Source organism: Pavona decussata, unplaced genomic scaffold (genome assembly GCF_977016875.1).
Source record: "Pavona decussata unplaced genomic scaffold, jaPavDecu1.1 SCAFFOLD_602, whole genome shotgun sequence".
Taxonomy (NCBI): Eukaryota; Metazoa; Cnidaria; class Anthozoa; order Scleractinia; family Agariciidae; genus Pavona; species Pavona decussata.
In genome coordinates, this window is record NW_028145860.1 from 3,256,887 (window position 1) to 3,476,063 (window position 219,177).

General features: G+C 38.7%; 10 protein-coding genes, 2 long non-coding RNA genes and 1 pseudogene across 25 annotated transcripts; 5 read left to right on the plus strand and 8 right to left on the minus strand.

The window, feature by feature from the left end:
* Positions 1 to 776: 776 nt before the first annotated feature.
* On the minus strand, positions 777 to 47,522 carry LOC146449417 (protein Wnt-4-like). 8 transcript variants are annotated; one of them, XM_085101918.1, is made up of 8 exons: positions 41,867 to 42,098; positions 41,594 to 41,647; positions 34,848 to 35,000; positions 16,778 to 16,927; positions 16,390 to 16,619; positions 14,828 to 15,120; positions 2,308 to 3,023; positions 777 to 2,135 (listed from the first exon to the last, which is right to left on the minus strand). In XM_085101918.1, the coding sequence occupies exons 4-7, from the start codon at positions 16,855 to 16,857 to the stop codon at positions 2,559 to 2,561; spliced, it is 1,068 nt and encodes a 355-aa protein (XP_084958044.1). In that variant the 5' UTR covers positions 16,858 to 16,927; positions 34,848 to 35,000; positions 41,594 to 41,647; positions 41,867 to 42,098; the 3' UTR covers positions 777 to 2,135; positions 2,308 to 2,558. The 8 variants fall into 8 exon arrangements, with proteins under 8 accessions (XP_084958044.1, XP_084958047.1, XP_084958043.1 ...); XM_085101921.1 differs by lacking the exons at positions 34,848 to 35,000; positions 41,867 to 42,098 and adding an exon at positions 47,502 to 47,519; XM_085101917.1 differs by lacking the exon at positions 34,848 to 35,000.
* Positions 47,523 to 50,898: 3,376 nt separating this feature from the next.
* On the minus strand, positions 50,899 to 64,763 carry LOC146449418 (uncharacterized). 2 transcript variants are annotated; one of them, XM_085101596.1, is made up of 8 exons: positions 64,650 to 64,763; positions 64,401 to 64,511; positions 59,862 to 60,581; positions 58,874 to 59,032; positions 58,001 to 58,126; positions 57,134 to 57,242; positions 52,786 to 53,039; positions 50,899 to 52,247 (listed from the first exon to the last, which is right to left on the minus strand). In XM_085101596.1, exons 2-8 carry the CDS (start codon positions 64,471 to 64,473, stop codon positions 51,484 to 51,486), a joined length of 2,205 nt encoding a protein of 734 aa, XP_084957722.1. In that variant the 5' UTR covers positions 64,474 to 64,511; positions 64,650 to 64,763; the 3' UTR covers positions 50,899 to 51,483. The 2 variants fall into 2 exon arrangements, with proteins under 2 accessions (XP_084957722.1, XP_084957723.1); XM_085101597.1 differs by having other exon boundaries at positions 64,401 to 64,515; positions 64,654 to 64,755.
* Positions 64,764 to 66,520: 1,757 nt separating this feature from the next.
* Positions 66,521 to 76,880, minus strand: LOC146449419 (transmembrane protein 164-like). Its single transcript, XM_085101628.1, has 6 exons — positions 76,445 to 76,880; positions 75,357 to 75,406; positions 74,082 to 74,148; positions 72,975 to 73,056; positions 72,037 to 72,137; positions 66,521 to 69,466 (listed from the first exon to the last, which is right to left on the minus strand). The coding sequence occupies exons 1-6, from the start codon at positions 76,781 to 76,783 to the stop codon at positions 69,278 to 69,280; spliced, it is 828 nt and encodes a 275-aa protein (XP_084957754.1). The 5' UTR covers positions 76,784 to 76,880; the 3' UTR covers positions 66,521 to 69,277.
* A 946-nt stretch (positions 76,881 to 77,826) lies between these two features.
* Positions 77,827 to 88,327, minus strand: LOC146449420 (diphosphoinositol polyphosphate phosphohydrolase 1-like). 2 transcript variants are annotated; one of them, XM_085101589.1, is made up of 6 exons: positions 88,136 to 88,327; positions 87,938 to 88,048; positions 87,732 to 87,776; positions 87,548 to 87,620; positions 83,153 to 83,267; positions 77,827 to 81,206 (listed from the first exon to the last, which is right to left on the minus strand). In XM_085101589.1, the coding sequence occupies exons 1-6, from the start codon at positions 88,232 to 88,234 to the stop codon at positions 81,137 to 81,139; spliced, it is 513 nt and encodes a 170-aa protein (XP_084957715.1). In that variant the 5' UTR covers positions 88,235 to 88,327; the 3' UTR covers positions 77,827 to 81,136. The 2 variants fall into 2 exon arrangements, with proteins under 2 accessions (XP_084957715.1, XP_084957716.1); XM_085101590.1 differs by having other exon boundaries at positions 77,827 to 83,267.
* A 4,463-nt stretch (positions 88,328 to 92,790) lies between these two features.
* On the minus strand, positions 92,791 to 96,256 carry LOC146449421 (uncharacterized; annotated as a pseudogene).
* A 3,137-nt stretch (positions 96,257 to 99,393) lies between these two features.
* LOC146449422 (inositol hexakisphosphate kinase 1-like) lies at positions 99,394 to 109,578 on the plus strand. 3 transcript variants are annotated; one of them, XM_085101321.1, is made up of 8 exons: positions 99,413 to 99,482; positions 99,612 to 99,816; positions 101,762 to 101,984; positions 102,774 to 102,862; positions 103,221 to 103,292; positions 104,499 to 104,588; positions 106,086 to 106,261; positions 107,177 to 109,578. In XM_085101321.1, the coding sequence occupies exons 2-8, from the start codon at positions 99,624 to 99,626 to the stop codon at positions 107,762 to 107,764; spliced, it is 1,431 nt and encodes a 476-aa protein (XP_084957447.1). In that variant the 5' UTR covers positions 99,413 to 99,482; positions 99,612 to 99,623; the 3' UTR covers positions 107,765 to 109,578. The 3 variants fall into 3 exon arrangements, with proteins under 3 accessions (XP_084957449.1, XP_084957447.1, XP_084957448.1); XM_085101322.1 differs by having other exon boundaries at positions 99,431 to 99,447; XM_085101323.1 differs by lacking the exon at positions 103,221 to 103,292 and having other exon boundaries at positions 99,394 to 99,816.
* Positions 109,579 to 111,264: 1,686 nt separating this feature from the next.
* LOC146449423 (inositol hexakisphosphate kinase 1-like) lies at positions 111,265 to 120,326 on the plus strand. The gene is made up of 6 exons (XM_085101585.1): positions 111,265 to 111,814; positions 114,031 to 114,256; positions 114,830 to 114,918; positions 115,363 to 115,452; positions 116,589 to 116,764; positions 117,980 to 120,326. Exons 1-6 carry the CDS (start codon positions 111,622 to 111,624, stop codon positions 118,565 to 118,567), a joined length of 1,362 nt encoding a protein of 453 aa, XP_084957711.1. The 5' UTR covers positions 111,265 to 111,621; the 3' UTR covers positions 118,568 to 120,326.
* Positions 120,327 to 120,475: 149 nt separating this feature from the next.
* On the plus strand, positions 120,476 to 123,292 carry LOC146449424 (rhodopsin-like). The gene is made up of 2 exons (XM_085101587.1): positions 120,476 to 121,536; positions 122,001 to 123,292. The coding sequence occupies exons 1-2, from the start codon at positions 121,160 to 121,162 to the stop codon at positions 122,668 to 122,670; spliced, it is 1,047 nt and encodes a 348-aa protein (XP_084957713.1). The 5' UTR covers positions 120,476 to 121,159; the 3' UTR covers positions 122,671 to 123,292.
* A 147-nt stretch (positions 123,293 to 123,439) lies between these two features.
* Positions 123,440 to 135,037, minus strand: LOC146449425 (uncharacterized). The gene is made up of 2 exons (XM_085101581.1): positions 134,635 to 135,037; positions 123,440 to 134,041 (listed from the first exon to the last, which is right to left on the minus strand). Exons 1-2 carry the CDS (start codon positions 134,869 to 134,871, stop codon positions 124,712 to 124,714), a joined length of 9,567 nt encoding a protein of 3,188 aa, XP_084957707.1. The 5' UTR covers positions 134,872 to 135,037; the 3' UTR covers positions 123,440 to 124,711.
* Positions 135,038 to 140,034: 4,997 nt separating this feature from the next.
* On the plus strand, positions 140,035 to 149,793 carry LOC146449426 (uncharacterized). Of its 2 annotated transcripts, XM_085101632.1 has the most exons (3): positions 140,035 to 140,091; positions 143,521 to 143,553; positions 148,133 to 149,793. In XM_085101632.1, the coding sequence occupies exons 1-3, from the start codon at positions 140,074 to 140,076 to the stop codon at positions 149,405 to 149,407; spliced, it is 1,326 nt and encodes a 441-aa protein (XP_084957758.1). In that variant the 5' UTR covers positions 140,035 to 140,073; the 3' UTR covers positions 149,408 to 149,793. The 2 variants fall into 2 exon arrangements, with proteins under 2 accessions (XP_084957758.1, XP_084957757.1); XM_085101631.1 differs by lacking the exons at positions 140,035 to 140,091; positions 143,521 to 143,553 and adding an exon at positions 146,524 to 146,875.
* Positions 149,794 to 151,729: 1,936 nt separating this feature from the next.
* Positions 151,730 to 155,935, plus strand: LOC146449427 (uncharacterized). The gene is made up of 3 exons (XR_014860634.1): positions 151,730 to 151,760; positions 151,857 to 151,947; positions 153,210 to 155,935. It is a non-coding gene; the product is annotated as an uncharacterized LOC146449427 (long non-coding RNA).
* A 12,501-nt stretch (positions 155,936 to 168,436) lies between these two features.
* LOC146449428 (uncharacterized) lies at positions 168,437 to 181,372 on the minus strand. Of its 2 annotated transcripts, XR_014860585.1 has the most exons (5): positions 181,314 to 181,372; positions 181,063 to 181,209; positions 173,302 to 173,380; positions 172,543 to 172,621; positions 168,437 to 169,335 (listed from the first exon to the last, which is right to left on the minus strand). It is a non-coding gene; the product is annotated as an uncharacterized LOC146449428 (long non-coding RNA). The 2 variants fall into 2 exon arrangements; XR_014860586.1 differs by lacking the exons at positions 181,063 to 181,209; positions 181,314 to 181,372 and adding an exon at positions 179,203 to 179,271 and having other exon boundaries at positions 168,438 to 169,335.
* A 1,054-nt stretch (positions 181,373 to 182,426) lies between these two features.
* On the minus strand, positions 182,427 to 218,067 carry LOC146449429 (von Willebrand factor A domain-containing protein 8-like). Its single transcript, XM_085101246.1, has 39 exons — positions 217,749 to 218,067; positions 214,030 to 214,107; positions 212,380 to 212,435; positions 211,712 to 211,786; positions 210,429 to 210,643; positions 209,555 to 209,618; positions 209,084 to 209,248; positions 208,694 to 208,743; positions 206,963 to 207,071; positions 206,493 to 206,597; positions 204,889 to 205,080; positions 204,247 to 204,333; positions 204,028 to 204,105; positions 202,815 to 202,975; positions 202,192 to 202,305; positions 201,720 to 201,888; positions 201,328 to 201,405; positions 200,354 to 200,469; positions 199,794 to 199,906; positions 199,263 to 199,369; positions 198,988 to 199,059; positions 198,596 to 198,672; positions 198,033 to 198,108; positions 196,843 to 196,978; positions 196,324 to 196,443; positions 195,927 to 195,979; positions 195,060 to 195,212; positions 193,573 to 193,724; positions 191,948 to 192,059; positions 191,070 to 191,208; positions 189,658 to 190,464; positions 188,920 to 189,142; positions 188,034 to 188,256; positions 187,581 to 187,634; positions 186,717 to 186,928; positions 186,058 to 186,292; positions 185,009 to 185,167; positions 183,958 to 184,295; positions 182,427 to 183,477 (listed from the first exon to the last, which is right to left on the minus strand). The coding sequence occupies exons 1-39, from the start codon at positions 217,840 to 217,842 to the stop codon at positions 183,369 to 183,371; spliced, it is 5,676 nt and encodes a 1,891-aa protein (XP_084957372.1). The 5' UTR covers positions 217,843 to 218,067; the 3' UTR covers positions 182,427 to 183,368.
* Between the last annotated feature and the right edge of the window lie 1,110 nt (positions 218,068 to 219,177).

Here is a 219,177-nt window from a genome sequence, read left to right on the forward strand (position 1 = left end):
CTCAGTGATATTTATGCCTAGTCTCCTCTGCTGTAGTCTTGCTCGCAGCCGTTTTTAGTGTCGTCATGCAACGCTTCTGGGAGGAGTGTTGCGTGACGACACTTAAAACGGCTGCGAGGGAGACTAACCTCTGCTGGAAATTGAAAAAAGACGAAAATTGGGACTCTCCACCCCAGTGCTTCTCTTCTTCCTTATTCTATCTCCAGGCCCCTCCAAACCCCATCTTACCGAGAATTGCGTGCGAAAAGAGGCTAAGATTTTGCGTGTTTAAGGACGGTGCCTACTTTTGTTACTGCCCAAACGTTCTGTGCATTTCAATATACTCGGTTTCCTATGGGTGGTGCCTACTAATACAGCGATATTTGTGCACGGTTTAAAACTATGGGGAGAAAGCAGAACTTAGCAAGTGCTCTTGGTATCCAAAACGAAAATTGGGGGTAGCCATGCATTTTTCAGAGATTATAAAGCCTCAGTTTGAAAAAAAACAACAACAACAACAACGCTAGACATTCCTTTATATTCTTCAACTTTTTAGAATTATAATTGCTTAATAATCTCTGAAAAATGCTTGGTTACCCCCAATTTTCTTTTTGGATTCCAATAGCACTTGCTAAGATCTGCTTTTCCCGCATATATAGTCATAAACCGCGAAAAAATACTTCTGTATTAGTAGGCACCGTCCTTAAGCAAGGTTTTGCATTGTCTTGTAGCTCCAACCACTGTCTTGCCAACCAAAATCCCCAAGTAAGGCTAACAAGTAATGACTCCTCGTGCAATTGACAGTTCATCTTTATTTGCGACTGCAACCATGTATATCATACAAAAGTGTAAATAACTGTGTCTCAATAAATAAATATTTATAAAGTTTTAAGTGAGCTAAAACTCGTGGAACTCTATAATTACCTTTTCTCATGCTGAAACATTGAAATCGCGAAGATTCCGGTCTATATTTAGTAACACAAATAACATTTACCAAGAGCATTTACTCAGAGATTAAAACCGAATGTTTTCGAGGAGCGTCCGAAATAGTACGAACAAACCCGAGCAGTTCCGAAAACTGCCTCGTCAACATAGCGCCTTAAGTAGTAGTACTACATCATGAAGAAACGTAGTAAATTTTCAGTACAAGAAAAGAAAGGGGCCGAAACAATTTTATCCGTGAATGCTTCTTTCTGCCCCTGGCAATTGTACCAATCATTTAGCCTTAATAGTTATATAGCAGCTTAACAACTAAATTACACACCAAACCGCGTTCAACTTCGTTAACAAGACAGAATTTCATAAACATGATACACTAGGCTGTCAGAAGTGAGCCATTCACATAAAAACGTTAAAACGGGATAACGAAATTGAATTACATTAAACTAGATCACTGTGTGGTTATAACATGCAATCAATAACGGATTCCGCGCAGGCTTTCGTACATTTGTTGTACAGCCAATGGTGCCTCGCTCGCACGCGTTTTCCCGCGCTTGACGCCAGTTGCATGCATTTGCTTCGAGTTCTGATTGGTTCATTGTGTTGTTTACGTTTGTTTTGATTAGTTAAAGTGATTGCTTTGGTTTTGAATCTATGAACTCAGCTGAAACCCGGTGGATATTGCTGCTATGTAATAGAAATTGGAGTAACAAAGAAACGCAGAGCACTTTTGGTATAAACAGCAGCAATAAATCGATCAGCTAAAAAGACAAGAAAAATTACTTTATGACCAAATTGTATCACAGTAAGTAACTACAACTAATCTATGTTCAATGTATGTACAGTCCTCTGTACCGATGAATGTATCAGTATATATATCCCTTAAGCTTGGTGTACCTTTAAACACCTGAGAGACGTGACAATGTCCTTCTGGCAGGAACGACTCAAACTTGGTAAGCTGTTCTCTTTAACCAGATTGGTGTGCCTGTTGTCGTTTCAGAGTTCCTCTTCGTCGGTAATTTCTTTAGCGTGGAGAGTCTGTGCACATCTTAGTAGGGTAATTCTTTTTGTGACAATATCACTGAAGTTTGGTTTGTCTCATTGTGAGCTCTATTACATCTTTTCTCGGAAATGTGGTCATCGCCATTTTTTCGCAATGGAAAACGTTCTTCCTCGAAACAGTTTCTTAACGTGTACAATAGACCATTTCCGAGTTGCTGTGAACCTCATTATGAAAGCGAGGCTAAGTGCAAAACTTTTCATATGAAAATTAGTTTTGTTTGCATATGAATGAAAACTAATTTTCATAACAAAAACTTTGCACTTAGCCTCGCTTTCATAATGAGGTTCAAAGCAACTCGGAAATGGTCTATTAAGGAGACTACAAACTCTGTACAGAAGTAGTATTCAATTGTGAATAACAACTCCGAAAACATTTTAGTGAGTCCAAGAAATATGTTGCAGGTGAACTATTCTAATATTTTTACAACTGCCCCATCTGCGATCCTCTCAACACGTTCTAGTTGTTTCTGGATACTTTCAATCCAATTATGCCACCTTCTTCATATCCTTGAATTTCGTAAAGATTTTCATCTCTCAACGTTCCTCTCGCTGTGTGTCGCTCGTCTCTGTTCGTGGGTTTAATTACACCTGCTAACCGAAATTTTTCTCTTGCATTTCTTGCACTTCACATAACAGCACCAAACGTACTCACACTGACAACGTTCCTCAATTTCCTGCTCGACTGTATTATGTCCCCGACCGCAGCACATGTACCCACAGCTGCCCTTCCCTGTTGTAGCAGGATTGCACTCGCGTCCCGCGGTTCCCAACGTCCCGCGGGATACGCTTTTCCTGCAATAGTTCGGAGACGGGTCTAGGGCGATGAGATCCCGCGGAGTGTAACGTTTTCCTCGCCTAGGCCTCAGCATCTGCTTATTACCGTGCTTTACTTTGCTGACCACGTTGATGATATTGTCATACTTTTTCTTGAGGAGCACGGCCACGTCTTTGAATTCGCTTAAGCGTCGGAAACACGTTTTGGTTGAGCACGAACCGGAAACCCCGTGACATCTGCAAACAACCGCCATTTTATCTCGAACAGCCTGAAATCAAAGAGACAAGGGACGGTCAAGAAACAATAACTTAATACAATAAAGTACAGTTACAGTTTATTGGACAAGTAATGGACGTTGAGGGGCTACCCGTTGTAAGAAGCGAACTGCACTGTTTACAACGTCTTACATGTTTGATCGAGAGGACAAAAGAACGAACAACAGAACAATGTCCCCAGCTCTAAAAAACAATGCAGCTGCAGGTTATCAGGGTCCACTGAAAATAGAGCTTTTGAGAGGTGCAGGTTTACTGCTTTCTTATCCAGTGTCATTGCATTAGGCTCGTGGTGTAAATCGATAGATGGAATTCTGAACTAGGACTTTTCAACTGAAAATTTAGTTTTGACCACGATTTCAATGACAGCTGCCAGCACTAGACAGCTGTAGAGTAATAATTTCCCGTGTCCTACTCGGTTACTGTGTAACATGCTATACACGGTCGCTCTAAGTTTTGAGTTGGTAGATGAAATCGTCAGTGGTTGCCTTTTGAGACATATGAGATCAAGATGTTCATCTGGGGTTAGTTAATATAATAAAACTTTTAAACGTACAGAATGAAGTAAATGGGCCTGAACCCTTGTTCAGAAGTGTAGCTTCGAAATATTTTAAATGCTTTCGTGTAGCTATTGTTCCCGGGGGATAACTCCGAAAAAAATTGGGTAGGGGTGTGCGGCCCGCTTCCCAAAACCCTTACCCTATTTATGACCAAAATCTGCGATTTTCCCTACCCTATTTCTGACCTGAAGTAGCTTCTTCTAAAAAAAAATCGAACCCAGGACTAGAGTGCAAAAATCTATACCCTATTTATTACCAAAATGGCGGCAAAATGGCTAAAAGCGATACCCTATTTATGACCAAAACAGCCGAAAAACCATACCCTTTGGCGCCGCACATAGCTATATAGCCCATATAAGGGAGTGCCCCCCTCCCCCGGGCAATTGTTGTCGTGGAACAGACACTAAGAAGAATAAGTCAGACTTAAAGCCTCCATATTATCATTTCAAATCTTAAAATCTTCCGACAAAACGACGACATATAAATTGAATACGTGTTAATAAATCTGAGTGACGTGAGTATCTGTAGTGCACACTTTTCAACAGGAATTTCAAGGGCTTAACCTTCGTTCTGTCTTAAATTAAAGGATTATTCGAGACTCGTCATGGAATTTATGGTATCCTCAGCTGTGTGTTTCTTATTAACCTTTCACACTGAGCATGAAAAAGAAAGTCTCTGTGATTCAAGTCGGAATGGCCATATTTTGGATTTCATTTACAGGCTCTAACTTTAGAAACACTTTATACAGCAAAATAAACAACACCACAAGAGAGTACTGCTCAGTAGCTTTCATTTGAATGGTGACAAGTCAGGATTTCATCCACAGACTCAAAATTTAGAATCACCTTGTACAGCACAATAAACAGCACCACAGGAAAGTACTGCTCTGTGGCTTTCATTTGAATGGTCGCAATATAGAATTTTATCCACAGACTCAAAAGGGAGTTTTGCACAGTGTATGACCACGCGGGAAAAGCGGGTCTCAGCACGGGCTGAAAGAAATTTGGGGCGGGGGGGGGGGGGGGGGAGGGGTTACCACGCATTTTTCAGAGATAATTAAACAAAAATAATTCTAAACAACATACTAGTTATGCAATGCTTTCTCGTGGTATACCGTGAAATATCCCACGAGTGACTTGATATTTCACATGGAGGAACTATTAGAATGATCAGGATTTCACCAACAGAATTTAAATTTACCACCAATTTCTACAGAATGATAAAAGGACCACGGGAAAGTACTGTTCAATAGCTTTGGAATGATCATGTGCATGTAAGGATTTCATCCACAGACTCAAAGCCAGAATCACGGCATAGTAAACAGCACCACAGGAAAGTGCTGCTTAGTAACTTTCATTCGAATGGGCACACTTTCGGATTTCATCCACAGACTCAAAAGTCACAACCACCTTGTACAGCATAGTAAACAGCACCACAGGAAAGTGCTGCTCAGTAACTTTCATTTGAATGGGCACACTTCAGGATTTCATCCACAGACTCAAAAGTCACAACCACCTTGTACAGCATAATAATCAGCTCCACAGGAAAGTGCTGCTCAGTAGCTTTCATTTGAATGGGCACACTTTAGGATTTCATCCACAGACTCAAAAGTCACAACCACCTTGTACAGCATAATAAACAGTACCACAGGAAAGTACTGCTCAGTGGCTTTCATTTGAATGATCACAATATAGGATTTTATCCACAGAATCAAACATTAGAACCACCTTGTACATTATACTAAACAGCACCAAAGGAAAGTACCGCAGAAGACTTTTCATCTAAATGGCCACACCTTAGGATTTTATCCACAGTCTCATATAAAAAAGTAAGAGGGGTAAAAGGTGTTTTTTTTTTTAACCTAGACATATAACTTGAGTCCACAGTCATGTCCTAATGGGGAATCTTCAAACATGACGATTCATCTACCATTCTTGTAATCTAGCATCATGGAATTTTTACCTCGAAATTCCTATGAGATAAAGTTTTATTCTAAGCGTAGAATTTGACCTTGACTGAGCCATGGCCAGCTGAGTACAAAGTAAAACGGATTTCCTCTGCATTAAAAAGTAACTTATATTGATTGAATTTCTTGCAGCAGCTCAATTACCTGCTGCAGACATTTTCCACTGCTTTTAGTATAATCTCTAACAAGCCTCTTTAATGTGCGAAAACTCCACACGACCCTCTTATGACAGCTATAAGAAGCGTTAATCTGTAGATAATTGGTTTACTTTCTTTAATTTTGTTAATTAGAATTTCTTCTGATGAGTCGTTCGTTATCTCACGCTCATATTGGCTTCATTGCGTCGACGAAGGAGACACTTCGTAATCGAGTCGTCCCAACACTGTCCATCATGCCCAGCGCGCGTGTTCCTTGGCGCAAAAAAAACGAGAAAATATGTCGGTGCAAAATCGCACCGTAACAATAGCATAGTGAATATGACAGTCCATCATGCCCAGCGCGTTTCGTACCCAGTGCCTACCGCTGTAAATGTTCCTGAGCGCGAGTAATCGAGAAAAGAAGTTGTATATCGAATAGGATTGATATAAAAATAGATATAATATTGTTTTGAAAAAAAAACACACACACACACAAGCGCACGCGCGCGTTTCGGGTATATAACCCTTTCTCAGTGTGGAGAAAACCGCTTTTCGTACTTAGAACCTACCTCTGTGCACATGCATGTTATTAAGCGCGAGAAATCGAGAAAAGAGGTTGTGTATCGGATGTGATTGTTATAAAAATAACTATCAAAAGGTGTCAAAAATGGTTTTAAAAAACATAGACGTTTCTTCAATGTGGTCATGTCATTCATCTCCGAGGAACTTTTCTTTCACCGTTCATTATAAAACCGTCACAATAGCATCTTGACGTCCCGCGCGCGTTTCGTACGGTTCCTCGTGGTTTCGCTGCGAAAAGTACAAGACAAGGTAAGATCCTTTTCTTTCAGAAATATCCGCCGCATCCTTGGTAGGATGCCCTATAAACACCTGGGACTGGTAGCATAAAACGTTTCTAACGGCTGTTGACAATTGTTCCCAGACAATAACCTAATGTTTTGCAACTATACTTACAGGTTCCTGTAATCTTAACATGATTAATGCAACCCAGTAGGGTGCCTAAGGGCCTAAGTCAACGCACTATAATCTTCGATTACTACTAGTAATAATTCCTAATCCAAAAATCAGCTAGCACGATGATGGCGCCAATGCTGTACCCAGAAGAGAATCAAAAATTTCACTGAATTCTGATTTCTTTTTTCTTAAGCAATTTGCTGTTCAGAAGATACAAAGGATTCGATATAAAAAAAGAGAATCCGCGGCCAACAATGACATTTTAGTGTAACATTAATCAGTAGCATTTGGAATTGATTAACCTTTTGAGTCTCACGAACGCTGAATTTCAAAAAGGGGAAAAAATTCTGAAGACTTTTTTCTAAATATTAAAAAATGAATTGTACGATAGGGAAGTACAGCTAAATGTTTTGTTTTTTTTTTCATTTGAATAGCCACACTTAGGAATTTTATTCACAGAATCAGAAGTTAGAATTACAAGTTTGAGTTAGAGGGTTAAATAGCATATGATAAATACTTAAGAGGATCGAAATTTAAGTGTTGAAACATGAATGGGTAAATCAAAATCTTGAAACACTTGCCATTAACCTCTCCAGTTTAAGTGACTGTTCTTTTTGGTGCAGTGCCTTAATGTTTCCCTTTGTACTTTGTACAGTTCGGTTTATTTGAAATGACTCTACGTTGCTGGCGTTCGCTTTGTACTAGTAGTCGATCTTGATTCATTAGATAAACCAACAACGGAAAATACATACTGCTCGAAGAGCCAGTTTCAATTCAGATGCAGCTTACGGCAGGGATATTTTGCAGAATGCCGACCGCCGGCCTAACGTCGCATTTTACGCCTTCTACATCAGTATAGGGTTAAGCAACGAACGGTATTATTTAGGTCTAAGCACTTCTCTATACTATTTAGTATTTAGGGTTAAGCACTGGTTATGCAGACAGTTAGCTTTTAGTTGTTGGAATGGCAGACATTTGACATTATAGGACTTCTATGGCTTCAGCGTTCTGCAAAATACCCCTGCCGTACAGCTTACTAATCTGAACGACTCACATACAATATGTCTCTAACGTCTGAGAAGGATTGGATGCGTCCATGATTCAAATAGAAAGGCAACAACCAGACCTTTCTTATAGTGCTGTGGTTTTTTAAAGTATAAACCTAACATTCAAATGCGAATCGAGGTGATAAGGTATAAGTATAATGAAAGTATGATGCAGGAAATCAACGTTACTCGAGTAGGGATATTCATGCTTAATCCCGAGTTTGCTTGTGAACTAAACAGTAAACCATGTTTCATAAAGTTGAGCTCATGGGTTGTATAGCATGGAATTTTATACGATAAAATCAGGAAAATCATAAGAGGGGAGACAAGAGAGGAAGTGACAAAGTCTGAAAAATTGTTTCCTAGTAAACCGAAAAAGGTAATGCCTAGCAAAGATCTCTAGCGCGTTTAATAAATTTAAAGATAACGAATGACCACAGGAATTTAAGGTTATATGTTCAAATATCGGAGCAACGATACAAAAGGAAAAGGTAATCTGACAAAGAAGTCAAAACAATGTCTTGCAACTGGTTACTATCGCAAACATTGAGCTCAAACAAGCCCGTCACTCCTCCATTAGTCAATCTTCATCACAATCAAACCTGTTTATATAAGATGGTTTCCTTTTGGAGATAAGACGAACAATGAGGTGAACGGGTGGTATACTTTGTGGGAGACCAATTTGACAAGCTTTTTTTTCCATTCTTTTCAAAGACCAATGCAAAACGCACATCCTTCGCCGCTTTAAACCCCCCACCCTGTAGTTTTCTCAAACATCAACACGTGCTTTTGGTTATCTCTGTCTTCCAGATGACAAAGACATTTCTATTTTAGTCCCTCAATACATGTCTCAATCGACTCCCAATGATGGTCATTAAAGCACCTTTTGTCCGGCTGCGTGTTTATTTTATTAGTTTTAATTTGAATAGACTATTTATCAAATTGTGGTAAAACACGACCAGTTGTCGGACATTTTGATCCATTTACATCTCAGCGATGTACTACGTTGTGTATGCTATATTTATGAGTGTTTTACCCTAAGAATTATGGGTAAATATACCAGCCACCATCTTTTTCGGTACCGTGGATTGAGCGGCGGGTCACGTGAAACATTTTGGGAAACACCGGACACTTCTTGGAAAGGTATTAAACCCATCCAATTAATTCTGTTACAACAAAAGCCTGGAAACAAGGTCACACCTATGGCACTCACTTATTTACGAGACAAAACGTTTCGACTAGAAACTGGTACTGGAGGTAATATTACTTAACAAAGTCGACGTGATACTATTTATGTGTCTCTAATTATGTCCATTTCTACCGTGATGTAGAAATCGTTTGGTTAGGTTGTTTAGTTCTATTTTGACCGTACAACCAAAGGAAGGCGGTCGAATGGAAAATACATTCCTAGTAAAGTTGAACTGGCAGAAACGCTACGAAAACACAAGACGTTCCAAATTTTCACTTGGACAAAACTATTAAACGATGGAGAAAAAAAACGTTTTCCCAATAACATTTCACTACATGGATTTACACTTGAACATTCCATCCACCTACTGCGAAAAAGCTACAACCATCTCAGTCTACAACAGTAATACAATATGGCTGGCTCCGCGAGCGGGCAAGATGAGTCAAATCCTGCGCTGTGATTGGCTACCCGAGCGGGCAAGATGGAGCTATCTTGCCCGCTCGGGATTACCCGTTGCCCGTCCGCTTGGCATCGAAAGTTTAATCCCAACAACAATGCGGGTTTTCTTCGGTTTTTCTCGTTGTTTTGGGGGAAAACGCTCACTAAAAAGTTCGGTTAACTCTCAACATTTACGTAAAGGAAAGGAAAGAGAATGGAATCGTCCTGGTGCAGTGAAAACTTTGTTTCAGCCACAATGAATGTGAGTTGAATCGGTGAGTTGCTCTGCGTGTAGTATTTTAGATAGAATTGATTTTGAAAAACTTATTGTCTCAAGTCGAGTGCCGAATTGATAAGTTCTCTAGGTTTGCAATAACTGTATTTAAATCATAGCGTAGTGGAAGTTGCGGTTAGTATTTAGAGCAGTTCAGAAAAGTATTTTTTTTTAAGTTCGCCGAAGAAGCTCACGTTTTTAATTTAGGCGCGTCTTGCTGGTTGTAAACAACAAAATCTTGTCAAAGTTTCGCCCAGTTTTCTGATTTAACTGCTCTTTTTTTCGGCTTATGTTTGCATATAATCTCAAAATCTATTGTTTCATTCAAGAATTAATGATTGGAAGCCGAAAACTGTGTAAAAATTTTTATTATTTACGCTACCGCGCGATCGGCTGAAAATGGCGAATTTGCCGCATTCTATTCAAATCTTCCCGCTCTTGCGAAAATCTAAATTTTTTGTTCTCAATAATTGCATACTCCCTTAAAGCCATTATAAAGTTAGAGCCCTAAGATAATTTAGGATTCCTTGTTTTCCACGATTACATGCTAATCCAAAAATGCACTGAAAATAAATCTTGCACCGGCCGGCTATGAAGAATTTCTTTCCGAGTAGAGCAGTTTCATGTCGTGTTTTGTTTTGTTGTTCTAGTTTTAACTTGATGGTAAAGCCATATAATAAATCCTTTATTGGCCAAGCTTGTTCGGTCAAGATGGCTGGAAATTGGCCTCGTTCTCTTTTTGCGTTTTTGGACCTCGACTTCGTCTCGGTCCATAAAAACGCAAAAAAAGAACTTGGCCAATATCCAGCCATCTTGACCTCACGCTTGGTCAATAACGCATATTTAGAAAGTACTGCCCAGTAACTTTCCTTTGACTGGTCACACTTTAGGATTTCATTCCAGACTCATAAGTTGGAACCACTTTGTCATAGTAGGCAGCACCACTGGAAAGTGCTGCTTACCAGCTTTCATTTGACTATTCATACCTTGGGATTTCATGCACAGTTATAACAAAGTGAGAAACACAATGATTAAGGGCTGGACTCTACGAGAGACGTAACTTAGCTGCCACTTTTCCAGCCCACGCAAGCTCTGTAACGTTATTTTCCGTGAGAATTTTATCTTTATCTGAATGGCAAACTGCAATCATATAGAAGCCGACAAACCACTTGAAAGTTCAAAATTATCTCGGTCGGTGTGCGATTTCTTGAAGCACGTGGGTCGTGGGACGAGGGTCACTCCGCATTGACTAAGCCAAGTAAAGACGGCTGTGTTTTTGGAAGCTGGCTATTAGACAAAGTGTTTAATAAACGGTTGACCCTTCCAAACTAGAGCTCGGAGGTAAAGATCACTCAAATCAGTTTTAGAGGGATGACGTGTGGAGAAAATGCTGATCATCAGCACAGTGTGCAAACAAAACAAAAAAATTCTTACCAAACAATTTTTTTCTGCAACCAAAGTTCGTTTTCCAATTTTCACATTAAAAACATTTTACGAAGTTTTAATGAATGTGTACAAAACCACGCAAGTGTCACCTTAGGCGAACCACTCCTTTTTCGGCAATACTAGACTAAGTAAAAAAAAATAAACTTTACGAATGTAGGCCCCAAACATTCCTTTTCCATCTTGGTCTAACACAGAAGGTTCACCCATACAAAATACACCTATGTTGCCATAGCGATAATGTTTTGAATTTAAAGTGGTATTGCCAACGCGTTGATAACGGGCTAAACCTGTTAAGAGGCCCAAACAGCTTAGACCACCAAAGACAAAAGCGGATCGAGCAAATGCAATAACATGTACACTATTTCAGTGCTTCCTACCCGAGCAAAAATTCCTTCATGACTACGTTTGTGGCACGCAACCTTTGTGGTAAATCCGTAGGCAGCACTTGGCAAGGTTTCAAGAGCTAAAGGTAGAGAGATGTAAGGCAGACTTTTCATGATGGCTACATCCTTTGAACATCTCCCTAATCACTCTGATTAGCTCCTTTTTTTACGCAACTTTCAGTCTGTCCATCGTCGGATCTAATTCTGGAGAACTACACGCTGGCTTATCCTTTACAATCTCTTGTTACTGTGTCTACAGTGTTGTCGCAAACGCCGTAGGTAATTTTATCAAAGCGGATATTAAAATTTGCTGTGTTTTCATTGAGTTTGCGGGAGGTCAATAACTTTCAGTTTATTTACTCCGCGGTCAAAAGGTTTGCAAACAAGTAGCAATGTTTACCGCAAATAAACACCACGCTGGTTACTAAGATGCCTGAAAAAGTAAAGCCGACAAAAGTCCCCTGAGTAAAAGCAAAATATCCAATTAAAAGTTGATCCAAAACTGTGGGTTTTCTTGTTTTGAATCAGTTTGAAATATTTACTTTCAAGTCGGAGAATGCAAAAACTGCCAAAAGCTGATCAACTCGCATAATCTCATCTCATATACATAAAGCAAGTCCCCTTCAATATTTCATAACACGAGAATCGCAATTTTGCAGTTTGGGTTTAACCTTACTTTAGTCTGATGCTAAAAATCCAGCCCCTTCAGATCAATCAGAAAGAGCCGGTTGCAGCATTTTTGGTGAAGGGGTAGCATATCTTTCAACCAAAGTAAGAGAAGGCGTATAGTAAGTGCTCTTATCCGGTCTTAGTTTAAAAGGTTCGGCTCGGCTGTTCAAGATGATAACGAAATAGAGGGTTATAAAGGCATGCAATCGATGATATGATATTTTATTTTACTGCACAAAGGTCCGCTTGTTTTCACTAATCATAGCCAATAAATGGAGAATTTTTGTTTCCAAAGTAAACAACCCAAATGGTTTATTTTTATAATCTTCTGCGGGGTTAACGTCTAAATAGCATTCATTAAACTCACCACAACAATCATAAGAAAGTAGAATCCAGTCTGAAACTTATAATTCTTCAGATAATGTACACTGAATTGCATGATGTATGCCACTGAGACCCACTGTGCGAAAATAATCAGAACCACGATTTTCTCCGCGTATGTCAAGTTGAGGCATGCGGTGTGGCAGATTATGATATGGAATACTACAATAGGCGTTTTGCTTTCCTCGATAGCCTATCTAAGTTACGATCTCTGCTAGTCAGGGGCAGCCAAGCTCAGTGCAAGGCGTGTAACTTCTCGAAAACGAAGATACGTTTCTGGTTGAATGTGTTTTCCTCGTTGATTGTGTGAACCAATTCAACGGAGATTTGATCTCCTTTTCACCTAAAATAACATAGATAATTTTAAAATTGTTAAACCGCTATTCGTGGTAATGAGAGATACCTGTATATCCCCCTTCATTTCATAACACGATATGGTATGCGCACGTGATTGTCATGTCACGTTCATTTCAGATTTAAGTGCCTTTTGTAGATTGCAATAGCTGTCTGCTTCACCGAATAGCTAAGAATAGAGTCGATGGTAGCCATGTTCCTCGAAATTGTAACCATTTTAATTCCAAGGGGAGGCCAAAATTCACATTAAATTACATTATTTACATTTTGTACAATTCTCCTTGAAAACATTTGCACATTTTTTTGTTGGGATGATCCTGTCTTCCAATCAAATGACCTGCCTACTTAAATTTGTTACCAAAAAGTCAAGAGAAGATAAAAAGCTAATCACTACCGGAGCATTAAAGGGTTAAATATAGAAAAAGGTTGTGCATACTTTTGCGCTGGAAACACGTCCACTATGAAAAGAAAGAGGATTTGCTTCCAAATCGGAAGTGTCCTCTCGAGTCACAAAATGAGATTATCGAGCTAAATTATACTCCCAAAGAGATAATTTAACTTCTTTACAGCGAGGAATTATCACATACACAGGTTAAAACAGGGAAATATTAGCTCTTTCGCTGCTAAATTCGACTTGTGACTCAAGCAGTGCTATTGGAAGTTTTGAGTACTGTAAGGGTTATTCATTCATGTGATCGAGTCTAAGGGTCACCATTCAAATAGCCGCTTTTGAGCAATGCTTGCCTGGAACTTCATGTGGCGCTGTTTATTATGCTCAGCAAATTAAAATGTGATTATAAACTCACGAGAGCTATTACGTTACTTTCCTGTTTATGCTGTTTATCATGCCGTACAAGGAAGTTTTAACTTTAAGGTCTGTGGGTGAAATACTCAAGTGCGGCACAATCAAATGAAAGCAACCGAGCAGTACTTTTCTGTGGTTCTGTTTATTTTTCTGTGCAATGAAGTTTTAACTTTTGAGTCTGTGGATGAAATCCTAAAGTGTGACCATTCAAATGAAAGCTACTGCTCAGTACTTTCCTGTGGTGCTGTTTGTTATACTGTACAAGGTGGTTCTTATTTTTAAGTCTGTTGATGAACTCCTCAAGTGTGACCATTCAAATGAAAGCTACTGAGCAGTACTTTCCTGTGGTGCTGTTTATTATGCTGTACAAGGTGGTTCTAACTTTTGAGTCTGTGGATGAAATCCTAAGGTGGGACCATTCAAATGAAAGCTACTGAGCAGTACTTTCCTCTGGTGCTGTTTATTATGCTGTACGAGGTGGTTCTAACTTTTGAGTCTGTGGATGAAATCCTAAGGTGGGACCATTCAAATGAAAGCTACTGAGCAGTACTTTCCTGCGGTGCTGTTTATTATGCTGTACAAGGTGGTTCTAACTTTTGAGTCTGTGGATGAAATCCTCAAGTGTAACCATTCAAATGAAAGCTACTGCTCAGTACTTTCCTGTGGTGCTGTTTTTTATGCTGTACAAGGTGGTTCTAGCTTTTGAGTCTGTGGATGAAATCCTAAAGTGTAACCATTCAAATGAAAGCTACTGCTCAGTACTTTCCTGTGGTGCTGTTTTTTATGCTGTACGAGGTGGTTCTAACTTTTGAGGCTGTGGAAAAAATCTTTCAGTACTGTGATTATTCAAATGAAAGCCACTGAGCAGTACTTTCCTGTGGTTGTGTTTATCATGCTGTACAAGGTGGTTCTAACTTTTGAGTCTTTCAATGAAATCCTAAATTGTTCCCTATTCAAATGAAAGCCACTGAGCAGCACTTTCCTGTGGTGCTGTTTGTTAAGCTATGCAAGGTGGTTCTAATTATTGAGTTTTTAGATAAAACCCTTGGGATGTGACGATTCAAATGAAAGCTCTGGAGCACTACTTCTCAGTGTTACATCAGTTACTTCCGGTTGGGGATTTAGATGGCCGCTCGATCTTTAAGACTGAGTCCAGTACTGAATAAGACAGCCTTACCGTTCGTCCAGCTTCGTTATTATGCAGATTCATCAGCGCCCTGCTAGTTGCAGTTGGTTCTTGTCCTTTCATACGCTTTTTCTCAACAGCATCTGTAAATTTTTTGCTGAATCTAACGCCGTACGCGATGTTATCACTGCACCCACCCCACAGCCAATTCTTATTTTCCAGTTTCATCTTAGGTGTCCTGCCACAACCACAGACTTCCAGTCTACCAATACTGCAGGCTTGAGTCACGCTGTAGGCAACCGCAGCTGAAGCAAGCGAATACGCAAAGGCTGATTCCTTTGTTCCTGTGTAAACAAACAAAAGAGTTTGTGAATTAACATCACTTTAATTACTGATTATCTCGAGTGTCTGCATTCTATATTATTAGTTTGTTTACTTAGCAGTCATTTGCGCCTACCGCCGCAAAAACATTTGCTTTTCTGGAAAAAAATGTTTTAAGGGTGTAAGGCGATCTGTTCTAAAATAAGAAAAATAGTTTTTCAGATGGACAGAGAAAATTTCAAAACCTACGTGGAATTCGCCTGCCTCCGATCCACGGTGAAATTGAGGTGCATACCCCCGGAAACATCCTTTCTTTTATGTTATAGCTAACAATATACTTTCATAAGAATCAGTTCCAATTTAATTTCCTGTGTAAGCCCAAGGTCACCTTTCTAACCAAAGCTTTCCTAAACAATTTAAGGGCGCAAAATCAGGTCAAAACAAAACGTTTCGCATATGGACATATGCTCTTCCTGATATAGCCTCCCAGAAGCGAGCGACAAGGAAGGGTTTGAGTGCGGTTTTAGCGCCAAAATGTGAAAACAGAAGATTGGTCCCTAGAGCACGTATACGTCACGGCGATTAAGGGGATGAAATATTTTAGGACTGATTAGTCTGCGGAACGACAAGGTGGCTTGGGTAATTCAAAGCTCATAAATGCCCCACATGTTTCAAGTCAACCAGTGTTTTCTAGCGAACGCAAACTTTTTAACAGCAGCCTTAACAATTTTAAATTTTGAACTTAGGCATGATGTCGAATGGACTTATTCGTCTGGTTTTGGAAAAGAAATAATCATTTCAGAAAAATGTGACTTCCGACAGCAAGGTTAAACTTTCAAACAAAAGCCAAACAATTCTTGATGACCGCAACAAAAGATCTACAACTGACAATCGTCAATTAAACGAATCGTATAGTAGATTAAAAAAATATTTGCCGTGGAATATAAGTATCATTTCCTCTCGCTTACAGATCTCGATTCCTGTGTTTCGTTCTGTCGAAAGAGGAGTCAAATTTTTTCTGGGTTTGATTATTATTTTTTCATAACTTCGAAACCGAGATTATAGATAACGACAAGGTGGTAGGGATTCGGTTTCTCGCCCCCAGCGATTTCGAGTACAACAGCGTACAATTCAGAAACGATTTCAAATAATCATATGTCAGCTCGAAAGAGTATATTGACCCTCCGTATGGCCAATTTAGATAAATCATTCTCAAGAAATAAACTATAATTCGTGAAATATCATACAAGATTCAGCTAAAATAAGAAAAGAATATTTGAAAGATGTCTTACCTCTCTTTAGATCGTTGTAGAACGAGGGAGCTCTTGAGATGGTGGAGCAGTTCCAACGTCTGTTTTTGAGCTGTGACTGACACTCTGCTCTTGTCATTTCGACTGCTTCAGAGACATATTTCATAACAGAAAGACTTCGTCTACAAATTTTATATTGGTCACCAGAGAATCCATGAATTTTACTGCAATCGGTCCGATTCCAGTAGTTCTCTGAAGACATCTTGATAGCGCTGCGAGAGAAGAACAGTAAAAACACTTTTAATCAGAGGTACTCCACGTTGCTCGCATCAAAACAAGCAGATTTTTGCTATGTATCGCAGCTTAACAAATGAATACACAAAATCAAAAGGGTCATTAGACGCCCAAAAAAGCAATCCGCCATACTCACAGCCAGCGTATTCCCTGTATTCTCTGTACGATGAAGCAAAGAGTGAGCAAGATCGCGGTGGTGCGAAACAGAACTTGCATAGCGTCGTTGTTGACCGTCCGTTCGTGCAAATAGCAAACTGATTAATATAGGTTGAGATTACTTGTGGACCTGCCAAATAACAGAGCACAAGTATAAATAGGGTAAGCTAATTAATAACAGAGTCGACCTTTCCGTATCAAATGATAAAAAAAAATTTCCAGCTATGTCTACCCGACTTGGGTTACACTGTGTCGTGCAAATATATTTATGACCCATGCCAAGTGTCAAAAATGGCTGCTATAAAACACAAACGCGTTGTAGAAATCTACTGATATTAATCAAACGCAAATAGGCACACCTTGTAAACGAACAATTAGTCACGAATCACAACTGACCAGTGATGGCTCACTAGTCAGAGAGTTGCTTTTTATCGCGAAGTGCTGCTGTCGTCTGGTCGGACACGCCGCGCGTCAAACCCTTTATAGCTAAAGTTGTACGAGTAATTAATACGCTTTCAAGTTCCTCTCCGCCCCGCCCTACCGAGTGTAAGAAGGCTCCGGTTTTAAACTGCTTTCAACGGCCTTGCCTTTGGTTGTTATAGTTTCCGCTGGGGGGACGGTTAGGGGCAGCTGTTAATCCTTGAGAATCAGTGATGTGGCACGCACTTATATGCCACCTACACTGAAGAAACGGATTCACCCACCAGAACACGATCAGGAAAGAGACCTATCCGTCAAAACTACGCTTCTCGTCTTTTGCGGTTGTCTGAAAAATTACTATTTTAACATGAACGTGAAAACGCCTTTCCGTCCTTATACACCGGCTTTGTTCCAATCTGTGTGCACACCAAGACCGTGAAGCAGCGCGCGTTTTTGTTCAGTCTACTGTACCTATGCATGTATTGCCTTACAATCGTGACACTTTATTGTCAGCTAAAATGACGTTATTTTGTAATTCAACCATACTGCGCTGCGCTGGGATATAAATAATTTTTATTTCTCAAATGACACAAACACACTGTGAAACTCAATGTATAGAGAGGACGAGATTAAGAACAAACGGATTTTGTTTCTTGAGGCCAGCATGCATGACACGATGCGACTCATTGTCACCTTGTGCCATGAGGTGAGAGCAAATTGTTCGTGTGAGACTCAACGACTTTGAAGCACGGGTTTACTTACTTAAGAAGTTGTTAATTGGAAACAAATTAAACCACTCATCAGCTGTGAAACACTACTGTGCTGGTAATATAACCGCAAAACACACAAGCTGTGACCTACTGATTGAGCCATTTCTGTCGACAGAAGAAGATCTTAAAATAGCTTTAGTATAGTATGATCCAAGGGTGAACTGAAGACACAAACACACCGTGGGCAGTGTGGAGAGTTTTCAAGAAGTGGATAGTTGATAACAGATTGTTTCACAGAGACACCGCTCTGAAGTCCCGAGGTAATGGAACGATTCGTTGATGAAAGGAACAGAGATTATCCTTTCATTGTGGTGAAAACACTGCAAACACACGTCGTGTGGGGCAGTGTGGGAAGTTTACTCTTCAATCCTCAAAATCAAAAATGCGTCTGATTCTCTTCACTGTTCTTAATATATTTCTTTGGTTACTAGTTAGGGGAATTTGATTAAATTTGAAGACACTTTCATCTTAAGTGATCTTTTCCTTCCTTTTTTTTTCTCGTGAACTGTATGTTTCACCAAGTTTCGCCACAAAGTTTAACCAAATGTTGAAAGGAAAAAATAGACACCAGTCATTACTGGGATTCAAGGATGTTAAATGCGCCACTTGTGAGCGGTGTGTTACCACATCAAAGTTGTGTACATAACATACTGAGATTGTACTCAAGATCGCACAGTTTTCGGCCTTCCAGCTAAGCAAAGAGAGCTTAAAAGTCGGAAGTAGAAAACGGATTAATCGTCTAGGATTTCTACTTGAAAAAAAATCAAAAACTGAACCTAAGCACCACAGTGAAGTGTTGTTAGATAGCATTCAATGATCTCTTCTTTTAGCTCAAAGTGAAGAGAAGTCAGAGCTACTCATCCCGAAGTAAGGAAAAACTAATGCTAATAGTAGTGTCGTGTGGTTTTTGAGTACTTTTGTTAAAAATGGTGAAATAAGACCTTCCCTTAGCTACAAAATAATTCTAGAACAATGAGAGGAAAGAAATCAACTCGATTCGTGAAAGAAACAACTCTTGATCTGTTCTAGCGTATTTTGGAAACAAAAATGCGTGAACTTGAAAAACTTTAGCCCAGCATTTTTCAAGTTTCAATCCATTCCGACCTACTCTGTCTCTGGCCAGCGGCAGTAATCGACAGTTCTATTGCACTGGGGTGATAATTTATAGCAAAAATAGACAATTTTTTTTTCTTTTTGGTCTCTGTTGACAGACAAACATTTTTGGGTTTTGAAATGACATCAAATTTGCGTGACACTTTCCTTTAAAAGGCCAGTTTGCCGCAAAATTTAAAAAAACAAGCGGCTTCTCGTCTTAGTTTAGATGCGTCTAATTGAAAAGTAGTTAAGAGGAGGGATTTTATTTATGTAAAGCCTTACATCCTACTTTTGCAGATGTCACGACATTTATATGAAACCAGAAATAACATTCTTTGACTTGATTATCGAGTCAATGAGCGAATATTGTTGCTATTTGCTTGTTAACAATGTTTTGATTTGTTCTATTGGAGTATCTCGAATGACGTGATTGATCAGTTCTGAGCGAGTGCGGTGTTTAACTTGGCAATGTTTTCTTTCTCCAATCGTTCATTCTAATTTGCTTTCATTTGAAGTACACGTCTCAAGATAAACTTCCCTCTTGTGGTATTAGTACATTGCTAATCAGCACAGCCATCAAAAGATTTCCTATTAATCTGTGCTTAAAATAACCATGCTGTTTTTGAAAAACAATCCCGCCACTTTTTTGGCGCTCTTTATATACCTTGTTTTTGCTCCGTCTGCTAAAAATTGTGCTTCACTCCCTAAATATAACTTTTGGCACTGAGGTTAAAGTCATGCTGTTTGAGGACAGAAGGGATCAAAACTGAAATTGCAGAACAATGCAAAACAAACACGAGAAAACCTCAGAGCCGGATGTCATAAGGATTAGAACAGACTGTGAAAAGCATCAAGCTTGATATCTGCTCAGTGGTAAGACAGGCTGGATGGCGTTTAGATATTGCAATACACTACGGAGAACAAATCTTTGACTGTGACCATTCAAATTAAAGTGTTTGAGCCATATTGCTCCTTGTGAAGCCGTTCATAACATTTTTCTTAAGGTGGCTCCAAAAAATTTCACTCCGCTTAATACTGAATTTTTAACAGTACGCAATTGTCGTAGTTTAGATTATCATCCACGGACTTGAATGTTATGTACCATGAACTGCTATGCATAACCGGCTGATAATAACTGAACAGTTCTGCACAAAGCACTGCCTTGTACCTTTTACTTGACAAGTTTGAATTGGTTGCACTCTCAGGATTTCAATAGTCAGAAGGACGTTTCGCGGCCCACTAACTAAACAGCTTTAATTGTAGGATTTCAGCCACAGACTCAAAAGTTAGAGTGGGAAGCCTCGGAACGTTTCATTTGAAACAGCCATAGATTCAAAATAGCCACTTTCATTGTACGGCGTAATCAACAGCACAACAGACAGGCACTGTTGAGTGTTCAGCAGCTTTCTCGGCTTTTAAAAGCTTGCTCTTGAAGATTTCTCTCTGTTAGAGCCACCTTGCTCGGCAAAAGCAACAGTACAACAGGAAAATACAGCCTTAACTTTCACTTTTAAGAGCTTTTAACGATAACATACCAAGCCGGCTAAAAATAAAGGGACCTACCCTGTTGAAGATTGCAATCAATCGAAGTTAATTCAAGTCTACAAACCGATTTCAAGCCCCGATAACCAAGTGCGGAAGGTTTGAAGTTCCAAAGTATGGCTCCACTTGTCTATCAGCGTAAGCTGACTTCGGAATTTCTTCGGCACATTCCTAGCTTCCTGAAGAGATCACGCTTCCAAACTATTCTTGTTCAGTGTTTTCAAAGAAAGGAAGACTGAGTCACTATTTCGTTGGTTATGAGTTTGGATACACTGTCGTTAGAGTTAACAGCTACGGTAACAGGGAAACAAGAAAAGGAATTGCAAGAAAACTTAACCAAGTTGATAAGTAGCACGATATGAGCGAAATCTTGCGATTTCCAAAAACAACTGTGACAAGCAACTGGACCAGGAAATAATTCATTATGCCAATTCCGGTTAAACTCCGCTAGATAGGAATGTCTGAATGCAAACCTATTTACATACGTTATTTACACAGGATATGTTGAACGCAAACCTATCTACGTATGTTATTCATACGGGAAATATCTGACCGTAACCCTATTGGATCCCATTTGTCTCGACTCACATGGTCTTATATCATCTCGTACGTTACGCCGTTCGGCCAAGGGACATTAAAAAACCTACGACTTTTACAGGAGCTCTCAGTGCTGTGGTGTTGTCATTAGCTCGTAGTCCCAACATGTACGTGTCTGTTTCTGAGGCATCATTTAATATACATAACCTCAAGTTCCCTTCAGGATGCCTAAAGTTCATTCACGGTATCTTATTGTGTAAGTTACGCGGTCTCAACAAACCACTAGCCTCTTGACGAAGGCGACGAAGGCGGAATGTCTCTACTTGGAACATAATGATTTCATTTAGGTCATAATTTGGGACGTGCTTCCAGAAATAACGTTTACAATAATAGTCCTTTCACTGTTTATTTTTGGCGGCAATATTAAATATACAATTTCCTTTAAAAGTACATTACCTTGTGTTTTGTGGTCAATATATTGTTTTTGCCAAACCAAGCCCGATTACAAGTTCGAGCAAATAAACCCACACAATGTTAAGACGGAGTTCTTTTTTGGGATGTTTTTAGATAAGAATAATTCTCAAGAACGAGTTTCATTTGAATCAGTGGTCACACTTCAGGAAAGTACTGCTCAATAGCCGCTTTCATTTTAATGGTCACACTTTGGGATTTCTTCCACAAACAAAGTCAGAACCCCATTACATGACTCAAGATTTGAGAATGATCGGAAATTATCAATTCACACGCGATATAATAAAGCCTCTAAAATAATGAAGTAACCACGTGGAACCAGCCAGTTTAAAAAAGAATATTTTCAAGTAGATACATTGTCTGCAGAACGCTTTTACAAATTCAACGAGCCGCCATTTTACATATTCCTGAGCTTTTTGAGAAATTCTTCTATGTTTCTAGAGAACATATTTTTTAACTGTTACTAATGACAGACTATATACAGCTCCGTCACAACGTTAGCCTCGGCAAAAGGGGGCGTTTGGGCGAAACGCCCGCCTGGCGGCGATGAGTGGGCGGATTCTTCGAAACCAATACTTAATAATTTGGAAGCTCAATAATTTTTTTCTCAGTTTAAAATCTTTGGTTTAATCGACAAAGTTTTACTTAACACGACGAAATCGCACGTTTAAGTTCAGAACGACACCAGCCGAGAGACGCCTATTATAAGCTGACGGCTTTATGTGCTCCAACACCCGGCAAATGTAACGCATAATCTTTGTATTTTGCAGACATTTTTTTCTTTCAATCTCGCCATGTGTAATCAAAATTAAACCAGAGCCTGATGTAGCGATGTATCGTAACCAAGTTAGTGTCGGAATAGGCCAAATAACGTCACAATTAACTAACTTCAGTTAGAAATTATATATATAAAAAAGAATTTTTCCACAAAAAGAGAAGATTACCCTCATGGAATGTTATCGCGGGATGTTATGACCCTCGACGTTCATTTACATGGAAAACCCGGAAATTCCAGTCGGAAAATCAAATGGTACGCATCACTCCATTTAGAGTACTTCTGAAATTATGGGCTTCTGGTCAAAGTGATGCATTTTTATTACTCCTTTTGGGATTTACAGCTGATGTTCATACATTTTGCATGTTATCCATCTTCTGTTAAGACAAGTTAAATCATTTCGTATTTACGCCGAAAATTTCCATCCGGATGGTTTGCGTAAATGGTAAGCACCCCTTGTCTCCGCAATTACAGACAAACGACGTCAGTTGAACAATGTTTCACCTCCTCCGCTTACCGAAGGAAGGAAAACCCAGGCGACACGTGATATAATCCCAGTTTGCCCTACCACTCCCCTTAGTGCGTCATATGAAACCATCTTACAAAGGGAAATATTTTCATAACATTTCCAAGAATCTACCACTGAAAGGAAAAGCATTCTACCAGAAAAAAAAAAATACAATTATGTGGTTTGTATCTACCGTCGATGTAACCAATACGACATGGTTTGTTCAAACACTCCCCTGATGCATCACTTGTTCCCGTCTATAACGAGAGATATTTTGATAATATTCTAAAGTATATCATTAGAATACTGTAATTAAAAGCAGGAAAGAACATTCCACAAAAAAAAAAAAAAGAAAAGAAACGGACTGTTTGCTTTGTGGCCGCGCGATGATGTAGCGAATTTGACGTATTTTGTTCAAATACTCCCGTCCTGCATCACGTAAAACCCGTCTACGTTGTGAAATAATCTAATAGTGCTCTTAAAAACCTGAAAAGACAAACTACTGAAACATTCCGCAAATAAAGTAAAATAAAAACTGTAGTTTTTGTGACCGCCGGCGATGTAGCGAATTCGACACAGTTTGTTCAAGCACTCCCACACTGCATCACTTGGTACCCGTCTACAATGTCAAACAATTTCATAACATTCATTCAGACATCTACTAAAGGCTAACCACCAAGAAAAAAAGCAAACTGTATTTTTAGTAAACGCCGTGGAGGTAGCGAATTGGACATAATTTGTTTTACCACTCCCCTATTGAAGGCATCACGCGAGCCCGTCTACAGCGACGAATATTTTTATAATAATTACCAAGATTAGACTAACTACGGGAAGGAAAAACATTTTAAAAAATGCCAAAGGTATAGTCTGTAGACAGCGGAGACTCGGACATAGCGCATATCCGGATTACAGTATTATACGGTACGTATAGACACAGGCCCTTGATCCTTTTATGATCTCACTTGCGGAGAAATCGTCCAACAAGAGAACAAGCAAACATGGGAAGTGGTGGAAATACGCACGCCTTTTGACAAGGGCTTTTCTCTTGATTACCCAGTCTATCGTTCCTAACATTCCAGCAGTTGTGTATAATTATAATGAAAAAATAATTCTTCGACCTCCTCGAAGTTCATAACTAACAAGTCGAATCCTCTACACTGATAATCGGAAGTTTAAAGAATATCGTAACTGAAAAGTGATGAAAATAACAAGAAAAGCTGTTTTGTTTTTCAAAAACTGCCGCATTTCTTATTTATCACAATTTGTTTTATTCTTCGGCATTTTGAAGCAACTGTCAAAATCCGACTGTTCAGACAAAAAGAGCGATTTATCTTACATATGCTGTGCCTCCAAATTGATTACTTTAAAGCAAACAAACGAATTGATTAATTAAATAAAACGGGCTGTAACAAAAGTACATTTCGTTAGATCCAGACGAGTGGCAAAAGTGAAGTGAAACGTAACAAACAAAATCGTTCTCTTTAAACCGGTAAGCCATTTTGCTATATGGCGACGAGATTTTATCGCAGTGATTCGGAGCAACACGAATGTTTGATTCTCTCGGAACTCCACATAGATGTTTCTTTGTTTACAAGATCTTTCAAGGGCATATCTTTGTTTGTATCTGAGTTGGGCATGGAAATCATTGCACAGTCGAACCTACCTCTCTACAACGGCCACATTCTTTTGTCCCAGCGGACAGTCCATACATTAGCTCTTGTTTAAACCTCTCTACAACGGCAACGGCCACTAAAGTGCGTCCCCAACTGCCAAAATAACCTCTCAACAACGGTCAGTACAGTTTTTTTTTTTTTTAAAACCTTTTTTTCATAAACTGATGCAGTAATCGACATTTGTCTTCGGAACATTATGTTTCTGTATCCATTTTAATGATATACGTATTTTGATTGTGTTCCATTTATATGCTGGTGAGTAAGCATAAATTTTCTGCAATAACATAGCGAATGTTGCAAACCTTGCTCGTTCCGTCTTGTTAATATTTTGATTCAAAGCATTATTTACGTTTTATTGTGTACTTTATCTATATATATTATTTAAGATTGGATTACCATTATAGGCTACAGTAAGCATGAACTTGGCACAATAAACATGTTGTAGTTCCTGAAAAAAAGGTGTCATATTACACCCCTACCTCCCTATAACGGCCACCTCTCCGCAACGGCCACTTTCTTCTGTCCCCAAGGTGGCCGTTGTGAAGACTTCAGAAAGTTGTTCCTGCTTCTTATAAGGAAATATCTACTCGCATCATTCCCGCGAGTCTCGTATATATAAATTGTTCTTGGCCTAAGACAGGCACTCCTGTCTCAAGGATATGTCTCCGTTCGTCAGCTCGGCTTCACGTGGATCGTATTCCAGGCCTCATAGGCTGGGAAATTTTAATAACAAAAGTTGCGCTTACTTTGTCTGCTTTGCGGCGCTAGCCGGTGTTGCCTCAGTTCGATTTGTGCTGAATCAGCAGGAAGTCAATAAATACACGCAGCGGTTGACCGAAAACTTTTTTGTACTAAATCGCATTAGGAAGGGTAGAATCATCTCGGCGGGAATATACTGATCTCAGTTGACATGTATAGTGTTTTAAAATCACGTCTTCCGATCCAAACCACAAACTGAGTTATAATTTGACCAACGGCAAAAGCAAAGTTTAATTTAGCGAAAGTAGCGCTGGTGTAACGTTGACCTTGAAATCACTGCTAAAAGCCGAGAACCCGACTACAAAGGGAACTGAACAAAATTTAACGCGACTGTTGACGTTTTACGAAGGTTACAAAACAAACCGACTTCTTCAAGAATTAAAAACAACAGCTGGGCATGCTGGGAGAATTACGTCACTGCTTAGGTCTCAAAACTGAATACATTTTTTGGAAAGTTCTGCTAGGCTGAAGTATCGAAAACATTAGCAGAACCACAGGAAAGTACTTTTTGGTAGCTTTCATTCGAATAGCCACGCTGTAAAGATTTCATTCACAGAGTCGAACGCTAGAGCTGCCCTGTACAACATAACAAACAGAAGAACAAGAAAGTACAGACTGAGATGTTAGAAAACACATGATTAAAGGCTTGTCTCCGTGGGAGAGAAAGCGATAAGGAACCCTGCTACTTTTGACAGTTCTGTAGTCTAAGTGGAACCGAATTTCATAAAAATTTGCAGCCGACACAAACACTTACTTCACGCCGGTTGTATTTACTTTTTTTTCCTCAATGCGAGGCCAGTTGTTTCTAGTTATAGTTATAGTTGTTTCTAACGCTAAACTGAATAGTTCATTCATTGAGCAATTAATCATAACATAACCTCTTTACAAACACTTAAACGTGATGAAAAATTGGAATTTTTATTAAAACAGAGACCAAAAACCCGTTGGATCATAAAATGCCCAGTAAAAGCCGGACGTCATAGATTTGCAATGTTCCGTACACGTTTTCCTTGCCAGGAGAATCTCTGATCCGTGATAACTTGTGTACGTAAAACAGATCTTAAACGACCTGACTCGAATGACGCAAACAGGGCAGAAAATCACTCAATAGGATCCCCAGTGAAAAATATTCATACTGAGGTTTGTTAACCTGGAGATAAGCTCTCACAGACCGGGAATAGCTCGCTGTGACGCATAACCGCAAGTGCGCTTTCTCTGCATATGTTTTTGGCCCAGTTCCGCGGATTAAACAATCTAGACAGTTCTACGTCTGATATGTCTCATTTAGCATTTCCTCTCTTTAAACTTAGGCGGAAGACTTAGCAGTGTCTGAGGTGAAGAAAATACCACAAGCTACCGAAATCACCGGAACAGGCTGCAAGGTCTTATCAACTAATCCCGTCCCAGAGCTAGGCCTCGTTTTGTACTAACAATCGAGTCTGGTAATAAAACCTTGAAGAGTAAGCATTCATATGAGAGCTACTGAGTAGTACTTTCATTAAGCCCGATTACCAGCCGCTGTTCGGGAAGGAAAACCGAGCCCAAAGGAGCGGCGGAAATCTGTTGTTGTTCGTTCGACAGACTTTTTTCCTTTTTTATTTTGGCCACTTGTGCATGGATGAGCACGCCTGGTTAAATGTACTAACACCCGAGTCGTGTTGTTCGCGAAATAAATACAAGAAATATAAGCTTTATAGTTTCCTTGAGGCCTGCTCGCCACTGTTATCACCTTCTTTTCCTTTTCGATGCTTTCATAATTTGTTCCCTTTTTTTGGCCTTGTGTTTGTATCTGTAACTAACGTGCACGTCCAAGGCATGGCAAATATAACAAAAAACAAAAATAAATAACTTACTTTTAATCATTGAAATATCGAAATATCGTTAAATCAAAGTGAAAAAAAAAAATCACAAATTGTCGATTAATAATTTAGCCTTAAATTATCAGAGCTCTTTTCAGTGAGTTCAATGCGTATGAAGCCATTGAGTGTCTAGTCCAAAGAAATCATGAAACAGCCAAGTGGTTCATAGGTATACCGGCCGTCGAGCGCCTCTTTGAACTTGTTTGTAAAAGGCTGGACAGTGAACCCTGATCCCCGAACAATCGACCAGACTCCAAACTTCGAAACAACTTCAGTTCCTTCAGATTGTCATACATGACATACATTTCTTTGAGTCTCAGTGAGGCTAAGAATGTGATGGTACATTAAGACATGAGTCAAAACAAAGTAGTTTCTTACTGATCCACTAGCAGGACTGAGCATGTTCAATCTTCTTTACTTTGTTGCTCTAAAGCTTTCCTTCTTATCTTCCCCTCACGGTCAGTTTTGCAAAGATGAAACTAAACAGCACTCACTGGCTGGCGGCAATATTGATGTGGACTAAGGTCAGTTGACCTATCAATCTTTAAGCTGACACAACACTAGCTGTATCAGCCTAATAACTCAGTGTAGATGAACAAGATTGAGTAAAACCATTTGCAATGGCGGAAGCGAATTGCACATGAATGTAACTGAAATCCGACGATAAGCTGGACCTATACCAGGGGCACCCAACGACAATTTTCTCTCAGATCCTTTGAAACGTTATTTTAGGCGATCTGGAGTGGCTTTAAAGCTCTATAGGTTCATTTTAGGCAGCGCTATAATATTTTTATCTGTTCGCTCATTCTAGGGGAACTTGAGTCTTTTCGAAATTAGTAGGGCATTTTTGTCCATTTCCCGAAAACCTTGGGTCTTATTTCCTTTCCGAAAATCTTAGCTGACCTTTTTTCGGTACCCGAAACAACAGTTTGATCAATCCGAAAACAATAGGCCTTATATTTCCCATATCACAAAAGTTCGTGGTGAAAATTCCCTTTAGAAAATTATAGGGGATTAAGGGCCTTCCGAACAGATAATTTACCGAAACGATCCGTTGGGTGCCCCTGCTATACTCCTTGGCTTACTAGAACTGACTGTGCGTTGTTCAATCCCTGATAAGATTCTTCACAGGTTCCTATGGAATTTCGTAGTATCTTATAAATCCTATAGGAGTTTCATCAGGATTCAAGGAACCAAAATGACAATAGTCCACTGAGGATCCTTACAAGATTTTGTAGGATGCTGGTGAAAAGAAGCCGAAAAGTTTCTTTCCGTTCCTTGGTTATACCCGGGTAGAAGTGTATAACAGAAATCTTACAAGCTTCTTGGGGATCCTTTGCAGATCCTATACTGTGATCAGAATAGAAAGATCCTTCAAGATCTGTGCAAGATCTGTGCAAGAACCTGCACGAAGTTGGCAAGAACTCAGTTAAAGGATCCTTACGAGATTACGCAAGATCCTTGAAGATCTTTGAGAATTAGGAGTGAAAATCCTTGCGAATACCTCTCAAGATGTTTAAGATCCTTATCCAGATCTCCGAAGGTCCGTGGATCTTTTTAAAGATTTCCACCAGGATTAGCGGTTCCTTTGCATGAAGGAGTTTTTCTTTTATACGAAAAACAGCAATGTTTACCGCCTATCCATTTACCCCAAAAGAAAAGGCTTAGAGCTTGAGGACATGATTATAAACCGGCTAACTATCTCACAGATGGTTACCTTACACAATTTTTCGTGTTCTTTATAATTGTTTTATGCGAACACTAAAAGGGAATTTTCGTCCCTTTTCAATGCTTTCTTTTATGATTTGATTTAAACATGGATATCTGTCATGTAATCTTATCACGATATCTATAATTTACTAACAACAATTTGCCTGTGAGAAATGCTTGTTGTTGTAGAAGCTATTTGCTTAGCACAGTCTTTAATCGATTAACTCCGAGCGACGAACCGTGGTACATGTACTGGACAGACCATCCAAACGTTTAAGTCTGTGGATAATACATGTGGCCCTAACGTATGGCCATTGAAATGAAAGCTACTGGGGGAGCAATACTTTCCTGTGGTACTGTTTATTATGCTGTACAAGGTGGTTCTAACGTTTGAGTCTGTGGATGAAATCCTGTAGTGTGACCATTCAAATGAAAGCTTCTGTATAGTACTTCTCTGTGGTACTGTTTATTATGCTGCACAAGGTGGTTCTAACTTTAGATTCTGTGAACGAAATCCTCGAGTATGACCATTCAAATGAAAGCTACTGAGCAATACTTTCCTGTGACGCTATTTATTATGCTGCACAAGCGGCTAAAATTTTCGAGTCTGTGGATAAAACTATGACCATTTAAATGAAAGTTATTGAGCTGCAATTTCCATTCGGTGATGTTTCTTTCTCAAGCATTTGCAAAATGAAATTTAACGAGTTTTGGCCACTTACGAACTTAGACGCTTGTTGCATGTTAAGCCGTGACAATACTTTGCTGTTCAAAACTGAATGATGAAGCTGTTTCATCATCACAAGGGGACAGTAGATGACGGCTAAGTTTAAATTGCTGCTAAACTAAGAAATTTCATCGCTTTTTATCTACACTCTTAATCTATTTTCGAGCAAAGTATTTCCTAGGTAGTAAAGTAAGTAAGTTAATAACCGTAACCAAACTTGGCAACAGAAAAGATGGCCAGCTATGTAAAATAGGGGACCATTTACGTGAGTTTCAAAATACAGCGTTCGTCTGAAAACCGTTGTCTTGTTTTAACGGGAAACTAGCTTACGATAGAGGTCGCTCAGAGATTTAAACACTCAAAGTCTTATTACTCACTTTTCCACTTTGCAACCAGACTTGCTCGCGCCGTCTAGCACGCAGAGGTCACTCCAACAATATACTCGCTATTTCTTCTCTCTAATAATTATTACTTTGACAACCATGGCTAAATGTCCCGCGGTTCATCAATGGAAATCTTGCCTCTTGTCAGCGAGCTTTCTTTTGTTATTTAAAACACTAAGCGGTTTTTATGCACACCTTACTTTTCCCGCTGCGTTGCGTTGGCTTGGGACAGTGGACAAACAATGGCTAACTGTATTTTTCTTTCGATTCTGATATGGTTACCCGTTGAACAAATATGCGTTTCCCATAGGAAATTTTTAAATGAAACCCTTTGAGGTACTAAAAACATACGATTGTCTTGAGTTACTATAAAGATTAACCATAGTTATCCTTTACTTGAAAAACATCATGTGTTTCTATGTGCTCAACTGAGGTGTAGCGATATATAGAGAAATGACAATGGTGGGTGGAGCTGGCTTTTTAGGTCGTAATTTCCGCGTTTAAATTCCGCTTTTTTATTGAGTACAGTACCGCATGTTGCGTTTTCTCAGTGACTAAATTTGAAGTGTTGTAAACTTCTATCAAGTTTGTTACGAGTTTGCAAAATACCACAGTTGTTATAAACAATAACTTTGTTTGTGTATAATGCTAATTTGGCCGTTGTTTTGGGGTCTATTTCACCTGATGTGAAGCCACCTTATTTCTAAACTGCCGCTTTCAATGCACAAATTTCACTTTCAAATTGCACTGTTGCAGTTCAGCTGCGGCTTTTTTCGGTACGTCGGCTGCCATTTGTACAATTTCACAACAAAGATCTTAACGTCTCTCTCCCCCTCTGCTAATACGCACACCTTACTGTCATACAACCTGGTTTCAGCCTCAGAGCGAAAGCCTAAGATACGACCATGACTCAGATGAAATCTATTGCGTATTTTTCACTGCGATACTGTACTTTTTTTTTTTCGTCTTTTTACTATGATACTCCTTAGAGGGTGTGACCAGGTTGATGCAGATTTTATGCCTTACTTCTGTGAATCAAACGATTCTGGCTCTAAGTTTTGAGTTTATGGATAAAATCCTAAAGTGATATTCTAACAACAGTTATTCGGCAGTTCTTTAATTTACGATTGCTTTTTAATTGCTTGACATTATTTTCCACTCTTTGAGATTTGTTAGTCACCGTTTATGGGAGAATAAGGCATAATCTACTCAACACTCAATCATGTTGACAATGTCGGTATTGAAAGTGAAATGCCAACTGGGAGCTGGTCATTTTGTGAATTCGTAATATACCGACAGAGGCTCCCAGTTGGCTTGATAGCTCAGTTGGTAGAGCACTACACCAGTACCGCAGAGGTCATGGGTTTAAATCCCGTTCTAGGCCTGAATTTGTTCAGGCTTTCTTTTCGCTCATTCACTTACTCGATTTCGAATTAATATTCTTAAAGATGTCACAAGTACATATCAGTGCAAGGTCAACGTATTAGCAGTTAATTAGTTCGAATGAAAAGACTAATCACTTTGTCGCGAGTATTTGTGCAAGCATTAAAGCATATCACTGCAATTGGCTCGAGGTACTTTAATGAGACATAACAAGTGCATAATTAGCGTTTCTAAGGCTTGTTCCGTAATCGTTCTAAAGTCCTTGCCCCAGTTGTTCAAAGAGCGCATAATTTTATCCAGTGGGTAGGTCGCTATCCGGCAAATGAAATGTGTGCAAGATTTTCCCGATAGCCCCATAATTTGTTGATAGAGAAGTATATGTCAAATTTAGTATGGGATTGTGTGGAAAGCTTGCCAAAAGCGTTAGTTGGAGTACATGTGCTCCGCTGGATATCGACTTATCCATGATCCAGTGGATAAAGTTATCCACTCTTTAAACAACTGGGGCCTGGACGCTAGATAGGATGCCTTGTTGGTATGCAATGTAGTGTTTCGCCTAGTGATAACCTAAAACGTTGCTTCCAAACCAAGGCAGCCAATCAACAAACGCAAATAAAAATGAACCAATCAGAAAGCACAGAAATGCGTGCGACGGACAACAAGCGCGGGAAAACGCTCAGACGAGGCATGAAACCTAAATCAGTCTGAGAAGGAGCTAAGCCCACTCCTTTGTAGTAATACACATAAAGGTCATCGAAAGCTTAGTTGTACGATGTAACAATTTCAAAAGTACCGATGAGAAAATACAGCTTAGAAAGCGATTTATAACACCGGCTTTACCAAAACTCCTCAGAGTGGTCAACATCCAGTTTCTCCTTACAATGCTATTATGGAGTTAAGGGTGCGTTCGATTGACCCTATACCGGAATAGGGATACATACGATGGTTACGAGAAATCACTTTTAAGAGGTTTTTGGAGTTACTGGGACACAAAATGGCTGCCGGTTAAATTTTCGTGCATCAGCGAAAGTTTGCAGAAATGTCCTCCGAAATGTACTCGAAAGCAGAAATCTAATATCTATTCCACTTATTTTTATTCCGGATATACGGTCGAACGCGACCTAAGTAGATCAAACATAAGAATTTGCAAACATGTGCTACTCGACTACTTGTCTCTGAAGACGATTTCCACTCAACTATGTCTGGCCATCACGACTCATAGACTCCGGCAAGCCATTGACTATTTAAACCACAATCCAGTCCTAACCAGGACGATCACACTAAACAATTGAAACTACTGATTGCCTGGGTTCAAACCATTACTTAACAACAGTCTTGCTAAAGACAACTCTTACTTGGGCGATCACACAAGACAGACTACTGGCAGGATACTGATACTTCTCAGTTGATTCAAACGTTTTAAAATATAAAAGTCTTTATAAGGGCTACTCACAGCTGGACGATCGAATTGTACAAACACTGCATGACAATCCTGGGCTCATAAAAAAATTTCATTACTAATAAAAGTATTTCGATGTACCGTCGAAAAATGTCTGGAAAATCAAAAAAAGTCGTTTTGTTTTTGAAGATTTTAAGGATAACTTTCACCCAAACGATCGCATCAGACAGACCTCTAATACCCCTACACGCAAACTATTTCACCATTTAGTAAAACAACAGTCTTTTTATGGAAAACTCTCACCTGGAAGGTCGAAGTTGGCATTCTATGAGAGTAACGTGAATGTTCAGAATTAGTATTTCAACCTTTAAACCAAAGGTTTTAAAATACTAAAGATTTTCAACAACAGTTATCCTGACACTAACTTCACGCACGGTTTTCGATGGCGTCTTCCTGTTGAATGTTTTCCATTTCTCAAATACTATTCACGATTTTTCCGGTAAGAAAGTTCTAGACAAACCTGACAGAACAAAAGAGCTTATTACCTCCTTAGATAACCGTAAATTGAGGTTTTAAAAGACTATTACCAGCCTGTCAAAACCACGCGTTTAAACGCCAGTCAAATCTCCTAAAATTTACTCAATGCAAGCACTTATTTGGTCAAAAGTGAATACGTAAGTTTCGTTCCGTTATCAAAACTTGATGTAATTTTTCTTTGCATCAATTTCTCAGTTTTTAATGCAACACTGCGCCCGAAAGAAACAATTTAAAACACATCAATAATTCAATGCCAAGTTCAGTCAAGCACTTATTAAGTGAAAACAACCCTCCTTGCGATAAGCCCAGTAAGTTAAATACAACATCGATGCAATTGATACAATACCACCTTGAAGCAAAATTAAACTGCTTCTTATCGACCTGTTCCGCAACAGAATTGCAAATACTGAGATAGAAATAACTTGCCTGTTCCAAATTTGGCCTCACGTGAATAAAAGTGTTACATAACCTTGAATGGCTTATCATTAAATTAGTGTATCTCCCGGGACGGCTCCTTTTAGTAATCTAAAGAAGTTTTTCATAGCCTTAGGGCGCATTAAGACCAATCAACAGTGCATTTTCACCTTTTCATCAGAAAAGATCGGTTTTTAACAGTAATTCATGACATCCCAAGGATGACCCGAATGTAACAGTTACATAGTTCTTTTTTCTCATCTCGTATCAGGTTTCGCTGCTAAAATAACAAGAAAAAATTGCAGTTTCATTTCATGCATCTTGTACGTGTGGAACTGGAAAATTTATTCCGTGAGAAGATTAAATATTTCCCAAAATATGACAAAACAATAAAACAAACCGCATAGGTATAATGGCCATTTACAACTGTAGATAAAGCAAATAAACTGATATTAAAACGATGAAACCAAAAGCCTTCTAGCTAGGTACTGTAGCCAACCTAACTTGAAAAGTAAATAGGACTGAAGAGGGTACAAATCAATTGAACCTTGTCAGAGACAAAGAGCACCTTGTTTAACGCTCTTTTGTTTCTCTTCACCTACAAGTTGTTAACCGTATCGACTAATTATTTAATTTATTAAAGACACGAAATGTGGCCCCAAGCAGTGATTATAATTGTGATGGCATTCTTGGCTTTTTTACTCACTCACGCGCTTAAAATAGTTTCGACTATTTTCGTCTCTGCGGAATGTTCGCGGTTGGGTAAATTAACAAACAAAGAACTTTTAAACGATTCCATGCTAGCATCACAACCTTGGATAGAGTGCACAAAGGCTTGTCAAGAATGATATTTTTCAATTTGACGAATGATCTGTTTATGGTTGCATAACGGTCAAACATGTACAAAATCGACGACGTTTGTTAACCCCCCCCCCCCCCCCCCCCCAACATAGGTTCAATCTTGCAAATTTGGACAGACTCTCTCTCTCATTGTTCATCAATTGAACCTACAGTACAGTGTCTCCGTTATTGCAGTTAATAGATAATTTCAAATCAAATACCTCTACTCTGACTGCTGACTAAGTTACCTCTGTTTTCGTTTGACTGCGAAACTGAAGTATGTCAGTGGCCGACTTCCAAATGACTTCGATACTGTTCTGCTGTTGTAATAACCACAACTTGTAACCACTCGCCGTTCGCCTAAAGTTTTCAGCTCAGCTGCATGTAGATATTCTCTCCAGCTAACAGATACAAATACAATTGCTGTTTAGCTAAAACAAACAGTGTCCCTCGGTTGACGCAGTTTGAGAACTAGAGCGAACGCACCACGATTCTCGGGCCAAGTAAAGGCTCGAGCACTACAGAGCAAACGAAGCGTGTTAATAATAGGCTCGAATGAACAACTGTAGTCTTGTTTAATCGGATTTCTTTATAACAACTGACAAAAGCAGATTAGAGGGCAAACTAAACTAGCAAAGGGCGGCCGTAATACGCATGAGAAAGTCAGTTATCTTAATCTATGAAAGCAGTGTCAGTCATCGCTTTGTCGATAGGCCCGCTGTCTCTTTTGGGCTGGCAAGAGTTTCACTTCGAATGTATCTAAGAATTGCTACATTTGTCAGTCAAGAACTGTATCTTATATACTTAGTCTCGACAATTAACTGGCGATTACAAGTTTAATTTGGAATGGAGTTAGATGATGGAGCGACTTCCTGTAGTGGGACCTTTTCATTGGTCGAACACCTGCTTTAGAGGTAGCTCTCGCATCTTATGATAAACTGATACAATTCTCAACTTCGGATAAGCACTCTCTCTTACAAGAGAAACTAAGGCTGGTTCTTGGTTAAGTTACGTGTTTTACCAGTCAGGTGGAACTTCACTGAGTGGGTTCACTAACATTCCAAGAAGCCTGCAACCTTCCTCCACCTCTTATCATATCAGTTGCATGATCAATGCTTCCTAACAGTCTTACCCACGTGGCTAGCCGGAAATATACTCTTGTGGTTGCGGTCACTTAAAAGAGGAAACCAGTTCAAAGTACCGCGCTTATCAGCTTCTTCAGTGAAAAAAAAATTAAGCAGCAATAAAGCAGTCTTTAGGATGATTGATCTCCTGAGGGGGATTGGGTACTTAACATCAAAGAACAAATTCTCTTATCTTGTCCCCATACTTTTCTTATAAAAGTACTGAGGAGAAGTTATTAAAATATCAAGAAAATTCACCTTGGGTGATCATATCCTTAATTCTCATGACCTCAGGGGTTCAATAAGCATTGAAATTACAAGGAGAAATTTGACGCTGATCACTGTTAGGGTTTAAACGTTTTATACACCATATGGCCTATGAAAATGGATTGTGTATAAAGGATATTGCCGTTGTATCACAAATACAATTTAAGACAAAAGTGTGACCAATTCAGGCTTCCCTATAGGGCAACTAGCAACTGGCCGATCTTTTCACCGTTATCACGTCTGACTCTAAAGTTTTTCATTTGTATTTTCTAACATGGCAAGGGGTTTCAGTAGGTCTAGCATGATCAGTGAAAAAATACAAGGACTCATTAATTTCCAAGTCCTAGATTTCGTGCTCAATGCTCTTCCTTTGTTTACTTATGTTGCAGATATGTAGCTATTTAAAATAGTTTCCGGTATTTGAGATTATTAATCGTTGTAATCTCGTTTACAATTGAACTGGCTAAAAATTAGGATTACGTACTGTATTAATAGAGGTGAAATCAACTTCGAATTCAAGCAATCTAGATGCATCCACGATGTTTTATTGGTTTAAGTAGAGCGTGACCGCAAAACGGGAAAAGATGATGCGCTCTGTTGAACATTTTGTACAAACAATTTCCACGACTTTTCAAAAATTTCGAGCCATGCACAAAAGGAAAAAGCAATGGGGGTTTCTCAGAAACACAGAACAGAATGCTATTTATGTAATCAACACAGAGTTACTCCTTTGTGACGAGTACCACTCAATGTAGCTCTACTTGAATAGTCACACACTTTTGAATTGAATCCACAGACTGAAAATACAGGGTGTTTCAAAAGTTCGTGGACACTTTTTTTAATACAAATAAATGATAGTTTTACGAATCCGATATTAATGAAGCTTTTCCAGTTTTATGTACATTGCTTCCTTTGACCACTGTTAAAAAAATTAATATCCAGAGTGCCCCCCATTGTTCTGAATAACGTTTTTGAGCCGTTGCGGCATGGAACGAGCCAGCTCCCTTAGGCTTGCTAGCGGTATGTTTCGCCAGGCTTGCCGTAACCTTGATTTTAGTCCTCCCATCGTCTTAGGGATCGGATCTCTGTATGCAGCTTCGTCGATGATGCTCCATAGGTTTTCAATAGGGTTAAGGTCAGGTGAATTTGCTGGCCACTCATCTTTTTGGATAAAATTCGGGAGGTTTCTCTTGCACCACTGCTGTGTTGCTTTCGCCGTATGAGCTGGTGCGCCATCTTGAACGAAGGTCGCACTGCTATTGTTCGTGAAAAGCTTTCGTTTTACAGGCTCTTCTGTTGTAGATCTTCGGCTGAAAAGAGGCTTCACTTCTTTCTCAAGGATTTTTGTGATATAATACTCTGCCGTTACAGTTTGTCCTTGCGGGATGAAATGTAGGGAAGTGAGGCCGCGGCCTGTCATGCCACCCCAAACCATCCATTTGGCGCTTCCTTTAACTTGGTACGATGGCGGAACTTGACTCTCCTGTGAGCCCCATACTATATCGTTTTTAGGGTTCGGAAGATGAAAAAGGTATTTAGGGCACTCATCGCTAAAGAGAAAATTTTCCCATTCATCTGCTGTAAATTTACGATATTTACGAGCGAATACTAAGCGAGCTTTCCTCTGGTTGTTGCTCAGAAGTGGAAGCTTTTTTCGTCTCAAAGGTTTCCATCCTTTTCTTGACATATACCTCCACACTGTTGGTGCAGATCCAGGCAGACCTTTGTTCTTCAGTTGTTTGCTGATTTTTCTCGTAGAATTTCCTCGTTTATACTTTGCTTTTTCTATAACTTTCTTTGCGGTTCTGTTAAGGACTGATGGTCGACCACTTCTTGGCTTGTCGTAAAACTCTTGTGAACTTGACCACTTCGCTACCCAGCTCTTGCTTTTTTGCAGTATTTTAGCCGTTTCTCGAACAGATACTCCAGATGATCGTAGAATTGCTGCCTGTGCTCTTAAATACACTGCTTTTTTAGGGTTCATAATTAGAAATTTTATCAAGACGTTGAAAATCTACAGTATGTAGTTGCTACTGAAAACAGACAAAAATGGCGGGAAAGTTCAAAAACACACACGACACAGATTTGCACCTTTTGGCGGGAAAATATTTATTTCAACAAGGCTTTTATCTGACTCATACAAAAGTTCTGAAAATCGATAAACAATAAGATTTGTTAATATCTGCAAGAAAATAGAGAGAAATATAAGAAATCTGGATGAAGTATAGACTTTTTAAAATGTCCACGAACTTTTGAAACACCCTGTAGGCACTGTGTACGGTGGCTCAAGCCACCGTGTACTATTTGAATAGCTACACTCCAGAATTTCATACACAGACCGTCTAAAAAGTTAGAGACATGTCATTATAAACAGCACAACAGGAAGGTACAGCTCAGAATATTTCATTTGAATGGTGACAATTTAGGATTGCACCACAGACTAAACGTTAGAGCCACCTTGGAAGGCTTAATAAACAGCACCATAGGAAAGTACTGGTCAACAGTTTCCATTCGAATAGAAGCTCATTGCAATTTCATTAAGAGAATCAGAAGTTTGTTAGAGCTGCATTATTTGACTCGGCTTCCAAAATAAAAGGGGGGTTACAGAAAAGGGAAAACAGCTGTACCTCTTCTCCGATTGATTTTTTTTTACTGTGCGAGGCGTGAGCTTTGTCGTGCGCTGCTAAAAAATGACCAGCTAGGGGATATGGATAAGGCACAATTTCAGTTAGGATTCTGCAATAATCTCTACTAAAACTTTCCCTCTCATTTCAGTTCAGTTCAGTTTATTGTTTTGCCATAAATTGTACAAATGCAAAACTGAATTATTTATCACTCTGGGGCAGTTACGAAATAAGGAGGTTCTATCTCTGTACCGTCGTCAGGAGCATCTTGAGCAGAATTTACCTGTGGTTCTTTATGTTTATTATGCTGCGGTACAAGAGAGTTTTTACTATTCAGTTCTAAGGTGTGACCATTCAAAATAAATAGGAGCATGATACGGAATGCTACTAAACACGGTTTCCACGAGGTGTTGTTCTTTTCAAGTTTTATCGAAGAAAATCACTCTCGATAAACATAGGTTTATTTTGAAGCTCTTTAATACCCTAAGATCAGCCGAACATTGGTTCATGTAAACTGTTGAGTTTTGGAGAATGCATAGGAGGTGACCGGTCCAATGAAAGTCTCAGTCTGAACAGAATTTTCCCTCGATGTTGCTTAGTTGTTTGTCGATATTTTCCAATAGGAAATTTGAATTTTTCCAGTCTTGGAACTGGGCAGGCAATCTCAGGGATAGAATTAAGGGTATTTTGTACCAGTTTAAGCACAGTTTTGACTGATCAAAAACGTGAAAATCGATGTGGCACAGCACCTTTAAGAAGGGTTAAAAAACTTTCCTCCTCGCGGCTCCACTTTGTCTATGTTCCTGTCGTGATCAAAGCTCAGCACCGTAGCATAAACGTTATTTAACAGCAGGCTCGTGAGTCAGTGAGCACGTGCGTGGGAAGTAGGTCGATGGAACCAGCGGGGTGATCCGATTAAAATGCATGATTGAGGATTAAGGGGGGAGGGGTACTCTCTTCTGTAAGTTTAAACGTGCGTACAGTCTCGAAGAATGTGAATGTTCTTTAGCATTTTGGTCTAAAACAGCTACGGATTTGAACTGTTTTCGTCAACAATATATAGTGTATGTCTGGTCTGCTTTTGGTACAAAAGAAGGTTTTGTTTCTCACCATTTTGGTCTGAAGTAGACTGAAGAAGCGCATACATTTTGACTTTTTTGATATTAATGAGGAAAATATTTTGACCATTTTTCTTTAGAGAGGGTATGTTTTATCCGGTGATTTTAAACAAATGAAAGGTTTTCACAACCATCCTTCGAAACAAGGAATTTATTTTACTGGACCATTTTGGTCTGTGATAGGGAAAACCAGTAGCCGTTTCAACTGTGTTGACAGGGAATTCATCTTGAACATTGTAATCAGTAAAACTGAACGGGGTTTAGAATTTGATCATGTTTCTCTGAAATATAAAAGGGTGTGCTTTTTTCCTTGACTGAAATCGGGAGTAAAATAAAATAACGTTTTTTTTTTTCACTAAAGGTGAAATAGACTGCGCCCCCCCCCCCCCATCCCTAGGAAAGTAGTTTCCCTTCCCTTCCCCCCCGCCCCAGTCAGCGAGATGCATAGAAGACATAGAAGCACGTCTTCAAAAACAAATTTGTCATAGTGTGTAATTTCGACTCCGACTGCAGCACGACAATCAATATAGAAGAATATATCTTTACATCCAAGGACAGTTATATAGCCCTTTTCCACTGAGCCCCTCGTATCGTATTATCACTTTCCTTTTTGTGATTATCACGAGCTGTGGAAGTCAGCGAGCGTGTTTGGGCAAACATACAATTGTGATGCCCCGGAGTGGCGATTCAGGTTTCACTCCTCCTCGTTAGTTGCAAAAGAGAGAAAGCAGAATTTTAGGCGAAACCAGACGAAACCTGAGCTCACTGGTTTGGTCTTTTTCCCACGATGGGCTTAAATTCTTCATTGACAAAGTGTAAAATATCCTTAGCCCAGGTCTCCATATAGGTTCGAGTGTTTTCTGCCACTGCAAAATCTGGATTTTTTTTAATACAAGTGTAGCAGTAGTACCACAACATTTTGCGGCAAAACAAAATGGCCTCTATCTCTGCTAACACGGGTAGGGCGAACTTGCATGAAACCCACCCGAAGAGACAACTGGATATAATACATTCAAAATTCTTGATATTATGTAATTCTTATCGTGGAATTTTTTGAGAAGACAATGAAAAACTCAGTCCCAATTCGTATTTCCACCGCATCATCGCAACTATTAAATAGCATTGCACGGTTCGTGTAATAAAACGAATCTTGGTGGCCGATCAAATTAGCTCTTTTTATCCGATATCGATGGCGATCTAAGGATCAATGATTACCTTATTAAACTTTGCTGTATTTTGTAATACATACCTGTATACCTCTAGTTTGGGACCCAATGAAGCAACTGAGAAATCGTGAACAATCTACGTTTCTCTTGGAAGGAAGAATGAACCACTCATACACGCACAATAGCCAAGACTGAAATGATAGATCACGGAACGACTTTCGACTTTCGAGACAATACAGGACCACCAGAATGGCAAACCGTGAGTTCAAAAACCTTATTAAACACCATTGAAATCACCACTTGTCACCAATGATTTGTTTGATATTCTGCCGAGTGCACACAACCGTCAACGTTATAATAAACAGGGCTTAACATACAGCTAGATTCGAAATCCTAGCGGTCAAATCTTAGGCCATTTTTGCCAGAGTTTGATTTGTGCTTAGCAAGGCAACCATACTACAACAATGATCACTCTAGCATAATACTGTGTTGATTGAAACGGAAACATTCATTCAGAATATTCCAGTTTATCTCTTTTCCGGCAATGTAGTAATCACTCAATCTTCAAGTACAATACAGGTACAAGTATAAGATGTAAAGGAAAGATAACTAAAACCACAAAACGTTTCTGTGTCGATCAGCGATTCCTACCAGCAAATTTGTCTGAGACAATATGCGTTTATATTAGAGCTTACCTCTGTTGCTCTTCACTCCCCGTGCGTGAATGAAACCGTTTCCTCTGCCAGATCCTGTAAAATAAGCGGGGAATTCACTAGAGCTGTGGCCTTCGGTATCTCGCATTAGACATATAGCTACGCACTGCGAACTGAACAGCCTGTTGCGGGCGGGCATTTCCGTTCGCAGCGCGCTCTGATTTCGATGACTCTTCGACTTAGAGTAAACCACTTTGGAACAGAAATTAATTCGTTATGCAATTTTTAAACACTACTATAGAGCGTCTACAATACCTTTTTAGCCGCACTCGGATAGGTTGCTAGTAAGATCTTTTAGCTTAGAGAGCCTCGATTCTCCGCCCAAAGCTGTTAGAATCTAGTCTTGGACGGTGATGTCAGCGTTGGTTTCAAGCCTGCTGTGAGGAAGCTGTTGTGATTCCTGACAGTATGAACTGACTTTCAAATGAGCTGCGTTGCCTATTAAACACAGCAACACAATCAACACACCAGCAGGACGTCTGCAGAAAATGACAACAATGGAGACGAGGGGCCAAAAATCAAAATCTAACAGACAAAAAAAAAAAAAAAAAACACAGCAAACACGAAAGTGCTACCTTTTGAATGGTCGCATGTAAGGTTTTTATCTCACTAAATCACTTCAGCTTGAGGCCCGGTTTGTCAATGAGGGACTGAACTTTGTCCGGAGTCAGAGCAAACGATGAGAAGGGATTACAATTGATCAGTATTATCGTCATATAAGGGTTGAGTTTGTTGTTGGTTCTCGTTCTTGCTCCGAGAGGTTTTTCTCCGGGTACTCCGGTTTTTCCCCCGGCTCTCCTCAAAAACCAACACTTCTAAATTCCAATTCGATTTGGAAAGTGTCCCGAATTAGCGCTCCGCGCTTAAATGCATTGACACTAAAATAAAGTGATTTATTACTTTATTTTTTTATACCACCGCGATATTTCTCCTTTTGTTTAGAAATTAATTGCTATATTTAAAATTTTGTGAATTCCTGATTCCAGGTTGCGACTTAATGATTTAGGATGGCTGGTAAAAGATTTTTTAGCTGCGCGCGTCACATGCACAAAAGGTAAGAAATTTGAAATTAAGAATAACTTAATTTTTTTAAAGATCAACATTCACAGTTTTTGTAACAACCTTCTTGAGTACACGTAACTCTCAGGAGAACGAAAGAAACTTCGATGAAGCTGTGTTTCGTGAAACTGGGAACTATTTCACTTAAAATGTCACGACATTATTCCTTTTTTGACACAAAGAGGCCAAACTAGTGTTAATTAATCCGTTAAGACTAAATATTGATATTGTACTTCTTACTTAGACAAATAAACAATCACATATTGCGAATTGATCCAGGAGGTATATTTACATAATCGGAGCAATTGATGCAATTGGTCATTGCGCGGGTTTATCTCTTTTGTTATAAATTACGCATTTTGGCGCGCCACTAGATGTCAGTAATCTGCTAATGAACCAAACATATTTAGAATAATTGAGAAAGTTGTTGTTTCCGCTGTCGGTTTATCACAGGCTCAAAAACCAGCGTGAAACAGTATAACGATTCTTCGTAGACACCAGATGGGAAAAGATAATTACTCTATTTTAAAAGATTGAAAAACAGAGAACACGATATTACAGCTAACATCCAGGAAGCAGTTGGGAGGGTTTACAGTAAGCTGTAACAAGTTCATTAAAATTAACTTATCACAATCTATGGCCGTTTCCGCAAATGTCCGCAGTGTGGTCGAATCTCCGGCTTCACATTCCGGCCACAAAAAGATTTGATGAACACAGTATCAATTTAAGGCGGGGCTCTACCTGAATTTGAGTGAGATTTAAAGAGGTTTTAAGAATGGATAGAAGAAAGAAAATGATTTTTGGAACACTAACAGACAGTTGATACCCACGCAAGAGCACCCCGATTTCTAGTAGACTAACTTGGTGTCCGCCTATTAATTATTAACTACAAATTCTAATTATAAAACATCCTTAAATCTTCAACATTTCTTATTTCATTTAATTTTACCAATCCTTCAAGAAAAATTGTTTCCTTCCAAATATACCTAAAAATCACCCAAAAATTCATAAAACACCCCAAAACATTGATTTGTGTAATGAATGGAAGGTTTTTGTATTGCTTGAAATGCGAACAAGATATTTCCATTTGACCGACTTTAAGCGGCGTGAAAACGGCTTTCAGGTGAACCCCCACCTTAAGCTATTGTTTATTTTGGGGTCTTTGTTCTATATTCTACAACAATAAATGAAGCCACAAATGCCAACGGAAACGATATAATATCATGCGGTACTAGTGCCGCAAGCAACCAAATAAGTCGGACCAAAGCCAGGGGAAAAATCCAGAAAGAGAGGCCGAAGAAATTGTGGCGAGAAAATTCACGTTCGTGGAGATTTTGCTTTACAGCAATTCTGGGAGCATTTGTGACCAAAAGTTAAAGCTTAGGAAGACCAACTTTAAGAGGATTTTTTAAAATGATTGAGTGGATAATACCACTCGAAAGACGGTTAGAAAAACTTAAAAAAAAGAAAAAGAAAAGTTTAAAAAGGGGACCGCGGCTGCCTCGTCGCTTCCCCGTTTTCAGACCAAAATAGGTCCAAGATAACTCAGAAGCCATACCTCAGGAAAGGGCGGCAAGATCGATGTAGTTTAGTAAGGGAGTCAAGTACCCGGGTCAAGTACCAGCCGAGTCAGGCATCGGTTAAATGTAGATACTAGATACTAACGCGTTGTCTCGGTGACCAATCAAATGAAAGCTTATGAGCCAACACTGGTTTTGTGTGTAAGAACTTCTGTGCATAATCCTGTGGGTTTTAAAATTTTCACTTTTAATTCTAATAGTTCTTGGAAATGAAATACTGAACGCTTCGCTGGTTTTTTCAATGATCCTGAAAGTTGTTTAGTTGGAGCTTACCGGCAAACCTTCTCGCTTTTTCCTTTTTCAATTTCCTTTCAAAAATAGCTATGTCTGGGAGGCAACCGGGAGAACAATAAAATTAACGGAAAGATTAATAAGACCGCAAATTAACATGAGCTCATGTACCATTTGCCTCCCAAAAAGAGTCTGGAGTAAACCGGATACCACAACAATTTTTAGCATGTTTATACCTGTGATAGACACTGGCTTGATTTGAATTTTTCAGTGTTGAAGCGGAAGCATTGAACTACACACAAGAATGTATCAGGAATTTTCTTTTATCTCCCTGTTTCAAAGCAGGCACATAGCCTGGCGTAAGAATAGATTTGTCCGTCTCGAAGAGCTGATCCTAACAAGGCATCTTTTTCACCACTTATTCCATTTCCTGTACCATAAAAATTTGATCCCTAATCCCCAAAAGGTTACAGAGAGCCCGGAGGGGAGGGGGGAACTCTTCGGAAGTTTCACTTATGTCCAGAAATGCACCTAACCCTGAATTTGGGTACTTCATATAAAACAGGCCTTTTTGTCGTTTTCATATGACTTCATGTTTGACAGAATTATGTGTGGTTTAGTGAGAATTAAGGTTAGGGGACACCTTGTGATGTCCATCATGCAGTTCACGAATCTCATTAGCGTGCATTTTGTTGCTGTGTGCAGCTTAGTTCTCCAAACCCTAGCCCTATGTCAGACCAAAACATGTAATTTTCCGTCACCCTTTTTCAGACCAAGCCTTGAAAATTAATACCTATTTTCAGATCTAGTTTCTAGAATCCATACCCGTTTCCAGTGATTAAAATCTATGCCCTATTTCAGACCAAAACGGCTATAAAATAGGACCCTTTAGTACCGCACATACCTATATCCTATATAGCTTACACAACACATAGGGGAGTATCTCCTCGGGAGAGAAAGCTGGTCCTCATCCGAGAGAAACTGCACAGCCCTATCATTGATTCCTTGAGTCACCTGTTCTCTCATTCGTCCTCTACCTCCCTGATTCCTGATATAACGACCCGTGATGATCGATCCTTCCCCGGTTCTCTGATTCCACCTTCTGATGCCTGATCATCCCCCTCTTATCCCTTATCCCACTCCTCGATGTCTAATCCCACTTGTTCCCGTTGCTCTGATCCCAATCTAGCGTCCCTCGCACGCAATCTTTTCTCCACATGACACCACGAACCACTGTAATCTCTAAATCCTCCCCATTTGATTCCGGGTCCTACCCTCTGATTCCTGATTTATCATGAGCCTTATCATCATCTGCGAGGAGATATGCGGCAGGTGATTTTCGCGCGCGTGCGCGCGTGTGTTTTACTTGGCCTGGTTAGTCTACTATTCCTGATCTGAGAGAACTAAGATGCTATTTGTACTCTGTATTAAAGTAGTCTAGCATTTAGAACTGGATTTTACTTCTGCAGAAATCCGTCCAATAATTTTGGTCCAGCGGTGGAACTGAACAGTATTTTAAAAGCTGTACGTAATGTTGCACCATTTGAACGCAAATGAATGCCAATCTTCTCGCCATAGTCTGCAGTGTCCTAAGGACTCCGGGTTAGACATTGACTCAATGTAATTGCATGCCAGTTTCCAGACGGAATCACAAGTACTGCATTTTAATAAATTTGGCTTTGTAATCCTGTCCATATGGTTTATTCATGGATCAATGTTTATTAATAACCCATTCCATTAGAGCGGTTTTCAGTTGAGTGTCGAAAGTAATCCGTGTTTCCTTTCGTTTTACTTTACTGCGCTCTGCGATTAGTTAAAAAGAATTAACGCCACTTTCTCAAACAGTGAGAAACCGAAAACAAAACTAATCGGGACTTTCGTACACGCGTTTTCCCGCGCTTGGCACCGGTTACTTACATCAAGTTTGGCTCGAATTTGATTGGTTCATTGTGCTGTCTGTGTCTTTTGTGATCAGCCAGAGTAATTGCATACGTTTTGGTTGTCTTAAATAAGGTCAACATCAGTACAATTGATGTTAGCGGTATGGGTGAGTTATGGGAGCAAAGAGGGACGAACTTTAATCAAGAACACTGATCCGGAACTCCAGGGCTTATTTCAACTATCGTAGACCCGGCGTTTATTCGAGAAGGCGTTAAATCGGAATGCGTGTAAGTGGTAACAAGACTATGCTTGACTTTCGACCCGCTTGACGTTGCCGGTGCAAGGGCAGAACAATCACCAAACTTGAAATTGCGCCAAATTTGCTGCACTACTTGCCTCCTCGGCGCTCAAGCGGCATCGGTATGTTGAGAGATAAACGCACTGCTCTAAACCTCACGCGATTGAAAAATCATTCAACATTCAGTATATTCAATGATTCTTTTGTATCCACTTTTTCTCGCACTCAAAGAAACAGAAGAACGTCTAAGATAGGTCAGAAGGGGTGTGTAAAGTGTTTTGATCTTAAATCTTTCACTCAGGTATCAGGTAAAACACGTCCGTCTGCCCAGACTTTTTTTTTTCCCAAAATTAAAATTGAAAACACCCGTTTTGTCCTTTTTATAGTTCGTAAGAAACCCCTGCCACTGCATCATATAGGCATCACAAAGCGTCCTTGCCTATGAAATGTGTATGATGTAGCCCGGCAAACACGACAACTCCATTGTTTAAGCTAAACATTGTTGCTCGTGAGGCCAGTTACGTAAGTTTAAGCTAGACACGGTAAATCAGTGGAAGGGCGAACAAAACGACAACCGGATACGCTTAAACTGTTGACTCCTTTGTCTTAAGCAGAACTTTCTGAATATCCTTGTGGCAGCTGGAATTAATTCTATTTAATTTAAATTGTCTTCCTTACTTCTCTCCTGAATTTGTTCGTGAAAGGAAGGCAACCAAGGAATGCTGAAAAGACCGTTAGCTGCATAGTTCAGATATAAGAATGCGTCGCCTCAGCCGCAATTGAGCCTTTTCTAGCATTTATCAGTGCAGTAAAAAAGAGAAATGAGATTTTTCTGGCTTACCTCGAATACGGCTCTCGTACTTGCAAAGCTCACACAGGAAGAATGCGCATGAAAAATCAGTTCTTTGAAGTCACGTACCGGAGGAATCAAGCTCTTGACATTTAGGCGACAAAGAAAATCAGATACGTCGTGCGGTTTTCATAGGACTGCAGCAGTATTATAACAATTAAAATGAAAAGCCATTCAGTCTGGTATAGCCCGGGGAGGGGGGGGGGGGAGGGACTCAAGAGAGTTTTATACGGGTAGTCTCCGCCCCAAGGTCCAAACTCTTAACCTCTTGCAAGTTGACAGAAAAGGTAACTCTTTCATATACCTTTCATAGAAAGTTGTACCCGTTTCAGATACTTACCGTAGCCGTGAAAATGGATCTCTCTTTGGTTGATCTGTTCGAAATATTTTAGAGCTCTTTTCCATAGCTAAATCACATTTTTCCCTACTTCTTTCTATGCTTCAGCTCGTTTAATCCCCAGCCTTGTATATACCATTCAGTATATGCAGTACCCCTACCCCCCCCCCTCCCCTCTCGAGTACTAGCGCCACATGTAGATACGTGCTTTGATATGCCAGGTCCATGGGGGGGGGGGGGTACCCCTTGGAACGTTGGATGGGGTGTGTAGCCATCAGCTCCAAACGCAAACTCTGTTTCAGTTCTGCTCATATTATTTACACTCGAATGCAGATCTTACATTTTCCATCTTGCGGACAAAAACGACAAAAATATGTCCACTATTTAAAAACAGCAGTCAAGACTTTTGCAATTTGCAATAAGGCCATCAGTCAGCTAAGCGGAACTTCCTTTATAAGTCACAGAGCGGAGCCCTTCCCCCCTCCACCGAGGGGCAAGGTCACCATGCACTGGTGCCTCTTATCTATTCAAGTCACCAATAAATAAACTCCTTCTGTTAAAAAAAATATGTTAGGAGTAAGATATACGTCAAGTAGATTGATTTTTTTAGTTCAGAGACATATAAAAGACAGCCGGCGGCGATATTGCCCTGTTATATCGATGCTATAAGCTAAACAATCGTCATGGTTTTCGCGTTTTAGGACTTCATATTCTTAGATCTCAAACGCAACGTAAACGTCTTTTTAAATAGGTCAGTTATCAATTGTTATCGAATAAATAGGGTGTTTTCTAAGTAAATGGTCCCCCTTTTAATAGTTCTTGTATTGCCATAAATAATGCTACTTATCTCTATTGACAACTTGCGACTATTTTAAATCCCAATCGTGTTCAAGATGTTAACTAAACGGATACTTTAATTATGTTATTTAACTAAAGCATTTCGCCGCCTTATATAAAGAGATAAGTTTGTTCCTCAACTAATTTTAGCCAAATCTCAAGAGGCAGGGCGGGGCGAAAATGCTTCTTTACATTTTAGCAATCGGTACCTTTACGTTGGTTGAAAAATCTACTAGCCTTTATTTTTGAATGGCCACACTTTGCGATTTCATCCACAAATTCTAAAGTAAGAACCACCTGATACAACATAACAAGCGACACCACAGGAAAGCACACTTTAGGTTTGCATTCACACAATGAAACGTTTATAGAGCCACCTTTTGCGTCTCAAATTTGACTTTGCGGCTTAAAGGCTAATTTCTAATTTGACTGATAAAGTACACAGCTACTGGAAGAATGAACTAGAATATTACTTAAGTTAAATTAAGATCTTCGAAACAGGCTTAAATTTTTTATTAACGATTAATTATAGCTCGTCTCACTGTAATAACCACTCTAAAATAACTTGGTTCGGTGCACCGTTTTAGAGCCAGTGCTAATTGATATCTGCCTTACCTATGGATGTAAATTGTTGTGCTATAAAGCTTCAAGATTTCCGGAACTGATATAATACTCAATTGAGGTTTATCTAGAGGAGAGGGGAAGAGGGGCAATTCCATTCAGAATCTCCCACTTCCCATGGACTTGTGTGATACCAAGGAGGATGAAATACCTTCCGCTCAACAACTGTTCGAGTTGACTACCCTTGGGCAAAATGGTTTCCTTTCCGTATATTCTCCTCACAGTGTTTTTCGCCCACACACACAATCTTGTTTGCTCTGCACAAATATTGTGGCTGTGGCTTTAAGTATTCCCCCCCCCCCCCCCCCGCTCCACCTAACGGGATGTCATTAATCTGAAAGATAGATCATAAATAGCTGGAACCATGGCTAAGAAGGAAGGGCAAGAGGTTTGCCCTTTCGAATTCCTATATTCGCCTTGTGTGTTTGATAACATATTTTGTTATCACAGATCTGGGTGGGCGCCGTTACGCAACATAGTCATAGTTACGTAATAGGAGCCCATGACCCTGTTACGTAATTATTAACTGCTGGGAATAGATCATACGAACGAAGTGAGCGCAGACGTGAGTAGGTCTCATCTTTTGCGCCTACCTTCATCTCTCTCAGCGGGTTTCTTTAAAACCCTGTCACACTAAGCATTTTTTGTTGGAACGCGTCTCGCAATTTTGTTGTGACACAAGTTGCCCGAAGCGTTGCGTAGCCCAACGTGTCATGAAATGAAATTGTCTTGCAACCTTTGTGTTGCGGCAATCGTTGCGAGACTGAAGTAGAAGTCGGTTCTACTTCGTGCAACGGTGACTCGTACAAGAACGTTGCGAGAGAAGTTCATTTTACGGCCTTTTTCACTACGCAACGTTTCCTGCACCTGTGTTGCAACGGCGCAACGAAATTGCGAGACAAATTGGTCATTGCAACAACGCCTTTAGGCATCTTTGGAAGACAGAACCCAAAGACAAGTTTGTCTACCAAAGTTCATCAAATTTGCTGGAAAAGCAGCACCTACGTAAAAATCACTTTATTTAAGGACGGTGCCTACTATTGTTACTGCGCATACATTCTGTGCATCTCGAGATACTCGGGTTTCCTATGGGTGGTGCCTACTAATACAGGGATGTTTTTGCGCGGTTTAGAACTATGCGGAGAACGTGGAACTTAGCAAGTGCTCTTCGTATCCAAAAAGAAAATTGAGGGTAATCATGCGTTTTTCACAGATAATAAAGCTTCAATATGGAAGAAAAACGCCAAACATTGCTTTGTATTTTACTGCTTCTTGGATTATTATTGCTGAATTATCTCTGAAAAATGGGTGGTTACCCCCCAATTTTCTTTTTAGATTCCAACAGCCCTTGCTTAATGCTAAAATCTGCTTTTCCCACATAGTGATAAACCGCGCAAAAATACTTCTGTATTAGTAGGCACCGTCCTTAAGTGCCAATGTATTTAACGCAGAGCACTAACTGGGGACACAATCCAGATCGAATTGGATTCATCCCAACGCAATCACTACTGACTCTATAGTCAACTATGTGACTTGCGAACACCCTTCTCGCTCTGTTAAGAACTGCATATAATAACTTCTACCACAACAAAATTTCGTAATTGGTCGTACGTGTACTTTTATTCTAAACAAATCCACTTTACTATAAACATAACGATAAGCCATGTAGTTTTCTAACTTACAACACAATCTAAGCTTAGAAAACTCTGCAGTGGCAGAGCTAAAATAATCTGTAAGTTTACGCAAAAAATCGATTTATACACACAAGATTGCGTCACTGACACAAGTTATCTTTTTTATGGACAAAAAAAAAACAATCTTCGGTTGTACATTCTCCGGGTAGTCAAGGTGAATCGGTTTTCTTATTTTCAATCAGATTTTTTGCTTTTAGGACCATCGTTTCAACTATGTAATCTACAAAAAGTTAAAAGCAGGAATTCACACAACACTAGTTTACGTTACGTACGATCACAGAAGGCGTTAAAGAAATGTTATGCCCATTGAATGGTCACCTTCAGATAAAATCAAACTTAGTCAAGTGGAGACGACAATTTAACGCTTAAAATTACAGAAAACCTCAAAACAACTCAGATGAGCTGCACTGGCGCTCCTAAGGAGCAAAGAACATGATTTAATAGTTGAAAGAGTATTAAAAGGAAATCCGGGGCAGGCACGCAGTTAACTATCTTCTTCAGCCGTCATCTCCTGGTCTCCTTCAGTCGTCTGCACATATTCCACCTGTAGATTGACTTCCGGTTGTTTCACTTCCGGTACGTAGACCGCCATGAGCGCAGCCGCACCCTCGGCATCTTGGGATGTCACGCCTTCAAAGATTTCCTTCCCCGTGGATGAGTCTTCCTCCATGGCCTCTTGAGCTCCAGCTATCTGATGCTGACTAGCGGACACTAGTGCTTCCACTGCGGCTTGCAGTGCGGAGGCGTCGTGGGAGTGACCCGAAGCCGCAGCAGCATTCGCGAGACTGAGCTCTACTGTCGCCATCTCGACCTCGCCAGTAGCCTGTACCACCTCAGTCACCTGCTCCCCGCTATCCTGCCCTTCTCCTGCAATCAGAGAGCTAGCATCCACAGTGGATGTCTCTTCCACGGTCTCACCAGCAATACCAGCTTCCACAGTTTCCTCTGTTTCCATAGTGACACCGCTGGCTGCCGCGGACTCGGCTATGACGTCAACATTGACGTATCCATCCTCCTGCTCGCCAGTCTCGTCGGTCTGGCTGCCCTGGTCCACCCCGGTGTGTTTACGTTTGATGTGCTTAGTGAGTGACGACTTCTCTTTAAACTGTCTGTTGCACACGTCGCACTGATAAGGCTTCTCGTCGGTATGCGTCAGCTGGTGTCGTCGCAAGTTGTATGGGCTGGCAAACTCCTTGTTGCAGGTCTCACAGATATGCAGAGTCACTTCTTTGGCCTTCACTTTGGCTTCTGAAAAGCACAACACACAACAGCGCAAGTTAACAAGAGAAAACTACTCTTTTGCACAAACAACTACTCTATTACTCTTTTGCACTAAATCCATCCAAAAATTACATAATAGTAGCCATCCAAATCACTTTTTTTTATTATCCAATAGCAGAGGACACACCCACAGCTACAACCTTAGGACAGAGATGATCTGTAACACCAAAGCATGTAACAACAGGAATATGTTCCGCACAAAGAGTTCCGGTTCATTTATTACCTTTTATCAAGGCCACAGTGTGTAAATGTAGTTACTTCATATTGTAGTAGTGTATGTAATTATAGTATTATTATAGTAGTGTTAATTTTTTTAGCTTTTATTTTATCCCTGTAATTCAGTTTTTAACGACAATGGTGAATAATAAACGGTCATTATTATTTTAATTGATTAAAGCACTCAAGAGCTCAAACAGAAAAGTAAAAGGAAGGGAAAAGGAGGGGAAGTCATTTTTTACACAATAAAGAAAACTGTTCTCTTCGGAAATTCTCCGAAACTCCATACCTTTCTTCTCGCAGTTCAGCAAGTGTTTTCGCAAGTCTCCCTTGGTTGGGAAGGTCACATCACAGAAGCGACACTGAGCTATGGGCTTCTCCTTGTTCTTGTTGTCGCCACACACTTTACGGATATGCTTCTTGAGATGAGAAAGGCGTCCAAACAGGTTTCCGCACTCGTCACACTTGAACGGACGCAGGTGGTCGTGTTTGGTTCTGATGTGCATAGTGACTGTGGAGTCGTGACGGAACGCCATGCCACACCTGTACACAAAACAGTAGAACACTTGTTAGGGAAGTGGTCAAAACTACTATACTCGAACAGGACCCACCAAACCACAAAATAGATGGTGGTCTCTGCCTGCCTCCCTTCCTCAACCTCAAAAGATGGTGTCTTTATTGCATAGCCACTCCTCTATTCAGCAGGAAAAAATGAGAGTGAGATTCAAACCTCCCTTTTCTGGTTTTATCTAGCAATGCTAACTCCTGCTAGCTGAATATTTATGTGTCAACTCAAATTTTTAAGCCAATAAATTTTGTCGGTAGTGTTCTAGTGACAGGTGGTGTCTTTGATATCCTCCCTTCCCCAGACAAGGTGGGTCCTCTTCGAACAAACTTGTTATGACCAGTTCCCTTAGTGCCACTTGTGTCATGCAAAGAAGTTATAGGAAAAACATCGATCTTGTCAGCGTCAACCAGCTAAGAAATTCAAAGTTTATAAAACTTCAAAGTACTGCTCGATGACTTGTGTTTAAAAGAGAATACTTAAGAATTTCAACCAGACTCAAACGTTGCAGCTGCACAACCACCTTGTGTTGCGGCTTGTAATAAACAGCACCACAAGAAATTACTGCTCGGTAACGTTTCCTGAATTTTCATACCTGAGGACTTCATCCACAGACTCAAAAGTTGAACAGTATAATATACAGTGCCTCAGGGGGGAAGTACTGCTGAGTAGCGTTCAGCGTTCAGTGTTCTTTAGGGTTTCATCCAGACTTACAGGTTGGAACCACCTTGGTTAATGTATTAAACAGTAGTACAGGGAATACAATACGGAAGCTCGAAAATTGGAAGACCAAGGCGTCGATAGATTTGGACATGGGCTTAGGAAAACTTCCACACAGACGGTCTCAATTTTTTGATGCCACCAAGGATGCCACATGCTCTCGATACACCATCGATGTAGTGAGAGTGACAGGGTTAAGAGCCGTGACAGTGACACCATTACTAAGCCATCACGCCTAGTAAATTGAGCACTTAGTGAAAGTGCAGGTGTTTTTCTGTTCTCGTTCAAGGTCGACGGCAAGGTTCTATCGCAACCAAACACACATCCTGGTAATTTACGCCAGAAGTGCTTTTACACTTGAAGTATTATCCCAGAGTATCAAGACTGATGCTTGACAAACGTGCAGTGTTAATCCGTATCAGACTCCCGCGTCGTGCATTAAGAACCTTACTTCAAGGGCATGTCACATTAGCACTGGATTAGAAGATGTGGGAAATACAAGCGATGCAGCATGATATGTTCATGACCTTGGAGGGCATAAGTGGATTTCTGGCCTGGATTAGGAAATATTTCTCTTGAGAATTACAGATCACGAGGCGCTGAATCAACAACGATAAACGGATTTGTTTGAACTAAGACTAAAACCAAGTTATCTTAGGTATATGCTCGCCTCAATAATAGCAAGTCGAAGTGCATTCTGATTGACTAGTAAGACAGTGAGTGACTGCGTGCAAAGGAATCCAAAATCATCATAGTATAGATGGAAAAGATTAACCCCTTTCCTTCTTTGGCCAAACCTTGCCGAGTAATATGATGTGACACTAAAAGTTACACCAGCTCTTTATTATGCTACAAAATGTTTCTTTTAATTTCTTTCTGGTATTATGATATAGGTCTATTAACGATTTAACTAGCCAACCGCGAAAAGTATCCGCTACCTGCGCGCTAGTGTGTTATATCCTTTATTTCTCCAATAAAGTTTCTTTGCTGTTCGGTTGTTCTAACCTAGATTCTGCGGACGAAATCTAAAAATTCAAATGAACGCTATCTCTGTGATGCTAAATGTATTTGTTTTTCAATTGCCGTGATGTTTACTCTGCCCCTTAAAAAAGGAACGTGGTATGGATCTACGACACTGCATGATTACATGCTTGAAGCTGTTTCTTGTAGATTTACAAGCTAGATAATAAATGAATAGCTAATAGCGCATTACTAATTCAATTAAGCACCAGCTATCGCATTTACTTGTTACGCGGGATGCCCTGAGGGGGCATACCGTGTCTTAAAACGGGTCGATTTCTTTTTTTTTTTCTTCGTCGTATACACAAATCGGTACATTAATTTATTACGCGGGATGCCCTGAGGGGGCATACCGTGTCTTAAAACGGGTCGATTTCTTTTTTTTTTTCTTCGTCGTATACACAAATCGGTACATTAATTACGCGGGATGCCCTGAAGGGGCATACCGTGTCTTAAAACGGGTCGATTTCTTTTTTTTTTTCTTCGTCGTATACACAAATCGGTACATTAATTTATTCATTAAACTCTCCCCTCTCCTACTCGGGATGTATTGTTTTGATTGTCTTCAACAAAAGCAGGCCAATCAAAATCCATTCTTGTCGCTTATACTGCGAGGGAGGGGACCCACTCACCCCTACCTGTGTGACGTCAATGCATCATTTGATATATTTATTAAAGACGGATTAAGTCGCGCCATATTGTTTTAACATGTTCTGGACTCAAGTGTGCCGTTTTCAAAGGGAAATTTCACCATTTTGAAGCGGCAAATCGAAAGAATAACTTCTAAGAAGCACCCGACACGTAAAACGGTGGAAATTGGTGAGTTCTTAGTGAAGGAATCGTGCTTTGTTTGACAGTCGTAGACCACGACGCGAGACTGAAAAGAGGTCATTGAGAAGCTTACGTTATCGTAATGGAATTTGACAAATTTCCGCTGATAGTCTGAGTCGCGTAACACACGGAAAACAACGTAACGCGATCGTCGTGACTCAAACTATTCCATTAGCAAGGATAGTTTTATCAATCGGCGAAGCATACAGTTGGAATAAATGAATCAGCCCCAGCATCTCGCGTAATGCCAGTATAGCAGGCATCTTGTTTATTCATTAAACTCTCCCCTCTCCTACTCGGGATGTATTGTTTTGATTGTCTTCAACAAAAGCAGGCCAATCAAAATCCATTCTTGTCGCTTATATTGCGAGGGAGGGGACCCACTCACCCCTACCTGTGTGACGTCAATGCATCATTTGATATATTTATTAAAGACGGATTAAGTCGCGCCATATTGTTTTAACATGTTCTGGACTCAAGTGTGCCGTTTTCAAAGGGAAATTTCACCATTTTGAAGCGGCAAATCGAAAGAATAACTTCTAAGAAGCACCCGACACGTAAAACGGTGGAAATTGGTGAGTTCTTAGTGAAGGAATCGTGCTTTGTTTGACAGTCTTAGACCACGACGCGAGACTGAAAAGAGGTCATTGAGAAGCTTACGTTATCGTAATGGAATTTGACAAATTTCCGCTGATAGTCTGAGTCGCGTAACACACGGAAAACAACGTAACGCGATCGTCGTGACTCAAACTATTCCATTAGCAAGGATAGTTTTATCAATCGGCGAAGCATACAGTTGGAATAAATGAATCAGCCCCAGCATCTCGCGTAATGCCAGTATAGCAGGCATCTTGTTCATTAAACTCTCCCCTCTCCTACTCGGGATGTATTGTTTTGATTGTCTTCAACAAAAGCAGGCCAATCAAAATCCATTCTTGTCGCTTATATTGCGAGGGAGGGGACCCACTCACCCCTACCTGTGTGACGTCAATGCATCATTTGATATATTTATTAAAGACGGATTAAGTCGCGCCATATTGTTTTAACATGTTCTGGACTCAAGTGTGCCGTTTTCAAAGGGAAATTTCACCATTTTGAAGCCGTAAATCGAAAGAATAACTTCTAAGAAGCACCCGACACGTAAAACGGTGGAAATTGGTGAGTTCTTAGTGAAGGAATCGTGCTTTGTTTGACAGTCTTAGACCACGACGCGAGACTGAAAAGAGGTCATTGAGAAGCTTACGTTATCGTAATGGAATTCCACAAATTTCCGCTGGTAGTCTGAGTCGCGTAACACACGGAAAACAACGTAACGCGATCGTCGTGACTCAAACTATTCCATTAGCAAGGATAGTTTTATCAATCGGCGAAGCATACAGTTGGAATAAATGAATCAGCCCCAGCATCTCGCGTAATGCCAGTATAGCAGGCATCTTGTTAAAAACACATTTTCAATGTGACAAGCTTGCAATTGTTAATTAAATTAGCATGAAGACCACACCTGTTGCAGACGTACGGCTTCTCGCCAGAATGAATCCTCTGGTGCACATTCAACTGATGCAAACGGCGAAAAAATCGGCCACAGTCTTCACACTTGAACTTCTTTATGTCTATTAGAAATGGTAAACATCAAGTGAGTTTACTTTAGTTCTTGGCCTGTCCTTCTCCCTTCCTTGTCCCTCCTCTTCCCTGAGAGCTTGCTCGCAGGCTATTGTGCTCAAAGCTTGAACACCCTCAGGAGAAGAGGGTTAGTACTCTGGTGACACACCCTTGAGTAGGGTTTTAGAGCTGTTTGGTATGAAACATCTGAATCCTAGTCCTTTCAGAATATATATTAGGACATTTTGCCCAACAATTATTGGATGCTATTACTGGAATGATATTCCTATATCTATTCGTCAAAAACCAACGAAACAACTATTTAAACGAGCTCTCTTCCAGTATTATTTTGCTCAGTATTAATCACTGCCACACGACCTTGAAAAACTTTTACTATCTTTCTTCTCCTCTATTTATAATTAGTTTTCCTTTTTCTTTTCTTTCTTTTTTTCTATCTTAACAAATATTGTAACGTAATTTTAAAGGGCATACAATTAGCCAACTATATTATGCCCTTCTCCCCTCCTTTCTTACGCACTGCAACCTTTTGTACTATGATCATGTGGAGTAAATAAAAAAAAAACACAACTACAAAATACAAATTGGGTTTGTTTTCCCTACTAGTCTGAAACAGACCTGTGCCAAACTGGGCATGAAACAGTGTTTGTATGAGGAAAAATCAAATTACCCCCAATGCACTTAAAAAAATAACTTTACACTCGGCATTTACTCTATTTTCCAGTGATACTAATGTATGCTACATAATCACCTGTGTGAATCTGCAAGTGCTTCTTCAGATCTGATGGGTACTTGAAACTCTTGTTACACTGAGCACACACCCTGGGACCATCACTTAACTTTCTCTTGCCTGTTGGAGTCCTGGCAGTGATGGGCTCTGCAGAGAAACACATCAGTTACATTCTCATACATGTCGACTCTCCTGGGTTATCTGGTAGTCTCCTGGATACAGAACAAATCTCCTGATCTCCCTTATGGGTCATCAAATCTCCTGGCCCCAGTTGTTTAAAGGCGGGATAATTTTATCCACTGAATAGTTCGCTATCCAGCAGATAAAATGTGTGCAAGATTTTCCCGATAGTCCTATAATTTGCGAACAAAGTAGAAGCATATGTCAAATTTGAGAATGGGATTGTGTGGAAAACTTGCCAAAAGCATTGGTTGGAGTACAGTTGCACCGCTGGATAGTGAACTGTCCAGTGGATAAAGTTATCCACTATTTGAACAACTGAGGCCTGGATAAAAGCAACTTTGGATCTTTTCTCTAAAATCATCAAAAATTTCTGTTTTTTTTTAACTCATGTTATAATGCCTGGTGTATTTTCATGCATCTTTCACTCAAAATGTTAAAACACTTACCAAAACTATAGGAAACTGGTCAAATTTGCATGAAAGTGAGGGGGGGAATAAGTGGGTATGGGCCAAAGGTCTTTTTGGGGGGGAAGGAGGGGGTGGGGTGGGTTCATTAGGGCCATTTGGAGAGGGGGAGATAACTGGGTTGATGATGGAAGGACCTTGAGCAGGAAAGACAAATATTAAAACCTCTAATTTTATATATTCACATCATTTAGCACATCAAAATGATATACCATACTAATTTGTTAGGATGGATTGGATATCTTACTTTGTAAAGCAACAGCTGCTTCTTCTCCTTCATCCAATTCAGCTCCTGCAGTATCACCGATCGCTTGTGAAACAGTTTGGGCACCAGCTACCACAGCAACAGTATCTGCCCCAATATCAACAGTTGCTTCCACAGGCAAGTCTCCTCCGCCACTTGAACCTATAAGATATGAGTGGTTTGAAAATTTGGCAAGCCAACTACTTTAAAACACCACACTGGAGTAAAAATACTTTAAGGACAGTGCCTACTAATAAAGAAGTATTTTTGTGTGGTTCATGACTGTGCAGGGAAAGCAGATCTTAGCAAGGGCTATTGAAATCCAAATAGAAAATTGGGGGAAACCATGCACTTTTTAGAGATAATTAAGCAACAATTATTCTAAAAAACAGTAAAATACAAAGCAATGTATGGCATTTTTTTCCAAATTGAAGCTTTATTATCACTGAAAAATGAATGGTTACCCCCAATTTTCTTTTTGGATACCAAGAGCACTTGCTGAGTTCTGGTTTCTCCACATAATTTTAACCATGCAAAAAAATCCCTGTATTAGTAGGCACCACCCACAGGAAACCCGAGTGTCTCCAGATGTGCATCTAACGAATGTGCAGTAGGCACCATCCTTAAGTTACTCCACAACCATGGGCATGTACAGGACAGATGAAATAATCGTAAATTAAATCAATCCTAAATTATAATTTACATTATATTATTTGTTACGGAACTAACCAGTAACTGAAGGGTTTAGTAGAAGGATGGTATAATTGATTGCCATAGCAAAACAGGGCTGGAAAAGGTCTCACAAACTTGCACTTTTTTGTAAGGATTAACCTCAACCCAACAAATGACTAACATAAAAACAATTTCCATTACTATAACAACATAAATTTTTGGAAGTAAGCTGTTAATTGACTCTGTGTCGTGAATCTCCCAACAGTAATTATTAAATATCAAAAAGTAACATGTATGATAGGAATTATTCACAGCCCACCTTCAGCCTCAGCGCTAACATCTACTGTCACAGTCTCCTGGCCACTGCCTGGTGATCCATCGTCCACGGCGTGAAGACCTGCTGTCAATACTTGAAGGGTTTCCGCAGAAACGCTCACTGCACCACCTGGACCTACACCTGCAGCTGGCAGATTTGAAACTAGAACAGGTCGCACTATGGGCACTCCATTTTGATTTACAATCAGGAAAGACCCACTGCCCGAGTTGGGATCTGTGATTATAGCAGCTGGGACAGAGCCTGTGCCACTCTGCATCCCAGACACAACGTCTTGGAGAATTGATGCTAATGAGGCAGGGGGTTCACCACCTGAGGTGGTCACAGTATTGAGTAGCATGCTAGCTGCTTGGGTGGTGTGTGCAAACTGCTCGCTTGTTGTAGCAATGTATGCTGTTTGTTGCTGTTCCATCTCCTCAGAAGTGCCGTCCTGATGTTGCTCATCGCCTTGGCTGACTTGCACTGCATCTTGCCCCATTTCCATGGCAAGAAATATTGGCTGAAGATTGGCATATGTTCGCTCCTGCTCACTTGTTAACTGCACTGTGCCAGCCTCTGTTTCAGGAACACCTTCAGTGCTTGTTGCCTCGGCAGGTTTCTCAGCATTTGGACCTTCTTCACTGCTTTCAGTGTTGGCAGCTTCTCCTTCCTTCGCATCTTCATTTTCCTCGTTTTTGACAGGTGCTTCAACAGTTTCCCCTGAAACTAAAAGAAACCTTCTTTTCAATAAAGATTCTTATGGGAACCTTTCTAATTTTGCATGTGCAGATTTTACTCCAGTCTCACGTTTTGGGGTTTCACAAAGCATTTCTTTTAACATAAGTAGAGCTGTATAATCTAATCTTTTTTTTTTTTTTTTTTTTGCAGACATAGCTTATTTTTGGGGGAGTGGGGCTTTAAAAAGAATAGAATTGAAATTAAAAATTGGTTGCTTGACAACAAAAAGGGTTTCAAAATTTTTAAACACTAAGCCAATGGCCTAAATTATCTCGCCCCATCAACCCATGGACAAGTTTGTATGTGGGAGGGTTTATTTTTGGAGGGGCCAACATTTGGAATTTTAAGGTAATACTGACTCTATTCTCAGTCTTTTAGTGAGAACAGCATCTAAGCATAAAAATGTGCCATGCCTTGTTTTTTCTGGTCTAACAACTCAAAGAACTTTTGTCGCCTGTAGCATACCAAATCCAGTGGCCTTGCCATTGGCCATGTTTCAAAGTTCATGCCAATCAAGCCAGACCACCCCCCCCCCCCCCTCTAATGAATGTAATGTGGGCCAGTATTTTGTTTTCTATAATGATTTTATTCTTTGTTCCCAAAGTGCAATTACATATACCAGACTTTGCAACAACAACAAATTAAACTAACTATATATTAAACTGTACTTTGCAATGACAATTTGACTTGTCAAATGAAAACAATATTCACAACAAAACAGAAGAAAACACAAAAGTAATGCCTAGTCTATTTTCATTGATGAGTCAATGTCTGGCCTAATTTTTATCAAATATTATAAGTCACCTGGACAATTTTTACAAACTCATTTGACATACATGTACTCAAAATATTCAGCAAACTGATAGTTTGAATTGATAGCCAAAACAAAATAATGGAAATTAATGGAAGGAAAGATTTCAAGACAACTTGCAGCATGATATACTTTTATTTCCAATCTTGATGTGTGAAAATAACACTGATACTTTTTAGAATTCATTTGGGACCAAAAAACCTTCCAAAACAAAAAAGTATTTTGTGAACGAGGCATACAAATTTTGGTGGAACTACACAATATATAGTTGTTGCATGTCTTCATTGTAAAAGAACTGTTTGTGTTCTTCCTCTTAATTACTGGGTCAGCAGTCTTTTTTCCATGAAAATTATTCTCAAAATAAAATAAAAAAAATAAAAATAAAATTCTGCAACCTAATCTACCATAAATAATTAAAATTCTTTCCAATTTTTAACCTTTTATTCTAACAAAATAATAGAAAATACATTGCTATTCATGTCACCAATATCATTGCAGCTGTCATGAAACTGTGATCACTCACATGGCAATGGGGGAGAGCAATTGCAATTGTTAAATAATCTGTCTATTAAGTTAAAAATGCATTTCATAAGTATTCCTTGGTTGAAAGTAGCTGTGGTTTTCTTAATATTTTGCTTGTTACCTTTGATTGTATTCAAAGCTCAAGCTAATGTCAATATTACATGTTTTGAAAGAAGAGAAAATGAAAGCAAAATTTGTCACCAATTGTTCCTTCAAATAAATTACGCTCAAATTAGGCAAGAAAATCAATGACAATAAATTCCATTTTGTTCTGTGAACAAAGGACGTACTTGAAGTCAAAGATCGTGGTCTTATTCCAAGGAAGAAAAATTGTTGGTAGATGAAATTATTCTATCTCTCAGTGCTGGTTTTCAGTGCTGATCTTCATAGGAAATGATCAGAAAGCACAAAACAATTGACGAGTGAGCGAACCAGTTGAAGTGAAAGCTTCGCTTGCTCACTTGAATAGCTCAGCCTCTTGACCATCAAGAAAGGGAATGCCAGCAGTATTACAGCGATTTAACTGGAGTGGAAGTTAGGGGAAAAATGAGTTTAAAGAAAGCAAAAAATGAAAACTATGTACCCAGCAGCTTTCATCGCCCGGCCTGAGAATAATTTCTCACAGAAAAGTATGTTTAAACCTATATATAGAGACAGCTACCAAATAACCCTTAAAAAATTATTTAGAGGCTTGCCAAACAGCTCATACTTCTTCTCTCTCCACGATCTAATCACACAAGGGAATACAAAAAGGCTCTGAAGTGTAAGTGGCCAAAACCTGCAACTAATGCAGTCATGTTTATAGATCAATTTACACTGTCAAAATATGCTGTAGCAATACAATGATAGGGTTATAGCAAAAATTCTCCCTTGACAATGATAGTTAGCATTTTTGTGAGTCCTGGATTGCCTTTTGCTCTTTATATGAAACACGATAATGGGAGCTTTGCTTCTCTCACAAATATTTAGCCTTCTGTTGGTCCTCAGTTTTCAACTTTTTGGAAATGGTTGCTACCTACAAGATGTTGGAACTTAAAAGAAAGTTGGTTTGCATTCGTATATACAATTAGCCATGGCTTCACGAAAAGCTTCACACTGCTTTACCTTGTCTACATTGAGGTCACCGTACTGTTGTTATATATTTCCTGATCTTCGCTTTGAAATTGGTCAAACATCGAATTAGATTCTCCACCAATAAATCTTTACTCTTTGGCAGCGGCCATCTTCTTTCTTTAAAAACACAACCATTGCGCATGCCCAATTTCATTTTTAGCCCGGGATAAAAGATTCAATCACGATTACATGACTATTTTCAGCCTGTTTGACCAGGCTGAAATTTGCAGCCCAATTAGCTCAAACCAGGCTAGTAATATCTGAGATTCGGCCTGGGTTGAAACTTTCTTGACATAATTGCAACTTCGCTTTCAAGAGGATTTGTTCCCGAAGCCAGGCTGAAATCTCAGCCCCCTCCCAAAACTGGGCTGAAATATAACATGTAATAGGGCCATAATTTGAGCTAAAACATAATCATTGAACGAAATGCTGTATCTAGAACAATATCTGTTGTAACTATGCTTTTCTTTCTATGTTAATTTTACGTAAATAGTGTGAAATAAAATGAACCATGAACCATGAACCAATAATTATTTCATTTGCAAGTACTTCTAAACGATACAACAACAAGCAGTAAAGCTTTAAAGCTGAAATTTTAATCACAATCATAATTTTTATCAACTATAAAATAACTAATTATTGATAAGATTACTAAAATTAATATGCAAATTTTCGTAAAGAAAATGGCGCAAAACACTGTATTTTTTGCACATAATTGCGACCGAAGATTTTAAAAATACTTGGAAATACTTCCAAATTCAAACCCCACATGATAATGTATGGGTCGACGCTAACAAGAAATGTGTTTCTACCTAAGAACATGCCTCAACTAATATCTACAATGTGTAGAAATCAACATTCAATATGACGGCGTATTGAAAGAAGAAGCGATCGATCTTCGTGGACACCGTTCACAACGCAAATGGTTTTCGCAATGTCGGGAAGGGTAAGATGCTTTCCCAAAAAAACTCAAACACCGCAATGAACGCACAAGACCGCAATCAGTGACCATCAGTGGAGTAAGATTGAAAAAGATTGGGGAAGGATATTGTTAAAAGAAGTCTGGGGCGACCGCCATAACTTTTCAATCTTTTGAAGACCTGGGAAAGACTTGATTTCTAGAGGAAGGACTGGGTCCCGGGAAAACAACATAACTTTCCTTTACTTTGCAACAAGATTGTGTCGTGAAGTTTGCTAAACTTTGACGAGGGAAATATACTGTTCTTTGGGGCAACTTACGCGAATCGCGGTGACGAAGTGCTCGCTGTCTCGAAGATCGATCGAGGCAAGTGTTCGCTAACATGATCAATCCAATTTCGGTGACTTTTCGCTGTTTCTCCTCGTCTAATACATAAGCTTACCTTCTTTATTGACTATCGTCGACTCGGCAATAGCAGCAAAGGATGCCAGATCTCCTCCGTCTTCAAACGACATCTTGGAGAAATTTGCGAGAGATCGTCTCCAATACGCGACTACCTACAACGAAAGGGACGCCATCGCTAAATCAATCACAAACATCGCTTGTTGAATACGGAAGTCAATTGCAGCTGAAAATTTTGGGTTTTTAAAATTCGAATCGCGTATTTAATAACACGATGTCGTCTATATACTTGCCTGGGTACTTTGCGTCTAGGAAACGCCTCTTAATTCAGTTTATTTCTCAAACAACTGTCGTACCTCAATCGTGAACACGAGGCCCAACGAGGGAAGGCCCGCCATGTAAGTTAGTCACGTGATCTGATCACTGCGCAGTGATTGGTTGAAACCACTTTCCTTTCAAAGAAGGCACTTTCAATCCTCTTTCAATCTAAAAACGTAAGATTATTTATGTTCGATTAACCGAATATCGGTTAATTAACAAGAATTTTTTTATGGTGAAATGACAATGAGTTACTAATAATTTTGGTCCTGCTTTGTAGCAGCAGATCACAGGCCTATCATCCTTCCCAACCTGAACAAACCTCACAACACCCCCCAAAACAAAAAAACAAAAACAACTTTGTATAAGCAAACTCAAAAACAGTATCTTCCGTGTAAGCAAACATACCCTGAAATGGTATTTTTGTATCTCACAATGACAGAATTTGTTTCTGTGATCTGAATAAGAAAAAAATATATTTGTGTGTCAGCCAATCACAGAGCTCATTTTGGAGAGTTGCACACTGCCTCAACCTTGAGAGAAGTAAAGGTTTTGAAAAGTAGGGGCATTAAATCTTCCGGTACTTACGAAGAATCATCCTTATAATTTTCTAAACCAATATTTAGCTTCAAACAATAATTACAGCACTCATAAAATCCTGTCATAATTATGATAGTTCATCAAATATGGTCCCTGGAAGTTCACATATTAAGATTACCTTCAACAGTCTGAAACATTGTAGTGATCTAAATTGACATTCTCAACTCAGAGCCTTGTGACTTTACTGTACTCTCTTCATTCTCTGCAGAGGCTGATCATTCATAAAAAAAGAAGCAAAAAAGTAGGAAAATTATGGAGAAATTGTGGTGCTGGGGACAAGGGTAAGAGCAAGAAACCTTTCTTCTCCCATCTGATCATCCCCTGTGATCCTCATTATTTTACTCTCGCCAGTCTCTTGTTTGGCTCTGTTCAACCCCCATTCTCCTCCTTATTTGTCTCCACCCAAGCGCAAAAGAGGCCTCTGTGGAGGATAAAGCTTTACTCTGGGGGGAGGGGTAGTACTCCCCCATATGGGCTATACAGGGATCTGCTGCTGGATAGGGTATGGTTTTTGGCCCCTCTGCCCTGAACAGGGTATATAATTTCAAGCGAGTCTGTCCTGGACCCGTCCCAGACAGGGTATGGTTGCAAGACAGTCTGAAATGTCAGCCGTCTCCTCCCCCTAACCCGCAGGGGGCGCGGGAGAGACAGGGAGGAGACGGCTGACATTTCAGACTAGGTTGCAAGACTGTCGTTGAATATTTGGAAAATAATGAAATCAAAGACGTTCGTCTGTATTTATTTTAGTGAACAATGCTTCATGTCAAATAAGTTTCCACCTAAGGATTACCAAAGTCAGTGCAAAATTTTGGGATTTTTCGCCATCACTTCTAGGTAATGTATTTATTTTTCTCTTGTGATTGGTGTTCGCGTTTCAATACATGGAACATCATGTCCGGTAAGTGACAGTGGGCCTTTAAATTACTTGTGTAAAACAAGAGCTAGATGTTGTCCTTTGTCCTGAAGAGGGTCTTAAAATAGAGGACATTGTCCTACACATGGTAGGTATTTAAGGTTATTTACGTCCTAAACAGGGTCAGGGTTTCAAACCCTCAGAGGCATCCCTATACCCTATACCCAAACACAGGTCAAGTACCCCCCCCCCCCCCCCCGGCTTTACTGTACAAGAAATGCACAAAAGAATGTATGTTCTGAGGTGAAGAAAGAATAATCTTAATCAGACTCCCAAAAAATATCTTCTAGTTGCTTATATTATTTGAACACACAAAATACACAGCAAAATGTGGCAAATATTTCATTGTCAGTTTTATTGCAGATGCTTAAGCTCCTTTAGAACCTTCGTTAACTAAGCCTTAATTGATTTTTAATGCATATTAATACATTTGATTAATTACTGTTCAGTAATAAGTAAGAAATTTATTAAAGTAGTTGTTAGTTTCTGTGACTAATAAATAACAATATTACCAATTATTTCACTCAAATATCTGCTCAATATTCTTTTTACATGATTTCTGAACATTTTCAAGTGTTTATCTACTCTGATTGACAGAATAAAGCCTGTAATTTCTGTTCATTCTCAGTTACTCCTTAAGGTTAACATATACCCCTGAGGGGGGTGGGGGGGGAATACTCCCAAAAAAATTGGATAGAGGTGTGCGGCCGGCTTCCAAAAACCCTTACCCTATTTATGACCAAAATCTGCGATTTTCCGCACCCTATTTATGACCTGACCAAAAATTTGATACCCTATTTATGACCTGATAGTGTCTGGTCAACTTCAATTCAAAAACCCCTGGAACTCAGCATGTGACAAGCCGTTGCGAAACGCACACAGTTGCCGTAAACATCATGATGAAGAAGTAGCTTCTTCAAAACAACAACAACAACAAAAAGAAAACGAATTCAAAACTAGAGTGAAAAAATCGATACCCTATTTATTACCAAAATGGCGACAAAATGGCTAAAACCGATACCCTATTTATGACCAAGGTGGCTGAAAAACCATAACCTTTGGCGCCACACATACCTATATAGCCCATATAAGGGAGTATCCCCCCCCCCCCCCCGGCCATATATCTTTAGAGGTGTCTCATGTCCAAGCGATGTAGCGCATCCAGTTTAAACTGTAGATACCTGAACCCTATCTCAAATTAAAGCTTATAGAACTGGCTATCAAACTATACCAAGAAGTTTGAAATAAAATAAATTGTCAAATTTTTCACTACCTCTAAATGGGAGCGTCTGAATCACCTTTTGAAAGCTACAAGTCAAAGTGAATTTTGTTTTTCGCTAATTTAATTTGCTCCTCATCTGGACCCAAAGCACTAAAAAATTGTCTGTGTTTTACCAAATTCAATTGCAGTGAAAAGTTACAGAACATTTTCGAAATAGGATTTAAAAAAGTGTGGAGTGATTGTGCAAAAGACGCTCTCTGAGAAAAAAAAATTTCGAAAGAAAAAATTCACAGACACGTTTTTGTTGGTTATATGTTAAACTAGCTACTGTCCAAATTTGAAGGCAAATGAACAAATTCCCTTGGAGTTTTAGCTCTTTAAAGTGTCCCCTTCAAGTGAAAAAATTGATTCGAGAAAACAGCGCTAAAAATTTGACAATAATATTCATTTTATTTCAAAATTCTTGGTATAGTTTGATAGCCAGCTCTATAATAATAAGCTTTAATTTGATGTAAGGGTTTGGCTATCTACAGTTCACAGACACCTCTAAGGTAAACCGTAACCTTTAACCTTATATTTCCTAGAATTTGCTGGTTTTCTCACTACATTATTACATGAATTGCAGGTGCAGTTTATTCACAGCCCAAATCAATTGGACTGTATAAAGACTACCTTTTGTCATTTGCTTTATTTATGGTAAACGGGTGGAAATTATATGAAATTAACAACCCAGTTTTTTTTTTAAGTCATTGGAGGTTTCAAATATATAGTACTCACCAAGGCAGTAGTAAATTATAATATTATCATGTGCAGTATAACTGAACAGATAATATAACTTTTTTTAACAGGTGTTTCTCTGTGCCATATTTTTTTGTTTCCAACATGTGATTTTTAATGACTGCTAAGCATCAACTGGTAGGTCTTTAAGTTAGCAGTAATATGCCCTTGGATCTTAGTATATAATTAAGATCCCTTACTATTTAATAATAAACAATTTGATGGAAACCACTTTTGTTACTTAAGAGAAAACCCAGTAGTTTTAGACATGACTGTTATAAAACATAAAAAAATCTGTTAGAGAAAAAAATTGTTCCTTGATCCTGTCATATTATATCAAACAAAAAGGTTTCTTTTTCAGGATCGAAAATTTATGTTCAAGAACAAGCTTTCGATTCCCTCACAGAATCACCACTTGACAAAATTCCGTGATGGAATCGAAAGCTTGTGCTTGAACATAAATTTTCGATCCTGAAAACGAAACCTTTTTGTTTGAAATAAAAAAATCTGTTTCTCAGTGTGTAAGAAACCATTTCCATGCAGTCACTGGAAACATGTTTCAGTAAACTGAAATTTTAAACCTTGATATTTACTTGTACATTCCCCTCACTGTTTGCTGTTTATGATATGAAAAGGAGAAATTAGCTGGTCATCACTTAACTGATCAACAGCTTCCATAAATAAAAAAAATATATCGTCAGTGATGTTCTCGTAATAACTAAAATTTGTAGAAAATTATTAAATAAAATTAGCTTCACTGCAAAAACAAAAGAGTTGCTTTTTTCATTCAAATTAATAATATTGATCTTTTGTTGGGTTATGATGTAGGGAAACTCCAAAATTAATGTGACTATGGAATGTTCAGATGTAGCAAATATTGAAGCACGAAGCGCCACCAAAGAATTAAAATGATGATTTATGGATAATGGAATTTTCAGCTGTTTTATGATTTTGAAAGCACTTTATTTCCAGCTTTAGTTGAGAGTCCTGCAGATAACTTGTCACACCCGAAAAAAATATTTTATCAGGACAATATCCACTAAAATTATGTAAATAAATAAATTAAATTAAACAACAATCGCAAATATCACTCTTTTTTGTTTGGTTGTGGCCCATATAAAAGTTCAACAAACTTGTGCCCAACCACACAAAACACCTTTCCATATAAAAATATCATGGCTGGTTGATGACAGCAAGCTATTATTCGATAGTACGGACCACTGAATGGATCACTCACAGCTGGGCACACCATGTTGTTGAGATTTACATGAAGGATCTGTACAAGACAAAAAAGTCAAGAAACCAGTATTAAAAATTGTTTTGATTTCCTGTAACACTTGCAGGTAAAATAACATCTTTTTTCTCACACAATTGGCAATTTACTGTGTAGCATTTATAAATTTAAAAACTCATGTTTGCAATAATAGGGTGGGGGAAATGAGACAATAATAATATTGTTTCATTCCCTCATCCTATTCTTACAAAACAGTCCACTTACTTATTATTATTATTATTATTATTATTATTATTATTATTATTATTATTATTATTATTATTATTAATAAACAATAGCCTCCATTTGGGGCGAAAAGATGCTCAGATATTTGTCCGCTGACATTATCTGTTCCGAGAAGCGAACAGTTTTCCGAGAGCAAAGCTCGAGGAAAATTGTGAGCTTTGAGGAGCAGATAATGTCCAAGGAAAAATATCTGAGCATATTTTTAAAGTCAAATGGAGGCTATTGTGTTTATTTTCCTTCAAATATTTTTCGCAACATGCGAGAATTTCGCGGGAATCGGCAGGATCTGCCATTCTGTCATATGTCAATCACGTCAAAGTTTGTCAGTTGGCTTCCAAAACCTCCACGTCAGATTTCGCTTCAGGTCGAAAGCGTTTGTTTGGGCAAAAGGTAAAACATTTGAAAGGAAAGTAAACTTGTTTAATTCCATGAAAGACAAAAGCAAGATACAAGTGACGGATAAGGTTACAGGGAATCTAACTACCTCTTGAGAACAAGCTAAAGATCACTGAAAGCGAAAAACTGTAAAGTATCGCACTCCGTAAAAAGTGTAAACTGCCGTCAACGAAACAGCCGGCGCTTTGTCGTTCTCTTCCTTTATCTCGTGTTCAATTGGAGCAGCACTTTATATCGAAAATACTATTGTGGAATTTGTTAGCCGAAAACGACCTGTGAAGAAATCGAAGCTGAACCTACAGTCGAATACGACGCCACCGTCGTTTTTGCTGGATTCCATCAAAGTGCTTTAATCTTTGCTAACTTGACATTGAATGGAGCCAGCAACGAAGTCGTTCACAATCACTGAGGATTAAACCTTTTGCTCGAGAGTAGAAAAAGCTGCTTCTCTTCGTAGAGAATTTCGACATCTCGGGGAATCATGGCTGGTTTTTGTTTCGTGGACGAGATTTTATGTTCGTGACCGATCTCGACCAGGTGAGCATTGATAGCATCATTTACCGGCTTGAACTCTGTCAGCAATGGTACTGAAATTTATGTTTTCGTTATTTAAATCCGTTATATCCAGGCCAGCACGAATTGCTCTCGTTGAATTACAACTGTAATATTTGCCGTCGTGTGAGCGAGCTTCGAGCTTATTTATTAAACTCGTTTAATAGCTTGTTGATGGCTTTCTCATTTCGCTAGACTGGAAGAAAACCATAAATTCTCTTAAATGAGATGGGCTAAAACTTTTCGCCTTTCATATTTTTCAGTTTTACCACATTTTTAATTCAAGGACTGTTAAACAGAGTTCAAACCAAGAGAAAATGTCACATATACGAGCTTGCAAACAGCTTTTATACCATCAAAAACGTTTAGAGCGTATGTTGTTTTCTGGTACTGGCTTATCGACCAGCAGGTTTATCTCTTCTTCTGTCACAAAAGCAAACCGTTTCCCCATCTTGACATTAATTTTAATTGCAAACTTGACGCTCCTTGAAGTTTTTGAAATTGGGGAATATCACTTGGGGAATATCCTCGGATATTCCCCAGTTTTAGCTGGGGTATATTCGGTCACGTGAGGCGTTTAGACCAATCGCGCGCGAGCGAAAATATTTGATGGATTATAATTATTATTATTACTAGTAGTAGTACAGTAAGAAGCTTTGCCTACAATCATTGGTATGGCATTTTAAAAGCAGAATTTTCCTGGCACACTTAACATCATAGTCATGCTCTGCAGCTGGCCGAGGTGGCAAGTCAAACAGTTCACAAGAAGAAGCAACATATAGCACTTACAAAATGATTCCACAATATTCTAACAAAAAATGCGAAGTAAAATATTAAATAGACATGTAGTCTGCCATAATTAGACAAGCACGGGCTGCTGTCGGACAATTTTATATTAACCCTTGAATGCTGAATATTTTCAATTTGGTCACTATTAAAGATTTAAGGTGAACTTTTGATGGGTGTCAGAAAGGGCATGCATACTGCAAGATAGGATGAATGAATGGGAATTTCAGTGGAATCTACGAAGTGGCTCTTCTCTCCACTGTTTCCAAGTCAAATCGGAATTTGGAAATGCTGGCTTTTGTGGAGGGAGGAAAACCAGAGTACGTGGAGAAAAACCCTCGGAGCAGGGACGAGAACCAACCACAGACTCAACCCACATATGACGCTGAGACCGGGAATCAAACCCAACCACATTGGTGGGAGATGAGTGCTTTCACCACTCTGCCATCCCTGCTCCCCTGAACAAAGTAACAAAACACAGCACAGGAAAAATATTATTCTAAGGAATGCCACATTGCTTTTAAAGAGTTTGCGAGGCATATATACAGTCATTTGGCTCCTTTAGAGCATATGCCACCAATTGCATCACTTACCATGCCCAAAGGCTGAAGAAACAAAAGCATGTAGAATGAGAACAAGGTGAATGTCAAAATCCCCCAAGTGAAATCCCACACAGGCTCCAAAACAAATGGCCCTGCAAGAGACAAATAAGGTTCAGTTGAACAAGTTTTCTCATTTAAATAAAATTAATAGACATTTAAAAAAAAAAAAAATGAAAATGACAATGCTTTAGTTTCATCTATGAGCAATGCAAAGTAGTTACAGAAGATAATGAATCTATAGATGTAGCATTTTTCGCTATTTTTCATGTAGCTTATTGCTTACAAGGTATTTTGAGATAGGTCAGCCTCTACATTGTCGTGTTTTTCCTTAGACAAGAAACTTTGCTCCACATTGTTTCTTTCACCCAGGTGTATAAATGGGTACAGCGACGTAGTAGATACTGCTGGGGGGTAACACTTCAATGGACTAGCATCCCATCCAGATGGGGGGGGGGGGGAGGGAGGGGGTAGCAATACTTCTAGTTGTTTCATGCTACAGAAACCGGGTTAAGCTCCAGCTATATGTGCCGCTTAGGCTTGGCTCAGTCATGTAACCCCAGCAGAAATTCTGAGGGGTACCTCCACCCCCCTGAATATCACCCTCAGTGGTTTTCTTTTCTCTACGTAACCAGTCCCTCAGTTAACTGGTCTGCAAGGATCTAAAAATGTTGGCCTAATTTTTTTTTAAAACTGGCATCATGAGGCTGAAAATTGGCAAACTTTTTTGTTGCATATTAACAAGAAAACACCAATTTTAATTGCCTTGACATACATGTATAAGACTCACACTCTGATATTGTTGAATTGATAGATCAGAACAACAAATTATAGCATGTAAACTTACTTTAAGTGACAACCATTTGAATGTATTATATCAATTATCACCATAATCACAAGATAATTGATAATAATATAAACTAGTGACATACCTTGGCAGGAGACAAGAAAGAAAGGCACAACAATTAGTATAAGAAGATGCTGTAGCCAGTAGTTTACAACTTCAAATGGTAACTGAAACAAGTAGAAAAAATTTATGTTCAAAAAATTAATCTTTACTGTTTATACCTACATGAAATCGTATCATGTTACATGGTCTTCCTAGGAGTCATGTAAATTTAGCCTAAAATACGTTGAGTTACCTAAACACCTAACCTAAAGGGTAAATGCAATAAAACTTTTAAAGTTAATTTTACTGAGTAAAATTGTCGCAAAAATCTTTCCCATTGAATGAAATTTTAAAATGGTTTAAATTGGGCTGCTGCATAATCTCTAAGGAGATCCATAGAACAGATCCCCTAAAGTGTAGGCTCCCTTTTGCAGACTCAGTTCTTGCTCTGGGGATATAATGTTATTCAACAATACGTCTAATGTTTTGATCTATCTATTAAACACTTCATCACAGAAGCGCTTGAACCATCTCTTTATTATAATTAACAAGACTGGCAGCTGTTTACTATCTTTGCTTATTGTGGTGAATATCAGTTAGAGCTGATGTAATTAGCAAATCAACCAACGTTTCTGAGACAACACAACAGTTTGGGCAAAACAAGTTTATTGAACAGTGCAAAAACTGTTGAAGCAATGACTGGACAATAAACAGGAACAAAACTAAAACAAGGAAGACTAAAACTATGGACTTCAGATATACAGGAATCTTGAAGATATAAGGAAAGGGAGGGGTGGGTGAGAGCTTACGCCTTTTCTCCGGATCTTACGACAGATGAGTCACTGTATTCTAGACCACCCAGTCGAATATAGGAGACATTCATTTTCAACATCTCTATCACTTAAGTAAATTACCCATCATTAATCAATGATTTCTCACCCAAGACCACATGGTCGATTATAAGAGACAAAAGAGACATTTGATATCTCTATCACTAGTTAATTTCCCATCATTAATCAATGATTTCTCAACCAGCAATCTGGCAGCTGAAAATGTTGGTTACAGTGAAGAAGAACAATTAACAACTCAATCAGAGCTGACAACACAAACTTGTTTAAGATGTCCAAGTCAGACACTCTCTCAAACGTACCAATCTAGTGTTCACCACTGGAAACACTACCGCCTGCAGTGCACCAAACAGCAGATAATTGTGAATCCTGCAATGAGAAAAAACAAATTTATAGTAATTTACGATTGACATTTGACAGCTAACTGTATAGGCATGCCCAGACTCTTGAAAACCACTCCATACACCATCAATGTCATATTTAACCTTTTCACTACCAGGAGTGATCAATATGCAATTTCTCCTCGCATTATCCATACATTGTCAACCAGACAGGTGATGAGAATAAAGAAAATCATCAACTAGGTAACATGTATTGTTTGATATAACGTCAAATTCTCTGAACTAATTTTAAAAAGAGATGTATGGCAGTCAGTCAGGAGAATTAACATTCAGATCAGGGGAGTGAAAGGGTTAATAGAAAAACTCTACAGCGCAAGTTGTGACCAGGGATGAATTCCGCATTTTTCTTTTCTTTTTTCTTTTTGTAAGCTTCGCCATGCGAAAAAATATATAAATAAATACTAAAATAATTTAATATTAACATTGGTTGATAGTTAGCCAAGCATCAACCAAGTATCAGAAGATATATCAACTGAGGATCAATCATTTTTTACCAAATACTGACCAATTAAGTGTTGACCAATTGTCAACCAAGTGCTGTTCAATATATATTAACCAGTATATTGTTGGACTGTTAGTGGTTGATGTCATTGGTATATTGGTAAACTGTCAGTGGTATATAGAGGACAAGTGATAGCTTGTGACGATATATAGAATAATTAGACTGCAAAAGGACAGGGACTTATTTGTTTAAATCTTTGAAAATATTGAACAAACTTGTACGGATCGGATCTATTGTTGGCCATATAAAGGTATCTTTCTTGTTATCCAAGCGATCCCATGAAAATGTTGAAGACTAATTAGGCTGGTAAAACTGAAGGTAAAAAAGTTGTTACTTACACTAAGTACACATTAGTTGAATAATAGTAATATATTATTATTTGTCTACAGCAAATGGTGTGGCTTTTTCTAAAGTATCAGGGAGTTGTCATCAGCAAACAGTTGGTAACCATTCACTCTGACACTCATTCAACTTCCACCAAATTATTGATTGAACTACAACCAAGCCTTGTCCAAGTCTCATCTGAATGTTGAATGAGTAGTCACTGGTATATCAACCAATTCTATCGACCAAGTGTCCCTAGAGTACACATGCTTAGCCTGGTACCTGAAATCCCCATTTAATTAACATGAAACTAAAACTAAAAAAAATGCAAGAATATAACATTTTCTCACCTAAACACAAACAAAACATGTTTACTTGGTGGAACTGCCAATAAATATATCTGAAAGAAATTGAAATGGGTGACACAACTTACACTAAATTTTGATGGGTGCTACCCCTCCCTGGGGTAGGCATCCCAAATGGGGTCAAATACAGTAAAAAAAGGCTCACTTCCTCATAGGAAGATTAATATAGCGTAGTTAAGCCGCTGTTACACTGGGCAATTTTTCTTGCAACTTGTCTCGCAATCTCGTTGAGCCGATATGACACAAGTTGCACGGATCGTTGCGTAGTGTAACATACCCTGACATTAACGTGTCTTGCAACATTTTTGTCACAGTCACCGTTGCACGAAGTAGAACTAACTTCTACTTCTGGCAATGGTCAATTGGCAACAAAAAAATTACAAGATGTGTTCATTTTAGGTTATGTTACGCTAGACAATGATTGGTGCAACTTGTGTCGCAACAAAACTGCGAGACAAGTTGCAAGAAAATTGCTTAGTGTAACAATGCCTTTAGGATATTGCTTCATGCTACACAAAAATGACATAAAGCTTTAATTCATGTATATTTTAGTAACAAATTAAGAACCATGGGTGAGGGGGAAAATGACTTTAGTCCACGATTTCTTTTCTTTTCTTTTTTTTTTATCTAGTACTTGAGTAAAAGTGGCCGCATTTAGTCAAAGTTAATTCCCAAGCTTCCCCCTCTTCCCAAGTGCGCTATAAACACAGCTGTACGTAACCTAAGTAACAGGCTGTACTTGTTGTGTCTGATATCGCGCAAAACGTGACTGGTTCATTGTAATATCAACTGGTTCAGTCTATTTCTGTATTAAAGCCCACTTCATGAGTCACAAGATGGTATGTTTATTCATTTTGACCCTTTTGGCGTAACACAAATCGACTTTAAGCTGTCCTTTAAGCTGATTATCGAATGAATTAATTGAAAATGATTGTTTGTGATCGATCGCCCCTTCTATTAAGTTTTATTGTTTTGACCGCATGGGCAATTGGTCAAGTTTGTTGCCGAACGTTTACCAATATTATCTGATAGTGAGTGTACTAAACACATAATTACAAAGACAATCCGCCTACCTGCATAGCTGTTATTACGTGACAAGGATTGAGAAGAAATATCACTTGTTTGGTGGCGAACTTAAAACCAATTTCGATCCCAAAAACCAAGCAAAGCAGGACCAAAAGAAGTCTTTTTCCATTTCCAGTGCCTTCTGTATACGGCGGTAACTCCCTCGGTATAGAAACTTTACCTAACATCTTCCAGAAGACGAAAATGGTGAAAAGTTCGTAAACCACCGTTTCGACAATTCTTTGCTTTGGAGTCAGGTAATCGGCACATTCTCGCCCGCCATTACCCGGCAAAGCAAAGTCTACTCCTCCGTATAATACATCGATGATGCAGCTCACGTTCATCATGCGATAAAGCTTGATTAAGGCCAATGAGGAATATAAATTCGCCTGAAAACTATACCCTATGTATTATTTACTGAAAAAGAAAGACACCGGTCGCGAAAGACACATAGGTCACTTAGTAACCGAGCCTTGATAACATTGCGTGATGCCTAAAGCGGGTAGGGGGTGTGGTCGGGGGTTCTCTCTCACGCAAGAAAGGTGAATTACACTTTTTGAAAACGGGAGAATTTAGAGCTCTGGCCTAAAAAATTGTAAATGCGCTAAAAACATTTCTTGGGTACAAGTCTAGATGACCCGTCTCATCGCTTACTTTGTAGGCTGCATGCAAAGGGCGTTTTAATCGTCCTCAAAATGGATGTGAGCAGAAATGCCATTCCCTTTTCAAAACTGCGGTTTTTCCGGAAAAGGCTTGGGGTGAAAGGGTTAAATCCCTGCTGCAAGTAGGTTCTCCCTCTCCGATACAAACATTTCCAAGAGGTTTGGTCAAGAAAAGCCAACGTAGGAATCGTTTCCGTGTGACCACTTCCGGCGTGACACTTACTGTTTCTCCCAGAGATGGTCACGCAAGAACCTAATCACGCGGGCACGCGCGCGACAGAGCGTCGTTTTCACGTGCTTCCCTGATTGAGGATAGCTGTGTGCTCATTGTAAGGACGCTATAACCCAGCTTAAAAAGAGGCAAAATGGGCGAAAACTGTTCCCAGTTTTAATTTCCCCTTTCACTTATAAATTCATTTCAGTGTGCCTATTAATCATTTGTAGTGAAAGACGGGAGGTTTCCATTGATCCTCCAGGGGCCTCAGAGACAGCGAGAAAGTGGGCGAAAACTGGGAAAACAAAAGGGACTGGAATAAAGGTAGAAATTAAGGGTCACTTTGAAGGGAACAAAGAAAATACACAAAACACCCACCTTAAATTGCAACTCTAGCAACAGAACATAATGTCAGAAAGCAACGTGGGGAGGAGTGTGGGGAGTAGGGACATCAAGAGTCCTCACATCCGTGACCCACTATAAAAAGGGCAAATTGAACACAAGCACAATGCTAAACAGTTCACATAATTTATTAACTCTCTCAAGTTTGGTTGTATAATACATTTCACACATCACAAGACTGTAATATGTTACACCTAAAGGAGATCTTGTTTTACTAACGTAGAGCAGTTTTCAAACAAGTGTCGCAAAATATTTCTATGCTTGCTTTGGTTTAGCTCAACTATACTGCAAATCGGTTGAAAAAAATTGCACAACTTCCAGTTAAAAGAAAAAAAATTCAGTACCAATATTTCAGCATGTTTATATGCATCAACACTTGCATGTTCTAGAATAAAAATCTGATTGGATCACTGGGTTGTTTACAAATGTTCCCATTGGCCAGTTATTATAGTGCTTTTTGGTTTTGAGACTGAAAACTGCTCTATCTGCTCTCATTATTAGGGATATAGAATGGCAAATCCGAGACTTTGCAAGACTGCAAGTCCCTTGGTTTAACACCCGAGACCGAGACTTCAGTAATTCCATAACTTTCAAGCCCAGGTGTTTACTTAAAACAAAAATCAGTGGGTAGGACTGAGAGCTTTTAAGTGCTGGACAATTTTCAAGTCAATAGTACCAAAAAGAAGGCTGCCATTCTTTATACATGTTTTTGTTGTTCATGTCTACTAACAGAAATAGACTAGGACCTTTCTTTTCTTGCTCAACAATTTGAGAGACTTTGAGACTCAAATATTCAAAATTCAAGACCTCAAGATGGTCCAAATTCTATCGCGCATGAGTTTCTGAGACGCCAACTTTAAATTACGAGAATTTGAGACTTGGTTCATATTATTTGACACTCATTGTTTTCGATTGACCATTCTATACCCCTATTATTAAGAATCACCAGACAGTTCATTTATACTTGTGAGCAGGGATCTCAAAGAGAGATCTCCACTTGCAGGGCAGTATACTTGAATAAATTAAACTGGAGTAACAATTACTATTGAAAGAGATCGCTCTAAAGAACACTAATATTTCGTCTCTATGTAAATGCAGACAACTTTGTCTGTCTCTTTAGTGTCAACAGAGGTGCAGTGACTGCATCTCAGTATGATTCACAAACAAATTAAGTTTAAATATCAAGAAATATGTAGCATCAGTATGAAGAAATTGAAACACACTGCAGAGTCAATTCTCTGCTCCATCATTTGAGAAAATAAAGGAACTTGTTTGCTGTGATCTGAACTCGTGGCATATAAATTTTGAAATGCCCAGGGAAGGAGGGTTGCACTTCTCCATAGAATACACTGTGAAACTATGACAACTGTGAACACTAGAAATATTGAGAATGATGTGTTGTCCAGTAAGTGACACAGGCATACTTGGAAAAAAAATTGGAGTGCTCCTATCAGGAGTCGAACCTAAGACCTTCCGATTACTAGTTCGGATGCTCTACTACTTAGCCACAGGAGACTCATGGGGGCTAAGGCCATTAAAATAGGTTCATGGGACAAATATCCTGCATACCACTAGGATTGGAATGTCATGTGTGGCATATGCACAATGGAAGTTTACTGTGTTCAGGAGGAAAACCAATCTGATTTGAGATTAAAAAACTGTAAGCTGCAATGGTACTAATAATAAGTCTCATTTTTGTGGTTTGATTTTTCCTCTGATTGGTCACAGAGCAATAAACATTCCAGGAACAATTATTCTTAGTGTTTACAGTTTTCTTGGTTTGACAGTCAATAAGAATGTGGTGCACAAAAGGCGTGGTTATCAAGTAATAATAATTATTACTTGATAACCACGCTTAAGTAGTAATAATAGTAGTAAGTAGTAAGTAGTAATAATGAGTAATAAGTAATAATAATTATTACTTGATAAACACTGTCAAGGCAATTATTGCCTTGACAGTCACTGGGACCTTTTTTTGACCAAAATTATTTCGGTAAAAAAGGTAGAGAATTTTGGACAAGACAGAACATGCTTTAAGTTATTTTGGGAGGTAAGATCCAATTTAAATTGGTCTAAAATAAGATCAAAGTACCTAAAAATCCAAAATAGTAAACCCTCCGTAATATCATCAATGTATCATTAACATATCACTGGGCTAGGTAATTAACTTATTAAATATAATTTGAAGGGAATTTCACACGTACTTCATCAAAATGTTACCCTTGAGTAAATAAACTATTTGAATTAAGGAAGCAATTATTGCTAAGTATAAATACGGTTTTGGTACTTTCTACATCTTAGGGAAGTTTGATTGTCTTTGAAACCTGGTTTTGTCAAAGTGGGGTTTGTACTCTATTGCATGGAAATGTGTCTGAAGGAAATCTTCTGGAATAAATCACTGTAGAATAGAACAGAGCATTACCGTGATCACTGAAAAGCTATAAAAAACTACTTGTATTCCTGTGCAAATACACATGTACAGTGTAAAACCCTGAGCATTTTTAAGGGCCTAACATGTCAATTTTCCTATAAACATGTACTCATAAAATGACAGTAATTTGAAAACATTGATGATTAAGTCATTTGTCTATTTCTTTTTAGCAAATAATTTATTCCTCTTTTATTTTCTCTATAGTTATTTCAAAGTTAATTTAACAAAGGTGGTCGTTTTCATATTCGTAAGGTAATAGGGTGGAGCATTTAGACAAACAAAATAATGCCTGCATAAGGTTTAACTCTGTCCAAAGAGTGTGGTCATGAAATCAATGTGGTCATGTCAATGGAATGGCCATATGTATTCTAGCCAAGGCGAAATGGAAAATCTTGCCCCAGTTTTACAGACCATAGATTTTAATATTTCTGGAATAATAATGTAACAGTAATAAAATATTTCTCTTTAATGTCACCAACCTCTGGTCTAATAATTTTATTTACAAGACGTAATCAAAATATGATAGGTACCCAGAGATTCAGTGTAATAACATTAATTTCTGTCAAGACTGAAGGGCTGTTCATGGGATTAAAACCTGCAAAACGTTTAACATACTTACTTGTATGCATCAAGCAAAAAACAAAACAAAAAAAACCCACGTTGAGGAGTACCTTTTACACTCGTCAGTTTGGTAGTGACCTAACTTGATGAAAGACAAGTAGATTTCTGACACTTTCATTTTTGTTCATGGAGAAAGAATTTATTTTCTTAGTTTCCATGGAAGCATTTCCCCACAAATGTTTATCACACAGTGCTTTACCAACTTAATCACTGCAAAAACAAAAGGCATTGAACTGTTTTTCATTCTCACCTCCTAGCTAAACACAATTATACTTTAGTTTCCTGTTGAAGATTGATCTTGCTCTAATGTCCTGATGTTGCAAACAAAACTGGACATAAATAGATTCTTGTAATCCACCACTACTAGTATTCAAACTACATCAGGCAGACTTGCTAGAGATAATTCAGCATAACCCCTTTCACCACAATGCACTGGTTTTCTGTTGAAGCAAAACAGAGTCTAAAACACTATCCACCAGAAAACCAGTGACGTCAACCACATGTACACTACCCTAGACTCAATTTTTGAGGGCTCTTTGCCTTTCAACATTCTTTGAAGTCAAAATGCCTGCCAGTCTTAGGGAAAATGGAATGGTGAGGAAAGCTCACTGAATTATGGAAAAAAAAGTTGGAACCTTTTTTTTTCTGAACAACAACCAAACCAGAACTTAAAGGGCCCTAGTCAGCCACACCTTTGTTTTTGTTTATATGCGAGAGTTTGGCTATTATATTTAATTCGCAGCGTGTCGAAATGAACGAAATCACTGTGAAACTACTAAAGATAACGAAACATACTTTCAGGAACACAACTTACAGTAAAGGAATAAGATTTCGCTTCACCATGCAATATCAATAATTTCGATGGCATCGAAAATGGCGGAGGCTGACTAGGGTCCTTTAATCTTTCAGAGTGGATTTTGGCATGAATTCCAAGGTTTAGGAGGACTATCTTCACAATTCTGTGATTGAATTTTGGCATTGTCACAGCCGAAGTTTGACGCTGACTGGAGAAGACAACATATTTTAAACTATGTATTCCAATCACACCAGTGTTAATGTTAATAATATTAAATTGTTATCAATATTATTATTGTTATTGTTATTGTTATTGTTATTAATTACTATTATTGTAATAAAGATCTATCATTTCTATGTCCATCCTGGTTATATCTCAGTGGTGTAAACCGTACACCTGGGGAGGACAACCGGCATTATTATTATTATGAAATTGAAAGTAAGTGAAAATATCTCCAGTTGATCTCAATGATGTTGTTGTTATTATTATAATTAAATTAATTTTATTATTTTTTAACTATTCATGGCAATACAACTCATTTTCAATCCACACTTGCCCAGTATAATCTATAAAATTATCAAGGTCTTGGAATTTAGCTTCATGAATCAATCAAAAAATGAATCTCAGTTGAATAATGTTTTGCACATAACATACATGGAGTTTTTAGTCCGGTTAAGTTACCAAGATTTTTAGAAACAGGCCCCTGGGTCCTGGCAATATCCTAAGATACATCTATGGTGTCTTTGATATCAACACTGTCCCAGCTCTTTTTCAAACATAATAAATTATAGAAAAAAAAAATTACAATAACAAACAGATATATTACTTTCACATTAAGACCTATAAAGCCCCAAAATGATCCCTAAATTGGTCTTGAGATGATCCAGACCCTGAAATAATCCCCAGTTTTTTTCACGCTAACCTTGAACTGATCCTAAAGTAATTTAATTTTCACAATGGCATGGCATGGTTTGAACACAGCAGAATTTAGAAGCTGCTCTTAAAGATTGGTAGACACTTTGAACACTATTTTACAACTTCGTTACATTTAATTTAAGTTTTTTTTTCGGTACATTTTTTTATAAAATTAATCAGCCTTTAGTTTACAGCGGTCACAAACTCAGGGAACACACAACCCACACTTGCCTTAAAAGGAGGCAGATAAAGTTGATCAAAGATAAGACAGCATTTCAAGGCGACAGCCAACAAAGCCACAATAATTATTGACAAAATGTTCACAATATTATTGTTTATTTTTGGTCAATCCTCAAATCCTTGTCTAAACTCCATTCCAAAATTACTTGGAATCATTTTGGGGTTACTGTAAAAAAAATTGGGGATCATTTTGGGGTCTATTTGGGGATCAGTTCAGGGTCGGGATCACTTGGGGGAATGTTCATGTAAATATCTAACACACCTTACCACTAATTTCACAATAAAAGACAATAATATCCTTTTGTTTTTTCACTTAAGACAGCTAGAGAATATTGTTAAATAATATTATTTAAAACATGAAATAATAATACTGCAGACACTGCTAATTTGTACAAAGTTGGCCAAACCAGTCTGTGGTTGGACTCGTAGTGTCACCTGCTTCCCTGCCTTCCACTGCAGGCTTTAGCAAGATACTGCTGTTGATATGGCTTGGCTGATAACATGTCCCTTGCTTTGTCTACTGAAAACCAGGATCTTATGCGGCCCATGTCTGGAGGGGAAAAGAATGCATAAACAAGTTATCATTTAAGATTATCAGTAAACGTCAGAAGTCAGAGAATGTCCCTTATTCTCCTATAATTCTTGTTCTTTAGTCATGTTCTAAGGGTCTCTTCATATGAGCCTGGTCGACCAGGCTGGCTCAGTTTCTGAGATCACGCCTCGCCACTCTTTTCTTTACAAAAATTTTGATATGTTCATATGAGAAGGTAGGCTGGCCTGGTTACTGAGATCTCAATTTTTGTGACCGAGATCTCAGTAACCGAGCTGGAAATTTTTCCCATATGAACACTCCAGCCCCGATACCAGGACTGTCCGTGACGAAACATTTTCAACTGTGCATGGCTTGTAAGGTTGCTGACAAGTCGGAATACGGTTCCACAGTTATTTTGGGGGATTTTTGGACATTTTTCATCTCGGTATTAAACCAGGATTAAATTTCCCATATGAACAGAAGACAAAATTCGTCCCGCCTAACAGGCCAGCACGGTTAAGAGGCCCTAACTCTTTATAAGACATTTGTCTTCACTACAGTCGGCAGCTAACTTAACACAGTAACTAGTTGCTGGCGGCATATGGCACCCTTGGTGGTACAGTGAATACACTCCAAATGCAAGCAGTACCTTTTTTGAGGCTGCCTACCACAAAAGAGAAATTTAAAGAAATTACATGACAGTAAAATAAGGTTTATCAATTCATTCACATGCTATATTCCCTAAGCCATCAATTAACTTGATTTTTCAAAATTTCACTCCACGACATATACTATCATTTCTACTGAGCAGCAAGTTGGTTGACCTTTTCCTTGTAATTATGTAGGGCAAGTTTGATTGATAGTAGACCTTTGCCAAGTGAATTAAGAGTTGAAAGGCTGCATAGCAGCACAATCAATGGTAAACTGATTATTGCAATCAATCTAACAACACAGCCTCACTCGAAACACCAGAGTGCTTACCAAGGCAGACAGCTAAAGTGTTTTAATTGGTTTATAAAGGCAAATAAGATTTTTATTTCAAAACTTACTAAGTAAACCACCCACAAGGATTTTAATTAAAAGTACAGGTCTACACAAACACTGACTGATTAAATATTGTTCACTAGAGGATTTCAGTTTCAATTAAAAAACAGTATCACTATTTCAAGCCAACCCCCCAAAAAAGATTAAGCATCACAGTGCTATAGTTCCTGTTATCACTATCATGTCACATACAAAAGCCATCTATAGTACTGTATCTTTATCACATATCTGTATAGCTTTGATAGATTCCCACTGTTGTGGGTATATGGACATGAATTAACTGGTTTCACATTGTGTTTAAATATCAAAACACACAGATCATTGATGTATGCATAGCTAAGTTGAACCACAGCCAAATGTTTTGTTTATACAAGGCTCTTTTGCATCATATCTTAATACATTATTTTACACATATACACGAGTAACATTCATGTCCATTTGGCGATAAAAATTGGCAAATGTTGATCACATTTGGTTGCTTTACAATCCTTAGATATAGACCCAGATGCCTCTGTCAAAAATAAGGGCAGGAGTTGTCATCTGTCACAACTTTGTTTTCTAATAACCTTTTGTTGAACACTGCTTTTCTTAAAAATCCAAAGACAAGTTATGGCAAAGTTTGAATGGGTTTTTGGCAGGTTTTCAAGCCATGCAATTTTGCCAGAATTCTTCCTAGCTTAGGGTATTAGAGCTTCTGTGGAAACAAGGGAAAATATTGAGTGATGGACTAAACACAGTACTCAACATATAATAACCAGAATTAAAGTGCTACTGTGATAAAATTTTACCTTTCTTATTATCATCAGCATTTGAAAGTATAAGAGGAAAGTATTACCCATGCCAAATTTTGAGTTGTAATTCCAACGGAAAGCTCAATTACTTCAGGTGTTATTTCCACATTCGGTTTGCTGCCATTACTCAATTCAAAAATGTCTGCAAACCGCATGGAGAGTTGGGCCAAGTAGAATGTGACATTATCTTATCCCTTTACTTCACTAAGAATCATCCCCATTGTCTTCAAAACTACCACTCATGTTAGAACTGAAATCAGAGTCATGTTCGGTAGAAGGAGGGGAAGAACTAGTTGAGGATTTCAACTGCTTTTTCTCGCTCTTCGATGCTGCCAAGATGATGTCACAAGAGGGAAGCAACTGCACAAAATTTGTCAGCTCAAGTACCGGTAGTTGCTGTTTGAGTGATGGCAGATGCATTTTACATACTTTTGGACACCCTTTTTAGGGTATACTTTTGTCAGGCTGGTCTGAATTATATTTTTTCTTGCGGTTAAAGTCTAAATATTATATGAGAGCCCAAACAAATCTTGTTAAAAATTTTTCAATTTTCGTCACGGTAGCACTTTTTAAATGGACCTTTAAGTGACAGAAAAACATGATTAATAAATCTTAATTTATGCCAAAAGGTCTCCAAGGCAGAAAAAATCAGGACCCAGTTGTTTGAAAGCAGATTAACACCTATCCCCAATTAAAAGTTACCAAAGGCTTACATCTCACTTTAATTTAAAAGCTAACAGTAAAGAAATGTCCAAGTTAAAACTGAGGGACAAAAATATTTTGGCAGAACATACATATTCGTTAATAATTCAACTGGAATCAAAGGTCCCACTAGCCCAGGTTTTGAGGGTTCACCCCAGCACTCCATTTAACCAGAAAGAGCATTTTTGTCTGGACTTCAAAAAGAAAAAGAGAGGTTATTGAGAAACGCAAATTCTAATGTCCAACTCAATTTCTTTAAAATATCTCCCAATGCCGATAGCAAGTTCAATGAGTAGACTGTCAGTATTTGAAGAATTGTCGCTTTCTTGGCAAACGTAAATACATTGCCATTTTTAAAATACAAAATCCCCATGAAAAACAATGGCAGTAGGTTAACATTTTGAGTTTAGGAACAAATTTTCCTGTAAAAAGTGTGAAAATTGGAAACATTACTTCCAAAAATTATCAAACGCCTGGAAAACTCTAGAATTTTTGGGAAACAAAAGAAATTTGGTGCTACTCAATCTATCAGTACTAATGCTGTTCCGAAACAAACAAGTTGTCCCAAAAAAACATACATGTAAATTAATACATTTTTACAAATCTGAGTGAATTGCTGTCATGGTAATGATCTATCTGCCAACACTCACGGACAAAATAAATGACTTTGTGTCTATTTATAAGTAGAAATTGGACATCATTAGGATATGTAAATTATTATGAGAAGAAATAACATCAATCATAGACCTTTGTCTTAATCTATTTTCAGTCTTAACTTGACAAAATTGAATATTCAAATTCTTTTCAGAAAACTTGTCAGACATTGAGCAACTCATGCTTCAGCTAAAAGAACATGACAAACAACAAAATATTCAGTTGGAATGATGAAGAAATCTTCAGTTGATGCTTTTAGTGTTCTGAGATTTATTTTCCTGCAAACCGAGCAGATTGATGCTGTATAAATAATTAAAATTGATAACTGCACCTTGAATATGAAAAACGGCAACAACTGCTAGAGGTAGACTGTCACAAAGAAAAGCTTCAAAATTTCAGGACTGAATTATGAACATTTGTATTTGTGATTTCTCGATAGGATTTCTAACTTGACCATGAAAATTTTTTAATAAAAACACAAAACTGTCTTAATAAAGAGGTCTTCAACTTATTAATAATGTATAACAACTTCCTCAAGATCGTGCTCCAAAACACCTAGTAATTTCTTTGCAAGTCTCCATTCCATCAATGAAATGTTTACTTTGTGCAACGAATGAACGCAAGGGATTTTTTTTTCAACAAAAAATATTGATGACGGAAATAGTATAAATTGTAAACAGTTTTTTCACTGTAAAAGAAATGTCCAATTCGAGATCATAGGGGTCAACTTGTTCAGTTCTGTTTATGAAAACATTCAATGGAATTTATTATACTGCAAAACCCGCGTCCGCTGTTTTACGATAATCAGGGGTTTAGACTTTGAACTATGTCCTTCAACCATTTGTAAAGCTGACAGCAGCTACAAAGAAATGTAACACTTCGCAGATGGTTTCGATAGCAAGACTCAGTGAAGGTGGATAGTCCAGCACGTTTACAGCAGTTTATTCACTAGATAATTCCATTCACTTGTTTAGTAGAGGCAAGGACGCTTTAGAACAACTGCAATGTCACTGAAATGTACATAATATCTTGCAACGCAAGCTTCAAATAACGAGTCAATATATTTAATTCGTAAGCTTATTGTACGTTTAGTTAAAATGAACAAACCTTCTTGCCACGTTTCGAGTTCCTCTGTCACAATAAGGACATAAACACAGGTCCGAGTTTGATTAACATCATTCTAAAACAAGGTAAAATAAAATGAAAATCTTGCAATAGCGTCACGTACACTTGTATTCACAGTTCGCCAAAACATCTCATGACCAGGCCAAGAGAATAATAATATTCACACCTGAAATTCGCCTAGATAACGTCCAAGGTTGCCGCGAACGCCAGCCTAAGGATAAGAAGAAATAAAAGTAAATATAGTTAGGTTGCCAAACAAATGAAGGAAAGGACTACTTACTAATAAACTGCACGCAAATAAGATTCCTATTTGAATGTTTTTGTCACGAGGAACAAACTTAGTAAACACAAATTCGTCTGTCTGTCACTAACTTCTTCCACAACTTCGCGAACTGCTGCCTCCTTTGAGTCTTCACCAGGTTCGACTCCCCCAGAAGGTACAACCCACCGGCCAGGATGCCGACAGCTCGAAACTAGCAGTACCTACGACGAACAAACACAAGCTTATCAGTCGAACCGTCCGCCATTCGAAAACGTGTCGGCCATGTGCGAAAGAAAATGTGCCAAAACCTCTTTCTCCTGGTCTGTTTTGAAACAAATACAGCCCGCCCGTCTCGTGTACCCATCCTCATCTTTCGTTCTGACACTGTTTGAACGGTTCTTTATCATCCTCTTGGGTAAAAAATTATCGTAAAAGAGTACAAATCAACACGCACTCCACAGAAAACAACCTCGCTAGCCTGTCGCCATGACAAGACTGCTCGTAAATTCGTGGCTACGATTGGTTATGTTGAGTCAACACCAAGGGGTTGTGGGATATTCCCCAAGCTGAAGCTAAAAATAACCGCTTACAAGGTACACACATCTGTGACGTGAACCATAGAGAATTCCGGTTCAAACTACAATTTTTCATTAATTATGGAATATAAATAGGAATTACTGAAAAAAATTGCGCTTTATATTATTCTGTAGAACAGTTAGACATCCATACTTTCTTGGCAAAATAAGGCCAAAGTAATAAGGGCAACGGATGATTTTCTTGCAATTTGTAAGTTGGTCAACAAACAATCGCAATTTGCAACGCAACTCCGCGCATAACAAAATTTCATGTTGCAGAAAGTAGAACTCCTTTCTAACTTTTACAACATGAAAATTTGTTCGCATAGCAAACAATCGCTTTTTTAAAACACGTGAACAAATCGTGTGGCGTGATCGTTATGGACCACACCCCATCTTCGCCACGCGAGCAAATCGAGGACTGCCAGTGTGGCGTGATTTTTAGGGAATTCTGCACCACCCCTTCCCGGTGATGGTCATTTGTAAACCAAATTTAAAATGGTATAATCGAGTGACTTTGTTCTCAATGAAGAAATCTGCTTTTTGTCGCCCCTGAAGAAGGTTAGTATTGTCTAACCGAAATATTGGGCAATAAAATTATTTTAGCTGTCTGTCCGATCAGCCTTGCATTTAATTTTACGTTTTATTCAACATTGCTGATCCTGATCTACACAAAGATCCGGCTACACTTTGCTGCTGTTTGTACAAGTGGTCCCCTCACTATTCATGAGTTACCTAAATCAAAAACACGCGATCAAATCGTGACTGGAAAATGTGGCGTGATTATCTATTGTTAGCGAAATTTGCACCACCCCAGAGCTACATTTTAAAGCTGTTTGGACTGTTAGCAATAGCAATCCCCAAACAATCCCTCTCTTGGAAGTCGATAGAACGAGCTAAAGAAATGGAGAAGCAATAAAACTCCTGAGTTGATTGTACTCCATCGTTTGTTCACCTAGCCTCCCTCGCAGACGCTCTTTTGGCTCGTCACGCAATCTTTCCTCCCCTGCTTGCTCACCTTGCCCTGTGACTGTCAAGACAGGGTACTAAGAGTCTTGCAGCTATCTATATACTGACTGAATTTAGTACGTTTAGCAAGAAAACTGGTGTTTTTCAGAGACGAGTCCTAACACTCCATCAGTCCACCCTAATTGAGTAAATTCTTTATGAATTTTCCATAAACAGGTTGGCAGGGGTCCTTTTAATACGCGGAGTTTTGGAAAGACGATCGAGTGACTGATTTCACAGTTTTGTTAAAACTGACGGGAAGGATTTTAGGTGCAGGTATGGCTAAATCACTGAAGAGTATGGAACGCGAAAAACCTGCCACCGAAATCGAACATAATTACAATGACAAAGGATATTCCATCAGTAAATATTGGTCGTGTGCAGCAAATAATGATGTCTCGTCCAGACCCCGCTTGGCATATATGCTGAACGACCAGAGCTGTCACACCACGACCATATTGGCAAACGGTCACGCCTCTATGGCCTCAGTGCAGTCGTAACGTTCCCGAAAGTAAGTATGCTACAAAAAGCGATCCAGACAAAGTTCTAAATCTCAAGAGCCAAAAGGTTTGAGTAATACTTTCCATTGAAATTCTGTGCAATGTTCTGCCTGTAAGGTTTTAAATTTGGCATATTTAAGGTTACCCTGCGAGCAGGAGCCCATCGGCTCCTGCTGCGAGCAGAGGCCCTTCGATCTTCCTAGATAAGAAAAGATCGAAGGGCCTCTGCTCGCAGGGTAATTTAAGGTGGTCTTCCACTCAAAATTTGAATCATTCCCTGTTGGTTGGAGACAAATTCTTTTTGTATCAATGGTCAGATCATCCCTTGGTGATACCAGCGATTGTGATGACAACTTTGCTTGACATCGTGTTGCTATGGTAACCATGCTACGGACCTCCAACAGTGAACGGTGGTACTTGCCTCAGAAAGGATATCTCTAAAAGTATTGAACCTTTTTCACATGAATAGATTATTATTGGCAAGAGACTATGTTAATAAACCCTTGATCTTACACACCTAAGAGCTGCAATCCCCCCTGGGCGTAAATGTATTTCTCGATGTTACATTTTCAAGGGAACGTGTTTAATGTGCAGAATTGGATTAAAGGCTATGAATAGTACACAATACCCGTCGACAATTTGACAAGGACATGACAAGGGACATGAATGAAACGCTTCTTTCCCTACGATGTCTTGCAAGCCTAATATCAAAATGGCTGAAAAAGAGAGAAAAATACAGTCGACAGCGGTACCTCTGGACACTTTGACGGAGCGTTGTACCATGACGATGCACCACGAGATTTCGGCCCGCGGTTCGCTTATGCCTGCTGGAGATGGTCCTGCGATGCTATCCGATACCTTGCCGACTTTTCTCTCCCTCACTGTCGGGGACAAGTTGTCCCCGACAGTGAGGAGAGAAAAGTCGGCCCCTAGACCATATATGAGACAGATCCCTTTCGTTGACACCTGAGTTCCACCTTACTGACTTAAACTGAGATTCAGCCGAGTATATGCCAATGTAGTCAATTTGTCTTCCATGTGGTACGTTTTGAGGTTTGAGCATGCGCACGGGCTAAGACGATATAATGCCAGAAGGATGACTCGTGGTCAAACGACCTGTAGTCTTGGAGGTACCGCTAGTCTTTAACTCCTTTTACCTTATTTCATTCTGTTGACATTGTTAAGGGAAAAAGGTCGTCACTCGAAGAGCTCTGTGAAAGCCGACGCTATTTTTCTGTTTTTGGCTATTAAGTCAACACTTATTACAGTGTCATGTAATGAAAATGCGCCACGTTTGTTACTACAACAACTCAGATGCTACCTTTTGCCTCCTGTTGTCTGGTGACATCAATCCTAACTCTGAACTGGTTTCTGCTTCGACTGCTATTAGATCAATTGCCTCGTGATGAATACCAGAAGCTTAAAAAGTTATCACAAGCACAACAAACTGGCAATCGGTGTGTAACCTCCTTCGCCTCCAGGACCTTGTGTGCTTCGAAAACTCTGACGTTATATGCGTCAATGAAACATGGTTGAACCAAAAAATCAGCAACTCTGAAATAATGCATTCTGTTTTTACAATATTTAGGAGTGATTGGTCTGATCGAGGTGGTGGTGGAGTTCTTATGGCAATCAAAACAGCCTCCTTTAAAGCTGTCAAAGAATTTAAACCTGAAGTTGCAACAGCTTGAGATCATTTTTGCCGAAATTACTACGCTTACTGGCCAAATAATTTTATTCTGTTTTAGCTATGGGCCCCAGTGACCCAATGAAGATCCAAGTTGGATGGATAGTGTATTCGATATAATTTTCTGCATGAAGTTTGTGACCAATTCGACAATATGGTAATTTGCCAGACATCCTCTGGGAATTCATTGACAGCGCATCGGGTGTTAATGAACTAGCCTTTATGACTACCTCTTAACATGCACAAATCAATAAACTGAACCCCACTCGTGGCAACAACATACTTGACCTTGTAATCACGAGCGTTCTGAACCGTGTCAATGTAACCGTCATATTGCCTCCAAAAGATACGGGTTTTTTACAGACCATAGCGTCATTATTTTCCAATTTAACGCTTTTATAAAAGCCCCACCAAACACTCTGAGATTTGACTACGATTATGCAAAAGGCGACTTTGAGGGTCTCTGTACAGCTCTGTCAGCAATTAACCTCTCTTCGATCATAGCCAATGACGATATAAATACTGACTGACATCAATGGAAAGACACGTTTCTTGCAGCAGTCTCTGACTATATACAGACCAAGAGGCTTAAGAGGTGGAATCCCATACCTTGGATGTCTGGTACCATACTTAATTTGATCAAGAAAAAGGAATCTATAAGACAAAAGCTGAAACTATCTCCCTTGAGCCATCTAAGGGAGAAGTTTAAAAACTTGCGGAAAACAGTGAAGCGCATGCTGTGGAACAGCCGTGATGAGTTTTTCGGTTCCGTCGAGTCCGACCTCAGTACAAACCCAAAGCTTTTTTTGTCGATATTGAAGCTGTTCCAAATCGCATACAATTCCTGATCGAGTCTAGACGCCAATATTAGCCAGTGCATCCACTGACCCAGGTAATTGTACGCCGTCACATGATTTTCAGCTGAAAATCCTCGGGAAATAGCCAATCTGTTTAACTCCTACTTCGCATCAGTTTTCGCCCATGATACCCCCCCCCCCCCCCCCTTCATCGGGAAGCGGTGGTATCCAAAGTTTTGATAAAAAGTATTTAATACTTCAAAGATAGACTGTACGAGGTGGTAAGAGATTGTCAACATGGATTCATTAGAGGGAAATCATCCACCTCCAACCTTTTGGAAGATTTGGACCACGTGGGCTCCCTAGCCCTACTAGACGACGGAAAACTAAGGGTAAGGTAACTTTATTTAGACACGGTAAATCCTTCAGCAAATATGAGATATACATTCAGAGATAAAAGATAAAAGATAACCAAAATCATACCTAACTAAACTAACTAACCTAAACTACTGTTAACCATATACTAAAAGCTGCTTTACAAGGATGCCGTGTTAAAACTCATTCATAACTGTGGTGACGTAGATTAAATTTAAAATTATGTAAAGATGTTGCTGCACGAAGGTCACTAGATAGGCTGTTCCACAACCCGGCTCCCCTGTAAGAGAAACTCTTCTTTAAATAATTGGTGCGGGGCTGCGGAAGAGCCAATTTATTTTCAGTATTCCTTAATCGATATGATGTTACGTCGTTTCGAGAAACAAATCTAGAACTCAGATATTCAGGGGTCATTCCATGTAAAGATTTGTACATCATAATAGCAGCTGATTCAAATCTTTGGTATTTTAGTTTACGCCAACCCAGTGCCCGGAACAATTCATCGATGTTAGAGTCATAATTGGAACACATTAAAATAGGGGCTGCAAGATTTTGGAGCTTCTGAAGCTTTTCAGAGAGACCACTGCCACAGTTGCCCCAAACAACACTACAGTAATTAAAATGTGGTTGAACTAGGGCGTCATATACATTAATTAATATGTTAAAAGGTATAAGATGTCTTATTCGCTTAATTGCGCCCAAAGCAGAAGCAATCTTTTTACAAATGTTCTGTACATGACATTCCCAGTTCATGTTTTGGTCGATGTGCACACCAAGAGATTTCGTGGATGACACCTGCTCCATTGGATGGTCATTTATACTGAAAGAAGGAATTTCAGGAAATGTTGATAACTTCTGTCTCGACGCAACTAACATGAATTCAGTTTTTGTTAAATTCAAGGCCAGTTTATTTGCAGATAGCCATGTATACACCCTGTTTAAATCATAGTTCAGGCAGTCATCGATATGTTTTAAATCTGCGCTAGCGAAGGTGAGGCTGGTGTCATCTGCATACATTCTTGGTTGTGAAAAATACAGACAATTAGGCAGGTCATTAATATATAATAGGAAAAGTAAGGGTCCTAGAATTGTTCCTTGGGGGACACCACATTTAACTAATTTTGGAGTGGACATAAAGGAGTTCATTAGACAAGTTTGAGTGCGATTGCTTAAATATGACGTAAACCATTTGTGACAGAGACCGCGTATTCCATAGAATTGCAATTTTGTTAATAGAATATTGTTGTCGACGGTGTCGAAAGCCTTTTTTAAGTCTAGAAAAACAACGGCATTGACGAAACCGCGATCAATATTCATGGCCCAAGTATCCGTAGCTTCGAGTAACGCAGTAACCGTAGAGTGTAAAGAACGAAATCCGGATTGATACCGAGAAAGATTACAGTTTTCAGTAAGATAGTGGTATAACTGGTCATACACAACCCGTTCAAATATTTTAGCCACAACTGGGATTACTGATATTGGTCGATAGTTTGTGGGATCATTGCGTTTTCCAGAATTTTTATACAATGGGGTAACCCTAGTAGACTTCCACTCATCAGGAAAAATACCAGTTAACAGGGATTGGTTAAATATATAAGTGTGAGAATCTGGGCACTCCCTTAACAATTTAGCTGAAATATTATCCAGTTCTGTAGCCTTAGACTTACAAAGTTTTGAGAGCAGAGAAAAAATATGTGCCGATGATGTTTCCTCAAAGACGAACTCCTTGTCAGTTGCACAAATAAATTCTTCATAGGTGGTATCAACATTCTCAACATGTCGGCTAAGGTTAGGTCCAATTTCAGTAAAGAAAGTATTTAATAATTCAGCGTCGTCTGCTTGACTCTTCGATTTATGCCCTTGGTATTGTATTTCATTTATGACAGTTTTATTTGATTTGCGAGATGTCAATTCGTTGACCGTTTTCCAGGTTTTACGTTGATCTTTAAGGCAACTATTGAAGACAGTTTCATAGCAGGCCTTTTTAGCAGACTTGATTTCCCGATTTACTTGGTTTTTCGTTTTTCGAAACTGGTTCCACGTGGACGGATCTCTGGTTTTAATAGCTTTCCTCTTAAGCCGGTCTCTGAAGTTCATCCGCTTTTTCAGTACGGTAGTAATCCAAGGAGACTTATAGGGACGTGTGCGTTTAGTCTTCAATGGGGCATGTCTATCGCAAACACTTATAAATAGATCTTTCCATTTTTTCCACATATCATTGGGGTCGTAAAATTCCTTAATATCATCCCACGATTGTGTCAAAATGTCGTTTCGGAAATTAGTAGAGTTAAAGTGTTTAAATTGCCTATAATTAATTAAGTTAATTCCTTTTGAACAAACGGGAATTGAAATTTTACGGCATGCATAGACTAAGCTGTGATCGCCGTGAGTATCCCAACGTGAGACACCCCAGAACAGATAATATTGTCTTGATGACTAGTAAAATAAGATCAATTAAGGTGCTTGATGAAGGTGTGATTCGAGTGGGCTCATCAATTAATTGTTTCAAACCATACATTTCGGTAATGTTCAAGAGGGCCCTTGTGTGAATATTATCACTAGATAGTAAATTACAGTTCATGTCACCAATAAGATAACGTTCAACATGTTCAGAATCTAGTCTTCCTAACACAGTATCAAGATGCGGAAAAAGATCAGGAGAAGAGTTTGGCGGTCTGTACCACGAAGTGACCACAAAAGGTTTTGAGTTAGGCTTACGAATTTCTATGGATAAGATTTCCAGGAGGTGATCATCCAAATCCTCGCGGACAACGTAATTTATGTCCGAACGAATATAAAAGCAAACACCCCCACCAAATCTACCATTAACAGTCCTGTCACAACGGATCACGTCATAGCCCTCAACTTTTACTTCCTGGTCAGAGATACTACCGTCTAGTCTTGTCTCATTGATAGCCAGCAAATCAATACAATTATAATTTAAAAGAACCGGAAGTTCATCTAAATGTTTCAGTAGACTTATAATATTTAAGCTAGCCATTTTAAATCCGCGGCCCTTAGGAATTATAGAGTCTAGATTGCACCGGGAACTAGGTGGCGTTAAGAGAAAATCAGAAGTCGCCCCCACAGATGATGAATGAAGATTAAATCAATGGACGATATGATTAACTAAATTACTTGCTAAAATGGCGATGCCCTTCTTGTTGAGATGGAGCTTCTGATTGTTTACGCATGTTTCATCAATGTTTGGGTGTTTAATAAAACCCCATCCATTTTGGTTACAAAAGGATTTGATGACTTTGTTACAGTCGGTTACCTTTTTACCAAGACACTCCTCGTCATAGCGCCGTGTCAAAGCCGAGATGGTGACTTTAGTGGCTGGAGAGGAAGACGAAATTAGGTTTCCTAAGTCGACAATCTGTTCAGCAACAACACGTGACGAGTGATCCTTAAGGTCATTGGTACCAACATGGAGTACAATTTCGCTAGGTTTAAGTTGCAGGGAAGGCTGTAAATAATGCTTCATGTCACCAACTGTAGCAGCAAGGAAGCTTCGGACTGTCACACGTCACTTCGCTGCGCGGCTCAATAGGTCTCTTCGGAGACCTTTAATTATGGAATCGCCAACAATGAACAGGTGGATATGATCTATATGGCGGGCCATGGATATACCTAAGGCCTTCGATAAGGTAAACAACGGCTGCCTACTGCAAAAGTTTGCGGGAGTTCGGTTTTGGAGGCAGCCTCTTGCAGGGGTTTAGCTCTTACCTGATGGGTCGTTACCAACGTGTAGCAGTTCATGCTGGGTGAAACCTCTGATACTCTGATACTTAACCTGTCAGCTCCGGAATACCTCAGGGCTCCATTTTAGGCCTAATCTTATTTCTCAGCTATCAGTAAATAACTTGCCCGGTCCGGTCCTGACGAGCCATGTTGCCATGTTTGCCTATGACTCGTGTATAATAGCCTGAGTATCAGGCTTTTCGGGGCGGGGTGAGAGGGGGGGGGGGGGGGGGGGAAAGGAAGGGGAAAGCGTGTTCCTCGCTTAAACAATAAGCAGTATGGTTTATAAAATCACACCAACGGAGAGCAACTACATCTGTGGTTACTGGAAATAAATTCAAGGGTAACCAATAAGAATGGGGTAATGGTAAAGTGTTCTTCCTAACCTTAACCTATCAGAAAGTATTGGCCAAGGTTAATGGAGGGGCAGACCTGCCTACCAGGCTGCACAACTGTCAATTAATGTTATTTATATAAAACAGGAAAATCCCATCAAATAAGCTGACATTGAATTTGAATTACAGAAACACTGCCACGGTTATTGTCAGAAATTACGGGTCAATTAAAATAAAGTTGACAACACTACGAGTCAGATCGGCATCAATAAAACACACTTCTTATATTTTCTGTTTGCACGAAAGCAATTTCAGCATCCCCTTATCCATAACGTATTATGATCACTGGACGATCGCCGAGTACCGGGTCAAACCATTCGTAACTCATTTCAGCTCAGTTTATTGATTTGCCTCACATTATACACACACACACATACGATATTAACGAGGCAAGTTAGCCCCAGGAAGGCAATAAGGCTTATATAACGGACTACCTTGGATAATCAGTGTACTGTTAAAAATAACTTGATAAGTCTGTCATCGGCAGGATTATCTATCTTCATATATAAATATTTCTAATAAACGAAAAATAATAATTAGATTAGGATAAAAAAAGTGAATAGGAAAAAAATGAACACTCAAGCACACTAAAAGAAGTTAAATTTCTTCTTGCCCTGGGGTATAGATAGCCTCCCATGCAGACGTCCTTTAGGGGTTCGTCAAGCGTTTCCTCCCCCACGTAACCCAAGGACGCCTGCATGGGAGGCTAGTATTTGGCCGGCCCACAAAGTCGATTTTTGTGGCACCGGCTAGATTTATGACGACTCAATTAAGCGATTCGTGGGCCAAATCGAAAAGCGAGAAGAGATTAGGAACAAGTTGTCCGGTGTGTTTAATTAAATCTATTGTTTTTTCTTGTGCTTGAATCAAATATTTGTACAAGCTTACAAGGGAAAGCTCTTTAAAAATTACCTTGTGTAACACGGACAGGTACAGAGCTCAACAGGTCGTTTTTTGTTTGTGATCATCGAACAGGTTCCACTGAACTACTATAATATAAAACTTGGATTGGCCTGTCAAACAGAAGTGTTTTATTTACCTTGCATCCTCAGTTTACAAAGTCTCGGTAATATCAAGTACGAAGATCTTAAGGAAGCTTTTCTAAAGATCACCCGTAATTACTTACAACAGTAGTGGGCGTATACATGACATGGTTTATCTTGTAATATTTGTCCTCTTAACAGTGAGACACCAGATAAAATCTTGGGGAAGTCTGCTAGTCTGTTAAGGTGATTCCGCTGAAAAAGAAGGAGTATTTAAAATTGTCTAAGACTTGGTCCAATTCATGACTATGTTATGAGCATTACAAAAATGCAATAAAAAATGGGGGTCACCGTGCTCGTTTGTGTGCAACCTGGATGGCTATTATAGTAAATAGATGACCCACGACGTTTATATTAGGAACGCTAGTAATCAGAAAAGGGAACTATCATTTCTAGAAAAATTATTTTTTTGCATTAAGTTCAACAGAATTTACTTTAATCTTACACAACAAACTATTTTCATTGAACTGTAATTAAGATTATGAAAGAAATTAAAGATTTTGCTGCGTATGCACGTAAGCAGCACTACCTAAATACGTGCTTTTTAAAGCATTCAAACAAAAAAATCTCAAAGTAGAGTGTTAGACTTTTCTTTAAATCGCGATTTATTAAATTGATTCATTAAAAAGTGGGGATCACCGTGCTCGTTTAGAAAGAAAAGGACCATTTATGCTAAATGACGCGAAAAATTATGCGCAGCAAGGATGCGCAATGCAATTCAATGGAATCACCTTAATGCAACAGTTCGCCCCTATTTTACAAGTTGAAGCCGGAATTAGAAGAATCGCGAGTCGTGCAACTAACACGAAGTGGTGTTTTCGTTAGCATTGCCGTTGTGGCTGCTTAAAGTCCCCTCACCGTGATTGTTTCAAAGAATTAAAATGAAGATGAACTGAAGTGCGTATTCAAGTCTTGATGGGTCTAATTTTTACACTGCCTGTTTCTATTCAAGGGCTACATTAGGCAAATTCTGCCTTGAATCAAATGGGCAGCGTAAAAACTATTAGCAAACCATCATAAATTTATTTGAATCACTATTAAATTCAGTAAGTCTTGACCCCAGCTATACTGGGAAACTTGACATACTCCCCACCCTCCCTTCCGATCTTGCGTGCCAAGGTCACGTGCAACCACGCGCGTTGTACGCGCTCAACTGTGAAGCCCCGTAAAATAATTCTTGATAGGTCTTGATAGGTATTGACTATTTTAATTTGAATATACACAGCACATAGAACCATCGATATCAAAAGCCACTTGCAGCGTCTTAATGGAATCCTTAACGAGTAGAGCATTGGCTAAAATTGTAGAAATACCTAACAAGGAAACAAGCACGGAATCTAGTTTCTTGCGTGGAAGGCGTTAAAGAACGTGGAGGACTTTTTTTGCGACTAACCAATCAAATTAAAGTATTTGACTCACGTGATTACTTAGATGACGTCATGCTGGCAAAGGGAGGACTCGGCCGATAAGTGGAAAATTGTTACGACGATTTTCATGTTGGTATTGTTGTATGAAATCCCTTGACAACTAAGTAGGAAATTGTCGTCCTTTGCAATTCCTTTCATCTTTTAGTAAACCCTGAACGGTTTTTTAGTATTGATAAAGAAACATAGTGTTGTGTGAAGCAGTTTTGTACGTAATTTTGTCTTTGCTATTAAAGGGAGATTGTTTCATGGCGGTTATGCCGGGCCGAGTTACGAAACAAGATTTCGTCCCTTTAGAACCGTTTGTCCATCAAGTTGGCGGCCATTCTTCAATGATGAAATTTGATGATGTTTCTGTTTGCAAGCCTTTAAACCAAAGGGAACATCGTTTCTATGAAGAAGAGCCTTCAGAGATGCGACCGTTTACCCCGGAGTTCAGAGGTAAGCACACTTTTCTGACAATCCTGGCTTAGTTTAAGGCACTCCTTAAGCTTATATATTTCGTATGCAGTAAACTTGTAGATGCCTCAATTTCTGAGCACTGAACGCTTGTCCTTCATAGCTTCCTTTCGTGCACAGATGGTTTCTGATGCTTACTCGGTTGGAAAATTGTGTTAAATTTTGTTAGGTCTACGTACTTCAAACATTGGGAACCGTAAGCTGGCTTACGTTTCTTGTAAGATTTAAGACTTAAGCTTAAGCAAGTTATGTACTTGGCGTTGTAAGTGCGGCGATGTTTTCAAAGAGCACAAAATATACAAATTTTTATACTGTACATGCTAAGTCTTCTTCGCCGCTGGTGCTATCAAGACTGTTTTGCTGAAGGATATTTGGCTCGTTTGCATGTTGTTTTGATCTATATTATGTTATGTCATTCGGTGTTTCCGCCAAGATCGCATCCCCGTGGTGTGTTTGAACCTGGTCCAGTTACTTATTCGCTTTTGGATAAATATCATGTTTATCTGGGTTACTGAGCGAGGAATTCTTTGCCCAGCAATCGCCGTAAAGTAACTTGAAGTTGACAACGAACTTATTGCGACGATTCGCGTGTACGAGGGTCATTTTCATTCAACCGCGGACAGAGTGCATGGTTTGTTTGTCCACCCTTCACATTTTTCCATAGCTTTTTTTTTTACTGCTCATTCTTTCGATTTTGGATTGAGCTGAGTCTTGATTAACGAAAACTTACTTCTGTATATTTCAGAACTGAAGAAGAATTTTGATTATTAAAATAATTTATGCGGACTTGCAGCTGATGTTTTTCCGGTGATTCCCATTTTATTAAGCATCGTTGCTTCCCTTAGAAAAAGACGGCATTTTTCTTTATTAATAACAGGAAGCAAGGAGAGATTTGATGCTTTGTGGACCCATTTTTTTGCCATAATTTCTTGCTACAGATTTATTTTAAAAAATTATGTTCTGCCTTCTAGTGGTCAGAAGCATCATTTTTGTGGTCGGAGTGGATTGCATGGATTAAAAAATTTAAGACCTCTAAAAATTTAATGTGTGGTAATCTTTTGATTAAACTGGGCCCAAAGAAAGCAGATTCTTGTTCTAAATCGTCCAACGAAAACTCAGAACTATGCTTGCATGAAAGTTGAATTTGTTGTCAAATGCAAATGTATTGTTTTTCATTTGCAATATTGGTCATATGACTTGTCATTTATGCATGCCTCATGGGATTTTGTAACCCGAGTCACAATCTGGGGTATTGGAATCCAGTCATTCTTGTTTTATACCAGGACCAAAAAATTTAAGGTCTCGGACCATTCATATCAAGCCTGAAACTAAACCTCGATTGAACTCCAATTGTTACAGATGGACATTAAAAATCCCTTCTTTTGTGTGTCATACATATTTTTGGTTGCTTTATCAAGGTCTTGGTGACTGTGTCACATTTCTGGTCCTTGACCTTTGTCAGTAGAAAGTGGGATTGTGCATGCTATTACTTCATACACTGTATTTAGGTGAATTTATTTCCGTTTTTACACGAAAGGGAAAAATTATTGACAAACAAGGACATAAAATACAGAACAGAATATTCCCATTGCATTATATTTTTTATTTATTAAGTGGAGTAATTTCAATATTTTACTAAAACAGTTTTGTGTAAATATTTTTTCACTGAGAAAGGAAGAGCTCTATTTAGCCTCTTGGCTGAAGGTGCTGAGGTTGTTAACATAAGTTAACAGACCTAATCCTATATGGTTGGAAACAAAGTCCTTTCATAATTGGATCCCACCTATATACTCTGGGCTTCTGGCTTATTACGGGACCGAAACTCCATATGTACTGTCAGTAATACTTTTCTCTTTTTAACCTTGTTAAGCCTTCTGTTAATTTTACATCATTAACATATTTCTGTCTGTCAACTTTTTCCATGTAGGTGTGGTTTACGTGAGTTTTAAGGAGGATGAAGATGGCTACATTCATCTTACTGCTCATCCAGACAAGTTGGCCTTAGAATGTCAAAATAAAGAAGGTTCAGCTAAATATTGCACATCTAGTTCAGATAGCGACAGCAGTAGTACGGAGGAAGTTGGGGGCTCACCTCAGCGGAGGTCCCGACGCATCGGTAGAGTGGAAACAGTAGAGAAAGGACCACACAGGTATTGTTTTGCAAATTTTTTATGTGAGTTAATTTCTTTTTGTGTATATATAACTAATAATTAGTAGAGACTATCTATGATATATTGGGTGGTTTATTCACTGGCATTCTGTTTTAAGCTGTCCTCAAATTCATTAGATTGTCTCATGCAGTGTGATGTAATTTGGAATTTGATTTAACAGACGTTTTTTATGAATGGCAGCCGCTTACTAGCCTCTTTAGCATGTGCAAAATTCCATAGAATTTTTATGAAGAACAGAGATATTGTAAGGGAAGGCAAAGACAAGGAAAGTGGCATTGTGGTTTTAGATAAAACAGCATATGATACTTTAAAGTGAGGTTAGTAGGGGTAATTAACATATATGTGAAAGAATAATCAAAGGGCCTCCATTTGTAAACAAATCAAGGGCAGTTTTTTTTGTGGTCTATACCCTTATAGTCCATACAATGACGCCATAAAATGTTCAAAACTCAAGTTGAACAGCTCGTGGTTTCACTACCAAGTTTTGAACATTTTATGGGGTCATTTTATGGTCTGTAAGAGTATAGACCATAGAAAACTAACGTCAATTTGTATTTTTCAATAACTTGGAAAAATTACAAGCAAAATTGGCTTTATTTTCCATTGAGAAAGGGCATGCGTTACACTTGACGTGATTTTTATTGTCTGTACTCTTATAGACAATAGCTACTAGCCAATCAGTGGCAGGAATTTTGACAGTTATTGTAAGAAAATAGATGACACATTTAGTTTTTGTTAATGCTTGGATTATGTTTTTGTTTCTTTCAGGGTCCGGCTTCGCAGTGGAAAATTAGAATTAGTAAGCACTAGAATGGATGGTTTATTTGAGGCAGGAGATATGCCAGAACATTCAGCAGGTTTGTACAGGTCTTACTCTTCAACAGGGGCTTATTGTCTCCAAACAGACAGCAAATTGTGTACACCAAGGGATATACAAGAAAAGCTAAAAGTTTACTTTAGAATGTAGAGAAATTATGCTGCCAGAAAAGCTTAACACACCGTCATAATTTCAGAAGGATTTGTCCTGATGACTTTTTTTTCAAATTTCAAGTTTTTTATGCAAATCCCATGAGAATTTGCTGCCATCGCTATAACACTATATTGGAATCATATGATACATTTTTTTATTGTTGGGAAGAGACTTGGTTGAGACAAGGAAGCCATCGTGCAGGCCTTTTTGGTCTTTAGAACAAACCATATGTTTTACTTCTTTAGATAATGCCTCCCACGGGTGGCCTGACAATGGGAACTACACAAGCTCTAATGCCAGAAGGAACAACCCTAGTGGTATTACATTTTTGTGTGCTAACAAACTGCTGTGCATTGTAACTATGTCCATCTGTGTAGTGATTGAAAGGATGTTTAGATAAATCCCTCCAGGGCAAGCCTGCACTTTATATCAGTAGTTCAGTTCATTGCAAGTTGGATGCCACCCTTTAGCCCAATCAATACAGTATGTGTTGTCAGCCAGTGATCTTACTTCCTATTAGCTACAGTTCGTTACCAATATGTTTACTTGAAAAAGCTGCTCTTAAATACTGTCCCCCTATTATGCACTGCATCCCTCGGCAAGAATGTGGCACTTATTCAAAGCGCTTGAGCTCTAGAACTACGCCGACTTGAATATGGTCAAACAAAAGACATTATACTATTTATCGTAGTCCTTTGAATTTCTTCAAAACCATGCATACCATTTTCAAAGTGATTAGATTTCAAGATTTTGCAGCACCAACCCTTCAAAATGACTCATTCGATTTACAGACTGGCCGATCATTTCTGCCAAACAGAAAGCGCTATATGTGTTGCATCCATTTCTATTTTTGAAACCACTCGGCACTTGTTGGTGGACAGTAAGAGAGAGCTGTAGTAGTACGTTGTAAGTTGCTATTTCAATTAACGTTGTCAAAAAGCGTGTGTGACAACACTGTAGGGTGACATGAGTAAATTGTCAATAACTTTACCAAACTCATTAATGGCTCATCTCTACAGAAAATAAATCACAAGGGCAAATGTTAATGGTATTTTCTCCCATCCTATGGTACTGCCAACTGTAAAAATACAGCAAAATGACAAGATTTTTAGCTACCCATAAGAATAATAATATAATAATAATAATCGTTATTCAGTTGATAAAAAACATATCGAAAGTTACAAACATCAACAAACATTCTACCTTTCAGTCTTGTTGCGCAAGCTTGAGTCTTTAACCCTTTTAGCCCCAATATTAACGTGTATTTTCTAATCACCGTCCTCCATATATTTCTTATGCTACTATTTGGAAGATTTTGTCTAAAAAATTAAGGTATTTCATCTTTGGCGATTGTTTCCTTTATTCTCTTGACTTAAATGTTTAATCAAGCAGTGACATGTAAGGAGAAATCAGATCTTGGTCACCACTGGGGCTTAAAGGGTTAACATCCAGCAACGTTAGTTGAAGTAACTGCGTATATGCTCATAAATCCATGTATGTATTTTGTTGTTGTGACTATTTAGGGAGTGCAGTTGCAAATCCTTGGAGTTTACACTGTCATAAAGAGGAACTAAACAAAATGAGAGCACTGGGTTCATCTTCAAGAACACATAGTATCCTTCTACCACCTTTAATTTCCTGTATTATCATAGTTTACAGTAGATACTTGTGAACCTCTTTGAGGTTATCTTGGATAGCTCTGTCAGGGTTTGTTCTAGAAATTGGCTTCTGAGAGCCCAAGATATCTCAACTTCTTATACATTACATTAATTAATTTTTTACACCCGTTTTGAAATCACTGGTGATCCTTGCAATCTGATTGGCTCTTAAAAGTGCAATTTTCAAATTGTACTGTTTTTTGCTCTAAATCGCCTCCTTTTTTTAGCCCATCAAAATTGAAATGAAATAACAAAAATATAAGGTTAATATTGACAATAAAACTGTGTGATTTCAAACTAGGTGTAATAAAGTGGTAATTAAACTTCGTGTTGTGCAATTTTGGTCTGACATTATACTGTCTTGTGATTTCAAATCGAAACTCGTGCTGCGTGCTCGTCCGATTTTGAAATCACATGTATGATTTCAGACCAAATTGCACTCCACTCAGTTCAATTACTGTACCATTATTAACAAGATGCCCGGCTAATGGCATTAACACGGAATGCTTAATGTAGCCCCAATTATTCCCCATTGTATGTTTCGCAGATATTTAAAAACTATCCTCCCTTGGCAATTGAAATAATTGTCTGAATAGTTTTATTCAGATATATTGCGTGATACTTATCGTTGTGTAACTAGGAATCATACCAGAAATAACTCTGCAATAACGTTATGACCCCGCTAAACTGGTCTGGCCTCCTCTAGCTCTAATCCTTCGCGTTGATTATTCAATCTGTTTTTGAAAGCGGAATTTCTTCGCTGTAAACACTCTCTTTTCCCACCGTTTCAACTGTCGAGTACTACCTAGAAGTTATTATTTCGATTTACTGCTTGAAAAAGGTTTGTTTTCTCTCTGAAAACGGCAGATCGGAGTCTTAAATTCATACATGTGGCCGCCATTGAACAAAAAGAACCTTTCGAAATGATGACTTGCTTTGACTTCACACAGGTAGAGATAAGTGGGCCCCCTCCCTCGTGATATACGCACCGATAATGGATTTTGATTGGGCCGCTTTTGTTGAGGACAATCAGAACAAAAGATCCCTTCTGAGAGAGGGCAGAATTTAATGTAGGTTTAATGAATAAATCAAATGATGATTTGACGTCACACAGGAAGGGATGATTGGGTCCCCTCTCTCGTGATATGTGCCTAAATAATAGATTTTGATTGGGCCGCTTCTGTTAAAAACAATCAGAACAATACATCCCTACTAGGGGAGGACATGTTTTAATGCATAAATTAATTTGTCGATTTGTGACTACGACGAACAAAAAAAAGATACCCAACCGAAACCTAGACACAGCCTGCCCTGCAGGGCATTCCGTGTAATTAATTAATTAATTAATAACATTAATGTTCCGTGTAAGGAACGACTTTTAACCATAAATTGATGGAGCAAACTTTACTTACTGATGAAATTGCCTTGTCTGCAAGCCTTAACTTTGAGTAGAATTTATTGTTTTGGAGAATGTGGCATATAAATTTTCATCTCCTTGTATTCTGGACTTAAAAATGGGAACACGACATCATGGAGATGATGCAACTAGTGAAAAAAGGGACAGACAAATAGCTAAAGCAGAGAAAACTACTTCAAAGACTCTTGGAATCCGAGCATGTGGGATGCAGGTAAGGCAGCTTGCTATAACATTTGGAAAATCAACCCCAAAGTCTTCACTCATCACCACTTTGATACCCAAGTATCTTTGATTGAAGTACACTGAGGTCATGAAATTGCTACACCACTTTAGGAATTAAATTCATGCCATGGAAGTAAGATTAAGTATTTGGAATATCAAGGGCCTATTTCTTTACTGGGACACAGGCTGAGGGTAAATTTTAACCCTTAAACCCCTAACATCAAAGAACAAATTCTCGTATTTTTGCCCTATACTTTTCTTATAAAAGTACTGGGGCGAAATTGTTGTAATATCAAGAAAATTCACCTTGGGTGATCATATCCTTAATTTTCATGACCTCAGGGGTTGAATAAGCATTGATATTGCAAGGAGAAATTTGATGCTGATCACTGTTAGGGCTTAAAGGGTTTTAATATATGCTGCTCTTCTCCCCCCACCCCATATGACTTCACTACCTTACTTGCTGAAGTTTTATGCAAGTGTTGAGAGAAATTTCTGTTTGACTTTGATACATGATTTCTGTGTTTTTGTTATTATTTTTTTCATTCTGCACAAGGAAATAAGATAAAAAAAAGGCTTGTTTGTTTTCTCTGATATGGAAATAAAATCGTTCAATTCATCTAACAGTGTCCTGGAAACTGAATAACATCAAAGAAAATTTTTTATTCTGGAAAAGTTCTCAGGTGACAGATTGAAACAAAACAAAAGTGCATGTTTGTTTTTGTTTGCTAATCAAGACCAAATTTCTATTTTCCATTTTTTTTTCCTTTAGGGAGGGGTAGTGTGTTTGCGTATAATCATTTCAAAGGGGAAATGAAATTTCCCTGTTTTCCCCAAGTTTTATTCAGCACTCAGATTTATATATTACATTCTGAATGTAACAACAACAATGTTATCTTTGTAGGTTTATAAGCGCAGTTCAGGAAGGTTTATGTGTCGGAACAAATACTATGGTATGAAGTTATGTGAGAAAGGTTTTCGAGAAGAACTTGTTACTTTCCTTCACAATGGACATCAGTTTAGAACAGAGTTAATAGAACCATTTCTGTACAAGCTACGAAAGCTGTACAAAGTTATCGAGAAGCAAAATTCGTTCCGTTTCTACTCAAGCTCTTTGCTTCTCATGTACGAAGGAGATGTGGAAAAAGAGTGTGATGAGTTGTCCAGCAGCTCTGGTTCTTTTGAAAAGGACCAGGAGTCTTTGAAAAGAAAGGATGTGATCCGAAGTTTCAGCTCACCTTGCCTAAACAAAAGCGGCAATTTTGGCAACCATCGATCAGGCAAAGTGGATGTGCGAATGATTGATTTTGCGCACACAACATATGGTGGATTCTCAGGGGATCGCATGCGCACTGGTCCTGACACTGGCTATCTGTTTGGACTGAAGAACTTAATTAGAATTCTAGAAGAAATCCAAGACGAAAACCTGGAATCATCAGAAGCAATGACGCAAGAAACCATTTTAAAATCTGATAAAAGTCTCGAGAATTAATAATGGGTTTTTAGAGTTAAAGAGCTATATTGGTTATCGTGCAGTCCAAGGTTGAAGTATGTTAATTAGTTAAGGAATGCAATCCTTTTTGGTATGACCTTTCAATCTAATGATACTGTAACTTATTCTCCTGACTCACTAATTTTGAGAGAATTTAATTGTACATGAAGTCAATATTGCCTGCCTGTTTAGCTAACTAGACACTGCAAGCTTGGGAAAACAGGCAAGGCTGCAAGGCTGAGCTACTTTCAGTAACTAACTGTACACTGGAATACACTGTTGACACTGAGCCTGATTCAGGCCCCACTGATCAAGTAACTTTAATACCGGTAATAACCAAGTTGTACCCAATTCCTATGCTACTCAATGCTGACTCCCTAAACTTTGATAAGTCTGGCATTGGTTTACTGGCCTAGTGGAATGTTCCATGGGGTGTCGTCCCAACTTGTGTTTTTGATTACAGACACATCCAGTTGGAATTGGAGGGGGGTGGGGGATTAATGGAACCCACACCCTATTTTAGACTTAAGTGGTACAAAACTGTTGCCTTCAGCTTGTGGTACGTCTTTATTCCCTGTTTAGGGAAGTACTCCTTAGGAAATCTTTGGCAATGAGGGTAAAAACAAAAAATGGAAAAGTGAGTAAGAATTGTACCACTGTTGATCATTTAAAACTTCCTTTCATTTTGTGAGGTTTTAGATGGTGTTCAATTCCTCTTTTCCCATTATCTGCATGCCTAAATTTCTATAATTGCTTTTGAGAGAAATTAAATCTTTATCTACTAACTTTTTACTTAAACATTAAAACAGTGAATGGATGATACCCCTGCATGCAAGTCAGCCTGATTAATAATTTTATTGTAGTGCAATCGAAATACATTTATTTAAGTATTGCATTTGTCCTTACTGTAAAATGAGTTAAAATTTTGCTGAGAATTTGATTCCAGCTTCATTTTGGGGGTTTTAAATGGAAGTATATCGTATCACAGCACTGTTGAAATTATTTATCTCAGCTTAGCAACGGAAATTATCGAGACAGTGTCACTTCCCAGTAATTTAAATGAGTTAATATTTTAGACAAAATTTGCACATAATAATGCAAGTGACTTTATTGAAAAAAAATTCATCGGGTTAACATGGTGTTTCATCAAAAATGTAGTTAGTTTTTGATGGTGTAACTTTGAATTATGTCATCATAGGTGTCAAGATTATGTCGTCAAAGTTATGGTTTATGTCTTGAAAAAGTCAGTTATTTAAGCAAAAATTACATCATTTAGTTGACAATTTAGAGGGTGTTGAATTCTTTATTCCAGACACGCGAATATAACCTGGGCATAACAAAGTAATATGCTAATAGTAAGGAAAGTTCTAAATTTAATTTGCTTCCATTTCACCAGACTAATTTCACAGTATGTGTAAAAATATAACAGTTGTCACGATGGTGGTTAATGAAAACTAGTTCTGTGACCTTAGGCATTGGGTTTGTCGGGAATTAAATATTATTTAATAATGGGGGTAATTCATGTAAGCATCAAACCAAGGTCCAAAAATTGCGTCTTTATTTGCTGATAAAATTGCAATATCTTATTTACATATGGACGAACATTAATTTTGCTAATCATTATTTAACAAAAAAAACACATAATTGCTAAGTAAAATTCATTTGGTTGAAATTCCTGTACATATCATACACTTTGACTGTTTATTTCTGTACATATAAAGAGAACTATTTTAACATTTTTGCACTTGGTAAGAGAAAGAAGTGTATGTATGTATATTATAAACTCTTGAAAATTAAACAAGACTGTCATTAGACTTTCAGAGATTCCAGTTACATTGTTAACATAAAAGTCCCTACTGCACAATTTATCTTCCAAAGTCCCACATTGCACAGTCTAACATATGCTAAGAGGCACCTCTGTGTGCAGACTTGTCCTATTTGGACTCTCAGTCATGCTCCCAGCCGTGTATAAACTCTACTTTAATGCTTTCATAAGCAGACGCTTGGTTCCACACACACTACATTTTCACCCTCCCCCATAAACAGGCCTTCTACTTAGAAGGTACTTTTATTGTCACCCTAAGCGAGAGCATTTGAACGAGGTACAACTCGTTTACTGTATAGAGTAATTTTACTTCATCCATGAATGTAAAATAATGCGATTTTTAATGGCCCACTTTGAATAGGTGTGCCAGCCTGGGGGCAAGAGTGAACGCCCATTTAATTGAATGGGATATTTTTTAGGGGGTGTTTAGGCGTGCAGAATCGCATCTGCAAGGAAACTATATGAGTCAAATTTTGCAGTTTAATATCCCAAAGAAGCCTTTAATCTTAATGAGCAGTAATAAATCAGCAATTTTTTAAGTAAAAACTCGAGGGAAGAATTTCTCAACGATTAACATTATATCTTTGGTAGCTTCGCCACAAGAAAACGTTTCCCTTCAAGGCAAAGTTTGTGCAATTAGAGGGCGCGCCCTTGAGGTGTCCCCACAACTGATCCCGTAGTTGAATCCAAGAGTAGTTTCAACCCTGGTTGGCTCTCTTTTTCAAAGTGAGCTGTTGAGTGTCAAAGGAAATTTCGCATTTATGTTCGCTATGCTTTTGCAGGAGTACCTGATGGGGCCGCTCGAGTCGAAAAACCCGTTCTACAGGCTGGAATGGAAAAAAATATGACTTGCGACTTCATTTTTCACAACGCGAGATAATAGAAAGATTTACTTGCAGCCGAGATAGAAAAACGGGAGTAGTTCTCGTTGTTGTGTGCAAGCCTGCTAAAGATGCACGATTTTTTCGGGGGGCTGAATCGGGCGTGAAGCCATAAATTCAAATTTTCTAATTTTTAGAAAAACGCAAGAGCGTTGGACCTTTTAATCGTGATTTTTGAAAATAGTTCACCAAAGGGGTCATTTAGGTGAAATAAAATGAAATCTAAAATTTCCTTTCTGTCGTGAGATTTTTGATATTTACAGTCAGATTTTCATGAGCCAGAAATCCACCGGATTTCACTGAATATTTTAATTTTCCATCCTGATTTTTAAATGGGAAAACTATGAAGAAGCGCTGGCGTTACATTCCAACTATGCAAAGTTTGTTAACTTTGATGCTTCGCTGGCCTTCGCTTTGACATGTTTGACAACTTTCGTCTTGTTCAACCAATCAAATCATTCGAACCATCATAACAAGAATTGTGATTGGCTTATTTTAGCGTGCTTTATGAGAGTACACATGCACGCTCACGCCACTTTTGCTCGATTGGAAAACGAAGTTTGTTTGGAAAATGACTGAAATGAGGATGAATGCGTGGGGAAATAAAAGGATTCTTTATCATAACACAAATAAAGAAGCCTCGACTGTGCTCTGTTCTGTTGTGAAGTACTTAGGAATCGGCTAGATCACTCAAGAAGTAGGGAGAGAAACTCGACTACGTCTCGTGTTTCCCCTTACAGTTCTTTCTTGCTCTAGCCGCTTTCTGCGGGCTTTACAACAGAACAGAGCACAGTCGAGGCTTCTTTCTTTGTTAAATGAAGCACTTGGGAAGTTTGGAGAGCACTCAAGGAGCTAGAGTTACGCATTTTTCGACTCTTTCGTGCTCTCCAAACTTCCCGCGTGCTTCATATCTCGATGAACGCACGCGTCTGCTGACGCATGAACTAATATATTGTTAATTAGATAACTTGTTTCGACAGGTTACGACAATTTTATGTTGGTATTGTTGTATGAAGTCCCTTGACAATTAAGTAGGAAATTGTCATCCTTTGCAATTCCTTTCATCTTTTAGTAAACCCTGAACGGTTTTTTCGTGTTGATAAAGAAACATAGTGTTGTGTGAAGCAGTTTTGTACGTAAGTAATTTTGTCATGGCGGTTATGCCTGGCCGAGTTTCGAAACAAGATTTCGTCCCTTTAGAACCGTTTGTCCATCAAGTTGGCGGCCGATCTTCATTAATGAAATTTGATGATGCTTCTGTTTGCAAGCCTTTAAAGCAATGGGAACATCGCTTCTATGAAGAACAGCCTTCAGAAATGCGACCGTTTACCCCGGAGTTCAGAGGTAAGCAGAACTAATTTGTCTGACAACCTGGCTTACTAGTATTTTAGGGCATTCCTTAAGCATATGTATCTTGCATGCAATAAACTTGTAAATGCCTAAATTTCTGGACACGCTTGTCCTTCATCTAATAAGCTTTCTTTCGTGCACTGTTGGTTTTTTATGCTTACTTGGTTGGAAAATTGTGTTAAATTTTGTTAGGTCCACTTAAAGCTAACTAGCTAGCTAGCCAGCTTACGTTTCTTGCAAGATTTAATTTAAGACTTGGCTTAAGTTATTTACTTGGCATGGTTAGTGCGGCAATGGTTTCAAAGAGGAAAAATATACAAGTTTAATACTGTACATGCTAAGTCTGCTTCGCCGCGGGTGCTATCAAGACTGTTTTGCTGAAAGATATTTAGCTCGTTTGCATGTTGTTTTGATCTATAATATGTTTCCGCCGAGATCGCATCCCCATTGTGTGTTTGAACCTGGTCCAGTTACTTATTCGCTTTTGGATCAATTGCTTTTTCAGCAATCGTCGTAAAGTAACTTAAAGTTGACGACAAACTTATTGCGACGATTGCGTGTACGAGGGTCGTTTTCATTCAACCATGTCCACCCTTCACATTTTTTCCATAGCTTTTTTTTACAACTTATTCCTTCTATATTGGATTGAGTTGAGTGTTGATTAACGAAAACTTACTTCTGTATATTTCAGAATTGAAGAAGAATTTTGATTATTAAAATAATTTACGCGGTCTTGCAGCTGATGTTTTTCCGGTGATTCCCATTTCATTTAAGCATGGTTGCTGGCCTTAGCAAAAGACAGCGTTGCGTGACGAGCCTAAAAGAGACTACGCGCGCGCAATCTCGTTCCCCTTTTTTTGGAACGAGATTGACGCGCGGGCCGAGCCTCTTTATTTGGTTTGGTTATGACGTCACTTCCGTCCGTCCGATCGTTCGTGCGCACGCTTCTCTATGTAAGCCGATGTGAAATGAGACTGTCAAACCCTGTGCGGCAGCGCGGACTTTTTTTCGGCGGGAAGTGGGATGGCCATCTTCTTTCGGCCATCTTTTTTCGAGAATTTTGAAGAAAACTAATTGTTGTATTTGTTGAATATGTCGACAAACGACATATGCGAGCAAGCAGGCGACTAATAAGGAAATTTGAAACCCGAGAGCAACTGAGAGGGCGAACAAACAGAAGGAATGTCAGTTGAAAACGAACAGATGGTGAGTAAGCAACTCGCAAGTCGCTTTGAAATTAAATGCAATTTTGAAGGCAATTGTCGGTAATTTTCCATAAACATATTTTGAACTACACACAAATACTTAAATCGTTGCCGTACGACAAATATTCGTGAATAAATTAATTTTGAACATTCACAGATCTTAATTCACAGATGTATGAAATGTTTTGAACATTTTGTGTTGGACTTTACGTGTAATTCATTCGCAGCGCATATTTGTAAACACGCAGTAAACGGCCACAACCATGACTTGTCATTTATGCATGCCTCATTGGATTTTGTAACCCGAGTCGATCTGGGGTATTGGAATCCAGTCATTCTTGTTTTATACCAGAACCAAAACATTTAAGGTCTCAGACCATTCATATCAAGCCTGAAACTAAACCTGCAATAATATTGAAAATCATGCAATTTTAGGTTTTGATTGAGCTTGGATTGTTACTGGCAGACATAAAAATCCCTACTTTTCTGTGACATTTGGTTCCTTTATCAAGGTCTTGGTGACTGTATCACATTTCTTTTGTCAGTAAAAAGTGGGATTGTGTGCGCTATTAAGCTTACAGCTGTACTTCATTATATTTAGGTCAATTTATTCCCCTGTTTTTATAGGAAAGGGAAGAATTATTGGCAAACAAGAACATAAGATACAGAACAGAATACTCCCATTGCATTATATTTTTTATTAATTAAGTGGAATTCAACCTTTTTTTTTAAAACATTTTTGTGTAGATTTTTTTTAGTAATAAAGGAAGAGCTCTCTTCAGGCTCTTGGCTGAAGGTGCCCTGTCAGGTGATGAGGTTGCTAGCTTAAGTAAACAGACCTTGAATGATTGGATCCCGCCTATATACTCTGGGCTTCTGGCTTATTACATGACCTAATTTCCATATGTTAACTGTTAGTAATACTTTTCTCTTTTTAACTTTGCAAAGCCTACTGTTAATTTTACATCAATAGAATATTTCTGTCTGTCAACTTTATCCATGCAGGTGTGGTTTACGTGAGTTTTAAGGAGGATGAAGATGGCTACATTCATCTCACTGCTCATCCAGACAAGTTGGCCTTAGAATGTCAAAATAAAGATCAAGGTTCAGCTAAATATTGTACTTCTAGTTCAGATAGTGACAGCAGTAGTACGGAGGAAGTTGGGGGCTCACCTCAGCAGAGGTCCCAATGCATCGGTGGAGTGGAAACAGTAGAGAAAGGACCACACAGGTATTGTTTTGCAAACTTTTTCTTTTTGTGTATATATTTAACAAAGGCAGTTTTCTATGGTCTATACTCTTTCGTGCGGAGCAAGTTTTTCAAAGATTTTGCAAAACATGTTTGGAATACAAAGAATCGGTCAATACAAAATAGTATTCCTCATTCACTATCCAACCTGTAATTTTTTGGGGCCGTTGAATTCCCAGAAGTATTTGAAAATTATGCAGAAAGTCCATGGCCTGAATGATGATTTGAGATGTCCGCTATCTCGTCGCCTGGATAAAACCACAATTTGCCCTTGAAGCACAATTTCTTCGCATTTATTTCTCAGATTTCCGCTGTTGAAACTGTTGACAGAGTATTCCTTAGTAGTTTTTTCTTTGATTTACCGTTTCGAAAAGGTGACTGTTTTCCCTCAGAAAACTCAAAAAACCACGTTGAAGACAATGAGAACAATAGGGGACAAAAATTTCCTTCTAGGGGAGGCAGGAACCAAACGCAATTGTGCGCGAAATTGCGGTCAGTCTTGGCCAGCCTGTGATCAATGGGTTAATGCTTGGATTATGTTTTTGTGTCTTTCAGGGTCCGGCTTTGCAATGGAAAATTAGAATTAGTAAGCACTGGAGTGGATGGTTTATTTGAAGTAGGAGATATGCCAGAATATTCAGCAGGTTTGTATGGGTCTTACTCTTCAACAGGGTCTTATTGTTTTCAAACAGACAGCAAATTGTGTACACCAAGGGATATACAAGAAAAGCTAAAAGTTTACTTTAGAGTATGGAGAAATTAAGCTGCCAAAAAAGCTCTCATAAGTGCGAGGCTTTGACTCAATTATGTCATAATTTCAAAATAATGATCACCTTGTTGTACATGTAGGAAGGATTTCTCTTCATGACTTTTATTTCAACTTTCAAGCTTTTCGTCCAAATCCCATGAAAATTTGCTGCCATTGCTGTAACAATATATTGAAATCATTTGATACACTTTTTTTTAAATGTTGGGGAGAGACTTGGTTGAGACAAGGAATAGCCACCATGCAGGCCTTTTTGGTTTTCAGACAACGTTACTGAGATAGCTGCATCCATGTATGTATTTTTGTTGTTGTGACTATTTAGGGAGTGCAGTTGCAAACCCTTGGAGTTTACAATGTCATAAAGAAGCACTAAACAAAATGAAAGCAATGGGTTCATCTTCAAGAACACACAGTATCCTTTTGCCACCTTTAATTTCCTTTATTATCATAGTTTACAGTAGATACTTGTAAACCTCTTGGTTAGCTATGTCAGGGTTTGTTTTAGAAATTGGCTTCTGAGGGCCCAAGATATCTCAACTTCTTATACATAACATTGATTAATTAATTAAGGACGGTGCCTACTAACAAGGAAGCATTTTTGTGTGGTGTATGACTATGCGGGGAAAGCAGATCTTAGTAAGGGCTATTGAAATCCTAAAAGAAAATTGTTGGGGGCAACCACGTGCAATTATTATAAAACAACAATTATTATAAAAAACAGTAAAATACAAGGCAATGTATGGCGTTTTTTCCAATTTGAAGCTTTATTATCTCTGAAAAATGCATGGTTACCCCAAATTTTCTTTTCAGATACCAAGAGCACTTGCTAAGTTCTGATTTCTCTGCATTTTTTAGAGATAATGAGGCAACACTTATTATAGAAAACAGTAAATTTACAAGGCAATGTATGGCATTTTTTTTTCCAATGTGAAGCTTTATTATCTCTGAAAAATGCATGGCTACCTCAAATTTTCTTTTCAGATACCAAAAGCACTTGCTAAGTTCTGCTTTCTCCGCGTAGTTTTAAACCATGAAAAATATTCCTGTATTGTGCAGTTCCAGAAAATATCCATACTCCCCTCACAGAAGGTTTTTTGTTTTGCACTCCCTGTCCCCCCAGGAAATTCCAGTTTAGCTTCATACTTTGCTTCTAAAATTTTGACTTTTAAGACCCCCCTCCCCTTAGGAATTTCCAATGACCTTCCATGGGGTGGGTATCGATTTTTTTCTGGAACTGCACATTTAACTAGGCACCACCCATAGGAAACCCAAGTATCTCAAGATGTGCAGAATGTACGTGCAATAACAAAATAAGGTAGGCACCGTCCTTAATTAACGTTCGGTAGAAGAATAATATTAAAGTTCAAATGAGGCCTTAAGCTACTGTTCAAATATATCAAAATCCAAGCTTTCGCTGATCAATGGCATCATCAGGTCCCGTATAAAAAATGATTAATTAATGAATTAATTAATTAACCATAAATTGGTGGAGCAAAATTTACTTACTGATGAAATTGCCTTGTCTCTTTAAGCCTTAACTTTGAGTAGAATTTATTGTTTTGGAGAATGTGGCACATAAATTTTCATCTCCTTGTATTCTGGACTTAAAAATGGGAACACGACATCATGGAGATGATGCAACTAGTGAAAAAAGGGACAAACAAATAGCTAAAGTGGAGAAATCTACTTCAAAGACTCTTGGAATCCGAGCAAGTGGGATGCAGGTAGGACGGCTTGCTATAACATTTGGAAAATCAACCCCTCACTTTGATATATACACCCAAGTATCTCGGATTGAAGTACACTGAGGTCATGAAATTGCTACTCTACTTTAGGAATTAAATTCATGCCATGGAAGTAAGATTAAGGAATTTGGCATATCAAGGGTCAAAATGTATTTATATGTAAATTTTAACCCATTAACCCCTTGTAACATCAAAGAACAAATTCTCCTATTTTGTCCCCATACTTTTCTTATTAAAGTACCAGGGAGAAGTTATTATAATATCAAGAAAATTCACCTTGGGTGATCATATCCTTAATTCTCATGACCTCAGGGGTTGAATAAGCATTTATATTACAAGATGAAATTCGATGCTGATCACCGTTAGGGCTTAAAGGGTTTTAAAGGAAATCTTAGATAACAAAGACGGCAAGCTCAGGAATTTACTGCCCCCTCAAAATGCTAAGCATTATAATCTCAGAAAGGGATGCCAGTTCAATCCGGTTTTCAAGACAAACAGATTTCAAAATAGTTTTATTGTTTTTAAAGCACTTAAGGTTACATGATGTCAACTCTTTTATCATTTTTAAGATTAATGCCTTTTTAGTAACTTACTTAGTCATTATGTAGTAATCTTAGGTGTTTTTTACATTATTATTTTATATATATTTTTTAATCCTTTTACTGTAAATATAATGTAATTCAACCCTAATGGATTGCGAAGTTGTATCCAATAAACTATCTATCTATCTTAATATATGTTGCTCTTCTCCCCTCACTCCATATGACTTCATTGCCTTAATTATTTGCTGAAGTTTGACAGCGATTTCTGTTTGACATTGAAACTTGTTTTCTGTGTTTGTTAATTATTTGTTTCATTCTGCACAAGATAAAAAGATCTAATTTGGAAATAAAATTGTTCAATTCACCAAACAGTGTCGTGGAAACTGAATAACATCAAAGAAAATCTTTTATTTTGGTAAAGTTCTCAGGTGACAGATTGAAACGAAACAAAAGTGCATGTTTGTTTTAGTTTTCTAGATCAAATTGCTATTTTCCATTTTTTTTTCCCTAAAATAGGGAGGGGTAGTGTATTTGCCCACAATCATTTCAAAGGGAAAATTATGAAAATTGCTCTGTTTGCCCCAAGATTTCTTTGGCACTCAGATTTATATATTACATTCTGAATGTAACAACAACAATGTTATCTTTGTAGGTTTATAAGCGCAGTTCAGGAAGGTTTATGTGTCGGAACAAACACTATGGTTTGAAGTTATGCGAGAAAGGTTTCCGAGAAGAACTTGTTACTTTCCTTCACAATGGACAACAGTTTAGAACAGAGTTAATAGAACCATTTCTGTACAAGCTACGAAAGCTGTACAAAGTTATCGAGAAGCAAAATTCGTTCCGTTTCTACTCAAGCTCTTTGCTTCTCATGTACGAAGGAGATGTGGAAAAAGAGTGTGATGAGTTGTCCAGCAGCTCTGGTTCTTTTGACAAGGAGCAAGAGTCTTTGAAAAGAAAGGATGCGATCCGAAGTTTCAGCTCACCTTGCCTAAACAAAAGCGGCAATTTTGGCAACCATCGATCAGGCAAAGTGGATGTGCGAATGATTGATTTTGCGCACACAACATATGGTGGATTCTCAGGAGATCGCATGCGCACTGGTCCTGACACTGGCTATCTGTTTGGACTGAAGAACTTAATTAGGATTCTAGAAGAAATTCAAGACGAAAACAAGGAATCATCAGAAGCAATGACGCAAGAAAGCATTATAAAATCTGATAAAAATCGCGAGAATTGATAATGGTGTTTTAGAGTGTAGAGAGCTATGACTTGTCAATCTGAAGACACTGTTACTTATTCTCCTGACTCACTAATTTCAAGAAAAATTAGTTATACATCAAGTCAATATTGCCTGCCTGTTTAGCAAACTCATGAGACTCTGCAAGCTGGGAAAAACAGGCAAGACTGCTGAATTATAACACTTTGCAGTACGAGCTACTTTCAGTAACTAACTGTACACTGGAATTTACTGTCGACGCAGCCTAATTCAGGCCCCACTGATCAAGTAACTTTGATACCGGTAATAACCAAGTTGTATCGAAACGTTGTACGCGGAAAACAGGTTTTACTTGTCATTGATTACAAAAGTCTCTCAATGCGCTGTACCGAAAAACAAAGGTTCTTATCAGCTGTTTACAAACACGCCACAATGGTATGGTCTGAACAAGAAAGTTTCATCTGAAATTGCCAATGAAAATTTGGTTTTTTTTTTACTTGATTTGTACAGACTAGAACTAAGCGACGAAAACCCGAGTTTGTCTGCAAGTTGCACACGTCATTTTATGGACTCACAGCCGTGTGCATGTTGAGAAATGTACCATGATGACGCCAATAGGAATTAGATAGGGAAGCACGCGCACTATGTTATAATATTATATGGACAAGTTTCAAGTTCAAGTTTCAAGTTTATTAAAAGATTTAAACACATACAAAGAGAAGATAAGCACTGCTGTAATTGAGCAATAAGGAGTTTTATTAACTTGAAAGAAAGCAAACCAACAAATATTATTTTCGTCCCACGCCGGAAATGATTACCAACTAAAGTGACGGGGATGCTTGTCGGAAATTTTGAAACGAACCTCTTAAAGGTAAGAAAATCTCATGCTGCGGCGGCGGCCTAGCTTTCATTAGCGATAAAGACAACTGCTTTGACTGCCGCTTACTATTATGACAATTTCAACGAAGTTTAATACGTTTCCTGTCGCTTGTGAAGGTACCGGCATAACTCAACTGCGTAAGCAGATTATTCGAGTTTCTTCAACCAATTAGAGGGCTCCGTAAAGGCTCAATTCTGTCGATCAAACGCTATTTTCGTTCTTCAGAATCTTTACATCATTAGTAAGATAAAGTTGCGAAAATCAGATCCTGGTTGACATCATCGCCAGTCTTAATTGCGACAATTTACGGCTTAGAACTGACACCCACCAAGAACCCACTAACCGAGAAGAGACCCTTCATATAAAACTACTGAATAGTACTTTGCCATTGTTTATTGTTCTGTACAATGTGCATTACTTCCCTGTAGTACTGTTAATTATGCTGTACAAGGTGGTTCTACCTTTTTGAGTCTGTGGAATTGAACAATTCTTTTCTTGTGGTGCAATTTGTTTTTTCAATATTTGCCTTTTTTTCTCCAGTTTCAACTTGTCACTCTAGAGCGAAAGCCAAATTAAAACAGGAAAATGGATGTTAAGCTTTAGTGGGAGTGAAAAAGAGTTAAAACATTTGTTTTCATGGAACATCAAAGCCTAACGCCGAATTTTATATCCCTTGAATTATTACATTTCCCAAGTTGGCATCTTTGGTGTTCTTCAATTTGCTAAAAGATTAAGGGAAAGGAAACATTGACAATAATGAAACAAGGCGACTGTTTTGAAGAAAACCTTCATCAAACATGCATTATTTTATGCCTACAATTGACATATGTCCGTTCAAAACAATGTACATTTTTACACCACGTAAATGAATTCATGAAATAAAACTGTATTATCTCTTGACTTCCTGAAAAGTAATACTCTTTGGAACATGTCGACATGAAAGATACAATAGAACGTTTCAAATAAAATGCTTTAAAAATATACAGGGCAATTAACACCCAGAGAAAAGGCAATCAGAAACCATCTGCTAATTTGCTTAAGACTTTCAATTGTTCAAATACGATGTACTTGTGTCTCTTTTTAACTAATTTTGTTCAAAGACGCCGGCCTAAGATAGCTTCAGGAACGAATATCGATCAACAAATGCAAAATTTTAATGATAAGCAAGAACTATACCTGGTTTGTTGAAGTAACTTTCAAGTTTGAACGTTTTTCCGAAAAAGCCGGGGAGGCGGATAAAGAAGACAATTAACACTTCTTAAAGATTAGTTTATATAATGCGAGACATGTTTGCCTGTAAGGTTTCCGCCAGCGGAAAAAGGTAAATACCAAAAAAGAAGATAATAGGCCATGAAAATTCTAGCCAAGTCGAGATATTGCTGAAGTTGTAAACTAATCTAATCACGTCTCTTAATTTCTTTTCATGACCGGAGTTTAGCAAAGGTTGCATCCTGAAAAAAGGTCATTCATCAGTTTTATTTCAATATTGGTCCTGTATGTTTAATATTCGTTGAAAAAGGAAATTTTTGTTTTCGTTACTGTGATTTCATTTTAAAAATACTATTGCAAAACAGAGGTATATTTTCCGTTCACGTCGATCCTGGCAATCAGTTTTTGATTCATTTTTGTGATTTGGCACTGAATTCCTGCAAGTAATATCTTTCCTCTTTTTCTTTGCAGAAAACCTGCTGTAAACTGAATTACCTAGAAATTAACGCAAAACCAACAACACAATGGACCCTTTCCAGAAAAACGAAACTCCGCAGGCATGGAACAACACTTTCAGTTCAGATCCTAGCAGCATGACAACGGCTTTACAAGCTGCTTTGATCATATTCATAATGGTTATTGTGATTATAGGAAATGTCATTGTTCTATTGGTGGTCTATCGGCAACGGATCCGACCGACGCTGCGAGTCGCTAACATGTTCATTGGCAATCTTGCTCTGGTGGACCTAACTATTGGATTGTTTCTGTTTCCTTTTTCCGTGGTCAAGATATTATTACAACGATGGACATTCGGGGACGCTTTGTGTCAATTTAATGGTGCTATGAACGTGATAGCAGGAGCAGCTTCTATCCTAACCATGGCTGTTATTAGCATTGACAGGTAGGAATAGGGACCCATAGCACGGTATTCAATTGAGAGTCTCGAGTATCCCTCATCCCGAAACTAATCCGTCAAAACAGGTGAAGCAAACAAATCAGATCTCTAGGCAGAAACCGATTTTGACTTTCGCCAAATAACTGACTAGAATGAGCTGACTCGCAGTACACTCCTAAATGAGAGCTACAAGTAAATGCAGGTAACCCACACCAAGCGCGGGAAAACGCGTGCGACAAAAAAAAAAAGCCTGGCTTGGTGCACGGTCTTTTGCCTTTGCGGAAAACCAGATACGTTCATGAAACTATTAGTAATAATCATAATCATAATTGAAAAGGAATAATATAAAAATATTAGCAACTATTTCGTCGTCGTTTAATGGTTCTATCGAGAGAAGATTTAGCTTACATTAGTACCAAATACAATCTATTTTCGTCAAAGAAATGAGTTTTCCATTTCATCACTTTTAGGTATCGGGCAATAGTCTCGCCACCAGGTCGTAGGGTTAAGGCCAAACAGGCCTGGGTACTACTGACCTCATTATGGGCCGTGTCTATTATCATTGGTGTACTCCCAGTCCTGGGCTGGAACAAATATACTCGCTCCCCTCTGCACACCATGTGTAAGATGTCCTTCACAGAGGACCGAGGTTATATTCTCCTGGTTGCTGTCACGTGCTTCCTGATACCGTTGTCCGTGATGTTTTACTGCTATCTGCGAGTTTTTCTAAAGGTTCGTTTCCATAAGAAGCAGGTTCAGCAATGGAGCAACAGCCGGGAAGCGGAGAGAAATTTTCTACGCGAGACGAAGACAACGCGTGTTGTTTTCACGGTGCTCTTCGTATTTGTTGCGTGTTGGACGCCGTTTGTTATCGTCCATATCCTTCAGGCCTTTCCCTCGATCAGCATGTCACGCATTGTGTTTCATTGCGTTACGCTATTTGCTGGTTTGCATTCAGCCTGTAATCCGATCATCTACATTACGATGAACAAAACGTTTCGCAAAGAGTTTCTACAGATGTGTGTCACGTGCTGTGGACGTCATGACCGTGTTCAGCCATTTAATATGGAGTCAAGTTCAACGTTGCCACTTTACGAGGCGAAGCCACGCTGCAACACTTTGATCAAGGAAAAAACGTAACGGAACTGCGGCCCTGCACGATTCCACACGATTCCCTGGAAGAACAATTAACATAAAGCTGCAACAAGATGATGCTACGTGACATGACGTTTTAACTCCTTGTTCATGTAACATAAGGAAGAAGCGTAAAGCAACGCTGTCTAATATGTGGTCAGAACGTAACACCATGCTGTCACGCTATAATAATGAAGTGACGTGTAACGCAAGGATTAGCAGCCTCAGAATCCAGTGGTGGAAAGTAGGAAAACATTTATACATCATGAAATGGGGAGGGGGGAGGAGTCATTTCAAAGGTCTTCAGAGGGTTACTCAATCAATACTGATTTAGTAACGAGGACAAATTCCAGAAACATATTTTTGAAGTTGAATTCAGTGCACCTTCGAGGTCTTTAGTTGTTGATAGTGCTCGACATTTGCGAATTTGTAGTCTCTGTAAGTTTTCACGATTTAGCTACACCATTTCTCAAATCGTGGAAGCGTACTTGCATGTCTACAGGGCTATACGGGGAAATGTTAACCCTCATTCCCTAAAGTTTAATTTTGGGTTGTTGCAATTCAATGATGACAATATGATGACCAATCTCGCATCATAAAGGATGTCAAGATGAACCCTTAAAATGCATGGGATTAATTAATACTGGCTAATGAGCACCCACAGTATTTGTTACACTTTTCATGTAATAGTGACGAGGCAGAAAAAAAAAAGTAAGAAAACTGAAGAAAACATAAATTGTCCCACCCGTTAAATAATTCAATAGTCAAGAACAGATGTAATGAATCAACAAAGTTTAATTAAAACCTTAATACCTTACATCAGCAATATTAGCAGTTTAATAAAGAATGGAACGATTTGCACTAATTGTTAAAAATAGCTGTATTGCAAAAAATCATTGATCTTGTTTTCAATGCGACAACATTACAAAGCACAATTAAAATATTTTAAAAACTTGCCATTATGCTCGTACAACCACTGAAACGAAAGCTTGACTATAAATGATCTAACCACCAGTTGAAAATTGAAAAAATATATATTAAAGAAACATTGTGTACTCCTGCGAAAGAAAATCTAATTGGTTAATCCTTGTTAAAATGCGCTAAACATTTCATCTACTTTTCGTAAATATAAACAAATTAATCTGAACATTTTGCAAAGCCCATTTTTCTAAGCGCGTAGTTAAATGAAACAACTTTGTCTAATTCCTACTCTGCGTGTACAACACGAATTGCTTCTTATAATACAGTTTTAAATGCAACTGTTAGCCACAAAAAACACGCAAAAGTCGTAAGCAAATTCTGTACTGTCGTAAATGGGCCTTAATTAGAACTACAGGTGCCTCAATCTCTCCCTTTAACTTCAAACAATTTCTTAATTAGAAACTTAATACTAACTTTAAAAACTAAGACAACTTCCCAATGAAAATACTTTATAATACTGTCCATGTAAATCCACCTCTAAATTCAAATTACAACGGCGTAAGGAAACAACGTCAACAAGGGGTGGATTCAGGATGGGTTTTATGAAGAAGGTAGAGCGTTTCCCCTATTTGTCAAGTTATCAAACGGTGTGCGGGATTTCACTTCTCATCAAGCCCTCCTGCCCTTCTACGCTTCTACACACAGTCACTCATACACTGAATCTACCCCGTGTTTAAATGAACGTCTGAAGGTTGACACTAAATAGAGTAAGAGCACGCAGTGTTAGAAGCCCTCGAGGAGTTTAGGGAGCCGCAGAGGGCCTTCAATCTAACCTCTCAGAGCAACCAACTTCTTAAACGAACCCTTGCCCATGATACCAGAAAAAGTTCCACCAAATCAGTATGTTTGAGGTCCGTGCGTACTCTATAATCATGGAAGAAACACTGTTACCAACTTTCTAATAAGTTGATATAAATTAAGTGCATATAAGTTTCTTTGTCTTGTCTCCGGGACGCATACAACGCTAAAAAAAAAAGTCAAAGGTTTTTCATATAACTCAAAAAGAGTGACCTGACCTTCATACACTTAAGCTGTTGGGTCGAGCTGCGTACAATTGATCTACGGGTTAAAGATAATAAGAATTCCTTTTCCACTCTCTTTCGCCATAGCCACCTCTGGGTGTGGCTTTCGTTCCCTCAGCGTACGCCAAGTCCTCTGAGACACTGTGAGAGCTCGTGGTCACAACACTGGATAAACTCTTTTCGTTTACACCAAACGCCTCGTTGTAATTTCGTCCTCCAGAGGTACTTCTCACTGTGCTTCGCCTTTCACTTGTGGAGGTACTGCGCTGCTCACTAACTCGTGAACTACTGCGGGTTAGTACAAATGAGGTCATACCGTTAGCCAGCTCGTTTCCTCCCAAGGGTCTTGCAACCAAGGGTGCATCTTTGGAAAATACTTCATCTGGAGTTGGTGTTTCTTCATCCACTGGTTTTGCCTGAACCTCTATCACTGGTTCTTCAAACGTGAGGTCCAATTGGCTTCCGTTTCGACTGGTGGGTTGACTGGACAGCGGACGCGCAAAAGTCGGCTCAAACGGACGGCTTTTTTGTTGAAATGGTGCAGACACTTTACGCGAGAGGGAATTGCGTTCTGTGCGCGGAGATCCAGGCTGGCTTCTGGGCTTACTTCCAACTTCCATAGACAGTGACGAGGTCTTTCTGCTACGTGCTTGAATCTGGACGTTGTTATCCGACGGCTTACGGCTGCGTCGTACCTCAAAACTCGTTTCGTATGTTGGCTTAACATCTACTCTTGCAATTTCTGATCTGGCTTGGAGATCTTTGAACCTCCTTTCGCTACGTTGTTGTTCTTCTTGTGCGATGAATAGTTCCTTTTTCAATCTTTCGATTTCAAGTTCCAGTGTGGAACATTTCCGATCCAAGACGCTGATCTTGTCATCTTTCTCGTCGCAGGTCTTCTTCCGTAACTCCAGTTCAGTCTTCATCGTTCGCAAATCCTTTTCAAAACGAATGATCTGTTCTTGCTTGCTAATGATATCTCTGTTGGACTTGTCCAACTGATGCTGTTGGCTTTGGTTGTCCTTTGCGGCCCTCTGCAACTCTGTCTCCAGTTCGGACACCCTAAGCTGAGTAGAAATCAAGTCACTGTTGGCCTGCTGTAATCCGTCGGTACTGTCCTTATACACAGTCTCCACGTTATCCAGGTCATCCTTGACCGAACGAAGTTCGAATTGAAGATTGTTCCTCTCTTTTCGCAGTGCATCTTTTTCGCTCTCGAGTTCATCCGACTTCAGCTTCAATGACTCGATCTCCGCGCGAAGCTCGTCTTCGCTGGCATACCTGGACTGCTTCTGTTGTCCAAGCTCAATCTTAAGTTTGTCAATCTCTCTTTGAAGTGCATTACATTCGTCGCTCTTGTTCTGCAGTTCGCGTCTCAGTGAATCCAGCTCCTTGTCCATAGTTATGAATCTGGTACGGAACTGCTCAATGACCGTCTCCTTTTCAATGATCTCTCGCCTGAACACTTCACTCCTGGTGTGAATCTCGGTCACTTGCCGTGTAACTTCTTTTGAGGCTTCGTCATTCTTGTTATGTGCGTCAACCAACTGGAGTTTGAAGCTGTCCTTTTCTTTGTTTGCGTCTGCTAACTGGGCCTCTAACCGTGAGGCAGTGGAGCGGAGCGAGTGGATTTCGTATTCTAGATCCGACCTGTCCTTTAGAGTCGACTTGTTGTGGTCTCCGAGTTCATCCATCTTCTGTTCCAAACTGTTGATCTCATTCTCAAGTTCCGAGTTTCGTTCCCGACTACTTTCGTAGCTGGCCTCCAGTTCGGAGATTCGTTTCTGATAAATTATTATTTCATTTTTAAGCTGCGTTGACTTGAACTCGGCGTCATTGTAAGCGCCTTGTAAAGTTTCCAGGCGCTCGCGGGCTGATTTTAACTCGTACTCCAAGCTTGAATTCCTTTTGTGTGCTTCCAAAACCTCATTCTGCAATTCGTTTTCCCGTTCTTTGCTTCTTCGAAGAGCTGCATCTGACGATGAATTCCAGCCAAGAGAAGGTGCGTTTCGCTTCTTTAGCAATTCATATTCCGCTTCCAGTTTCAAAAGCTTCTTCTGTGCGTCTTCTAGATCGTCTTGCAAGCTACGTTTGTCATTTTCAGTTGTATTTAGTTGTGCCTCCAGCTCAACGAGTTTTTTCTCAAGCCTGTCAATCTCATTTTGAAGTCGATTCCTCTCCGAGATTAAGCTCTGATTTGCACTTTCCACGTTGCTTATGGTCTTCTGCATGGACGTTATTTTGTCTTCCAGCCGATGCTTGTCTTGCTCCAGTCCCTCGCAGCTGTCTTTCCAGGTGACGATCTTACGATTCAATCCCGACACCTCACGAGCCAAGCGCTCGCATTCTCCTCGCAAAGCTTCAATTTCAAAGTCGTCTTCTGGTGCCGCATCCAGATTGCTTTGTTCCACCACAGTGATGTTATCCCTCTGTAGCTCGTTGTAGCTGGTTCTTAGTTCATAGAGCTGCTCTTGGAGAGCTTGTATCTCAGGCTTGAGTCTCTCGTTTTCTTCTTTCAGCAGCGAATAGGAAGTTTCAAGCTCCGAGTTCTGTAGCTGTAGTTTTTGGTTTGCGTACTGCAGTTCCCGTTTGTCAGCCAAGGCTCTCTCTAAGTCTGAACTTGTTGTCGTTATATCGGTTCTTGTCACATTCAGCTCACTGTACAGTGTGTCGTGGTCGTGCTGCAAGCGATCAACAGTGTATCCCTTGTCTGTTAATTCTCGATGCAGCTCATCAATCTTTTGCTGGTGTTCTAACAACTTCTTTTGAAGCCTTGTGATCTCGTCTTTTAGGTCCTCGTTCCGTGCCCGTGTTTCGTCCAGTGTACCTTTAAGCTGCGCTTGCTGTTTGAGCTGAGCTTGAAGCTCCTCTTCCAGAGAATGTATCTTGGACTTAACAGCTTGGAGTTCTCTTTGAGCATCGTTCTTGCCCTGGACGGCTGCGTCAAGGGCAGTCTGAAGCTCGGAATTCTTCTTATAGCTGTCCATAAGTTCCCGCTGTTTGCTGTCCAAAGTGTCTTGGGCGTTGGATAGGGCAGCTTCAGTTTTTGACAATATCTGTTGCCCTTCGACTAAATCATCGTTCAAGACGTGTATCTTCTCGTCATATGCTTTGTTGAATGCCTCTAAACGAGCGATCTTGTTTTTGGCACTTTGAAGCTCCTGTTCCAGCGAGGTGACTCTCTTGTGCCATGACAGGATCTCGTCTTTTCCAAACTGATCCTTTTCTTCCATAGCCTTAATGACATCTTCTAGTTCCTTGATGCGACTGGTGCGCCAGCTAACCTCGTACTCAAGCGACTCCTTTGCACGGTTACACTCGCCGAAATCCTTTTCCATCCTTGTCAGCCTTTTCCGGATCAGGTCCAGCTGGTTTTCGGTGTCTTCTTTTTCTTGATAAACCTGTTGCAGTTGCGACTGCAGATCCACGACTTTCTTCTGTAACGCAGCGTCGCCTTTGATCCTCGCTTTCTCACTTTCGATGCTGATATAGCTGTTGTGTATTTCTTGGTATTTCTTTTGGATCACTGTGTACTCGTTCTGGAGCTTTTTCTTTTCCCGTTCCAACGAGTCTATCCTGCCTTTTAGCTCGGCGTTGACTTTCTTGAGCTGTGCAATTTCGTTTTTCAACTCGTTTCGTTCATCTTCCAAAGCGTCGTTGCGTGTTTCCAAGTGGGAAATTCTGTTGTTTGCTGACAACAGGTCCATCTGAAACTTTTCAATCTCCTTCCTCGCCCCTTGGTAATAATTCTTATATTCGGTTGTCGAGGCACGACAAGCCGCGATCTCTTGTGTCAACTTGTCATTGTCTCGCCGGACTGATCGCAAGGTGTTCTCCAGGTTACTGATGGTGGATTCTCTCTCTCGAATGGCTATATTAAGTTCTGTTATCTCTTGATAGCCTCTGTCAAAGTCGTCTTTGAAATGATCGATCTTGGTTTTCAGGGAATTGATCTCATTTTCCAGGGAACTGTTTGCTGACTTCAGAAAGTTAATCTGCCCATTCTTATCAACAATTTCATTTCTTAACGACTCTACGGTGTTTTTGTGCTCGTTGTTCTTCTTCAGCAGAATGTTATGGTCTTCTTTCTTTCTTGACATGTTATCTAAAGCGTCTTGTAGCTCTGCCTTCATGTTAGCGTTCTCTTTCAGCGCCTTTTGCATGTCGTCCTCCAAGTCGGCTATCTTGTTGTTATAACTAATCAAATCATTGTGCATTTCTTCATTTTCAAGCAGAGTAGACTTGAGCCTCAAGTCAAGATCAGCCATCTGTTTCTTCAATGTAAATGCATCGCTATCGCTTACATCTTTCTTTCTCATGGCATCATTAATAGAACCATGCATACTGGCCAGCTCGTCACGTGCTACTTGCAGGTCTCTCTCTAGAGCCTTCTTCTCGTTTCTCAGATCTTGAATAACTGCATCCTTACCACCCACTTCTTTGGTATGTTGATCCCAGAGTGTTTGATACTCCACCAATTTCCTCTGCACTCTGAGAAGTTCTTCATCGTTTTTGTTCAGTTTGGAAAGTTCTCCTTCTTTCTCTAGCTCCATTTTCGACCTGACTTTTTGTTCTTTGTCAAGGAGCAGCTCTAACTGAGTTATTTTGGCGTTTGCTTCATTAAGATCGCGCTTCAAGGCATCTATTTCGTTCATCGCTTCTTCATAATCCTCTTTCAAAGGCGCCAACTCTTTCTGCATGGCGTACAAATCGTGCTCAAGTTCGGTTTTCTTCTCTTGAAGGGTTTCTCTGCTCGACTCAAGCCTTGACAACTGCGAGTGCACAGCGAATAACTTCTCTTGAAGATCTTTCTCTCGATCGTTGCTTCCCCTTAGTGCTAATTCTGTTTCTGCAAGTTTGCGTTTCGTGACTGCCAGATCATCTTCAAGGAACTGTCGTTCCTCTTCAGAACCAAACGGATTGCTCTCCAGCGTTTCGACTCTTTGAACAGCAATGTTATAGGATTCTTCGACTTCTTTTCTCTTTGACATCAAATTACCGAGATCAACGTCTTTACGGCGAAGAAGTCTCTTTGTCTCTTCCAGTTCTTCTTCGATGATGGCCTTTCTTTGTTTCAGGTCTTCCAATTGTCTGTTCGTGTTCTCTACATCTGCGGTGAGCGCATCAGTAGTTGCCTTTAGAGACGAAATTTCGTTTTCTAAGATGATATTCTCCTCTCTGCACCGTGTGGACGTGTCTTTCCATTCTTCCAACTTGTCTTTAAGAGAATCTTTCTCTCTGTTGGAATCCGCCAACTGTTGCTCGAGGTTAGAAATCTTGATCACATTACCGCGCATTTCCTCTTGGACGCGATCTCGTTCATACGCTGTCTTCTGTATGCGACCCTCGGCGTCTTTCACACCATCTTGCAGTCGTAGGATCTCTTTCTGTAGGCGTTCCTGCTCCTGTTTCAATCGTTGGCAATCTTCCCTGCTGACATTCAAACTTCCTTTAAGCGACTGGACCTGTTCCTCTAGGTACTTTTTACTAGCCTTGAGTTGATCGATGTGTTCTTCCTTCTGAGCAATGTCTTTGTTGATCATTTCCACTGTTAATTTCTGCTCAATGAGTTGTTGTTCGACTTTAAGGACTTCTTCTCGGTTTACTCCGGATCTGTTGTTAGCATCTTCAAGTTGCGCTTGCAAGGAAAGCTTCTCGCGATACTCGTGCTCAAACTTCACTTCCAAATCCGAGACTTTCCCACTAGTGGCCATAAGCTCTTCCTTGAGTGCCTTCTTTTCGCGGTCCGCCCTGCTTCTTCCTTCTTCTGCATCGTGAACTTTCCTGTTTAGTATGTTGATCTCGTGTTGTAACTCAATGCTTTGTTGTTGAACCCTCTTAAATTCACCTTCCACTTTATTGACTTTAGACTTCTGCAACTGAAGCTCTTGTTTTAGGGAGTTCTCGCGGTCCTGGCTCTGCCTCAACATGGCTTCAGTTTCGTGATATTTATCCTCACTCGGCACAATACTCTTGTCTCTATCTTCTTTCTCCCTCTCGAGCGCCGACAGGGTCACCTCCATCTTGGATATTTCGATGTTCGAGTTTTGGATTTGTTCTGTAAGGTTTGTAACGTTATCTTCCAAATTCTCATTCTTCCACTTCAGAGCCTCGAGATCTTTCTTCGCTTGCAGAAGTTCGTTCTCTGCTCCAGCTTTCGATGTTTTTAGCCGCTCCAAGGCGTTTTCTCTATCGCGTAGATCTTTCCTTAAGCCATCCAGAGTTCTTTCTTTTTCGCGAACCTGGTTTTGTACGCTGAGCATTTCCTCTTTTACTTTTCTGTTGGCTGCTAGCTGCTTCTCATACTCGTTCTTGAAATGGTCCTTGTCTTTAGTGATGTTGATGAGCTGAGTCTCCATCGTTGTGGTCTTGTAAGTAAAAGTGCTGATCTCTTGTTCCAAAGCGCCACGCCCGTCTCTGTAGCTATTGAGTTCGTTCTCTAAGCTATCTACGCGATCTTGCGCAGAATCCAGGCGCCGTTCTAAATCTCTTTTTTCAGCTTCCAACCCGTCGCAGTTCACTCTAGCAGTGATGAGATCTTGCTTTGCGCTGTCAAAATCCCGCTCCAGCTGTCGGAGTTCATTGTTGAGATCTTCAATTCCTTTGTCCTTCTTTCCTACCACTTTGTTCATTGTTTCGTTGATCTTCTTATTCTCCATCACTTGGCTCTCGAGGATCATAATCTGTTCTTGGCACTGAATGAGCTTGTTGTTCACTTCGTCAAGTTGGTCTTTCAACTGCAGTTTTTGTCGTTGGATGATCTCCACCTGGGATTCGAGTTTGTTCGCCCGATTTCTTGCATTGTAAAGATCCTCCTCAGCCTTATCTTTACGTTCCAAAGCAGTAGTGACTTCGTTGTGCATGTCTTTTAACTTCTGGTCTACAGATAGCAGCCTCTGATTTATTTCTGTGTTATCGTGCGTTAGCCGTTCAATTTCTTGGTTTTGGAGCGCATTCTTACCCTCTGCTTCATCCAGTTCTTGTTCTAATTCCTCGTTGTCTTTCTTCGCGGCTTGCAGCCCGGCCTCAGCTTCAGCGACCTTCTTTCTGTACATAGACAGATCTCTCTCTAACTCACTGTTTCTGCTGAGCTCAATTTCAAGCTCACGTCGTGCATTTTTATCGATATCCTTCCTATAAGTGGTTTCCAGCGTGTTCATCTTCTTCACAACGACGCTGTGTTCAACCTCGAGTTGATCACTCTTCCTCTTTGCAGCGTCATACAGCGAGTTCACCCTGCTCAACTCCTCGGCCAGTGATGCAACTTGTTCTTGGAGTCGTCTCTTGTCACTTTCCATATCATCTACGATGGACTTGTTATAATTAAGTTCACCTTTGAGGTCGTCATAGTCCTTCGTCAAGAACAGAACTTGCTCACGAAGCTGTTCGATTGTGGATTCCTTATCTGCACCGTCACGTCGGTAATCATCCATCATACTTTGCACCTCTACTAACTGTGTCTTGACAATGTCTACTTCCTCTACGTTCTTGCGATTGTTCCCCGTGTAGTTCTCTAGCTCGGCCTCCAGCCATTTCTTGTGTTTGTTGGCTTCAGCCAGGTCCGCCTCTAGACGTTCCACCTTCTTCGTCAGCATCAACACCTGCTGTTGAAGTTCTATCCTCTCCTGATCGCAAACCTTGTAGGAAGCTTGCAACTCGGATGTCTTCTTGTAGTATTCTTGTAGTTCATCGTTTAAGCGATCTTTGTCTTGATTAGCCAGCAGCAGGTCAGCCTCAACTTCTCGCATCTCTCTTTGAATCTGCAGTGTCTCCTCGTGAAGGCTTCTCTTCTCGTCTTCTAGGATTTCCATGTGCGTTTGTAGCTTGTTAATCTCTTCATACAGTGGCTCACTCTTTCCTTCCATGGCCGCTATGTTGGCTCTCAGATCATCGATTGTCCGATCCTTGGAGGCCGCTTCTCTCTTGTACCATTCTGATGTTCGCTGATACTCTGCAGCGCTGGCTTGGGCTGTGACTAAGTCTTTCCTCAATCTGGCAATCTTACTTTTCTCTTCGTCTAGGTCTGACTTCAGCAGTGCTTTGCTCTGACTGATGGTATCAAGCTGGCTTCCCAGTTTCGTCAAATGAGTCTTCATTCCTGCGGTAGACACCTCAAGCTCTTCATTCTGTTGTTCATTCCTTTGTAGTGATGCCTTCAGTTCAGCAATTTTACGCTCAGAGTGCCCAAGTTGACTTTTCAAATCATCGTTTTCTTGACCGAGGAGATCCAGTTGTGATTCCAACTCTACAACTCGCTCGTTTGCTCGCTCACACCTGTTCTGCAGATCCTGTGCGTCGTTTATGGAGTCTTGATAACTCGCTTCTAGCTGATAATTCCTGTTCTGAAGCGAAAACAAGTTAGTTTCCAGATCACCAATGCGCTGTCGAAGACGGTTGACATGCTGTTCATTCTCATTAGCTTTCTCGTTTGCCTTCTCACAATTGTTCTCCAATGTGGGAATGCGCGCTTTCACTAGTGCCAGTTCTTTCTCCATTTCGTCTCTCTGAGCCGATAGCCCCTCGTTAGCTTCCATAAGATCTTGTACTTTCCACTCGGATTCGTGTAAGTCCCGTTCCAGAGCTTCCTTCTGCTTGTCATAGATATCAGAAGAGAGTTGGTTCTTGGAAAAGTCTTGCTTCAGGGCTTCAAGCTTCGCCTGCAAGGCCTTGTTGGAATTCTCCAGTTTCTGAAGCTGGTTATTTTTGACGTTTAGTTCTTCTCTGTAGATGTCTGCCTTCTTCTGGGTCTCCAAGAAGTCCCGCTGTAGTAGACTGTACCCTTCCTTACCTTTCTTGTGATCATCCCTGAGCCCCTCTAACTGATTCTTAAAGTTATCTCTTTGTCGGAAAGCATTTTGCATCTGTGCTTCGAGTTTTGATGCCTTCATGGAGTTCATCATGCTATCCTTTTGTAATTCTCTCTGTGCCCTGTCATAGTCAGCTTGTAAATCATTCAATTTGCTCTGAAGCGTCAAAAACTCCTCTTGCAACTCTTCCTTCTCCTTGTGAACGAACTTGTAGCTTGTTTCCCACTCTGTAATCTCTTGTCGAACGGCAACTAGCTCGTCACTGTCATCCTTTCTTCCCCCAGGCAAGGGCACGAGCGCTTGGCTGGAGGATAGCTCTCGCCTTAGATCTTCGTTTTCTTTTTCCAGGGATGATTTCTCCTCTCGCAGTTTTCGAATAATCTCTTTTTGAGAGTCGAAGTCTTTTTTCAGCGCGTCGTATTCCCATTCTTTCTCGGTCAATTTTCGTTGAACGCGGATGAGTTCGTCTTGGTGTTTTTTAGCGTCGACGCGTGAGTCTTTCAACTGTTCCTGCAGATTCGCTTTCTGTTTTTGAAGATTTTCTATTTGCAAACGTAGCTTGTCGACCTAAAAGGCAAAATATTGTTTACTATCCCTGTCTGTTTTATTATTGTCAGCTTTTCCACCTAAGTCTAGAAACAATTATTATGCAAAGTGGGATTGTTTGCGTAGCGAAACGATTCAATCCCTTAACTGTTTTTCAACGGGTCACTTAACGTTTTGATTTTCGTCGCTAAGATAAAGAACTAAAACCAAAACAAAATCAGACAGAAATCTATCTCAATAAAGTTAAAGTTACGAAGCTATAGTTACTTAGAAAAGGCGGAGTTATATTTTGGCGTATCTATATGCGGGTATCCTACGGCACGCTAATTAGTTTGGATCTTGAAATGTGTCAAGGCTCGAACGCTCATTAGTTAAGCTAAATCAATAGAACTGTGGCTTAGGCCAGGTCATTTACACATCAAATAACTGACCAAAATGTAGCACTCTCAAAAGCAAGGGTGTTCAAGTTAAAATGCGGCTGAGCGAGGAAGACATCTTGGTGTTTAGATTTCTAAGCCCCGTAGGTGGTGGTGATTTAAGATTGCGCGTCTATGCAAATTACTACAATCTTCTACCAGCAATCACTTTTATATTAGTCTAAACCAAAGTCATACCTCAGTTCGATGCTCTTCTTTGACATTTTCCAATTCCAACTTGAACTTCCGATAAGCTGTTTCCAAATCACTGAAAGTTTCTCTTGCAGTAGCCAGTTGTTTCATGGTCACATCTTCGCCAAGCACCGCCAAAGGCTCACTATTTGTGCTATACGATGAAGACACGGAACTGTAAGTTTCCACAAGAGACATTGTCCTACGGCTCGTGCTTTCACTTGTAACTGAACGAGTCTCCATGTTTGAACACGAAGCACTATGAGCGAAATTCCAGAGCTTTCACAGTCACTCCCGCTCGTGTTTTCGCGTGGTTACGAAATTCAGAGCGCGAGTGTATTCAGCTCTGCGAGCTGATTTCTCATAAACTTTTCGTCCCTTGAGGTCTACCAGTTGAATTACCAGCTGCTAAAAGTTTTGATTAAGGACCAATCAGAATTCCGCATTTTGGCTGGTGTACAATAGTGTTTCGGGTAGTTTTTGTGTTACAAGGGCTTAGCTGTCCCTCCCACGGAAAAAACAAACGCCATGAGATGTGAATTTGTCATGATTAATATTTCCCGCTCTATGTTGTGCTCATAAAATATGAACGACGTGTTCGGAAATTGGCAAACATGTCTGGAAATCTTGGCAGAGGAAATGATGGATTCACCCCGCAAAGAGCCTTTACGAAAAGGAGTCGTGTTTCTTGCTTGTAAGCGTTGTTTTTTAAGTACATTTTCATCACAATAAGCTCCCATTGTGACACTTTAACGAGTCACCGCGTAAAAACAAAACTGTAAACTTAAGACCAAATTATTATATAAAACAGGTCTCGAAAGCCTATGTATGACTTCCACATATCTTGTACTATTGAGTGACAAAGATAGCGCGCTCCTTGTGTTAACGCCAAATGCTCAACTGCCATGGTAAAGTGTAAAGGTATTTCAAAATTGGTGCATTGACTTGGTACATCAAACAAAGCGATTTGTTTAGCTTCGTGTTAACCATATTCTGTTGCGTGAAATAAAACTTAAAAGACTATTGAAAGAATGGAAAGAATCCAAGTATGATTGGACAACTGAGAGATTCTGCTCTTTCCTTGTCAATGTATTAGCTTCGAATTGGTCCGTGTTAAATTATCGCCTTGTGGGACGTTGGAGAATGTAATGTTTAGATTCAGAAATGCAACCTTGGAGAACTTAAACTGTGATAAGTTATTACATTTGTTCATTCAACTGTCAAAGTTAATATTTGAACATGCAATACGCTGAATAAACAAAATAAGTTGTACTCATGATCAATGAGTTTACCGAGCATAACTGGCAAGGTACGCGAGCAACTTACTTCTCAAAGTATTCAAACAATGTAAAACATTTATAATCGTTCATTTGTTCATTCAACTGTCAAAGTTAATATTTGAACATGCAATACGCTGAATAAACAAAATAAGTTGTACTCATGATCAATGAGTTTACCGAGCATAACTGGCAAGGTACGCGAGCAACTTACTTCTCAAAGTATTCAAACAATGTGAAACATTTATAATCGTTCATTTAATTCACACAATAGGTAATGGTATTGTGCTTCGTGCGCTTTGTTCAACGTTGCACTAGAGCAATCTTTGACTGAGCAATTCGCAAAGGCGGCTAACGAAATTGTTTTGAAATGATTGGACTGAATTAACTGAATAACTTTTTTTAGCACGATGAAGTAAATCAGCAGAGCTGGTGGGGTCGTGCATTTAAACAAATAAATATTACAAAATAATTACAAATAATGAATGTAAAAACACTTAAATATATTCACAATCCATAAAATCTATGTCCTTTTTAACTTCACGCACATCTAAACTAAATTCGATTTAATTTCTTTTTAAATATCAATCAAATTCTTCAATGACATTCGTAACTTTTATCCTGATTGATTTCAAAGCTAAAACTAGAAATCAGTAATGATTTTGATTGAATTATATGCAAACTATTAGGTTACCTTTGTCAGTCTTTTAATTAAAAGCCTCTACAATCATGGTATAAAAATATCCGGTCAATTGAGCTCTTTGTCTAAAAGATTCGTGGGAAGATTCTATGGGAATCCTTTGAGCTTGGTTTTCTCGGGCGACAAATGCTTTCTTTGTCAATTAAACAGGGGGCATTCACCCACCGAGAACATTTAGCCTGGTTTTACTAGCGACGCAAGTACAGGCGCAAGCCCAAACCGAGATAAAAGCTTTATGTTATATGAAAATGAATGCGACGTAAACATTTTGATCTTTGTGCTCTGTAACGTTAACGCTTGTGCTAATGCCGGCGTCGAGGCCATTTTCAAAATGAAATAAGCATTCTCATACTTGCGCTTGGGCTTGCGACTGTGCTTGCGTCGCTAGTGAAATCCAGGCTTTACGCAGAATACTCAAAATGTTGTTTGTTGTGTTCCTAGTTTGGCTATTTTGAAGGCATATTTATGAAAGTTAACACTTTGATGTGTTCGGATCCTTTAGCTGACAAAAAAAAATTACGTCGCAGAACAATATTTCCAAGATGATGTTGGCTTGCGAAAATCATTGCTAGTTTAATATACCTTGCACTTTAACAGGCATATTTGTTACTCCGAAAACAGCAGGAGTAAGTTTCTAATATTTAATACGAAAGCTTGAAATGAAATTGCGCGAAGAAAACTCTATCATTTCATGGCAATTTTATCTGATTTTATCCGCCTTATTACCCAGAATAGACCCGGACAGCGAACAAATAAGAGCTGAGAATCGTTGTTTTACAGGTACAACCCGAGTGTAAACATTAATGACACGTTACGGCACCTTTATGCTTACATGACTTCGTACAAAGCGCAATATTTAACTTATGGTGTCATGTCTAAAGAAACATCTATAAATAAATTTCAAAAGATAAAAAGATAAAAAAAAAAGAAAGAGCGTTAGCTACAAACAATTGGAAAACACTTGAGACGCTCAAACAACCCTTTATATCTTCCCCCCTTCCCTACTTTACAATGTTGAAAAGAGGAGGTAGTCAGAAATGGTTCGTATCTCAGTTTACATTGCGTTTAAGAGAGTATTTTTCCGAAGAAATGATGATTTCGTATCTCAACCATTTTGGAAAGGTTGTAACTAAAATTCCCATTGACCTTTCCAGAAATCATTTTATAATGTACTCGCGATACAACTGAGTAAAATTGTTCCGAATAGCTACTGAGTGAAGGGTACAAAGAATATCGTGCTGGGGAATGTTCCAGAACGGCGCCTCCGTATGATACTTAAAAGAGTGTTTCCAGCTGGAGTGTTTCATTATAATGTCGAATCGCGGGGGAATGGGTTGGTTTATCTATTGTCCTGACGTCATGCTTTACGCTTGTAAATATGCCCATCGTGCATTGTGGAATAAGACCGAGTGCGCGGATCGTTGCTAATTCGCTAGCAAAAGATGGAAGTAAAAACTTACCGGTATACGTGGACGCCAAAGACGAATCATTACGGCATAAAACATTACAAAACAGTGGCATATAAAGATGTCAAAACATTGGCTCTAAATATCATGGAACACGACTTTTTGTAAGCAGTTTTAAACCTTGCAAACGTTCAGATCTTGCAATGTCTAATTGGCATTGCTTCACGACAACGGAAACATCACATTTTACGTGGCATAGATATTTTGGCAGAAGATACCTCAAGGCAGTAACTGAGAAGTCGTTTCACTGACTCAGAGGCACAAACTCTTTGAAACTCACTGACGACAGGAACGAACAAAAAGAAAATGTTTTTCTTGCCCCGTCAATCTTACTCATTTATTTCTATTGTTAACGTGCACTTGACTGTTCTAAAACGCTCCATGAATCTAAGTAACAAGTCAGAACTGCAGCAGAGTTAACACAATTGCGCAGCAGTGCAGTCCGGCATTCTCTTGGTGCTTATTTGTCTGGTCTCCCCCACACCCATTGTAACAAAGATTCCTGCAGAGTATAAAGCGATAGGCTAACACGAAAATGTGTCTGAATTGAGCTTTAGTCATTACAGCTACGATGGCGTTTCTGAATCAGTAACCCGCCAAGCGCAAAATATCTGTTCTACTTATATTTTTTGCCTCAACAGCGTTTCTCGATGTCCTCGTCTAATAATTATTGACGTCATCCACATGATCCAGTTTAGCGGCAAATTATACGAAAAGATGGCTTTTTGATACCTCAAAGGAAATGTAGTTTTCGATTTCTGACTTTATCATGATGAATAACACCTCTTTATTTCGAACTTTTCTTAATTCCAACAAAAAATATTTGCAAGAAATGTTTGAAGATAATCGGCGCCTGTGCTTTGGAGCACCGGCGCATTTCATGCTCAGAGCTATCCTCGTTCCTAGAGCCTATGATACTTTGGGCAGCGGTTGGATTTAAAAGACCGTGGGGGCTCTGGGGACGAGAATGGCTCAGACCACCCATAAGATGACATTAAATGTTTTATACACCGATAACAGGCTGTCCACAAAGACACAGGGAATGTTAACGTCTTTCAAGCCTTTTGTCAGTTGTCAATTTAACCTGAAACAATGTCAGATTACCTTTTTTTGGAATGGACAGAATGATATCCTGTTTATTCAGAACTTCTGCTATTTCTGAACCAAACTATAAATAGCCAGAATAGTCTATACGCTATTGCTCCAAGCGGATGTGTCTAAAAGCAGCTTAGAAAGCGTAAGAACCCACTAATAGAAGGCACTCACTGAGGCTTGTCACGAATGTATGAATCTGATTCACCGAACAGTCATTGGCTATCGGCTGGTAGCTAATGATTGTGCACGCAATATCGTAGCCTGCGTCATGGGCAAGTGCTAGAGAGGGGAGGGGAAGAAACGAATGTGTCGCGCGCACGAAGCGCATGGTCAGAACGCGGAGCGCGAAGGGAGCGCGCTTTGCGCGCGTGCTCGATTCTCTTCCTGTTTCTAGTATCTGTACACTCCAACAGAGACAAAATTCAAGAATGAATACCTTGTATGGTAACATATACATGCGGTGTGGTTTTCGTATTGTAAACTATAAAGTATACTCAATTCTCTATTTTAGATCATGTTTACATTATTGACAGAAATACTTTAATTTTCTGTCTTTAAGGACCTAATTAGGCACAAATCGCCAAAATGTTCAAAAGGTTCAGTACCAGCTTAACCTTAGACAAAAAAGTAGACTTTCTTATATATAAAAAAGTGCAATTGCATGCGTATCTTCATCACGTAGAAATACACGTTGAAAAAAAACTTGCAGACTTATGCAACGAGTTAACAAAACACTCTACATTTCCTTTTATGCTCTGGGTTTAGTATCACCTTTCATAGGAATAAATAATTTACTTTGTATGTATGCTATGCAAATAACCAACAGCAGACTATTAAAAGCCGGTATCACCTGTATGTACGTACAATAACAGTGATATTTAATGGACTTCACTTATTTTCCGCCAATATGAAGGAGCAGACAAAGGTGAGTATATTTCGTTTATCTGAGGAGGTTAAAATAAGCAGCCGTGCGCCATCATTTCCTAAAAGTTTTTTAATTTGAGAAAATTCCGTTTGTATGCTCAAGTTTTTAGTGAAATCTTGAAGGTATTATTGCGGTGGCCTTGGAAACGGGCTAGCTATCGCAGAAACAACGCCGTTTAATTCATTAACTTCAAGCTGAGTTTCAGAAAATGGCTGCAATTTAGCTTCCCAAATTGAGAATAACGAGTAAAACAGATGAATTTACGAGAAGCATTGGAACATGATGGTTAAGCTGCGAAACAGTTAAATTTATTTTATTTTTTTCCGGTTCGGAAATTTGGACGGTTTAATGATACAGACTGTATAACCTTTGCGGCAAAATGTCAGAAATAAAAGGATTCGACACAGTCTTTTTGATTTCTTTTGAAAAATATCAGGCTCAGTTTTAAATTTTCCTTGGTTATGCGTGAAAATTTCTTGCAAAATCGTGGCCTTGTTGAAGAAATGCGTCCATCACAAAAAATTTGTTTAAAATGGATCTTGTTCAAATATTGATAAACGAAAAAGAATTGAATGTCGGCTGCAAAAGTATTCTATTCCCTTCAATTTTATTTTCGTAGTTCGTTGCGAGTTTGTATTTTATGATCATTTCAAACTGATAAACTCGAGATCTTTCGCCTTAATTTCTACATAAGCAGAAAAAGTGTGACGACAGGGGTGCAAATTATCATCTTCAGAACTGCAGACCTCGCGATCAACGACTGTGGTAAATATTCATCGCCAGTGAAGCAGTAGATATTTATTCTTTCCGGAAATTTTAATTTCATCGTCTGTAAAAAAAAGAAGAAGTTTGTTTACATTTTTTTGATAGGCGCCGGATCTAAATTGCCTCATTTTAAAGGCGTCCATGTTGCGACAACATCTAATGCTACGGACAGAAAACATTGAAAAATTAAACATTTTGACAAACGTGGGGACAATTTTGAATTGTCTCCATGGTCGCTCAGGCAGCACCTGCAGATACGAATCACAACAGAACGGTGTGGTGTCTCTTGATTGGTGGAAATGGGGGCGATAATCACTGGAAATAACTGGTAGATAATTTGGATAAGAAAAGTATTAACAGGACTAAAGAGACCGCCAAAGACAAGAAAGAGGTTTTGGTTCGTTAGTGAAAAGAAAAGAATAGATTCATTGTTGACAGTCTTACTCAGTTTTCATCAGTTTGGCTTGCTTTACTCACTCGTCTTCCCTTGTTGATATGCGTTATGGTTATTTTTGTGGTGGGTTTGCAAACGACTATCACAGATACAACGCCATCGTATTCATTTATATTCAGTCGAATTTAAAACGTCTGTAATTTATTTTCCGCAAATCGAAAATAATGAATACATCTGTTTAATTTAAAAGCAGCTTGAAACTTGGTGGTTAAGTTCCGAAATTTTTTTTTTAATAGATGAAAGGCCATTGCAGGTTATTTTGATAAACAAAATTATAGCTTAGTAGCTTTCATCTAAATGGTCCCACTTTAGGATTTCATCCACAGACTCAAAAGTTAGAACCACCTTGTACAGCATAATAAACAGCACCACAGGAAAGTACTGCTTAGTAGCTTTCATTTGAATGGTCACACTTTAGGACTCAAAAGTTAGAACCACCTTGCACAGCATAATAAACTGCTTTCATTTCAATGTTCTTATTTTGAGCATCTCATCCACAGATGAAATCGCACGATACAACACGTTTGTGAGGGAAAAATATCGACTATAGTCAAAGCTTCAAACTCGGTTTGCAAAAAGAGCCATCATCTAAGATGGCAAAGATTTCACTCACGTTTTCCTTCGTTCATATTTGTACAGGCTACACATCACTTTGGCACATATCACATCTATTTACTTGTTCAATTTATAATATTCTCAAGGCCATATTTTCCCTTTTGTTTCAACACTTGAAGGACACTTCCTTCCTTCAAACTGTCAATGCCAAAACACAATATTTGCTCAGCACCTTTTTCCGATTCGCAAAAGCTTGTTTGCCAAACTCATGATTGTTCAAGGCGGTGATGAAACAACAATAATCGTTGTCAAGAATTAAACCCGAATGGCTTCTCTTTCATTTAAAAGTGTCATTTGTCAGTTGTTAATAAATAAAGAGATTTTCCCTTCCCGGTTGCCTGGAAACTTCAAGAAACAGGTAAAAAAAGATTTACAGTTGTTTTTGAATCGAACTCAATTTCGTTAATTTTTCACCCGGCATTGATCACATCGACGGTTGGCTAAAAATACGGAAGCTTGCCACATTTCTTTGTGTGAGTACAGCAAGAAAAGGGATTTGAAGATTGTTAACGTCTTTTGTAAAATCAACATCTTGATGGCAGATGCAAGAAAACTTTGGTTAAGGCTATTTAGGGTAAGAAAGTTCGATTATATCCCGTCAAATGTAAAGGGAATTTTTTTAACAGCCGTTTTTCCACGCTTTTTGAGTGCGTTTTTTAGTTTGTTTCTTCTAGTGCCTTTCAAAACGTTGGTACACACTTTTGCTAGTTTTCCTTGAGAGCAAAGGAAAATCAACAACAGTTAAATTCATTTTTCCGACTTAACAATAAGGCGATTTATAGTGAGCTACGAGACGACATCAACCGGCAGATAACTGCAATCTTTTTTCTCAATATATTCTTCTCAGCAACATATGTTCTAAGGAAAATGTAGGAAAAGCTTTCCCAAACATTATATTTAATTTGACATTGCTACCTAAAACCTCTTCTCTTCTTTCCTGCGGATTTAAATAAGTCTTCATTGTTATATGATATATAGGATTTCAAGAGATTTCCTTACACACAGTACTTCCGACTGAGGCACCTACTTGTATTATTTTTTGCGGTGGCTAAGTGGAGAATAAGGTTACATGAAAATTGAAAGCAACTCTCGATCCTGTTGACAGGAAGGCTTTAGTCTGTTTAGTCGCGGCTGATTAGTATTCATTTTAATAAAAGTATTCATTTTAAAATTACTTATTAAAATTATCACAAATAAAATTATTACAATTATTACTTGTTAAAATTATTAAAATTATTACTTATTAAAATTAAGTATTCATCTTAATTTAAAATTACTTGCTTTTGACAATCATTGTATAATTCACGAGCCATTACCTATTATGTTCCTGTTGAATTGCAAGTTTACTGTTTACATAACGAACTCAGTAAAATTAAAGGAGTTCCTCAAAAATTTATTCCAATACGTTAATATAATTTCTGATATCTATTAAACAGGGTGGTCCAGAATCATTTCTTTCCTATGCGCCAAGTCGCATAAAGCACTGATATCGTTTCATTCTTCGTGATTTTATGGTGTAGATTGGATACCATGCGCTCTGATTAAGAACATGTTTTAAATAGTGTATTGACATGTTATATTATATTCCCTTACAGGTTGCTTCCACCCGGCGAAATAATCACAGAAAGGTAAGATCGAGCCTAGGTGAAAATTCACATCGGTAAATATATAGGTTCGATGTCTTAGTGTAGATTCGGTGTATTTAGAGTGGTTTTCAATTAAGTGTCAAAAGCAATTTGCGTTTGTTTTGGTTTTCTCTGTGATTGGTTCGCAAAACTCGCGCCACTTCTCAACCAACAAGATGCCTGCTATACTGGCATTTAGTTACGCGTGATGCTGGGGCTGATTCATTTATTCCAACTGTATGCTTCGCCGATTGATAAAACTATCCTTGCTAATGGAATAGTTTGAGTCACGACGATCGCGTTACGTTGTTTTCCGTGTGTTACGCGACTCAGACTATCAGCGGAAATTTGTCAAATTCCATTACGATAACGTAAGCTTCTCAATGACCTCTTTTCTGTCTCGCGTCGTGGCCTAAGACTGTCAAACAAAGCACGATTCCTTCACTAAGAACTCACCAATTTCCACCGTTTTACGTGTCGGGTGCTTCTTAGAAGTTATTCCTTCGATTTACCGCTTCAAAATGGTCAAATTTCCCTTTGACCGGCACACTTGAGTCCGGAACATGTTAAAACAATATGGCGCGACTTAATCCGTCTTTAATAAATATATCAAATGATACATTGACGTCACACAGGTAGGGGTGAGTGGGTCCCCTCCCTCGCGATATAAGCGACAAGAATGGATTTTGATTGGCCTGCTGTTGTTGAAGACAATCAGAACAATACATCCCGAGTAGGAGAGGGGAGAGTTTAATGAACAAGATGTCTGCTATACTGGCATTACGCGTGATGCTGGGGCTGATTCATTTATTCCAACTGTATGCTTCGCCGATTGATAAAACTATCCTTGCTAATGGAATAGTTTGAGTCACGACGATCGCGTTACGTTGTTTCCCTTGCGTTACGCTACTCAGGGTTTCAAGGAAAATTGCGGGAATTCCATTGCGATAACGTAAGCTTCTCAATGACCTCTTTTCAGTCTCGCGTCGTGGTCTAAGACTGTCAAACAAAGCACGATTCCTTCGCCAGGAATTTACCAATTTCCACCGTTTTAAATGTTGGGTGCTTCTTAGAAGTTATTCTTTCGATTTGCCGCTTCAAAATGGTGAAATTTCCGTTTGAAAACGGCACACTTGAGTCCAGAACATGTTAACAATATGGGGCCAAATTTAATCTGTTTTTAATAAATAGATCAAATGATGCGTTGACGTCACACAGGTAGGGGTGAGTGGGTCCCCTCCCTCGCGATATAAGCGACAAGAATGGATTTTGATTGGCCTGCTTCTGTTGAAGACAATCAGAACAATACACCCCGAGTAGGAGAGGGGTGAGTTTAATGAATAAATTAATGTACCGATTTGTAGCTACGAGGAAGAAAAAAAAAAGATGCCTGCTATACTGGCATTACGCGTGATGCTGGGGCTGATTCATTTATTCCAACTGTATGCTTTGCCGATTGATAAAACTATCCTTACTAATGGAATAGTTTGAGTCACGACGATCGCGTTACGTTGTTTACCTTGTGTTACGCGACTCAAACTTTCACCGGAAATGTGTGGAATTCCATTACGATAACGTAAGCTTCTCAATGACCTCTTTTCTGTCTCGCGTCGTGGCCTAAGACTGTCAAACAAAGCACGATTCCTTCACTAAGAACTCACCAATTTCCATCGTTTTACGTGTCGGGTGCTTCTTAGAAGTTATTCTTTCGATTTACCGCTTCAAACTGGTGAAATTTCCCTTTGAAAACGGCACACTTGAGTCCAGAACATGTTAAAACAATATGGCGCGACTTAATCCGTCTTTAATAAATATATCAAATGATGCATTGACGTCACACAGGTAGGGGTGAGTGGGTCCCCTCCCTCGCGATATAAGCGACAAGAATGGATTTTGATTGGCCTGCTGTTGTTGAAGACAATCAGAACAATACATCCCGAGTAGGAGAGGGGAGAGTTTAATGAATAAATTAATGTACCGATTTGTGACTACGAGGAAGAAAAAAAAGAAATCGACCCGTTTTTAGACACGGTATGCCCCTTCAGGGCATCCCGCGTAATAAATTAATGTACCGATTTGTAGCTACGAGGAAGAAAAAAAAAAAGAAATCGACCCGTTTTTAGACACGGTATGCCCCCTCAGGGCATCCCGCGTAAAAAGAAATCGACCCGTTTTTAGACACGGTATGCCCCCTCAGGGCATCCCGCGTAATAAATTAATGTACCGATTTGTGACTACGAGGAAGAAAAAAAAGAAATCGACCCGTTTTTAGACACGGTATGCCCCTTCAGGGCATCCCGCGTAATGAGAATACCAAGCGAGACTTTCTCACCGCGGATACATGTATTTGCCACAAGTTCCGATTGGTTCATTATGCTGTGCTCGTCTGCGGTGATTGGCCAGAGAAATTACTTTGGTTTGGGTTTTAAGGCGATTTATGTTTTCCTAAACAAGGCGGTCAAGAATCTTGCGACAGCGTACAGGGGGGATGTGAGGTGAGTTGTTAGATTTTCCACTATCCAATGGGCAACGCAGGAAATTTGGTTTACTGAACATCAACTCTCTGTTGACAAAATTGCAAAACTGATCTTGAACACGAAGTAGGCAGTCCTCACAAGCGTACATATCCAGCAAAACTGAATCCAAGTACTCCCCCCGGGCTTCACCTTTCGTTCGATGCGACTAAGTGAGGGGAAACAGAAAATATGAAGACAGGACGTACTCGTTTGCATTTTTCAAATTTGAATTTGTAATCTCGTTCACCTGTAGTAAGATATCCCGTTTAGCTACTGAATAGTCTGCTGGTGGAAAGATACGTGGCTTGGTCATCATCGGCGCGGCGCGGAGGCCAAAACAGACGTATGTAACGTATTCGTTACACGTGCGTTTTGCGGCAACCGCTACCGCGTAAACCGCAAGTTATGCGAGATGAGGAGAAAGTCACGCGTTGAATTACAGGTCACGTCAAATAACGAGCTTCGAAATATACATGTATTAGTTTTGCAAGTCCGTCCGATTAATCTGAAACGACTAATAGGCTTTCAGTTTGACTTTCTGCTAAATCAGTTTTCTGAAACGTATTGCCCTTTATAAGGCTGGCTCATAATAATTTTGGATTGAATATGAAGGAGATCGAATCACATTGATATCTTAAACAAAACAAACTGTTGTCTTGGATGACATGCCGGATGATATCTCGAGGTGAAAGGCCAAAACACTTCAACGGCAGTTTTGAACACGTATTTGATGTGTTCTCCACAACGTAATGTCTGGCCTTATCACAGAGATTTACAAACTTCAGAAGCGAGGAACTTTACTATCAAGGGTAGGTATTCAGTCTTGATTTGCCGATGGGGTCGATGGGTGATATCATCTTCGAATTTTATACAAAGCCGGAACCCAAATGTTTATAGTGTTTGCTCTTGAAATTAGAATGTCTTAGAACGTTGAAGGAATGTCTGGTCTTGTAAGTTCTCTACCGGTTTTGATGCGATTACACAGACATTCTTCGAACGTTTCTTTGTCGTCAAATCTCAGTTATGACCAATACTGTCATTGGAAGTTGGCGTTGCTATTTAAGCAAAGTTTTTAGAGAATAAATATTTAGAACTATTCAAACATAAGCTCACGAAGACGAAGAAGCCGTGTCTCTTGTCTGTACTTCTAATTCTTTAGTGTTTTGATCTCCCAATCCCCTTTAAAGAGTTAAAGCCTGCTGGAGCCATTTTAAGCAATTATGAAAAAAACACGATGTTGGCTGATTGTTTATCGTTCCTGATGGCTCACGTTACTCGAAATTTAATCAGTCAACTTTGTGTTTATTCAATGTACACTAGTTTGAGTCGATATTAAGCAGTTTTGTCATTAAGTTTTCATTGTAGGTCAGTGTATGCAAGGACAGCTTTGCTTTCATCAAACAACGCACGTTAATTCGTAAATCCCACTTAATAACTTTAGAAAGTAATACATAGGGTCGAAAATTAACAAGACAGCAGTTCTCCAATACGAGGACTGGATTTCACTTTATTTGTTCGAGAGACCAGTTTATTTGAACAAAAAAGTAGTTTGCTATTCATAAGGAAGGGGACATCTGCTTTTTCGTTCAGTAGCCGTGTAAATTTATTTCGGAAAAAAACCCGCATCCAACGGACTCTGGACATGAGTGCCCGCATGAGTGACGTGAGGCTAGGCCTTTTGGCCTTATCTCAGTTGAATTCCTGCTGTCTCAAATTTCTCAAGAATTGTGAAACAATTTAAAGCGTGTGTCACAACACATCTTCGAGTCGTTCTTTCGACTGATGAAATGGAAACCGTAGATACCAGTAATTAACTTAGGCTGTAGCAAAATTTGGAGACTCATTGACAACGCAGGCCAGTGATTTACGTAGCTAATGCGGCTTTTTGTAACACGAAAAACTGCAATATTTCAGTAGACCAAGAGAGGTCTTGAGATTCACGAACTAAAATGCGGCGTACCACACAAGAACCCAAAAGCAAACATCCGTTTTTTAGCATTTTTCCGCGGGTGACATTTGGAAAGAAGTCAAAACGATGGGCTCAAGAAATTTATGTCTTTCCACAGAGCCGAGCAGTATCAGAGACAAACTTGTTGATCCACCTCAATCGAATTTTGGACTCATATGATGAAGAGCTGAAGAACGAGTCGCTGATTGCGGAAAATGAGGCCCAAAAGAGCACGAAGACACTTCATCGCCTAGACAGAAAAGACAGGCACCAAGATGTACAAGACGCTTGTCAAATACACGATTTGTCTCTCAGGGAATCGTTTCTAAGGAGCTGTGAACAACTCGGCATTCCGCCTCTAGCGATGACGTACTTCCTCGACAGAACTATATCCGGGGATTCAGAACTGATCATGAAGAATCTTGGGATAGGGCCTACAGGCGCTATGGCTGTTGCGGACGCTTTGGCGCGAAATGGCTCGGTCAGGAAACTGGACCTGTCCCTCAATGACATTCAGGATAGAGGGGCTGTTGCTGTGGCTAAGCTACTCGAGCTTAACAGTCATATAGCTGAGGTTAGTCTATCTGAGAACAAAATTGGTAAAGATGGCGCCGAAGCACTTGGCAACATGTTGACTGTCAATGATAGTTTGCATATAATTGATTTTTCGCGGAATCACTTAACTGATGACGATATTCAATTGTTTAGTAATGTTTTACAAACAGAGGACTCTCTCACCTCGCTGGACTTGAGTCATAACTCTTTCGGAATCACCGGGGGCGAGTATATGGGCGAAATGGTGGAGCGAAACACTTCTTTACGAGAATTGAACCTAGGATGGAATAGATTTGGGGACAAAGGACTGAAGCATATTTGCGCGGGTTTGAAGGAGAATCGAACGCTTGAAAAACTTGATTTGTGTTGGAATGAAATTGGACACGAAGGCGCAAGATACATTGCTTTATCATTAGAACATAATGGCAGGCTTCTTGAACTAAACTTAAATAACAACCGCATTACCGACCGGGGCATGGAAAAGATCGCTCGGAGCCTGGAGCTGAATGACACCCTTAAAGTTCTCAAGATAGGATTCAATCTCATCACTGCAGAGGGCGCATGCGCGCTGTTGCAATCGCTTCTCAAAAACTCTGGAAGCGGAGTAGAAGAAGTCCGCTTGGCGGAAGTGGAGATAAATAGTAGCATTAAGGAATTGTACTTCCGGTTGAAGATTCGAAACCCGCGATTCCAACTATTAGAATTGTCAACAGCAAGTGGTGATCTCTATCATTTTGTGAAACCTCAAAATCCTATGGTGGTGTTAAATGATTATATCAAGAGAAACAATCTAAATGCACGCGGATATCGCAGCATTGAAGAGGATGAAGATTATTGACGATCGGCAGTCTTACTTGAAATTAATGACTAGTTAAGAAACGGAATACCAGCACTAGCGGAAGATACACGCGCGTAAACTCGCGCGTACTTTGTTTCTTCTGAATGTCCACAAATGGATAATTCCGCACAAGTATTCGCAATTTAATAGTTAAAAACAATAAAACAAGGACACCAATTGAGAAAAAAAATATATGGCGCTATTTTATGACGATTTAAGGTTACAATCGCACTGGGGAGTCCACTTCATAATGAAAAATTTGAGATTTGTAAAAACTGAGATAGTTTTTTCAGACGAGTTAAAATTTATCAAATGGATGAGAGTCGTTCATTTATTTTCCAATTTTTAACTTAATTTTCACCTTGAATAAAGTCATTTTTGTTCAAGATTATTGTTTGCATTGATTTCTACGTGACTCTTGGAATGACTGTCCGACAGACTGATTCAGTGTCCAACTGACTCACTTAATGCACTTGATGGAGCTAGCCACTGCCTGTATGTCAGCATTGTTGATTTCTGACTGACAGACGGACGGACGGACGGGCGGGAGGACTGACTGGATGACTGACTGTCTGACTGACTAACTGACTGACAGACAGACTGACGGACTTACTGTAGACTGGCTGACTTACCTTACTCGTTGAAGTAGCGGACTGGCTTACTATGTCATTGATTGCCTGATCTGTTGGTTAGAGTGCAGTTCTTCCAAACACTTTCTTTCCACATGGGCTTAAAGCTAAAAACGCTTGGTTAAAGCACTTGGTGTTTGTAAGGAAAATTAACCTCTGTTCCCATTGCTACCAGCGAACAAACTCCCCCGGTAGTGGTCAACCCGCAGGGTCGGAGGGATCTCATTCACGGATTATTCCTTTCATTTACTAGGGTATAAAGAAGACTTCGCGCCTCAGGGGTGGGGTTGGGAAAAAGAAAGACATTAAGATAAGGGAGAAACTGTGATGCGTCGGTGAGGGGGGGGGGGGGGGGGGAGTGGAAACGAATATTTGGTTTTATCAACAGATGTTGATAAGCTATTTGTCAACCGTAAAGGGATTCGAGTGCTGGCGTTTCGAGCGTTAGCCCTTTGTCAGAGCGGATTCGAAGGGCTAACGCTCCTTGGATTTGTCGATATATCCCAGGTTTCAGCGTGACAAAAAAAGCAAAAAGAAATCTCCTTTGTGACGACGACTATGCTGATGATGGTGAAACAAAAGGGCATTGCTCTAAATTCCCTTGGGGTCGGGTAGGGGGTGGGTGGGTGGGTCTACCACAAATGATCCACTAGATGCCCAGTTTTTGTTAATAATCGATAAAACGCCAGGGCCGTCATCTCCTGAGGATCTCGCGTAGTGTTTCTCTACTGGGAGCTTAGAGTCGAATAGTGCCAAACTCGCGTTTCGGAGTTTGTGCTCAGACACTGCTTAGAGTATAGACGCACGAATGACGTCATTGAGTGCTGCGACCGGCGCACGTGATCAGAGTCTAGAATCTGAAGTCCAGTCAAACTGACTGGTCAACTGCAATCTGTTTTGGTGAGAAGCGGACAAAAATGGACTGTGCCGTGATGTTGGCCTCCGAAATGTCTTGATTATTGCATAAAACAAATAGAATTTATTTTGTTGTAGGTACGGAAACTCTATGAGAGTTACAGGGGCGTTTTTACCACAAAATTAACAGATAGATCCCATTTTGCCGTTTGTCTGTACTCTGATAACGCACAGAGGAAGTCAAAACGTAGTAAAAACATCAGTCACTTTTTCTTATTTTTTCTGTCCGTTATCAGAGTACAGACGCACAGCAGGATGGAAGTTATCCGTTAATTTTGTGGTAAACGCCCGTCTCTAGCTTTCATTGCATAGTCTCCGTACCTAATAAACTCCTAGCCTGAGTATAAAGTGATGAAAAAAGCAAACTATACGCAAACTTGCATTCAACTCAAACACAGGCTACCAGCCTTTAGAGCCCATGCAGTCGGACCGTATCCCGCCAAATTCAAAACGTTCTTTTTTCATTTTTCTTTGTACACGCCCACTGCCTCTTCACTGCTACTTCGCGAGTTGATTCTTCATTTGCACAGTCACCAATAAAATATTAAATGTTTGTTATTTGCAGCGCTGCAGGTATTTGTCATAAATACCTCCAATTTTTGCTTGGGAAACTTTTCTCGCTCTAAAACCAAGGTTTTCAAATTTGATACGTTTTCGGATATTTGTTTGATTTTGATTCTGATGCGGTGTCCCTGGGAACGAGTTTTGTGACGTATTTGAACACGTGACAGATTTTCAACACCCAATTTTCTTTGCGGGCATCATAACACAACGTGGTTTAACAAATTTTCGCGTTTGACTGTGAAAAGGTATTTTGAGTTGCATTTTTTAATTTTCACTTTATTTTTATTGTCTTTTTCGTGCTACAAGCGTGACAAATAATATAGGGTTCTCTTTTGTTTAAGGTATTTGTATCTCTGCGGTACCAAATTGGTGTTTTAATGTGACCAATTCAACCTTCCAAGTTTGGGAGTTGCGCGGGAATTGTTACCCGAGGTAAGCGAAACATAAAAACTTTTATTTTAGTAATATGCGGCACATAAAGTTTCAGTTATGGTTGAAATTTGATTGGAAAACACGTAAAAGTATAAACTGGACCAGTTTAGGCTGACCTCCGACTTCTGAGACGATTTTACTTTCATTTCTGTATTTGTTATTCGGGAACTGTCCACATGAGATAAAGCGTTTAAAACGCACGTGAACACTTTTGAGATTGAAAAACGTAAAAATTCCAAATCCTTTCGACTAAGAATCTGAATTATTAAAACAACTGCTATTTTAAAATTACTGTAAAATTTTTCACCTCTGTAACTTTTGAAAATTTGAATTTCGCGGGTTCACGCGCGCGCTGGAGGGTCTAAAATGGAGTGGACCGTGCGGATTGGGAAAACGGCAATTGATCCTGGAAAAAGAAAATCGGATGAAACACTCAAACTTTGATAGAGCTTCTGAAATCCTTACAGTCAACCTATGTCACGCGTTAATTTTTAAAATTTGAACGGGGTTTTGAAATTTACCTGTCAGTTTTGAACATCACCAGCAAGATTTCAGAGTTCCGGTAAACATTTACCTAGTTTAGTGACCGTATAAAGGTATGAATTATTCTTTACATTACAGCATAATTTAAGTATTTCAAAAATAAAATTGTTTCCCAAGTATTTTGAATTTTTTTTGTCAGTTAATGCATCTTTTTCGGAAAGATTTCGAAGAACATTCAAGATTCCATTCAAATGCTGGACATTACAAAGAATAATTTAAATGTTCATTTCATTCTTGCAAATACCGGTCATGCGTGAGGTAGGTTGACTGTAATAGTTCTTGGAGATTCAAAGCAAAAGTTCACCAAATTTTATGATTACATTTCCAAACCTCCTTTTGCCGTGGTGATTTTGTTTTTGTTTTTTTTACCTTTTTGTATCAAGTATGTGTTTGCACCCGTTTACTCTGAACTAGGTACCTGCCTTTGGAAAGATTAAAAGCCAGTCTAAACAAGATGAATTAACGAGTGTCGCCTCTTTATTCACCATTATAACCCTCATATCACAAAAATTAATGAAAACCCTAATTGCGTGTTTTTTATAAATTAACATGTAAATTGAGGTGGCTCCATACCTTTAAAAGAAAACTTTTGCATTTTTTTAAAGTATATACAGTATTTGTCACTCACTTTGGGTCTCAGCTCCATTTTTTTTACAGTAGGCAAATTAATGGAGGTACTAATTAGGTAAATGCTAAACTTCTGTACATTTATTTTACAGGATAATGGCAAGATAGGAAGATGGAAGATGGGGATTATTCAGTGATGGCCAGTTGGACAATTGACGTAGATACAGTACATAATCCTTTGGTTTATTCTGTCTTTAGTGAACCAAGTATTAAATGGAGAGGTGTCATGAGATATTTAAATGCGTTACTCATAAATTATCAGAAAGATTTGTCATCATTGTTGGAAATTAATTTTGTTTGGGACTGATTGAAGGACTTGATATTTACAAATTACACCATATCTGCTGTACAGCACTAGTTTGCAAGATGAGTCAGAATACTCCAAACCATATTTTTGTTGCATTTACATGCATGACACTTCTCCATTTAATTAATAGGTATGCAGCTAAAAAAAAGAAAGTAACTGATGGCTTTCCCAGAACTGCACAACTTCAAAAAAATCTTTGATTACATCAACCAAACACTTCTTCATTAGCGGATTAAATCTAAGCTAATGCTAATTGGTGATTGGTTTTGAATGTAAATTTTTGGCTGGGCACAAGGGCAAGGGCATGTTTTGATAATAAGTTGTGTAGTACTTGGGAATTTCTTATCAATTACTTTCTTTGAAGCTGCTTTTCCAAGTAAAGTTCTAGCTGCTGTTTGTTAGTCTGCTTACTGAGATTGGAACCAGAACAAAAACTGGCACTTCTCAGATTTTCATTACATTGAATTTTCACTTGAATAAAAACTCACAGTTTTGGCAGGTGATATCATTTTGTGTGGGATTTTCACATAACAGTTGAACATGGGGAAGACTGCTCAAATTCTTACATCAATCCAAACTGAAATTGAAATGCATTTGAGCCAAGAATATTAACAATTTTTGTTAAAGTACAGTGGCTGTTCTCTTGTTTGTGGCTTTACAAGTTCTCAAATTTTGTTTGATGTTGGTATTATGTTTACAAATTTCACTGAGCAATAATATCTTGCTGGAAAAATGGCGTAATTTATGATTTGGCTTCAGGAATCTATTAGTTCTTGCGCTTCTAGAATCTACTAGTTGTCGCAATACACTCTACTTTGGTCTACAGACCGGTTTGCATAGCTCTGCATTTGGTGACATAAGGGCTTGAATTCAACAAATTAGCTTTTGGCATTAGTTACAAACTTAAGAAACAAACGAAAAAGATTATGGAATTGAAATATTACTCAGATTATTATGCACAATCCAGCTCTACCTGTAACAAAAGTTGAAATTAATAAGACAGAAAATTTATTCATTGTGGAGAATTAATGTGATGTCATCATGCCAATTACTGTAAGTAGGTCTGGAAGTGGGGCTGGAAATGATGATCAAATCAGGGAAATTACAGAAAGTATAGAAAAATAAAATTGCAAAATGCATGCTGGATATGTTGTAAGCAGACCTCAGACAGTCAAGCTGAACTTTACTTGGACTGTGTATATGTTAATAAAGAGCAGATTGATATTTGACCCAACCGAATGAGATACCTATGAGCAAGATGGTTACACTGGCTGGGAAAATATGGTGGGATTTTTTCAAACATTTGTGAAGAGTGACGAAGGCAAATTTAAATTTTTTGGAAGGGTCTCATCCCAAATTGGAGTTTTTTAATTTCTGAAAAAAGATGGAGATGCCATTAGGAGTAAGAATGGGCAACAAACATAACCAAAACTTGTAAGGAAATCTGACAAAAATTAATATGCTGCGGGGGGGGGGGGGGGGTAGAACATGATTAATCATTCCTTCTAGGGAACTGCTACCTGCATTTCTTGCTTTTTTTCAAACTCTGTGCCTGTTAAAACTGGTTGGAATTTTTTTAAATAAAAAGAAATGAAAAGTGACCAAAAAAAATGAAACAAAATAATCACTTAATTCTTGCATTTTGATTCCAGTGAATTTTATTTGTTTTGTTGACCAAAAAATTACCTAAATTCAAAGACATATGCAAGTTTTTAATTCCAAATTATACATTTTGGAGGGAGGGAAACATTAGAGGGAATATGGCACATCATCAGGACAGTTAGACTTCGGTTGAAAAAGAATCTTGTTTGCAGTACTCTTTAAATCTTTGGTTATAACAACATATTAAGATGCAAAACAAATTTAAGATTTCACAACAGAAATCTAACTTTACATTCAGAGTCATTCTCTTAGTGGATTGGTGAGAAGTCTCTTTGACTTTTTTGTTTTGGGGTAGGCAGAGTTTTGTTGCTTTTATTGATGCACATGTACCTTTGTTCAACCATCTTGCACTTGGTATATCTTTTTTGGCTGGGTTCAGTTAGGTTTTAAATGGTTTTGGCTTTTTTAAATGGTTGTGCAGAACACTGTTTTGTTTTCATCTCATAAACTTGAGAGATCCATCAACAGATTTTGATTGAGTTTGAGGACTGAAATGGAAAAGAATTGTGGCCTCATAACAGCAGTTTGTTTGTTTGTTTGTTTTTATTTTGCTTTGAAATCATGTCAGTCCTCAAACTTAATTAACAAATTAGTTGATTGGTTGCTTCAAGATTGTGAATTGTAAACACTGCATGTTTTTGCTAACCATGTTATTCACAACTTCTAAATCAGTGACAGCCCTTACATCAAGTTTGCTTTTTTTTACTTTTTTGAACTTCCTATTATTGAATTGAATATTTTGTACGCCTTGTTTAGAACTGGGTAACACTTATTTTCACGGGAATGTGACCCAAGAAAGAGAATGTTTTTGTTTTGTACAAAAATGCATTCACCTGTTAAATGGCACCTAAATTACAGTCGAACCAGGTCAAGCGTACCCCCCTAGATTCTATTAATGAATCTATTATTTGAAAATTGAACCCGTTAGTCGTTTCAAGTATTCAAATCAAAATTCGATTTCTGATTGGATTATACGAACAATGCATGAGACCAGAAAACCGGAAAGCCCGCCGGAAAACCCCGCTCAACATATTCAGAGCGGAAATTCTTGATTTATATAATAGTGGATTTTCCAAAAAGCAGATTTCTCGTGATTTGCAGCAGTCAACGCGTACTGTCAGAAAGAAAATTCGCCATTTTCAATCGGGCACGGTGTAAGTTGGTCCTGTCGGGTAAGTTTAAACTCACTAATATAATGATCACTAAATGGACATTTACGTTTATACACTGGCGTTTATTCCCTTAGTTATTAAAAAAATGAAAAGGATTGGAAGCGTTTTATCAGAATAAGCAGTGCCCTTTTTGAGGTATATGCAAATTAATTTAGCGAAAAGTATGCGAACTCACAGTGAAAGATGTTCATTTCAGTTGACCTTCGACAACGGCAATGACCTTCGGCACATGTGTTGCGCTATTCTTCGCGGTATAATGAACAGTCTGGTGAAATATATACCATACTTTCTCATGCTACAAGGTGGGTAATGCTATACATGAAAGATAAATTGGAATTTTTCAGCCCGACTCATTTGCAAGCACTTGCATTGACTTTGGGCTTTTGCCATGACCAAATTTGCATAATGAATTATATGAACGTGTCAACAACATGCGGGAACAGTTTGAACGAACGAGCTGTTTCAAATGTACTGTAGTTTAAATTTTACAGGTTATTCTTTTTACTGTTAGCGCGGATCAATGTTCAAATTAAAAGCCAATAAGAATCGAATTTTAATTTGAACATTGATCCGCGCTAACAATGAATGAATGAATGCATTCTTTGAAACGACTAATGGGTTCAATTTTCAAATAATCGATCCATTAATAGAGTCTAGGGGGGTACGCTTGACCTGGTTCGACTGTAACACAAGAAATATCTCTCACTGATGACACAGCACAGTGCAGATATGGTTGCGCAACATGATTGGGAATTCAGATTTTATTCCCTAGAGGAATGTTGTGGCATACCTGAAACTTTGTTTTTGGGAGTTTCAAAAGGCTAACGTTGGATTCAGGGGACGATTAAATGCAAAATGTAGAAGTTGGCAGCTTTTATTCCCAAGAGTGTTCATGAGCATCGAATTTCTCCTTACATTGTCAGTTACAATTTTAACAATAACTGCAGAAATTCTCGCCGCTCATTGGCTAATTTTCATTGTCAATAAGTGGACAGACACATGAATTTATAAGTTATGCGATGTTGACACAACATCAATGTCAATCTGTCACTTTTCAACCAATAGAAAGTCTCCCTTTTTCCATTAACCAATAAGAGAGCAAGACAATTTTATGATTTTGGTCGCGTCAGATTTAATAAAATTTAAGTTTTTTGCATTTTTATCCTGCGTTTTGATTTCATTTTGTCCCTTCTGGCTTTTTGTTATGGTAAAAAACAAACAAATAGATGTCAGTTTTTCATGCATCTGTCCTGTTATCGATCGTCAATTTCATCATAACATTGTCAAAGTAGTCTGCAGATCCACTCGGGTACACCTTGTGGATTCACAGCCACTTTGACAATGTTATGACGAAATTCATGATCGATAACTGGACAGACACATGAAAAACTGACGTCAAAGAAATCATCAGAAGTCATTAGTGAGGTTGTATGGTCTCAACCACCACAAAATTATTTAAGAACACAAGTGAAACAGAAGTGTTTTGAAGTTGTCACTGGACCAAAATGGTTAAAACATATCATTTCACTTGATGTAAGGCTGTCTTTTGTTAACATCCATCAATCTGCTCTTTATTAAATTGCTGGCCATAACATGTTTACATCAGACATAAAGACTTGAATGTTTCATGTTGGCATTAACCCAGCATTAATGTTTATGTAGCCAGTGCCAGAGCTTAAGAGTGCCCACATGGCCTATGGCTATTCTTTTTCTTGTTATGTCTATATAATGTGTAGGCAAGTGTCCCAAGCCTATTTGATTCTGATGTTTTTTGGCCTTTCAGTTCAGCTTGTAAGTTCCCTTTACCACTTATCTGAGTTGACTAAACGCTCTAGACTAAAAGTGCTTTCTGTTTTTCCTTGTGGATTGTTGACCAAGAAATGAAAAAGAACATGCAATTGTATTGTATTTTAACCCTATTCAGCCTGGGAAGGATGGGTGGGGGCGGGGCGGGGGCGGGGTACAAAGTGCACCCACTCCTTGTAACTTCAAAGCCACTGAGGCCACAGCAAAGGGACTTAAAGGATATAAGTTATGTCCCAAACTGTTTTGTGTGACGGTTGCAAAGTGGACCAATAATGTTTTGTCGCATGGGAATCACATCATTGGTTTTTCATAGTTGCCATCTTGGATTTCTCAATATTTCCAAAATTGCAGAAAACCATCCAAGTTGGGTCAAAATTTAACAAAAACAAAAAAGAATCAACATGGTGTAGAAATTGAAGTGGCAAGAGTAAATGCAGAATATTTGTCAAAAGGGTGGGAAAAAAAATCCAAATTTGGAAAAAATGCACTGTAGAAATCTTGTGGCCATAGAAACATCAAGTGAAGTGACGTATCTCATTATATCAAATTGTTGCCAGATAAATTTTCCGAACAGTCAGAGTTTGGTGATGTTTTCTTTTACATTAAAGAATATTCAAAGTCAGTGCAGGCCTTTATTTCCTTCACCCCCTGGCTGAATAGGTTTAATATATTACAATTATTTCTTGATACACACTAGTATACAATTATGTGAACTCTACTTTCATACACCATTCCACCCACATGTACATACATTACTTTCAACAGTGCAGAACAAAAATTAATGCCAGCATAAATTTTAGACAGCAGCAATCCCCAAGTGAAAAAAGAAAGCTTTTAGTAAAACAGACAATAGAAATACTGAGGTAGGCTAGAGGGGTAAACAGTCTGCATTTGACGTAACCAGAATATAACAAGAAGTGTTGTCATGAGCTTGCAATGCAGGTATTCCTTGTAAAGCAATCATTTTCATGTGTGTTTCAATCAGCCTTAGAGGAACAAGGAAACATTTCGTTGTTGCTCTACGATTACCTCATAGACAAAAATAAAATGATTAGCACTGTTAGCTGATAGCAACACTGTTCTTGGTATGTTTTGGTTCCACCTAGTGCTGAATGGTTAGCCTTTTAGTTTATCTCAATGACTGTTTAATTGACATCATCACAGTAGGAACATGACTTTCAAGTGTTTAGTCAACTAAGATTAAAATGGTAAAATAGGGAACTTAAAGGTATGAGTCCTTAACAAGACCATGTTAATTGTAACTAAGGATGCTAGTAGAAATTTGTTGTCAGGAACTGAAGGGGCTGGTGAAAGTTTGAATGCATTCACTGACTATGCTATTGAAAATGTCACTGAGAACTCGCTCTCAAAATGCACAAAGTAAGAGTGATTGCAAGTTTGGACTGTGCAAATGTGTAGTCTGGATCTACAATCCTTTTTATTTTTGGCATTTTAGAGAGTGTAGTACTCAGCAATGTTTCCAATAGCACACTGTATCTGACAGTTGAATACTTTCAAACTTTTAAGGCTGTTTCAGTTTTTGGCAATAAGTTTTTACTCTGTCTTTAGTTATGATTACTTCAAGTGGAGGGTCAACAAGTATCAGAATCAAACAGGCCTTTTTGCAGTGAAACCCACCAATCTCGAAATAGGGCAAACATGGTTTGCAGTACAGTTTTTGTATGGGAAAAAACACATCAGGTGTCAAAGAATTTCTGTAAACTTTGAAATCTGAAAACATCACAGCAAACTTAGACATCAGATAAGATGTTTTCTGTTCAACTACACCTGCAGTGTGAAAGGAAAATGTTTTACCTGTTATCTTCAGTTTACAGTTTATACTTTTTTCAGATTTTAATTTGACAGAGGTAATTTGACATCTTATGTTTTTCTGTACAAACATTGTGTTCACACCTTGTTTGCTTTATTTCCCGATTGGCGGATTTTTCTGTGAAAAGGCCTAAAGACAGGACACTTGCCTATACATTTTTAGAGATATCAAGTAAAAGATTAGCCATACACCATATAGACACAGTAAAGCTGTGGGGCTGGCTACATAAACATTAATGCTGGGCTAATGCTAACATGAAACATTCAAGTTTTTTGTTTGATGTAAACATGTTATGTCCCAGCAATGTTTATTACTTGGTTCACTAATTGTACAAGATAAACACAAGGTTGTACTGTACTCAAAAAGTGTTTATTGCAAGAAAACATCAAATAAAGTTGAAATAAAAAAAATCAAAAAAAAATCTAGCCAACCATCCCCCTGTCTTTTGAGTTGCTTCCGCTCTGGCTAGAGTTGTTCTGTGTTCTTTTGTCCTCATTAAATATTCCAACTTTGAAATCCTGTCAAGTTCTATCTGATCTCATAATTTCTAAGTGGTGATGTGAACACTGGGAGATTCACTGTTGATCCACAACTGGACATGACAACATGGAGGCTGGTGATGGTTTGTTTCCCTGTCCTCTAGAGTCCAATCCAACTTTGCCTGGATACCACAATTCCTAAAGTTTTGTTTAAGTGCCAATCAGTTTGAAAGTGGTTGGAATATGCTTGTTTCATAATTTGGCCATTCAGTAAAAAAAAAAAATTGAATAAGATAAAATTCAATGTTTGGTTTAAAATCTTCCACTGTCTTGGATGAAAAAAATAAGCGTCGCTGTTCAAGGGCAAGGCATTTCATCATAGGAGGAGGAGGACGAGACCGGTTCAGCGTGCCGTCTACCATTTCCCCGGCCGCACCTTGTCATACAGCAAATCAAAGAGCACCTAAAGTCTCGTGGAGGGTAGTACTTTCTATGAAGCTGCGAAAAGCAATATTTGCGGCCCCTAATCCCACCATTTAGTCGCAAAATCCAAGCAGAAAAAATTCAAATGTGTGAAAGCGCTAAATGTAAAGAAAGCCGACCTGCGAAATGACGAAATGAAAATATGCACACAGCTTCGAATGACATAAAAGCACGTGCATTATTATGCTAATTTGCGGTGATGAAAAACAATTGAAAAATTCAAAATGGTTGGCCGAATGGTACTAAAGATTTTTCTTTTTCAATTTAAGTCTTTTTGTTTTTTCAGAATTCGTGGTTATGAAACGGTTTAGGGTATTAGAAGTCAAAATGTTTTGAAAGCTGTCAAATGTTTCTGAATGTATTTTTTTGTAAACAATTTGTAAGCACGCATAATTTACTGCAGGCCGTGAAAAGAAATTTCTTGTTACGTGGACGACTTTCTTAGCCAATTTATTTTAAAGAAATGAAAAATTTGGCTAATTTTAAATGAATTTTTTGGAATCATATATCAAACAAAGGAAGAATTTCATCGGATTTCCAAACCCGAGAAGAGGCTTGAAAAAACGAGGCGAAGCAGAGTTTTTTTCGACCAACTTCGAGGTGTTTGGAAATCGGATGAAAGTCTTTCGGGTGTTTGATATAGCTTCTCAAACTATTAACAATTCTTGGAGAAATTCAAAGAGAACGTTTACCAAATTTTATGATAATTTAGATCACATTTGCCAAAATGCCTTCACGGTAATGATTTTCTTTTTGTTTCATGAATTATTAATGAGGGAGAAAGAGATTTGAACTGTGACATCATTAGACAACACACCTATAAGCATTTTGTTTTGTTTGTTTATTTGTTTAATAAAAAAAGGTAGGACCAACTGAATTCTTTAAACTGTTATGTCACATGATGTCATAGAGCATTTCCCTGTCAATTTCATCTGATCACAGGCAGCCCATTAACACTATACATGAACACAAACACTTGAAAGGTGTAGGATTCATGTATTGTGTACCTGGGGTCCTGGAATCTGAACAAAATTTATCAATAAATTGTTTTGAATACAGTGGCCGTGTTCCTACAAGAATTATTGTTAAAGGTTCATTTTCAACAAAACTTAAAGACGTTTTAGATAAAAAAGGATGATTGATCATTTTGGTGGAATATAATAATTTTACTAAATAAACCCCATGAGGCAGCTGGTATATCAGAGAATATTAAAACAAAAAAAAAACAAAAACAAAACAAAACAAAAAAAGGATAATGCCCAAGGCTGAAAGATTGTCTAAAAAAGTAAACAGATGGCCTAGAAACAAAGCTTCAAGGGCAACTGTGAAATTTTGAGGACAATCTTTAAATTGAGGGCATTATCATCCAGTATACCAGTAAACCAGAAAGGGGTTTATTTATTGTATAACCCTCTGATTAATTCCTTAAACACGTAAGCTTTAGAAAGAAAGGAAAAAACAGCCAGTGCTAGCCATAGCATGACTGCAGGAAAATAAATGTAAGCTGACTAGTTTGTTGGTTTGGATTGAAACATCTAAAACCTAAAACTGTGATGTTTTCTTTATTTTGTCTGGTCGAAAAAATCAGGCAACGGTTATCGTCTGATAAACGCTGTCTAATTTTGTACCACGTGACATGTTTCATTTATCAGTGGGTTACAATAATAAATAAACAATCATTCGTCTCACAATGTTGCTACTTAAGTTGTAGATCACAATCTTCTACCAATTAAGTGACTACATTGTGAGACAAACCATTATTTTATTTATTATAAAAGAAAATTTGGTTGGTAAATTTTAGTTCATGATTTTTCATCGGAAGGAAATGATCAATAAATTTTGACATAAAATTTGGTGATTATACAAACAAAATTGAAAAGGGCAGTTCCCTTTGTTGATGGTTTGTTAATGAAAAACTTTGGAAAATGTTTTTGCTTGAAGTCAAGAATTTGGACTGCAAGGATTTTGTGACTGCAGAAAATGCTCAATGCGCAGAAAAAACTTGATTAGGCAGCAACACAGCAAGTAGGCTATAAGCATGCGGAAGGTGGGGAGTTCCCCACCCCGCTTACAGACTACAAGGCTAAACAGCAAAGAATCCCCTCAACAAGGCTTCCAGCTCAATCCGAATTGCTACATGTTAGTCGACAGAGAGGGGCGTGCAGGGTCCCCAGCCTCTTTTAATGTCCTCCCTATCACCATCCATCAGAGTAGCCTGATCAAAGCCCCTTCCCTTAAACACCTAAGTTTTTCATCCATGACAGTGGAAGTGAAACAAGCATCTTGACCACATTAACTTCCCCCCCGCAATAATTTAGTAATGTGGTATCCAAGCAAAGCTGAATTAAACCCAGAAGACAAGGGAAACAAACCCTCACCTGCCTCCATGTTGTCATGTCCTCTTGTGAATCAAAAGTGAATCTCCCCGTGTCCACATCACCCCTCAGAAATCAGTCGATCAGAATAAACTCTCCAGGATTCTCAGTTGGAATATTGCAGAGGACGCCAGAAACACAGACCTTCTCAGAGCCAGAGTTTCCACAACCCAGTGGCAGGGAGATGGTTGGCTAGATTGTGAGTGTGCCGCCAGTTTGTGTTACCTGCTAATAAAGCTTAGCAAAAACAATAAAAATTATAGATACAAATCAAGCTCATAGACAACAAAAAATCAGAAAAGATCCTTCAGCCACTAGTTTTAATCTTCCAAATCCTTACAGGTTTTCCAGAGAAAAGCCAGAAATAATAATATGAGACAGTTTAAGTTGATTTCTTTGATTAGCCAAGGTGCCATTTTTTGACCAAGGCCAACACTATAAATTTCATCTTCAATATTGTGTATAATTTGTGTAAAGTGGCTGAAAGATATCATCTGTCTAATGAAAAACCCAAAATAAACCATTTTGTCCTAGAACTATCACCCATACAAGCTTAAAATAATTTTAGTGTCAATGATCTTGAGTTCTACAAAACAAAGGAAGCAGAATAATTATTGTGTCTAGTAAGGAAAAATTGTTTTGGATTAATTTGTTTCATAATTTATCCCTAAAAGCCCCTCACAGGGAGAGGGTCATTACGTAATGAAAACTAAAAAAAATATAAAATAATGTGATAAACAAAATCCAGTAAAATTAAATTACCTAGTGCTCCATTCTTAATATACAATTAAGCTGCTTCCTTTGTCTTTGATTTGAAATGAGAAAACACTAGTTAGACCAACGAACTACTAAATCATGATCATGTTGAACATTAATTTTGCTGTATTCTACTGTAAATGAAAATAGCCTGTTTAACACAAATCCTTGGGTCATGTAATGCTAAGAGTATACAAATTGGATGAAATGCCAATGAGATCAGTGAAATGAGAGCTAATAATTTTATAATCAGTTTTATCATCAGTGTGAAATGTATTGTTCAAACTACCTCTGAATGCTGCATTGTTTCAGTACTGTATTAAACTAATTTCCTTTTCCAATTTATTAATGCTTAATGCATTGTACATTTTTGTCCAACATGATCATGACTTAACATAGTAGGTCGTAATAAAATGTAAATTTAACACAGTGATGGACACTGCTGTTTAGGTTCATTTTGAATGATAAATGGATGTGATTGTCACTTTCCCTGTCATTAACAGGCAAACTCTGAATATAAAAATTGCAAGCAACACTTTTTCTACTCAGCCATTAATAGGGACCTTAAGAAGCAATGAGAACATCAGAAAACTAAAGTTTTAGTTAGCAAAACACTGGCTCTGCATGTGCGTCATACACTTTTGTACATTTTTATGCCGCCCACCGAAAAATGACAAGGTGAAATGATCAATTTCAGTGTTTTATGGAGAACTTGAAAATAGAAGGGCATATTTCCTTTTTCTTTCTGAACTTGAAAGCCACCCTACGAATTCAGCTCCTGCATAGTTCTCTTACATTATGCAAATTGAATGACTTGAATTTATTGCAAGTTAGTTCAGAGACTCAAATTTAATTTTCAGCTCATGTTTTTAGTGATGTTGTCATCCTCACTGCTAAAGGTCCCTTATATGACCTCAATTAGAAAAATCAGTTAGAAGTTTTGTGCTAAAGGTCCCTTATATGACCTCAATTAGAAAAATCAGTTAGAAGTTTTGTTCCATAATTTGGTTCATTAAAGGCCATGTCTTAAACACGGAGCGATCCTATAAGACCAGGCTGAACGGTTCAGACTGTCAATCAAAAATCCCAAACGCGCGTATCGGATTGGTTGATTACCAAAGGTCTTATTTTAGCACGTTCAAGTTCCTGCAACTTCGATTCGAAAGGACATGACGAGTCGGTGGAAAAACTGTTTTAGTTCGAATTGTTTTGTTCAAAATTCAATCCAACAAATATGGCTACAGGAGAAGAAGTTAGAAAGTTAAGTTGTCCGTCTATTTTGAGATCGGAAATTCATTTATCGGCTGGTAAAATCTTATCCTTTCGAGATATTTCCGAAATGATTAGGATAAAGTTCGTAAACAAACTCTGTCTCGAAATAGGTTGTTCTTCTGAAACCGACTTCCAAGATGGAATTGCTTCGATCCTTTGTGTCGTTTAGTGGGGGAGAGCTAAGTAAAGACACAAAGTCGCGGAAGCAAAGCCTAGAAGAAACAACGGAACGGGCAACGGAGGAGAAAAGTGAAGTGTCTCAAGCGGCGAGCGATCGCACGCAAGACGACGGAGCTGATAATCTTTTTGAAGTCGGCCTCTCTATTGCTTACTGTATAAACTTAGAATATATTTAGTACTGGCTAATTTTAATACTGATGTGAGAGCCATTGCCATTATCATTTCATCCATAAGATACATGAGAGCAACATCAGGTCGTGTTTTGTTTATATCTTTGGTGATTTTTCGAATTAGCAAATATGCATGATCACGTACGAAATGTGTTTAGATGTCTTTATTTTTAAATTTGTGCATAGAAGTTTAGAATTTATTACTGCCACTTCCAGCGGATTAGTAGAGTTAGTTTTCACGTACGTGATCGATAGATACACAAGCGGTAATGAACTTGAACCCAACATAACGACTCGAGCAGTCGTTTAGCGGAAAACTGCCAAATTTTGAAAATCCCACCAGTTTTGGCGAACAGCACAGACTCGTTTTGGTTATCGGCATGTTCAGATGGAGGGATACAAATGTCCAGTTCGTCGCAGGCTTCAGTTTATAATGGTTTCGATCTTTGTACTGTGTATTTGGTAGAAGGATTTCGAATTTCGAGGTAAGTTTCATATAATCTTTCGATTGAGGCAACGAAACTTGATTATTCCGTTATTATCGTTAATGTCGCTAATTTCTGGTGTTTTACAAGATTTATAGTTAGCGTTTAGCTTATTTTTATTGATAAATCGATTCCCTCTTCGATTTTACAAACAATAGTTCTTCTCTCTTTTTTCCTCGACCGTTACCGACGTGATCCACCATTATACTGATCCGTTAGGAAGCCAACAAAGCGCTTCAAAGGGGGCGTGTCCTTCCCTTTTATAGGATCGCTCCGTGTTTAAAGGCTTGTGATTGGTGAGTTTCAAAGTACCTTGACCTCAATCTCGCTGTTTTCTGCTGGTTGTGGTCACAAAAAGTATTGCAATTGTTGGCCATCAAATGGATTTTGAACAGAAGAATTTGCACTTGAATGAATTCAAACTTTGTCTTTTCAGTGAAGTTTAAGGGTCTCTCAATTTGGCCAAAAAAATTGTAAAGAAATATTGTTTTTCTTCAAGATATTAAAAAAGGCCTGATAAATTAAATCCCCTTCAGCAGTTCCATCACTGTTTTGAATACAAGCTTAGTGCAGAAGTTGGAGGAATAAGATTTCGGAAAATATCTGAGCGTATAAAAAAAATTGTAAAGAAATATTATTTTTCTTCAAGATATTAAAAAAGGCCTGATAAATTAAATCCCCTTCAGCAGTTCCATCGCTGTTTTGAATACAAGCTTAGTGCAGAAGTTGGAGGAATAAGATTTCGGAAAATATCTGAGCGTATAAAAATAAAAATTATAGAGGTCACCTATCAGTTTTTCATTTAAACATCGCTAAAATGAATATTGGAATTTCAGCATAAATTCAGTATGAATATTGAACTTATTCCCCCAACTGGGTACAAACAAGTGTCTCATTTTAGTGTTAAAAAATTGCCTATCAGCTTTCTTTGTTGCCAAGGAAAACACTAAAAAAATGAATTCATTTTTTTTTGGAACTAAAAATGCAAATTTTCACCCTATCAAACAAAGCTAAAGTATAAGGTAACTTCCCCTACATGTATTTACCTTCAGATTTTTTTTGTTTTGAAAAACAATGTTAATTGTGATTTTATTTAGTTTCATATGATCTCCAAACTGCATGAAGTGAATACCCACAGGGAAAATCAATATTTTCCAGCTAGGGTAAATTTATAAATTCTGAAAATTTGTTCTTAACCCTTTAGCCCCCAAGAGTGCCAATTGGCACATAATTCCATAACTCTTTCAATATTTGACAGATTTCTATGAATTTTTGACACAGAGATGATCTTGTGAAGATCTACTCATTAAAAGGATAAAATCTTAACCCCCTCCCATATGTGATATGTTGACCACCCCCATAACTTTTCAACTTTTTTCCCCTAGAAGTTGTGGGTCTTAGTACATCTCTCACATTAATGAACATGTTGAGAACTGCAAAATGAGCTATAGTTTAGAGGTATACCTAATATACACAAGGATTGGGACGTTTTTGAACTTTAAAATTTTTACGTTTTAAGGCCATTTATCTCAAAGCCATAACTTTTCTCATTCATAATTATATCAGTTATAAACTACATTCATGAGTAGCTTTAAAATGGTATATCATACATGCACATTGAGTCTGTAGTCTTGGATCTGGAGAAAATGTCGTTTTGCCTTGGGGGTTAAAGGGTTAAGGGTATACAAGGTAGCAGGAAAATAACTCTAAAAAGCAAAGACATGCTCTGAAAAGTGGAAAGCTGTATATGAGCATAATTTTTTTTAAAGAAAACAGAAAATGAACACTTGTTTGTACACTTAAGGCGGCACACTCACAAGAGAAGGCATGAAAAAGTTGCCAACCAAACCCAAGAAAAATGAAATTATGAGAAAAAAAAATGAAAATTGGTTTGTGTTAAGTTTGGCATGAAATTTTCATAAAAAATTTAACTGTAAATGGTTTGAACCAAGGAGTCATGTCATAAGTATGTACATTATGATCATTCGGGTGAGTGTAGCCCTGAGAAGGACTGTTTGAGGTGAAAATCTGACTGATGTTTTGGCAACATGAGCGGAAGTCATCTTGAGAGTCAAGTAAGTTGTGGAACATCAGTAATTGATATCAATGTCTCTTGTTATTGACCTGATTGGTCAACAAAGTTGAGATGTTATTGTCTGTTTGTCAGTAAGCTGTGATGTTATTGGCTGTGAAGAGTGAAAAAAATGATTGGTGTGTCAGTCAGTGTCACCTCAAACAATCCTTCTCTGAGGACTACAGTCACCCGAATGATCATAATTTACGTACTTATAAAAAATTAGAAACAAATGCACATTTAAAGATTGGAAATTGTATTTTTCCTTTGCTAAATTTAGTGCTCAAACATCCAGTTTTGAAATCCAAATTTGAATTTATGGACTAAAATGTGGCAATGCCCTGTATCATACTTGGGTGGTTGGCAAGCTTGGTTTTGTTCAGTATTATCTAACCAGCTACAGAAGAAAGATGATGCTTCTTGTTATCTAGGGGTAATTTTACAGGCAGAAAATAAAACAAAAAAGCAAAATTGTTTTCATTGCACCATTACTCCTAAGAGGAAATGACTCAATAATATTGAGATATTATATATCCTAAAAACCTTGAAAAATTGCATAAATTGGATGGGATGTTGGCTTAATTGCCAACTGTACGAAGAACAAAAAAACTTTGTAGCTGGTTAAATAGTAATAGGCTGAAAAAAATAATAATCCTTAATCTAACCGAAATACATTCCAATTGAAAACAAAGGTTAAATTGAATGGGGGTTGTGGAACAACAGCTGGGTGAAAAACCTCCCCGTACGTCCACTTGCTCCTAGGAGGAAAACCCCGGGCCAGCTGTACCCCACATTCAAAGACCTCCCGGGCTGGGTCACAAAGTATTGACTAAAATCACCACAAAGGGTGAATTGAACGGAAATTGTTTTGTGAAAAATAATTTAAGCCTGGCTAGTAGATTGTTAATGTGACGAACGTGTCTTGTTTGAATGAGCCCTTCAGCTCTAGAAACAGATGGATCAATTTTAAAACTTTTGATCTGAAATTTATCATAATGAGACATCTACTTTCTATCAGCTAAACATCAAATCAAACCAAACCAAGAGCTTGTTGTGGTGATCACTTTCTTGCGTACGCTGCCCTTCATTCCATCATCTCCGCGGTCCATTGTTGAAGTTTTCTACCATTCACCAATCTTTGTTATCCATCTTTACTCTTCTTTTCACTAAGCAAAGAGAAAATGACTTTGTCAGATGTTTGTTTTTAAAAAATTATGGAATATATATGCTGTTTTACTATCGATTTTATTGATATGCAATCTTTTGGTCAAAATCAACATGACATCAGTCATTTATACCATACCTAATATTTGTATACAAGCAGGGTTATGCACATGTCGTCAGGTTCTCTATGGGGTTTACCCCCCACCCTCTCACCCCCCCCCCCCCCCCCAATCAGTCATTTATACCATACCTAATATTATTTTTGTATACAAGCAGGGTTATGCACAAGTCATCAGGCTCTCCATGGGGTTTACCCCACACGCCCTCCACCCCCACCCCCCACACTCCCCATCAGTCATTTATACCCTACCTAACATTTGTATACAAGCAGGGTTATACACATGTCATCAGCTTTTCCACGAGGTTCACCCCACCCTCCCCAAGAGGTTGGATTCGATTCTTTGCAAAGGAACGAAATTCTCAACATTGTTTTAAGATCAAAGAAAGGAGGATGGGGGAATTATACAACGGTTTGTAAAATCACAATGGCATCTACAAGGATATAATAGGAATTTACCACTTGTTTATGCACATGCATGGGGCTGAAAATGGGGAATGTAGCGATAATAGCCTCATTTTCCTGTGGTAGAATTTCTTAAGAGCATAGCTGCTATGCTGGGAAAACAGTAAGTCTAAAATTTAGTGCTCTATCATCTCATCAGGATGTACACTGATGCATTTACAAAGCAAGGGAAGATGAAATACTTTAAATATTGAATTACATTACTTTGACATTTTCTTAATTAATTGAATGAAATTACTTTGACATTTTCTTAATTAATTGAATGACATTAATTTATTTTCACATTTCTTAATTAAAGAGTATGTGAAATGTATTTGCTTGACGAAATCTTCATGTTGTTCTCGTATGAACATTGAACAAAATCCTTTTCAATTTTTCTTCGCAACATTGGAGGCATATAAAAGTGTCAAATTTAACTTCCAATTGGGTACAATACCCTGCAAGACAGGAGACTGGAGATAGCAGGGCTGTGACATCAATACAGGAACACTAGTCTCACATTTTCTCTATTCCTCTGTTGTCGTTTCTTTTGTGCTTGCTGTCTTTCAGGCACGGAAGTGCAATGTCACTATGTGCACAAGTCCGTAGTGTGGCCAATTTTTGGATTGTGTTTCAAAGTGTTTGGAATCAGAAAACAAACAGATATCAGTTTTCTCTCGGTTTTGCACAACCGATTTTATTATTAAAAGAGAAAAGAGTAGGGCATGGAGTTCCCGGTGTGCTGGTCTGGTCTTTGTGTGTACAATAGTTGGGGGGTTAGTTTGCAAGGAACTGCGAAAGTTCTGTTTCTTTCCCCCGTCACACTTAGTGACGAATTTGACTAAATAATTAATCATAACTATAACAAAATTATCAAATCTGATTGGCTATCAGCAGCCACAGAAGATGAACCTGATAATTATGATAAAGAGCCACAGTAGTCAGTTTCCATCAAAACCTGAGGTAAACAAGTTTCAGTCAAACCGTGAGAATACGAATATTGACCTTGTTTTATAGTTCTGGTTGTTATTGTCATGCAATTCGCTGAGCCTCTGCGGACTAAAGTTAAGAAATTTTGCAAGCTTTTCTTTCTGGAATTGTTTCCGGTGAGGAAAGAATTTTGATTTCCTTGTTATGATCATTCTGGCCAGTCTTCACAGTACTGCTGAAATGAAATCTTGTTAATTTGTGAGCATAATTTAAGGAACACTCTGTACATAGTATTGTAGTTTAATGGTCCAATTTTTTTTGTGTCAAAATGTTACTTCCAGGCATTACAGCACAACTCTTCGGGCTGCATTCAGAAACCTTTTAATTTCCTCATTTCTTTTAAAACTTGAACTTCAAATGATCGTGAAGTCGCGGCCACAGCCTGAGGCCAATAATTAATAATATTAATAATATCAATAATATTAATCGCGCTGCAAAGTCGAACTTTTGAGAAAAATACCTGTGGGAAAAAGCAAGGTCACGCCTTACTTTCGCTTAATAGAAGAATAATTAAGCAGACAACACTTCTACCTAAATGACTTTTTTGTAGAATGATTCATTGGTTATGCTGCTTTTGTCCTGGATAATAACATTATTTTTCCACAATAGTGAATCAAATTCATTTCTGCCAACTTTGTGCCTTGCTTACGATATTTTTGTGAATTTCCTTAACCTCTGGAGAAATTCTTCATGTGGACCCCGGCTCCCCAGAAATTTCCACCTGTTAGCGCTCCCTCCCCCTCGGAATTTCCATTGACCTTCGTATGGATATTTTCTGGAACCACACAATCTGCTTGAAAATTTAGAGTTGAATTGCGATACAGGTCAATCAGCCTTTTTGAAAGAATGATAAGTCACTGCCTGAGCAGGAATTTTTTGGAGGGAAAAAAAAAAAATAATTTCTCATGCATTGGAGACATTAGGAGATTAAACAGGGAATTCCAAAGGGGTTGGAGAGGAAAAGGGAAATTTCAGAGGAGAGCGGGGATTAACTGTTATACTTATTGAGTGAATGGCATTCGAGGGCATGGGGGGTTGAGCATTTTGGAATTTTTGAAGGCAAGGGGGGTAACAATATTGATACCACTCATTGTAGGGTATGCATGCATATTTTCTGGAGTCACCATACGAATACATCATATCGATCATCTTCAAGTCTAATTTAAGTTGTTGATATCATTCCCAGACTATAGTCAACAAATTCTTTCTTTCTGTGCTTATATGAGATAATGTGGAGGGGGATTTTCTGCTAAGTGACACCTGCCTGTACACCCCAGGAAAAATTCCTCAAGTTTGCTTGACTGATTCTACAGTCTCCCTTGCAAGTTTAACCGGGAGATTGACCCCATGGAGAAGCTGATAACATGTGCATGAGGCATGCTGTGAATTGATCCAAGTGTGAGTGGTTGAAGATTTTTAATGAGTGCAATGAATATTCAACTTACAACCTAACACTAGAGCTTTGTGAATTTCATACATGGATAATACCTCAGAATGGTTAAATTACATTCTGTATAGCAACAGTATACAGAAGCTTTGAAAATATTTCTCAGAGGTTGTTCCACTGGAGATCGTAGCAACTCACTAAACATTGCTTTTTAGATAAAATTAAAAAAAGGTCTCTTAGACTGAGGACATTGCAGTTGAAAATAATCACCTTGTGTTCTTGATCTTGAATCGATCTGCAATAATGTGCTTCAGTTCTATAACAGATGAATCAGGTGTAGAGCATTCAACTGCAAGATGAAGAAAAATGTTTTCTTTTTAGAAAAAAATAAAAACAAAAGCCTCTTAGAAAGGAGAGGGGTGCCCTACTACCAACTTTCTAATGTTTAAATAAAAATTAATTAACCCTTTAACTCCCATGGGAGTTGTCGTATTTTTGTAAAACGGCAACTGTGAAGCCCTACACCAACTGTAATACACCAATAAAAAGGTTTTATCTGGGGCATTGTACAAATCATTCCAGCTAAGGCAAAGGAAGTAACAGAAAAAAATGAAAAGTGTTTAAAACAAGAAAAAAACCTTAAAGTACATCCCACTTCTCGTATACACTGGGTATACCCCTGAACTATAGCTTAATTTGCAGATCTCAGTGCATAGTTTCTTGTCAAATGGTGACTTGGTCTTAAAAGTGTAAGTAGAGGAAAAAGTTACAAAAAATGGAGGGGTCCGGTTAATCATGCCTCATGTTGGAGGGGGGTAAGATTTTATGCTTCCATTGTGCAGATCTCTCCAAGATCTGTTTGGTGTCCAAATTTCATATGAATTGACCCAATATTGAGCACATAATGACTTCTTGAGCCATATGGCACTCTTGGGAAAGAGAGGGCTTGTAATTCCTTTCTATTTTAGGAACAAATAAATTGTTGTTGTTGTTGTTGTTGTTGTTGTTGTTGCAACTGAAAGTAATCACCTTAATTTGTGTTCATGTTATCTTGAATTCATCTGGACTGATGTGCTTTCTTCTGTAACGATGAATGGAGTAGAGCATTCTGCAAGATGAAAAAAAAAAGTTTGTTTGTAAACTGCTACCATGCCAAATGTGATTCAATTATAATAAAAACAACTACATTTAAGAGTGAGAGATCTCTGCAATTATTTTAACAATTTCAACAATTGTAGAGAATATGTGGTTCCAGAAAATATCCATACCCCCACCACGGAGGAAATTGGAAATTCCAGAGGGGTGGGGGGGTCAATGGCCCAGGAAATTCCAGAGGGGAGGAGGGGTGAATGGTTGGATAAGTTTTCAGAGGGTCAACTTCACGTTCATGTCAGACATAAATTTCAAAATTGTAACTTACCAACTTTGCAACTTCGTAGATCTTTCTTGAAGACATTACTTTGTTTAAATGTTTTAAAGAAACCCTTGTTACATTAAAAACATGTTTCCCTTCTCCGAAAAGCCTTTGTAAACGAAGTACTCCAACTGAGACAAGAAATCTATGTCTGCGTTGCGTGACTCAGTTATTATAAAACTGTTGTTTGTGAAACTTTCTTGCGTAGAAAATATTGTTTACTGGCAACAATTGAATTTGTATCAATGTTTAAAAGGGAAACTTTTGTATGGCTATAAAGTGAAAGCCCCAATTTTACATAAAACATTGAAATATTTGTTTGTTATTTTTGTATGCTGTGTAGATCGAGTTACAGGCAAAGGTCAATTCCCGAGGTCAATTATAACTGGTTTGTCAAAACTAACCCGTGTTTGAACTTATTTTGTCCAAAGTATTTCAACTTAAAGTCCAAAACTATTAACTTAATTTCTATGCCAAAATTTAACAAAGTAGAGCCAATTCAACATTCTTTTAATGCGTTATTGATCTCATACAAAATTTGCATAAGAACATGAACATGCTAATTTCGTTTTGCGGCTCCATTTTGTCTGCGGTTTCAAGTTACGATCTGAAAGCTCTATTTGTCTCCCTGCCCTGCTAATGCTTATTTTGTCCATGCTATTCCGATTCAATACGAAAACTATTGAATAAAATAACTAGACTGAATGATTACCAGGAGGAAAATCATCAACTGAGTAGAACTAAAGCGATAATCTTTTTGATCTCCTAAAATTTGCATAGGAACGTAAACATGACATATGCAAATTAAGGAATACACGTTTTTGCATTGCTGGACTTATTCCAACAATTTAGGTTTAAAATCTTCAGCAAAGCTAATGGTAAAGTTTGATGTCAATGACCACAGGTAAATATAAAACACAACAATTATTTCTGTATCAAGAGCTTTTTGGCAAACTCTACCGGTGAAATTGAACGGCGCGCGCTCTTCGATTACGCAGTTCTTGATATTTCTGAAATGTTCATATCAAACTGATTTTTGAGGCATTCTTTTGAAATAAAACTTTTCCAGAGGGGGGTGGGGGTGTGTTCTGTATTTAAGGAATTTCCGAAGGGGTGGGGGGGTTAAAAAAATACCTCGAAAATGGAAAATCCCGGGGGGTGGGGGTGGGGGGGGGTCCTATGTGAAATTCCCTCCGTGGTGGGGTTATGGATATTTTCTGGAACCACACAATTAGCCTGGAAAGATAGTTATCATAATTTAATTTAGAGTTGAGCCAGACTGATCTAGGTGTTTAGATTGTAGGGAGTATGCAAGAGGAGGGAGTGGAACATGTCAGCAAGAACAAGATGATTCAATTGGATGTAGTGTGATCAGCTTCCACAGATATCAAAAGGGAAAAATAAATAATAACTCCAAAACTATTGCATCCTGAGGACAAAAAGCACTTTCCTAACCTGTAAACATTCAATTAACAAAGGCTCATCATAACACATAGACTCACACCAGGCTTTTAGCCAGGATTTTGAAAGTGGGAGTCCAAATGTTATGTGGGCCGAAGGCCCACATAGCATGGTGCCGCAGGCGCCATGCTGCTAGGGGGGTCTGGGGGCATGCTCCGCCAGAAAATTTTGAAAAATTGAAGCCTCTTAGACGTGATTTCCGCGATTCTGACAGCTGTAAACGTCTTTCAATTTACCTATTAAACCGCTGTTTTTCCTTGATAATTTTACTAATCTATCCTTCTCTCAACTTACCTTGTTTAAGATTGAATTATATTTGGGACAGGAACTCCAGTTGTTATGAAGAGTGATTGAAATTTGAAGTTGTCAAGCCATGATTTACACGAAAGAACAGATATGCGTGGCTTTCTTGGTCGAACTGCATTCTGGTCTACAAGTGCCAGTCTCCCAAATTCTCAGAAATGCAACATCTTTTATTATTTTCAGTAAAGAACTTTAATTTATGTGTTGCGTAGTCATTATTTACATTCAGACAATTGGTTGTGCAAAGCCTAAGACCTTTTCGAAGAAAACAAATCTACTCAATTACAACTGTAAGTCAGTTTAATAAACCAATATAAGGTCTAAACTGTCGAACTGCTTATGGGGCTAAATTGTGCGTCATTTGGATTTTATATTCTTCGCGGTTGAGATCAAAACAGAAAGGAAACTCGCTAGAAAAAGTGTTAATATAGAAGAAAAATATTAAATTTTATTAATTTATAGACAATGTTTTGTTACGTTAAGCACAGAAGTTCGTAAATGGCCGCCCAAAACAGGCCGTCGAAAATCTCCCATTTCTGAGAAGTGGCCGTCCTTTGGACGGCTGGACGGCCGCCTGGCTAAAAGCCTGACTCACACTAAGGGGGTGTTTACATGATACCGGCGCAACTTTCATTCCGGTACGAGTTAACTCCAGTTCCCTCTTGTGGCTCTGTATTCGTTTACATGATACCAGCACAAAATCTTGTACCGGAGCGAGTCATACCGGTGCGAGTTCACCCCGGTAACTGTACCGGGGCAAGATTTTCATTCCGGTACGAAAATTCATCCCGATGTCATGTAAATGCGGTACGGCTGTTCGCTCTGGCATGAAATCACTCTCCTGGGAGTCTAGAATGAGTAGCGCATGCGCAGTCTTCGATATCCAATCCAGTATGGCGTCACCTGGGCGTCATAATCACGTCGGTCGAAATGAAGTGTCCATTCATGTAAACACGGTATGAAATTGCAATGTCATACCGGTATCAAACTTGCACCGGGGCGAGTTTTCACAGGTAAACACCCCCTAATTTTTCCAATTTGAAATGCCATATACATGTATATCAAATTCAACAAAGAAGTAAATACCATTGATGGAATAACGAACAAAAATATTCAGAAAGTTGTGATCAAAATGTCATTGAATGTACCTGTCAAGGCCGTATTGAAACGTAAACAACTGGCAGGTCTATTCCAAGGGTGAGGGGTAGGGGGTAAGGGGTAAGGGTTGGGGGTACTGCTGCTGTATTAATTTGGAATCTTAAAACTGTAACTGTAAACAAAAATCTAGATTGATTTTCAGGGTAATTCATGAACTTGCCATACTGGCTTTTGAAAAATCGGGCACAAGGTATATCAAAAAATTAATAAAGCAAGTGCCATCATTACTTTAAATAGCGAGCAGTCTTCGTCTTTTTTTTCCAACTTTTTTTTTGTGGTGCAAAAAGAAAGGAACTGGGTTCTGGCCGCGAGGGCAGGGAAGAAAACTATCCTGCCTTCTCTGCTTGTTTGTATTGTGTAGTTCCAGAAAATATCCATACCCCCACCACGGAGGGAATTTCACATAGGACCCCCCCACCCCCCAGGATTTTCCATTTTCGGGGTATTTTTTGACCCCCCCACCCCTTCGGAAATTCCTCAAATACAGAATACACCCCCCACCCCCCTCTGGAAAAGTTTTATTTCAAAAGAACGCCTCAAAAATCAGTTTGATGTGAACATTTTAGAAAATATATCAAGAACTGCCTACACGAGGAGAAAATATGCGTTATCGAAGAGCGCGCGCGCCGTTCTATTTCACCGGTAGAGTTTGCCAAAAAGCTCTTGATACTGAAATAATAATTATTGCTACCTGTGGTCATTGACATCAAACTTTACCATTCGCTTCGCTGAAGATTTTAAATCTAAATTGTTGGAATAAGTCCGGCAATGCAAAAATGTGTTTTCATTTAATTTGCATATGTCATGTTTACGTTCCTATGCAAATTTGCAAGAGATCAAAAGGATTATCGCTTTAGTTCTACTCAATCAATATTTCTCATGGTAATCAATCAGTCTAGTTATTTTAGTCCATAATTTTCCTATTGAATCGGAATAGCTTGGACAAAATAAGCATTAGCCGGGCGGGGAGACAAATTGACCTTTCAGATCGTAAGACGAAATGGAGCCGCAAAACGAAATTAGCATGTTCACGTTCCTATGCAAATTTTGTATGAGATCAATAACGCATTAAAAGAATGTTGAATTGGCTCTATTTTGCTGAATTTTGGCATAGGAATTAAGTTAATAGTTTTGGACTTTGAGTTGAAATACTTTGGATAAAATAAGTTTTAACACGGGTCAGTCTTGACAAACTGATAAATTGACCCTGGGAATTGACCTTTGCCGGTAACTTTATACAAAAATAACAAACAAAATATTTCAATGTTTTATGTAAAATTGGGGCTTTCACTTTATGGCCATACAAAAGTTTACCTTTTAAACATTGGTACAAATTCAATTGTAGCCAGTGAACAATATTTTTCTACGCAAGAAAGTTTCACAAACAACAGTTTTATATTAACTGAGTCACGCAACGCAGACAAAGATCTCTTGTCTCAGTTGGAGCACTTCGCTTACAAAGGCTTATCAGAGAAAGGAAACATGTTTTTCATGTCACAAGGGTTTCTTTAAAACAGTTAAACAAAGTTACGTCTTCAAGAAAGATCTACGAAGTTGCTAAGTTGGTAAGTTACAATTTTGAACAATTTTGCCTGACGTGAACGTGAAGTTGACCCTCTGGAAACTTATCCAACCATTCACCCCTCCTCCCCTCTGGAATTTCCAATTCCCTCCGTGGTGGGGGTATGGATATTTTCTGGAACCACACATTAGTGATTAAGGCATGTTACATTTTGGCTCTTCGTTTCTAATCCTCTCTAGGATCAGAGAATAAAGGCCACTGCCTGTAGTTTGTAATTTCTTTCAATTTCAGATTTCCATGTTTCCTTCATAAATTTGTTATTAGAGTTCCCATTAATGGAAAAAAAAGAAAGACAGAAAAACAAACAAAATAAACATGTAATACTGTAGTAAGTAAAAGATGCTGGTACGCTTATATCCAATAGGTTAAGTCCCACTAAAAAAAGCTCTGACTAGTATATTTATTTAATGCCGTTGTCAATTTAGACATTTCAGCGGTCAATTGTGCAGTTGGCCATTGGAGGTGAGATTAGGCCTTAAAATTTTTAATTTCCTTAACAAAGTTGAAGTTACGTGTTGGGATTAAGGACGATAGCTAATAACACAATTATCACTTCAATCTGAAAAAACTTCTAATCAGTTCGAAGAGCTAAACTGGCCACCTTTTGTGGATCACTCTTACATTAGGCGACTACTGCCTAAATTGATCATCCCATAGTCTTTTCAGTCCTATGCAAATAGTATTTGGGTCCTCACTGAAGGCTTTTAAGAATGGGGGATGCATTCTGTAGCAACCCAAATAACGAATATGAAGGAGACTAAGAATTCCTGGGCTCAAACGTCACATTTAACACCACTATTTTGTGTTTTTCGTGAAAAACGGCAAGAGTCAGAGTTGCGAAAAAACAAAATCACTAAATTTAATAATTGATTTGTTGTACAAGGTTTGAGAAAATTGGCAAGAGTCAAGTGTTGTGAAATATGCGCTCTTTAAAATTGCAAAATCAACACGTCGTGAAAAAGTCATTTAACAAGGTGGTATTCACTGTAGTCATAAATAGAATGCACCCTACCCTTTACCCCTGGAATAGACCTGATGTAAACAACAGTGTGTGTCTGTCAAGGGAATATCAGCTGATTGTCCTTGCCCTGCAGAAATTTGATGAGTTTGAAACAAATACCAGTGCTTTGAGGACTTGTGTGCTAGTTTCAAGATAGCCCACGTAGCAGGCATAATCAGGAGAGGGGGAGCGAGGAAAAGTGAGAAAAAAGGGGGATTGGAAACACCTCCTGTAAAGACCCCCTTCAATTGATTTCTGCCCAACGATTTCAGTTAATCCAATTACCTTATCTGTCAACAACTGTCACTTCACCCTCCACTGGCCAGGAAATGATGACAATACCAATAAAAATTTCTTACAGAGGAAGAAAGCCTACGGGGAAGAATCAAATCGAAACAAGAACTACAGGTTTTGTGGCTTGAGCTTTGAGGCCGTGGGGAGATGACTGTTGTTTCAAAAGTAATTTTGCTGACATTGAGGGAAGAAAGACCAGGTCTGAATGTTGTAGCACAATAGGCTGCCATTGACAAAAAAATCCAAATTTGTTGGAATGGGTGTGCATAACATACATGTGTATAGTCGCTAATCAGAAATGCAGCAGAACTTTTCTGGTTTGTTGAGGAAGCAGCTTCTGCTACTGAAGATATGAACTGGGAGAATCAAAAGAAAAGCCAGCTTCCAATTTCTTTACAGGCGATGGATTTTCAACGTGATATTCACTGCAGGATGTTTTTACGTTATTTGTGGAAAGGACGTTCCCAAAACAAGGGCAAAGTTTTTCAAAATACTATGAATTTTGAAGATCAAGAGTCTTCATTTGAGATTAACAGGTTTTCCAAGGGTCTTGGTTTCATATCGGGGTCTTCACTCTTAAGAGCCGTTTATACGACATGTAGAAAAATGTACAGACCCGCTGAAAAGTGGTACAGTACTCATAATTTTTGTAGAGAAATACTAGTGCTGTCTATGGACCCAAAACAGCACTGGTATTTCGTTAAAAAAGTTACAGGTACCGTACTTTTTAATGTGTCCGTACCAATTTTTGCCTATCCTGTAAATGGCCCTTTAGGTCTTTGTTTTAAAGACCGTTTACTCAACAGCTAAAAAGTGGTAAAGACCTTTTAAAAAATGGTATGGTATAGGACCCAAAATTTTTGTAAAGAAAAACCTGAGCAGTTTTGGGTTCACAGCCGCCTATGGACCCAAAACAGCGCCAGTATTTCTTTACAAAAATTATGGGTACATTCCTCTTTTTAACGCGTCTGTATAATTTTTCAACTGTCTTGTAAACGGCCCTTTAGAAACACCCTGCACAGTCTACATTTACAGAGCAGCATTCACAAACCTTTTGCTGACTCCTCAATGAGAAGTCAAAACTATAATTAAAGAAAGGAAGCGCTAGCCCCATTCAAGTGATAATAATAAACTAAAGTTCTTTTATATATATATATAAAAGAACTTTAGTTTATTATTATCCCTTGAATGGGGCTAGCGCTTCCTTTCTTTAATTATAGTTTTGACTTCTCATTGAGGAGTCAGCAAAAGGTTTGTGAATGCTGCTCTGTAAATGTAGACTGTGCAGGGTGTTTCTAAAGGGCCATTTAAAAGACATATATAAAAAAAGAAAACATGTACATGAATATGCATGGCCAAGATTACGAAAAATGAATATGAATATATGAAACATAAAATATGATACTGCGGATGAAAGCCTGAATTTTTTTTTTTCAGGCTTTCTTTTCGCAACTGCTTAAGTTGCGTACTAACTGCGAGGATCTTTCTTCTATCTGATTACGGAGAATAAAGCTTACGCTTAATTATCTAACCTTTCCTAGATAGGTTAACCACAGACACAAGACCCTTTGGCCTTACCTGGCAAATTGCAGTACTCCAGATGCTTTTTAAGTCAGTCAGCTCTCTTTCTTAGTAAAAAGAAGAGGCCAAGGTAAAATTCACGCACCAAGGCAACCGACGGCCATGAGCAAATTTGCACGTGGCGTTTCGGAAACTCGTTTTCAACTGTAAATAGGGTAAAAACAATCATTTCATCAAATAAATTTGAATGGGAAGCGTATATAGAAGATAATCAAAACAATTTAGGAAGTTTTAGAGTGCAAACTGACCTGTGTTAGACTGTTTTTGGCGATTTTTTTAAGTTTTCGCGCCGAAGGTGAAAAAACACGCTCGACAGCAGCTGCATACCATAGTGCAGCGCGAGTTTTCCCTAGTTCCCAGTCTGCGTTCTGTACGCGGCCTGTGATGGTGGAGTGTTGTTTTGAAACGAGGATTTTGTGGTAAATGAGACTCTCACGTGGATTGTCAGGTGGGATGCATTAAATAAATAAATAAATAAATAAATAAATAAATAAATAAATAAATAAATAAATAAATAAATAAATAAATAAATAAAAATCTAAAGAAGCACTAAAGAAGCAAAATGGATAAGTCAGGAAATCTTGACCAAATCACAGAACAAACAGTTCGAGCCAAGCTTAAGGCCCTTTGGTTATGACGGCGTAACATCTGTACGAATTGTAACTGGATTAAACCTCTTTTTTCTCCAGAATCACAGGTTTCAAATGCTTTCCAGCACTTTTAAGTTCAAAAACTTTGACGGACCAATACCACCACTCATTGTCAGTAGATACAACAGTAATGGTATCAAACAAATTCCTAATTATTGGTGAACAACCACAACAAAAATGTAACCTGTTAAAAACAGCCGCAAATTTAGGTTTAAGTGATTATAAAAAAAAAAAAAAGCACGGTGACCCCGTTTATTACTATCAAATCAAAAGCGCAATTTTTTGCCAAGTTTGAAGGGATAGGTTCAGAGTCACCTTAACTTTTCGAAACTTTAGGGTGGCTCTGATTTTTTTCACTACAATATGATAGTAAAAGACGGGGTCACCGAGCTTATTTTTCAGTTAAAGTTATAATCGCTTAAAGCTAAAATTAGGGCTTATGGTACCGTTATTGAAGTATCCATTGGTAAAGAGTAATGGTAATGATCAATCAAATTACCACTGAAGGGAAGTGTTGGAAACTGTTGTAAGCCACCTTAAGTGTGAGTATTGTAGAACCGTTGAGGAAGCAAGCAAGGAGTAGTATAGCGGTGAAGCAACAACAAAACTGGAAAACAGCTCCGCACTGTAAAAAAAATTGTCCTCTGTGATCGCTGTACATTCTGTATAATGAATTTGGGAGGAGAAAATTAAACAACCACACAACTCATCTCAAGTGATAATTTCGTTTATTCGCATGCCCTGCATGCTTATCATGCGTTGATATTCCTACTATTCCAAAGATAAATTAAGATGTTGATAATATTGCAGCTAAAAGCGCTGAACAGCGGACGCGTCCAACGATCCACACGTGCAATAGTTTGAATAGCACTACACACAGTTCAATTTTGGGCTTCTTGGGGTTACCTAAAAGTAGCAATTTAGTAAAAAAAATGTGTACGTTTCCGCATTCGTCAACAACAGAGAGATTTAGAATTACCTAATAATCAAACCCGTGCGCACAAGGTCCTTCTCAATCTCGCCCTCTCACTAAACCGGAAGAAAACGATCAATGAAATTGACTTTTATTAGACTGTATCATAATTGTGTATATTTTGCGGCACATCCACTGTGCGTTATTAAGAAAACGTGACTCTGATTGGTTACATCATCGTTGACTATTCGCTGATAGTCAACGATTGCGCTGCTGTCCTTGAAAGAGGCGTTACGAAATACAGGTAAGTGTTGGAATAGCACGGAATGAACCAGAATGGTACCAGAATGCCGGCGTAATGAAAAGAAATGACACCTGAAAGACCCAAACTACCTAAAACACCTTTTTTCCCGGGGTCATTTTCAATTCGGTTCATTCTGGTATCCTTCGTTTCGTGTTTAGTCAGTGACGCCCTCCCTGAATGGTAATTTTCTTGAAGACACGACCTAAATACCGTTTTTTTCGATAGTAATCTTTTAAAATTATTTGGCTTTTTGCAATCTTTTATAATTGAACACTGGATTAGACTGCTTGCCAAAGACCCGTTTTTTATGGCTTCTTCTCGTCGATTTTTCGTTAATAGAAAACTTAGTTCAGTATGTTTATGTAATGCAACGTATGGTACGGTATCAGAAGTATCTCTAAAGCATTGAGACATCCTTTCGTGTAAAAGCTTGTCGTCATCTTGAAGTGAGCATGGCGGAGGTGAAGATTTGTTGCAGGACTTGTGGAAGATGTTTAGTGTCCATGCAGACGAATGCCCTTCCTGATGGCAGCTTTTTCACCAACCTTAAAAAAGAGTAAAGAAATTACTTGATTTGATGGAAAATTACCTCAGAGTAATTGTAGAAATTGAGCCATTCATATTAGGCGCAAATTGCCAAAGTCAACACTTAACTACTGATACAGAGTCTAAAACCTCAGGGAAGTCAAAATTGGACAATGGTTAAATACAGCCAATTCCACTTGTGACAAGTGACAACGTAAGTACTGATGTGATGTGCTAAATGATAAATACAAAGTAAGCGGAGGCAGAGAAAACTAAATAACCGTTGCAAATGAAAAAATAAGCGTAAAATAACTACATACTAAACCCTAACATGATCATAAAAAGTAGCCTTGAATAAACTGGCCGGCGTCGAGTGGTGTGATATCCATTAGGAGTGGCTTATAAAGGGTCTAATAATCGATCCCAATGGGAAACATCCCAAACAATGTAAACAATAACTAAAAGAAAGAGATAACAGGTCCGGCGTCAGATGTACCAACCTGTCTGCCTGGTTACCAAGTGAACCAATGAAGATAGCAAAAGCATTGACCCGTGCGTCTGACGTCAGCACCTTCCCGAAGGCCTCTGCAGGTATACCATATCGCTCTAGATTGGCATCACTCAACACAACAACAAAATAGTCATCAGCTTCCTGTTCTGTTATCCGTGAAATCGCCATGTCCGTGGCTTGCAAAGTGTGATCGCCACTCCAGCAGTACTGCGCATGCGCGTGCATCTGCTTCATTATATCGAGGCGTTCCTTGTTGTTTTTTGGCGGTGCATCATGGGAGACGAAAGGGATTTCCGGAGAATCTCCCGAATGGCCAACGATATCGTACTGCAAGAAAACATACGACATCATTTTCATTTCTACCGCAAACTAGTAGGCAACAAGTTGTAATTTCGGGGAAATGTCGACAAAGGAGCCAGTTAAACTAACAGAAGTTCCCTCTGGTTCTTTCAATAGCTGTTCAAGTTGACAAAAGTTGGATTTATAGGGGATTAAAGTGAAGCAAAAAGTTCAGGAAATTCTACTGTACAGTAACAAATAGAACTCTCTTTATTCAAACAGTTTCTTATTCCTTTGGCAATGTGGAGTGAACGCTAACACACGCGAGAGTTACCCTGAGCATCTGCGTTTCGCGCCGCCCCTGTCTTTTCCTCGTTCTAACTTGCAGCTAGTTTGTTCGAGGTAGAGAGAATAGAATGTGCAGTATGATAAAGGCGCATGGGGCATGACAAAGGGAAGTTACTCGGATCCGACTGTTTTCAAATATGAGGCACTACCTACAAACTTAAAATGCGTTGATGGTGAAGTGCATTTGGGAAGCTCATTCGGGGTCTTTAATTATTGTGCGTTCCAGAGTATATAGCTTCTATTTTGTTCATGGGGTATTGCATTTTGGTCTCCTTTAACATAAATCGTTTTTGTTTTGTTTTTTCAAATCATGATGATGATAAAAATCTGGTGCCCAAGGAGGTAATACTTATTCGTTGGCCACTTGCAGTCACGAAATCTTTGGAAAGGGAGGATTACGTGACATCAAGTACCTTAATTTTGTTGTCATACTGATGAAACGCTTCCATCACCAGACAGGCTGCTTCCATCACTCGCCCCAGTCTTCCATCTAAACTGTTAAAGCGGTACATGCTACCGCTGACATCAACCACAAACCGCAGGCGCTTGGGGAGGCGCTGAGGAGTTCCAAGCTTAAAACATGAAAAAGATATGTAATTATTACTGACACATTAATAAAGTTATTATTATTATTATTATTATTATTATTACTATTATTATTATTATTATTATTATTATTATTGTTATTATTATTATTATTATTATTATTATTATTGTTATTATTATTATCAGAAAAGTTAATATCGTTATTATCCAAAAATTAGCTAAAATAAAGTCAAGAAGCTATGAACTCAATTTTGATGTGTACGGCACGATAGTCATTTAGCAAAAAGAATGCAACTTGTTGTTTTAAAGGAAGGACGATTTAACCAAAACGAACGATTGATAGAAAATATAGTTAACACTTGAGATATAAAACGTCACGTCATACAGCCAAGGAGGACCTTAAAAAACCACAACAGCTTGCTATTCAACCTGATTATGAGAACAACACTATTCAGGCACTGCATTCGTGTAGGAGCGGCCTTCCATTTAGCAAAATGACAATTATTTGCAAGTGAATACGGAAGAACGATTTTCAAGACTTTGCAGCAAGCGTCGTTTTAAAACCAGGGAAAAAGTCATGTCGGGAATGATCAATCTATCTGCATCTAACAATTACGAGACAATAATTTCCTATCTTGTCTTGAGTGCTCTGCAGGTGTGGGAACTACTAAGATAAAAGTGTGAAGTGCATACTGCAACTAGACAATGTAAAAATAACTAGTTATTCAAAGAGGTGCAGACTTAAAGAGTTTTCTGTTTCGCAACGTTTTATGCCCGATGGCAGTGCATTCAATCCCTAATTGTCCGTGGGAAGTAACTGTATTGATATGTCTCTCCTGCAGTTCTGGGCTGCATGAGAGAGTTACTGTCTTACACCCTTACTGCTCGTTCAACAGACAGATTCTATTTGCAGTACCTCTGGGTCTTCTTCTCCTCGTTTCTTGTAGATCGCTCGTTCTCCCGTCAGTCCCTCGATCAATTTACCATCGTCGAGCTCGCCAGAGGTCTGGTTCCGAAGCCACACTCGCTCCTTTCCCCGCGCCTGTAAACTGTCCAGGATTACCCGCAGGGACTGGACCTGACGGCGAACACGTGAAGAGAAAGACTCGTACATTTCGGCGTCGTATTCACTCATCTGGATCTCACGCAACCTGACGTTGTAAAAGATAGGAAAATAAAGAATTTGGTTGAAGGAAAAGTAGGACGGAAACTACAACTATCTAATACCTAGACTGCAAGGAAGTGGCGATCTGCACCGTTTGCAACGTCTTACATGGTTGACCGACAAGACAAAAGAACAAGCAACAGAACAATGTTCCCAACCCTAAAAAACAATGCAGCTGCAGGTTATCAGGGTCCAGTAAAAATATCTAGTCTTTGAAGGGTGCAGGTCTACTGGGAAGTTTTGAACTTATACCTTCTGGAGTCAGGAGTCCATCAGGAGTCTCTACTTTTGATACATTAGGGATTGTTATTTCACCACATTCTTTAGTGGGTGGCAGTTGCTAATTTTGGGGTCGTTTCCTTGGGAAGTTTACTATAGTCTATAAGACAGTTCTTGCAACAAATCCCAACCTTTGTTTAAATGCACGCCGTCCCATTTCCCGCGCGGCACGTTTGACGTCATCGGGCACTGCGTCCTTCTCCTCATCAGACAACTGATGCACATCATGTCCCGCGTCCAGGCGATACGGGCCCCCTTTACCTCCAAGCCCCGCTGTATCTCTACCCCCGGTGCCTCCGGCCCAAGTGTTCCCTCCAACATGAGGGGCGTTGTCAGGGTCCACCTACAATACAATGAAAGTGTTAGCGTGGTGAGTTGTCAAGACAACTGCAATACTGAGAGTTTTTATTCTACATGGGAGGAGCCAGGGAAGGGACTACTCTCTTCATACGTTCCTCCTGAAATTAACCTTTTTCTCAGTAATTTTCTCGATTCGCGAGACGTTATCAGTACAGGGTGAAGTTTGCCTACCTGTATCAATTGGCATGTAGATTAACCGCTTTAGATTGAAACAATTGTAAGTTGTTCATTTTCCTAAAGTTGTATGTCACAGCCCTGTAGGGTCCCGTGACAAAGAGAGCAACTGATTTTACAGTCCACATTCACTTGTCAACGGTATTCAAAGTTATAGGGTAGATATCACATGTATATGAGACACAAACCGTACCAGTTTACAGCTGAGCAACAAAGCGAGTCATCTCACTCACTCCTCAAAGTCGTCTCACTCATTCTGTGCATTCACGGGTTACAAACGCAATAGTTTTAAAGCGGGTTTGAAATACAGTGTGAAAAATGACTTGAATATCTTCATCTAGCCGCAGTAAACAAATCTAAGAATCTACTAAAACTGACACATTTTAGTCTGAAATAGGGCAGGAAAATGGTAGATTTTTGGTGTACATTTTTTCTGTAAAAGGCGTTAGTATCCTTCTCACCTTGCCGTGTTTCGGACTGCTGACGTCTTCACCACTTTCTCTCGAGTAATTTACCTGAATTAGTGACATAAAAGCAAACTGTTAACTTTAAAACTACGCTACTTGTTCCAGGCTTAATCTGCAGCTGCACCAGCAATTTTTCTTTGCTTACGTAGGCCACTTGTTTTTTCAAAAACTGTCACTTTACCAACGTGCGGCAAAACTCGCATCCACAGAAAGCCACCCACAGGTTTTGTATCCATTTCGGAGCGAATGATTCAATGCCTCATTATACCTAGCTTGCAGAACAGGCATTCTTCCTCCGCGTCGAAGTCGCGGCGCGCAAGGAAAAACCTCTGGTATCCAAACTTGTACAGGTAATGTCTGCTAACAAATAGCTGTGCCGGCATATTTTAGTGCACAATAGCGATTATTGTCTCTTCATTTCACACTTATAAATATAAATAGTCGAACCTGTAGGGGCCCCTGATAGTCCTCGCCGATAAGTCCCTTCCACTTCTCCAATGAACTCACAAGATTTGATACTCCAGTCTCCCATAATCGCACGCGGCCGGCCACGTCAACAGTCACGATACCATCGTATGTTGTCGGCGCTATTACTAGAGGTTTTCCCGCCATACGCGCGTAAAGCGGCAGGTCGTGACGACCTGGTGGGAATGGAATGTAACGGACTGACCTGCAATCGGGAAGACATATATAAACGGGAAAATTCAAAATCGAGAATAAAAGCAACGAAAATAGATGTTTTGCAAGTACCCTTTTCTTCCCAAAACATTAAAGACTGAAAGACAAGAATGAGGCAGTTCAAGTTTTTTTCTTCTTCCTCAAAATATGGTCCATGTTGTGTGGTCCAAAAGTTTCATGAGTAGGTACCAGAAACACTATGGCAAAAGCTCATGAGAAGCGCTTTCCTGTGGTGCCATTTGTTTCTCAGTATATTCAACGTGATAATTTTTACAATGTCATGTTTATTGTCATTCTTAACAGGGAAAGACTTAAAGTTCTCAAACTCGTTAATAATGCATGAGGAGAAAACAAAGAAATCACTACCGTGAAGGAGGTTTGGAAATGTGATCTTAATTATCATAAAATTTCTCCAAGAATTATATTAAGAAGCTATATCAAATACTCGAAAGAGTGTTTCCTCCTATTTCCAAACACCTCGAAGTTGGTTAAAAAAAACTCGGCTGCGCCTCGTTTTTCCAACCTCGGTAGGTTGGAAATCGGAGGAAACACTCTTCCTCGTGTTTGATCTATTACACCAAACATAATACCATCTTTACGTATAAACTCGAACACAACACTTTCAAACAAATATAATCAGGATTTTTATGCCTACCTTCTTCCAACATCGGCCACCTCTAAGTATCCCAGTGGACTTTGCGACCTGAAATATCGAGGATCCTCGTCCTCAGACTCCTTGTCCTTTTCCGACATTTGGTCTTCCTTTGGTATGGTAGATCCTGGTACTAGACGGACAACTTGAGCCGTGCCAGGTAGACAAAGAGGAGGGACTGTGTCCTCGGAGATAAACTTGTCCAAAGGCGGAGCTACTTTACGCTCTGATTGTAAAATAAAAGCGACAAAATATAATCACTTGATCGGTAGAGCGAGAACGATAACAAACAAATGTGTTAATCAGCGAAACAAAGCTACATGTACTCACCTTTATGTCGATTTTTTTTCAATATTTTGCAAACCAAAATTTGGCATTTTCTATCATTATATGTAATACATTTAAGCAAATCTCTCTTTTCTTTTTTTGATATTTTTGTATGTAATGAGACTATTGAGACTATTTGTATGAGACTAATTTGTTAAATTTTAAATTATTGAAATAAAATGATTGATTGTATGTATATACTTTAATTATTGGTACATGTAAATAAGCATCCTTGAATAATTTCCCTAAATGCTTTTGTTATTTAGGTACTAGGTTTTTAGTTTGTTTCGTTAGTAGGTCCATACCAGCTTTTATAGTTGCCTCAACTGACCAAGTGTATCAAATAAAGTATGTATGAATGTTAAGTACACTGCACGCTAGTGTGAGATTGAAAGGATTAAATTACTTACATACCTGATTCCTCACTTTTGTTTTTCTTTTCTCTTTTAAACGAATAAAAGCTGACAGGAGACTTTTCAAGCAGTTGATCGGGTTGTGCTATAGCTACTGTCGCGTAATCCCCGGAGCCGACGAGTAATCGATTACTTCTAGATCGCTTCTCTTCTCCGACATTCAAAGGAAGAGCTTGAGGGGGTAAGCTCCGAGTTGATATCGATTTCCACTGTTCGTTTTCCTCTCCATCCAAGTTGTTGCTTGTGATTGGATGTAAAACGCACGGCACAGGGGCTTCTGGGTAAGGTTTGTTGAGTAGGTACTTCCTGTCGGTCCCAGTCTCACAGACGAGCCACAGGTCACGTGAGAAAGGGTGAAACTGTCCAATTATAAATGGCACAGTGATGTGTTGAGTTGTTCCGTCCACTAAATCCACCACGTCCATTTTATTGCTGTCTTCCTGGTAAACAATGACCCTATTTTCATGCGCAAATTCTGAGTTCATTATAAACTTTCCATTTTCAACTGAAAAGTGACGGGTCAGTTTTTCTTTGGTGTTGTCAACTAAGGACTTGAAATTCAGAGTCCGAAGCTCTTTTTTGGAAGGGTTCAACAGATATAACGAGTTTGAGTCCTGTTCGTGAATAAGCACCTGGCCTTGAAGGTCTCCTCCTAAAGCCGCCATTTTGAGCTTAGGAATGACGTAATGAGACCTGGGAAACAGGTCATACAGGTCCATACATAACACTGAATCCTGATTGGCCTGTTGTGAGTAGAGCGAGACAGGGTTAAATGCCAGGATGTGGATCCAGTCTCCTTTGTTACCTCCTAGGAAAAATAAACCAACATGTGTTACTTGAAACATTTCTTTATATGACTTCAAAAACTCATCAATAATTCGTAAGCCCATTGACCTATCAAATGGTCGATAAAACATCACGTGCAGTGGTTTTAAAACCCGATAAAACCTCCTCCTTATTAGTATGTGGTGTTTTTCTTCTTTGCTAATTTCCTACGTTCACAAAAGCATCATTGTTATGAACTCTCTTGACACACGCTTTTCCAGGAATGTTTTTGAAGGCGTTCAAAAAACTAGCAGCACGTGTTTTATCGGGTCTAAAAGCACTGGGATGCGCATTGTGGTTTTAAATCCCGACAAAACACTGCTGCTCGTGTTTTAACCATTACATAAATTATGAAATAAAAATGCTTTGTTATGATTAAACAGTTGGAAAGACCAAAACAAAAGTAATCAAATCTGGTCATAACATGCAAAAAAGTCAAATGCTGAACTAAAAAACGCAAGGAAACTGATCAAGAAAGCAGAAATGCGACCAAATGGTGAAAAAACCTGAATAAACGTCTAACTAATTGCACTGCGCACAAAACAAACAAACTGGGGTTCAAAGCCAAGCCAAATGATAACTCTTTACCAGGCCCAGCTGCAGCACTCATCACCACTCCTCCCTCGTGCATGGGTAGATCCCAGTGACCAACTTGTTCAGAGAAACCGTACGAACGATCATTAAAGCGTTCAATTTCTCTGGAAGTTACTGGAACAGTAGCTGGGCCCTGAATACAACAAAATAATTGCTATAACACACGGCGAAGATATTTATGGACGTTAAAACAGTAATTAAGAACAACACCAGGGTAAGGCTGGTAAAGGTTCCTTTGAAATCCACAAAAAAATTCCATCCTGTGTCTAAACACAACTGGAAACCGGAAAAATCAAAGGTGGACGAAATATGGACATGAAATAGACCTCAATGTTTCTTTTAAGTATCCAAGTTGATGTCCAGCTTTACAAGGTCTAACATGTCACTAGAAAGGCAACACCTACGTCTAAAATCATTTACAGTTTAGCTTCAAATTCAACAACAGTTACAGCACTCGTGATAACTGTTCCGTCAAAATGCCCCCCCCCCCCCCCCAAAAAAAAAAGGTTTTTAAATAAGCTACCAGGAAAGTGAGCTTCTACGTTTTCAACCGACGGTGCATTCCTTCGTTAAAGAAGCCACGAAGAACGACTCAAAACATTCCATTTTCATGACGTAGCAATGGATAACATCTCTGATTGGCTCCTATTTGAGTCAAACTCTCTTTCCATCTAATCAGAGGCTCTGATCAGGTCTAAGCCCACTACCTCTCAGAGCGAGGCACACAATACGTAATAGGGCATAACAACGCCCCTAGCCACAAAAACAATGGACGTGGTGGATATATTGTACCAGTGAAAACAGAGCTTACTGTCACCAGGATGGAACTTTCAAGTTTCTCCGACATTCTATTGTGTTTTTCTATAACTAACCCCAATCTTTAGTCTTCTTTCTTCAACTGGGCAGTTGATTCCTTCGTTGAACCCATTCTCATCACCAGGGATTTGCCAAGTGGAGACCAGGATTGGGGAGGGCAGAGGAAACCTGGACACAACACAGAAAGAACCGCAAGGCATGAACACATTGAGTAACGTTGGACCACTGGTTATAACGTGAGACATTGGAGAAAAAATGAATGAGTTCATCCAGGAGGTGGGGGGTCGATTTTTACGATGACGTTATTTTACTACAACTACGAAAATCCTCTTCGTTTTCCTTTCTTGTTTCAATTTTGTAACCCCATTGAGGTTTAGATAACAATATCACTAATTTGCAAGAGAAAACAACAAACTGAAGGATTCTGGTAGTTGTAGTAAATGACACCATCGTGACAATGGCCTACTGAAGGCAGTAGGAAATAGCTTCAGTTCTCTCCGTTAAAATCAGAATTCAATTTTGCAATTTATGTTTGAACTAATACCCCAAGTTTGAGCAAGAGAATTTTTAGGAGTAAAAGGGCTTAAAAAAAAAAACTCTGGTCGGTCAAGGCCTCCTTCATTCTATTCACTGATTAATCCCGGAAATATCGCTCCTCTGAATGGAATACATGACACAACTAAAGTTCACTTCTGGGTGTAGACACAAAAGAGGCATTGACAACAATCAGAGTTTTCTTTTTTTTATTATTTAAATATCTTTGCGTTTAAAATGACAATTCAAGGAAACATTAGAGAAAGCATTTCATAAGTACGACCTTTCTTACTTCAGTTTCCCTGTACTAAAACATGGCATGTTATTATTCAAGGCCACTATACACTATGAAACTGTTATAATGTTATTACAACGACAGTTTGGAAAGCGCTAAAATTATTTCTTTTCGTACGCAAACGAAGAAACCCTCCTAAAATTCAAAATTCAAAAATTCAAGGACTTTCAAACCTTAAGTGAACTTTTCTGGATTATAAAATTTGCGTATGAACCCTGAATAATTACTGACTGAAAGTAAAAACATAGTAACTTTCGAAATCATCACCGATTAACACACCTCATTTCATTCAGCAATTTGACTGGTATTTTTGTCTTACTTACCCTAGTTAAAGTATTTTACAGTCGTGTATATTTTAAACAATATTTTCCTCAAATAAAAATGAATGACCAATTTTATTTTTACAAACTGCAGCGCTTAGGGGATCAGTGTCGTTAACTTTTAAAAAAATTGCTTTGGAAACCTGTTCCTTTTATTACTGCGAATCATTCATCACTATTTTTTTCTGTCAAAGCATTTTCACCATTTTCACCAAATTTTTACTCCATACCAGGGGTTTCAATTTTTCTCTGGAAACTTTCTCCTCGTGACTTCTTGGAAGCAGTTCTCTCTTCTATAAAAGCGTCGTACTAAACTTCGGATGGTTGTGTACCAAGCCATGAGATTCTGACATAAAATTTGACTGAAAGACTGCTGTTTTATTTGACACCACATCTCCCCCTCCTAAAACTCAGGGTGCACCTGATCAGCGGATATATTTAAGGTCAATCTCTCTCCATTTTGTTATTTGTCTATTTTTCTTACTATGGTCATTATTTCAGTTTTCAATTCGTTTTTCTCTCCCATTCTTACTCTTTAGAAAGGTTGATATTCCTGGTGGAAGCACCCACAGGAATCCCATGCTTGTGGAGCACTTCCGTTACCACATCCCTTACTTCCGCGTGATATGAATCAAAGTCAAACACATTGCGGACCACATTGGCCAAGCCTTCATTGGGAAAAGCCTAGAAAAGATATCAAATATAGTATTAAAAAATAAAGGTTTTTAGCAATCCTCTTTAAAGTTTCTGTGAAAAATTCAGTAATCAAGAGAGAAATGGACAACGGCAAAGCGAGGTGAGTTGAGGTACATGGCGTATGACAGATGTATTTCCTCCGTCAGTGATACAGACATACTCGGAAAAAAAATCCGAGTTCTCCCAAGTCCCGAGTTCTGGTCTGCTTCGTGACATAACTGAGACGAGTACGAGTAGACATGAAATGAGAGTTACGTGACGAACTTGGCTCTAAGCACGTGACGTGATGTAATCAGTGACAAGAATACGTTCATCGACTTTTTCTCTGGGAGGAATAGAACTTCCCTTCCAGAGTGAAAACCAAGAGAAATGAAATCCATGGAAACTTTAACTTTTTAATCTTTTCACAAAGCCCCAAAGTCAAAGTGAGCAGGACTTTCCTGTCGTGCTGTTTATTATGCTGTACAACGTGGTTCTAACTTTTGAGCCTGTCGACGAAATTCTAAAGTGTGACCATTCAAATGAAAGCTACTGAGCAGTACTTTCCTGTGGTGTTGTTTACTATACTGTACACGGTGGTTCTACCCTTTGAGTCTGTGGATAACATCTTTAAGTGTGACCATTCAAATGAAAGCTACTGAGCAGTACTTTCCTGTGGTGCTGTTTATTATGCTGTGCAAGGTGGTTCTACCCTTTGAGTCTGTGGATAACATCCTTAAGTGTGACCATACAAATGAAAGCTACTGAGCAGTACTTTCCTGTGATATTGTTTATTATACTGTACAAGGTGGTTCTACCCTTTGAGTCTGTGGATAACATCCTTAAGTGTGACCATTCAAATGAAAGCTACTGAGCAGTACTTTCCTGTGGTGTTGTTTACTATACTGTACACGGTGGTTCTACCCTTTGAGTCTGTGGATAACATCTTTAAGTGTGACCATTCAAATGAAAGCTACTGAGCAGTACTTTCCTGTGGTGCTGTTTATTATGCTGTGCAAGGTGGTTCTACCCTTTGAGTCTGTGGATAACATCCTTAAGTGTGACCATACAAATGAAAGCTACTGAGCAGTACTTTCCTGTGATATTGTTTATTATACTGTACAAGGTGGTTCTACCCTTTGAGTCTGTGGATAACATCCTTAAGTGTGACCATTCAAATGAAAGCTACTGAGCAGTACTTTCCTGTGGTGCTATTTATTATACTGTACAAGGTGGTTCTAACTTTAGAGTCTGTGGATGATTGAAAGCTTTTGAGCAGTACCTTCATGTGGTGTTGTTTCTTTTCCAGTATTTCAGTGCAGTTTTAAACATGGGCCCTCTTACCTGTAAGTGCTTTACTACACTGACCACCTCCCTGGTGGAGTAAGGATAAGAGATCAAACCCTGATCAGCTCGGGATCTCAATTCACCAAACGCATTCACCAGTTTTTGTAGGAGCTCCTCTGGAACACTGGGACCGTACTGACGTAACATCGACTGAATGAAAGTGAAGGATACAGAAATACAGTGTTAGTGCAGTACAGGGGTGCTTACCATTTACATGGAAAACCCGGAAATTCCAGTTGGAAAATCAAATGGTACGCATCATTCCATTTGTAGTACTTCTGAAATTATGGGCTTCTGGTCAAAGTGATGTATTTTTATTACTCCTTTTGGGATTTACAGCTGATGGTAAGACAAGCTAAATCATTTCGTATTTATGCCGAAAATTTCCATCCGGGTGGTTTGCGTAAATGGTAAGCACCCCAGTACAAACACTTTAATCCGTTCTGTCTTACGGTGAACTACTGAACCACTGATTTATGAAATATGCGTCCCCTTTTTGTGTCGGTGTATGAAATCATCAAGTTTTCCAGCGGAACAGTTCCGCTTTCAATTTTCCCCAAATAAAAACCTCTCCGAATATTTTTCAAATTCCACTTGCTTACATTAGTTTTTCTAACCAAGATAAAAGTTACAGTGACTGAACTACAACAGGAAACAACTCTATTTGTTAGTTTTAGACCCCAAGTACCCATCTTAGTTAAGAAATATGAAGCATTTTCTGTTCACAGATGCACGCTCGCGAGAGGTTATTTACTTTATATGAAGGATGATAAAGCAAAGGATTTGGATGACAACAAAGATCAGGTTTACGATACAGTAACATCTGGTGAGGTATTCACTTAAGAAGGGGAGTAAGTGACTTACCATTTCGGACTCAAAGTCTGGATTATCCACCGCATGACAGCTGAATATGTCACCTGAGAGGAAGACGATAACTCGACGTCAAGTGTTTTTCAAATTTCAAGGTGAACGGATACTGACAAAGAACTAAAATGGTATCTTGAGTCAAGTTCCATTATGCTGTCCAACTTTTGAGTCTGTGGATGAAACCCTAACGTGTGACCATTCAAATGAAAGCTTCTGAGCAGTACTTTCCTGTGGTGCTGGTTTTTTTACGTTGTACAAGGTGGTTCTAACTTTTGAGTCTGTGGATGAAATTCTAGAGTGTAACCATTCAAATGCAAGCTATGCATCAGTTCTTTATGATGGTGTTGTTTATAATGATCTAGAGAAATATTGCAGCTGATCACAAGTCCCTTACCAAGGGATCCAAAGAAGTCATTTCCCAAGAAAGGGAATCCTGGACGATTGGCGAGAACAATCATTCGGAAATCTGGATGAGCTCTGATAGCATTTTCAGGCAGGGGAGTCGTGTCATCACCTGGCAAACAACAAACATAAGTTATCAGACTAGCAGGCTTCCCACTTCAGGAAAATTAATTCATACAAAATCTAAACCCTTTTGAATACACGTAAGCCTTTAAAGACAACTACAACACAGGGTATACAACGCCAATTTAAGGTTGTGTTCGATTGGTGCTATTTCTGAATAAGAATACACATTAGGATTACGAAAAATTGCTTTAATATAAGACGTTTTTGTAGCTGAGGGAATACAAAACGGCTATTAAATATTGCGTGCCTGCAAAGTTTATTTGCGGATACATCTTCCTAAATTTACCTAAAGCAAGAAATTGAGAGGCTATTCCGTTTATTGGTATTCCAGAATACGGTCAATTAAAGAAAACCAAACTTTCAATGCAAATTGTATTTCATGTACCTGTCACAATCCGTCTACCATCTCCAAGGACCATGACTCCACTCTCGACTAAGGACTTTAGTATACAAGTCACGTGAGTAGGTGCTTTGTCTGCTTCGTCAACGACCAACACGTGACCAAACTTGACAGCGCGAACCTGAGAAAACAGAACCAAGGATTGTGCCATTCACCTTTTGGTCTAAACGTAGACTGCAAGCAGTCCCTTTTCTGGATAGTCAAGAGGGTGCGCGAGACTGGAGCGAGGAGAAATAAACGAGAAGAGACTGGGGGAGAGGTGGGAAGGAAAGCCTTTCTTTTCCTTTCCCCTTTTTCCTGCCTCTCCCCAAGCCTCCCTCTGCTCGTTCACTCCAGTTTTTTTGTGCTCGGCTATTTCGCGCGCCCTTTCGACTATCCAGAAAGGGACTGCTTGCAGTATAGTCTAAACATAATTTCTTGATCTAAATTTATAACTTTTTTTAAATTTTAGTTCCATAAACTGTGAAAGAAGTTTTGAGAACAGCACTTATTCCAAATTTGGCATAATTTTCTACTTTCCAAATTTCAAATGGGACAAATTTGAGCTCCAAATTTGGAAATTTGTAGTCTGCACATGGATTAGCTACACTGACTGAGCATGAAAGACAGCTGTGTTATGAGTTTCAATCAATATAATCTTGGATATGCTGAGTTGGAGCTTTCTCATGCCTTTCTGATGTGTTTCTTTCCATTGTTATCATTATTTGGAAGTTTGCTTAACTGTAAGACAAGAGAATTATTACTAAGAAAGCATTAACCTATTCCCATTTACCAGTAGAATGAACAGCTTTTTTCTTGAGGGAAGAAAAATGATTGTTTGCATTTTTAATTCAGAGCAGACGGAAATGTTGTTTTGTAGGCCACTGCAAAAAATGGCAGTGAAGAACAAGAAATTAAGTTATCAAAAATTAACACATGTACAATTTCTTGGTGCCGCAGGTAACAAAGCTAATCTAGGCGGGCCAGGATGACAAAAAGAAAGAATGACTTTAACTGCTAAGTGAGAAAGCAGACTGAGCTATAATATCGAAGATACAAGAATAAGGAAAGGTTTTTGGGAGGACTAAGATAATGAAGAACCTTTTTGAGCTTCTTTAAAGGCAACACAGGAGAAAAGACAAGGAAAACATGAAATAGGGTAGGAAGGATCATTGTTTTTGCGCATGATCACTGACCAGAGGTGAATCTTCGTAAATTATGACTCCATCCTGAACGTTTGGTTGCAGTGTAAGGGACTGGACTGTGGTATCCCTGCATAATACACAATAAACTTCATTAGAGTGGTGTTGCTGTGTAACATGCACATTATTATGTTTACTATGGTGTTGTTCCAAAGGCAACAGCCTTGGTAAGGTACTCAATGGATGGGATGCCACTCCATTACAGGATGCACAGCATGAAATACATAAGAGTTCAACTACTTCCCAGATAGGATGCTAATCCATCACAGGATACCCAGCATAAAGTGACTAGGAGTATTACTACTCCTTCCTGAATGGGATGCTAGTCCATCACAGGATACCCAGCATGAAGTGACTAGAAGTATTACTACCCCTCCCCCCCCCCCTTGGATGGGATGCTAATCCATCACAGGATACCCAGCATTAAGTGACTAGGAGTATTATCCCCTGCCCCCACACCCCAATCTGAATGATAAAGTTCAAGGGGAATAAATCCAACAAAAAGCAGGAAATTATTATCAATTTTATTTTAAAGCATTACTTTTGAAGTAACATACCTGTGAAGTTGAATGTATTCCCTTGGACGGTTTAGCAGATGTAAAAATCTGTCTGCAATCTTGTTTTTACCAACACCCTAAACAAACAACATGAACAAATGACAGGTTTAGCTGGTGTTAAGGCTTGTGATTAGAACACAACAAAGTCCAAATGTCTTTATGGTGGTGAAAACCAGCTCTTTTTACATGTATCTCTATGCTTAATACAAAATTTCAATCAATTTAAGTAGACTCATGTTCTTGATGGTCAAAAGTCAACAACGCAGTACATTCTTTCTCCTGATTTAAGACTTTGATCAATTCACTCGGCATGGGCTAATGCTGTAACAATAAGAGCTAGACATATATCATGAAAAAAAATGCTTGACTTGAAAGGTTTTTTTAGTTCATACCTGATTTCCAACAAGTAGTAAATGCTCTCCAAGCATGAAGTCTTTCAACATATCCTCCATAACATTCAGATGCTGAAATGACATTTGAAAAACAATGACACTTTTATAGAAAACCACATTACGTGATGGAAGCTTCCTAATAAAAGATTATTATTACCTAGAAGAACGTGGAGGTCCTCAAATTATTTTCTCATCAAATTAATTAAAACAATAATGCACAGGATAAGGTGTTGATTTCCAGATTTCAAAAGGAAAGGAATGCACGATGTCCTCACCTGATGATTTTCATAGAATAACACATCTGGAACTTTTGTTCTGTTTTGTAGGTTATAAACAGGTACTGTTGTTTGGCCAATGTGAAGGTTGCCATCTTTGATTTCACCTACAACAGGAAGCATTGGCTTGTTCAAATCATCATGCCATAGGTATAATATTGCTCTTGATACCTTAACTAACTGGCTTTTGCACAGGGGGGAAACACTCTGAGTCTTATGAACGAAACAATGAAAATTAAAGACAAATACTAGCCTTCTCCAGAAAATAGTTGGCTGGAAAAATGTTCCAAGCCATAGGGGAGAAGGCAATGTTTACCTCAGATTTATTGCTTAATACACGTAAAGAACACATTTTGTAACAAAGACACTGGTTTATTGAGGTTGAAAAGGAATTCAAAGTACATATTGAAAGTAACTGAAGAAATGAATTTCGAAAGCCATTCAACTGGTCACCATTACTGATCTTGTGATGACTGTTAGATTGAACATGTGGAAATCTGCTTTTTAGCACATCAAAACAGAGTAACTTACAAACAAAGTTACTAGCATCTGCTGGTTCTTGTTCTGAGGGTTCCTTGGTGATGTGTATTCCAGAATCACTTAGAACTTTTTCCAGTGACGAAGCAGCTAATTTTGGCAAAAACCTGTAAACACAGAGTGGCCAAGTTCATCAGAGCTTCCTTTGCTATGAGGTCTGTAAGTGGTGAAACCACTTACAGACATGTCATGCTGCCAGAAATTGACTAGAAATAAAACTAGAATCTATTAATGGGTTTACTTAAAATTGTCTGCGACAGGTTCAACTAAAATACAGAGGAGAGGGGATCCGAATGGGGTTGGAGTTTCAGACTATGAATCTAAACATCACCAAACAAAAATTCTACATTTTAAAATAATCCAGCTTGCTGGCAGTCAAGTACAGAAGTGTTGAATCATTGAATTAAATGCTAACCAATTCCTAACTTTTCTCCTTTTTTTTCAAACCTTTCTTGCCCATTGTCTTACAAATCTGTGCCTTTGACTGAAACATGACTTCACCACAACTTGACTGACTGTACTGAAGTTTGATATTCAGCAAATATGAAATATACCTTGCTAAACAAGCCTTGTGAATGGAATGCTCAAGGTCCTCAGCTGGGTGAGTAGCAAGGCGCCGAGCAATCCGGAGTAGCTGTCTGGTCGACAGGGATGATGCAATAGATGCTACCTACACAATCAATCATTCATAAGAGTAAGTACTTAGTAACAGTTTTTGGACTAGCCAAGATCAATCTTCAGGGCAAGAGGAGACAAGGAAGACAGAGGAAGTGGGCAGATACTGTCCAAGAATGGACAGGCTTGGTCTTTGCTAGAACTCAGGCTTTTGCCAAATTGAAAAAGCTGTTTTGAGATGGAGGGCACTGACATAAAATGCATCAACTGTAGTGCTCCAAGGGTGCCCCCCCCCCCCCCCCAACACCTTGCCATTTTAAGCAATCTGGTTGGTCCACAGTATCTTCAATCTTGGTGAATAAATTCCAAAAGTAATGACCCCTGATACTTTTGGACTTACTGGGCCTAAGGGCACAGCTTTCAGGTAGCTGTTACTTTCAGAATACAAAGGTAGTGGCTTTAAGAATTACCTTTCCCACTAAAACTAATTTTACATAAAACTGGTGCAAGACCCCTAGGTACCTAAAAGTGCTCATGGCAAAGGGTCAAGTTCTAGTGATCTAAAAAATATCATATTTCTTTCAAACTGGACAAGACATAACAAATGGTTCCTTAAAACATTATTTGGATGGAGGGGTTGGGGGTGTACTTAAGAATTTTTACACTGGCCAGATATGCCTTTACCAAATAACAAGCAGCCACAAAAAGATTGATACCCTCTTCCTAAACCCTTTACTCTATGCAATGCTATCTTGTTGAAAACATAAAAAAGTTCACTGCTGCTAACCCCATATGCCCCTTTCAATGCTGATGTGTTGATCTTGAAAATAGTGAAAAATTGGTAGGAGGGGGAGGAGGGCAGACAAGGTCTGGATATGGAAATATTTTAATAGTACAAGAGACTTCAACTTACTGTGGGGTCTTTTGATGTTCGTAACTTGTCTGTAAGGTCTAGAAGCTTGTCCATAACACCACGTGGTGTACCTGGTACCTAATTTCAAAATTATAAAAAAAAACTGAAGCAAAGCTATAAATTTTACGTGAAACTGCAATGACTTAACTAAAAAGCAAGTAGCAAACTTTGTTACTTACTGTTTAAGGGTGATGTTACAAAAATTGAAGTTGTGGAATTATAGGATTGATTATGTGTTTGGAATGGAGCATCATAAAAATGAAAAAAAAACCCTGTCTCCAGAAATTAGAACCTTATTGAAGTTCATGTCTCAAATTATGGGCAATTTTAACTCCTACTATTTCTCCAAACAAATCTCTCTAGTTTTGCACTGGTAACTCTATGCTTCTTACCATATCATAGATTACTTGAGCTTCTTCCTTCTTGGAGAGAGGGCGCACATGATGGAAGAGAAACATGGACAACAGTTCTGAGTTCAGCCATTGCTGTTGAGAGCTTGCGACAACGGGAGGCTCAGCAAGCCCAATGATACGGAATGAAGGATGAATGCACAAAATACCCCTAAAGAAGAAAATGAAAAGTTTATTGAAACCACAACACCCAAGAAAGTGACATGCATTGCACTGCTGTTGTGTTCAATTAATGACACTCATTTGCTGTACTAAAATGTGATATATAAGCCGATTAGCTGTTTGAAGACAAACTTCATACCCTACACTCAATGTTTATTTTCCTATTTATTATCCTCATTAAATAAAACATTGTTTTACTGTCAGGCATTACCAAGAAACAAACATCATTGGAGGACTTTGTAGAAAAAAAAGCATATAAGTGATGGACTACTAAGCTTAAGTTCCTTGTTACCTGGAGTTCATCTCTTGATCAGTCCAGTTGTTCTCCTCTTTAATTGCTTGATATCTTTCATGATGCAACAGCCTTGTTCCATCATACAGAGAAAGTTCTCTCTCGCTGATAAGCCTGAAGGAATTGAGAATGGAGGTCAAACACATCAACTGACTTATATTTTCAGATGGTAACTAAGCGTTCATGATACACCACAAAGGCGAAAATTTAAAGGTTGCTCTTAACTACTCCCCATGAATTTTTTTAAACTTTGCAAAAGATTGTATCTTCATACTGGTCACAGTTCCATTGACGAAAGATTGGGGTCACCAAACTTGTTTTCTAGTTATAACCACTTAAAGCTAAGATTAGGGGTGTTTTTAACAAGTTATGCTGTGCTATGGTAACCTATTATGTTGTGAAAATAACCATAACTTTTTCACCATTCTTGTGGTATCAGTTGATAAAGAGTGGTAGCATTGATCCATCATTGAAAGTACAAATGCTGGAAGAACTGGAAACTGGTGCCTGCTACCTTAAGTAAATGTAAATGTTGCCAATACTCATTTTACATAACAAACGTTTACCTTCAGCCCAACCCTATCTACACTGTAAATATGTTACTCCCCATAGATTCCAGTTACCTTTGTAGCACAGCAAGTGTTCCAGGGTTCACTCTGTGAATTCCATCCAACTCTGCAATGCTTCCTTCCAGTGCGGCCATCACCAGTGGCGAGTATCTCCAGCTCGTGTCACCATTGGTTAATGTTATACGCTGTTGCAGCAGATCCCTGGCTGTCATGTCCTGTTTTGTTATTTCAAAAGTTAGTAATATAAATAATTTACTGGGAAAATAGCAAATTCTAGACTTATTTAATTTCTGAGCCAGTTAAAGCTAAAAGAAAAGTATTTTGGTAGGAATTAAAAATTAAAAATTTTGCTGCACGTGAAACTTTGCTGACTCACATGCATCGCTGATTTTGCAAATTATTGCGTGCAGTGAATTATTAAAATTTTAAACTCAAAAATATGATATCCTCTAAACTGTCCCCTTTCTTTTAGTTAGACTAGCTTTGAAATGAAATTTGATAAAGTTTCTCCTTCTGCTAGGGGTAATATTGTCAATTTTTTGGCTCTGTTGCCTTGAAATTTGTCAGAATTGATAATAATAATAATAATAATAATAATAATAATAATAATAACAACTTTATTTATCCTGATAAAAGACTGGTCAGTCAAACAACAAAGGTTGATAGACTGGTATTAATCGGTGACCAGCACATAAGAAATATATAAAAATATTTACATGAAAAACAGTGGTAGAAAATAGTTAGAGAAATATAACAAAATAAACTAATTAGCATCTCTTTTACAAATATGAACTTGAACAATTGACAAATGAACCAACTCGTGTGACTTCCACAACAAGCACCCTCATTGATGTGTTAATAACTTCAACACCCAGTTTGTTTAAGAAGGCAGGTGTAATTAACATAACCTTTAGCGACCATTATCCCATCTATGGAATTATGCACGGCTTAGCAACTCACCCGAACAAACATCAGACCATAACAACGCGCCCTTGGAACGACAAAAAAATAAATGATTTCTTAGCTGATTTGAAGCAAGCTCCATTGAGCCTCATTAATTCTTTCACCGATGTAGATGACGTGTGTTCAGCATGGGAATCGCTGATAAAATCCCTGATTGACCATCATTTCCCATAATAATTTCTCAAAATAATTTCAAGGGATTTTTTAATGACATTCACCAAAATGCAACTTTATCTGGCTCCTTTGAAGGTGGTATGTTGCATGTTATTAGTAACCGTTGTAAAAATAATGTATGCCAAGTTACCTGATAAAGAACAACAGGCTCAATATTGTAACCAAGAAAATCAGCAAACTGCTGAACCAGTACACTTTTTCCACAACCCTAAAAAGGCAAGTAAAAGTGACAGTATGAAATCAATTCTTCAATATTGGGGTTGGTATATTATGTGATTTCTTTAATGAAATTCTTAACTTCAATCTTAAAATAACACAGATGAAAACACAAGGTGTATATTGTTCTGACCTTTGGTCCCACAAGGCAGAAATCATGAACTGCATGAGACTCCAGCATGTTTGCTAACACCTTGGAATGAGATTTGGTCATAACAAACTGCCAGAAAACAAAAAAAATAAACAATTAAATTATGCAATGATAAGTGTCATGGCGACTTGAATAAATGTGGGCACCTGCATGTGCACACATTGTGTGTGCATGGATGGGAGAGGGGAGGAGGTAGGATCAGAGTTTTCTGCTTCCTATGCCTGGTTCTTTCAGTTCCATACCCTTTAGTAGCAACTCCTAAACTCTTCACCCTTTTGCTCCTGCAAACCATCTTACAATGCTTCTCCTGCTTCTCACACTCTTGGAAAAGCAAATACAGTTCCCATCCCTCTTGCATTCAATTGACCGTATTCCAGGATAACAATAAGCAGAATAGCTGTTAGATTTCTCCCTTTTAGTAAATTTGAAAGGACATTTCCACAAACTTTCACTAATACACAATAATTTTAGAGCTATTTTGTATTTCAGTAACTCCAAAAACCTCTTCTGAGAGGTGTCTTCTCATCATGGTATGTTTTCCTATTCTGGAATAGGCTCAATCCAACACTGCCTAAAGCTTTGACTGGCCAGTGTAAATGGCTGAATGTTACACAGCACAGATACCTGTGGTTCATTTGTTTTGCTTTTCTTTACATGAGTTGCTTCACTGCCAGCAGGAGTTTCAAACACAGCATTCCATTTCTTTGTCCCAATTTCCACCGATGCCATTGGTGCCAAAGATTCTGAATTAAATTTATTTATTTTACTGACTGATGCCAACAAAGAATTCTTTCCTCTGTCATTAAGATTAAATGTCTGCAAGAAGAAAATAAAAAAGTTATACATTTGCTACCTTCGTTCGTTTATTTATTCACATAACAGGTCAGAGCAACAAGAACATTACCGGTACAGCAAAAAACTTAAAATGTCGTCTCCTGTATTCTGGGCACAGTTGTTCAAAGACCGATTACCGTATTAACCCGAATAAGCGCCGCCTCCGAATAAGCGCCGCCCTCGATTAAGCGCCGCACATGGAACGGAATGGTTAATAAGCGCCGCCCTCGAATAAGCGCCGCAGCTCCGGTGCGGCGCTTATTTGAGTATTTCCATAAGATGATGAAAATACACAGTAATCGCTGCAATGTGGTTGTAAGCCAGGAATGAGAATTTATTTTCATCAATAGTGATGTTTTTCAGTTCGAAGTGAGTATATCTCAATATGCTCTTTCATTCAGTTCTCTCCTCAAAATGTTCGCGTTCTTCAGTTCTTGCGTGAAGGCTGTAAACTTCGCCGGTACGACAAGCCCAACCTCCCTCTTTCTCTTCCCTGTAACTGTTGCAGTAAGGAGATTGTCAGCGTTTGCTTGTACAATCAAAATGTTTTGGCTTTGTGGTATGAGCCTTTTAATAAGCGCCGCCCTCAAATAAGCGCCGCCCTCGAATAAGCGCCGCACAAGAGACAGGAAAAATTAAATAAGCGCCGCGGCGCTTATTCGAGTAAATACGGTAAGTTAATCCTCGGTTAACGTTTACTTTGATTCAAGTTTAACTACTAATGAATGAAGACTCTTTAAAAAGATTTTTGTTTCTTAGTTTCCACTTAGACTTGTCTTTACCACTAGCTTATAATAATTATTTAGCTTTTAAAAGCATCTTAAGAGCGAGATGAAAGCCTCGGTTAATTTTTAACCGGGATTAACATAATCGGCTTTTGAACAACTGGGCCCAAATTGTTTTAATATATTTAAAGGAATGTAAGTCTGTTGAAGCTAATACAATTTTATCTGTTCAAATGCTTCAGCTGCAAATCTAAGTTGCAGGAAGTTTTAGGAAACAGCACCTTATTCCACAAATTTACCAGCTGTTTTTTCTAAATAAGAAAAATAATGCTAACTGACCTTATTTCACATTTTTAGGATTTATTTCCTTTTAGGAAAAGAAAAGGAATTAGTTTACCAGTATCCCGAAATTTTGCACTTACATCTTGCCAAAGAAAATTTACGATTTTCTTTACAGTTAAAACTGAATTTCTGAGATGATTTAGGCCTTCACCAAAATGAATGATTGGGTGCCCCAGACATAATAAAAGTTAATTCAATAATTATTATCATACACTTGCTCCTTTTTAGCCAAAAAAAACAGTAACCAGGACCTAATTTCTCCACACAATATCAGTACTTGATCGAACATGTAGGTAACAAGAATAAATGAAATGATCTTATTTTCACCTTGAGTGCATCCTGTACAACCTTTTGGCCTTCATCACCAAGTATGAGGTCATATGGATACAGTCGGTGGACAAGTTCTTCTAAAGAATGCTTTGGATTTATGTCCTGAAAATAAAATAAAAACCAGTCTGACATACTGCTATATGAAAAAGTGACAAAAACACAGGGGGTAACCCTGTGATGGACCAACAATCCATCCATGAGGGGGAGGGGGAGGGAAGTACAGTATACTCCCACTAACTTGACTACTCAAGAGAAGAAAAACATTGTTTAAGAAAGCAGGAGTTCAAGATAGTGAGAAATTTGAAATAGCCCATGTTAGAGATAACTGTAGTGAAAGTCTAAATTAACAGCACTAATACTCCAAGAGACTTCATTCTTAATTATAGAGAAACTGGGTTAAGTTCCCACAAACATGAGCTACTTGGTTTATGAAGACTTTGGAACTATGGATGATAGATGATACTTACCATGATTCTTACAATATTTGCAAGATTATGAATTGGAAAGTCAGGAAGTCCAACAGAGGCCAGCTCTGTTGATTGTAGAGTGTGTGCAAATGAAGCTAGCTGTGCTAATCTAGAAAAAAAAAAAGAGAGAAAAATTAGATAATGTGTATGTTTCAGGTTAAAATGATTTCAACAACGTTGATTTGTATTTTCCTTTGTTAAGGTTGGGTAATTTACATCTGAAACAAAGGAAAATACAAATCAGCCTAGATTGAACTCATTTTAGCCTGGGATTCATTTTAACCTACAACATGTATCTCTTTAAGTGCCACTACCCTTACAATATCTGACTACTTCATCAAGTATTCAGGACATGAGAATTAAGGAAATGGTCACCAGATATGAGTTGCCTTGATGTTTAAACAAATAATCTTAATTAGTACCATAATTAATAATACCCCCCATTATGGGTTGGGCTAGTGACAGGAGAGGGAGTGGTCAGTTTACAGTCTACAAAGATTAGCTGGGGAGCAGCGATGCTGCAGTTGTGACAGCACTCACCTCCCACCAATGTGTCCCGGGTTCGATTGCCCGACTCAGTGTCATATGTGGGTTGAGTTTGTTGTGGTTCTAGTCCTTGCTCTGAGAGGTTTTCTCTTTTTTTCCCCTCTCCTCAAAACCAATGGGCCAGTTATTTAAACAGAGTCTAACTTAGGCCGTGGCTTAAGACAATAAGTGGGCCTCGAAATAAGTGGTTGATTTTAAGTAGATAAATAGTTTTCTAGTCTGGGATACAAGCCTTCTTGTTACTGTCAGCAACAGACAATGTTAGGACATGACTGTTGGCAAAATTGAAAAATGGTTTACAGGGCTGTCATTAGGAGGCAGGGGCCGGGGATTTCCCCCGGTTACTAAGAACGTGGCCCCTGGCTATTTTCATAGGAAAATAGAAGAAAAATAGAACCAAAAGAAATTCCTAGCTGTTTGATTCCCCGCCTACTTGATGTATTTATCGAGCAACTTGAAATCTTAGTGACAGCCCTGGGTTTAGAACATGGTTTTGTTAAACACCGTCTAAACTGTCTTTTAAGGTGATTCCATTGAATTGCATAATTTGTACATCCTTGCTGCGCATAATTTTTCGCGTCATTTAGCGCGCACACGAGCGTGTGCACGCAGAACATTACAGGATTTCCTTGAGGTTAAGCTCAGCAGGAAAATAAATGTTCCTTTTCTTCTAAACGAGCACGGTGACCCCCATTTTTTATTGCATTTTTGTAATGCTCATAACATAGTCATGAACTGGACCAAGTCTTAGACAATTTCAAATACTCCTTCTTTTTCAGTGGAATTACCTTAATAACTGACCCTATATTTCTAAATTCCAATTCGATCTGGAAAGCGTCCCCAGTTAGTGCTCTGTGCTAAATACATTGACACTTAAATAAAGTGATTTATTTTATTTACCAGCTGTTTGACTACTGGAAGGGTAACTGCTTTAAAGCTGACAAGTGATGCAGCTATCTATAAACTACACGTCTTTTTTTTTATTAGTAAGTAGTTTCCAGATTCTCGTACATCTTGGGGAAAAATTAACTATAAGATAGGAGAATATTTGAGTGTACATGTATAATGGCCCAATAAACAGAACTTTGGTGATAGGAGACATAAAAGGTTGAAGCAACTGCTGAAAATAAGACAGAAGTGGGAGAGGGTCGTAGTCACAGTTTATTTTACACAAAGTTTGCAAACCTTTCTTGTGGTAAGTGGGGGCAGGCAGATTGAAGAAGAGCAAGCTGGTCCTATAAAATAAAATAAAGCACTTATTGTGACATAATGTCCAAAGTCTGACACAATGGTTACAGATGAATGAATGGATGAATGAATGAATGAATGAATGAATGAATGAATGAATGAATGAATGAATGAATGAATGAATGAATGAATGAATGAATGAATGAATGAATGAATGAATGAATGAATGAATGAATGAATGAATGAATGAATTCTTATATACCGCACATATCACCAAGTCTCGGACGTCAGCATCAGTCCATATATTAGTCCAGATGGTGTAAATACAGGGCACTTTCACTTTATAGGCTGGCTCAGACGTTTTTAAAGTGCATTTCCAACACTAACCTTGAATGGTAACAGATGAATATCTCTTGCTTGGAATCGTGACCTAAGCGGAGGATCTAAAGGGTTTCCATGGTAACGAGGTACAGGCAACCCAAGTGCAATGACTCTAAAGTCCTCACTCACTCGCACAAGCTTCCATGCTTTTAATTCTTCTTCTGAATGTTCCTGAAAACAGATTGTGTAATGTAATCAAAATCTAAGTTCTCTGTACAGTAACAATGTATTACCAAAAAGGAATCATGAGATCTTCACAAGTCAATCAATTGACCAGTCATCAATAACCTTGTTGAGGCATCTAACTCACACATCTAATGATGACCACCTCCTAGACATCTGGTTACAACAACCCAGTTTGAGCTCATACATACTAGTACATCCAGTAGCTCTCTTCAGAAGAGCCAAAAAAGGTATTTTTCAACTGTGGTTAATAATATTATAATTAGACATTACAGCCGCTTAAACTACACATACTTTTAAAAGAGCATCAAATCTCTCAGCAGCCATCAGAAATCTCCCATCTTCTAACTGCATCTCCCTGGAAGTAGCAACATTAACAAGGTTAACAGTAATAAAATCACTCCAGGGTAGGGTAGGGTGAGATTATGAAAAGACTGATAGCAGCTACAACTCAGAGTAGAGGAGGGGGGGGGGGTGTTACTCCCTATGATGAACTATACAGGGAGGCTCCACCCTAAAAGGGTCCCTTTTTCAAGCTGGAGGTAAACAAAAGGATAGAACTTCATGAGATGAAGTACAGAGAAAGGTAGAGAAAATTGTCATTTAGGTATTTAAAAGGGTCTTTCACAATATATAGAACAACCAACTGCAAAGAGATGCAGTGTTTTACTGTAGGTATGTGGAAGGGGTGTCACTTTCTCTGGTAGGAATGTGAAAGGATTACCTTTTCTGTCAAAAATAGTATCTAAAAGGGCAAGGGTTCAGACCTCGGGGTGGAGCCTCCCATATAAAACTTTGTTGAGTACCCCCCTCCCCCCTCCCCTGGGCTACATTTTATATGTTAACCCTCTGAGCTGTGACCAGTATTAAATTTCCCCTTACAGTATTGATACTTTATGTTTAAGTCATGATAAGCAAATTTCCCCAACTTGAACCATAAGAAATATATGGGGCAAAGTCAGGAGAATATTTTTGTTGAGTTGTGTTCTGGGGTCCTAACATGTTGGTTTGCCAAAAGAAATCCATGCTTTAACCATTCAAATGTATTCAGCAATACTTGACATGGTTCAAAATTTGGAAATTAATATATTAAGCTACCGGATTTGCAGGTCCCTTGGGAGATAGTTAATATTCCCTATAATACTTGTAATCATGGGCCTGCTCTAACCTGTTTTCAAGGAGGTTATTCAATACTGGAAGAACATTTCGTTCAGCTTTCTCAATGCCCTCAAGCAACAGCACTCGCCCTTTAGTTGCTGCACGCACAGCACACTGGTCAACATAATATGCAGTGCCTGAGGAGATTTCTCTTCTTTGCTTCAAGTCTGACTCAGTTGTATCACGTGATAATGCAATGTATTCAACCTCACGCTTGGTCAGTTCCTGCAAATCGAATGATATTGATTAATTGTGTTCTTTGGTATTCCATCAACAAAATTAAAGACAAATTGATCATGAATTAAATGGAGTAGACATACTTTAACTGGTTTCCTAAGTGGTATCAATATTGCAGTAAAGACTGCTTAAATAGAATACTTGTCTTACAAAGCAAGAAATGAAGATTTATACAGATCACTTACAGAATTATGAAGGGGACTGCCAAATACTGAAAACCATTAACACACTGCTGACGAAAACTCAAAAGTGTTTAGATTGAATAGTTCTGAATTTCCAAAGTCAAAGACCTTGAATTTTAAATAAGTTCTCAAAATAGTTTCAGATCTTCTAACAATTTGATGAATATTTTCTGAAGGTAAAATTCCTAGACCTTGTCTTTGCACTGGTCTGCATATGCAAGAATCAGAAAGAATGTGATTACAACCATAGAATCTCGTGCAAGACACTTCATTATAAGAAAAGGTGTTGGTTCAGGAGGTGTGACAAGACTAATATTTCCTGGCTATAGGTGTACCCCTAAAAATAACTCAGCAGCATCTAAAACAACAACTTACAGTACCTTATTGTAAATTACCTTTGCTTAAAACAAATACATTGACATAAAAATTATAACACTTATTAATAAATGAAATGTACAGGCTTCCTAAAATAACCAATAGAGTGAAAGAACTAGGATGCCAGATTTAGATAGAAACAATTTAAATTACAAGGTCAGAAGTAATAGATGAAACACGAGGAAGAGTGTTTCCTCCAATTTCCAATCACCGAGAAGTAGGTTGGAAAAATGAGGCGCAGCTGAGTTTTTTTAACCAACTTCGAGGTGTTTGGAAATAGGAGGAAACACTATTTCGAGTGTTTGATATAGCTTCTCAAACTATTGATAATTCTTGGAGAAATTCGAAGCAAAAGTTCACAACATTTTTGAATAATTAAGATCACATTTCCAAACCTCCTTCACGGTAGTGATTTCCTTTGTTTTCTCTTCATGAATTATTAATGAGTTGGAGAAACACATTTACTAAATACTTCAATAAAAGATGTAGATAAACAAACCAAGTACTGCATGGCCAGTAGTCTCCTGGAAGGACCTGGAGCTCCAATGAGAAATACATCCTGACCAAGCTTGTCCTATAGAGAGCAAGCAAGATTTTTTCAACTCATTATTATATATAGGGGCAACAAATTCAGCATTTTTGATGTACTGAAAAAATTGACAGCTGCTAGTAGATAATAATTATTATTTCAAGCAATAAAACTAAAAGGCACATTACTTTTTCTGCTATTGTATACAAAGAGAGGAAATAATGTACACAAACCAACTTCAATTAACGTTCTTTTTCTTAATGTTTAAATAAAATTGTTGCTATCTGCAAATTGCCAACTTATTAATTATTGAGGTGCCGGTAGCAAAGGAAGAAATATGTTTAACTTAATGAAAAGCAGTCATATCCAATTTTTAGTTGATAATAAGTTTTGTGAATAATAAAGATAAACTTATAAAACCGTGACTATTAATGTCCTCATGACCTCATTATCAAGACAAAGATAATTATTGCAAGATTAAAAGATTGCAATTATTGCAAGACCTATTGAAAGTTGATAATGGCGTCATGATGACATCGAAATTTTGAGCTTTTATATGTTTATCTTTAATAAATTCATGTCTTTGCCTTAGCAAAACTCTCTTGATTAAGATATTAAGTTAACTAAAAATTAAATACCTTTTGCATGATCCATCGCAGATTCTTTAGTACAAACTGAGGGAGTTCTCCATTTACTAATGAAGAAAATAAATAATAAATGATGAAAACTCCTGAAGCCTAAACTTTTGTGAAGGATTATACAATGCTCTTCAATCAAACGAATTGAGCTCTCCATGTAACACATTCTACCCAGAATACAAATAATGAAAAAATACTATATTTTCAATGCTTAGTTATTGATATCATTGATAACAGCCATGATTTAATAACACCATTGATCCTTCTGCTTACTCAAAGCTTAAGATTAAAGTTTCTTACACAAAAAAGCATTATTAATATCAATACCAAATCCCCAATAATACTGTCTCATAGCTTCAAATTATGTACTTTACTGTTCCCCATAAGCCAATTATGTCTCCTTTACAATTTCTTATCAGCAGCTCTGCATACCTTCTAATGTCAATCTTCACTTAGTACCAGGGCATTCATGTCTTCAAAGAGTAAAGTTCTTAGCACAAAAAACTTGGGTAGGGATCAGGCATGTTCTTTAACAGATTTTCAATCTAAAGCTCTGTGATTTGTTGAGTTTTTGCTATCATATTATTTCATTAGACTAGACACATTGTTCCATGTTATCTGGTGCATTCCAATGAGGCAGCCCATTGACCAACCATACTGATGATTTCATAAATCATCAAACTGGTGAAATTTAAAGCAAAACTACAAGAATGAAATACACTAGGATCATAAGAAGGGGCTAATACTGGTCTCTGAGTTTAAGCGATTGTGGAACAAAAAAAGGTTGTGTGTTTACATGAAGCAGGGCACGAAATTGCGCCTGATACAGACGCCAATGCGCCTAAGTTTTCCGTGCTGGCGACCAGGGTACATTCCGTGTCAACATCACGCCGAAGGTATGCCAAGGATGTCTTAATTCCATGCCAAGCCACCAACTTGACATTTGACAAGCGAACAAGCGGTCACAAATATCAACTATACGATTTCACAGGAATAGAAGGATCTTCGAAATAATACCTAAGCAGAAAAAATCTATGACATTTAAAACTCTTTTCAAAACCTAAATGTGTTAGGGCACCTTTTGCTATCATGCTATGGTTAGATACCAATATTCCTATAGTTTTCGCCACAAGATACATGTATACGCCAGCTGTAAGCCAACGACTTCGATCGTATGCCACTACGCCGAGCGCTCTTCAAACCCACGCCGAAAACCGTCCAGGCATTCCTTACGCTAGGAAAGCCTATGATTTGATATTATCATCCATGATAACGCATTTTCACTATTTTCAATATTTTCGTTTCAGAAAAAAATGGCTACTAACTTTTTGGACTTGGCGACCACTTTGGAATATTTAGGACCACATGTCTGCTTAAGAAAAAAGTTAATTTCATGCCCTGTTTAAAAGCAAAACTACAAGAATGAAATACACTAGGATCATAAGAAGGGGCTAATACTGGGCTCTGAGTTTAGATGATTGTGGAACAATAAAGGGTATGTGTGTTTACATGAAAAGAACGGTAGAGAATTTAAGGCATTTGAAGCAAAGATTCCAAGACCATGTATCACGTTTAGCCTGCAAACATCTGATTAATACTTTTGGTATAGGACCCAAATGCAACATCACCTAGATCAATAAAATTACTCACCATACTTTACTGGAACCAGTTCTGGAGAGGAGGGTTTTTTCAGTTTAATACTCACATCTCCAATACTAACACTGTGATCTGTTTTAAATAACCACACCATTGTTAATTTAATCAATGTATGGGAGCATTATCCTCAGATAATCATTTATAAGATAACTATTTTTCCTATTTTTCCCTTTGCTTCAAACAAATAATAAATTACATAATACCCTACCCCGCAATGATCTAAGTGGGGGCACTGTACAGTGGTGCAGTGGTTAACATGTCAGCTTTTTGATCCAAAGATCACTGTCATTATTTTGAGCCATATGAAGAAGAAGAAGAAAAAGAAGAAGAAGAACCTTGAACCCCATGTTGCATTGAGTGTCACACCTGTAACAATCTTGTTGATTATTTAAGTAAAACAAACCTACAACTTTAATGTTAAGACCGCCCAAAGGCGCACCAAAGGTTTTCAGCTGTAACAGGTGCTACAGATTAAAGCCCTTAAGGTGGCTTACTACAGTATTTTTGACAAAATAAATATTGCGCGCGCGTACTGTCACGTAAGCCACGCGCGAGTAGAAATCACGCGAGCTCTCAAGGTAAACCCCAAAACAAACATGGTGGCTGTGAAAAAATTTTTCAGTTTGGTTTGCTCTTTAGTAAATTGCTTGTGAACAATTGTTCCCCCGGCCAAAGAGTCATAACTGGGCTTCCCTTTAACAGATGTAGTCTAGGCTTTCGAAAAAGATTGTTTTGCCCCGTGAACGAAGTTTATCGTGCTAGCGTGACCCGCTATATCACAATGTCACCGTCACATGAAGCCAACTGGAAGAAAGTTGGCACGACCAGAAAGTACAACCATCTCCTTTAGTTTGGCTAACATTTGCGGGCACAGCTTTAGCATATGGCTGGTTTTCAACCAGCGTAGTTCATGCAACTGGAAAGGACGAAGGCAGTTCAACATCGCTAACCGATCTCCGCCTCCAAAGAAAGCGTAAAACAGCTGCTCGTATGAGTAACATGTGCCTGAGCAGAGAAAACGAGCCTCCAGTCACAAAGACACTGGAGATAACCAGGTGAGTTCCAAAAGAATTTTTACAGCGTATAACGGGTAAAACTAGTCACGTTTTCCCTGAAATCGTACAAACGGGTCCAATGTTTATTTGTCTCGCGAGCGGGTTTACCGCAACTTGCATTGTTTATATTTGCACTGCGAGCAGTTTTGTTGCGACTTAGTCGCATCTCTGGACTACGTCCCGGTAAACATTGGCAAAAATATCTCCGAGCTTCACTTCTCGTCTTTGCTAGAAAAAAGGTACATCAACCTTTCTTTCATTCTCGGCCCCTGAAGAGCTCGCGGTGATTTCACTGCTATTGCGTGTGTGGGTTTTCCCCGAAATTAGCACATGCGCGATACAACTTTCATGGAGGTCGCAAAAAGAGACTTTTAGGCGCCAAATTCTCAAAAAGTAGTCATACAACCCGTGCCCAAATTTTGAGAACTGGCAAAACTCACCAAGTATTAACCTCAGGCAGTTTTTTGTAGAAATCCGTAAGACAGATTTTTATTAATTTAAAATATGGCTAAATTACGGCATTTTCCTCTGTGGTGAAAATTCTGTCTTGCGGATTTTTGTTTTCTTTAGCAGAAATGTTTATTCATGGCTACCCTTCAAATCCTGAAATTTTGAGCTAGGGTCGTACGGCTAGTTTTGGAGGTGGAAGCGCTCAAAACATCTAGTTTCCAGTCCTTCTCCCAGAAATCGGCCTGCTATTTTTGTTGTTTTTGAGCTTGGCAAAATCGTTTTGAGATGAAAATCATCTTTTCTCACTGTTGCAGTAACAGAAAACACCAAAAAAAGTTCCTCCTTGCTGTTTCCTTCGCAATGGAATGATATCTTATTTTATCTACTGAAAACTGAAGTAAGCCACCTTAAATTAATGACAACTCTGAGATGGGTGGTGTTCAAGGCTACATTGGTCTCTGTATACTATTGTATTGTTTCCGTAGATAAATTATAAACTTTACTGCCAACATTCTGCCAACATTCTCTTTTTAGTGTATAAATGGGTACTAGCAACATACTTACTGCTAAGGGGGTTACCCTGTGATTTCAGACTAGTATTATATCCAGGTTGGGGTAGGGACAGAGGGGTAGTAACACTCCCAGTCAGTTCATGCTGGCTATACTGTGATGGACTGGCAATCCATCCAGAAAGGAGTAGTAATACTCCCAGTCACTTCATGCTGGGTATCCTGTGATGGACTAGCATCCTATCCAGGGGAGGTAATACTCTCAGTCACTTCATGCTGGGTACCACTGTGATGGACTAGCATCCTATCCAGGAGGGGTAGTAATACTCTTAGTCACTTCAAGCTGGCTATACTGTGATGGACTAGCAACCCATCCAGGGGGGAGTAGTAATACTCCTAGTCACTTCATGCTGGGTATCCTGTGATGGACTAGCATCCCATCCAGGGGGGAGTAGTAATACTCCTAGTCAATTCACGCTGGGGAAATTGTGATGGACTAGCATCCCATCCAGGGGGGAGTAGTAATACTCCTAGTCACTTCATGCTGAGTATCCTGTGATGGACTAGCATCCCATCCAGGGAGAGTAGTAATACTCCTAGTCAATTCACGCTGGGCAAATTGTGATGGACCAGCATCCCATCCAGGGGGGAATAGTAATACTCGTAGTCACTTCATGCTGGGTATCCTGTGATGGACTAGCATCCCATCCAGGGGGGAGTAGTAATACTCGTAGTCACTTCATGCTGGGTATCCTGTGATGGACAAGCATCCCATCCAGGGGGGGAGATGGAAATACTCCTAGTCACTTCATGCTGGGTATCCTGTAATGGACTAGCATCCCATCCAGGGGGGAGTAGTAATACTCCAAGTCACTTCAACATGGGTATCCTGTGATGGGCTAGTATCCTACCCTAGCTGGTCGGACCCTCTAATAAACACCTAAATCTGCTGTAGCCTGCTGGTGGGTTTTGTTCAAAGAATGAACACTAGAGCAGCCCATACACAGATGGTCCTATAGGATGCTTGATACCTTAACTAAGGGTATTTTGATTGGCTGCTGACCCAATAGAACTTTGTCACTCAGCGGCCATGTTGAGTCACAGGACAATAAAAAGCTTTGTTTTAGCACGGAGAGCCTCACACTGAATTCACGTCTGAGCGAGGCTTTCCGTGCAAAAACAAAGCTTTTAATTCGTCTGAAACTCAACATGGTCCCATGTGACGAACGTCTTTGGGCAACATTTGAACCAGTGGGCTTGGTAATGGGAGTGTAGCAGGGTATTCTGCAGTTAACTTAGGCCCCGTTCAGACTAGGTGCTGGTTCCCGGTTCCCAGGCACGGGCACTAGTCTGAACATAGCTTTTTGTCGGTGCCCAAGGAAAAATCTGGGCACCGTGCCCTGGCACGGGCACTACCTCCAAGGGTAGTACTCGGCACTGTTCCTGGGCACGGGCACCAGTCTTAACAGGATTTTGTCAGTTCCCACGTTTTTTCCTCATGCTTCCCTACGATACAGCAAACAAAATGGCGGGCGCTTAATTGACGAAGGAGAACACGATTGCTCCCTTGGCACCAAGGAGTCTGAAAAACGTCCTTTTTAGTGCCCGGGCACAGTGCCCTGGCAGGTACGGGCACCTAGTCTGAACAGGGAATTATTTACTCAATCAAAACAAAAAACTAAAACTTGCATTTTCTTACCTGAACACAGTGGTCTCAAGGGGACTCTCAGCGAGTTAGCCAATGCATTGAGACGCTTTGCAGCTTTACCATTCGACATTAAAACCCTAATCATGGAGGCAATATCTTTGATGAACTCGGGCCGGTTATGTAATTTAAGATTTCACTGGCTTGCCTCTTGAACTTGTAAATTATATAAAAAGCTAGGTGCTCCCTACATTTCAGAACCTTTCTGGATTACCAGAATTCAAAATTCTGATAACTTAACAAAGTTATTTTGCTCTAGAAGCATAATTTCAACCAAACATCGGACTTCAACCGCGTGTCCGCCATGTTGGAATTTTACCTACCGGAGGACTGGGGCTTACTTCTAATTCCAGTTTTCCAGTCACTTTCCCAGTTGTTTCTTTCCATTGGCAGCGCACAATCAAAACATTTGTTAGCCTGTTCGAGGCGTTCACAAAGTGGGGAGTGACCCGAACAAAATTTCGATGCCTCCCAATAATAAAGGCGAGGAAAAATGTTACAAGCGGGAAAAAAAAATGAGAAGTGATTGGCATCGCAATTTTCTTAGCGCGGCTCCCCACACTTTGAACGCGTGGCTAAACATTTTTATGAAAATTTTGCAGATAATGATGTTTGCGGGACTTACAACCTATTTGTGGATAGGAGAAAAGAAAATGGGGGGGGGGGGGGGTGGTATCCCTTTCGTCACTTTATCCCGGTCAGATCTCTTCCCAACCTCCACTCGTTCTTTTAACCAAAATGGCGCCTTTGGATGCGTGTTCGACACAGACTAGTGAAAGATGGTGAAAAAAGATTGGTTGTTGAAGACTACCTCCTTGCAAGTTAATGTTGCGTTTGTCAATTCAAAAAGTATTGTTTCAAAACACACTGACGTACGATTGCTAGGTTTATCTTTATTTAATATTATGCAAATGAAACATTTTGTCCCTCCCAAATTTTAGCACTGGTCTCCCGATGAAAGCAACTTCTGAGTAACAACCGCATGGCTTAATTTCTACTCAGATCTGGGTAGTAATTCTGAGTGATTGATTCAAATTTCCCATTCACATAACCATAAATTTGTAGTTATTTTCCCATCATTCCATAATTGCATGCATGCAAAGATACTGGGCAACATCAGTAAGGCCTATCGCTGTCAATAATCCTTTCACAACTGTTTATTTATATCAACTGAGTTAATAAGGTAAATTGGCGGCCATTAAGAGATACAAAAGGTGACATTTAAGGTGTTAATTAGCCCTAATTATCACACCATATACACTGGTGAAGGTGCAAACACCCGAAATATCAGCTGTTGTACCTCTACGATGATCAATTTACTTTATCAACTCAGTTGCAAAAGCATTGTGTTTTCACTCCCCAATCAATGCACAGTACCACGGTTTCTTTAGAAACTTTCCTCCTTTATTGCTGTTACAGAATC

What these genes read in the sequence shown, in the direction of transcription:
- LOC146449417 (XM_085101924.1), bottom strand. Translation starts at nt 16,857, where the DNA reads ATGCAAGTTCTGTTTCGCACCACCGCGATCTTGCTCACTCTTTGCTTC. An exon ending in ATACAGGGAATACGCTGGCT is followed by an intron (nt 16,620 to 16,777) that starts GTGAGTATGGCG and finishes CTTCTCTCGCAG; the next exon opens with CGCTATCAAGATGTCTTCAG. An exon ending in CTACAACGATCTAAAGAGAG is followed by an intron (nt 15,121 to 16,389) that starts GTAAGACATCTT and finishes TTGTTTACACAG; the next exon opens with GAACAAAGGAATCAGCCTTT.
- LOC146449418 (XM_085101596.1), bottom strand. Translation starts at nt 64,473, where the DNA reads ATGTCGTTTGAAGACGGAGGAGATCTGGCATCCTTTGCTGCTATTGCC. An exon ending in GACGATAGTCAATAAAGAAG is followed by an intron (nt 60,582 to 64,400) that starts GTAAGCTTATGT and finishes GGTTTCTTTTAG; the next exon opens with TTTCAGGGGAAACTGTTGAA. An exon ending in GCTGAACTGCGAGAAGAAAG is followed by an intron (nt 52,248 to 52,785) that starts GTATGGAGTTTC and finishes TGTGCTTTTCAG; the next exon opens with AAGCCAAAGTGAAGGCCAAA.
- LOC146449419 (XM_085101628.1), bottom strand. Translation starts at nt 76,783, where the DNA reads ATGATGAACGTGAGCTGCATCATCGATGTATTATACGGAGGAGTAGAC. An exon ending in CATGTTTTGTTTGTGTTTAG is followed by an intron (nt 74,149 to 75,356) that starts GTGAGAAAATGT and finishes TTCTCATTGCAG; the next exon opens with GATTCACAATTATCTGCTGT. An exon ending in CTTTCTTGTCTCCTGCCAAG is followed by an intron (nt 72,138 to 72,974) that starts GTATGTCACTAG and finishes TGTCTCTTGCAG; the next exon opens with GGCCATTTGTTTTGGAGCCT.
- LOC146449420 (XM_085101589.1), bottom strand. Translation starts at nt 88,234, where the DNA reads ATGATAAAGAACCGTTCAAACAGTGTCAGAACGAAAGATGAGGATGGG. An exon ending in AAACAGACCAGGAGAAAGAG is followed by an intron (nt 88,049 to 88,135) that starts GTTTTGGCACAT and finishes TGTTCGTCGTAG; the next exon opens with GTACTGCTAGTTTCGAGCTG. An exon ending in TTCGCGAAGTTGTGGAAGAA is followed by an intron (nt 87,777 to 87,937) that starts GTTAGTGACAGA and finishes TCTTATCCTTAG; the next exon opens with GCTGGCGTTCGCGGCAACCT.
- LOC146449422 (XM_085101321.1), top strand. Translation starts at nt 99,624, where the DNA reads ATGGCGGTTATGCCGGGCCGAGTTACGAAACAAGATTTCGTCCCTTTA. An exon ending in GTTTACCCCGGAGTTCAGAG is followed by an intron (nt 99,817 to 101,761) that starts GTAAGCACACTT and finishes TTTTCCATGTAG; the next exon opens with GTGTGGTTTACGTGAGTTTT. An exon ending in GTAGAGAAAGGACCACACAG is followed by an intron (nt 101,985 to 102,773) that starts GTATTGTTTTGC and finishes TGTTTCTTTCAG; the next exon opens with GGTCCGGCTTCGCAGTGGAA.
- LOC146449423 (XM_085101585.1), top strand. Translation starts at nt 111,622, where the DNA reads ATGGCGGTTATGCCTGGCCGAGTTTCGAAACAAGATTTCGTCCCTTTA. An exon ending in GTTTACCCCGGAGTTCAGAG is followed by an intron (nt 111,815 to 114,030) that starts GTAAGCAGAACT and finishes TTATCCATGCAG; the next exon opens with GTGTGGTTTACGTGAGTTTT. An exon ending in TATGCCAGAATATTCAGCAG is followed by an intron (nt 114,919 to 115,362) that starts GTTTGTATGGGT and finishes GTGACTATTTAG; the next exon opens with GGAGTGCAGTTGCAAACCCT.
- LOC146449424 (XM_085101587.1), top strand. Translation starts at nt 121,160, where the DNA reads ATGGACCCTTTCCAGAAAAACGAAACTCCGCAGGCATGGAACAACACT. An exon ending in GCTGTTATTAGCATTGACAG is followed by an intron (nt 121,537 to 122,000) that starts GTAGGAATAGGG and finishes CATCACTTTTAG; the next exon opens with GTATCGGGCAATAGTCTCGC.
- LOC146449425 (XM_085101581.1), bottom strand. Translation starts at nt 134,871, where the DNA reads ATGGAGACTCGTTCAGTTACAAGTGAAAGCACGAGCCGTAGGACAATG. An exon ending in AAGAAGAGCATCGAACTGAG is followed by an intron (nt 134,042 to 134,634) that starts GTATGACTTTGG and finishes TTTGCCTTTTAG; the next exon opens with GTCGACAAGCTACGTTTGCA.
- LOC146449426 (XM_085101631.1), top strand. Translation starts at nt 146,816, where the DNA reads ATGTCTGGCCTTATCACAGAGATTTACAAACTTCAGAAGCGAGGAACT. An exon ending in GAGGAACTTTACTATCAAGG is followed by an intron (nt 146,876 to 148,132) that starts GTAGGTATTCAG and finishes GTCTTTCCACAG; the next exon opens with AGCCGAGCAGTATCAGAGAC.
- LOC146449429 (XM_085101246.1), bottom strand. Translation starts at nt 217,842, where the DNA reads ATGATTAGGGTTTTAATGTCGAATGGTAAAGCTGCAAAGCGTCTCAAT. An exon ending in CAAATATTGTAAGAATCATG is followed by an intron (nt 206,598 to 206,962) that starts GTAAGTATCATC and finishes TTTTATTTTCAG; the next exon opens with GACATAAATCCAAAGCATTC. An exon ending in AGATGCTAGTAACTTTGTTT is followed by an intron (nt 199,370 to 199,793) that starts GTAAGTTACTCT and finishes TTCCTGTTGTAG; the next exon opens with GTGAAATCAAAGATGGCAAC.